At 36.7% G+C, this 224,067-nt stretch overlaps 9 protein-coding genes and 6 pseudogenes across 14 annotated transcripts; 7 read left to right on the top strand and 8 right to left on the bottom strand.

The window, feature by feature from the left end:
• Positions 1–4,289: 4,289 nt before the first annotated feature.
• Positions 4,290–5,928, top strand: LOC143612664 (zinc finger protein ZAT5-like). The gene has a single exon (XM_077086595.1). The coding sequence runs from the start codon at positions 4,392–4,394 to the stop codon at positions 5,400–5,402; it is 1,011 nt and encodes a 336-aa protein (XP_076942710.1). The 5' UTR covers positions 4,290–4,391; the 3' UTR covers positions 5,403–5,928.
• Positions 5,929–9,903: 3,975 nt separating this feature from the next.
• Positions 9,904–15,886, bottom strand: LOC143612669 (uncharacterized; annotated as a pseudogene). Its single transcript, XR_013149979.1, has 14 exons — positions 15,471–15,886; positions 14,647–15,123; positions 14,254–14,450; positions 13,251–13,412; positions 12,840–13,154; positions 12,592–12,750; positions 12,365–12,514; positions 12,044–12,285; positions 11,857–11,986; positions 11,523–11,693; positions 11,224–11,394; positions 10,892–11,086; positions 10,615–10,800; positions 9,904–10,537 (listed from the first exon to the last, which is right to left on the bottom strand). The product of XR_013149979.1 is annotated as an uncharacterized LOC143612669 (transcript).
• Positions 15,887–17,166: 1,280 nt separating this feature from the next.
• On the bottom strand, positions 17,167–24,011 carry LOC143612660 (large ribosomal subunit protein bL9c-like). Its single transcript, XM_077086592.1, has 7 exons — positions 23,790–24,011; positions 23,579–23,706; positions 22,725–22,770; positions 22,546–22,643; positions 22,407–22,454; positions 17,503–17,657; positions 17,167–17,405 (listed from the first exon to the last, which is right to left on the bottom strand). The coding sequence occupies exons 1-6, from the start codon at positions 23,946–23,948 to the stop codon at positions 17,537–17,539; spliced, it is 600 nt and encodes a 199-aa protein (XP_076942707.1). The 5' UTR covers positions 23,949–24,011; the 3' UTR covers positions 17,167–17,405; positions 17,503–17,536.
• A 1,206-nt stretch (positions 24,012–25,217) lies between these two features.
• On the bottom strand, positions 25,218–31,538 carry LOC143612662 (increased DNA methylation 1-like). 2 transcript variants are annotated; one of them, XM_077086593.1, is made up of 18 exons: positions 30,687–31,538; positions 30,027–30,110; positions 29,717–29,921; positions 29,513–29,630; positions 29,016–29,108; positions 28,805–28,886; positions 28,635–28,694; positions 28,507–28,559; positions 28,243–28,409; positions 27,925–28,156; positions 27,293–27,350; positions 27,160–27,216; positions 26,819–27,061; positions 26,657–26,724; positions 26,523–26,579; positions 26,337–26,430; positions 26,093–26,233; positions 25,218–25,540 (listed from the first exon to the last, which is right to left on the bottom strand). In XM_077086593.1, the coding sequence occupies exons 1-18, from the start codon at positions 31,116–31,118 to the stop codon at positions 25,460–25,462; spliced, it is 2,325 nt and encodes a 774-aa protein (XP_076942708.1). In that variant the 5' UTR covers positions 31,119–31,538; the 3' UTR covers positions 25,218–25,459. The 2 variants fall into 2 exon arrangements, with proteins under 2 accessions (XP_076942708.1, XP_076942709.1); XM_077086594.1 differs by having other exon boundaries at positions 30,706–30,777.
• Positions 31,539–35,528: 3,990 nt separating this feature from the next.
• LOC143612666 (uncharacterized protein At1g08160-like) lies at positions 35,529–36,702 on the top strand. The gene has a single exon (XM_077086596.1). It carries the CDS (start codon positions 35,898–35,900, stop codon positions 36,492–36,494), a length of 597 nt encoding a protein of 198 aa, XP_076942711.1. The 5' UTR covers positions 35,529–35,897; the 3' UTR covers positions 36,495–36,702.
• Positions 36,703–39,128: 2,426 nt separating this feature from the next.
• Positions 39,129–39,500, bottom strand: LOC143612668 (RING-H2 finger protein ATL57-like). Its single transcript, XM_077086598.1, has one exon. The coding sequence runs from the start codon at positions 39,498–39,500 to the stop codon at positions 39,129–39,131; it is 372 nt and encodes a 123-aa protein (XP_076942713.1).
• A 5,503-nt stretch (positions 39,501–45,003) lies between these two features.
• LOC143612670 (serine carboxypeptidase-like 51) lies at positions 45,004–49,796 on the top strand. The gene is made up of 13 exons (XM_077086599.1): positions 45,004–45,312; positions 45,982–46,076; positions 46,190–46,297; positions 46,398–46,638; positions 46,728–46,771; positions 47,368–47,435; positions 47,564–47,669; positions 48,280–48,479; positions 48,564–48,633; positions 48,854–48,904; positions 49,005–49,057; positions 49,143–49,275; positions 49,484–49,796. Exons 1-13 carry the CDS (start codon positions 45,171–45,173, stop codon positions 49,586–49,588), a joined length of 1,416 nt encoding a protein of 471 aa, XP_076942714.1. The 5' UTR covers positions 45,004–45,170; the 3' UTR covers positions 49,589–49,796.
• Positions 49,797–52,521: 2,725 nt separating this feature from the next.
• On the bottom strand, positions 52,522–95,563 carry LOC143612659 (uncharacterized; annotated as a pseudogene).
• A 1,631-nt stretch (positions 95,564–97,194) lies between these two features.
• On the bottom strand, positions 97,195–99,721 carry LOC143612673 (pathogen-related protein-like; annotated as a pseudogene). Its single transcript, XR_013149980.1, has 4 exons — positions 99,582–99,721; positions 98,735–98,867; positions 97,702–98,003; positions 97,195–97,365 (listed from the first exon to the last, which is right to left on the bottom strand). The product of XR_013149980.1 is annotated as a pathogen-related protein-like (transcript).
• Positions 99,722–101,384: 1,663 nt separating this feature from the next.
• On the bottom strand, positions 101,385–103,071 carry LOC143612671 (pathogen-related protein-like). Its single transcript, XM_077086600.1, has 4 exons — positions 102,902–103,071; positions 102,321–102,453; positions 101,938–102,239; positions 101,385–101,679 (listed from the first exon to the last, which is right to left on the bottom strand). The coding sequence occupies exons 1-4, from the start codon at positions 103,040–103,042 to the stop codon at positions 101,527–101,529; spliced, it is 729 nt and encodes a 242-aa protein (XP_076942715.1). The 5' UTR covers positions 103,043–103,071; the 3' UTR covers positions 101,385–101,526.
• A 9,767-nt stretch (positions 103,072–112,838) lies between these two features.
• On the top strand, positions 112,839–134,680 carry LOC143612658 (uncharacterized). 2 transcript variants are annotated; one of them, XM_077086591.1, is made up of 5 exons: positions 112,839–113,047; positions 113,890–114,778; positions 114,847–114,894; positions 115,426–115,958; positions 134,429–134,680. In XM_077086591.1, exons 1-4 carry the CDS (start codon positions 112,839–112,841, stop codon positions 115,936–115,938), a joined length of 1,659 nt encoding a protein of 552 aa, XP_076942706.1. In that variant the 3' UTR covers positions 115,939–115,958; positions 134,429–134,680. The 2 variants fall into 2 exon arrangements, with proteins under 2 accessions (XP_076942706.1, XP_076942705.1); XM_077086590.1 differs by lacking the exon at positions 112,839–113,047 and having other exon boundaries at positions 113,796–114,778; positions 134,437–134,680.
• A 1,892-nt stretch (positions 134,681–136,572) lies between these two features.
• LOC143612667 (uncharacterized) lies at positions 136,573–142,557 on the top strand (annotated as a pseudogene).
• A 4,918-nt stretch (positions 142,558–147,475) lies between these two features.
• LOC143612657 (magnesium transporter MRS2-11, chloroplastic-like) lies at positions 147,476–150,812 on the bottom strand. The gene is made up of 13 exons (XM_077086589.1): positions 150,369–150,812; positions 150,002–150,074; positions 149,735–149,805; positions 149,551–149,636; positions 149,350–149,443; positions 149,136–149,204; positions 148,945–149,025; positions 148,706–148,868; positions 148,584–148,629; positions 148,401–148,481; positions 148,171–148,253; positions 147,912–147,955; positions 147,476–147,783 (listed from the first exon to the last, which is right to left on the bottom strand). Exons 1-13 carry the CDS (start codon positions 150,732–150,734, stop codon positions 147,688–147,690), a joined length of 1,353 nt encoding a protein of 450 aa, XP_076942704.1. The 5' UTR covers positions 150,735–150,812; the 3' UTR covers positions 147,476–147,687.
• A 62,115-nt stretch (positions 150,813–212,927) lies between these two features.
• Positions 212,928–217,455, top strand: LOC143612661 (UDP-D-apiose/UDP-D-xylose synthase 2-like; annotated as a pseudogene). Its single transcript, XR_013149978.1, has 9 exons — positions 212,928–213,408; positions 214,224–214,316; positions 214,433–214,540; positions 215,342–215,456; positions 215,550–215,683; positions 215,773–215,874; positions 215,977–216,069; positions 216,912–217,045; positions 217,118–217,455. The product of XR_013149978.1 is annotated as a UDP-D-apiose/UDP-D-xylose synthase 2-like (transcript).
• Positions 217,456–218,594: 1,139 nt separating this feature from the next.
• Positions 218,595–223,638, top strand: LOC143612665 (4-hydroxyphenylpyruvate dioxygenase pseudogene; annotated as a pseudogene).
• Positions 223,639–224,067: the final 429 nt, after the last annotated feature.

The raw sequence follows: 224,067 nt of genomic DNA, 5'->3' as shown, positions 1-224,067 counted from the left end.
GATATGATGGTCATACCATTTGTGGTATTTATAGCCGAAGGTAGGTTTCCAAGGAGGTGTGGCCGGCTGCAACAGTGTTCCTGTTCCACCAACAGTGGCCTACGCACGTGCCCTGCTGGTAGTTGGTGGGTAGGCAGCGGCTGATAGTGACCAGGCCTGCTGTGTACTATTCCTTTTCCACCAACTGCCGGCTACGCACGTGGTATGGCAGTAGTTGGTGAGTAGGCAGCGGCTAATAGTGACACAGTACAGGAGCATGCTGCTCGCCATACTGTTAATAAGCTGTCGTATCTTTAGTCAGATCCTTTTCCCATACCTCGTCAGGTACAGTACAGAAGATCTTCCCGTATCGTACGGACTGGCTTATTTGGGCGGGAGTATTCCCCCTCCCGCCCTTGTGCGGGATTGTTCCCGGCTTTGCTCATTCCTTCAGGTGACACTGAACGATTGAGAGCTAAGTGCCTTGTGCGTGTAGCCTTGCTGCGCGGGTGGCCTTCCCTGATGGCTTGTATCCGAGGCTGCGGGGACAGGCGGAGTCCTTCACCATTGGGAGGCATTTCCTGCGGGAACAGCTTGCGTACTGCGCGTAAGGACGTCACGTCTCTGAGCATGGTTGGTCCTGCGGATCCAATTGGTTTCTGCGCAGACGTTCCTCTTCAAGGTGAGTCTTGCGGGTCCAACTGGGCTCTGCTGTGACCTACCTCTTCACCTTAACAGATGGATAATTATAGAAACTATCGTATTTTTTATAATACATTTATAGAAAAAACTAAAATTTTTAATTAATACGGTTCTCAAAGTTCTCACTTTTTTTCCCTCACTATTGCACTAGTGTCTATGTCCTAACATTTTTAATTCTTAATTATATGGTGTGTTTCAATTTATACAACTGGGTTTATTTTAAAACCCACAAAACTTAAAAATAAAACAACTATCATTATCCTTGATCAAATAGTTGTAACATGTAAACGAAAATATAAAAGTACATAATATTAGAAATAAACAAAAGTATAAGTAATTATCATAAGTTCATAACAAGAAAGAGTTTTTCAATAATTTAGTATTTCAATTATCAAGCTTAATAGTTTTCTCATAATCTACTTTAATTAGCTTTCTTAAATGCTTTAGAAAACTTCTTTCTAACAATAAATGCCTAACCTCTCACGTTCAATAAACTTTTTACTTAGTATGAGTTCATTTAGAAAAAAGCTAATTAAGCCAATTGCCAAACACTCTAAGAAAGTCCTATTAATCAACTTTGCACTCGAAGTTTGAAGAAAAGACTTTCGAAAACCTAAAAAGACATGTCTCATCCAATTTCATTAGTTTATTTATTTATTTTTTATTTTAATGAAGTTTAAGTTGTATTCGGGTACATAAACTTCGAAATGCTTGTAAAATCTATAACTATATAACTTAAAAAAATAAATAATAAAATTTATAAAAATAATAAAGCTTATTTATATTCCCAAACATATTCTTTGATATATAAAAATCGAGTTGTAACTTCCTTAATAAATGAACTCAACTAGACTGAAGTTGTTCAAGTTGTTTAAACTCAAATGAGATTGTAACGTCTCGACTCATTTACTTACACTCAACACTATTTATATATATATTTTATTTTTTATTTTGATTTTTTAAGAGAAGCATGCTTGTAACTTGTAACAAAACAAATTATAAAAAAAAAGTAAAAAAGAGGTGGGAGATTGGATGAATAGCACGCGAAGAACATTAAAAGGCGCGTGAAACTCACGCGTACAAAATTTTTTTAAAAAGCACTTATTTAAGAAGAGAGACGCAAAAAAGATTCAATCAATCAATCAATCAATCATACCCAGTAAAATCTCACCGACAGCAAAGCTATAGGTAGGGTCTGGGGAGGGTGGGATGTAGGCACACCGTACCCCTATCCAAAGGAATAAAGAGGTGGCTTCCAGAAAGACCCTCGGCTCTAAGTACATGTGTATGTGTATGAGTATAAAGCAAAATAAAGGAAATCAAAGTTTAACAGTTATATAAAAACTACTACTAATTATAATAATATTAATAATAAGGTCACAGTTTAACAGCTATATAAAAGCTAATAATAATAATAATAATAATAATAATAATAATAATAATAATATATGTAAGGGAAATACCATTATGGTATGTGACCTAAATAAGTCAAGTCTAAGCCCTAAGATATTCAATTCTCTCTAAAAATCCTTAACTTTAATTCTACTTCTCCACGAATTCTTATCCTCAACCATGTCCTCGGAGAGGTTTAGGTCTATCAAATCATGCCTAATCCTCTCATCCCAAGTTAATTTCGGTCGTCCTCTACCCCTCCTCCCCTCTATAGTAATGTTTTCTACGGATCTAACAGGATTCGTCGTCTGTCTTCTCTTTACATGTCCAAACCATCTCAATCTTCACTCTCTTATCTTGTATGCTATGTTCGCCACCCCTAATCTCTCGCGAAACACAACGTTTCTTATTCGGTCTAGCCTTGTGTGCCCACACATCCAACGTAGCATTCTCATTTCTGCTACCTCCATCTTCCGCACTTGTGCCTTCTTGATGGCCCAACAATCTGTTCCATATAGCATTGCAGGTCTAACTGCCACTCTATAGAATTTTCCCTTTAGTTTAGTCGGGAAACTCTTGTCGCACAATATACCTGTGGCTGCTTTCCATCTACACCATCCTACCTGAACTCGGTAGGTCACATCACTGTCTAATTCCCCATCGCTCTGTACAAATGATCCTAAATACTTGAACTTCGTTACCTCCGGGACCACCTGCCCTTCAATTGTGATGTGTGCGTCTTCATTGTCGTTTATCCCACCAAAATCACAGTGTAGGTACTCCGTCTTAGATCGGCTAATCTTTAAACCTTTTGTCTCTAAGGTTGTTCGCCACTCCTCAAGCCTCATGTTTAGATCTTGTTTTTTCTCAGCAAGTAACACAATATCGTCTGCGAACATCATGCACCACGGGAGAGTCCCCTGAATCGACTTTGACAACTCATCCAAGACTACTGCAAAAAGAAACGGGCTCAACGCTGACCCCTGGTGAAGTCCTACCTCTACAGGTAAGAAATCAGTATCCCCCACTGGCGCCCGGACATTTGTTTCACTCCTGGTATACATATCCATAATTATCTCTATGTATTTCTTGGGCACTCTTCTACCCTCCAAGCACTCCCAGAGCACCTGTCGTGGCACACTGTCGTAGGCCTTTTCTAGGTCAATAAACACCATATGTAGATCACGCTTCTTCTCCCTATACTTTTCCATTAATCTTCTTATAAGGTGTATTGCCTCTGTGGTGGAACGCCCCGGCATGAAGCCAAATTGGTTGACCGTAACCTGAGTTTCTCGTCTAAGTCTAACCTCAATCACTCTTTCCCATAGCTTCATAGTATGACTTAGTAGTTTGATTCCTCGGTAGTTACCACAACATTGGGCGTCTCCTTTGTTCTTATAGATAGGAACTACAACGCTGCTCCTCCACTGGTCTGGCATCTTACCTGATTTTAGAATACTATTGAACAGAGTAGTTAACCACATGACTCCTTCCTCCCCCAGACACTTCCACACCTCGATGGGTATGTTGTCTGGGCCAACCGCCTTAGACCTTCCCATCCTCCTAAGTGCGTCCTTCACCTCTTCTCGTGTGATCCGTCGGCAGTAGCAGTTATTCGATTGTTGTCGTTGAAAGTTTGTGTTGTCATGTTCTTCTTGGTAAGCTCTCCCATTGTTAAAAAGATTGTGGAAGTAGGTTTGCCATCTTAGCTTGATGTCCAGCTCCTTGACCAGTACATGCCCATCTGTATCCTTTATGAACTTCACCGGTCCTAGATCTTGTCTTCTACGCTCCCTGGCTTTGGCAATCTTAAACATAGCATGTTCCCCCTCTTTTGTTTCTAGACTTTCATACATCCGTTTAAAGGCCGCCTTTTTTGCTTCCGCCACTGCCTTCTTCGCCTCTATCTTGGCCGTTTTGTAGTTGTCCCTCAATTCCACTCGCTCCTCCTCATTCGTGCACCTCATTAGCTCCCTAAAACATCCTTGTTTGTCCCTTATCTTGTCTTGCACTGCGTCATTCCACCACCAAGACTCCTTATGCCCACTTATCTTTCCTGTTGTGACCCCGAGAGTCTCCAGACGCAAAAAAGATTGTTGGCAACAAACTACTTGAAGAAATAATTACACTTTACCACCATCTCTTCCTATCCAATCCTTTTTCACTTTTCACCCTTTCACTATGCATGTATTAAACCAACTCCCCCTCACTCTTTCCTCCAACCCACCACTCTCTTACTTTCTCTCACTCCCACCCACTTTCCACACACACACCAATATTATTATTATTATTATTCAATCCTTAATTCCTTGATTGAAATGGAGTTTATGGCTGAATTCACTGAAGGCATGAGCCGAGACATAGCTCGGCAAATCATCAAAGGAAAGCGTACCAAGCGTAACAGACCGAGTTCGCCTTTTGGCAATAACAGTGGCAACAGTGATGACAGCGACTGTTTCATTGATAGTTGTGATGAAAAGAAGTCGGTGTCAACGAAGGAAGATGAAGATATGGCCAATTGTTTGATTATGTTGGCAAGGAGTGTGTCTCCGGTGACGAAAGATAAATATTCCAATCAGATTTGCCAGAAGACGGAAAAGCTTATTAACAGCCGGAGGTTGACGGAGATTAACGGTGTTGATGTTAATGTTAAATCCGGTTTATACGCTTACGAGTGTAACACGTGTAACCGTACGTTTCCGTCGTTTCAAGCGTTAGGCGGACACCGTGCCAGTCACAAGAAACCTAAGGTTAACGTGGACGAGAAGATATCCAGTTCGGTTAACCATAATATTAATAATAATATTATTATTCAACCTCAACCGCCAGTGATGGAGTCTGTTGAAGAAAATAATAACGACGTTGTTGAAGATGACGAAGAAAACAAGGCAAGTATTATCATTAATAATACTAATAACGTCCGAAATGGTCCATTTATGATCAACAACAACAACACGAAAGGAGGTAATAATAATAATAATAATAATAATAATAATAATAATAATAATAATAATAATAATAATAATAATAAAGTTCATGAATGTTCAATATGCGGATCGGAGTTTTTATCCGGTCAAGCACTGGGCGGACACATGAGAAAGCACCGGCCAATTCCGCATACCGGCAACCGATCAACCGGAATCTCAACAACAACAACTGATGAAAGCACTGCTGATCAAATAACCGAAAAGTCTGCGAGTAATATGTTATCGTTAGATCTTAACTTTCCGCCACCAGAAGTCGTTGAAGATCACTTTCAATTCACTAGCGGTTCGCAGCAGCAGCGTATGGTGTTTTCCGCTCCGGATTTTGTAGATTGCCATTACTGAAAGCCTGAACAGGTCCTGAGATTAATGTGAAATATTACTTCATCAATTGTTATTACTATTTTTATTTTTATAATTATAATTACAATTATTATTATTCATTGATAATTAATCAATCAAAACCGATTCTTGATATTTAATTAAATTATAAAATGTTTGCTTAGATCTAATTTGGCTAGCTTGTTGTTATGGATGAATGGATGTTAATTGTAATGATCAAGTGAAGTAAGTAAGTTAGATAAGATGGAATAATATTGTGTGTACGTAAGTGTAACTGGAAATGAAGTTGGATGGAATGATGGGTTAGTTGAGTTGAGTTAAATAGAAGTAGTGTGAAGTTGGCTAGTGTAGTGAGTGTGAAATACTTTGAGTAAGTGGTTAGTGTTAAACAGTTGATATGATGCATTTCATGGGTTGCCTTGCCTTTCATTCACGAAAAGTCAGTGATAGTGTGACTAATACATGGGCATCTTTCTTTTTCATTTTCCTTTTCCTATTTTCATTTATTTTTTTAAAATAAATAAAACAAAATAATAAATAATGTTCTTTTACAACTTTACCCTTTATATACGGGGTTTATTAGTTTAATACATAAACCAGTTTTAAGTAAAATCATATGAACTGTATAAATATGTGTACGTAGTATTTTGTATGAATAATATGAGGGAGAAATAGAGCAATTGTGCAGCTAATTATACAACCGGATTATTTATAATACTTAAAGAATATGTATTCGTGTTTATACGGTTATAACAATTCCTACTTAAGGCTGGTTTTGTATTGAACGGTGTCATGAGCTCAATGCATGACAAAAGTAGGGAATTGTGAGAACCGTATAAACACTTATATCGTTTGTTTTAACCGTGATACATATAACAATTGTATGATCGTTTACTCTACTACCTTTCTAACGTTGTTTTATTTTTTAAACTCGAATTACAAATGCATTTGTCATCACAAGAAAAGTAACCCATTTCTTGTTTTCGGTCATCTTTTTGTACCTTTATTTTTACTCGAGTGGAGTAAGATATAAGGAACTTCATGTGTCACATGTCTTGAATAGTTGAGTTGATTTCATAAATGAGGGATTTAAGAAGTGACACGGATTCAATGTTTTGAGGAGTAACTTAAGGTTCAATCTTCAATCCAATGATTTATTAAATATTTCTTTATACGTTGTAGGATCAGTTTGATCGAAAGCACGGTAATCTCGATTTACCTCTCACATGATAAGCTTAAGATAGTTTGGCATGAGCTGGTTGAGGTTGTCATTATTCAGTCTTTTATAAAAACAAACATTTAATTGAAAATAAATGAGTATTGTGTGTGTTTAAAACAAAGAAAGAGTGATACGACATGACATGAGAAGCGTATGACTAGGGTTTGGCATTACCGGCATTGTAACCGAAAGTTGTGGTTAATTATTACTTTTGTTGTGTTTTTGGTAGATGTTATATTAACGTGTTTGCAAGTGTAAAATGTACCATTAGAAGTAGGTATTGATTGTTATTTGAGTGTAGAATTAATAATAAAAAGGAAATAAACACATGGTTTGTGTCATTCTTAACACACACATGGGGTGAGTGGTGAAGCAGTCGGTATCAATAAATGGTTGTAAAATCAAGATGAGTTGGCTAACTGCATGCCTTTCCCATTTCCATCCAACTCCATCCATGTATTAAAATACATTATTTTATCTTTTTTTAATAAAAGGATGTTTAGTTGACATTTATATAAATATAGTTATTAATATATATTAATTTCATATTTTATTATATTAACATCAGAAATTTAGGTCAAATTATATAGTAATTTCATATATGTTTTAAACTAATATTCTGTTTAAAATTAATCATATATAATTTATATTGCATTATCCAATTATTAAAACCAGTACGACCCATCGTTATATATTCGTTAACGTTCATTAATTATTACGTTATCCGGTTATTAAAACCAGTACGATTTACATACCGATAAGATGGCTTAATCGACTAAGAAAATATTGCTTTATAGATAGCTACACCTAATAAATATGTAATGACTAAAATAATATAATTAAACAAAAATGAGGCGTTAATAGCGATTATATAATTAAACTAACGCGAGGATAGTCTTGATGATAAGGTGGGCGGTAGCATGACAGCTGCTGTTGGCATCTCAACGCTTTATGTGTAGTAAGTAACAACAGAACTTAATAAAATACGGAAATAATATATAAATGATAAATATTTATTGAAAACATAAATTTTAATTTAAATATAATACCTTGACAAGTTGTTAAAATCTATTTTTAGATATTAAAATTTTTAGTTGAATAAGGTTCGTTACGGTATTTATATTGTTTTTGTTATGAGGTATTTAATTGATTAAGTATTTAACGGATAACAAAAATATAAAATATTGTTATTAAAAATATACCAATTAAAAATTGCATTGGGAATGTATGTAAACAAAAAAAAAGAATCAATAATAAACCACACCATTTAGCAATACAATTCTACTTTTTTTCAATAGCACTCCGTCTCTACAAAAGTGATAATAAGACCATGTGTAGTGAGCATTATCCACACTGCAAAAAACATCCTTCGTTGAAGTCACAGTATCACCACCCGTCACGTCCCCACTCTCACTACACAGTCGTCCCTTCAAGGCTTCAACGCTATTGCGCTAGAGCCTTTCTTTTTGTTGCCCCTACTATGACACTAGTCAAAGCATACGTCTTACACTACTTGCGTATCAAGTTTTGGGACATTACTGATACATATTCATTTATCATCGGATGCCTTGTATTCCAACAATGTGCAATGATCCACGTGTTATCCGTGAAGATTAACAAAATATCATCCTTTTGCAATCTAAGTGAACCGTTTGTTCGTCCATTGTTTGGAATCCCTTGATCCGAACGATCTTACATCAAACATGTCTACACGCTTTTGTACTTCTCACATAAGGCTTAGAACAATCTTTGTCAACAATGAATAGATATTTGCAAACTTTAGATGATTAGATGATAAAATATTCTTACATGTCAAACTAGATATTTTAAAAGGTTTGTTTGATGGTAATGAAGACACATGATGATTTTACACAAATTGAAAATAATCTATAGATATATAATTGAAGAAGAAATGTTTATTTGTCTTGGGTCCTATCATTGAGCTATAAGTACATATTTACTTGGCCTCTTTAACATCTGAAGTGTCCAAATAAACAATTTAAAAAAAAACTTCAATTAACAATTAAACTAGTAGCCAATAATGAAACCAACATTCAAGCTTTTCTGTGAGTGTTAACAAAGTAGACCCCCACTACTTTCATTGGTGATATTAAAATAGAGTAATTACAATAGAATGAAAATATAAATAAATTTATATAAATTACATCCATTTTTGTTTCAATAAATTAGGCAGATGTATTTTAAAAATAAAAACTTTCTAAAATGATGAATGTGCTTAATCATAAAGTTGCGAATTCGAATTCTCTTCAAAACCTTTTCCTATGGTATTCGTTGTTTTCTATAACCAGACTGATCATTTTACTTGACTCATCCGATTCACATGTTTATTGGTCGGCGTGGTTTTCACCCATTTGGACTGTGTTTTCTCATACTCATCAATTTTTACTGTTTTCTCAAAATCAAGTGGTTGATTTGTTGGCATTCATTTGCTCATAACAAATGAATAATATCATTCATAAATTAATAATTCCAATCTTATTCAAATTTTGATAATGCTATCAAATCATATGATTGGTCGTAAACTGCAAATATGATTTAATTCATATATTGATGAATGATGCCATCAATTTATTAAAACTAGAATTCTTCAACAAATTGAAAATATTGAAATTTTCGCTTCCGATATGGTTCAAATTATTGTTGATGAAATCCGATTCAGCAAAAAAGTAAATAATATAAAATAAAACTACAGCAAACTTGAATTTTTTTTAAACTTTTAAATACTTGTAAATTAAACTAAATTCAAATATAAAATAGCCAAAACTATAACCCAATTTTTTTAATTTTACATAAAAAACAATACACAAAACCATTCGGACTACAAGTCTACAACAGTGCGCATGTATAATCGAAAGCCCAAGTTCAAGGGCTCGGGATATAGAAACTTGGCCCATTGGGTTTACAGCAACACACACACACACTCACAGGCAGTCACAGCTCACTTGTCACTATATGGTACCAACTTCCAATTTCGAATAGTTTTGAAGTTGGAGTAGGGAACCTGTAAAGGCTGAGGTAATGCTAGATTAAATCCCGGGTGCGTGGAAGTGGCTAAAAGATTATAGCGGTTCGTTATTTGTCAAACTAATCCGAAAAATGTTAAAAACAGGTTTTGATTAAGTCCCATGACGGCAAAGATTTCCAGGTGAAGGGTAGAGCCCTAGTGAAGCTGCGCCACTGGTAGAGCTAACCGATTGCCAACGTGTAACGCTGATCAAAATAGAACTAACACCCCCTTGAACGCTTTGTATTTTCACTTCCCGTCAATGGTCTCTAACGGGTCCATTTGTATTTCAATTCTCGGTTAGACTGAGGATTGTGGTTGCCCAAAGGAACGCCATTCATGTCCATATATCACCATTTAACAGCCAAAATAAGGCAGAGCCCTTTTCCCCAACACCATGGTAACCGCAGAGGGTGCTTGTATCATGTTTCTTAAAAATAAAAGTTATTTGCTGTATCGTGTTTCTAGCTCCTTAAAAACAATAAGTATTAGCCCTAACAGTTATATATTAGTTAAACATCAATTTGTTTAACCATGAATAAATAATAAATATATCAAAATCAATAATATGAAGGTGCTACAAAATTACAAACCTCCTTATCCTTCTTCCTTTTTTGACCAAAAAGCATTTCAACCCAACGTGTTAGAATCCCCTTAAGATAACTAATTGCTATGCAAAACTTGTTCAAAAACCTCAAAGTCCAAATTCATTCATTCCTCTTTCTCTTAAGTTTCTTTAACTTGGTCAAAATGCAACCAAGTGTTTCTTCATCTTCCATTTCTACAACTATTTTCCTATTACAAATTTCATCATCCCTGGGCTTTCTAATTCTCCTTCTAAAATACACTTTAAGTTCTACCGCTCCTTCCCTTCTTTCAACGTCACCGTCATCTCTGCAAAATCCAAAACTAACGTATTATACCATTTATTTGTTCTTTCATATAAAACACCAAAAAAAATGAAACCATACCTTTTCCGCTTCCCGGTGGCTCTACTCTCAATCTCACAATCATCGTCCCCGTCAAGCGTTCTGTTTTCTTCAACATTATCATTATTATTGTTGTCACCGTCATTGTCCTCTGCACCCATTAATCTCAACACTTTCTCAGAATGAGTAACCTGTCTAGCCCTCCTAGATCTAATTTTAGGAACACCCCTGCATGTAAACGAAACAAGTTAAAATTTACACAAGAATACAAACAAGGAGTCAAAATTTAATAGCTTTAACCAAATTATTGGAATCATACCTTTCATTGCCCTTAGGCTTCCCAGTGGCTTTCTTTTGAGTCTCTGCATCATCGAAGAATGCGGGTCCTGCGTCATTGTTTGTGATGTCAACATGACCACTACTTTCTGTCACGTCATCTTCATCACTAGACTTGTGGACCTTTACAGTACGAGTAACCTTTTTAGCCCTACTAGATCTCTTTTTAAGAACAGTTCTGCATCGCGAGTAAATAGTTCATCATCAACAATAACTTCTACAAGTAGAATCTTTTGAACCAATATATACATACATAGATAGATACGTGCATACACAGTCGTAGAATTAAGTGGGATGATATTAGTTATATTGTACCTCTTTTTAGTCTTAGAATTATCGCCATCAAATGATGTGGGTCCTACATCATTGTTTGTGTTCTCAACATGACCATTATTCTCTGCCACGTCATCTTCATCAATCAACTTGAGTTCTTTTCCGGTAGAAGTAACCTTTTTAGCCTTCCTAGATCTCCTTTTAACAGCAGTTCTGCTATATGAAGAAAACGCACATAATCAACAATATTTTCCACTAGGAGAAACTTTTGAGACAATATATATATATAAAGACTTGTGATAATGATATAAAGACAAATAAGTAAATTAATGGCATGATACCTCTTTTTAGTCTTAGAATTATCCCCGTCAAATGATGTGGGTCCTACATCATTGTTTGTGTTCTCAACATAACCATTATTCTCTGCCACGTCGTCTTCATCAATCAACTTGAGTTCCTTTCCGGTACAAGTAACCTTTTTAGCCCTCCTAGATCTCCTTTTAAGAACAGTTCTGCAATATGAAGAAAACGTACACAATCAACAACATTTTCCACTAGGAGAAACTTTTGAGACAATATATATATATATATAAAGACTTGTGATAATGATATAAAGACAAGTAAATTAGCTCGAAAGTTTGTCCAAGAAAATTGAAAACATAAATGGCATGATACCTCTTTGTAGTCTCCAAATTGTCCCCATCAAATGATGTGGGTCCTACATCATCAACATCATCATAATTCTCTGCCACATCATCTTCATCAGTACAACTGCCCTTTCTAGCCCTCCTAGATCTTAACAGTTCTGCAAATAAGTCACTTAGCTTATCAGTTTACCTAAAAAAAACTTGACACATAATACCCGACCTATATATGAGAACAAGCAGTTGAAAGACATACCTTTGTTTTTTCTTGTTTGAGATTGTTTGATCTTCTTTGTCTTTATGATCTGACTCAATTTGCAAAAGTGGGACAAAATCTTTGATAGTCAGATCAGGACGCTTGCCTTCTCGGTCTACAAAATTGGATATCAAAGCAGCCTTTTTCATGGTTCTGGCTACTTTCAGCATACGAACTTCTTCTGGAAACAGCGCCTTCCATCTCCTGTTCATACAGAAGGAAATTAATATGCATAAACGTAAAAATATTTTAGAAATGGACCCGTTTAATGTTGTTATAGTACCTGCGACATTGACTATCAGTGCGTGGAGGAACACAAGCAGCTATCTTAGACCAGCAATATTCATGTTCCTCAAGTGCTTTTTTCAATTTCAAATCCTCTTCTTCAGTCCACTCCTTCATATTAAGACAAGGATCTAAGCAATTAACCCATCTGTCACACAACCAAAATTTTGTTTAGTATTACGTTAGGCAAATATGTTATAAACTATATTTTAATTTAACGAATACCTTTCTCGACATTGTGTTTGTGTCCGACCAGGCACAAACTTGGCTATTTTATAATAGTTTTTGCCCCCAAATAGCCTCACAGCAATTTTCAGACGCTTGTCCTCGTCTGGGGCCCACTTCCCAACTTTTTTCCTTAGAGGGTTCAATGACTTCTTCCATCTAAACACAGTAGAAAACAAGTTAAACTATGATGTCACCTCTAATCATAATTCATTACTAGTAATATTATATTAGAAATTCTGACTGACCTATTAGAACACTGGGTCCCCGTGCGCCCATCGAGTGCAGATCCAACATGCTGCCAGTTAGACTCACCATGCTCTGCTACAGCCCTACGGAGTTCATTATCCTCAGATGAGGTCCACTCGGCTTTTATTATAGATGCGTTTAGACTCCTTTGAAAACGTGACAAACACTGAAAAGGTGTCCTGTTAGTATTAAGTTCCATAGCAATCTCAATCCAGTTACTAATCCCTCGGTTTGAAACAATATGCAACAGCTTCTTGTCTTCATTTACAGTCCACGGCCCGTGATTAATTGATGGGTCCTCACAGTTCCTCCATCTGAATCAATTAACGATTAGTATAAAACAAATGATAATAAATCAACGGATAACAAAAACTGGTTTTGCATTAACTAAAAGCAAGAAAAACAGTTACCTCGATTCACATTCAGGACCGGATCGGCCTGTGAAATACATGGAAGCCAGTTCATTCCATCTAACAATTTTAACAAATGACTTGATATCTTCGCGTGTTATTTTATGATCTTTAATTTGTGCAACCATGCTAACATAACTAGAATAATCTGCATCTTCACCGCTGTCATGTATATGTAAGAAACTTTCTTCACAATTTCATACAAGTTTGAATTAACCAAGAATGTGATGATATTGAAACAGAAAAGCGACAATACCACAAAGCTATCTTTTTAATTTGAATTATTAACCAGCAATATGGAACACTTTGATAACATATGATGATATCTTTGGCGGTTAAATGTGCATTTGTGTTTTAAAGAAAGATGTATACGAACGATACACTAGGGCGCCTTTTGTTGGTAATCTAATAAATACATTTGTAGATGATACGTTTGATTTCTTAAATTTAAAAAATTCTAAAAAAATATGATAATAAAATAAATAAATAAATACAATAACACTCTAGATACAACTTATGAAGCTTTATAACCAAATAGACCTGAATCTAAATACTGCCTAGGTACAAGTAGCATTGGCATTTATTGTATCTCTTGTTTTGTGATAATGAGAAATTATGAGACTTTGTTATTTAGAAAGAAAACAGAAAGAATAAGTTATGTATTTACCAGCCTATGGTTCCGGTGAAATCTTCCGCAAGGACAGCCTGTTAGTTTAGTATTTAACTCCATAAAAAATAGACGAAAGGATTAAAAAATGTGTTTCAATAATCTGATGCATGATTTCTCATAAAAACTATCAAATAAATACTTCATGATAAATTTAACATGAAACACGATTAATATCTGGTTAGTCAAAGTCGCAAGACGCACTCATGAGAAGATTACTCAGTCATTACTCATAGGTTATATCTTCCAAATAAAAAAATTCCTATCTATAACACGTAAATGATAATGAAGAACACTACTCATAAGTAATAACATGATAGTATGAGTAAAACATACCTAAGAAAACTGATGTTATCCATTAACATTTTCTGAAATTGTTGTTTGATTCCCTTCAATAGGTTTTTCTTCTCCTCTTTAGACCAAGGTTCTCTAGTCAAAGAGAATGGATACTTAGACAGTGCATCTCTATAGTGTACAACATGGGAATTTTCAGCAGGACCTTGATTAATTGCTTGGCTGTTTTTCTCATCAATCTGCAGTTCCACAAGTGTAATAATTAAATATAACAAAAATAACAAGAACGATTACAATCAAGAATAAACAAATTTGAAGTATAAATTTCAAGTACAACGTATCAATAACATATGCTGCTAATGGGCACTCTAGAAAACTAATAGATATAAACATAAAGAAATTATCATCAAGATTTTCAATGGTAAGAAAACTAACCTTTGAAGCATTGCTTCTCTTCTTATTCTTAGGAACCGAAATAAGCTGAATACGAGCATCTTTTTTCTGAGACAATGCTCTGCCTGTTCTTTTTCTACAAGCCGTCTGAAAGTCTTTCATTATCTTAACATGTTCTCTTAATTTTCTATTCTCTTCCATTCTGGCTTGAATTTTAGCTAACTTATCACGCAGTAACCTCTGGCATACTCTGTTCTTCTTAATAGCTTCAACAAATGCCCGTCCAGATCGTTGAAAACCACCATCAAGTTCACTGACATTTGCATTATTATTTGCAATATCCAAATTCTGATTGGTGGATCTTCCATCTACACAATCTGGAAAGCCTCTTCCGAGGTTAGTTATTATTTCTTGTTACAAAAAAATTAGAGGAAGATTCCTTTCCCAAGTCTATGTTATTAGGTGCACCAACCTGCTCTGATCTTTTGGCAGAACTCTCCGTGCTGGTTTTCATGCTATCTGCTTCAAACATCAATGCACAAGTTATAAAGCTAAACAAAATACAACATTTGAAATCACTTTTTACAAGAAAACAAAACATATATGAATCTTGGTTACTGTTTAGTGATTATATTTTTCCAATTTGACTTAACTTGAACAATTACGAAACTTGGTTATTATTTAGTGAAGTTTTTCCTTCACTATACTTCATCACTAAATAACGGGTCAAGATTCATATATGTTTCATTTAACTTAAAAAAAACTAACATTTATACAAGATTAAAAAAACACACCTGCTATTATCAATATTTTAAGAGATTAGTTTAAAACAAAACGAATGTGAGAAAACTAAAAAGCAACTTTACCGTCGTACTGCGCGAAGCGCCTTTGAATGGCACGGAGAGTTTCAAAATCATCAGAAGGTAGTGTGTCTTCTAATGGACCAGAGCTACTGTCTTTGTTGGTGGGAACAGAAAAACGCTGTTCAAGTCTATGCAGCAACTCTAAGTCATCATCATCGTCATCGTCATCAGGCGCGCTTTCGAAGGGTGATTTGGGGAGCTCACTATCACCATCGACATAACGCGGAGCTCTTTTTAAAGCCTCCATGTCTTGTTGGAACTCAGTGTCGGTGTTGGAGTCGGATTCATCGGACGACATTCTGAAACCAATTAACCGGAAACAGAGATGTCCTGTTCAAATTCAAATGCAGCTAGGGTTTCTGAAACAAAACGTAGGTATTAATTAATAGGGGTGTTCACATTCGGATATCCGAAAACAGTTTTAAAACGCATCATCATCAATTCATCATCATCATACACAATTTAATATGCTAATAATTAGGGAGAATTTGACACCTAAATCGAAGGATTTATAATATAATATTATATTTGGGGAAAAGTAAAATGGTTGTTGAAATCGATTGATTGTTACCTGAATTGTAAAGTAGAAGACTTGATGGTTGTTGAAATGGATTGAATGAAACTTCAGAGATCACAAGGCTTGAAATCGTCAGGCAGGCACAACCAGATTGCTATTTAGGGTTTATACGCTTTGAAGTTTAAAGAGAAGAAACACCTGACTGCGATTTAGGGTTTTATATATACTTTAAAGAGAAGAAAGACCTGACTACGGAACACTTTTTGAGTTTTAGGAAACAGGAGCATTTAGTATTTGTCTTCGGTATTTATCGAATTTTTGTCTTGAATACCGATATCAAACCGTACATTGTCAGTACTAGTACATACTTTTAAAAAAAATCGGAATCAAGATTTTTAGGATCTGTACCGGTTTGATACTATGCTCGTCACTAGAAAAAAAAAACCTGACTCTAATTTAGGGTTTATAACTTTGAAAATTGAAAAAATAAAAACTAATTATTTATTATATAATAATTATTTTAAAAACACTTCGGATATTCAAAATATTTATAAAATGCCGAATCAAAATCTGAATTTAAGATAATAAGATATTTCAGGATCAAAAATTTAAAGAATTTGGGTTTCGAAAATTTAATTTGTTTGCACATCCCTAGGTATTAATTAACCCACAAACCTTAACATTTGTCGGTATCATTTAGACTTTACAACTTTATAACGAGTGTCTGTACCAAATCATTATCATAACAAATTGAATCAAAATGATACAAATCGAATTCACGCTACATCTCTATCGCAATGTTCATGTTCAAGCCCACTAGTAATATCATTAAATAATATATATTACTTGTTGCATACTCTTCTTTAGAGTTGTCAAAAAAAAAATTGTGTGAGTAGGTAAAATAACATCTTTAGGGTTGAAATTAAATTTGCATTTTTCATTTCATGGTTTTACTTTTAAGTTGTAACTTACTAAAAAGGCCCGTCTCATTGCAACGTTGCATATTCAGTTAGTATCGGTTAGGTTAGTTACAATAATGGGTATTGGATTATGGTAACGGGTGTTGAAACATAAAGAATGATTACCATAAATTTGTCTTTGTAATATAATGAAATAAATACAACAAAACATCATATTTTGTTAGCTAAATGATAGTTGCCCACAATCCCACATGCATGCCCATGATCAAGGATTGACCCTTCAAAACATACACAAACGTCTCATTGCTTTTGTTACATGCATCCTTTACTCATACTCATATAAAGTGTTTCTTGAAATTTCAACAAAATGAACTATTTAACAACACAATAAACAAGGATGTGTACATGCCAGTGTTATCCTGTGACCACATAACACAAAAAAGAAATAAAGATTCGATCTTGAACTTGCGCGATCCTATTACTACTTTCACAATTTTCATCCTACAAAGATGAAACGAAAATGAATTAATAGTGCACAAAGTAAGCTACAAGGTACAACATAAATACCATTCAAATTATAACTAACTAGTTCACATACCTTGACACAAATCCTCTTCAAAGAAGTACATTTTTTAGTTAGCAAATACATTCAACCTCACTTGAGCAGTAACATCAGGATGAAGCTTTAATTCTGCAATATACTCCCCTGTTTCCCGGATCTCAGGTAGAGAAACGATTCTTTTGTCGATGTCCCTAAAATCAAACAAATAATTATCACAATTAAAATTCAATCAATCAATCAATCATGCCCAGTAAAATCCCACCGACAGCAAAGCTATAAGTAGGGTCTGGGGAGGGTGGGATGTAGGCACACCGTACCTCTATCCAAAGGAATAAAGAGGTGGCTTCCAGAGAGACCCTCGGCTCTAAGTACATGTGTATGAAGCAAAATAAAGGAAATCAAAGTTTAACCGTTACATAAAAACTACTACTAATTATAATAATATTAATAATAAGCCCTAAGGTATTCAATTCTCTCTAAAAATCCTTAACTTTAATTCTACTTCTCCACGAATTCCTATCCTCAACCATGTCCTCGGAGAGGTTTAGGTCTATCAAATCATGCCTAATCCTCTCATCCCAAGTCAATTTCGGTCGTCCTCTACCCCTCCTCCCCTCTATAGTAATGTTTTCTACGGATCTAACAGGATTCGTCGTCTGTCTTCTCTTTACATGTCCAAACCATCTCAATCTCCACTCTCTTATCTTGTCTGCTATGTTCGCCACCCCTAATCTCTCGCGAAACACAACGTTTCTTATTCGGTCTAGCCTTGTGTGCCCACACATCCAACGTAGCATTCTCATTTCTGCTACCTCCAACTTCCGCACTTGTGCCTTCTTGATGGCCCAACATTCTGTTCCATATAGCATTGCAGGTCTAACTGCCACCCTATAGAATTTTCCCTTTAGTTTAGTCGGGAAACTCTTGTCGCACAATATACCTGTGGCTGCTTTCCATCTACACCATCCTACCTGAACTCGGTGGGTCACATCACTGTCTAATTCCCCATCGCCCTGTACAAATGATCCTAAATACTTGAACTTCGTTACCTGCGGGACCACCTGCCCTTCAATTGTGATCTGTGCGTCTTCATTGTCGTTTATCCCACCAAAATCACAGTGGAGGTACTCCGTCTTAGATCGGCTAATCTTTAAACCTTTTGTCTCTAAGGTTGTTCGCCACTCCTCAAACCTCATGTTTAGATCTTGTTTTTTCTCACCAAGTAACACAATATCGTCTGCGAACATCATGCACCACGGGAGAGTCCCCTGAATCGACTTTGACAACTCATCCAAGACTACTGCAAAAAGAAACGGGCTCAACGCTGACCCCTGGTGAAGACCTACCTCTACAGGAAAGAAATCAGTATCCCCCACTGGCGCACGGACACTTGTTTCACTCCTGGTATACATATCCATAATTATCTCTATGTATTTCCTGGGTACTCTTCTACCCTCCAAGCACTCCCAGAGCACCTGTCGTGGCACACTGTCGTAGGCCTTTTCTAGGTCAATAAACACCATATGTAGATCACGCTTCTTCTCCCTATACTTTTCCATTAATCTTCTTATAATGTGTATTGCCTCTGTGGTGGAACGCCCCGGCATGAAGCCAAATTGGTTGACCGTAACCTGAGTTTCTCGTCTAAGTCTAACCTCAATCACTCTTTCTAATAGCTTCATAGTATGACTTAGTAGTTTGATTCCTCGGTAGTTACCACAACATTGGGCGTCTCCTTTGTTCTTATAGATAGGAACTACAACGCTGCTCCTCCACTGGTCTGGCATCTTACCTGATTTGAGAATACTATTAAACAGAGTAGTTAACCACATGACTCCTTCCTCCCCCAGACACTTCCACACCTCGATGGGTATGTTGTCTGGGCCAACCGCCTTAGACCTTCTCATCCTCCTAAGTGCATCCTTCACCTCTTCTCGTGTGATCCGTCGGCAGTAGCAGTTATTTGATTGTTGTCGTTGAAAGTTTGTGTTGTCATGTTCTTCTTGGTAAGCTCTCCCATTGTTAAAAAGATTATGGAAGTAGGTTTGCCATCTTAGCTTGATGTTCAGCTCCTTGACCAGTACATGCCCATCTGTATCCTTTATGAACTTCACCGGTCCTAGATCTTGCCTTCTACGCTCCCTGGCTTTCGCAATCTTAAACATAGCATGTTCCCCCTCTTTTGTTTCTAGACTTTCATACATCCGTTTAAAGGCCGCCTTCTTTGCTTCCGCCACTGCCTTCTTCGCCTCTATCTTGGCCGTTTTGTAGTTGTCCCTCAATTCCACTCGCTCCTCATTCGTGCACCTCATTAGCTCCCTAAAACATCCTTGTCCCTTATCTTGTCTTGCACTGCGTCATTCCACCACCAAGACTCCTTATGCCCACTTGTCTTTCCTGTTGTGACCCCGAGAGTCTCCTTTGCTACTTGGATGATCTTTGTCTCCATAGCTTCCCATATATGAGTTGAGTCCCCATTTAGTCGAGCCCGCGTATGCAGTTTGAGTTTATCCTTAAACAGTAGGAGATTTTTGTCCTTCAAATTTCCCCATCGAATTCTTGGTGTACCTTTCTTCTCTCGAACAGTCAGCTTATTTCTGAAGGCTATATCTGTCACTAGTAGTCGATGTTGAGTCACAACTGCCTCCCCAGGTATGACTTTGCAGTCCTTCCACCAACGTCGGTCTCCTTGCCTCATCAAAAGGTAGTCAATTTGCGTGTCGCGTCCGCCACTGCTAAAAGTGATTAAATGAGAATCTTGTTTCCTAAAATAAGAATTTATAATACCTAGGTCATGTGCCACCGCAAACTCTAGAAGATCTGTTCCGGTCTCATTCCTATCACCAAAACCGAAACCCCCATGTACGGCTTGAAAACCATCGTTAGCCTTACCAATGTGTCCATTAAAATCACCTCCTATGCAAATCCTCTCCCCCCTAGGTATGCCCCCTACCACTGCGTCTAGGCAATCCCAAAATTCTCTCTTTTCCTGATCCCCTAGGCCTACATGAGGCGCGTAGGCGGAGACTACTGCCACTACTTCCTCTCCTAGTACTAATTTCAACACCATAATCTTGTCATTATGTCTTATCACCTCCACCACACTAGTGTGTATTTCCTTAGCCACTAGAAATCCCACTCCATTCCTAGCTCCATCAGACCCCGAGTACCACAACTTATACCCATTACAGTCAGCCCCTCTATGTCCTTTCCACTTAGTCTCCTGGAGGCATGCTATCTGAACCCTACGTCTTTTAAGCACATCTACCAATTCTAGCAACTTACCATTTAATGTTCCTACATTCCAAGAAGCCAAACGCAATATACGCTCCCTATCTTTACTCTTTCCTACACCCCTCGTTTCAGGACATGGTCTCAAGTAATAGTCATGGTTCCTACGCTCTATGGTTGCAACTAATCACACAAACACAAGCAATAGGACACCAAATCAATAATAATAATAATAATAATAATAGTAACAAAAACTAATAATAATAATAATAATAGTGTGTAGCAATAACAATAATAGTCAAGAGATCTTAAAATGAAAATAAACTCCAAAGATCCGGATCACGTATGTTCTAATGATAATAATAATAATAATACTAATAATAATAATAATAGTGAGAAAGGAACGAGTATACCGTGAAGATGATGAAGGCAGATACAGCTCAACGGCAGCCAGGTTACAAGAAGCTCACTCTTTTGCTTTGGGACCCCCAACGGCGGCAAAAAATAATAATAACTTTATTCCCGTGGACACGAACACAATGCCGGAGGAAGCTTGTACGGTAGTTTCGAAGGTGATTCTGCCGGAGAAATAGAAACAGATCCGGTGATTCTTAATCACGAACCCGAAGGCGATGGCAGGTCAAAAAACGGCGATAGTTGATGGTTCTTCTCGCCAAAGAAATGGTGTGGGCAGGTGAGGCGGTGGCTTTCCTCTTCGGCGAAGCACAAAAGCAGGGAATAAGAGCGGTGGATATTAATAATAATAATAATAACAATAATAATACTTCTATATATAATAATGATAGTAATAATATGAGTATTAGTATTAATAATAACAATATAATAGTAATAGTAATGGGTAAGGGAAACGGCTTTCAAGACCCAACACACGGAATCTCCGTGTTCCGATGTGTTCCGTACGACTCCTCCGGCAAGTACGCTACGTCCCCGTAATTGTGAGCTGCAAGATGACCGCAGATCTGGAAGGTTACCAAAAGCTAAAAGCTAACGACGGTGGGTTGTTGTTCGAACGAGCAGCTTGATGATGAAGAAGCTAATGGTAGATCTGAGAGCTTGATAACTGATGGTTAATGGCAGATCTGGAAACTAACGGCGGAATCCTCAATGTCTTGACGAAGACGACTCGGAGAATGATGTGTATACAATTGTATACACTCGGAGACAGTTCCAAGATCTTCAATCGGAGAAGAAAAAAGGGATTGAAGCTAATGTTCCTCACAATTAAAATTAAGATTTTATATTTTAAATTATTTTTTTTTTTAATTTTACACCTATTGATGTATATAAAAAAATTAATATACATATGATGCATAATTAATAAACCACAAAGTTTATGACTTATATAAATTAAAATTTTGGTCATACTTTATGGCTATAACTTATATATTAAAATTTGGGCTCAAGTTAAACAGGCAAACAAGTGAACCAACGAGCCTAACGAGAGAGCCAGCAAGCCAAGCCTACCTCGCTCAGGCTCGGCTCGGCTCGTTTACAGGCGAGCTGATTATGCGAACTGTGAGCTTTTTAAACAGCTCTAGACTCGCGTCATGAAAATGAAGTAAAGGGTACCAAAAACGGAAAAAGGAATTTGCATAAGAAAAGAATAATTTGTATTTGCAAATGTAAGTGTGTAACCTAAACTAGACTTAGGAAAATGGTTTTAAGTAACCATAGACCAAAAACATTACCGTTGAAGTTGTGCCTTAATGATATCAACAAGATCTTGAGCGGTAACACTGCAAGCAATAGCAAGTAATACTAGCAAGCTCAAAAAGAAAAGACTAATAATCAAATTAGTTTGATTCTATGTAGTTTCAATTTTCAAACCTTCCAAAAATCAGTTTTCCTTTCCCGCCCTTACGCTTCACTTTAAAAGCTCCAACTGTTTCAAAAATCCGAGCAAGTTGCAGAGCCTCTTCTTTAACCTGATCAACAAAACAAAAACTTTTAATGTTCATAACATATTATTAATATTCCATCTATTAATCAAAGCGGCCTGTGAATACCCGTTTCTTTTCAGCCTCAATTCTCTCTTCCTCAATTTTCATTTCCCTAACCAAAGAACAAAAAAAAATTACAAGAAAGATAAAACAATGCACATTTGAACTTCAAAGTGTCCCGTTAAAGTCACTCAACTCAACTTTCATTAGGTGTTTTGATCTTGTGAAATTTTTTTATAAATGTTAAATAATTTTGAAATTATGTAGCCTATATAGAACATATATGAATCCTATTTACTATTAGTGATTTAATGCAAGCATACACCAAGCATCACATGAGCTTAAACCGTCCTCGATGTGCAATTTATTGACAAATTGTAAGCATTTTTCTCAGAGATTTAAAAAGTTTTGTAGACCACAAACGAGTACTTGTTAGCCTATTCTTCCATTCACAAATCATCCATTTCAAATATCAAAAAAATCCCATCATCTTTTCTAACCGACTTACTCACAAACTTTGGTAGGCTTCATACAAGATAACCAAGTGACCCAAAATATTAGCATTTTAGTAAAAGACTTCGTTTTTCAACCCTATTAACAAATCTTAACCTATCTTCCAATCGCAAATCACAAACTATCCGCTATTAACAAGTCAGCTTATATGTACATATATGCTGTACATATACGCTTCAACTAACTATGCGTATAACATACACACTATCACTAAACATATGCGCTACTAACTAGCGTACATATACGCTGCATATCAACAAGTTGAAATATCAAACAAATCCCCCCAACACTTTTTTTCTAAGTGGCATTTTCACAAACAGTTGGTGGGCATCCTACAAGACGACTAATTAACCCACAAAAATCTGCTAAAACCGAACCCGAATAACTTTAATATAAAGAATAATTACTTGAGAAGAACCGGAGTAACAATCCGGGCTTTGCCGGATGGATGGAGAAAGTTCCTGTAAAACCCAGCTTTAACATCCAACAGTTGGCCTTTCTTTCCCACATCAGTCACATCCTCAATCAATATTATCTATAATAATATATACAAACAATAAACAAACCAATCAACATTAACTTATTTGCCTTAATTAATATTCGAAATGTGGGGTGTACCTTTCGTGTTTTCCTGGCTTTCTTTTGAGCTAAAACTACAAAGGCTGATGATGATTTGTTGATGATGATGCCTTCGTTGGTGGTGGTTGTTAAGGTGCGGTTGTTGAGCCAAGAAGATGAGCTCCATGACAGACTACTCACTGCCGGAGATGAAGCCATTGATGATGATTTATCTTATCCGGAATACAATGAAATGAAATGAAATGAAATGGGTCTTGTTACGGTGTATTTTTAAGCTTTTATTATTGTTATTATTTTATAAAGGACATCAACACCCCTCGAGAATATAAAAGTCGATATCGGTTAAGTTTGTTATGGTAACCCCGAGCTTTGATAATACTTGAGCGTTGAAACCCCGGCGTTGTTGGTAAAACCAGATTGTTTCGATGGCAAGTCAGCACGAATCTGGTTTGTATTGTTACGTTCGTTACATCAGTAAAACCCGAGTGTTGAAACCAGGGCGTTGGTAAAACGCGAGCGTTGTTTGTAAAACCAAGTGTGGTGTGTCGACACGAACTCGGTCAGTATCGGTTACGTTTTTTGTTGGTAAAACCAAAGCGTTGTTGCTAAAACTCGGGTGTGGCGTGTCAACGTGAATTCAGACAGTATCGGTTACATTTGTTACGATATAGATAACATTTAAGAAACAAAGGTACACATATTTGGTTAAGAAGAATAAAGAAAGAAAAACTAAACAGCCCAAACCAGGTGCCGTCAAAAGGATCAATATGAACCATGTGACACCAGACTTTGCTATTTATCTTATATATATAATATATAATATTTGGACGTGAAGAAATGGATTAAGTCTTAAATCTCATGTTTCTTTTTGCTTCTTTGTGTTCTTATTCGGTACGCATAAGTGATATCCAAGTTGGGTCTACTGTGGACGCTACCAACTAAACCATAGCGCTAGGAAGTGTACGCAACTTAGGCAATGCATAAGTCATGTCTCGGTTAGATGCATGCCACTCTCAAGACAATGTTAACCAATGTTCAAACTCTTTCGACGTCTATGATAGCCGAAACATCACTCCTCCAATATCCCAAATGACCTAACATAGCCAAAAAAACTTCCATTCCTTTTGTTGTTCCAAAACCAAACCATGACATTCTTATGTGAAGCTCAATAGTACTAATACCCTAACATACGCTTAAAACCAAATTACGATTATGTGTTCACCAGTTTTACTTCTTAAAAAGTTTACAACCAATGTAAAGCTTTGTTTTAACAGTCTCAACCATGTAAACCAAACTCACCATTTAACTTATTTATTTAACCTTTTTATCACTAAACTGTATCATTATACATGCAAAGTAGGGAATATAATTACAAGTCATTTATATCTTTTAAAAAATTAATTCAAACTATGTTCTGAACAACGAAAACAACAATAATAGAATAGATATGAAAGAAAAAACCAAAATTATATCCATATTGATATCAGCATAAACTCCAAAACAAAAGTTTATATCTTCCAACCAAAAACGCCCAACGGGTCAGCCCATTTCATTTGGACTAGCAAAACAAAAAAATTCCAATACCAGATTTTGTACCATAATAGGTGATGTTTGACCTTTCTCCATATATAGTATATATAACCAAAAGAATCGCATTTTTGACCAGTCACAGCAGGCCCGAAAAACTTAAATTATCTACCACCCAACGCTTAAGGCTTTTGAACAGTCTTGTACAGCATTGAAGTCCCTTGAAAAACCATCAGCTGATATTTCAGTCTATACTGCCTCAACTGCAACATAATATCAACCCGGTCAGCATGTCGGTGTTTGTCTTTGTACCATATAACAATATTTGTATAAAAAATATGAACTTTAACGCATGAGGTCATACTAAATTACAATATTTCAATTAGAGGTTGCAAATGAGCAGGTCATACAAGTTGAGTAACGGGTAGGATTCAGTTTACAAAGAAAACTATTTTGTGAATCTCTTCATTAGTTTTTTGAAAAGAAAATAGTGCCAGTTACGATAACAAAAGTATATTATTTAAAAAAAATCCACCTTATTTTAATTAACTGATTTTTTTTAAAAACCTTATATTTTACCCGTTTGACATAGTTGGCGCTAATTTTCTTTTAGAGACTTATTAAAAAAAATCTAACAAAAAATGTTCTTGGTTAATCGAATCCAACCAGTTAACCTTATATAAATCCGGTTTTAGATTTTGATTTTCAAGAAATTTTGAGTCCAAGTTCGATCTGTCTAGTGTCAACCCGGTGCACAGCCCTAATGCTGACAAGGCAGTAATTAAGTAATAAAATAATAAATAAAAAAGGCATACCTCAACATCAGGCATTTTCTGAAACCCAAACTTGTTGGCCCACATGGATCCAGCTTCATCAGCAGCAGGAAGTGCTAAAATCTTTACATTCAAAGAGGCTAACAGTTCTTCAATGCAAGCAAACAGAGCCTGAAAATAACCCTACACGACAGCATTTTACATAAATTAAAACAAAAGACATTAACAAATAAACAGTCAACAGAAGTTGTTCCAGGTCAACACAACCCGCCCAAATTTGACTCACCTGTCCTTCATATTCCTTACTTGTTGCCACTAAAGGAATTTCGGCTACTTCTTGCCCAAAGATACGAAAAATGCCAGCACATACAACCTTAGAGCTGCACAATTGATATAACAAAATTAATATAATTTGTTGAAAATAAATTTAATGAGATGTGTTTAAAGTTTAAACAAAGAAATGAGGTCTCACTTCACTGTCAATGTAGCACAGTACATCCCACCATAGTCTTGTTGTTTTAAACTTCTCCTGAAATAATGTCAATTTTTCAATTAGTACACAATTCATTGACTTAGCCATTAAACATCAAAAATAATATTAATTACCCATAAACCATGGGAGGAATGAGATCAACGCGGCTCGTGGTTGAGTCAGCAACTGGATCAAACCGATCCTGAAATATAAATTTGTGGCAAATAGTAAAAAGATTTAAATACTAAAAAGTCTAAATCACATACACAAGCAAAAGGTAATTAATGACTACGCACATGAAAAATCAAAACAGCTTTGGCTAGCAATTTTCGGTTATCATCAGAAGCCATTTTACCACACAAAAGTCGCCATCTGATGTCCAGCTCAGCACTGGGTTCTAATCTTTGTTTCACTTTTTTCTTTATAGGATCCAAAGAAACTTCTGGAAGAGTTTTTAAACCACTAGCCACTAGGTTCTCTAAACATGTGTGGATCTTGTTGCAGTCGGTACAACAAAACCATTCTTCTTTAGGCAATGCCTGTAGTTAGGAACATAATATATTAATAATATAAACACACGAAAAATATGAAAGAAACAAAAAAAAACATGTGTATATCTAAAACATGTTTATCATGCCTTAAGGTTGTCCATTTTATGCTCCTTCAAACAGCCAACATGGTACTCTTTCTCACACTGAAATTAAAGGAAAAAAGTTAATATGTATCAATTAAATTGGCCCATAGGCATGCAATGTTACAGAAAAACGTACCTGATCACATATGATGACAGTTCTTGGGCCAAAACCAGATTTGCTAAAATCATGAGCCCTGCACAAATATAGCATATAAACATCTAATCATTTAGTGGCGACAAAAAGAAACAGAAACACCACACGTAAACGAACTGCACAAACATAATAGAAAAAGTAGCAACTGTAGGCTTACAAACAAATCGAATGAACACAAACAAAGCAATAAAGCATGTTCGTGCCGGTTCATTTAACTTTAACCGAACAACCAATCAAAGACGAGCCAAACAAACTGGGCTTTCTTGTTTGTGTTTGCTTGTTAAGAAAATGAGCATGTTCATGTTCGTTTATGTTTGTTCGTTAACGATATAAACGAACAATTCACGACCTTAATCAAACAAACATAACTTGAAACAGAAAAAGTGTTGGGCCTAAAAAGTTATTAAAACTAGACTACGCTGTATCAGGCCAAAAATTTTAAACAAATATATTAACAAACGAATCTAGACAAACGTAAACTGGCAAACATGAATGAACATAAGTGAACAAACATGAACAAATTTAAACGAACGGACGTAAACTGACGTTTACGTACGGTTCACGAAATGTACACTGAGCGTTCAGTTCACTTACAAGCCTAAGAAGATGTGTACCTGCATAAAACGCAAGCAGGTGCTCCTCTTTTAGCTGGAACACCAGAATTGCCAACTGGATTTTCAACAATGCGAATGCAACGTTTAGTTATTTCTTCGATCGGATCGATACCTTCAACCCGACCAGCAGCTCGTGCATTTTCATTTCTTTCAACAAACTTTTCTTTTTGGAACATATTTTGGCAGTATTTACAATACCAAGTACCCTGCGGGACAGCCTCAGAGATGCACTCTGCAATTTAGCCAATTATCAAACACTAAATTAAACAAAAAATGCATTATATTAACTAAATAGCAATAAAAAGAAAAATATCTCACCAGGGTGAAAAGCTCTTGGGCAATTATCACAACACAAAAGCTCACCACCATCTGCACAGATGGAGCACAGATCATCATTATCATCTGCAGAAAGCTTCCTTTGTTTTGAAAGTTTTATTGACAGCTCATGGAGAGATACGCCATTCGATGTGTAAATGTGTAAATAACTGTCAAAAGAATAAAAGTTTCATAATTTCTTTACATGAAAAATAAAAAAACATTGCAAAATTATGATAAGGTAAAAGTGTAAAATAGAAAACTCACGGTTTGCGACGTGAAGCCCAACCAGCATGAGCTTCAAACTGTGAAGGACTGACCTAATAATGAAAAATTCAGTCAATAAGCTAATCTAGAAAGATACAATTTCAGACTCAATTCAAACCAGCAAGTACCTCACTCTTACAGCAATAGCAAAAGATTCCAGAACCTTTCTTATAACCCTCCAATACTTTCTGCCAAAGGGTAATAAAAACTATTATAAACCATACAAATAATAAAGCAGTATATGAAAACAATGTTACAGTTATATACTTGTATCTACTTGATTAATGTAAAAAACTACCTCGCCACGAGCAAAATAAGCCAATGCTGTTCCATCAGCTAGCACATCCTCCTCTAAAACAAACTTGTGCATCCGCAAGTCTCTGGGTGATAAAATAATTATAATTCAGACCCCATTCTTTTACAAAAATATCAAAACTTCTAAAAAACCGGCATATCAACAATGATCAACAAAGAAAGAACATAGTAAGTGACATGATAAGATTACTAACTTTCTGGTTAGCTTTCCATGGCTCTTGCTTCGAGCAGAACTGTTGTTGGCTACTCGGGTGGTAGATTTAGGAGCGGGCACAGGGGATATTGACCTGAACATAACAAGTATAGATATTGTTAAAAAAAAAAAGCAAATCAATAAAGAAAAAAACAATGCATATGATCATTTGTGCAGTTATTGCAGTTCTCAAACAAATAAAATGTACATAAGAGTATATAAGTTTGACATTAATGAAATTGATGTTTGCGACATTTTCTATAAACTTGACCTATCACTAAGAAGGCCAGCAAAAATAGCACATCAGAGTTGTGCATATGTCATAGATTTAATCAGAATAAGTAAATGAAAACAAACATTTTTATTATTGCAGTCTCTTCAAACACTAAGCTAACACATTACCAAAAGTAATGACTATTTGCTAAGTATCCTCTTATCATCTTAACATTGTTCTTATTAACTGAGCACTAACAATATACCATAATAGAAGGCAAATACCTGTCAACAATATCACTAGAGAGCACAGGAACCTGGTGTTGAGGCTTAGACTCTTTTAAATCTGTGCACGAATCACACAAAAGCATTGCCTTCTGGTTACCGGATTCAGGTAAGGCCCCTAAAGATCATCAAAACTTTAAGTTATTAAGAAACAAATCAATATATCATGCAAGTTCAACACTTTGTATAACATACACAACTCACCTTTGCATTTCAAGCAACATGCAGGTTTCTCTTTGTAAGAACTACCTATTGCTTTTAAAATGGCTTCTTCCATTCTCTCTAATGGAGCAGCTTTACAGGTGTTAAGCACCTCCCTTAACGTGCTACCATTATCCAAGTAAATGTACTCAGGTGGCCGCTTATTTGCACTTCCGGCATGCAACTCAAACTGATTAGGAGTCACAACCTAAATTTACCAATATCACTAATCAAAATCCAAACAATCCTCTCATAGTCTCGTAAGTAATCAAATAACAATAAGTCAATATGTATGTAACAGTAACACACTCACCTCCTTCCCACCACATGTATCACAGAAGCACAAAATTCCACATCCTTTTATCACACCTGCGAGTCCTTTGTCTACATGTTTCACCTAATCAACAGTTTATTAAATAAGTTACCACATAACATAACATCAACAAAACAATATGCTAGGGCTGTAAATGAACCGCACGTCCGTTCAGCAAGAAGTTCGTCCGTTCAATAAACGAACCTTCCATTAACAAAAAAATTTCGTTCGGTAAGCTTAACGGATGAACACGGACAGAGGCCACAATCGTTCGATAGTGTTCGTGAGCATCAGGTAACATATGCTAATGATTATACTTTTTGAAATTAATGTGTAATCATTTTTGTTCATTAGAGTTGTTTACGTATGTTTGTCCATTAGTGTTTGTTACTGTTCATTTGTTCATTAGTGTCCACATGTTCGTTTGTTCATTAGTGTCCACTAGTGTTTGTCTGTCCGTAAGCGTCCGTTTACAATATTAACAAACAAACACAGACAAACTAAATTCCTTAAGAAACAAAACATTACACAAATTTTAGTTCGGTAGAGTGTTCATGAACCGCCCATTTATCCTACAAAAACTTAACGAACGAACACTCGTTTACAGCCCTACAATACGCTAATAACATTGTAACAATCTCCAAAGATGTGAATGTATACCTTCGATCCCCGGACATACCTAACAGGCGATCCCTCAAGCAAGCCGGTCTCGAGCAACTCCTTCAACTTGCTCGGAAACTTCTTCACCATCTTAACCTCAGAGCTAATTACATTAATCTCATCCTTATTAACAATCTTATTAATATTATTATTATTATCATCCGGTTTCAAATCAGAACTAATCTGTTCAACCTCCATCTGTTCATCAACCACATCGCTCTTCGACTCCTCATCGTCCACGTCATTTCCGTGCCCTAGATTGGCGTTTTTCAGCTTCTTATTAACCGGCGTAGGCTCCGGCGAGACGGTGGGCCTGCGTGCACGTGTCCGGCCACAGACGGCGTAATTCTCCGAATGAGATTTCATCGCGAAGGCGAATTCGCGTTTCAAGCCAGGGCGAATTGATGATAACACGACGTATTCGTCAGCCATTAGAATTAATATTAATTGAATTAATTATAGGAATTGGAATTGGAATTGCGATTGTTTCGGAGAGATTTGTTTTGGTTTACAGCTGTATTGACGGTGTAAACCCTAGAATTGATGAATAAGGACGGAATTGTAGGGGTGGAATGGAATCGGTGAAGGCTATATTTGGATTGGAATGGAATGGAATGGAGATTTGGTTTGGTTTTCAAAGGGTTTGAGTGAGAGCAGATGGAAAAGAAAGAAAAGAAAGGGGATTATTATTATTATTATTATTATTATTATTGGGTGTTCTTCCTTTCTAGTTCCTACTACACATTTTGTGAACAAACAATAAACCCCACCAGAAACTTCTTTCTTTGGACCATTTTACCCCTTTAGTTTACTTTTAGTCCTTTGAGATTCCTTTATTACAAATAATTGGGCTTTTTTACCCCTCAAGTTTTATTAATATAAATGCTTGCATTAAATGTTTTGTAATCTTTTCTTTCGAATTTTTTAATTTTTATTATTACAGTATAAACTCTATAAAATAATACACTTGAACCACCAAAATTTATTAATTAAAATAGTTATTAGTTAATTTATAAATTAATAATTATTAATTTATATATTAATTAATATTTTATTAATTTATAGTAGAATACTTAGTTTACAAACACCTTTCAAGTTTCAAATTAATTATTGTATACAATGCATGTATATCTAATGAACGGCCCAATTTGAAAGAAATCTTCAATCTCCCACCTTACTATGCTTATTGTGTTCAATGTATCACTTTATAGACATTAAAAATATTTTCTATATAAATACAAGATCAAAATAGGTTAACACAAACAAATCATACACACAACATGGCTTCCCATCTTAAAGATGTAAAAAAAACAACAATGACAGACGAGATAAGCGGTGGCCTTCTTTTCTTTTCAAAACTAATACCACCTCTTTTTAAGAAATATCTTAAGAGAAGAAAGGCATTATATCCCCTTTGTGTCTTTCTTCTAGGCGGAGCTCCCGCCATCTGCTAGCATTGTGGTTTGGAATCGATTCTTTATCAATAGCCCACCCTTTCTTTGAACCTTGTCAATGATCGAACTTAAATTAAAGATATGAACTGAGTGCCATTTGATGAGTAACTAAGAACAAATGAGAGGGATATGAAAAGAATGAAGTAATGAAAGAGGAAGTCATTGCTAGTAGTAACGACTTGTTACGATCCATTGGTTCATAAAGAAATTCGAAGAGCATTATGCAAGCACAACAAGGATAATCCAAGTCTCATTCAAAAGCAATTGCAAGAATGGGAAATTGATTTCAACAAAAAACAAAAGACAATTGAGTCATTTTTCAATAAACCTTCATAAATCATTCATGTAATATGCTATATATAATGAATTATTAATTTATATTTTATGTAGGGTCTAAAGAAATTATCAAAAATATATTATCTTATAATTTTAGCGAATTATTAATTTAGCACCCTATCCCCGAGTCGGGACCGGTAAAAAATATTATCTTAGAGAGTTTGTTAAATAATCGAGTATTAATTTATAGAGTTTCTACTGTACTGGTAGAGAAGTTTCGGTAAACATGAAAGTCAAATTTTACGTTGGGTTACGTTAGTTTTACTGTGATTCGGGGTTTTTTATCAGTGAAGTTATAGCGAGATACTTAAATTGGTCCATAGTTTGAATTTTAATTTTATGTTAACTTTCATGTTTAAGAGATTTTTTTGAAGGTCGTTGATAAGAATATTTTGCGTCTACAAATTTTAATATTTTGCCAATTAAAACAAATTATTGAAAACTTTTGTTTGTAATATAAAATATAAATTTTATTCTAATATTCGAGTGACTTGTAATAACTCTACACATAAAGCAAATGATAATTGTGAGCATATGGTTAATGCCTTAATGGTGTTTTGCCGAATCAAACAAGCCTCTCATGTAATTTGTTTACAAGTTAGTTTCGCATGTATTTTTATGATTATCAGTTCTAGTCCTATTTTTGTGACTAGTAAAGTTATATACGCTATTCTTATTTTTTTTATTTTTTACAACTTTAAAATGAGGCTATTAAATACTTACAAGCATTTTTTTTGTTAGTCCTATATTTGACACCTTTAAACTTATCACTTCTAAAATTATTTTATAGCAGGGTCTGAATTTAAAAAAAAAAATTATTGTCATTAACTTTTATTAATCTATATTACATTATAATACACATAGACAATTTTTTACATTTCATACTCTCTCTCATGAGACACTATTAAATTTAAAGATTCATTAACCCTCCGGCAAGTCTCCGGTCCTAATTTAGGGTATTAATTTCGTATTCAATGTCGTTATTGATTTCTTCTTGTTGATAAGGTCGAATTACGCTCTGTATTTATCCCTACCATAGTTAATACTACTAGTGGAAGTGCCCGCGCATTGCAGCGGGATACAATAGAAATTCGGTCGATGCGTTTATACATCGAAGGAAAACATTTTATATAAGAAACTGAACTAATGGAGGCAAACCCTAGAATTTGTAGATGTGATTTGGGAATTGAAGATGAGGTTTTAAAGTAGGCTTCAATTGAAACGAATCTGGGATTCAATAGCGGGTAGATGAAAAGGGTAAAGATTCACTGGTTAAATCAGACTAAGAAAAGAATGTGGTAAAACAATGAATGGAATTGAAGGTAGCATTTAGTCCAACATTAAATATACAAGCGTCTCATGAGAGAGAAAGTGAGAGATTAAATGTTGTCTATATGTATTATAATGTAATATAGATAATTTATATACAACATGTTTATTTCTATCTATATTATATCTGCGTTACGATGTAACTTTTACAAAAAGAAAAGAACTTAGTTTAGTCAAATTTAATAAAATTAAAATAATATACTATAACATCATAGATTAAAAGAAACAAAGTTATGCTTTAAATTAATAAAGTTAAATCACATTTAAATGTACGAATAGTAATTTTAATTTTAAAGATGTTGATTGATTTTACTTGGACTTTCAATTTTAGACCTCGAATATATGATGAAGCCAAGCTGAAATAGTAAAATATAAAATTGTGCAGGGGCATTAAAGTCCATAACTAAATTTAATGCTTGGACTTTTCATTTGCTATTTTAATTTCTCATTTCACTTTCCATTCAAATTTTGTTTTATTTCCAAGAAAATGTTTTGAGAGGCGCGAAGGCACTGTCTCGGGTCTACTAAGTACTACCAGTATGTTGTCACCTCTATTAAGGATCCGCCACGTGGAATATTAACAACTAATGAGTGGGACAGATCAAATACAACTAAATACGGACTCCAAGAATAGAGATATACAAGTGTACATCCATGTGGATAAAGACCTTCACTAATTGGTGATATAAATATATAATATAACTTCACTAAAAAATGCCGCTTGAGGTTTTTGTTTAGCCATACGTATGACGTATGGAATATAGCCGCGAGCAGATGACTTGGTGCCTGATTGTCGGGCTACTGTCCACGTGACGATGATGTTTAATCGAAGAGTAGTAACGTTAAGTGTGATGATACTTGACATGATTCGATACATGACAAACAAAAATTAAATGTGTTTGGTTAGTCTGTGTGATATGTTTAAGAAGCAATTTTTTATTTTTTTTTGAAAGAGAACAAGACATGCGTACGTCAATATAGCAAGTTAGCTAAAACTTTTATTAAAATAATATTAAAAATGTTTTATAGTAGCTTAATGTTAGATAACTAAACGTTCATAATTAATAGTTATGTAATTATGAATAACACATAGTTATCTAAATAAAATAGTTAAGGTTGGTGTAACATAACTTTTATAAAAATATAACATTTTTATCTCAAATGAGGTACTCATATCTATTATTAGTATAAATGATACATGTACCAAAGACGTCCTTGCATCGTTTGAGATGGTGAAACAAACCTCGTCAAGGACCTTGAGTTTCCAGGGGGTAATTTGACACCTTAGTTCAAACTTCACGATCGACGGCTTCGACCAGCATCTTATTATTCTTCTTCATGCATCGATAACATATCCTGACACCCCCTTCCCCGCCAAAAAAAAAGACCCCGTTGGTGATGACCATCGATCAAGATCCAGACTTCATGATCAACAACTTCGACCGTCATATTCTAGTCTTCACCTCTCATTAGATTTCATCTAATCTACGTAGCTCTTGATCCTTTACATGTTGAATGATAAATCTTGACAAAACGTTGGCTAACCTTGCTTGAGTTTGAACTAAGCCAACTTAAAGCTCAATTTTCATGTCGATTATATGAATTTAAGTCCAGCTCGGGCCAAGTCCAACCCATATTTGACTTGACCCGGCTCCCCTTGACCCGTAGAACTTGTCAATAGAAATCATCTCTTACATGAAGAGCCACTAAATTATCCCCAAGGCCACTCTCCTTTCTGTTTTCTTTTAAGACCACTAAACGAGGCCCAAACCCATTACTAAACTTGTTTGGTCTCATCACTTGAAGCAGGCCCATGAAAATGAGGATCCAGATACCACTGGAAAAGATTCACAAAAGTGAGTTCCAAACTTTAATAAAAGAATCGCTTAGAGAGTTCTACTTATTCATTCTCCCTCCATCTCAAGTTAAGCATCATTTATACCCTTTTTCTCTCACCATTTTTACAAGTTAAGTATCATGTGTGTGTTGGAAAGAAAAAGTAAACACTTGGTTGCAAGACACTTGACATAAAATTCCCACCTTTTTGCATACTATATAAAGCCCATAGCAAGTTCTGAAGATCTATGTAAAAATGGCTAATGCTACAACCCCGCCCGGGCCAACACGCTTCAAGCTATTGAAGCTCATTCTAATAGTCTTGTTTGCAATCGTAGTCCTTGTCGGTCTAACCATCATCATAATTTGGTTAACCATCAAGCATAAAAAGCTAGTCTACTACATTGATAATGGCTCTATCCACAACTATAATTTATCAAATGCCAGTCACCTAAATGCAACCTATAACTTCATCCTCATTGCACACAACCCTAACAAGAGAGTTTCTATTTACAATGATAAAGTTGATGTTGATGTCATGTATGTTGACGAAACTATTGCCAGAGGGAATATTGACCCGTTTTACCAGCAAAAAAGAAGCACAACAAGTTTTAAGTTGGATCTTGCATCACACGATGTGCCCTTGCCGGATCATATTGCACGGGATCTAAAAGTGGAGAGGTCCTTAGGCCGGGTCGAGTTGGATGTGAAGTTGAAGGTGAGAGTACGATTCAAGGTGGGAGTGTGGAAATCAAGACACTGCCACATGAAAGTTTCATGTGAACATATTATACTTCATTTTTCCTCTTCCTCAAAGGTCTTTCAAAGGACCAAGTGTGATGTTGATTTTTGATTTTAGTGTTGGTTTGTGTTTTCCTGAACATGAGGGTCTGTTTTGCAATTTCTTTGTGGATTTGGTTGAATTTAAATATTGTAATTTGATATGTGATATATGTACTTCAAATAATCAAATGTTTATATATATCGTCATTGTAATTTATTATTATCGATCATCATTTTTTACTTGTTTACATTTAGTATCCTTGCTTTGAATGCTATGATCTGGCTTAGGGCCGGCTCGGCTCCAAGATATCAAAAAAAAAGTTTTGGGTTGAATGTGAAATTTTTTTTGAGCCTTAAGTAAAAGGAATATTTTGTTGAGTTTAAATAATTTAATTTTTATATGAGTTTGTTTGGTTATAATTTGAGTTATGTAAAAAACTTTTATATGAAAATAGAATTAAACATGTCTCTAATGAAACTATAACCTATAACCTTTTGGTTGTGAGTAATACCATTTTACCACTAGACCAAGCTAGTGTTTATGCAATTGAGTTTAAACATTAAATATACATATTGTACTTAATAAAAATACATATAATTTATTTTATTTTTTTAAAAAAAAATCGGGCCTAACGGGGTGTCAGGCATGTGGCCGTCGACCACCCTACCACCCCCAAGGGTCGGCCCTGATCTGGCTGTAGCATGTAAGCAATGTTCATTTGTTCGATCCTAGACATTTGTAAGAAACTTTATTTGTATAACATCTCTGATAAGCGGTTACTTGACACAACAAGTTTAACAATATCAAATATAATTAACCCAATAGCACGAAATACACAACATGACACAGTTAACATGATTACTTAAATGGATTATACAAATCATACATGGGTTAGGTGGAATGCATCTCTATAAAAACATTCTTAACGTGTCAACCGTTTGACACAAACATGATTATCTCTTCCAATCATTTTTTACTTTAATCAAGTCAACTAGTGTTACTGAATCGTATCATAAATTACCAACTCTATATGAAACATCTAATCATCAAAATCAATTCTTGTACACTAAAAGTGACTCGAACTCATAAATTTTGTCTTTGTAGATAAAAAAGTTTGTAAACTTATTTAAAACGATTTTCATGTACAATTGATGGTCGGTTAATTTGTATATGTTTTAGTTCGTTTATTATTTAGTTTTAACTGTTTATTCAAGAAGTATCGATACTTCATACGTGTATTATTGAATTTCAGGTCACAGGCGTTAAAGTACTCAATATGGACCTGTTGTGACATGGAATGAAGACCCGGGATGTCCAACACGCAAAACGAGGAAAAGAATGATGATTGTTGTAGCAGTGTCCCATCGCGGTACGCGATGGGCTTGCGGAAGACCCATCGCGGTACGCGATGGGTGATAATTTAAATGTTGACTTGGTGGTCAATCGTGGTACGCGATGGTCATAGAAGACCCCGTCGCGTACCGCAACGGGAGTGCAGACGGGATTTTGAGTTTATAACTTCTTTTTCATTAATAGAAAACCCTAACTTCGTTTTTGACGACCAAGAGGCGATTCCAGCAGTCTAAGAAGGCGATTTCCACTGTCCTAGCTCGTGTCAAGACCCTACATATGATTTCTATCATCCATATTGAAGAATCGATGATGTCGCGGCTCGGCTAATCTCCTAGAATCGCACCCGGGATGTATAGTTTGTAACCATTTACAGTTTTTCTCATGTGATTAAGAATACTTATGTTTTGTTATTGAAGATTGATATATGATTATTGATGTTTAGTATTTCTGTGTGTTCGGTCGGTTTAGGTTTACGTTGGTCTGAACGATCTGTTACCAGTTGCTAGATAATTAGTCATATAACTGTTTGGTTAGATTGAATACGATAAAACGTACAATTACCCTTAACTGAGTCACACTGGCAAGGACTGTTTGATAACCAGTGTCGTGTGTAAAGTAATTGTTGATGTCTAAGCTTTTGTTTGGTTGATCAGTTTTCAGTTAATCGCTAATACTCAATCTGTTAGGTTGCATGAGATACTGTTTGTTTGCTTACTTGAATTCCCAGGTGTGGTTTGCCTTGTTAACTGCTTAATATTTGTTTACTTGTTCGTTGCTTTGTTCTCTTAATTTAAACTATTGCTTGTGTGATCAGCATTAAAACCATTTACTCCATAATATTAAATCTGTTACACGAATTTCATTAACCACATACTCCTTGTGATATGATACCCTACTTGCTCTAACTATTTAGAATAATTAGGCTTTTGATTGACTCAAACGAAGGTCATCAACAATCTGATGTGGCGTGCCTAAATAAGGCTCTAAATCAGAGGACCTATACTAGAGTTCATCTATAAAACATGGACATGTCATACGTATCAGCTAAACAAAATGAACTCGACATGATATATTTACCACGATTAATGAATGTTCACGAACCTGAATATGACACGTTTTACGGTGTCATTTTCTTAAACAATAATACGAACACGTTCAATAAGCTGGTTACACTCCACGATAAGCTAATAAGCATAACACGATTAAATGCAACTATAGCTCAATAACACAACACGGCACGTTTAAAAGAAATTAAATTTAACAAAGAAAAATAAAACAAAAACCAATTGTTTTGCCCGTGACGTCACAGTGTCACACCTAACAACTTTTCCCGGCAAATTTGTCTTAATTTCAAACACGTTGCGTGACCACCGACAGATCTCGGTCACGAACGTCATCAACGGCTGCTGGAAACAGCTGAGTCGACCTGCACAGCGGACACGAGACATGCGTTGAAAGCCACGTGTCAATACACACCGGATGAAAACCATGACGACAGTAGGGGATCACCTTCACCGATTCTCTGTCCTCAAACTCAGTCAAGCAGATCGAGCATTCCGTCAACTCGACGCCGGACGGAACCACCGGCAGTGACCGGACGTCGGAGTCGGCAACTCCGCGGCGGCGTTTATCGTGCGACGGAGATTGAAATTGTCGTGGAGTGGAGTTGTTATTGTTGGTGATGCTGTAGAAGCGGCGGATGTAGAGAGAGAAGAAGGCCATAATATATTAATATGATATGAGGAAGAGATCTAGCGGATGATGACGTGGCAGGTGATCGGAGAGATGATGTGGCAGTGTTTCTACAACAAACTCCTTTTCCTTGGGCTTTGGTTTGGATTCATATGGCAATATGCAAACTTTTAAGGTGGTGGTGTGTGTGATGAATTCTAACTGTCACGTATTTTGTATCTTTTATCATTAATTTAATGATTGTTTATACTTTTTTTTTAATAATACCCGCTTGATTCGTGAATTTAATCAGTAGTCTATTTTGAATAAGGGATTGGGTTTGCTATCCAAAAGGGGGTTGTGGCGCAGCTTGTTGCCCGCTTACCTGCCACTTCATTGTAAATCGTTTGGATGTTTCTATGAAATATAAAAGGATGTTTCTAAATAAGGGTTCCAATGAAACAAATAATATGAAAGGTGGAATCGGTGACAACAATTTTCTAATACTGAATTATTATAATGATCGGCTTGGATAAGAGGGCAGGGTAGTTGACGGCCATCGGCCCGATCACCCCACTAGGCTGAATTTTAATTTTTTTGTGATAAAAGTTACGTACTTTAAATGTTTAAATCCAATTACTCAATTCATTTAAGCCTATTTTTTTATACGAAACATTTTTGCACAACCCGTTTAAAACTTTAACTATTTAAACCAAAAAAAAACTCTTTTGCCTAAAGTCCATAAAAATTTTAACATTTCTCGGAGACAACCCTGATTATTATCAGCTAACCGAAAAAATACGAGATTAATAAAATCCAATTTTTGATTTTATAATGCTATTTATTTTCTTTGCATAATTTTATACACAGTTATATACTTATATCATATACGTCTATCTATCCAATCAGTATGAACATATACATCTAGTGTTTTTATCTTGCCACATAGCTAAGGAACATAGTTTATAATCAAGTGAAGTATCATCCACATTTGATTGCGAGAATATGTACCTTGCTATTTAGGCTGTCAACTCAAGTCACATAAGTAGATAACTTTAACTACTTATCCAAACTCTGTTCAAGCCTCCCCTATGCCATTTTTAGCTATTTAAGGAACTTTCATTAGACACTTTTGCAATCAAATCCATCAAATAACAACTTGTGGTCAATATTAGTAAAATCTAAAAACAATGGGTGTTCACTATTCGATATCAAACCGATTAAATTAAAAACCGAACCGGATTTCAATTTAAAACAAATAAACCGAATATAACCCATACTCATATTCAAACACACATATACATACCCCACTATTTTATCTCGTATCTCCCACTACCCGTATTTAGCCCATTACCCAAATGCTAACCCAATTACCCAACACCTACCCATATTTACATTGTTTTCCAGCTATACATAAATTGGATATGTGATCAATAATTGAAAAGCTAATATTTAAATAACAAATTATTGTTTGAATATTCAAAAAACAAATACTCGTCCTTTTCGAAAAGCCCCTACCACACTTGTTGATGACCTGTTGTTGAAAGTTGAAACGAAGATATAAATGTGACTGAATGGCTAGTAGGGACAATGTTATGGTAAACTTAACCAAATTAATACAACAACAATATTCAATCTAATCAAATCAGCTACACGATATTTAAAGAGATCTCGTGAATTTTCTAGTAATAAACTTTTCCAGTTAAAAGTTACCAGCAACTTTTACTAGTAGTTAAATTAAAATGAAACATTAAATGAGTTAGGTCAAAAGTACTATTTTATTGTAACTTCATTGTTTGACTATACATGGGTTACGACAAAAGTACTATTTTATTATAACTTCATTGTTACTATACAGTGAGTTGGAAATCGATAATGCTTATAACAAGATGTTAGTAAGTTCCGCATAAGATATTATGGCCAGGGCGGACTTCGAGAATGCAAAAAAAATTTTAGGTTGAAGGCGAAATTTTTTTTGGGTCTTACATAAAAGGAATATTTTGTTGGGATTAAACAATTTGATTTTTATATGAGGTTACTTAGTTATAATTTGGGTTGTGTAAAAAACTTTTGTATAAAAATAGAACTAAACATGTCTCATATGAGACTAGAACTCATAACCTTTTGGTTTGGTTGGGAGTAATAACTCTTTCCACTAGACCAAGCTAATGGTTATGTATGAGTTTAAACACTAAATATACATATTGTTTTAATAAAAATACATTAAAATAAAATTCGGGTCTAGCGGGGTATCGGGCCTGTGGCCGTCGACCACCCTGCCACACCTTACGGCCGGCCTTGTTTATGCCCGCCATGTGTAGCGAAATAGATTTTCAACCAATTTATCTCTTAAAAGCACATCAACAACTCTATGCGAGTGTTTGTGCACATTTGTTTGCTTGCATTCACATGTTAGCATGTTATTGTGGAGTTGTTATGTATGAAGATATTTTATATGATATACTAGTTTGAGGTTCGTGTATTACACGGGTAATTGTTGAAAATTTTAAATTTTGATCATTAAGTGAAATACAGTCAACAAATTGATCATATATTGTTAATGCAATTACAATTAAATTAAAATTACAGAAATTACATAATTAATATTACACAAATATGTTACAAATAGATAAAAACTTCCTTTTACACTATATTTGTGATTGTATTAGCAAGTATACATTTTTTTTTATCAAAAATCAAAATCTTTAGTTCATGTCTGCATGTAACTCTTAATAAAATAACATATAGACCAGCTTATAACTCTTGATATAACCATATATAGTTGCTCGTGTGATAAAAAAAGTATATTGATTAAACTTATTTTTTAAATTGCATCTCAAACCCGTTAAACCGTTATAAATAACAACCTTTAACATATTATCACAAACCTCTATAATAAATAATCAATACGTAATAAGCTTAATAATAATAATAATTAAAATCCAGATAATTAATAATCTTATGTAAATAATTAAACATTTTAAAAAATCGTATTATTATTAAGTTTTAACAAATCGTATTATTATTTTAAGTTATTGATTTATAATTAAACATTTTAAAAAATCATATTATTATTAATTTTATGTTAAACACCAAACTTATCAATCATGTTTTAAAATAGGGTATGCATATTATCATATCAAAGTTTATTCCATCATAACTATTATGCATATTATCAGAATCCATATAATAAATAATCAATACGCAATAAGCTTAATAATAATAATATTAGTAATTCCATAATCCATTTTAAATCGTATGCATATAGGTGATTCTATAATCCATTTTAAAATTAAAAATCGTATTATTATTATTATTATTATTATTATTAATTTTATGTTAAACATCAAACAATTGACCAGGTCCATAAGTTACTCAAATTATTAGATTTCTTTCATATAAAACTCTAACTTAGTTATAAATATTAGTTTGAAAACTAATAGATAACTTCCATATAAAACTCTAAGTTAATTACGTTATTGATTTATAATTACACATTTTTTTAAAATCATATTATTATTAATTGAAACTTTATATTCAACGTTAATATAAAAGTAAAAATCATATTTGCTTTCACATAATCAAATAAAACTTTCACATGAAAAATAATAAGCAAAAAGCAAACACTTTCACATGAACATTGAATAAAACAACATATTTGCATATTAGACGCCTAGAAAGATACAAGAGTGTGTACCTTGTGAAAGAGATCTGCAACTCCTTGAAGTAGTGCTCAAACAGGATGTCAATCTCACAGCAGCAACCGCATTATGTAACGATAACATCGACTGCACACACCTGAGTTCCGACGGACACCTATCAGTCAGTCAGATAGATTATCACAAACTCATTAATAACAAAATACTATTCCGTAACTAAAAGTCAAGTGAAACATTGTATAAGATATATGAGAAATAGTGCTTTAAACACATTTACAGCAGTCAATGCCTAACTTTTGAAATGACGTATTTATGTGTACTGGCATCAATTGTAAATATAATAATAATATTAATAATAATAATACCGAAAAAGTCAGATGAATGATGATTTCTTCATGTATAATAATAATAATAATAATATCAAATACACATGATCTGTAAACAGCTAATTAATACACAAATTTCAAATAAACATATTAAACATAAACCTTCAATCAATCTAATATCAAAATTCATTCAAAAGAGTTAATATTACCTGGTGAAGATGAGAGAAAGAGATTTAGGGGTTTTGAGGTCCACCATTGCGTCGTATATGTATATATAAAGTAGATATAGTGGGGGGGGGGGGATAGTAGTTGTGGCGGTGGTGGCCGTGGAGAGGGTCTATTTCATTACACTTGGGGTGGTGGTGGAACTGGAGGCCATGGAGAGGGCCGATGGAAAGACATACGTGATGGTGTTGGGAGAAATTTGGTATCTAAGGTTTGATTGGATAAAGGATAGGAGGTTTGAATAACAAATAAAGTGGGTGGGTAATGACCCATGTAGTATCTATATTTAAGAAAATGGGTTAAAAAGTATGAGAATGAATAAGAGTGTGACAAGTGGCATATAGTAGTAGTTATTTATTAGAATAGTAAGATATTTTCACAAAACGACCGTATAACATTCGACCTCTCATGCCTAAACAATATTATTTGGCATTACACGTGATTTATTTTTTTAACATAACTAAGACTATGTGTTGTCGTTGGGGGTGCAAAATTGCGTTGGGTTCGTGGTGAATTAATTAGGGGACCAATAAAAAAAAGTATGTATGACAAGGGTGGAGCCATCAAAGGCAACCAACGATAGCACCCAGTTGAAAATAAGACTAACCGAGAATTATCCTCTAATTCGCATTAAAATAAAATAAAATAAAAACATACTTTTAAATAGAGTAAACTATGGTTTTTGTTTTTGTTGTTTGTTCAAATCTGCAGTTTTAATCTAATAGGTTTAAATTTGTGATTTTCATCCATGAGGTTTCATTTTACTTGCAATTAAGCCCAACTCACTAACCCGTTAAATATAGTCCTTAAACCTGTTAGCGTGCCCCTCACATAAGGGACAGTCTTGTCATTTTTCTCCTCAAACAAACTCAGCCTTTCGCAAGCCCCCTCGCGTTATGGACTGCGGTGTATCTGAGGAAAAAAGGACAAAATCGCCCCTCACGTGAGGGACACACCGATGGGTTTAACAACCAAACTTAACGGGGTTAGTGTGGTCGGGTTTAATTGCAAGTGAAATGAAACCACATAGACGAAAATCGCAAATTTAAAACTATTGGACTAAAACCGTATATTTGAATAAACCATATAGACAAAAACCGCAGTTCCCTTTTTTAAATAAAATTGTTTTTCATAAATGACTACACAATAAGAATTATTACAACATAAACAAAGATAAACCTTGATTTCTGATGTCATTTTTATTTCCTTTTTTTTTGTTAATATTTCAGATTGAATCTTGAAAGTTGAAAGTACATTCTACAAAATTTACAAGGAGGATTTTGATCAGAGGAATAGTTGAGTAAAGTCATTTTCTTGACAGTAATTGACCCTCTTCACACTCAATATTCTCACCAATCTTATCTCTTTCTCATAAATAAATTTACCCAAATAAATTTACCTCAATTATTATTGTCATTTTCTCACATTTATTATATATATATATATATATATATATTTTATATAAACAAACTGTATTCCTTTCACTTGTGATTGTTGCAGCCTTTCTTGAAATGTGGAAGTCCTCCCATTTTGCTGCTTTATTCAATGTTTCACTCGTGTTCTTCTTTCTGCCACTTTTGTTTGCCCAATTAGCCTCTGCTGCTGGAACCCAAGATGGATCAGAAAGATGGGGTTATGTTGAAGTTAGACCCAGTAAGATTGACCCATTTTCTTTCTTTCTTTTCAAGATTCAATCTTTTTACCATTGGTGTTTATGAACAAAAAAGCCCATATGTTTTTTTTTTCAAGATTCAATCTTTTTACCATTGGTGTTTATGAACAAAGAAGGCCACATGTTTTTTTTTTCAAGATTCAATCCTTTTAACATTCTTGATGAGTTTATGAAAAAAGAAGCCCATATGTTTTTTTTTTCAAGATTCAATCTTTTTAACATTCTTGATGAGTTTATGAAAAAAGAAGCCCATATGTTTTTTTTTTTTTTCAAGATTCAATCTTTTTAACATTCTTGATGAGTTTATGAAAAAAAGAAGCCCATATGTTTTTTTTTCAAGATTAATCTTTTTACCATTGTTGTTGTGTGTGTTTTTAATGGTGTTTATGAACACAAGAAACCCATATGTTTTTTTCTTACTTTTCAAGATTCAATTTTTTAATCATTCTTGTTTATGAACACAGCAGGCCATATCTTTTACTATTTTTTCTCAAGATTTAATCTTTTCACCATTCTTGTTTGTTTTTATGGTGTTTTTGTACACAAAAGCCCATATGTTTCTTTACTTCTTTTCCAAGTTTTTTTGTTTTTTTGTTTTTTTTGCCATTTTTGTATGTGTTTTTGATGGTGTTTAATGTTTATGAACACAGAAGCTCATATGTTTTGGTGGTATTACAAAAGCCCTAATAGAACTGAAGATCCCAACAATCCTTGGCCTGTAATTCTTTGGCTGCAAGGTGGACCTGTAAGTACTTGTCTTGATGTTATGCAAATGGGATTTTAAAAAAATTAATATTTTTTTATTTATTATTTTTGGAATGTGTGTGTGATCACTATGTGTTCTTCACACAAATGTAGGGTGCTTCAGGAGTTGGAACTGGAAATTTTGAAGAGGTGGGCCCACTGGACTCATTCTTAAAGCCAAGAAACTCCACATGGTTGAGGAAAGCAGATCTATTGTTTGTGGTATGAAATCTTATAAAGTTTTCAACTTTTATATATATATAAAAAAAAGAATTCTTTTTATGAAATTTGTTATAATTTATTAATTTTGGTGGGAAATTAGGATAATCCAGTTGGGACTGGATACAGTTTTGTTGAGGAGGAAGGGCTTTTGGTGAAAACTGATGAAGAGGCTGCAACTGATTTAACCACATTGTTGACTGAAATCTTTAATAGAAATGAAACACTTCAAAAAAGTCCTCTTTATATAGTGGCAGAGTCTTATGGTGGCAAATATGCAGTCACTCTTGGACTCTCAGCTCTCAAAGCCATTGAAGATAAAAGGCTAAAGCTCATTCTTGGAGGTATACATTTTAATTTGAAAATCCCTCCAATAATAAAACAGATTACTTTGGTATAACTTTTTTTAAAAAAAATTATGGTTTATGTTAAGGAATTGCTCTTGGAGATAGCTGGATCTCGCCCGAAGACTTTGTGGTAATTTCACTTGATCTTTTAGCTATAATATGATTATATGAAATTTACTCAATATGAATCAAGGTTTCTTGAACTTTATATCTTTTTTGCCTAAAAAACTTAGAATAACAATCCGGTCAACGTTTCTTGAACTTTATATCTTTTTTGCCTATAAAACTTAGAATAACAATTCGGTCAATGTTTCTTGAGCTTTGGTCTACTTAATCAATATTTATAAAAATTAGCAACCTTGAATCAAAGTGTTAAAGTTTCTTGGAACTTTGATACCTTTTTCGCCTAAGTATAGAAATTTAGTCAATATGTCTTGAACTTTGGTCTAATTAATCAACATTTATGAATCTAGTAACCTTGAATCAAGGTTACTTGAATTTTGATATCTTTTCTGAACTTTGATCAAGTTAATCAAAATGTATATAATTTAGTCACCTTGAATCCAAGTTTATTGAACTTTGATATCTTTTTCACCTAAAAAACTCAAATTAGAAATTGGATCAAAGTTAATTACTCCCTTTAAAAGGTGTCATGGCTGAGCAATTATGAACCTTCAGAACATATCAAACAAGATGCTCATTTCTAAAACCTTAAAAAATTATTAGGCATCATGGGGTCCACTTTTGAAGGATGTTTCAAGGATAGACGACAATGGTTTACTCGAAGCAAACAGGTTGGTTTTCTGCCATCAACCATGTAAATTATGATGTTTTCGCGTATGTTATTCCTAAGGAGACTTAATAAATGCTTTAAATTGGATTATATTTTTCTTTTATCTAACAAGCCCATGTCAGGAAACAGTCTTGTTGAGAAAATAAAGCAGCAAATAGCAAAAGGGAAATTGAAAGCTGCTACAGAAACATGGAGTGATCTTGAAGAAGTGATCGACACCAATAGTAACTCTGTTGTATGTTTTACTCCTTAAGTCTAGAGGTGGAAACATCAAATACGGGTGGTTCATTTAACGGGTCAAAATGAGTTCGAGTCAAGTGGATTTTTCTGTATCGCCAATGATGCGTCTGGTTAAACACATTTTGTCCAAAAAACTGTTTTTTTACAATAATTGGCGTGCCATATATTATTACGAAAATCATATTATTTAAATGATGATGATAATAACAATATGATTGTGGTTAACTTTCATTTTGTCCAAAAAAATGACTTTTTTTTATCCCTGATTGGCCTGCCAGGTATGGTTAAAAAATCATATTATTTAAATAATATGATTGAGGTGACTTTCATTATGTCTAAAATTTGATTTTTTATCTATCATTGGTGTGCCAAATACGATTACAAAAATCATATTATTTTAATAGTAATATGATTGAGGTGAAGTTTAAGCGGACACAATTTTGAACGTTATTGTTAGAGATAAAACATAACCCGAAACGAACCATTCATAAGTAAATGGGTCAAAATTGAAAAATGCCACCTCTAGATGATAATCAACAATCTAACTCACTTTCTTTCTAAAACCATTTTTCTAATAAAGAAACGATGCTTTGCATTCATTGTAGGATTTCTACAATTTCTTATTGGATTCGGGGATGGATCCAGTGTCAATGACAACATCGGAACTCGTGAGGGTGAACCCGAGGAAAAGGTACTCTAGATATCTTGATTCCTTGAAGACATCTCCGGGTGAAAATGGTGATATTGATCTCTTGATGAATGGCATCATTAGAAAGAAACTTGGGATTATCCCAAATAATGTTGAGTGAGTTAATATTTAGTTTCTTGATTTTTCTTGAATTAAAAGCATATACCAAATTTATAAATTTTAGTTTTGCTTTTATGACAGGTGGGGAGGACAGGCGGGCCTTGTTTTTGAATACTTAGAAGGCGATTTCATGAGACCAAGAATTAACGAGGCAAGATTCTAAATATTAGTTTTTACCAAGTATTTAACGATACATCAATTTTTTTTCAACTTCCACGTGCAATCAGCGTTTTACTTGATCCCATTGGTTAACAAGGTATTGGTGGGGCCCATGGGAAAACTCACATTTACAAAAATATAAAAATAAAAAGTTAAAGAATAAGAACAAAATGATTACTTATGTTTCTTCGTTTACTGTGTTTGTTGAATAGGTTGATGAACTCTTGAACAAGGGAGTCAATGTGACTATATATAATGGTCAAGTATGATCTTTTTCCTCTTTGAATGCTAGCTTCATATGCAAATTTCACTAAACTTTGTAAAAATGATAAATTTGTTTTGAACTTGGTGTTGTTTTTGTAGCTTGATCTTATTTGTTCAACAAAAGGAACTCAATCATGGGTTGAAAAGCTCAAGTAAATTCATGTTTCTCTCTATGGTAAATTTCCAAATTCCAATGTAGATTACTGTTTTACCCTTGTGTTTTGTTTTCTTACAAAGGTGGGAAGGTCTAAAGACATTCTTGAGCATTGATAGAATACCATTATATTGTGGAGATAGTAAAGCTACAAAAGGGTTTACCAAGGCTTACAAAAATTTACATTTCTATTGGATTCTTGAAGCTGGCCACTTTGTAAGTTTTTCACTCACAACCATTATATACCATATCATTGTGGGGTCATATTTGTAATTTACCAATGAATATATAGCTTACTAAAAACCTTCGACTTGGGTTTCTGACGATCTAATATCATAATTTAAGTCTTGATGGAGTTGAACTCATCGTAAAGAATTCTCAAAATGTATTTTGTGATTTTTTTTCATAATTATATGATTTGCAGGTACCTGTAGATAACCCGTGTTTAGCATTGGATATGATAGGTCACATCACACGTTCCCCTCTCCACAAAGTAAAAAATGCTATGAAGAAACAAAAGTGGAAATAACAAACTCGTAAGCCACAAAGAACAACATTAAGAGATGAAGAGATGTTATTAACTCGATAGTATGATTATGATTTGTATGCTCATTTAAAATTTCAAAATTGTTACACACATTTAAATACAATAATGTATACAAACAATACACCGATATTGGTGTTATTTCCATACAATATATCTATTCATAATCGTCTGTTTGAAAGACACTTCAGATTTAGAGTGCTTTTCCGTGTTTGATCATAGAAATCATTAATATTTACTTCTCCTTGTTTCGTCTTTAAATTAACCAAATTACCAATTTCTTCATCACGTGTCAAAACATATCCTAAATAGGCATGTGTAGAATGTAACAAGCATTTTAATTTGGTTATCTACCATCAAATTTCATTAATTGTACTAAATGCCAACATGAGACTATCATCATACTTTTAAGTTTAACTATATTATATTATCAAATTCTTACAATCACTGTAACTTTATAAAGTTAAAAAAGCCAGGTCACATTTTTAACAAATTTTGTGTCACATGTCATTTATTTATATATTTATATAGTTTTTTTGTTTGTATATTTATGTCTTTTTCAAAATATTTGAATATATTGAAAAAGGATATTGAAACTACATATATGCATAATTGAAATAGTTAGCCTATTTTTATAAATTTTTTGTAAATATAGGCTATAGTTACAATTGCAATTTACTTTTATAATAACAAAATCGATTCAAATTAACCTGTACTTATTAATTCAAAAATTTTAAATATAGAATCAGGGTTTAATAAATCTATAAAAATATAAAAGTTATTATAATATGTGTAGAAGTCAATTAAAAAGTGACTGCCCCCACCAATACAATACTCCATACCACTGGTTGGTGGGTATGTATGGACCGCTCCAATAGTTTATTTCCGGGTTATCACATGCCACTCATTTTTTCTTCCAATACAAGTATACAACCACCATGCATGTTACCACATGCCAATCATATTTTCCCCACTATTTATGCTCTATTTCCATTCCATTCTCTATATTTTGCGAGAGGAGTCTCTGTCCATTTTTTAGAGATGATTAAAAGTGGTTGTGAGAAGAGGATAGAGAAAGTGTTACTGTTCATGGTTAAATTTGAAGAAACACACTGTTCACCTCTATAATTTTTTAATGTTTTTGAAAGTGATTGTGAGTGAAAGAGAGATAAAATGTAATGATAAAAGTATAAAAAAATATTATTTAATTGAAAGTGAAAGAGAAAAGATGGTGTTTTTTAGTGTAATTATAGAGATGGAGATGGAGAATGGAATGAGAATGCTCTTAGTCTTGTCGTCGTCGACATTTTCTTTTAAGTAAACTGCGGCTTTCATCCATGTAGTTTATCCAAATATATGGTTTTAGTCCAATAGTTTTAAATTTGTGATTTTCGTCCATATGGTTTCAATTTACTTGCAATTAAACCCGAATTCACTAACCCCGTTAAGTATAATCGTTAAACCCATCAGCGTGCCCCTCACGTGAGGGACAATTTTGTCCTTTCTCTACCAAAATAAACCCCAGTCCTAATTCGCAAGCCCGCTCACGTCAGGGGGCACGCTAATGGGTTTAACAACCAAACTTAACGGGGTTAATGAATTTAGGTTTAATTGCAAGTATATTGAAACCACGGAAACGAAAATCGCAAATTTAAAACTATTGGACTAAAACCGCAAATTTGGGCAAACCACATGAACGAAAACCGCAATTTACTCTTTTCTTTTTTTACTTTCAAATTGTGTAAACTTTATGTAGGTTTTATTGGTGTCTCGTGTAATCAATTTGAGATTGAAGTATCTTCATGGATCATTTGAAATCACAATCGAATGATTTAGAAAAATTAAGAGCTAGCATGTATGTTTCTACCCTGAAAAGTTGTATCCGAAATAGACCAAATAGTTCCTTACATATGTAGTGAACTATCATAAATTTTATTGAAATGCCACGATGTGATTCATGAAACACCGTGTCACTTTATCTGTTAAAATTTGCTAACTATCGAGCTTGTGCAAGTAAAAAAATAGGTTGCTACTCACGATTGACATTTGTTAGTAGGAGCTACTTTCCTACTAAACCATGTCTAATTGCTTTAACGTGGAATATTGTTTTCCTAATAACACGTTATTAGTAATTGTTTCCATTTATTACAAAAAGTAAATATTGGAATTAGTGTTTTGAAGAAGTATAAAGTGTAACTAAAAACTGTGTCAAACTACGTACACCTATTATATGACTAATCATTTTGTTTACCGTGAGAGCTCGTTACCATAATAACTCATGGACCCATCAATATCCTGATAATATAGGTAAAAAGCAGCTTGCCCCTGGCATGTGATCTTCAACAGGGTTAAAAGCAGAAAACGAGTGGAAGCCAGATTCAAACCAAGACCTCTGCTAGAAGGAAACACTTATCACTACGTCACCATTTAGAGGTATCACGTAACCACCAGATACTAAAGAATTTAAGATATTGTGCTTGAAGATGTACGAAAGCACTTAGCAGTTATCGTTTTATTATACATATATGTTAACATTAAGGTATTGTGTTGGAAAATGTATGAAAACAAAAGCTCACATTATCCTGTGCCGTAGCGCTAAGAATTTAAGATCCAAACCAGCCATGAACAATAATAGTATATACAAGGCTTGTGATCTTCATACACCACCTTGAATCTCCACACCATATTTCACCTATACGGCTCGTATATGCTTATACGAGTTGTATAGGGCCATAGGCCCTGAGTTGTTGAAGACCTATACGGCTCGTATAGGGCTATAAAGGCCGTGTAGGCCACAAAAAGCTCTTTTTTGTGTCCCTTCCGTACACTTGTCAGTCATGCGTGGCCTATACGGCCCACATAGCTCTATCGAGCCGTATAGGCTTGTACAGTTACCATGGGGGTGGTGTATGAAGATCACATCCCATATACAATCCTGTGATTGCATATTGCTTATTTTTCTATTGGTTAAAAATTTTATAATATATAGTTGTTATTAGTGATTTCTCTTTTAATAGTATATTTATCTTTTTTAAACTAAAGTTTCACATGCAAATAAGAATACATAACTCCATGATTAAGAGTTCAATTAACACACACTAAACACATTGAAAAAAAAATATTACAAACAAAAATGATAAACAAAGCGTTTCAGAAGCTAACCTCGATATAAAGCGCAGTATGACGTATGATTTCACAGGCTTGAGAGACGGAAAGGTATTGACGAACGCAGACCATGTAAATTGTAGTTTTTTTTTCTAAAAAAAACTATAAAGTTATGTTGACGACTCTATTTTTTCTAGCACTTCCAGTTTGGTTTTCCTTTTCCAACCTTTCATAGTGGCCACAAGGTTGATTAGCCCCGTAATTTGACTTTTCGTGTACTCTTGTGATGTAAAAAGTAGTTACATGATCCGAATACTATGACTACACGAAATAAATACCTATAAGTAAAAGTAAAAGTAAAAGCAAAAGAAAACTGTGAGAACAACATAAACATTGTACATATTGTTTAAAAATGATATATAAAGCACTTATGCAACCACTGAACCACATCTTCACCTATAAGTAAAAGGGGCAACTTCATAGAATACTAGAATAGTAACCAAGTTTCAAAAGTGTTCCAATTAGGTCACTCTAACTTTAAAAAGTGTTCCAATTAAGTCACTCAATTTTCATATTTTATTAAATTAAAGGTTTTAACATGTTTTTATAGCGTTTTTCTTTTTTGTTTCACATAGGAAATCTTTTTATCTTTTTTTTATGTTGACATTGAGCGGCGACGTGGATTTTTATTTTTTATTATTGAATTTTAAAATAATTAACGTTTTTTTAATTTTTTTAATTATAACTACATATATTGCAAATTCCGACCCCCACATCTTATCCTCCATTTCTTTCTTGACGCACACAAAAATCAGTGAGACTCGATTTGAAGATTTAGTGACCCAATTTGAGAAAAATATGCATGGGTGACCTAATTGGAACACTTTTGAAAGTTGGTTACTATTCTATGAGATATTCCCTAAGTTAAAAAGTAAAAGCAAAAGCAAAAGCAAGAAAACATATCTTACGGGATGAGCACGAGCCCAATGAACATATTCAGTTTCCGGAAGATAAAACGCCTGTTAAAGGAATGAGAAATTATTAAATGTAATTTATAAATTTTTATATAGATGAATGCTCAAAATGGTAAACTGTTCATTAAATTTGCCTATAGTTGTTTACCTTAATAAAAGTTTCAACTCGTAGTAATTTTGGCTTAACACTAAAATCAAAAAATGCTGAAGGCCAGTGATCAAAACCTGAACCAACATTAAAAAAAATAATAATAACGTTCATCATACCAGTACAGAAACAATATCAACAAGTATAGTTAAGACTTGAGAGTTTTGATTATTAATTGTGTATTTTATCTCTAACGGGTCAAAAGGGTAAATTCAAATTTTTGCTAAAAAGAAAATAAGATTGCACAAATGGTCCCTGTGGTTTGAGCATTTGCAAGTTTGGTCCTCACTCCTTAGATCTTAGAAATTGCAAACTTAGTCGAAACATTTGTGAGAGGGTTGCACATTTATTCCCCATCGTTAATCCCAATTAGTTTATAACGGAAAAGTGATGTCATATGTGGCCTTCATGTGAAGGTAATTGTGTCTTTTCAAATTTAGAACCCTCGTAAAATCCTCTTTCAAATTCCAGAACTCCTACCTCACCCTCGATCGGTGCAAAAACCAAAGGTTCAGGGCGTAATCGGAGGTGACGACACCAACGCTAGGAGTTCTAGAGTCTGAGTACTTTATTAGGGTTCCAAATTTGAAAAGACACAATTACCCTCTCACTTGAATTACACATGACATCACTTTTCCGTTAAAAACTAGCTAGGATTAACGGCGAGGAGTAAACTTGCAATATGCTCACAGAGACCGTTTACACAATTTTCTCTAAAAAGAATAAAGGGTCAAATGAGTTATATTAGGGAAACCTGGAAATCCAATGACATTAGAGCCCGGCCCTCATCAGTACACCGCTTCACTCGTGATAAGCCTTCAACAATGGTTTCAGAAAGATTTTCAAGTCCATTCCCGATTAGTGTATCTTGCACCTATGTTTAAAGAAATAGTTTTTAATAAATGTTACATTAATTAGCAAAAATAAGAAATGAAAAACAAAAATTGAGAAAACAAGATCATCAGTAGGCCCGTAAACGAAAATGGACATGTTCTCGTTCGTGCATGTTCATTCGTTGATAATGCAAACAAACGGTTCAAGAACATAAACGAACACAAATGCACATAAATGAAAGAAAATAAACGAATACCAATTAAAAGTAAACGTATCCAAATTGATAGCTAGTATACAATCCAACATTTTAAAAGTAAACAAAGAGTTTTAATATATAAAAACTATCTCAAGTAATTAGTAATAGATAAATTTGAAAGGATGCTCAAACAAAGGAACATAAAGAATGATTATAAATAACAATAAATTAAAGAACAGACATAAATGAACGTTAATGAACAAGCGATCACGAACGGGACATGTGCTTATGTTCGTTCATTTAACTAAATGACCAAACTTTTGTGTTCATGTTTATTCTTTTGATAAATGAACGAACATAATCGACCTTCCTGCCGAATGGTTCACTGAACATTCGATTCGTTAACAGGCCTAAGGTCATGGACTTTTACCTCAGTTCGAATGCCTCCATTAGTGAGCCTCGCCTTGTAGTGCTTAAATTCTCCCAACAATAGATCAACATACCTGTTAATCATGGTGAAGTAACAAAAAAGGGCTGTTAAATAATTACAAACATCTTTAGCGAAGTAGTATAAATAGAAAATGACATTTGATATTCTTAAAGAGGTAGTTACCCGTTATGTTCCATCCCTAGCTCTTTAACTTCTCATTTAGCATTGGCAATTCGATCAGCATACCTGCCAAATGATTTGGATCCTGGTTAAAATATAAAGGTAGCAATTTTGACCCATTTATTTTTTTGAGGAAAATATAACTTTTGTAATCATATTTTAGGAACACATTGTTTTCAGAACCAATTTATGTTGAGAACTACGAGAACCGCATAAAGCACTTATACGTCGTGTGTTGATCAGTTTCTACAATCGATGATATAATGGAAACAAGGAAATATGTAATACCTGATAATCCAGTGATGTTTGAGATTGACATCTTCTTAATCTGATCGAGTTCCCCTTTAGGGTGTATGGTTAGGATGGAGATTAGGTGTTCTTGATGAACACGATTTGAGAGAGAGAGGTAGGGGATGATTCTTATGGTGTTATTATTCATCATTAGTTATTAACCTCTCTAATAAGCTCTCTATATATACACCCAAGGGGAAACCCTATTAATGTTAGTAAGGGTAATTCCGTCCATCAAGGATTTACCAGTTATAAACATAAGGTTATTTAGGTCAATGATCAATAATAAGATAAATAATTATAAGGGCCATATATAAAATATATATAAAATGTATATTTATTCTAACATTCTCCCACTTGGCCTAGTAATTATTTATTATGAGCATTAGATTAGTCTGATCAGAGGTTAATACTCATTTTAGTTCTAAACCCAAATTGCAGCAGAGAAATACAGTCGTTGAATCAATATTCGACTCAGGACCCCCATTAATCATACTACAACTCAAATTTAAAACCTAACTTTAGGATCAAATTGACAAATAAGCCCTTACCGTTGATTTGTATAATTAGTGTCTATACGTCTTTAGGCATGCATGAACGTATTTAGAGACAAAACAAATTTTCAACGTATGAGGAAAAATTAATAATTAATCATTCATAGTACGATACGCAGTTGCGCTTGGTCATTGGTAAAACCCGTCTCTATTATTGGCCATTTAGGAGACTTATGGGTGACAGACCTTTAATTAGTGGATCCATAAGCATATCGTGAATGCATTCGATACAAAAGTTTAGTTTCCTCTATTTGTTCTTAAGTCATAAGCGAACAATAATTTAGACTTGTATCGAATTCTAATGCAGCTCCGCTTGAACTGTTACTGTTCAAGAAATAAGGGTAGCTGACTTTATCACAATAAGTCTTCAATATTGGATTTATATGAAGTTAATAAATTATGAGTCAACTGATAAAGTTTTCCAACAACATTTAGTGACACGTTGCGTTATGATCAGCAACATATTATGTCATTATAACTTAGGTCGTTGTTATCAGTTAGTTAGGACTCCTTCATGAGATAGTAATGTTTGCTGACATAAGGATATACCCAGAAGTTGACAAAGTTAGAATATTAGTAGTCAACCGTTTTTTAGTTCTCACTTCTTCTTCTTTAAATTATTGTGTCTCGTTTCTTAGAGATATTGTGATATTTTATCAGATGCTTCACAATAGAAATAATTAGTCTAGTGTTTAGCAATGTGACCAATATCTAAACGAGTATAGATTTGAACCTTCTTAAGGCATCTAATTAATGATGCATAAGGAAATAATCTCATTTATCCTATTAGCCTCTAAAGGAGAGCAATATTGTATGTTACAAGTGTAAGGACCCGTTTCATGTAAAACATATAAAACTAATGAGTCTATCTCGGTGTATTTTGATAACTATTAAATAAGAGGTATCTCCGAGATTGATTAGGTCAAGATATGCGTTAACAATACTTTGACTCATGTAACATATACTTGTCAAAAGAATGTCATCTATATAAGGACAAGTTTACATTAGTTGCTCCCACTCATCTTGAGGTAGGTAAATCAATCCACTTAGTTCTTGATGAAGAGAGTTGCATTATGATTTCATTATTGATTCTTGCATCAACCCATACATGGATTTTATTGACTTACAAACTAAGTGTTCTTAACCTTCAGTTTAGAACTTACAGGTTATTTTACGAACATGTAGGCCAGTGTTAGGGAAAGTTGTTTTAATGTTCATGTAATGTAGCTCTAAATTATTATAAGCTACTAGAACAGTGATGATCCTCAAAGTAACCTTTTGTAAGACAAGTGTAACACCCCGACCAAAGGCGGATTATACATCGGGGCGCCACATATTGTTTCATTACTCGTGACACTATTGGGTGTCAATATTTAATAAATACATTCATTCGCGCACGCGCAGAGTAAACACAAGATAACATAAATCATTATATTATAAATCATAATATTCGAACAGCAATAACTTGTCTTGATACATTTTAATCTAGGTCCAAAAGTAAAAACGTCCTACGTGTCCACAAGCTCCAAATGTAGCTACAGCAAACCTGAACATGTGTTAAAATAAACGTCAAACACTTGCGTGTTGGTGAGAAATCAAGTTTAATACAATACATAGATAACAATAAATCTGCGCGCAACATGTGTATGTCTGGTTTTCAACAAGGGTGTAATCTGATCGGGACCAACTCTAAGATTCATAAGACTGCCAGTGCTCACAATTGAGCTCACAAACAAGACAAACTGTGCATGTGTAAACAAAAGAGAAAATCATAAACGATAGTTCTCCCGTGTTCATCTAATGGTACCATGAGAACTGCGGAATAGACCGACAAGACGGTTAATGATCCACACATACAAATAAACAGCCAAGTCTACGTCCTCAACACATGGGATACTGCGCGACTAAAGTTCATAAACAAGTTTAAGACTCTAAGTTTGTATGAACACATGAACATCCCAAAACATTAAAAGCAAAAAGGGATTAGGTACGAGATTACTCACTTGATAAACGATGCGGTGTAAGATAAAGCAAGAACCACTTTAAACAAGCACAAGTTAACCTATAAATAAGATTATTGTTTTAATGAATTGATTTAAGTCTTGATTATAAGTTAGCATAATTAATAAGTAAATTATTATATATAATATATATTACCGGAAAAGCAGGGCAGAACAGGGAGGAAGACGGAGGCAGAGAGGAAGACGGCAGAGAGAGCAAGGAGGAGGTTAAATTAAGTGTTTGTGTGTGATGTGTTAGGAAAAATAATATTGTTATTCATAGAGAAACCTTAGGGAACACAATCCCTAGAAAAGGGGAAGAGATCTCAAAAAGTAAAAGATTCCAAAAGCAAAAGATATCAAAAGATATGGCAGCTGCAGGGGGCAAGATAAAGCTGACAGGGAACAGTAAAAAGGCATGGGCGGTTCAGATAAAGGTACTGGTCAGGCATGGAAAAAGCAGATCTCAAAAGATAATGGCAGTCACTTTTTCTGCCAACCAATGGGGTTGGTGCGCATGCTGCGCCGAAAGTAACTTTTCAGACATAAAGCAGATTAGGTCAACGGCTCAAAAGATAAGACAACACAAAAGCAAACGGCTAGATTAAACAGAAGAAAACTCAAAGGGTTTAGCGCGAGAAGGCTCGAGCGCGAAGGCAGACACAGAAGGTCAAGAGAGCGCGAGCGCGAAGGCAGACAGAAACAACCTTAACGCGTCGCGGAAAGAACTTCATTTCTAAGCGCGCCGCGGGAAGAATCACATTTCTTAGCGCGCCGCGGGAGGAACTAAAATTCCTGGCGCGCCGCGGGAAGAACTATAATTCTTCGCGCGTCGAGGGATGAACTACGATCCTTAGCGCGCTGCGAGAAGAACTACAAATCCTTAGCGCGTCGCGGGAAGAACTACCGTCCTTCGCGCGCTGCGAGAAGAATTACAATTCTTAGCGCGCTGCGAGAAGAGTTCATTTCGCGTATCGCTGGAACAGATGGTCTTCACGCAGGCTTCCTTGTAAGGAGCCTGGCGTGTGGAGCTGCGCAGACAACCTTAGGCGGGGAGGAACAAAGGACAAGCAAAGAGTTTAGAAGAAAAAAGAGGGAAACAAGGCTTAAGGGCGGGACGGCGACAAGAGGGAAAAGAGGGCGGAAAGAGAGAAGGAGGGACGGGACGGCGGAAAGAAAGAGAGAGAAAGAGGCGGGAAGGAAAACATTATTATTAAAAATAAAGTATAAGTATAAATATTAAATCATAAAAGAAAGAGATCGGGTCAGAGAAACGGGTACCTGGGTCGGGTCGGATCGGGGCAGATGTCACAGTCTCCCCTACTTTAAGAAATTTCGTCCCGAAATTTATCTCGAAGTAGGTTGCGCAGAGAACAGGTGCGGGTACTTGATCTTCATTTGATCTTCCCTTTCCCATGTAAACTCGGCTCCGCGCTTGGACTCCCAGCGAACTTTAACAATAGGGATACGACTGCGCTTGGTTTGCTTAACCTCGCGATCCATAATCTCAACAGGCTTCTCAACGAAATGCATAGTTTCATCAACTTGAACTTCATCAAGTGGAATGTGAAGGTTCTCGTCAGCTAAACACTTCTTGAGATTGGATACATGGAACGTTGGATGCACATTACTGAGCGCGGGCGGCAGGTCAAGTCTGTAGGCAACTTTTCCCACACGCGCGAGAATCTTGAATGGACCAACATAACGAGGAGCAAGCTTACCTTTCTTCCCAAAGCGGACAACACCCTTCCAAGGCGACACTTTGAGGAGAACAAGATCACCAACTTGAAATTCGAGAGGCTTTCGTCTGCGATCTGCGTAACTCTTCTGTCGGCTTCTAGCAGTCAGCAGATGATCACGGATCTTGGCGATTTTATCGGTTGTCTCTTGAACAAGTTCGGGTCCTGTGATTTGAGTTTCACCCACTTCGCTCCAACAAATCGGGGAGCGGCACTTACGACCGTAAAGTGCTTCAAATGGGGCCATACCGATACTGGAATGATAGCTGTTATTATAAGAGAACTCGATCAAAGGCAGGTGCGAATCCCAATTACCTCCAAAATCAAGAACACAAGATCGGAGCATATCCTCAAGAGTTTGAATAGTTCGCTCAGACTGACCGTCAGTCTGAGGATGATATGCCGTACTCATGTCCAAGCGAGTTCCTAGCGCAGATTGGAGAGATTTCCAAAAGCGAGATATAAAACGGCCATCGCGATCGGATATGATGCTCAAAGGAGTACCATGGCGGCAGACAATTTCCTTGACATAAAGCTGCGCGAGTTGCTCAACACGGTAGTTTTCACGAATGGGCAGGAAGTGAGCAGACTTAGTCAAACGATCCACTATTACCCAAATGCTATCATGTTTGCTTGCTGTCAAAGGTAACTTGGTAATAAAGTCCATCGCTACACATTCCCATTTCCACGTAGGAATTTCTGGTTGTTCGAGCAAACCAGATGGGCGTTGGTGTTCATCTTTCACTTTAGAACAAGTCAGACATTTAGCTACGAACACAGCAATATCCTTTTTCATACCGGGCCACCAATAAGTAATGCGCAAATCCTTGTACATCTTATCAGCGCCAGGATGAATAGAATACCGAGATTTGTGCGCTTCACTCAGGATATCAGCGCGAAGATTCTCATCAAAGGGAATCCAGATGCGATTGAGATAGCAGAGAATTCCACTCAGATTAGGGACAAAATGCGCTTCCGCGCCACACGCTAACTCGGCGCGAAGGTTACCATTACTGATGGATGCGCGCTGCGCGTCACGAATGCGCGATTCAAGGTTGCTTTGGATCGGCGCGAAGTGAAGCTGCGTGCGCGGCAAAATACAGTTAAGCTGGCAGGGTTTTCGGCTGAGCGCATCGGCTACCACATTAGCCTTACCAGGATGATATCGGATCTCACAATCGTAATCGCTGATGAGTTCGTTCCATCGGCGTTGCCTCATGTTAAGTTCCTTTTGATCAAAGATATGCTGAAGGCTTTTATGGTCAGTGTAGAGGATACACTTAGTACCATAAAGGTAGTGTCTCCAGATCTTCAAGGCAAAAACAACTGCGCCTAGTTCGAGGTCGTGAGTTGTATAATTCTTTTCATGAACCTTAAGTTGCCTTGATGCGTAAGCGATAACCTTGCCTCGTTGCATAAGAACACAACCGAGACCTTGGTTGGATGCATCGCAATACACGACAAAATCATCATTACCCTCAGGTAGCGCAAGAACAGGAGCTTCACACAACAAACGCTTGAGCGTTAGAAAGGCTTCTTCTTGCTTCGAGCCCCAAATATACGGTTTACCTTTGTGCGTTAGAGCTGTTAAAGGCAAAGCGATCTTCGAGAAGTTCGAAATGAAGCGCCGGTAATAACCAGCTAAGCCCAAGAAGGAACGGATTTCGGTAGGAGTGGATGGCGTGATCCAGTTCTTGATTGCTTCAATCTTGGATGGGTCGACATGAATACCCATCTTGTTAACAACATGGCCAAGAAACTGTACTTCATCCGACCAAAATTCACACTTGGAGAGCTTGGCAAAGAGCTGCTCGGCTCTAAGCTTTTGCAATACCAATCGGAGATGTTGCTCATGCTCAGCCTTGGTCTTAGAATAAATCAGAACGTCATCGATAAATACAATCACGAATTTATCCAAGAAAGGCCTACACACCCGATTCATTAGATCCATGAAAACGGCGGGTGCGTTGGTTAAACCGAAGGACATGACCAAGAATTCAAAATGGCCATAACGAGTTCGAAAAGCAGTCTTCGGAACATCTTCATCGCGGATGCGCAACTGGTGATAACCAGAACGGAGATCGATCTTGGAGAAACAAGAGGCACCTTGGAGTTGATCAAAGAGATCGTCAATACGCGGTAAGGGATACCGGTTTTTAATGGTGAGTTTGTTCAACTCGCGGTAATCGATACACATGCGAAACGATCCATCTTTCTTTTTAACGAACAACACCGGAGCACCCCAGGGCGAAGAGCTAGGGCGAATGAATCCTTTAGCAGTCAACTCTTGAAGTTGGCTGGCCAATTCTTGCATCTCAGCGGGTGCAAGACGATAAGGAGATTTAGCTACGGGGGAAGCACCAGGGACAAGATCAACACGAAACTCGACTTCACGAGCGGGAGGGATACCAGGAAGATCATCAGGAAAAACTTCAGGGAAATCACGCACAACAGGGATATCGCGAAGCTTCTTTTCTTCAGCAGGTTTGACCACATGGGCTAAGAATGCAATACACCTTTTCCTCATGAGCCTTCGGGCTTCGGCGCAAGACATAAGCTTAAGACCACTGGAGGGTTTTTCGCCGTAGATGTGAAGATCACCATTTTCTCGAGGAATGCGAATCAACTTCTTGGCGCAAATAACTTCGGCGCGATTCTGCGTAAGCCAGTCCATACCAATAATAACATCAAAGCTCCCAAGAGGCATGGGGATGAGGTCGATCAGAAAATCGTTTTCGTTAAGGTTAAGCGTGCAATCTTTAATCACTGAGTTAATTAAAACAGTTTCGCCATTAGCCAATTCAACTGAAAAATTTTCTTTTAAATCGTTGCGCGGTCGCGCAAGCTTCTGCTCAAACGTGCGAGAAATAAAACTTCGATCGGCGCCAGTATCAAAAAGTACAGAAGCATAAAATCCGTTAAGCAAAAATGTACCATTAACTACGTCATTATTCGCTTGCGCTTGGTGCGCGGTTATGTTAAAAGCTCGTCCACGCGTCACTTGGTTTGAAATCTGGTTCACCGGATTCGCTTGCGTAATCTGAACTTGTAGTCTCGGGCACGCGTTCCGGAAATGACTGGGATCACCGCAGTTAAAGCACGATCTGGGTCGTGGGTTTTGGTAGGTTGGTTGTGGGTTCTGCGGGTAGACTGGTGGTGTTGGCGCAATTGGGTTGGCGGGAAGGACTCTACAGTTTTCTGCAAGGTGACCAGCGCGGCCACATCGGGTACAAAGTCGACACGGGGTTTGGGTTGGGTGGTGAAATCTACAGGTTGGGCAAAAGGGGTGATTTCCTGTGTAAGGTTTCTTAGGTGGCGGGGCAGGGAGTGCTGGATTGGTTAAGGCATAGTTGTGGACTACAGGAGGTGTTGGGTAGGCTGACAGTGGGGTAGGCGCATAAACTGGAGGTTGGTAGATGGGTTGCTGGACAATGGGCGGGTTGGTAAGCGCATAGGCCTTGCGCCTGCGCTTGAGGTTGTTACGGTTTGAGGGTTCTGGTTTGGTTTCTGTTGGTTCAGGGACAGTCTTGGTGAGTTTGGTCTTCTCAGATCCCCGCAGGAACAGGGTTCCTGCTCTGACATGGTTGTCGCTGAGCACAGCGGCCAACTCGATGGCGTCAGAGAGGGTAACTGGGTTTCTAGCCCATACAGAATCTTGAATTTCCATGGGGAGACCCCCAAGGAATTTCTCTATGGCTCGGCGGGAAGGGGTAACAAGGTGAGGGACAAGCAGGCTTAGTTCATGGAAGCGCGTCGCGTACTCGCGCGCTTCTCCACTGTATTGCTTCAGGTTCCAAAATTCTTCCTCCAGGCGCTTAACTTCGTTGGGAGGGCAGAATTCTCGCGTCAGAATTTCCTTAAATTCCTCCCAGAGCATGTTGGAAGCAGCTTCTGCGCCACGCGCATGGGCTACTCCATTCCACCATGTAAGCGCTCTAGATTCCAGGACACTGGAAGCATATAGGGTTCGTCTGTCTGAGGGGCATTGGGTGTGGAGGAAAGTGTTTTCTATCTTCTCAAGCCACTGGAGCATCACGGTGGCTCCTTCAAGACCTGTGAACTTTGGAGGGTTACCCGCGTTGAAGGATTTAATGTTATAACTGGAGGTATTATTTTGGCTCAAGGCTTGGGCTATCGCGGCGGCCATTTCCTGGGAACGTTGCTGTCTACGCATACGCGAGGCTTCTCTTCTCTGAAATCGGCGAGATAGCGGAGGCATTCTATAAAAGTTTTAATTTTAGTTAATATCTTGATTTTAGCGCAAAGTTTTAATCTTATAAAGCTTGGTTTCGCGGAGTCAGTTACTGTCAAAAGTTAAAGTAAAATAAATGACCCTAAATGCAGACTTAATAAAGGTAACAAATTCGAATCAAGAATCGACAATTCATGTATCACCATGACTTTCCGAATTCCCAATTTAAAATATACGAGCAAACGAGTACTGGAGATTGACGATTCATGTATCACCATGACTTTTCAATCTTCAATATAAAATACACAAGAAAATGAGTATTGGAGGTTGACAATTCATGTATCACCATGACTTTTCAAGTCTCCAACCTCAGAACATAATCGTAAATGGAAACTGAAAATCAACTATTCATGTATCACCATGACTTTTCGGATTTTCAAATCCAACAAACGAATATGTAAGAAAAATCAATAAAAATCGAAATTCAACAAAAATCGAAATATCGCGAAATAAAACATAAAATCATATACTGCGCAAGCGCGAGCACATTTATAAATAACGAGTAATTAACAATAAGCGCGCAAACATGAGATTTCTCTCATGCGCGAGAAGGGACTCTTAGGTATTCTAGGCCGTTACGTCTAACCACCTATCCTAAAGTCAACGAGCTCTGATACCAATCTGTAACACCCCGACCAAAGGCGGATTATACATCGGGGCGCCACATATTGTTTCATTACTCGTGACACTATTGGGTGTCAATATTTAATAAATACATTCATTCGCGCACGCGCAGAGTAAACACAAGATAACATAAATCATTATATTATAAATCATAATATTCGAACAGCAATAACTTGTCTTGATACATTTTAATCTAGGTCCAAAAGTAAAAACGTCCTACGTGTCCACAAGCTCCAAATGTAGCTACAGCAAACCTGAACATGTGTTAAAATAAACGTCAACCACTTGCGTGTTGGTGAGAAATCAAGTTTAATACAATACATAGATAACAATAAATCTGCGCGCAACATGTGTATGTCTGGTTTTCAACAAGGGTGTAATCTGATCGGGACCAACTCTAAGATTCATAAGACTGCCAGTGCTCACAATTGAGCTCACAAACAAGACAAACTGTGCATGTGTAAACAAAAGAGAAAATCATAAACGATAGTTCTCCCGTGTTCATCTAATGGTACCATGAGAACTGCGGAATAGACCGACAAGACGGTTAATGATCCACACATACAAATAAACAGCCAAGTCTACGTCCTCAACACATGGGATACTGCGCGACTAAAGTTCATAAACAAGTTTAAGACTCTAAGTTTGTATGAACACATGAACATCCCAAAACATTAAAAGCAAAAAGGGATTAGGTACGAGATTACTCACTTGATAAACGATGCGGTGTAAGATAAAGCAAGAACCACTTTAAACAAGCACAAGTTAACCTATAAATAAGATTATTGTTTTAATGAATTGATTTAAGTCTTGATTATAAGTTAGCATAATTAATAAGTAAATTATTATATATAATATATATTACCGGAAAAGCAGGGCAGAACAGGGAGGAAGACGGAGGCAGAGAGGAAGACGGCAGAGAGAGCAAGGAGGAGGTTAAATTAAGTGTTTGTGTGTGATGTGTTAGGAAAAATAATATTGTTATTTATAAAGAAACCTTAGGGAACACAATCCCTAGAAAAGGGGAAGAGATCTCAAAAAGTAAAAGATTCCAAAAGCAAAAGATATCAAAAGATATGGCAGCTGCAGGGGGCAAGATAAAGCTGACAGGGAACAGTAAAAAGGCATGGGCGGTTCAGATAAAGGTACTGGTCAGGCATGGAAAAAGCAGATCTCAAAAGATAATGTCAGCCACTTTTTCTGCCAACCAATGGGGTTGGTGCGCATGCTGCGCCGAAAGTAACTTTTCAGACATAAAGCAGATTAGGTCAACGGCTCAAAAGATAAGACAACACAAAAGCAAACGGCTAGATTAAACAGAAGAAAACTCAAAGGGTTTAGCGCGAGAAGGCTCGAGCGCGAAGGCAGACACAGAAGGTCAATAGAGCGCGAGCGCGAAGGCAGACAGAAACAACCTTAACGCGTCGCGGAAAGAACTTCATTTCTAAGCGCGCCGCGGGAAGAATCACATTTCTTAGCGCGCCGCGGGAGGAACTAAAATTCCTGGCGCGCCGCGGGAAGAACTATAATTCTTCGCGCGTCGAGGGATGAACTACGATCCTTAGCGCGCTGCGAGAAGAACTACAAATCCTTAGCGCGTCGCGGGAAGAACTACCGTCCTTCGCGCGCTGCGAGAAGAATTACAATTCTTAGCGCGCTGCGAGAAGAGTTCATTTCGCGTATCGCTGGAACAGATGGTCTTCACGCAGGCTTCCTTGTAAGGAGCCTGGCGTGTGGAGCTGCGCAGACAACCTTAGGCGGGGAGGAACAAAGGACAAGCAAAGAGTTTAGAAGAAAAAAGAGGGAAACAAGGCTTAAGGGCGGGACGGCGACAAGAGGGAAAAGAGGGCGGAAAGAGAGAAGGAGGGACGGGACGGCGGAAATAAAGAGAGAGAAAGAGGCGGGAAGGAAAACATTATTATTAAAAATAAAGTATATGTATAAATATTAAATCATAAAAGAAAGAGATCGGGTCAGAGAAACGGGTACCTGGGTCGGGTCGGATCGGGGCAGATGTCACAACAAGGAACTAGGTTCTTTGATAATTTATTCCCTCTTGAGTATACCTTTATCAATCAATCATACCTTTAGTGTATTAACGTTATTCATTCAGATTTAGTTTAGTAATGACTACCTTTTAGGTAATTCAACCAAATCCCAAACGTTATACTATTTTAGAAGATTGATTGATACTAATGGTTTAATTAGAAGAGGTAGGATCATTAAACCTTCCAAAATCCATTTAATCTTTAGTCAGGTAGGGTACATAATCATCAAAGTTAGTAGGCCTTTGAGACCTAGATGACCTCCTGAGTTGATTATTGGGTTTATAAGGAGTTTCATATTTTCAGGTATATTAGGAGCAATATTAGTTTCTAAGTATGTAAGAGTTGGTGCAGTATGGTGTACAAGAGGTGTAATCGGAGTTAAAGTAAGCGACAATCTCTCCCCCCGCGTCTTGTACTTAGCCAAGTTATGATAAGGACTTTTACTGCTCCTACTGACCTTAGAAATATGTAAGAATTCAGCATGCTTAGGGTCAACATCAGAAGACCAATAAATTCTAATTGAGGATTATATTAATTAGTCTCGGTAAGAAATCTAAGTTTTCCCATATTTAGGTATCCAACAAAATTTGTTAGGAGTAGCATTAAATGTTAAGGAGACAAGATATAATGGAGCAGTGTCTTATACAAGGGATGTTTTATGAGGTAGATTAAGTTGTTTCTCCCCCATCTCTTGCATATAAGGACACTCAGTGCTCCCTCTGATCTTTTAGGCCTCTAAAACTCCATACAAGTTTTGGCGATTCATGTCATAGGAAACTTTCATACAGTTTAGACTTGATTTCCTTATTGTCCATATTTCATAAGAAATTTTAAGGACATATTTAGAAGGAATACTGATAAGTATATATGAATTGATTTCTTTAAAGAACTTGTCCAGTAGGAAACAGATTAGATACAAGTTGATATTCTTCTAAGCTCCACTAATAGCAGTGAATTTTAACTTATGGTGGACCTCACTTACTCCCTTTATCCAGTTTATATTTAGGGCATTTAACACATGCTTTCAAATCACTAAGAATGAGATTTAATGGCAATTCATCCTTTGTCAACCGAGTCATGATTTCTCATGAAAATTTTGGTCTTAATGGATGAAGTACGTAAGTCTCATTTATCTTTTGTTAAATTCTCATTTCTATGATAACAAAAGGTTGTGAAATTTGTAGCATCGCTTAGTTTTATCTTATAAGGTTTCTATTCAGATAATAACGACCGATAATATGATAGTTTTAGTTAGTAGTGACTTTGTTTTGGTCATTTAAAACCTTATAACTGTCAAAATGTAGCTTTAGTATTGATACTAAATTCTGAGTAAACTCTAGAATGTTTAAGGTATCATAAAGCTTAATACAAAACAGCTTTTATGGTTCTTACAACCTTAACATTAAATGAGTCACTGACTCTCATCTTAATTATTATCGATTTCTGATAAGGAAACGTATAAAACTAAACTCAACTAACATGTGTTAATAGGGATATTAATATTAGTGGAGTTAAATATCATTAATTGGTAACTACCTTTCTTAGCCAACTGTTCCCTTGAGGTATGGATAGTCTCTTTGCTCGTGCCTAGTCTAATGGCATGATTTTGCAGTGAGACTTTCCCTTTGAGAACTTAGAGCTGGAAGCAGTACTTGTATTTTGTTTCAAGACTTTAGAACTATCCTCTTTTAAGGTTTAGTGGTAATAAGGTGAATAACATTTGATTTTCAATTTTAGGCATTCCTTTTCCTGTACATATATTGCTAGCAACACACTCAGTTTCCTTTAGTACTTCTGAGTGTTATAGTTGATTCTTAAGGCATCTAATTGTACTGGTGGAAAAGTAATACACTGAAAAGACTTCATTAAGTTCCATGTATAAGCTCTCAGTTTATGGGTCATGGAATTAAATATTAGGATGTATTCACAAATGCCAATTAACCTTTTTATTTAGAATTAGAGTGTTTTGCATGCATCTTAGGAATTGTTTTGATTCTATTATTTCCATAGAAAAAAAAAAAAAAAAACGTTTGTCTTAGGAATTTTAGAATCCGTAATTGCTCACCTGATAGGAATCATGTAAGGAGTTCTTGATTATCATAAGAGACATATTTATTTATCCCACTGATTATGCTCAAGTGTTTTTCTGTAATACTTTTATCAGAATGAGCAGTAAGAATTTCAAGTCTTTAAGGATAATCAAGACTCAAAAAGGCAAATTTTATAAGACCCTTTTAGAAGCAAAACTCTTCTTAGGTTTTGTAATAAGAGTGGATGATTTAGGTTTGAGATTCAAACTTTATAGAAGAATTTTAGAGTGATTTATGTTATGGGTAATCTAATAAGGCAGACTGAAATTAGGATCATTAATGAAGGATCATTAATGTAAGGATCATTATGAAGATGTGATAATTTTAAGTATAACACCAAAATTAATTTTATTATACTTAAATAAAATAGATCACCGTTGGGCAGAAAATGCATTATTTAAGTATAAAATTCTTGTGCGAAAATAATTGTAACAAATCACCGTTGGGCAGAATTGGAACAATCAAGTTGTTATGCACAAGGTAAGTTTGCAATACATAAATGTAACAAATCACCGTTGGGCAGAATTGAGACATTTAAGGTATTTAAGGCAAAGTTAATGTCATTTGAGTATCTAGCAATTTTAGGATACTCATCTTTTAGATGACTATGCTTAGTTAGACTAAAACAACTTTGTTAAGCTACCACATTACCATTGGGCAGAAGTGAACTCATGAAGTGTTGTTTAAGTTAAGCAAAACTAAAGTCATGCGAATGTCTGATAATGTTAGGACATACACTTTTAAGTGACATACTTAATTAGACTTAAATAACAATATTAGGTTACACATCACCGTTGGGCAGAAGTGAACTATAAGTGTTATTTAAGTTAAGTAATTTAACGGAGCAGGGCCCCTTAATCAGTTAGGTTATATATAAGGGTTTCTGATCATTTCGCAACATGTAAGATATAAGTAAAGTTGCGATTTCTTCGAAGTGATGTTGCGAATTTGGTTAGGGGATTTTAGATGTTGCGAACAGTGCAGTCATAAGTAATGTTGCGATTGATGTTTTATAAGAGATGTTGCGAATGATGTTGTTATGAGAGATGTTGCGAATGGAGTTGTTGTGATGTAATCAGCATTGTTGCGATTTAAAGCACTCGCAACATAATTGTTGCGATTAAGAGTACTCGCAACATCCTGTGATTTTATGGGCTGATCGCAACATCAATAGGTAATACTCGCAACATCTTGCAAAATTAGCTCGTCGCAACATCTTAAGTAATACGCAACATCTTAAGGTTCGCAACATTAGTGACTTTTCGCAACATATGTCCCTTCGCAACATTCTGTGATTCTAGGTTCTGATCGCAACATAATTAGTGGACATTCGCAACATGTTACTCGCAAGATAATATGTAATTCTCGCAACATCATGCGATTTCGCAACATTTCATTTGTTGCGATTAGAGTCCAGTTGTTGCGAATAGATGCCTTGATTCGCAACATTAGCAGAATTCGAAAAGAATAATCAACCTGATAACCTTTTCCTAATTTTAAGGGATTTGGGAGATTCTGTTATAAAGTTTTAGATTATCTCAAAATTTAATAAGATTTCAAAATTATATCTTTTATCTTATTTAAAAGATTTTGAAATTAAACTTAGAGATAATATTATCTCTTTAAAGTTTTAGATTATCTCTAATTTTAATAAGATTTCAAAATTATATCTTTTATTTTATATTAAAGATTTTGAAATTAAACTTAGAGATAATATTATTTCTTTAAAGTTTTAGATTATCTCTAATTTTAATAAGATTTCAAAATTATATCTTTTATTTATTTAAAAGATTTTGAAATTAAACTTAGAGATAATATTATCTCTTTAACAGATTTCATTTTCCCAAGTTAATCCTAATTAAGGTTAGTTTTCGAAAATTATGATGTTCTTCAAGAACATTTTCGAAAAAAAAAAAACAAGAACAGTTTCAAGAATTTTACGAAACTGTTTTCGATTATATTATCAGATTTAATACTGGAATCGAAATCTGAAAGTTTTGTAAAACAGATTTCGAAAATAATCAGGTTTTTATAATGAACAGGTTTTAATCAGACCTAACAATTCGTTAGAAGTAATACGAACATCAGATCCAATCAGTTTTATGATGATGATCAAAACCGTAAACATAAGGGTTTTAATCAAAAACTCGTTTCCTATTTTAATTCCAGTTTTTATGGACATCGAAGAAACTGATTAATCAACATCTTGCTCTGATACCACATGTTGATCAGTTTCTACAATCGATGATATAATGGAAACAAGGAAATATGTAATACCTGATAATCCAGTGATGTTTGAGATTGACATCTTCTTAATCTGATCGAGTTCCCCTTTAGGGTGTATGGTTAGGATGGAGATTAGGTGTTCTTGATGAACACGATTTGAGAGAGAGAGGTAGGGGATGATTCTTATGGTGTTATTATTCATCATTAGTTATTAACCTCTCTAATAAGCTCTCTATATATACACCCAAGGGGAAACCCTATTAATGTTAGTAAGGGTAATTCCGTCCATCAAGGATTTACCAATTATAAACATAAGGTTATTTAGGTCAATGATCAATAATAAGATAAATAATTATAAGGGCCATATATAAAATATATATAAAATATATATTTATTCTAACATCGTGCATTATTGATTTAATGAAACAGTGGGGTAGGCGGTTATGTAAAACCAAACGGTGCAAGTCCATTATGCAGTTTTGGCAGTTCTCAATGTATTCTTGGCTTCTTGCTGCTCAAACAATTATGAATTTGTTTATGGAAAAACCAAACGACAGAATAATGCGAGTAATCTTATCAACAATAAATAGCATCCAACTAGTTCACATGTTGTGTGTTACCCGCTAATGTGAAGAAGTAATCTTGCGGTAGTTCTATGAATCTGTTCTACAAGATCCGGGACTGAACCAACCTGATAAAAGTTGAAGAAATACTTATTCCATCAAAGTGGCCTAAAATTGGAATTTTTGCAAAGAAACAAAGCATTTAAGTCATCAGAATTAATAAGCTGAAGTGTACCAAATGCACATAGAAGTCATCAACAATTGCTGCATTATTCTGCAGAAGAATAGAATGAAGATGTGTCTTAGAATTTTGCAATAATCGTGCAACAAGAGATATAGTGTCGGCTCCTGTACATCTTTCCTGCATCATAACCATATAAAATTTTAACGCACCTTAAAATATACGATGTCAGCAAATGAAAAGGCATACAACAATACACCTTGAGGCCAAAAGAGGTGCTGGTCACATGACTAAGATTTGAGTATGGTACACCGTTTGGCCTGTTATCAGTATGAGATGATGGCAAATTCAAGGGTGCAGATGAAGATGAAGAGAATGGGGATGGAGATTTGACCCACTGACCGCAGTCCCGCCGTATTCTGGATAAGGCTGTTTTCAGCTGATCTGAGCACCACCAAGTAATTTCATATACTCAGATAAAAATAATAAGTAAACAAAGAGAAAAATGATACTCACAACCAATCCTTTACCACCGGGATTGGTCTTCTGCTGACCAAAGCTTTCAAAAACAAAATGAAAAAATATTCCAAAAAACTGGCATATACCCTGTAACAATTGACTGGCTTAGATAAAGTTGTGTGAAAGACAGACAAGAAAACATGTTATTATTTATTCACATACCTTTAAAAACTCAATGTTAATTATGTCTAATCTTTGCATTAGCCTCGCATATTTATCCATCAGCCTATTGCACAAAAGCAACATTCAGTAAAGTGTACTTAATACACTTGGTTTATGAATTGGTTGATGACTTGATCTGGGTTGTGTTTTTTATCTTAAACCGCAAAAGGGTCAAGTGGGTCGAGTCACTCAAAGTCTATTTTCAATACATATAACTAGAGGTGCACAAACCGGTTTTTTTAAAAAAACCGGTTCGGTTATTAACCGGACCGGTTTTTTTGGCCCGGAAAAAACCGGTTCGGTTAATAACCGGTTTTTTTCCGTCAAAACCCTAACCGGTCTAACCGGTTAGGACCGGTTTAGAAACCGGTTAGAACCGGTTAATAAACCGGTTTTTTATTAACCGGTTTTTTTTATTAACCGGTTTTTTTTTTTTTTTAAATTTCGCGGTTTCAAATACGAATATTTGTTTTTTATATTTTGTACTTAATGAAGACCATTATTTTTTCACAGTATAAACAAACCGGTAACTACAAGGCAAAACGGTAACTACAAGGCAAAACGGACTGACCGAAGCCATTCTTTGCTTTCGTTGTTAGGGTTCTTTGCTTGGAAGATGAGTATGAGTGTGTGTTGGTGAATGTGTTTTCAACAAACCAAAGATTAAAAACACATAACTTTCATTTATAGTTTTTACATTAAAAATACAAACATTAAATCGTTATCGCATATTCGTAACTCAAAAATACAAACATTAAATCATTAACACTGAAGAAATCTCTGCCAAGAACTGTTGTTCATGATTTAACTCAAAAATACAAACATTAAATCGTGAACTAGCAGATGCTCCTGTTGTTCCCAATCGCAGTTTGTTCATGATTTGCCTCCATGTTTGCTGTTTCTTTAACTAAATTAGAAAAATCCAAATCAACAAGTAAATAAGAGCACATATTAGGAAAAAGAATGCTTAGACACGATTACATGAACAACTTGCTGTTTCTTACTCATGATTTGCCTCCATGTTTGCTGTTTCTTTAACTAATTTTCTTCGCTACCCGATCCCGAGCTATTTCTTAGGTAATCGTCGTACGCGGCTTCTTCATCGGTCATTGGTTGAGTGTGTCCTTCATTGACCTCGTCTTCATACAAGCCCGCTTCATACTCCATTTCCCCCTCGAGTGAGCGTTGATGTTGTGCCCTATCTAAAGAGTCCAAGTAATCCTTGTAGCAAATCGACATCTCTATAGCTGGTGCAGTGAGTCGAGTCCTCCTAATCGATAAAACCCTGCCAGAAACAGAAAAAGCAAGCTCCGAAGCTACCGTGGAAGCTTGGACCGTTAGTAAATCTTTGGCCATGGCGGCGAGGATCGGAAACTCATCCTCCTTACCTCTCCACCAAGCCAGCAAATCAAGACTTCTAAATTCATCCGGAGTCATGTGTTTCACAAAGTTGGTACCACCATACCTTCCAAGTTCACTGCTTGGGGTGTTTACCTTTTGACGTTTATCGGCGTCTTCCCAAATCATGTAGTACATCCCCATTTCAAGGTCGGTTTGGGATTGGGATTGGGCAACAGCTCTTAACGAGTCATGAATTTGGGAAGACGACCCGTATTTTGTAAGGTAGACATCATACATGTTTGACAAGGTGGTGTTGAAAGCATTCTTTAAAGTTTGGCTATAATAGGGGTTTTGATCGTCGTTTAACCCTAGCTCATCACAAATTTTTTCTATTAAAGCTTCAACACCACCAACATTGATGCAAGGGTTTAACGCAGCAGCACATGTCAAAACAGCGGGTAGTTCTTGAAAATATTTTCTAAATTTTTCTTTCATTTTTACACCCATATCAAAATAAGGTGCACCCCTACAATGAAGTTCACTCAACTTTGTGCACATGACAGCAATTTTTGGTAAAGCAATGGGGCTTGTTGGATAGTAAACCCCGGATAAACTAGTTGTGGAAGATTTAAAAATTTGAAGGACCTCCGTAACGATCTCAATCAATAACCAGTTTCTAGGATCGTACGGTGCACATTTACCCCTACTTGACAAAATTTGATGAAACGCAATTAATGATTCTTTTTGTTGGATGACTTTCTCAAACATATTACAAGTCGAGTTCCATCTTGTTGGACAATCCCAATTTGGGCCCAATCATTGACTATTAGCTTCTACACAAAATTTTTTGTATCTTGAAAATGTTTTATTGTTGCTAAAAACATCTCGTAACATTCTTTTAAAATTGTTTCTTTGCGTTTCGATCACGTTTAACCCATCTTGCACGGCCAAGTTGATAATATGTGCAATGCATCGGCTATGAAAAAACGCTCCATCACAAATAGGTTTATACTTTAATTTTAAATGGCCAACCGCGGCCGTATTGTTGGACGCGTTATCAAACGAAATTGAAAAGATTTTATGTTCAATCTTGTATTGTCGAATGACTTTATCCAAGATTTGAAAAATATTTCTACCCGTGTGCGGGTAATCAAACAATTGAAACGCAACGGTTCGTTTCATCATTTGCCACGACTCGGGGTCAACCCAATGAGCCGTCACACAAATGTATGAGTCGGGCGAACCATGAGGTACCGACCACACATCCGTTGTTAAGTTTACACCAGTTTGTAAGTTTGAAAAGTATGAAATTAGTTTGGATTTAGCGTTTTTCCATGCTTTAAGACAATCTCTTCTAAGGGTCGAACGACTTACGTGTTGGTAGCGTGGTTGAACATAGTTTCGCATCATCTCCGTGAATTGAGGGTTGTCGAAGTGGTTGAAAGGAAGTGTTTGTTGAATCACAAAGTTTGAAAACTGTTGACGTACCGCTTCAACGTCGTACGTAAACACCTCTCCTTGATTCGTCATCTCCGGCTGCGAACTACTTCCCGATTCGTCCTTCAAGGCCTTGCAAAAGGGCCTTTGTACATGCGCTTTTAAAGTGGAGTTTGCATCTTTGCCATAAAACTTCAAACAATGTTTGCATCGAGCTTTTTGGCTACCGTTAGACATTTCGCATAGGTCGAAATGTTGCCAAACATCATGGTTTCGTTTCGTGGGGATGACCCGAACGACCGTTTCTCCCGTGTTCGAGGCACCCATGTTGACGGATGAAGCAGCACTTTGGGAGGCCATGATAATCGACTACGAAATAAGAGTGGTATACTCGAGTATGAAATAAACGACTACGAAATAAGAGCGTATGGAGTGGTAATGTGGTATAATTGAGCGTGAGATAACAAAATAATCGCGTATGAAATAAACGTTTAGAGCGTTTGGAGTTGTATAATCGAGTGTGATCTAACCAATACCCAACCTAAACTATATATAGATGTTTGTGGGGGTAAAATGGTAAAAAAAAAAAACGGTCCAAAAACAAAAAAAACGGTCATATAGCCGTTATAAACCGGTTTTTCCATAACCGGTTAATAAAAAAAACCGGTTTTTCCATTAACCGGTTCGTTAACCGGTTTTGGATCTAGAACTTGTATCCGAAAGACGAACCGGCGGTTTCTAAACCGGTCAAACCGGTTTTTAAAAAACCGGTTTTCGTAAAAACCGGTTTCCGGTTTAAACCGGTAAACCGGTTCCCCAACCGGTTTTTTTGGCCATCTCTACATATAACCTCCTAAATCGTTTAAAGTAGAGGTACATTACTAATGTAATAACAATGATTTGGTGATCATGGTCAATGCATAAATTATTAATAGAAAAGTTTTCAAAAAAATGAATAAAAAGTGTTTGCAAATTAACCCAACTCATCCCGACCTAGTCCACTTCAGCCCATATAAAAGTATCCCCTTCAACCCAAATTCGCATTGACCCGTTACCAAATCTGCCCATATCACAGACTAGGGGTGTGCATGGGTCGGTTTTGGCCCAGAACCGTAACTATTGGTTAACCAAAGAATGATCACCCATTGGTAATGAAACATCTGAGCCTGACTAAAATAGCTCAAAACAATGTTGGCAATGTAATTGGGCTGGAAGTTTGGGCTTGAAATGTTTAACCACTACACATTGTTATTAAACATTTGGCCTTGAATAATTGAAGTTTTACTATTTGACATTTGTGTATATTGCATAGCATTCAAAAAATATTATATAAGAGAAATCTGCATTTTGTCCCCCTGGTTTATATCGTCGCGAGATGGGTTAACCCCTGAAAAGATTTTGCGAACTTTGTGCCCTTATGTTTCTCCGGCGGTTTCTTCTGACTCCTACCGTCAGTTGACCGTCCGTTGACCGTTGGTATTTTAGTAATAATACCAACATAGTAAGGGTATTTTAGTAATCTTCTTTCAATAAATTATAAATATAGTAATAATAATAATAATAATAATAATAATAATAATAATAATAATAATACTCATCTTCATCATCAGAGCAGATCATCATCTTCATCATCATAAACCTCAAACATACTTAATGTTCTTCATCATCATCAGTTTCATTACAAGTAATCGAATCTCTCAAATCCTCAAACCCATAAGTCATTCCGACCAAAACCCCTAACCTCCGGCACCACGTCGCCATGGATTCCGGACATCTCGTTTTTCCGGTCATTCGGGTGAAAAATTTACTAAAAAATGGTTCGTTTGGTTGTTTTCGGGTGAAAAGTTTACTAAAAAACGGTTCGTTTTGTTGTTTTCGGGTTAAAAGTTTACTAAAAAACGGTTCGCTTGGTTGTTTTCGGGAGAAAAGTTTATTAAAAAACGGTTCATTTGGTTGTTTTCGGGTGAAAAGTTTACTAAAATACGGCTCGTTTTTGGTTGTTTTCGGGTTAAAAGTTTACTAAAAAATGGTTCGTTTTGTTGTTTTCGGGTTAAAAGTTTACTAAAAACGGTTCGTTTTGTTGTTTTCGGGTGAAAAGTTTACTAAAAAACGGTTCGTTTGGCTTGTTTTCGGGTTAAAAGTTTACTAAAAAACGGCTCGTTTTTTGTTGTTTTCGGGTTAAAAGTTTACTAAAAAACAGCTCGTTTGGTTGTTTTCGGGTGAAAAGTTTACTAAAAAACGGTTCGTTTGGTTGTTTTCGGGTTAAAAGTTTACTAAAAAACGGTTCGTTTTGTTGTTTTCGGGTGAAAATTTTACTAAAAAACGGTTCGTTTTGGTTGTTTTCGGGTGAAAAGTTTACTAAAAAACGGTTCGTTTTGCTTGTTTTCGGGTTAAAAGTTTACTATAAAACGGTTCGTTTGGTTGTTTTCGGGTGAAAAGTTTACTAAAAAAACGGTTCGTTTTGGTTGTTTTCGGGTGAAAAGTTTACTAAAAAAACGGTTCGTTTTGGTTGTTTTCGAGTTAAAAGTTTACTAAAAAACGGTTGTTTTGGTTATTTTCGGGTGAAAAGTTTACTAAAAAACGGCTTGTTTTGGTTGTTTTCGGGTTAAAAGTGTACTAAAAAACGGTTCGTTTGGTTGTTTTCGGGTTAAAAGTTTACTAAAAAACGGTTCGTTTGTTTGTTTTCGGGTTAAAAGTTTACTAAAAAACGGCTCGTTTTTGGATGTTTTCTGGTTAAAAGTTTACTAAAAAAAAGTTCGTTTGGTTGTTTTCGGGTGAAAAGTTTACTAAAAAACGGTTCGTTTTGTTGTTTTCGGGTGAAAATTTTACTAAAAAACGGTTCGTTTGGTTGTTTTCGGGTGAAAAGTTTACTAAAAAACGGTTCGTTTTGTTGTTTTCGGGTGAAAATTTTACTAAAAAACGGTTCGTTTTGGTTGTTTTCGGCTGAAAAGTTTACTAAAAAACAGTTCGTTTTGCTTGTTTTCGGGTTAAAAGTTTACTAAAAAACGGTTGTTCTGGTTGTTTTCGGGTGAAAAGTTTACTAAAAACGGTTCGTTTTGGTTGTTTTCGAGTTAAAAGTTTACTAAAAAACGGTTGTTTTGGTTGTTTTCGGGTGAAAAATTTACTAAAAAACGGCTCGTTTTGGTTCTTTTCGGGTTAAAAGTGTACTAAAAAAGGTTTGTTTGGTTGTTTTCGGGTGAAAAGTTTACTAAAAAACGGTTCGTTTGGTTGTTTTCGGGTTAAAAGTTTACTAAAAAACGGTTCGTTTGGTTGTTTTCGGGTTAAAAGTTTACTAAAAAACGGCTCGTTCCGTTGTTTTCGGGCGAAAAATTTACTAAAAAACGGCCCGTTTTGTTGTTTCCGGGCGAAAAGTTTACTAAAAAACGGCTCGTTTCGTTGTTTTCGGGTTAAAAGTTTACAACAAAACGGTCTGTTTCGTTGTTTTCGGGCGAATAGTTTACCAAAAAATGGTCCGTTTCGTTGTTTTCGGGCTAAAAGTTTACTAAAAAACGGGTCCTTTCGTTGTTTTCGGGCTAAAAGTTCACTAAAAAACGAGTCGTTTCGTTGTTTTCGGGCTAAAAGTTTACCATAAAACGAGTCGTTTCGTTGTTTTCGGGCTAAATGTTTACCAAAAAACGAGTCGTTTCGTTGTTTTCGGGTGAAAAGTTTACAAAAAAACGAGTCGTTTCGTTGTTTTCGGGCTAAAAGTTCACTAAAATACGGCCCGTTTCGTTGTTTTCGGGCTAAAAGTTTAACAAAAAACGAGCTGTTTCGTTGTTTTCCGGTGAAAAGTTTGCAAAAAAACAAGTCGTTTCGTTGTTTTCGGGTGAAATGTTTACAAAAAATTGAGTCGTTTCATTGTTTTCAGGCTAAAATATTACTAAAACAAACCATTTTTTAGTGAAAATATTACTAAAAATTGTTCTTTTAAGTTTTTTTACAAATGACAAAATGGTTGTTTTCAAAATGGTTTTTAAAAATGTTGGCAAATGATGAAGGTGAAGAGAAATTCTTAAACAAAGCAAGGAATATATATTACATATTGTATAGCTATATCAAATATTAGTTTAGTTCAAATGGTTGGTGTTGTTTGTTGCTATACCAAAGGTCGCGGGTTCGAACCCCACGATTTTAGAACATAAGTTTTAATATTATTTATAGGCTCAGGGGTAAAATGATAATTTCAACGTTTTTTTGTCAGTTAACTCACGGTCAACTGACGGCAAGGGCACAGACTGACCCGCCTAAATATCACAATAGTCCAAAGTTCGCAAAATCTTTTTTAGTGGTTAACAGGCTCAGGGGTAAAATGATAATTTCAACGTTTTTTTGTCAGTTAACTCACGGTCAACTGACGGCAAGGGCACAGACTGACCCGCCTAAATATCACAATAGTCCAAAGTTCGCAAAATCTTTTTTAGTGGTTAACCCATCTCGCGACGTTATTTTCCAGGGAGACAAAATGCAGATTTCTCATTATATAAAGGTAGTGGGTTGGGTTGGTTAACCCTATTTTTCATAAATTGTGGGCCAGTTTGGTTTTTATCGGTTACGGAGATACAAACAACCAAAACTGACCCATTGGTTATGGTTTAGGTTCGGTTAATTTGGTTTAATGCACACCTCCATCAAAGAGTATGGAGGTATAACTAATCTTAGGCACAGATTGAAGATCCTGTGTGTGCTTCCATCTCTTCAATACTCCATGATGAAGAGTGACTTCTTGAACAATTCGGCTTAGGAATCCGGCTGGCTATCCTCATCAATAAAATCTGCAAGAAGATCTTCATTTTCATCTTCAGGATCAGCACGGCCATTATTGCTGTGATGATTCTCATCAATATTAAGTAATGAGTTGTTTTTTTCATTGGTTTCTTCATATGTAGAAGGGTCATCAAATTCCTTGGAAGCAGTTTTTGGACAAAATGGATTTCCATTATCCATCCAATGGGAAAATCCAGTCTGTGTGAGGCTAATTTTCATCAAATCTGCTGATTTCTTAGACTGGAACTCTCTTGAACCAGATTGAATAACCAATGCAGCCCCATCGCCAACAAGACCTGCAAAACTAACTACCTGGATTGTTTCTGGTGGAATTGTGCACCAGCTTTCTTTTTCCAAAACCATTTTTAGAGCCTGAAATGAAATAACTGAAAAAACTTAAAAAAGCAAATGACATACAAAGATAATATATCTAAATGAATATGAGATAATGTGAACTTACATATATACTCTGGCGGTGAAAGGAAGTTTAGTAATTTTCACATATAGCTTTCAATCTCAGCCTGAATTCAACAGCTTCAGCACCACAGAAAGCTTCACCAGCTAAAATGAATATATTAAGATCTTCATAAATTCTTAAGAACTGATGAATGCTAGTTGAAACAACAGCATCAGAAGAAAGCAATACAGAAAGACGGCTTGTTGTAAGTTGCCAAAGATTCCTACGACCACTTTGTAATGTTTGTGAAACAAATGTTGTTGCATCACTTCTGAGCTGAAACCAAGAGGACCCACTGCTTGATGCCCCACGTCCACCGTCTCTCGGTTCTGAACCAGACAGATCAGGAAATGTGGTAGCAGATGTTGTAGGTTCTTCTACTGAAGCTAAAGTGGCCTCTTGGTCCATGGGTTCAGAGAGAGAGCCGTTTTCAGCCTTTGGATCAGAAGAGTTTTCTGATAATGAGTCAGCGTGTTGGGCATTCTTAAGAGGTAACAGCACCTTTATGTTCTTCCTGCATAGTAGCTGTTAAATGGTCCAAATAAACCTGTGACAGAAATTAAAGAGATACTGTAACTGGTCAAAACAGATTTTTTGAGGGTAAAAAATGGTCGGATCATGTTGATCTGCTAACACCCTTTTGCCCATTTTTCTAATGACTAAAAAACAATGATTATACAACAATAGTCTAAAACTTAAATGAAACAATTTAGGAGGTTGTATGCATTTTGAATAGACTTTTGGCTTTTTACCTGTTTGACTTGACCCATTTGAAATAAAACACAATCCAAATCATCTCATTCATATACAAATGCCTTCCATTGCAAACTCTAATCTCATGTAACCAGATTAAAAGTAGACCAAGAAAGTGACAAAATCCACATATTATACCTTATGATCTGAATTAAAATTCATGATTGCATGATATGAGCACATCAAATTGAAGAGGACAGCTAGTGTTGCGAGCAAACACTCTCTAAACTTGGATTCAGGTACTCGTGTGCATAGATCACTATATGTAAGCCTAATATGCAAACACAAAGAAGGTTTAAGTATATCAAACAACTGGTTAGTGGTTACAAATGTACAGAAATGATACCTGCTGTTTTGTACTACAAAAACTTCTAGATCCTGCCACATTCACCATTGTAGTGTTAGCTAATTAATAATGAGATGGCTAATTGGCTATAGCTATTAAGGGTGTTTGGATGTACCCTCTGAAACTTATAATGTGATATTGAATAATTACAATCAGATAACCAGCTTGAATAATACTTGATACACATGTGGTAATAATGCAAATACCTGTAGCACAATATTCTTGAGCACCGTATGGGTTTCGGATATAACTTCTTGCATAAAGAAGCTTTGTATCTTTTCAGCAAGACCAGGAACATCACCAATTAATGCATATGCATCAACCACCTGTAAGTATCACAACATGTGCCACAAAGCATACAAATTGTATCACTCGGACACCATAAAAAGTAAATGGAAACACCGATCAGTATATTATTGTCTTACAGTTAAGAAGCTTGTTTCTTTGAAGTCTCTGCACGCTCCAAGTAAAAGTGAATCCAATTTCTGTAGAGCTTTTTCCAGCCAGATCTGCATAGACAATACAATACTATATTCATATTTTCTTTGTTTTAAATTAGTACTGAAATTTTAACAAGCGCAATTGCTATAATATCAATACAATATTATAAAGCATTCATGCGTTCACTTTCAGACCTCTTAAAACCAAGAGTTCTAATCTAGGCCATCATATACTATTCTGTTCATGTCAACTTAATCTAAGCCGTCCGATGCTATTTTGAGCATGATCCATTTATACTCAGAAAGCAAGGGATAATTCTCGATTTGAACCAATTATATAATGGAAGTGTGAAACAGCCGTCTTCAGTTCTTCATTATGCAAATATGCAATCCTTCTAGAAGTAAACTTTTTTTTTCTGAAAAAGGATAAATCCTATTTAATTTTCAATTGCTTAAAACTTTTACCTCCACACCACGACTCATCTCTTGTATGACCAAAAGCCCTGAGAAACCATCCAGGAGTTGAAGATACTCAGGTAAGATCTGGAATGCCTGTACAGTGAACCAGTCATGCATAAAGCTACAGTCTTGGATAGATATATGAATATAAAAATATTTGACACAAAGGAAAAGTATTAAACAAAATGGAAATATATAGAAACAAGTTTAAAACCTTAAAAAGGTTCCCTGCAGTGACATGCGTTTCTAGTGCTACTTGCATATCTTGTGCACGTCGAAGCTCTGCTAATACTGGGAGTACGTCCTACAATATTTTTTAGGAAGTTTAGATACAGCTTGTCATCTTATATCAACACTCCAGGATTCATATAATAAAAAATAAAAATGTTAAGTTTCTTAAAGGATGTGCAATACCAGAAGAGCTTGTTTCCTTCTAGAATTTGTGTTTACAATAAGATCCCTTGATACCTCATTTCTTGAAGAAGTTAAGTGTCGTCGTCCATTCTGCAAGTTCAAGTGTATATCAATGATGATCTATGCAGTTAATGCCAAAAAATAGCGGATATCGGTCAATGACCGATATCTGAGATATCGGTTATTGCGGTGGGATAGCGGTATATATATATATACATATATATATATATATATATATATGACACCAAAAGTTATCTAATAATAATACTTAAGTCTTAATACCAAAATCATAAAAGTCAATAGTTCAAAACAAAAAGTAACAATATTTTTAATTTAAGACATGATTTAATCACTTTATCGAAAGCCATAAATATATAAGCATCAGCAGCGGCTGAAGAAATGGGTATCGGAGATGAGCATTAGCAGCGATTGAGGTATTTTTAGGGCAATAAGCTAATCGTTCAATAATAATCATAATGAAATTGGGTTATGGGCTTACAGTTTGGGCCAAAAAAAGTAACAATTGGGTCAAAAATATTAAACTGAGAATCTCACAGCTATTTCCGATGTATCAGTGGCCAAATATCGGCGAAATAGCGGTAAATAGCGCCACAATTATCGGGACCGCTATTTGGACCGATATTTCGACCGCTATTTTACCGCCGGACCGATAACCGCTATAGCACCGCTATTGATAGCATAGATGATGATTTGTGAGTTAAAAACAAACCTAACTTAATCTAATACTTCATTATAAGCTAGACTTATTCCAGTGTCCTTAAGCTTATGGTTCAACTAAATCAGATTAAGGCAGATAAATGTGAACATCATCACCTGCTTACCATGCAAATGATGTTTGCAATCTTCATGTCTTTCTCCAGCTCCTTTACCAAATGCATTCCTTTCACTGGATAAGAAAGAAACCATTAGCATGTTACCAGAATGTTGCAACTTGCAAGACCATTAAAGGTTAGATATAATGCGAGTCATGTAGGCAGATAATAAATAATAGCATACCAATGTTATATAAACAATAGAAGGTGAATTTTAATCTTACCCATTACTTCGTGGTGATCCATTACTTGGTGAGACAAACTTTCTGTTATTTTATCCAGCTGTAATAACCTAAGAGCAGCCTGTAAACAACAAAATCCAATTTCAACTAATAAACATTAACAGAATCTAGATGCATGGAAAAGCAAAAAAGTCAACTTGCACCATTGAACAGTTAAACAAACCCGTGTCATATAACTGAGAAAATTAGTACTTTTACTGATAAAGCAACACATTTTTGCAATATGAAAAGTTTTCATACACATGCACCGTGTTACATGAATGAGAAAATTGGGTGCCAAAATCTCTAAAAAGAATGTGATAAGGCTCATGGTCATGGATGACCAAATGAACAGAATGTATAATTTTCCAAACAGGAACTAAAACATTGACAACTTTCCTTGCATGGATGAAGTTAATCTTGGTAAACCCACGTATTGTATTTGTGATTAATAATAGCAGATTACATGAGAATATATAATAGATACAATTACACATTGATCCCTCTAATATACAAGTATGTATATATATATATCTAAACTGTCTAATAGTCCCCCTCAAGCTAAGCCCGGGAAACGAGCTGTAGCTTGTCCCGTAAGAGCATGAATCGTTCCGAGGATAATGGCTTTGTAAAAACATCTGCTATCTGATCATGAGTAGAGATAAATTGAACTGACAGTTTCCCTTGAGCAACTCTTTCTCGTACAAAATGGAAATCGACCTCGACATGCTTTGTGCGAGCACGAAAGACTGGATTTGCTGACAAATATGTGGCCCCGAGATTATCACACCATAAGACTGGAGCAGACGTCACTGGTACACTAAGTTCACGGAGGAGTGCTTCAAGCCAAGTAAGCTCAGCCACTGTGTCAGCTAAGGCCTTGTATTCAGATTCAGTTGAGGATCGAGAAACGGTTCGTTGTTTCTGAGCTCACCAAGAGACAAGATTGGAACCAAGATAAATGGCAAAACCCCCGGTGGATCGACGGTCATCAGGACAACCAGCCCCGTCTGCATGGCTGTTAAAGGTCGATAATGTTGATGATGAGCATCTGTGTAAGCATGTAATGTAGAACCAGAGGAGCGTTGGATAAATAAACCATGAACTAAACTGCTCTGAAGATGAAGATATCTGAGAATATGTTTGACAACAGACCAATGATTTTGTATAGGGGAATGCATAAACTGACAAACTTTGTTGACTGCAAAAGCTATATCAGGCCGTGTAAGGGGGAGATATTGTAAGGCGCCAACAATCTGACGATATCTAACTGGGTTGTCAAATGGCTGGCTGTCACCAAGAGCCAAGTTAGCCGAAGTTGAGCACGGAGATGAAACAAGCTTAGATGTGGAAAGGCCTGCTTTGTTTAAGACTTCCAAGATGTATTTCTTCTGAGAAAGCAATATATTTGGCCCTTTGGAGTTAACTTCAATCCCCAAGAAATAACCGAGAGCACCCATATCTTGTAAGGCAAAAGTAGTACTCAAATGTTGAACAACTCTATCAATGACAATTGGACTATTGCCGGTCAAAATAATATCATCCACATACACAAGCATGTATAACAGAGTACCCGCATGAGAGTAAATAAAAAGTGACGGATCAGTGTTTGATCCCTTACAGCCCACTTTCTAAAGAGCCCCAGATAATCGTTGAAACCATGCGCGAGGGGCCTGCTTCAGACCGTATAGTGATTTGTGCAACAAGCACAGGACGTTTAGGATCAGTAAAGCCAGGTGGTTGTCGTAAGTAAGCAGTCTCACGCAAATCACCATTTAAAAATGCGTTCTGAACATCCAACTGTCGAAGAGACCATCCGCGAGTAACCACCAAAGTAAGAACCACCCGTATCGTTGTGGCTTTGACAACGAGACTAAAGGTTTCATGATAATCAATACCAGCCTGTTGGTTGAAACCTTTAGAAACGAGACGAGCCTTGTATCTTGTAATGACCCCATGTTGATCCCGTTTGAATCTATAAACCCATTTGCAATCAACAACATTAGCATTCTTAACTGGTGGAACTAAAGTCCAAGTACCATTTTTCATTAGTGCATTGTATTCGGCAGTCATGGCATCCCGCCATTGAGGATATTTATGTGCAACGGTGAAGGTGGAGGGTTCATGTTGAATGGTATCAGTGGTGGCGGTATAGGCAGATGGTTGATAATGGTTAGTTTTAGGAGGATTTTGTCTGAGATTTGCAGGTCTTGAACGGTTTAAAGGGGCGGTGGTAGTGGTGGACGGTTGAACAGGTTGTTTGGTACGTCTCTGGTACGTAAGTTTGGACAGGAGAGGAATGGGCCTGAGTGGAATTTTGTGGAGCCAAGATTGTGGAGCCAAGACTGGTGGTGAAGAGGCTGCGGTTTCGGTGGGAATGGTGGTAGTGGGTATCGGTGGGGGTGATTGTGGTGCTGTAGGGGTGGATGTGGGCTGTGGATCAGGTGATGTGTCAGGCGAAATAGAAATAGGGACATTTGGAGGTATAGGATAGGAGGAGATATAGGGATCAGGTTGTGGAGAAGATTGTGGGAGAGGATTTGGTTGCGAAAATGGAAAAAGAGATTCATTGAAACGCACATGTCGAGCAATGTAAAGGCGATTAGTTGTGGTAACGAGACAACGATAACCATGATGGGAGGAGCTATAACCAAAGAAGACACATGGCAATGAGCGAAAATCCATCTTATGTTTGTTGTAAGGTCGTAAATGAGGATAACATTGGCAACCAAAAACACGTAGAAAGGAGAGATCCAGTGTTCGTTTGAAGATGTGTTCAAATGGAGAAATTTTGGAAGCAGTACGTGATGGCATACGATTGATGAGGAACACTGCCGTGTCAAAGGCAAAATGCCAGAAACGTTGAGGGACACCCGACTGAGCGAGAAGGGTGAGTCCGGTTTCAACCACATGTCTATGTCTGCGCTCAACAAACCCATTGTGCTCACTGGTGTGAGGAAAAGATAACGGTGAACGATGCCAAGTGAGGTAAAATAGGGAGAAAGAGATCGAAATTCGCCACCCCAATCAGTTGGGACCGATTTTAGTTTAGTGTTAAATTGTCTTTCAATCATAGAATGCAACTGCTTAAAAACCGTGCAAACATCGGATTTTTGTTTTAACGGGTAGAACCACATATAACGAGTAAAATGATCAACACAGAGTAAAAAATAACTATCACCATTGGGGGATTTAACTGGTGCTGGCCCCCAAACATCACAAAAAATTAAATCCAAAACATTATTACTCTGAAAAGTGGAAGATAACAAATGCAGTTTTGAGGATTTTCCCATGTGGCACGAATTACAAGATTGACTCAAACTTTTATTACTGACAGGAAGTGAAAAATTAAAAATCAAGGACTTCAAAAGATCTGGATGTGGATGCCCAAGTCTTTTATGCCATGTATCAGCAGAAGCACGAACAGCAGAGAAAGCAACTTTAGGAAGAGAACGAAGCACCGGAACTTGAATGGAGTAGAGCCCGTTGTCACTTGGACCCATGAGGAGGGTGTTCCATGTAATCACATCCTTCACAAAAAAAAAGTTGCATGAAATTCAAAGAAAACGTTGTTATCAAGACAAAATTTTTGAACAGAAAGAAGATTGCGTTTAATTTGTGGAACGTGAAGATTTGTGGAACGTGAAGAATATCAGATATTGAAAATGTTTTTGTGGGTGAATGAAATTTAGTTGAACCAATATGTAAGATAGGTAAACCCTCACCGTTGCCAACATGAAGAGAATCTGCACAGTAATAGGGGGCGGAGTTATCAAAACTTTGAAGATCAGATGCAACATGACTGTTGGAACCAGTGTCGGGAAGCCATGCAGTTGATGCCTGTGAGCGGAAGTCAGCATAGTTGGTCGTTGGTTGTTGTGACCTCATAGTGTTAGGATCACGGTGGGGGCAATGAGATGGCATGTGCCCGATGCCACATCTATTGCAAGTGCCATGAATTGTATTTTGAGTTGTGGACCAACTGAATTAACCCCTGTTGCCACCACGATTGTTGTTATTATTGGAGTAACGATAATTACCATGTCCACCACGGTTTTTGTTTGAATATCCACGGCCACGACCACGAGAAGCATACATGGCCTGCGGCTGGGTGGATGATTGCTGGACCGTATGACCAAGTTGAGACATAACTTGTTGAAGGGCTGTTAACGTGTCTGCTGGGATGGCAGGAGGTGGTGACGGTGTGGTGGTGGTGGCAGTAAAAGCCTGAGCAGTGACTAGTTCAGGTTTCTTAACCATGTAATCATGGTCAGAGATAAGGCCATTCAAGTCAGAAAAAGCGGTCGGGAACTGACGGCCCAATATGGTAGACTTCAAAGTATTGTACTCGTCACGAAGTCCTGTCAACACATGCATAACCAGATCCTTTTCTTTGACCGGTTCTCCAATATTTGCCAAAGCATCAGCATACTCCTGAGCACGAGTGAGATAGGCAATAACAGTTTCATTCTCTGCCATTTGAATCCTTTGTAGCTGCTGTTTCAGAGTGTATTCACGGGAGGAAGCATGAGGGGCAAAAGCACGTTCCAATGCTACCCATAATTCCCTCGAAGTTGTACCTTGAACATGTTTGAAAGCACCTTCAGATATTATAGACAGAAGAAGCATACGTACATGCGCATCATTAGAAACCCAGATTTCATGATTGGGATTAATCTGAGTTGTGGTTTAGTGTTTTTGTCAGCGGCTGGAATGGTGAATGTGGGAGCAGGACATGGAATAGATCCATCAACATAACCGAAAAGTTTGTTGGTTACAAGGAAGGGTTGTATCATAGTCTTCCAATAACCATAATTGGTGGACGACAAGGTGAAACCAAACTTGTGGGAGTTGTGGTTTGTTTTCTCGACAGTAGAAAAAGCAGCTAGTAAAGCCATCAGTGATTGTTGTGGTGTAAGGGAGTGGTAGGATTGCGTCTGTGATGATGGTGGAAGGGGATCTAATCGGAAAAGGTAGAGAGATTGGTGGCGGCTGCTGAATTGAGAATTAGGGTTACAGAGCCTAGCTCTGATACCAAGTTAATCTTGGTAAACCCATGTATTGTATTTGTGATTAATAATAGCAGATTACATGAGAATATATAATAGATACAATTACACATAATCAAACCTTGTATTTTGGCGGTAAATATTATTTATGAATGAATACAATAGGAATAATAGACGACATATATAAAACCTAAAGTTACAGTTTGATACCACCTAGAATACTAGGGTTACAAGAGCCGCCTAATATTATATTGTCTAACATTCCCCCGCAAGTTGAGGACGGGGAACGACCTGCAACTTGGACCTCAAAACTAGAAAACGTTGAGATGGTAGTGGTTTCGTAAACACATCAACAATCTGATCTGCTGTCGAGATGAACTGAACTTTCAGCTTGCCTTCTGCCACCTTTTCACGAACAAAATTAAAGTCGACCTCCACATGTTTTGTTAGAGCATGAAACACCGGATTAGCAGAAGATATGTGGCTCCAAGATTATCACACCAAAGCGTGGGGACTGATTTTGTGACAATCCCGAGTTCATTGAGAAGAGCTTCAGAAGCCACGTTAGTTCAGCAACAGTGTCAACAAGAGCCTTGTATTCAGATTCAGTTGAGGACCGGGAAACAGTTCGTTGTTTTCGAGCGTTCCAAGAGATCAGATTCGATCCAAAATAGATTGCAAATCCCCCCGTGGATCGACGATCATCCAGACAACCAGCCCAGTCCGCATCCGAATATGCCTTAAGCGAGCTAGGCCACTGGGAATCGGTGAAGGCATGAAGAGTGGATGCGGAGTCATGACGAATTAAGAGACCAAAATGTGAGGTACCTTTGAGATAACGAAGAATACTGTAGGGGCATGCATATATTGACACACTTTATTGACAGCATAATGTCTGGCCGCGAGAGAGTCACATACTAAAGAGCACCGACGGTTTGACGATATTTAGTGGCATCGATCATAAGAGCGCTGTCACCGAGAGATAAAACATGCGAACTACTCATTGGTGAGGGGACTGATTTACAATCCGCTAAACCTGCTTTAGTGATTAGCTCAGAGATGTACTTACGTTGAGATAAGATAATATTTTTGCCATTCGGTATGATTTCAATGCCCAAAAAATAATGTAAGTCCCCTAAGTCCTTAACCGCAAAGGTGGAGCTAAGCTTACCAATGACATCATTAATGGCGTTGACATTGTTGCCTGTTACAATGATATCATCGACATAAACAAGCACATACACAAGAACTCCCTTGGTCTTCAGAATGAATAATGATGGATTGGTTTTAGACCCAGTGAAACCGATAGACTGAAGTGTGCTTGAAAGCCGAGTGAACCAAGCGCGCGGTGCCTGCTTGAACCCGTATAAAGATTTATGTAGTAGACACACATGATTGGGCTTATCTTTGTCAACGAAGCCAGGCGGTTGACACATGTATACGATCTCGTCTAAATCACCGTGCAGGATAGCATTTTGAACATCTAGTTGTCTCAAAGGCCATTGGTTGCTAACCGCCAAAGAGAGAAGAACCCGGATGGTAGTTGCTTTAATAACCGGACTGAAAGTCTCTTGATAATCTATTCCAGGCTGTTGACGATATCCTTTCGCGACAAGGCGAGCTTTAAACCGAGTAACCTTTCCATCTTGATCCTTTTTCAACCTGTAGACCCACTTTGAATCAATAATGTTAGAGTTTTTGACAGGAGGAACAAGAGACCATGTACCGTTTTTAGCAAGCGCGGTAAGCTCTTCCGTCATGGCATTACGCCATTCCGGATACTTGTTGGCGATGGTAAAAGAAGAAGGCTCGGAAGGAGAGGAGTAAGAGAAGTATGAAATGAGGAAGGAGAATAACGTTGGGTAGGAGTAGGATTGGGCCGAAGGTTGGCAGGCCTTGAACTTGGGGCTGCCGGCTGAGGTTGAGGAGGAGGGTTAAGAATGGACGGTTGTGTGGAAGGTTGTTCAGGTGGTGTTGGGTTTGGAACAGTAGTGGGGATAGGCTCAAGGGATTGGGTCGTGGGTGATTGGGCTGTGGGTGATGGGTGATTAGATGGCAGGGCCGTAGGTGATGGGTTCGTTTGAGAATGGGCCATGAATAAAGAGTCATGAGGTTGTTGGGTTGGTTGGGCTGGGAAGCCCGGAGGAGAGGTAGGAGTGGAAAAGCGGGAGCTGGGTAAGAAGAGTAATATGGATCAGGTTTGGGAGAGGGGCTGGATTGTGGTGTTGGTTCAAAAGGAAAGTGATCTTCATTGAAACGCACATGACGTGCAATGTAAATACGATCAGTGGCTAAGTCAAGGCAGCGATAACCATGATGATTAGGACTGTAGCCAAGAAAGATGCATGGGGTGGAGCGAAAATCCATTTTATGTGGATTATAAGGGCGTAAGTAGGGAAAACATTGACACCCGAAAACTCGTAGAAATGAGTAATTAGGAGGGCGTTTGAAAATGTGTTGAAAAGGAGATATGTGTGAGTTAGAGCGGGATGGCATTCGGTTTATGAGAAATACCGCTATTTCAAAGGCAAAGTGCCAAAATCGTTGTGGAAGGTGAGAGTGAGCAAGGAGAGCAAGACCCGTTTCCACAACGTGACGATGACGGCGTTCAACAATACCGTTTTGAGCACTTGTGTGAGGACACGAACCCCGATGCACGATGCCAAGAGAGGATAGAAGTGAAGAAAGGTTTCTAAATTCACCTCCCCTGTCAGATTGAACATTTTTTAGTTTGGTATTAGTTTGTCGTTCTACCATTGTGATAAAGAATTTGAAGATTGGATAAACATCAGGTTTCTGGGCAAGTGGAAAGTACCACATGTAACGAGTGTGGTGGTCAACACATAATAGAAAATAGCGATGACCATCATATGACAAAGCGGGAGCCGGTCCCCAAACATCACAATAAACCAAATCCAAGATATTATTACTGCGAAAATTAGAAAGGTTCAAAGACAACTTAGAAGATTTCCCTAATTGACAGGGAGTACATAAAGACGAACAAAGTTTATTCAAAACAGGTAATGAAAAAGCAGAAACAATAGAATGAAAAACATGAGCATGCGGATGTCCAAGACGGTTGTGCCAGATGGTTGATGAAGCTTTAGTAGCAGTGAATGAAACACGTGGAAGAGACTTCAATGTAGGAAGGCGGAGTGAATATAAACCATCTTTAGTTGGACCCGCGAGTAGGGTATGTCGTGTAGACTCGTCCTTCACAACAAAAAAAAGACGAATGAAATTCAAAGAAAACATCATTTTCGGTACAAAATTGTTGGACAGATAACAAGTTCTTTTTGAGTTGAGGAACATGTAATATATTAGAAAGATTTAGTGTTTTATTTGAAGAGTAGATTTTAGAAGAACCAATATGAAAAATAGGGAGTGGATTACCATCACCAACATGGAGTGAGTCATTAACAAGGTATGCTTCAGAGTTATCCAAGTTTGCCAAATCTGGACCAGCATGACTATTTGACCCCGTGTCAGGCCACTAACGAACACCGCCAGATTGAGATCCATTGTCAGAAATGGCAGCATAGTTAGCTTGTGGTTGAGATCGGTTGGATGAGTTTCCAGATTGTGTTGGGCATTGAGATGGAATGTGGCCGATTCCACACCGGTTGCAATGTCCGTAGACCATGTTTTGGGTTGAAGCCCAACCAAATTGTGGTGATCGAGTAGAAGAATTCCGATTGTCATCGCGATTACGCGAAGGGTTACCACGATTTCCATTTCCACCACGATAAGATCCTCGCCGATAACCGCGATGCCCAGCTCCACGGTTGGAATAAAAAGCTTGCGGCTGTTGGTTAGGAGAAGCCGAAAGATTCAGTTGAAGCCCTAGTTGCGATGCAAGTTGTTGCAGCGATTGTATTTGAGATGGCTGAATAGCGTTAGGACGAATTAGTGATTCATGGTGGCCAGTTGCTGCAGTAAAAACCTGGGGAACAGCAGGAGAGGCTCGGGAGTACATGAAGTCATGATCATTGATGAGACCATGCAACTCAACAAAGGTAACTGGTGGAACCCGAGTGAGGAGACCCGACTTCAAGGGATTGTATTCTGAGCGAAGGCCAGATATAGCAAGCAAGCATCACAAGTTCTTTATCTTTAATAGGCTCATCTATATTTGCGAGAGCAGTAGCATATTCTTGAGCACGGGCAAGATACATTGTAGGAGATTCATCTCCCTTTTGTTCAATTCGTAGGAGTTGAGTACGAAGAGAAAACTCACGAGATGGATTGGTTGGTGCATATGCATGGGCCAAAGCAAGCCAGACTTCACGAGACGCTGTTCCTTGCACATGTTGGAATGATTCTTCAGAGATGGTGGAGATTATGATCATCCGGACGTGTGCATCGTTTGCAATCCAATGAAAATAACTAGGGTTATCAACAAAGACGGTGTCAGTTGTGGCTGCAGTTTTTGGTGGTGGACATTTGATGGTTCCATCCACATAGCCGAATAGGTTGTTAGTAACAAGAAAATGTTGAATCATAGTTTTCCAATACCCGTAGTTTGTGGGTGAAAGGCTGAAAGCAAATTTGTGGGAATTATGAGTAGTCTTTTCGACTGTGGAGAAGGGTTGTATCATTGCCATTAAGAAATCAAAAGAAAAATCCGATTGGATTGAAGAGGAAGATGATTGCTGGAGGTTTAGGATTAGCGACGGCAGATTTAGGGTTTAGGAATGATTGGCTCTGATACCAAATCAAACCTTGTATTTTGGAGGTAAATATTATTTCTGAATGAATACAATAGGAATAATAGACGACATGTATAAAACCTAAAGTTACAGTTTTATACCACCTAGAATACTAGGCTTACAAGAGCCGCCTAATATTATATTGTCTAACACACATTGATCCCTCTAATATACAAGTATGTATATATATATCTAAACTGTCTAATAGATGAAATGGATAATGATATTACCTTCCCTTCAAAATATGTGAGCTCAAGTTCTTCAGATGAAAGATTCTCTAAAGTGTGCCGAACAGGATCAAACATCTACACCCACAAATTCAGCAGCTGCTAGTTATGATATTATTCACATCGTCATATAAAAAGCAATACTCATCATAATTATAGTCTGATGCTCCTTTACCGACCCCCAAACTAAAGATAAACAGATCAGTAAGGAAACAAACACATATACACAATAGAAATAATCAAACAATAACAACCTTTTTAAGATTTATACAAACTAGCTTGAGTACTGGGCTAGGGACAATTTTACACTAACTGTAGAATAAAAACTAAACATAGCTGAAGCAACTTGAAAAACTGCAGGATGATTGATCAACTGTGTATATACATCAGAACCAAAAAACAGAACTAGCTTTTCAGTATAGACTACAGATAAGGTATCATATTTCAGAAAATGTAAGTTTACAATTTCAAAGATGTTAAACCTCTTCATAAAATTCTTCTTCAAGCTCGTCCACTATTTGAGCCCAAGATGTGTTACCATATATTGAACTCAGTTCTTCAGAACTTGAAGAGAGACTTTGCCTATGATTTGGCGGGATTGAAGCAAGTGCACGAGCTATAGTTGCTGCAGTTGCAGCCCGTGCTGGAACCTGTAAGAAATGATTTCCAAATAATCAAACTTTAAAGGCCTATTAAACGTCCGCGTTAACTTTTATCAAGTAACTACTTTAATGACCAAAAGTTTTAGGCATGTGATGTCCTCTTTCTGGACTGAATCTGAAGAGGAAAAAGCACTGAATACGCAAAGTTCTTAGTAAGGGTGCAGCAATCAATTTTTTCAAAGCTTCTACACTTAAAAACATCAAAAAGAGTCTCTATAGCTATACACACTCAAATACTCAATGCATGTTATTCTAACATCTTAGCTTCCCCATAATACACCACTCGATAGTGATCGATCCTGGCCTTTCTCTGTTACATGCATTGCCAATCTAAAGTGTATAATTACACTGATTACACGCTATCTGTTTAGGGCACGTACATACATCCAATTCAATATGTTCACTAACTAAACATTACAATTTCACTATCCTAGAGGTTGCATAATGGGCAATCAACAATGAATGCATAGTAACTTGCATACCTAACAAATGCTACACTAATTCATCATTAAAAATTAAATTACACCGAGCTACTGTCACCAGAAACAGAACAATTCCTACAACAAAATATTGAACAACATGTTACGTAATAAAATATGCATAAATAAGGCCTAAAAGTATTTGAATGACCGACCTCGGGGCGATCGGACGTTGAAGGAAGAAAGGCAATGGATCTGGCGGAACGTACTGAAGTGAGAAACTTCTCACCGACCTTGGACAAATCCATATTGTTATTATTATTATTACCACCACCACCGGCTCCTTGTTGAATAAAATGAAGCAACAAAAACAACCTAAAAATGACGAAACCCTGGGGAATCAATGGCGGTGGTGAGGAATTACTCGGCTGCATTGCATTTCAAATCAGAGCTCTCAGCCTGTGAGATTGAAGCATTGCCATTAATTGAGATCGGTGATTGTTAGGGTTTATGGAAATGTGAGATCAAGCTGTGTGTGTGTGTGTGATTTGTTTTGGTTTGGTTTGATTTTGATTTTGCAGTCTGACAAACTGTTCATTCCTTCTGGTTGGGTGCTCGCTCCTTCAACCGTTTAAACGGATTCCTTCAAAAATAAAAATGCATGCTAAATATATATATATATATATATAGTCAAATACAAATATTATTTGGGAATTGAATTAACTAAACAAAAATAGACCATGTGTAGCGGATACAAACCCGAGTCGGATCACTTTTACAGGTTTTGTTCCATCTCAAATCTAATGTCAGCGAAGTTGTCATCTAAAACATATTAGCTTGTTCATTAGATTGTATGTTGTCGTTAAAAATATCCGTTGAATTCATCCAGTAATATTGTGTCATACATTGTTGTCTGGATGTTAATTGTACACTTGTTGAAGCCCGTTGAAGGCCCTCCACCTGAACTTGTGGTTCAAGCGAACAATGGTTTCAATGCATTTTTTTTAGAAAATATAAAACAAGAATATAAATTAAAAGATAATTTTATATAATAAAAGATAAAAATTATATACTTGTTTTAGAAAAAAAAAACAAACTTATATAAATTATAGATTATATAAAAAAAGATCGAGTTTTATACTAGTTTTATAAAATAACAATCCAAACATTAGAAATTATAATTAAACATAATTTATAAAAAATATAAAATGAAAAAAAATGTCCCAATTTCAATACCCTTCATAACAAAGTCCAACAAAAATTAGGTTAAAAAGCAAAAGAATCGTCCATTTCTTCTCCACTTTTTTCACCAATTAAAAAAAAAGCTAGCAGCATGTCTAACGGTCAAATGGGTATCATTTCATAAAATTCCCCTCCAACGACTCCAAACCAGGCGCTATCAGGCTCGCAGAAGCCCCATCGCGCCACCATGGATCGCGCCCCTGTCCGCGCTGCACATAAAGTTTTGTTAAATCACTATTGAAGATTTGGATCATCATGAAGTTGATGTAGCTAGGGATGTTTTTACAATGCATATGTTTACTTCTTCTTTTTCATGCTTGCTTATTGTAATTTCAGAATTATAATTTTTTTCTCAGTTTCAAAATTTACATTGAAACTTCTTTTATTAAAACAATTTAACTTTAGCGACGAATTATCAAGGGCATAATTGCCATAATTGTGATGTCAATATGTAGTTGAAAAAAACACCAAGTAGCACCTTACAAAATTTGTCAATGCCATCTTATAGATGAGATTGCTAACTAGTAAAATTTTCTGACGCATATTTTCGTTAGTAATTTGTAGGTGATGGCTATTATTTAGGGATTTGCTTGTCAATGCTCCTCTATGTTGTGTCTAAAATGTAAATTTTCATTACTCTATACAACTATAAAACATTTTATGATTTCGATCATGTGTACAAGTGACAATACAAAACAAAAACACACACACACAACTTTATTTATTAAAATCAGGTAAAACAGGGTAAACTAAAAATGTTTTTCATCGGTTAAGAAAAATGACATGATGAAGACTCCCCACTAGTAATGGACTCTCCGATAGTGACAGCACCGCCCCCCTTCATGAGACTAGCGAGCAATTCTCCTCTATCATAGAAGAATTCCACTTTCACAATCTTGAAGTTTTCATCCAACTAACAAAAGGTTCCAAAATTAGACATGAATCATCATCAAACAACATATACTACTATGAAAAAGGTACAACGACTGAAGTTTATGGCAAAACGTTCGCAAACATAGTGACCTTAGGAACCGAAATGAAATGGTCACAAAAGTAGCTATCTGATTTGGTCAAAGCGATCACAACTTTTATTTGAAAAAGCTATATAAAATTCCAACCACCAAAACAAACCACCAAAACAAACGCGTTATATTTAAAAAACAAATTAAAAGGAAACATCAATTTTTATAAATAACAAAGATTAAAATAAGTTTTAATTAAAAACACAGTAGTAAAGTTGTATTCTCACCTCAAATGTAGATACACCAAACATTTCAACTAATTCACCGGTGGGTGGTTGACCTTTGAACGGTCCCTCCATGTAACCCCAATGCCTAAACTTATATGCTATCAACGGAGGACCGGAATAAACCTGGAGAATCTCCACCGCAAAGCCTCGAGAAAACGTAGTGGTGAAGAGTTTGTGAGCTGTATCCACAGTTTCCTCACTAGGATCATACAATTGTATATTTTTCGGTAATGAAGTTTGAAGAAACATATTGTACCCGCCACCTATCCTAGCTACATCTTCTGGTGTCAGAGGTTTCAAGCCTGGAAATCGTAAATACTTGGGATATCATTAGATGATTTAATTTTATAAACAACAAAAGTTGAAGATTCTATTTAGTTTACTGATGTCGGGGTAGCCCAAGGAAATAATAAAATGGCTGAAACACGTTAACGCTAAAAGGGCTAAAAGGTTAAAAGCTTTGTTTCCCGCCCAAACTTATGTAAACAAGTACCCACGTGCTACAGTACGATGTCAAATCACTGTTCTCCTCTGACCAAAGTACATACTCAGATAAAGTATTATTATTTTAAGCTATGGACCAGCGATCCAAGCCTTCCCGCCCATAAAGATCAACTCTCTATGCAAACAAGAGGCTAACTAGTTTAGTTAACTGAACTAAAAGGCTTATATCTTCTTCATATAAATAGATAACTTAGCCTTAAACATAAACACAACAGATTTGGGCAGATAACACCATCTCCCTAATCTTCTCTTCTTCCTTGAGAAATATGCTCTTAGCTTATTTCTTTCTCACTTGAATAACTTCATAGCTTCGTCAAGAACATCATCCTAAAACCGATTCCAAACATCACGGTTTCGGATCCTTGGTGAACTATAACAACAAACAACTAACTAGTGAACCTCCTTCTACGTTTTGCAAACGTAGAGGGACACCACGACCTGCGTTAGGCTAACCTGAACCCTTGAAGCCTCTTAGCCTAACCAGTCCATTCACTATCATTGGTCTTATCTTTGTTGTAGCAACATTTACCATTAACAGAAACGTTTAACTTTGTGGCATCAACTGTTTTGAAGTCTTGAGGTTTCATTTTGTGGAACAACTCCATTTCAAATGTTTTCACCATGTTTTGAACTTGTTCTTCCAATGAACCCGAAGGCCACATCTTACCATATATACAAAGTGCAAACCATCAGTCTAAAGAAAAGAGCGTATAGTATAACTGTATAAGCGAAAATTAAGATAATAGCTATTCCACCAAAGTTGTTTATCGAAATAGCTAATGATTTAAAAGCAATCAATTCAACGGTTACAAATGATTTTAACAACCCCCAAAGTACAAAAAATGCCATACATATGTCCCAAGATTATGAAAATTTGTGTGTCACCGTAAAACGTCTTCAAATTTTGCACCAATCCGTGTAGAAGATAAACATGTGTCAATATCTTTATAGACGAACAATAGCACATAACATTTTTTCCCCAATGGACGCAAACCTTGTCCTATGACAAAATTATACCTTTAAAAATGAAATTGATGCCCTAAAGACGGAGGTCAAAAATAATCTTTTTACATCATATTGCAAAGTTGCACCAAATTAAAAAGGGGGGGGGGGGGGGTCTAATGGTTGCAAAGTATTAGTAAAGACCACCCCTTAATTAAAATGATGATGATGAGGGTTCAAACCTTGGGAGCGTGCGTCGTTTCAAAAGAAAAACATATTGCAAAGTTGTTGCTTGTGTAACCCGTAATGAGTTTAGATGTGTGATTTGAATCAACTAGTAAAATTACTTTTAAGCATGTGGTTCGGATACAAGATTAGCAATGATACCTACTCATACAAAGAGTTAAGAAAGGGTACAAGTGTAAAGTCTATACCTTGGTCCTGCCTTCTTCAAAGAGTTTGTTGGCTACATCAAAGTTAGGGGGTACACCCAACTTCCATGTGGTGTTCTTCTCACCCTCACCACTCATGAAGCATTGTATTTGTCCACATCTGAACCTTTGTATTGTTCCATTGGTTGTATTTGGTTCTTGATGGAATAAGCCATACGATCTTAAGTTTATATAACAAGTGGAAAAGGGTAGGGCCTAGTGATGGGGTAGGGGTAGGTAAGTGTTCATGCACCTAGTCGAATAATATATAGTAAAATGTTTTTGTTATGGTTACCAAATTTGTGACAACTCATATTTGGCTTTAGACTCGATCGAGATTTTTGAATAACCCTAGAAGAAGGAATGAATGCAGATATGGTCCCAATATTATACGGCTCGGGTGTGAATTGATATAGGCACAATGTTGCTTGGATGGGGTGTTATACCCTCATGTATTTGTATGTTACTAATATGAGCGGTTTAATTTATCCCATTGGTTAACACCATATTGAAGGTAACGGATGGATCCGATTCTCACATTAAACCCAATTGAATATCGGGAGGGTTTAAAAATAGGTAATTGTTAATTAGTTAACCGCTAAAAACTTAGTACAAATTCAACCAAAAAGTTAAGATGAATGAATTAAAAAATAATAGTAGCATGATTATTGTTAATTAAATATGTTTAAGAATAATAATGCTTAGCTACAATGTAAAGTTGCATGTGCGATGTCCTGACTCAGAGGGCTGCTCGATACAACTCCATTAGTCTTTGTATTGTAGCGTAGCTTATGACTTTCAAAGGTTTATAATATTAGAATTCAAACAAATTAGGTGTTATTTTAAAGGCCATCTTGCAAGTGGGGGTGATACTCAATAGAGACGTATCCTTCCTTGATCGTTCTCCCAATTAACATTTATTAAACATATCAACTAAGTTGTAAATATTGAGTTTAACTTGTAATCTTTGTCTGATATAAAGTATAAGCAGATAAAAGGAACTAGAAGCTAGAAAACTCTAAGGGACACAACTACTAGCTTAGTCTAGTAGCAAACGTGCATGTCTAACAACTAAATGGTTGTGGGTTTTAGTCTCACTTGATATACATGGGGTGGAATAGGTGGAAAAAACAATTAGCTGTTCAAAAAAAAAAAAACTTTGAGGGACCGACATAAGGACATCAGGCCCGATCGGGTATAAAGAAGGCATATAACTTTCCTAGCTTGAAAGGTTGAAGCTGGATTCTCGTGTTTGTATAAAGAAGGCATATAACTTTCCCAACATAAGGACATCAGCCCCGATCGGGTAACTCTAAGAATCAATAAAAAACGATTAGATGGGGACACCAACCCGGTCAAATTTCCAGCAGATGGATCAAGATACGTGTTTGGATCAATTCGTTTCAATACCCACGAGAATACAAATATTATTTGCAAAGAAAGTGTCATTTAAATTGTTAGCACGATTGAGTCAATTCACGTGATGAACCCCTCGAATGGAAAAAATGTGTTCATTACGAGTTAAGTGGTGATGAATAGCAGTATAGCACACTCGTTCGAGGCTGATCCTTCACTAATTCACTAGTAACTGTCCAATCATTAGTAACTACGTGATCAACAATCAACAGTAATTGTGCAGTCAACGACAACTATATTGTCAATTAATGGTAATCGAGTTACTACTGGTAGAAGCAAAACATACGTTTATATCTCTTTTCTGTGAAACAAATTGCAAATAACAAAATTTCTTATCACTCTAGTTGATTGTTCTCATGCACCATGGCCTTTATTCGCGGGAAGTGTAAAACTGTAAATTTCCATTATTGTTCACAACTTTATTAAAGATTTCAAACATGCATACAATTGACAATACAAAAGGAACAAAAGTACATAACTTTATTTATTCCAATCATGTATGATCATGTAAAATTTGCCCAATTTTCATCCTTTATGAAAAAGGACATGCTGAAGACTCTCCGCTTGTAATGGAATCTCCAGCAGTGGTGGCACCGGTGGCACTGACACCCTTCATGAGACCAGCAAGCAGTTCTCCTCTATCGAAGAAGAATTCCACGTTCACGATTTTGAAATTTTCATCCAACTAACAAAAGGTTCTAAAATTAGACATCGTACATTGTTTAACAAGATTTACTACTATAAAAATAGATAAAAGTGACCAAATTTTGCGACTAAAGCTAAATATGGTCACAAGTTACATTAAAAAAATAAATTAAATTAATTTTTGTTGTAAAAAACAGTCACATCGTTTATTTAGAAACATAAAAAACAGTAAAAACGACCAAAAAAATTTATTCAAATGAATATCGGTCGCAAAAGCTATGGAATATGTATTCTTCACCTCTATTGTAGATACACCAAACATTTCAACCAATTCACCAGTAGGCGGATGGCCTTTGAATGGTCCTTCCATATAACCCCAGTGCCTAAACTTGTACGCAATTATCGGAGGACCGGAATAAACCTGAAGTATCTCCACCGCAAAGCCTCTAGGAAACGTGGTAGTAAAGAGTTTGTGAGCCGTATCCACGGTTTCCTCACTAGGATCATACATTCGTAGATTTTTTGACAATGAAGTTTGAAGAAACATATTGTATCCTCCACCTATCTTAACCACATCTTGTCGTGTCAAAGGTTTTCGGCCTAAAAATCATGGAATCTTAGGACATCAACAGTTGATTTGATCAAGTAAAGAACAAAAGTTTGAGTTTCTTTTGAGTTTACCATTAACCGACAATGTTAACTTTGTAACATCAACTGTTTTAAAATCTTCAGCTTTCATTTTGTGAAACAACTCCATTTCCCATGTTTTTAACATATTTTGAACTTGTTCTTCCAATGAACCTGAGGGCCATATCTTACCATTTATCCGAGTAGCAAAAGCATTAGTCCAAAGAAAAAGGCAAATATATAGAACTATATATATAAGCGCAAAAGCAAAAATTAAGATAATAACTAATTCAAGTTTATAAAATTTTGTGCATATGCTACAAAAGTCTTGAAGTTTAACGCCAATCATCATTGTAATAGATGAACATAATCGGCACAAAACCTTTTATATTATACAAGGCGTAACCGTCATATTGATAGTTTATTTATTTACTAACGGAAAATGTTGTTCATAAACTATTTTAAACCAACATTTCTAAGCTACTCTTTTACATATTGTAAAGTTGCTACTTGTGTAAGTCATGATGAGTTTATATGTGAGTCAATTGGTAAAATGACTTTGAAGCCCAAGGTTTGGAAATGATACATGTTATTTGGTGAAGTTATAAAAAAAAGGTAAAAGAGTAATTGAATACCTTCGTCCGGCCTTCTTCAAAGAGTTTGTTGACTACATCAAAGTTAGGAGGTACACCCAATCTCCATGTGGTGTTCTTCTCACCTTCACCACTCATGAAGCATCTGTATTTGTCCACATCTGAACCTTTGTATTGATCCATTGCTTGTGTTTGGTTCTTGATAGAGAAAAGTTTATATAACAAGTGGAATACTGGATAAAGGGATGATTGGAGAGAGTTGGTAAAAGAGTTCAAGTCCTAGAATGCTTTCTTTAGTGTTTAGTCAATCATGGTAGGAGGAATAATGACGTTTAATGTGGTCCCCTCATTATATGGCTCCAAAGTCAAGTAGTCCGGATGAACTTTGATCCTAACACATTCCCCTTCATAGTTGGTACTTTGTTACTAATATAATCACGTTTATTCGTCTCATTGGTTTTTCGAGTACTTATTGTAAGTTAGTAACAAGTTATCATTCTTATAACAGTAATGCCTTGATTGGACAAATCCTTAATCCTTCTAAAACCTTTGGTTTCGTTTAGTTGCTTTGAGAGGTCTTTGTAGGATATAGGTCACAATAATATTTAAATTTATAAAATAAAAATAAGTATAACGATACTCTTGTTATACAAGGGAAATATCGTAGTAGACTACCGTGTACAAAACCAAAAATAAATTTAATATAGAGAACAATTAATATAGATTCGTGTCGATGTCTTTGGTGAGAACTTCAACAAAAACCTTTTGACTCGAGTCTTCCACAGGTTGAGTATCTTCACATTCGTCTTAGTTTTCCTTAGTGTGGCTACAGATTTTTACCCTTGACCGAACTCCATTGGCTACAACAAAACATGAACATAATAATATATATTGAGCGTTGGTTGAGACACGTATTCAATACGCTTCCCTTAAAACAGAGTTCGGGTCTCTACTAAAGAATCCGTCTGTCTCCCAGGGTACAACAGCCGAAGCAGTATGTACTACCGGAAAGGCTACGCGCCCGAGGTTACATCGGATATATCGGTATTCTTGAAAAATGAATATGCTAGAATAATGTGATGAATGAATCAAGTAGAGAGTACTCCTCTCTAACTATATGGATTTTTGAGTGAACACATTTTTCTCTAGTTCTTTCAAATGAGGCACAAAGTCAATTAATATATTCAAGAGTTGAGAGAAAACAAGTGTCTCACTTAATTTGTGACTTAATGTAACAATAAAAACTCATTAAGTGTCATCAAGCCACTTTACTCAAGAGTTTCACCAAATCAAGAGTTTTATATCATTATTACAATAATTAATTTCCATTTACATTTTCTGAATTTTCCAACAGTCTTTTAGTTACTTTCTTTTGGGTTTCCTTCCTTTAGCCACACTTAATTTGGGCTAGTGTTTGCTATTGGGCGTGTTTCTCTTATCATTCGAAGAGCCCATTTCATGGGTAATCTCTAATAATTATAATCTCGATTCGTTGAAGATAAAACCGAGGGGTGGCTAGATGATCTCAAGGTGATGATAAGGAGATCAAATTCAAATATATTATTATTTATGTTTTGTTTATATTTTATTAGTTTACTTCTAGCAATTTGTGTTTGTTAGGCTATAAAGTTTTTATAAACATAATAATATGTTGTTCCTTCAGATTCAATAATCAAAAGAATCACAACATTTAATATTATTTCATAGAATCTCGGGTACAAGTTCAAGTAGAACAAAAGCAATTCTATCCAGCGGCGAGTCGGCGACGTCAAAATTCTGGTTCCGTAGTCAAGATTCTAGCAACAATAGTCGTATTAGATTTAAATCAAGGGGTCTGGTTGACATGTCGACAATTTCCTTTTTTTTCTAATAAATCATATATATTAATATGTTGAATGTTGACATTTCCCTATTTTTTTAAATAACCAATACGTTGTTTATAGTTGGATTGTCATTACTAAAATATTTATATGTTTTTTAAAAAAGTGCTTCTGTGTAGATTTCTAAATAAAATAAATAATGATATTAATAATTATAAAATTTATAGGAACTAACCAGGCATTTTACAAAACCGCACGAAATGCCTTTCTAATTTGAAAGTTGACTTCTTTTTCGTGACTTTTAAGTTTTGTGAAGTGATGTGTTCTAACTTAAAATTAGCAAAGTATTTAAACATGCGTGTTACAGTGGAGGAGTCAAATATGATTATTTATAGGTCGTTTATTTATACAAATGAGTATAATTAAGACAAAATGGTAAAACTGGTCCTTTATGTTTGCATATTTTTATAATGGTCGTCATTTGGCAAACTTAATGACAAAAAACATCATTTATTCTTAAAAACTCTATCACGGTATGTCCTTTAGTCCTAACCTAGTTATCTTTTTTCGTTAAATCCATTCATATGCATTGCACATGAGGGTAGTATTGTAATTTTACATATTTATTTAATAATTGAAAATACAAAATCTATACTATATATATAATACATCAAATAAGGGCAAATTAAGACACCCGTTTTTAAGTAATTTACAACACTTAAAGCATGAGGTACATGTGTTAGTAAGGGTAAGCATGTCTTTTAAACACAATTCATTCATGTTACAAGTTTGGTCCCTCATCTTTAACCATAATATGTTTTTAATTTAACTTGTAAACTAACTTCTCACCCATGATTTTTAAACGACTATAGCCTTTTCATACGTTAATATTTTTATAAAAAAATTGCACCATAAAAACGAGTATTTTATTCTCTTTAATTTGGAAATGATATTATTGTAATTTTTTTTTTCATTTTAAATAAATTAATATGTTATGTAGGGGTGTTCAATGTCGGTTTTGATGGTTTTTAAGTTAAACTTGTGAGTCCAACCGTTAATGCTGATTTTTTGTCGTCCAAAACCAAACTCAACCATTGAAAGTTGAAACCGAATCGTTACTAAGGTCTGGTTCTAGTTTGGTTTCACAGTTTAAACTTTAATAATAAATTTAGTTTAAAATAATTAATAATTTAAATGTACCATCAATTTTAACTAAAACCCAACATATTATGATACTTGAGATGATCATAAATAAAAAATGATAATTTTAGCCACATAAATGGTAAATATTAATGGAAGATCTAGGACGCGAAATAATAACAACAAAGATTACAAAATGAATCATATTGCAATTAGATTAATTCACAGTCTTTTCTGGTTTCATATGCCCGGTTGCTGATATAAACCGCGAACCACCGGTTGCCGATATAAACCGCAAACCAACCGTTCACTACGTTTTGAAAATTTTGAAATCGACCAACAAACCGAAAGTAAAAAAGAAAAAGAAAAAAGAAGTCAAACCAATGACCGATTTAAACAATTTCAAGGTTTTAACCAACCATAAACACTTATATTTGTACGTGATTAACAGGTTCAAACACCTACTGCATCGCGCGGGCACCCGTCTAGTAAGTAAACATGTATAAAAGTAAATACTCTCTCTCTCTCTTCTTCTTCAATCCATCTTCAAGATATTACCACATGTTCTGAACCACTGATTTTGAACCTTATAACACAAACCTAAATCGAGCAACTAATTAGGGTTTTGCTCCATCATAAATCTCCAATTTGAGCAACAAGTTAGGATTTTGAACCTTATAACACAAACGCTATGTCGTTTTTTTCTTTCCGGCAACATAGCAACATCACCACCCACTCTCTCTTTCCTTTTCCTCGACGTACACAGATCTGGATTTTCGGCAGCCGCTGCGACTGTGGGGAATCAATCGGAGGAATGGATCAGATCCTGAGTTTGAAAACACTCTTTTTGAAGCAAAATTATAGATCTTCAATGATGTAAGGCCCCGTTGCCGGTAGCCCTACTTTCGTGTTGGATTTACTCATAAACGCAGTTCTAAATATCAGAGTTAATTAAAACATTCGCGGAATATAAAAGCTTTCATAAAACATTTCATAACAAAACACATCTTGTCTTAAAACGTCATCTTGTTTTTCAAAATAAACAAAACATTAGACTTAAACGTCTTGAGTCTTCCGATGCCAGCCTCTTATTCAGTGCCACGTGTCTCCTCAAGCGAGCTGCCTTGTCCTACTCACCTGCGTGCATACTAAAAGTAAGCTACGCTGAGTGAGTTCTAGTTAATCATACATTATACAATACACACAAACTTATATTCTTTCATTCATACTTTCATACTTTCTTACTTTCTTTTGTACTAACTTGCTTTCATATCTTACGTTATAAAGAGCATTACGTCCTACATTCCTCGAGTATTATTAGGGCTCGGTACCCTCCTTCCTCGAGTATTATTAGGGCTCGGTACCCTCCTTCCTCGAGTATTATTAGGGCTCGGTACCCTCTTTCCTCGAATATTAGTAAGGTTCGGTTCCCTAGTTCTCGAATATTAGTAGGGTTCGATTCCCTCTTCGTTACCATACAACCATACATCATACCTCGAGTAGTATTTGGGCTCGGTACCCTTTTCGTAACCATACAACCATCATTTCCTTCTTTTATTAACTTTATCACGTTCATACGCATAAGCATACATATCATACTTACCTTATACATAGCGTCACAACCTGACAGTACGTGCAATATCCGAAGACCGTTCACGTACCATCAAGCAATCATTCATATATTTCACATTATTCACATAAGGCATACACTTATCTCTTAGGATAAGCGTATTAACAAACATATTGAGTATGCACACAGCCCCGAAAACATAGCACATAAATGGGGCTAGAAACTCACCTGAATCCTGTTACGCTCTCCGTTAATCGTTATTTCCTTCTTGAGCTGTGCACGGCTAACTGTATAATATTTACATGTATCAATTAACTACCACTACTCATATCATCTTTCTAGTCTTAGCTACTACCCACAATGAACGGGGGTCCGGGGGCAGCGCCCCTGGCAGCGGGGTCTAGGGGCGACAGCCCCTAGCAGGGTCCAAGGGGCAGAGCTCCTGGCTGGGGTCGAGCTGCCAGGTCAGCTTGGAAAAATTTTATTTCCATTAACTGTCGTAACACATTTTCCATTATAATTTCGAATCATTAATTAGTTTGCTAACTCAAAAGTTCAAGGGGTGAATTGTAATTAATTCATTCTTTTTCTAAGTCCAGGGACTGTTCTGTCATTTTATTAAACTTCCTAGTTTGTTATTCAATCTTTAACGAATTGACTTATCTTAGCGAACTGGTCATTTGTAATGAACTGAGCCCTCTAGCGAACTGGACCTCTGACGAATCCGTCCTTGTACGAACCAGTCCACATAGCGAATCAGTTCAAGTAACGAATTGGACCTTCTAATTCGTTATCTCCTTTAACGAATGGCTATAACGAAATGGGGGGGGGGGGTTAATTCGTTATTTTTTCCTTAACGAATCAGGACACGAACTAAGGCTAGTTCGTTATCTTTCCTCAGCGAATCTACTTAACGAATCACCCTTAATTCGCTAAATTCCCGTTAGCGAACTAGGGTTAGGTCAGAGAATGTCAGAACATTCCCTGACATACCCTTAACCTCGTACTACTTTTCCGGCGCCGCCTTTCCGGCGCCGTCATTGCCGGAAGGCCGCCGGAAAAACGCGAACTCACCGGAAAAAACGATTTTTAACTCGTTTTTCACCGTTTTTCGCCCCGTTCGATCCAGATCTGAGCTAGGGTGATCCCTAGGCTCATCATAGGTTCGGTTTATACCCGGTTCCACCCGGATCTCGTGATTTAAACGGTTTAACGGTGTCGGCTCGTTGTTTCGCAACTTTATCTAACGGGTTAAGCTCATACAATATTAAACTATCGTTACCTCGGACCGGTGCTCGGTTTCCTTCTTGATTTCGGCTAGAGATAAGGAAGAACTAGAGAGAAATTTAAAGTGTGTGTTTTGGGTGGTGTATGGAATGTGTGAGAATGAATTAAATGAGGGATTAATGGTTTATATAATTATGGATCATGGGCTTAAGCCTATGGTCCTTTCCTCTTTCTTTCATAATCAAAGTCCATAATCCATATCCATTTAACCCAACACTAGCCCAACTCGTATTCTATTTCTCTAAACCGATAATGACCCACTATAAAATAGACGATATTTATTCTATTAATAAAACCGAAATTAGGATGTTACAAATGAGGTTGTGGTCTTCAGATTATCGGCTGCCACTATTTTTCTCATATCTGGGTTTCGGGTGTGTTTGCCGGAACCTTCACATCGCCAGAAAATACATGACGGCTTCATCGCCGGAAAACGGTTAGGTTTAGAGAACCACCGTCGTCGGCGGTCAGATTATGAACAACTTGAAGATGGATTTAAAGAAGGAGAGAGAGAGAGTATTTACTTTTATATATGTTTACTTATTTTGTATATTCAATTATTAAATAAATATGTAAAATTACAATACTACCCTCATGTGCAATGCACATTACTGGATTTAATGAGAAAAGATAACTGGGTTAGGACCAAAAGACATACCGTGATAGAGTTTTTAAAAATAAAGGATGTTTTTTGTCATTAAGTTTGCCAAAGAACGACCATTGAAAAAGCGTGCAAACATAAAGGACCAGTTTTGCCATTTTGTCTTATAATTAATGAGTGGTGGTCCAGTGAGTACCAGTAATTCATTGAAGATCTTCGGTTTATTCCTGAGCAAATGTAAATATTTATGGGTGTATTTTTAAGGCTAACGGGTGTACTCTAACCTATCTTAACTCCACATAAGTCTAACATCACTTATTTTTCTCTCTTTCACTCCATCTCACATAAAGGAAATAGTTTAATCCTTTTAACTTCATCTCACCCATATTAATTATTAATTTAATATATTGTTCTTTACCTTTTAACCCGTTAAAAGCATAATCCAATGCCCATTTTTAACAAATTTAATACAAGTGGGGAGTGGTTTAATCTATCTTTAAAGTGTTATGTCATTTTAACCTATGTTAGGGTTAGAGTTTACCCCATGATCTAAGTGTAGGATTGCAGCAGTAGAGTAGATTGCCGTTCAAAAAAATCATCGATTGATGTTAATGTTTTTAAAGTCTTTAAAAACACCAATTGGGATAATCGTTGTGGGTTGCATTAGGATCAAAATTGACGTCATATATTATTAGTTAGACATTATATATATACTAAATACCAACTTTCAGTTAACTCATAAAATGACACTGTAGACGGTTTTAATATTATTTTAATAGAAGTTGGTTACTGAGTTATCATTTCAATCAATGACTGCCACTCATTTTCTTCTTTTCTTTCTTTAATATTTTGTACTGAGGTACAATCAAGAAAGCAAAGTATACATACTACATATATTAGTAGGATTACAAGTCACATTATACACGAAACTTAAACTAAGGCTGAGGGGTGCGGAGCGCTAGTCAGGGCGCGTGAGGGACTTCGATAGCGCCCCGGGGCGCGAGAGCCACACCACCGGGGCGCGAGAGGGGCGCGAGAGGGGCGCGAGAGCGGAAAACGAGGCAGGCGCCAGGAGGCTCGCGCGCGTGAGTGGCTGTGGGAAATGGGAAAGAGCCGTTGGAAGGCTTTAATAATGAATAAAAATATTTTTTTTTTTTTAACAAAATCATCTATATATATCACAATACATATATCACAATACATATCAAACACAACCATTCTCACATACTACAACCAAAACGAATATCACACACCACACCCAAAACCCAAAATCACCCTATCTTCGAAACCTTTTTTTAAAAACATGTCTGGAAATTGGTACCCAAACCTAGATTCAGATTACCCTTACGACGATTTATGGTCGGCACCGGAACAACCGATGTTTTATTCGGGGTCGCAACAATCATCCGGCTTTCAACCATCCAACATGCAACCGTCTCCTAACTTTGTAGTTCCGGAGACACAAGAACCGGAACCAGAAGGTGAAGCTGCGGGACAAAGAAGACGCGTCCACCGGAAAAAACAACTTGCAACGGACGGGTCGGGTTCGGCTTCGACCGGAAGGGCGAAACGGAAAATCACTCCGTGGTCATCGGATGAGAAGGAAGCCCTGTGTCGGGCTTGGATAGCCATTTCTGAGGATCGGCGTTGATGCGGAAGTAGGGCCGAAACGGACTAAAACTAGTTCGTCTGGAGCGTACAGCACAACGGACGGGTCGGATTGCCGGGTTGGATTCGACCTAAACGTTGCGGGGGAGGAAACGTCTTCACCGCCGAGGAGGCGGCCATTGGGAAGGGACGCCAGGGGGAAAAAACCGGCTGAGGGGGAAGCCGTAAACATCAACGATCTTGTTGAATCCCTCAATAAATTCAACAAAACCCTGGAGGTGGTCTCTGTTGACAAAAAGGAAAAAAAAAGAATGAGAGATTTGGACTTCCTTGCAAGAGACTTCAGCCACCTAAATCCGGTCGACCAAATGCTGATGGAAAAACAAAAGGAACGTATCCGGAAGAGGTTGATCGAAGAAGACGAAGCCGAAGAATAAGAATAATGTTAATGTGTTTTTTTAATTTTTTTTAATTAATGTGTTTTTTTAATTTTTTAGTACTTTAATTTTTTTTATATATTAATGTGTTTTTTTAATTAATGTGTGTTTGTTTAAATAATTACTTGTTTTTTTAATAATACGTTTTTTTAATACATTTATAAAAAAATAAAAAAATAAACCGCTCGCGCCCCCTCTCGCGCCCCTCCACACCATGCCCCGGGGCGCTATCACCACTACCAATACCCATCTTATCAAGTTTCTCTCTCTGCCACACGTCACAATATTATTGGATGGCGCCCCCACTCACGCCCCCTCTCGCGCCCCCCACACCCCTCAGCCTAACCAATGAAAGAATGTATCATTGTTTCCATAATTTGTTTTTTCAAAAATATTTATCAGTTTTACTAATATAACATTTAAAAATAATTTTAGACGTATAAGCGATTTTAATTAATTTAACAATGAAACGTGTTAATACTAAATAAAATTATTTTAAAATATAGTTTATTTTATGATGCATTTCGGGGTTAACAGGTCAGTATTGGTATTTGTTTCTATGGTTTCGATCAATGTAAAACATATATAGATACTCTTACAACATAGGTACTGATGTTGGTTCTATCATAATATGCGTCGTTATTTATTTTTATTGTTTTAAGTTTCGTTATTTACAACAGAAATGTAAATTTCTGCCGCAACGCGCAGGTATATTTACTAGTTTTAATCTAACATATAACAGTTAACACCATTAATACGGGCTTAGGCCCATCAATAATTAACCTTAAGATATGGGCCCATGAAAGATTAGCATTTAGCACCTAAATACTGACTTGTTAAGGAACCTAAGTACCTAACCCTTAATAAATAACGTGTTCGTGTGTAGAAGAGGAGCTAGTATAAGCCTAGAAGTAGTCGAGGAGAGGAAATCCAAAGGGACTAGGAATCCTAATTATGGGAGGCACAATATTATTCCAATACGATAAATGTTTTATCCAAAAATGATAATAGTGGTCGACTCACGTCACATGGGCACGTCGCTCGCTCTGTTTTGATGCTGTCTTTCACACAATATTTGGTGCTACGACACGCATAAATCCAATTCATTCAATCTAATATCTGCATTTGCTGTTTTATATTTTCATTTTATGTGATCCAAAAAGAATCGAGCATTTACTTGTAAATAAATCCCGTCACGTCACGTCACTTAATAATATTTAATTGGTGTCATGTCAGTCACCCTCGCCTCATTCTTTCCCTTTCCGAAAAACATGTAAACCTTACATTATATCCCCTGTTGAAGTTTTAATAATAATAATAATAATAATAGAAATTAGAAACCCTAGAATCATTTTCAAGATACGATCTTTCTTTCCTTTATTGTAAAGGCGATCCACTCTAATTATAATTAGGGTTTGGATTCTAGATCTCTTCATTTCAATTCAAATAACAAACTCCCTCCTTTTTTTCCTTCCTCTGCTAGTTATCAAATAATAATAATAATAATTATTATTTGATGGCGGAGGAAGAATACAACGGCTCCGGCGATCGAAGCGAAGCAAGCGATTACTCGTCGGAGGACGAAGGGACGGAGGATTACCGGCGTGGAGGTTATCACGTTGTTCGTATTGGCGATACGTTTAACCATGCCAGATATGTTGTTCAGAGAAAACTCGGTTGGGGCCATTTTTCTACTGTCTGGCTTGCCTGGGATACTCATCAATCTCTACGTACCGGACCGATTTTGACTAATTGCACACACTCAATTTGTTACTGGTTCTTATGATATTGTGGATTGCAGATGAAATTGATTGTTTAGTTTGACCTAATATCGTATTTCCCCCCAAATTTGGAGTCATTTAAACTGTGATCAGTGATTACACTTGAACCTGCTTGAAATTAACTTATTAGAAATGAATTGTAATCGAATCAAATAAGGTTTTGTTCATGAACGTTTGTTAAGCTTTTATTTGACAAACGAACGGTTCACGAATGCCTAACCAAAAGAAGTTTATTGTCAGTGTTCGTTAAGGAAATGAACTTGTTCGTGAACGGTTCATGAACACAAACGAATGGGCAAAATTGAATACAAATAATGTTTTATTTGATTTGGCTAACTGATAATGGTCGGTGTCAACGGTTTGGTCTGGCTACCAAGTTTCTGTTGGTGCTTTTTTAACATTCGTTTTAATTAATCACAGAATACTCATATGCAATTTTGTTTTATAGTTAATTGTTTTTCTTGAATTAGTATGGTAAGATTATAAGAAGTCATTAAAAACACTTTAATGAACAAACATTAATGAACTTAAACGAGTAAATTATTGAACGTTCGCTAACATAATTGAACAAGCATAGCCTCTGTTCGTTTTCGTTCATTTAGTTAATCTAACAAAATTTGTTGTTCATGTTTGTTCATGTATTAAATGATCCAACTAAGCGAACTTCCTGTCGAACTTTCAGTTCGTTTACAGCCCTAGAAATGATAGTTTTCAAGCCTTTTTAGTTTGTTTTACAATTTTAGTATATGATTAGCATTATTAGGGCAAATCGTGGTCTGTTTTGTAGAGATATGTAGCATTAAAAGTGCAAAAGAGTGCACAACATTACACAGAGGCAGCAATGGATGAAATTACAATATTGAAGCAGATAGCTGAAGGAGATCCTGATGACAAAAAGGCTGTTGTGAAGCTTCTAGATCATTTCAAACACTCAGGACCGAATGGGCAGCATGTGTGTCTGGTTTTTGAGTATTTGGGTGATAATCTTTTGACATTAATAAAATATTCCGACTATCGCGGGATTCCTTTACACAAAGTTAAGGAAATTTGCTACCATATTTTAGGCGGTTTGGATTACTTGCATCAACAACTTTCTATCATTCACACTGATCTTAAACCAGAAAATATTTTACTTTTATCTACAATTGACCCTGAAAAAGATCCAAGAAAAACAAATGCGCCTCTCGTTCTTCCATCCGTTAAAGAAAGAGTTTTAACCGAATCTGGAGATTCTAAAGATGTTAATAACTCAAATGGTGATCTTACCATAAACCAGAAAAATAAAATTAGAAAGAAAGCTAAAAAGGCGGCTCTGAACTGTACTGGAAAAGAAGAATCAGAGGAAAATGAGGAGGATGCCACATCATCATTAATAAGAGGTGAATCCAGCAATGGAGGTCAACTTAACAGGAGAGGAAGCCGGTCAACAAGACGGAAGCTTGTAGAAGAAGTTGATGTTAAATGCAAACTGGTTGATTTTGGTAACGCATGTTGGACATATAAGCAGTTTGCTAGTGATATACAGACTCGACAATATAGATGCCCCGAGGTGTTATTAGGATCTAAGTATTCAACTTCTGCTGATTTGTGGTCGTTTGCATGCATATGTTTTGAGCTTGCTACTGGCGATGTTCTTTTTGATCCTCATAGTGGTGATAATTATGATAGAGATGAGGTATTAACATTAAATTTCTAAAACATCTATGTGAAGTGTTTTTATTAATATTTTTTTGTACTTTGCAGGATCACTTGGCGTTAATGATGGAACTTCTTGGAATGATGCCTCGAAAGGTATTTTTTTTCTTTCTGTTGAAGTAATGTGTGCCCTTCATGTGAGGGTGTGTCTTTTTGAATTAGAACCCTAATAAAATACTCTTTCAAACACTAGAACTCCAAACATCAACTTCATCACCTTCGATTGTGCACTGACCTTCAAGTAGCATCATCACTTTCGAGCACAAGGTATGCAAAATTCGTTGGTTCTAAATTTGAAAAGACACAGTTAATATCACATGAATGGCACATGACAGTTACTTAGCATCATCACTTTCGAGCACAAGGTATGCAAAATTCGTTGGTTCTAAATTTGAAAAGACACAGTTAATATCACATGAATGGCACATGACAGTTACTTATCTGTTAAAAACTAATTGGGGTTGACGGTAGGGGCTAAACATGCAACTATTTGACAAAAGTTTGAACTAAGTTTGCAACTTTTATAATCAAGGAACCAAACTTGCAATATGGTCAACCCACGGGGACCATTTATGTAATTTTCTCATTTCCTTGTAATCTTATTTAAAGATTTTGATTATTATGCAGATAGCTTTAGGTGGTCGTTATTCTCGGGAGCTCTTCAACCGACATGGTGATTTAAGACACATACGTCGGTTGGGTTTTTGGCCTCTGCACAAAGTGCTTATGGAGAAATATGAGTTTAATGAACAAGATGCGAAGGAACTAGCAGATTTTCTTGTTCCGATTCTTGATTTTGTTCCTGAAAAGAGGCCTACGGCTGCTAAATTACCTAATCACCCTTGGATCACTGGAAGAATATCTCAAGATCTTGGTTCTGTTCTGACTCATGCTGCTGATAACAAGATTTTGGATAATAATAATAATAATAATAATAATAATAATAATAATAATTATAATAAAAATAGAACTGATTCTGTTGCAACTGATTCTCAGAGTTCGATGAATAACAGAGTTGATTTTGTTGTAACTGATAACAAGATTTTGGAAAGTACGAGAGAGAAAGATGAGAGAGAAGCAGTGGAGGTTGGAGTGAGGAATATATCAATTGGAGGAGTTTCAAAACCTGTTTTACGATAAGCATATGCCAAGTTTCACAGGTATCATAATGATTATCATCGTTACACAACGGCTTTTACAGTTATTGTAACACCCCAACCCGGAACAGGCTAACGTGTTACTATTACAGATATCAAATCAACGCCACAATCCAAAATACAACAAAAATTAATGCAACCTACGTCATATTATTAAACAAAATGAATTAACTTTTAGAAGCTTGAACTTCATTTTTTTATCTCTCCTCACTAAAATACCCAGAATCCCGGATTACCTGAAAACAAAATAAGAAAAACAAAACAAGAAAACACGGCTGAGCCAAAAATTGCCCAGTAACGGAAAGAACAATAGTATAGGTAAAGGCACACATAAGACAAAACGCATACAGAAATAAAACTGAAACTATTGCGGATATAAAACCACGTTTTAGACCGAACTATAATTAAACGCGAAACATAATCCGGTACACGATCGGGACGTAATCTGAATATACTCAAATCTAATCAAATGCATATACACATATCAAGACGGACCAGAAATATAGCGAAACAAAATATAATTACTAAAGTACACGACGATGATGTTAAAATAAATAGGTCGTGTAATACGGAAGCACCCAGAGCCTAAACAGAGGGGTACACAGCTAGCTAGTCCATGCACCAAGGAGACGGTGTGGGTGGCGTGCACACATTGTTCCATCTCAAACAGAAGTCAGGAGTCAGGAGTCAGGAGTCAGAAGTCGGAGCTAAGATCGATCTATACGCCTCTAAGTGGCCAAGGTACTACATGAGTACTTTCAGAGACGCCGTGAACTTTGATTACGCACTGTCACGATAAGTGCCATGTCAGGAGTCAGGAGTCAGGAGTCGGAGCTAAGATCGATCTATACGCCTCTAGGGGCCAGAGTGCTTATACAAGCACAAGCTAGAGACGCCGTGAACTTTGATTACGCACTGTCACGATAAGTGCCATGTCGTTGACGCCCCAACGACAAGTCAGAAATGCTCGGGTAACAGAGTACTGAAGCTAAATTCATATAACTAAATTCGAACAGGAACATGCAACAATGAATACAAAATATATATAACCTATTGCATGTTAAAAACTTAATATTAAACATATCATACGGATAAACTGAACTCAATCTGAAACTGAAAAATAACAAAAATCCGCACTACGAAGTGACGGACATAGAATATAATATAGAACCAGTACTATGAGTGAAGAAAACTAAAACCCGTACTACAAAGTAACGGAATATAAATAATACTAAGAGGAAACAAAGACGGAAACCGTACTACCAAGTAACAGAATATAATTGATACTAAAAGTAACAAAAACAGAAACCGTACTACGAAGTAACAAGAAACAGAATCCGTAATGAAGTAACGGAATATAATTTATACTATGAGTGACAGAAACCAGAAACCGTACAACGAAGTAGCGGAATATAATTAATACTAAGAGGAAACAAAACAAGAACCCGTACTATGAAGTAACAGAATATTAATAATACTAAAAGGAAACAAAAACAGAATCCGTACCTTAATTTAGCAAGGCAAAGTAACACAATGGCAACGTCCTTAAACTGTATTAGCACCTACACTTTAGTCATCTTGATTAGGATTTACCGTGATCCAATTCGTTTGTTGATTGATGTTCCGGCGACGAATACTTTATACTTAAACATATATATATTTTACTATTGTTTAGAATTCATAATTACCTAGTAACTTGCAATAACTTTTAACAATACCAATTATTTTTGTTGCTAGTTAGACAAGTTGGCTTAAAAGAAAACTAGAAAATATGTTTTTATGGGTTTGATGACTTTAACAGTAATAAATAATAGATACTTTATTGAATAAAGGTTACATGATTTATTGATTATTATATTTGAACATGTATGCATGAAACCAAACTGAGTTTTCATCTAAAATTATATATAGGTTACTTAGCTTATGCAGTACCAACTTCATTACTTCTTTGTAATACAATCACATGAATTATCATGTTGTATTCATCGTAATTTACTCTTAAGCTGCTTGTCAACTTTACATATTAATTATGTATAAGCATTAATCAAAGGGCTCCATATGTGCCGAACAGAAGAAAAACTGGACAAAAACATTCTTATACATATATCGATAATCGGTTTTTCGTGTGGTATGTTTGGTTAGTCGCCGGAAACGAATCAAAAGTCAGTGGCCAAATTCAAAGATGACATATTAAAACTCATAACATGGTTATTACCTCAATATATATAAATATATATGGCCGAACCGAACGTATCAAAGATCGAGCGAGAGCGGTGAGAGAATACGGATGCGTGATGGCGGCCAAAAAGCGGAACGCGACGTCAAACGGTGAGCAATAGTGACAGTACGCAACGACCGTAGTGGCGTGACAAGCGGCTGCGGCGGAAGAAGATGGTGGCGGTAGAGGTTATGGTATGGGTCTTTGAACGGGGACGATGGGTGGCGTGAGTGATTTAGGGTTTTCCAAAGAAAATGGTTCAATGTATGATATTTAAAGGAATAATAATAAAGACCACAAGTTTCGGTTTAATCGTTTAACTTTGAGATTAGGATATAATCATTAGTTCTGGATACGTAGATGACTAGATGATGTGCATGTCTCAAATTTGGTTTTTAAGAAACAGCAACTATGGTCCTTAGTTTATTTCCATATTTACACAACAAACCTTTTACTTTATTATTTGTTTTAACTAACCCCTGAACTCATAACTACTATTACTAAGTTATATATTAAAATAATATATATATGAAAACATTAGGTTATTTACCATTAACGTTCTACCAGTTTAACAAGACGCTAATACTTTTAATTATTTCCGTACTCGACAAATATTATTTTATTGTTTAAGAAAATTTCTGAGTATTACAGTTCATTTAGTAAATAAACGAACTTCCCGCCAAACTTGAACAGTTCACCGAGCGTTCGGTTCGTTTACAGGCCTACCTGGGTGGCTTTTATATTCTATAATATTGTTTTTGTAATTATGCATTTCTGAACACTTGTTAGTCATATCTGTACTCTTTATCAAAACTTTGTTTGGAGCTGAGTATAAAACGAATAAACAAAACTCTTGAGTGACAAAATTATCATTTATGTTCTTTAACAAATCACGTTTAACATATTAGTCGCCGGAAACAAATCGGAATTAACTCAACTAATTACTCATGCAAACGAACGTCTAACAGAGAACCGACTATTACCTCAATAGCCGCGAGACCTAACGTAGCTAATGCGAACACGGATGCGTGATGGTCGGAGCAAGAAATCAGACGGTAAGAAGCAACAACGGTACAAGACGGCGGTGCGTGGAGGCTGTAGTGGTTGTAACTGGTGGCTGCGTTCCTCGCGGTTTCTCCGGCGAGTTGCAGGGCGGCGGCGGTGGTGTATACGGCAGAGAGATAGAGAGAGATGGTTTTCTGAATGGATATTATCGTTTATATATATATATGTGTGTGTGCGTGCATTTAAACGAGTTATAAACAAAAATCAAATCCCGATATAATCTTGTTTGTTGTTGCTCACGTAGTCATCGGAAAGGAACGTAGGTGTGTGCCTGGTTTCAAATTGTGTTTTAGAAATTGGCAAAACTAGTCCTCAAACTAATTTTAACTAATTTAAACATTTACATTTTAACCATCCTTGTATTATTATTATTATTATTATCAATTCAAATTACGGGTATTACAACTCTACCTCCCTTAAAAAAAAAATTTCGTCCTCGAAATTGTTGGTTACAACTGGTAAGATATGGAGCATATAACTAGACAAATACGAAACAAAACTTCGAAATTTCACGGACTCAGATAAACGAATTTTACACATTTAAAATACACGTCGACAAATCGTAACAGCTGGAATGGCTGACTCATTGCCATAATGATACCGAGTAAACTTATGGGTAAACTAAAACATTTAAATGAGAAAACTTAATCATATTACTAAAATGAAATAGAATTTTTTTTTTTTTTTTAATTGCATATAACTGGGTGGATCACAAAAAAAAATGTCAAACGGAGACATCTAAATGAATCCTATAACTAGTAATCGAGACAAAACAGATAACTGAAACGGGATACTATAAGTAGAACTTAAAAACGGTAACTAATTTGATCCTTCAAAAATTAAAAAAAAAAACTCAATATCAAATTCAAAAATCACATTTTATAAGTTTACATATTTTTTTTTTTAACTCTATACAAATAAATAAATAGATAAATTAATAAACACATAACACTAGCACAATAAAGTGAAAATATTATGACGAGGTCATATCGGACGGAGTATTAGAGGAACAAAATCTGCACAACAGAATTTTGGTAGCACACATGCGTACGTATAAATTCACGGTTACATTTGCGACGTGCAATCGTTAATTTACTTTACAGTGTCTTTACGGATTCAGAAAAACATTAATCTACATCATAGGGATTCAATAACACACATATGTAACTGTAAATTCACCATTACGTTGATCAAGTGTAATCGTCAATTTACTTTACAGTAGTGTCCTAATTGTCCACCCATAATGCATCTCAAAGTCCTAGCTATGATTACAAAGAAATAACGTTGCGATGACAAACAAATTATGAAAGATGTCGGTTACTTAAAGGTGTTTACTAACACCAAGTCTCATATTTATTTAGATTATAGGTCCTGCGGAATATGTCTCGAGGCATACGAGGTAGCAAGGTCTAAATCGAGTGTAAAGAGGGTTAGTCAAAGTCATGATCTCTTTGGTGGCTTCAAACAATGTCTTCGGAAGTCACTTCTTAAGTCATAGAGCGCAAGCGGTGGAGAAGACAGAATAACTTAACTCATTGTACTTGACTAATTTATAAAGTTAAAAAGACGCCTATTTCTAACAACGACGGGTTTCTTACTGACATTGGGAAAATCACAAAATGATGAATAATGACAGGAAACATGAAACCCTAACCCAACGTCTACCCATTCCCTCACAGGTTTTACTTTTAGGTTTAAGTTTTCTACAGGAAAGAGCCTTTGCTCTGATACCATAACTGTAACACCCCAACCCGGAACAGGCTAACGTGTTACTATTACAGATATCAAATCAACGCCACAATCCAAAATACAACAAAAATTAATGCAACCTACGTCATATTATTAAACAAAATGAATTAACTTTTAGAAGCTTGAACTTCATTTTTTTATCTCTCCTCACTAAAATACCCAGAATCCCGGATTACCTGAAAACAAAATAAGAAAAACAAAACAAGAAAACACGGCTGAGCAAAAAATTGCCCAGTAACGGAAAGAACAATAGTATAGGTAAAGGCACACATAAGACAAAACGCATACAGAAATAAAACTGAAACTATTGCGGATATAAAACCACGTTTTAGACCGAACTATAATTAAACGCGAAACATAATCCGGTACACGATCGGGACGTAATCTGAATATACTCAAATCTAATCAAATGCATATACACATATCAAGACGGACCAGAAATATAGCGAAACAAAATATAATTACTAAAGTACACGACGATGATGTTAAAATAAATAGGTCGTGTAATACGGAAGCACCCAGAGCCTAAACAGAGGGGTACACAGCTAGCTAGTCCATGCACCAAGGAGACGGTGTGGGTGGCGTGCACACATTGTTCCATCTCAAACAGAAGTCAGGAGTCAGGAGTCAGGAGTCAGAAGTCGGAGCTAAGATCGATCTATACGCCTCTAAGTGGCCAAGGTACTACATGAGTACTTTCAGAGACGCCGTGAACTTTGATTACGCACTGTCACGATAAGTGCCATGTCAGGAGTCAGGAGTCAGGAGTCGGAGCTAAGATCGATCTATACGCCTCTAGGGGCCAGAGTGCTTATACAAGCACAAGCTAGAGACGCCGTGAACTTTGATTACGCACTGTCACGATAAGTGCCATGTCGTTGACGCCCCAACGACAAGTCAGAAATGCTCGGGTAACAGAGTACTGAAGCTAAATTCATATAACTAAATTCGAACAGGAACATGCAACAATGAATACAAAATATATATAACCTATTGCATGTTAAAAACTTAATATTAAACATATCATACGGATAAACTGAACTCAATCTGAAACTGAAAAATAACAAAAATCCGCACTACGAAGTGACGGACATAGAATATAATATAGAACCAGTACTATGAGTGAAGAAAACTGTAACATCCTAAAATTTTTTATATTGATAAATAAAAGAAAGTTATGTTTAGTAAATTCACGTTTTAGTTATTTAATGTCGAGTAAGGAACGGGTCTTGGGCTTAGTCATTTTATGAACTCGGCCTGTCTCGACCCGTAGGAAGCCAACCCGAGCCTAACCAAACCCGTAGTATATAAACGAAAGTTCTTGACACTTCCACCATTTTCACCATCTTCCTTCACTTACACCCACCCAAACACTCTCATTTCTAGAGAGAGAAGCTAGAGAGAGAAAGTTCTCAAATCACAAATCCGAGTCCACAATCTTGTTCCTAATCGTTTTTGGTAAGTCCCTCTCGAAAATCATCCGTTTTCATAACCATTTTGGCCTCAAATCGAGCAAAAACGTAACTTGAGTTTTCGGGTCAAAAACCGCCTTGTTTTGGTGTCAAAATGCAAGCTTTTGTGTTTAAAAGTACTAGGAATCGATAGCCCTTTCAATCCCGAGCATTTCCATGTCAAAAACTTCGATTTTGGGTCAAAAATCTGGAAAATCTGGAAAACCCGTGGGTTTCTCCGTCGCCCAGCTTGAAGGAGTCGAATCAGACTCATTCGATCGAACCAGTCGATCGAATCAGTCCATTCGATCGAATGCGTAGATCGAACAAGTCCAGTCGACCGAATAGGGAAGCAACCGAATGGTCTCCAACTCATTCGATCGAACGTGTTCCTATTCGATCGAACGTGTTCCTGTTTGATCGAACGTGTTCCTATTCGATCGAACGTGTTGTATTCGATCGAACGTGTTCCTATTCGATCGAACGTGTTCCTATTCGATCGAACGTGTTCCTATTCGATCGAATCAAGCCAGAACCAAGCTGTTTCCAAGTTCGCCTAAGGTTTAACTTCGCCTGAAGCGAAGTTCGTCTATAAAATAAATTAAAAACCTAATGGAAAATGTGTTAAGGCAGTTATCGAAAATAAAATTTTTCCAAGCTGACCTGGCAGCTTAACCCCAGCCAGGGGCTCTGCCCCTTGGACCCCGCTAGGGGCTGCCGCCCCTAGAACCCCGCTGCCAGGGGCGCTGCCCCCGGACCCCCGTTCGTTGTGGGTCATATATAGATAGAAATACAAACGAGTAGCAGTAGTTAATTGATATGTGTAAATATTATACAGTTAGCCGAGCCCAGTTAAAGAAAGGAATTACGATCAACGGCGAGCGTAACAGGATCCAGGTGAGTTTCTAGCCCCATTCCTTGTTATGTTTTCGGGGCTGTGTGCATACTTGATGTGTTGTTAATACATTTATCCTAAGTGATAAGTGTATGCCATATGTGATATATGTGATATGTATGAATGATTGCTTGATGGTTCGTGAACGATCTTCGGATATTGCACGTACTGTCAGGTTGTAACGTTATAAAGCCATATGCGATATATGTGATATGTATGAATGATTGCTTGATGGTTCGTGAACGATCTTCGGATATTGCACGTACTGTCAGGTTGCAACGTTATAAATATGGCAAGTATGATATGTATGTTTATGTGTATGAACGTAATAAAGTTAATAAAAGAAGGAAATGACGGTTGTATGGTTGTATGGTTACGAAAAGGGTACCAGACCCTAATAATATCTGTGATGTTAGGGACCAGACCCTCATAATATCTGTGATGTTAGGGACCAGACCCTTATAATATCTGTGATGTTAGGGACCAGACCCTCATAATATCTGTGATGTTAGGGACCAGACCCTTATAATATCTGTGATGTTAGGGACCAGACCCTTATAATATCTGTGATGTTAGGGACCAGACCCTTATAATATCTGTGATGTTAGGGACCAGACCCTTATAATATCTGTGAGGTTATAGGGCGAAAGGCTCTTTAAAACGTATGATTATGAATGTAAAGAAAGTATGTAAGTAAGAAAGAAAGTATGTAAGTAAGAATGAAGGTATGAGTACTTATGTGTGTATGAAAGAAAGTTATGAGGTTAAGTACGTATGTATGTAACAAGGTATTGCATGGTAGTGTATGTTTAACTAGAACTCACTCAGCGTAGCTGACTTTTAGTATGCACGCAGGTGAGTAGGTTGAGACAGCTGGCTTGAGTGGAGGACACATGGCAGAAGACTAAAGCCTGGCATCTGAAGATCCGATATGTTTTATAAGTTACGTTTTGATTTTGAAAGACAAGAGGAATGTTTAAAGACATGATTATGAATTGATATGTAATGTTTTATGAAAGTTTTATATTCCGCGTAAAGTTTTTAATTAACTCTGATATTTAGAACTGTGTTTATGAGTAAATCCAACACGCAAGTAGGGTTACCGGTAACGGGGCCTTACAAGTTGGTATCAGAGCAAAGTTCGAGAGATTTAAGCATCCTACATGCTTAGACTCGAACAGAGAATGGGATTTAAGTAAGAAAGGAAAGAAGATGCCAGTTCAAGAATGCCATGTGTCGCTCAAGCAAGATCAGTGAAGGTAAGGTGTATGATTAAATGATATATATTAATGAGAAAGGAAAGATATGTGAACGTCAGGGATAGGAATAATTGATTGTTTGAATTGACTAACTGCTTAAGTAGAACCAGCACAAATAGACTCATAAAGGGAAGTGTATAGGACACGGAAAGCAACGTGATCAGCTAGTCACAGCTGGCCACTGTTATTACCTGTTAGCCTTGCTATCCTTGTACTAAATAGTTCCTTGAGTGACGATGTTTGTGTTTTCCCTTTAGAATACTAATGGCTGGAGCTGGAGAATTTGTTGAAACTGGGGGTCGCACTGGACGTCGTGGCAGGCCTCGTCTTGTCCGGCAACCTTCGGTAGAAGAAGCTTCCCACACCGAAGATGAAGGAAGCGCAGCTGGAGGAGACCAGAACAACAACGAAGAAGTTCAACTTAGCCCCGCAGTTCAAGCAGCCATCGTTCAGGCTGTAGTTGCTGCTGTGAAGAACCTGAATCCCGAAGGATCTGCTGGAAGCCGTGAACGAACTGCTGAAGGGGCGGGTGGTGATGGTAGAAAGGATGGGGAAGGTGAAAGAGGGGCCTCGAGTGGGGATAAGTCTGTGAAAGTCGATGATAGGAGAGGAGGACAAGGTGGGTGCAGCTATAAGTCCTTCAAAGGTTGTGACCCGCCTAAGCTGACTGGTTTAGGAGACGCAATCGCTACTCTCCAGTGGATAACCGCTATGGACAAGGTTATCCGCATTAGCGAATGCCGTCCCGACCAAGCTGTGGGTTATGCTACTCAGTCATTCGTAGATGAGGCTATGTATTGGTGGGAGAGTGTGGAGCAGAGGAAGACCCGTGAAGAGATCAAAGAGATGAAGTGGGAAGATTTGAAAGAGTTGGTAATGAAGAAGTTCTGTGCAGATGCCGAGGTTGAAAGAACGGAGATGAAGTTCCAGAATTTAAAAGCCGGTATGATGACGCATCGTGAGTATACCACGGAGTTCAACCGACTATCTAGGTTGGTGCCTGACATGGTTGACACTGAGGTCAAGAGAATCAAGTGTTATGTGAGGGGGTTGCCACAAAAGGTCCGCATGTTAGTCAGGGCGGTTCAACCTGCTACTTTTGATTCGGCTGTTGGACTCGCGGAAATGGTCTATGCTGACGTGGCCGCGGATGATAGGGTGGAAAGGGACGAAGAGAAAGAGAAGAAAGGGGTCACTCCTGCTAAACGACCCGGTACTCAGTTATGGAACTCCAAGGATAAGAAACAGAAAGTGTGGGAGAAGAGATCGTGTAAGACCTGCGGAAAGAGGCATGGTGGTGAGTGCAAGTGGGGTAAAAGTTCTAATGTTTGTCTCAAATGTGGAAAGGCTCATGGTGGAGAATGCAGAATGGGGTCGAATGCCTGTTATAAGTGCGGGAAGGTAGGGCATTATGCCAATGAGTGCAGTGCGAAGCCAACATGTTACAAATGTGGCAAGACAGGCCATATGTCAAGGGAGTGCACTGAAGGTGTAGCTGGAGGTAGTGGAAAGAAGGATGCCGATCAAGCTAGGCCCAGAACTAGAGCCTACATGCTGACCCAGGAACAAGCCAGGCAGATTCCGGATGTCGTCACAGGTACGTTTCTAGTGAACGATGTTTCCGCTTCTGTATTATTTGATTCTGGTGCGAATAGAAGTTTTGTAGCTACGACGTTTAGTAAACTAGCTAAAATGAAAGGCTGCCGAGTGTCTGAAACTTTCGTAGTAGAAACCGCAAGTGACACTTCGGTGAAAATAACAAAAATGGTGAAGAATTGTAAGATAGAGTTAGAGGGACATGAGTTCCCTGTTACTTTGTATGTTATGGCCTTAGGAGGGTTCGATGTAGTCTTGGGTATGGATTGGTTGTCGGAGTTTGAGGCTCAGATAGTATGTAAAAGTAAGATGATAAGGTTAAAGTCATTGGATGGTAATGCGGTGACGGTTTATGGTGATAAGGAGAGTTATGGGCTTAATGTCATTTCGATGATAAAAGCCGAGGGTTTGTTAAGGCGAGGGTGCGGTGCCTACCTGGCGTATGTTGTCAACGCTACGGCCGAGACGAAAGAAATGAAGAATGTTCCTATTGTGCGCGACTACCCAGAAGTATTCCCTGAGGATCTTCCGGGGTTGCCACCTGAGCGAGAGATAGAATTTCAGATAGATCTAGTACCAGGAGCCCAGCCCGTCGCGAAGGCGCCTTACCGTCTAGCACCGTCCGAGATGAAGGAATTGATGTCCCAACTGCAAGAACTCCTCGACAAGGGTTTTATCAGACCGAGTGTTTCTCCGTGGGGCGCACCGGTTTTGTTTGTGAAGAAAAAGGATGGAAGTATGAGAATGTGCATAGACTATCGTGAGTTGAATAAGCTTACGGTAAAGAATAGATACCCCTTGCCTAGGATTGACGATCTGTTTGACCAACTGCAAGGTTCGAGTTGGTTCTCACGAATAGATCTCAGATCAGGCTACCATCAGCTGAAGGTGAAAGAGGTAGACATCCCTAAAACAGCGTTCCGAACGCGGTATGGACACTACGAGTTCCTTGTAATGTCATTCGGTCTAACAAATGCTCCTGCAGCATTTATGGACATGATGAATAGGGTGTGTCGACCGATGTTGGATAAGTCGGTTATCGTCTTCATCGATGATATATTGATTTATTCAAAGAGTGAGTCTGACCATGCCGAGCATCTGAGAGAGGTATTGGAAGTTCTGAAGAAAGAAAGGTTGTACGCCAAGTTTTCGAAGTGCGCGTTCTGGTTAAGGAAAGTGCAATTTTTAGGTCATGTGGTTAATCCGGAGGGGATTACCGTGGACCCAGCTAAGATTGAAGCGATAACGAATTGGAAGACTCCGCAGAATCCGACTGATATACGAAGCTTCCTAGGGTTAGCTGGCTACTATAGGAGATTCATCGAAGGTTTCTCCAAGATAGCCGCACCGCTGACCGGTATGACCCGTAAGACGATAGTATTCAATTGGGGAAAGTTTCAGGAGGAAGCCTTTGAAGAATTGAAGAAGAGACTCACGCAAGCTCCAATCCTTACTTTACCCGATGGTGATGAGGATTTTGTTGTTTGTGCTGATGCCTCGCATCAAGGGTTAGGTTGCGTGTTGATGCAACGAGGGAAGGTGATAGCCTACGCGTCTAGACAGTTGAAGGTCCATGAGAGTACTTACCCGACGCATGATTTGGAGTTAGCAGTTGTAGTGCATGCTCTTAAGATATGGAGGCATTATCTGTACGGCACTAAGTGTACTATCTATACAGATCATAAGAGTTTAAAGTACTTCTTCGAGCAGAAAGAACTGAACATGAGGCAGAGAAGATGGTTAGAATTGATAAAGGATTACGACTGTGAGATTAAGTATTACCCCGGTAAAGCTAACGTGGTCGCTGATGCGTTAAGTCGGAAGAATGAGGAAGTCCTTGCAACAGTGAAGTCATACAAGTTGATCATGAACTCAAGTCTTTTTGAAGAAATCATCAAAGTGCAGTCAGAAGTGTTAGTAGACGAAGGGTTAGTAAAGAAAGAAAGGATTTATGGCCAGCAAGATGAGTTGATGGAAAACACTCATGGAGTTAAAACTAGATTTGACCGTATGTGGATTCCACGCCATGGTGATCTTAGAAGTCGAATCTTAGATGAAGCTCATAAGTCAAGGTACTCAATCCATCCTGGAGCTACAAAGATGTACCAAGACTTGAAAAGAGATTACTGGTGGCCAGGAATGAAGAGTGATGTAGTGGATTATGTTAGTAAGTGCTTAACTTGCTTACAAGTCAAGGCCGAGCACCAAAAGCCTTATGGGAAGATGCAACCGCTAGAGATACCTGAGTGGAAATGGGAACACATCACCATGGATTTCATAACTAAGCTACCTCGTACAGCTAAGCATCATGATACCATCTGGGTGATTGTGGACCGTTTGACCAAGAGTGCTCATTTTCTGCCCATACGAGAGGCCATCTCGTCAGAAACGTTAGCAAGCTTGTTCATTAAAGAAATTGTAACCAAGCATGGAGTACCGTTATCGATCGTGTCTGATAGGGATACACGGTTTACTTCGAGGTTCTGGAAGAAATTTCATGAAGCTATGGGGACGAGGTTGAACATCAGTACGGCGTATCATCCTCAAACCGATGGACAGTCTGAAAGGACGATCCAAACCCTTGAGGATATGCTACGTGCTTGCGTTTTAGATTTTGGTGGAAGTTGGGATGATCATCTGCATCTGGCAGAGTTCTCCTATAACAACAGTTACCATTCGAGTATTGGTATGCCACCGTTTGAGATGCTATACGGTAGACGATGTAGAACCCCGGTGTGTTGGGGTGAGATTGGTCAGAAGGAAATGGGAAGTATAGAAGTGGTTCAAGAAACGTCTTCAAAGTTCGATCAGATCAAAGCAAGAATGAAAGCCGCTCAAGACAGACAAAAGTCTTATGCGGATAAGCGGCGACGACCAATTGAGTTTAACGTTGGCGACTATGTGATGCTTAAGGTCTCGCCTTGGAAGGGGATTATCCGTTTTAGGAAAAGAGGAAAGTTGAGTCCGAGGTACATTGGACCGTTCAAGATTGTAAAACGTGTGGGTGAAGTAGCTTACAAACTGGATTTACCCGATGAGTTAGAAGGAATTCATTCAACCTTCCATGTTTCTCATCTGAGGAAGTGTCTAGCTGATGACACGTCTCACGTGCCATTAATGGACATTGAGGTTGATGAACAATTGAACTACATCGAGCAACCGATAAAGATCGTTGATCGCAAGGAGAAGCAGCTTCGTCACAAGATTATACCCTTGGTCAAAGTGATATGGAAGCACCGCAAGGGATCTGATGCTACTTGGGAAGTCGAGGATGAGATGCGCAAGTTTTACCCTAGTTTGTTTATGTAATAGTTAGGTTTCGGGGACGAAACCTCTTTAAGGGAGGAAGACTTGTAACATCCTAAAATTTTTTATATTGATAAATAAAAGAAAGTTATGTTTAGTAAATTCACGTTTTAGTTATTTAATGTCGAGTAAGGAACGGGTCTTGGGCTTAGTCATTTTATGAACTCGGCCTGTCTCGACCCGTAGGAAGCCAACCCGAGCCTAACCAAACCCGTAGTATATAAACGAAAGTTCTTGACACTTCCACCATTTTCACCATCTTCCTTCACTTACACCCACCCAAACACTCTCATTTCTAGAGAGAGAAGCTAGAGAGAGAAAGTTCTCAAATCACAAATCCGAGTCCACAATCTTGTTCCTAATCGTTTTTGGTAAGTCCCTCTCGAAAATCATCCGTTTTCATAACCATTTTGGCCTCAAATCGAGCAAAAACGTAACTTGAGTTTTCGGGTCAAAAACCGCCTTGTTTTGGTGTCAAAATGCAAGCTTTTGTGTTTAAAAGTACTAGGAATCGATAGCCCTTTCAATCCCGAGCATTTCCATGTCAAAAACTTCGATTTTGGGTCAAAAATCTGGAAAATCTGGAAAACCCGTGGGTTTCTCCGTCGCCCAGCTTGAAGGAGTCGAATCAGACTCATTCGATCGAACCAGTCGATCGAATCAGTCCATTCGATCGAATGCGTAGATCGAACAAGTCCAGTCGACCGAATAGGGAAGCAACCGAATGGTCTCCAACTCATTCGATCGAACGTGTTCCTATTCGATCGAACGTGTTCCTGTTTGATCGAACGTGTTCCTATTCGATCGAACGTGTTGTATTCGATCGAACGTGTTCCTATTCGATCGAACGTGTTCCTATTCGATCGAACGTGTTCCTATTCGATCGAATCAAGCCAGAACCAAGCTGTTTCCAAGTTCGCCTAAGGTTTAACTTCGCCTGAAGCGAAGTTCGTCTATAAAATAAATTAAAAACCTAATGGAAAATGTGTTAAGGCAGTTATCGAAAATAAAATTTTTCCAAGCTGACCTGGCAGCTTAACCCCAGCCAGGGGCTCTGCCCCTTGGACCCCGCTAGGGGCTGCCGCCCCTAGAACCCTGCTGCCAGGGGCGCTGCCCCCGGACCCCCGTTCGTTGTGGGTCATATATAGATAGAAATACAAACGAGTAGCAGTAGTTAATTGATATGTGTAAATATTATACAGTTAGCCGAGCCCAGTTAAAGAAAGGAATTACGATCAACGGCGAGCGTAACAGGATCCAGGTGAGTTTCTAGCCCCATTCCTTGTTATGTTTTCGGGGCTGTGTGCATACTTGATGTGTTGTTAATACATTTATCCTAAGTGATAAGTGTATGCCATATGTGATATATGTGATATGTATGAATGATTGCTTGATGGTTCGTGAACGATCTTCGGATATTGCACGTACTGTCAGGTTGTAACGTTATAAAGCCATATGCGATATATGTGATATGTATGAATGATTGCTTGATGGTTCGTGAACGATCTTCGGATATTGCACGTACTGTCAGGTTGCAACGTTATAAATATGGCAAGTATGATATGTATGTTTATGTGTATGAACGTAATAAAGTTAATAAAAGAAGGAAATGACGGTTGTATGGTTGTATGGTTACGAAAAGGGTACCAGACCCTAATAATATCTGTGATGTTAGGGACCAGACCCTCATAATATCTGTGATGTTAGGGACCAGACCCTTATAATATCTGTGATGTTAGGGACCAGACCCTCATAATATCTGTGATGTTAGGGACCAGACCCTTATAATATCTGTGATGTTAGGGACCAGACCCTTATAATATCTGTGATGTTAGGGACCAGACCCTTATAATATCTGTGATGTTAGGGACCAGACCCTTATAATATCTGTGAGGTTATAGGGCGAAAGGCTCTTTAAAACGTATGATTATGAATGTAAAGAAAGTATGTAAGTAAGAAAGAAAGTATGTAAGTAAGAATGAAGGTATGAGTACTTATGTGTGTATGAAAGAAAGTTATGAGGTTAAGTACGTATGTATGTAACAAGGTATTGCATGGTAGTGTATGTTTAACTAGAACTCACTCAGCGTAGCTGACTTTTAGTATGCACGCAGGTGAGTAGGTTGAGACAGCTGGCTTGAGTGGAGGACACATGGCAGAAGACTAAAGCCTGGCATCTGAAGATCCGATATGTTTTATAAGTTACGTTTTGATTTTGAAAGACAAGAGGAATGTTTAAAGACATGATTATGAATTGATATGTAATGTTTTATGAAAGTTTTATATTCCGCGTAAAGTTTTTAATTAACTCTGATATTTAGAACTGTGTTTATGAGTAAATCCAACACGCAAGTAGGGTTACCGGTAACGGGGCCTTACAAAAACTAAAACCCGTACTACAAAGTAACGGAATATAAATAATACTAAGAGGAAACAAAGACGGAAACCGTACTACCAAGTAACAGAATATAATTGATACTAAAAGTAACAAAAACAGAAACCGTACTACGAAGTAACAAGAAACAGAATCCGTAATGAAGTAACGGAATATAATTTATACTATGAGTGACAGAAACCAGAAACCGTACAACGAAGTAGCGGAATATAATTAATACTAAGAGGAAACAAAACAAGAACCCGTACTATGAAGTAACAGAATATTAATAATACTAAAAGGAAACAAAAACAGAATCCGTACCTTAATTTAGCAAGGCAAAGTAACACAATGGCAACGTCCTTAAACTGTATTAGCACCTACACTTTAGTCATCTTGATTAGGATTTACCGTGATCCAATTCGTTTGTTGATTGATGTTCCGGCGACGAATACTTTATACTTAAACATATATATATTTTACTATTGTTTAGAATTCATAATTACCTAGTAACTTGCAATAACTTTTAACAATACCAATTATTTTTGTTGCTAGTTAGACAAGTTGGCTTAAAAGAAAACTAGAAAATATGTTTTTATGGGTTTGATGACTTTAACAGTAATAAATAATAGATACTTTATTGAATAAAGGTTACATGATTTATTGATTATTATATTTGAACATGTATGCATGAAACCAAACTGAGTTTTCATCTAAAATTATATATAGGTTACTTAGCTTATGCAGTACCAACTTCATTACTTCTTTGTAATACAATCACATGAATTATCATGTTGTATTCATCGTAATTTACTCTTAAGCTGCTTGTCAACTTTACATATTAATTATGTATAAGCATTAATCAAAGGGCTCCATATGTGCCGAACAGAAGAAAAACTGGACAAAAACATTCTTATACATATATCGATAATCGGTTTTTCGTGTGGTATGTTTGGTTAGTCGCCGGAAACGAATCAAAAGTCAGTGGCCAAATTCAAAGATGACATATTAAAACTCATAACATGGTTATTACCTCAATATATATAAATATATATGGCCGAACCGAACGTATCAAAGATCGAGCGAGAGCGGTGAGAGAATACGGATGCGTGATGGCGGCCAAAAAGCGGAACGCGACGTCAAACGGTGAGCAATAGTGACAGTACGCAACGACCGTAGTGGCGTGACAAGCGGCTGCGGCGGAAGAAGATGGTGGCGGTAGAGGTTATGGTATGGGTCTTTGAACGGGGACGATGGGTGGCGTGAGTGATTTAGGGTTTTCCAAAGAAAATGGTTCAATGTATGATATTTAAAGGAATAATAATAAAGACCACAAGTTTCGGTTTAATCGTTTAACTTTGAGATTAGGATATAATCATTAGTTCTGGATACGTAGATGACTAGATGATGTGCATGTCTCAAATTTGGTTTTTAAGAAACAGCAACTATGGTCCTTAGTTTATTTCCATATTTACACAACAAACCTTTTACTTTATTATTTGTTTTAACTAACCCCTGAACTCATAACTACTATTACTAAGTTATATATTAAAATAATATATATATGAAAACATTAGGTTATTTACCATTAACGTTCTACCAGTTTAACAAGACGCTAATACTTTTAATTATTTCCGTACTCGACAAATATTATTTTATTGTTTAAGAAAATTTCTGAGTATTACAGTTCATTTAGTAAATAAACGAACTTCCCGCCAAACTTGAACAGTTCACCGAGCGTTCGGTTCGTTTACAGGCCTACCTGGGTGGCTTTTATATTCTATAATATTGTTTTTGTAATTATGCATTTCTGAACACTTGTTAGTCATATCTGTACTCTTTATCAAAACTTTGTTTGGAGCTGAGTATAAAACGAATAAACAAAACTCTTGAGTGACAAAATTATCATTTATGTTCTTTAACAAATCACGTTTAACATATTAGTCGCCGGAAACAAATCGGAATTAACTCAACTAATTACTCATGCAAACGAACGTCTAACAGAGAACCGACTATTACCTCAATAGCCGCGAGACCTAACGTAGCTAATGCGAACACGGATGCGTGATGGTCGGAGCAAGAAATCAGACGGTAAGAAGCAACAACGGTACAAGACGGCGGTGCGTGGAGGCTGTAGTGGTTGTAACTGGTGGCTGCGTTCCTCGCGGTTTCTCCGGCGAGTTGCAGGGCGGCGGCGGTGGTGTATACGGCAGAGAGATAGAGAGAGATGGTTTTCTGAATGGATATTATCGTTTATATATATATATGTGTGTGTGCGTGCATTTAAACGAGTTATAAACAAAAATCAAATCCCGATATAATCTTGTTTGTTGTTGCTCACGTAGTCATCGGAAAGGAACGTAGGTGTGTGCCTGGTTTCAAATTGTGTTTTAGAAATTGGCAAAACTAGTCCTCAAACTAATTTTAACTAATTTAAACATTTACATTTTAACCATCCTTGTATTATTATTATTATTATTATTATTATCAATTCAAATTACGGGTATTACAGTTATCATTACAACATTAATTTGTTTTAATAACAAAGATTATATTTCAGTGTTGCAGGTTATTTGTTTATGCACAATGTTGAATGAATTTTGTGGTGATGATGAAACATGCAACAAACTTTTGATATGATGCAAACGCGGTGAATGGGTGTAGTTAGAAGTATTCATCGTACAATTTGGGACAATAGTGCATACTGATTGTAATGTGGTTGTTATGAGTCCCACAGAGACCATGTATTATTCATGTAGAGGAATCATACCAAGTTGATAGTTGTGTTATATAAAGGGTATAAAGTTATTTCTTTCTTTTTTTTTAGGAGTTGGAAGACAGTTTCCTCTTTTCATTTTATATATGTATCTCTATTGATTCTTACTATTTGCAACTAGATTGATGTTGATGTGTTTATTGAATGGGCTTTTATATAAATAAGTTTAATGTGTATTATAAACTAGATTCGGATTTGGTTCCCGGTTCAGAATAAACTGAAAACTGAATTGTGAAAATAAAATAAATAATATATATGTATTTATATGTAAAAGATTAAAAATATATGTTTTATTATAATTTTGTTATTTGGATTAAACCGGTTTAAGAATCACAGATTCAAATTCCCTTTGTAACCGAATTTGGAATTTGGTATGGAAAATTTGAAGAATTTTGGTTTGATGTCTCATATGCTGAAGAAACAAATCTAGGAGCACCTAGATATTTATGGGCTACTCTTTGATCATATTTAAGTATTTAACTTAGGGGTGTTTGGGATTCTTTATTTTTATTAATTTATAACTTACAAACTTTTTAAAAGTTAATAAGGTGTTTTGGCAAACTATAAGGTCTTATGAATTTTAACTTACGCAGAATGTTTTGAAAAGTTAAGAATATGTAACTTATTAACTTAATGGGTTTGATTTACCTATTACACCTCTCTAACCCTCAAAGCCTATTACACCCCTTTTATAAAAGAGTGTCGTATTTAGTTATTTTGGTTTTTCTTAACACATAAGCTAATCAAAACATTTTTTTAAAACTTCTTTTAAAAAATTCATAAGTTAATATGTCATTTTAACAAAAAGTTGTTTTTTTCACTTAAATAAGGAATCCCAAACACACCCTTATAACTAACACAAGAAATTGCATCTAATGGAGCTATGACGTCATTCATTGCGGCAACCACTGGAATATTACAGAACAATCTAAAGAGGGTCATAGCTTATTCAACTTAGGGCTCAATGTAACCACAAAATAAAAAATTTCCATGTTTGAACAGAATAGAACAAAAAATTTTTTCTAAAATCAAGTAGGAAATTAGCAAACTACATTATCATTTTGCATAACCCACAAGATCAACAACAAAAAAATAGCAGTGGAGTGTTTGCATCAACTGTAGACTTAACGAATTTAGAAAGAAATGGAGGTTTTTTGAAAGAAATATAAAAGTACGAAAAAACACAAAAGCATTTATCAGCGGCGAAGAGATGATCAGCATTCTCCGACATGAACATAATAACTCCGCCTGTTTGGAGAGTAGTTTTGAGTACAAGCAGTTGGCCTGGCGTCTAGGGTTGTTTTTGGGGGGCAAACTTGACTCGAACCCGTGACCTAAGGTAGATGTGACTCGGCTGGGTGGTTTGATTGTTTATTATAAAACTATTTTCTTTCTTTTCCACCTACACAACCTAACCAAACTCAAATTTTCACTCTCATTTATAACCCAACCAAACCTAACCAATTTTTTTATTAAATAAATATAAATTATGATTATTTTTAAAACTTTAAAAATAATTTTTTTTACTTTTAAAAAATAATTATTTACTTTAAATAAGAAAATAAACAAATAAAATTATTATCTCAACGTTTACTCTATAAATAAAGAGAAAAAGATTATCAAGTTTGTATATATTTTCTTAATCTTATAGAATTAAAATTTTTAGATGATAAGTTTTAAAAAATTATAGACCACTAGGCATAGAGTGAATTTATGTTTAGTGATGTCAAGTACCCAACCAAGAGTCTATTCACTGCATTACATAATTAATTGACTTTTGGTTTTCTTTTTTATCAAAATTAATTGATCCCAGTACATTTATTTGATCTCAAACCCATCGAATTGATCGATAAAACCACAACACCGCCATTAATAATTCTCCTGCCATTGTTCTTTAGTTAAGTTTTGCCCAAAACTTTAATATAAAAATGAAGAAACGAAGCCAGAATTCTATAGCTATCCCCCGTAAGTATTATTTTTATAACTGCTGTTCTGTAGTGGTGTGATGAGCATATTGGTTTTGTGAGAATCAGGTTGTTGGTTTTGTTAGTATTGTCTGTGTAAATTGTAGCGATAACAATGGGCCGGGTCTACGTAATCTCAAACCCATACCTGATTATAAAAACAAATGAGTTGGGTTGGGTCGAACGGGTCATGTGTCGAAATGGGTTTGGGTTAGAATGGTTAGAGTCTGAACGGGTCAATTAAGAAAAATGTTGTTTTGGTTTGGGTTGGAACAGGTAAAAACATGTTTTTTTTCTTTTTTTTTGAGAATGAGGATAACGACGAAAATATTTTAGTTTTTTTATTAGATTTTTTGTTTATATTTTGAGTTATATTTTTTTAACATGTGTTTTCTATTAACATAAAAAACCCCTAAAAATTATTCAATAATAATAATAAAAAAATGGTAACTCAAATAAATATAAATCATAAACAAAAAAAGTAAAAAAAAAACTAAAATGTTTTTTTCGTTGTCCTTGTTTCATAAAAAATAAATAATAAAAAAAACTCACTGAGAAATCGAACTGAAATCGGCGAAAATGAAACAAAAAGCCAAAACCGTACCAAGTCAATCGAAATTGATTTTATCAAAACAAAGTTAAAATAATTGAAACCGAATAAAAACGAAACTGAAAAACGGACAAAAACGAAACAAAAAACGAGTCCGAAATCGACCAAAACCCAATCCAGACCGTGTGAAAACCCGTGTTAGCTTGAAACCTGAACCGAACCCATTCCAATCTGAAACCCGTTTTGTGCCGTTACCTGTCTCGTGCGAAACCCGGTCTGATCTGAAACCTACCACATTTTCTTAGGACACTAACCCACATCGACTTATTTCTTTGAATTTGTCGACCCATTTTGACACGAACATGACAAGATGAAATTTCAAATTACCCATTTTGACCCATATAATTAAAATCTCTTACCCAAAACAACTCATTTAATTCTTAAAGCAACCCAAATTGACCCATTTGAAATGGTTTTGGTCAAGATTGTCACCCATAATAAAAACTCATCCTAGACCCGTCGGGTAATTACCCATCAGGTTTCGGGCATATCCGCGGGTTTCAGGCAACCCTGTCGTCTATAAAATTTGGGTGTACCCGACGCAAACCCATCAGGTTTCTATCAGGTTTAGCGAGAAGATTATTCATTAGAAGAAGGAAGCAGAGATTAGTAAGTTCGGTGACCTCGGTAATGGAAATTGAAAATTGGAATGCCAAAGTGTATACTGTGCATGAGCTGGGAGGGATTCAAGAATTGCAATATGGAAATGAAGTGTCTTTTAGATTCTTGATATTATGTTCAGAAATATAATTTTTTTTAATATGCTAATTTATATAAAGATACATATAAAATAAATATATAAGAACATAAAATGGTCGGGTTACTAGGTTATCTAATCAGGTAAATGAGTTTATGTTATCGGGTAATCGGGTATATAAGAAATATCATACCCGTCCCAAACCCGCGAGAAATTTCAAAAGTAATCTCAAACCCCCCTCATATCTTAATGGGACGGGTATTACCCGTCCCAATTACGTTGGGTTTCAGGTATTCCCGTCGGGTCCGGGTTTCATTAATATCCCTAGTAAATTTATGGTTGTTTTTCACCTTTTGAAAAAAAAAGAAAGCAATATGCAAAAGTAATAGTTTATATGCAAAAGAAGTATACAGTGCAAGAAGTAGAATGAAATGTTAATAGTATATGTATCGAAAAAAAATATTTTTTTGCATTTTGTGTTTTTAAAACTAAGCAATATGCAAAAATAATAGTTTATATGCAAAGTTGTTTTATGCATATAACATATTATTAGAATTTGTATACTACTGTTTGGTTTGATTAATGTTATGTTGTATGCAGACTCTAAAAAAAGAAAACGTGACTTAGATGAGGTTTGTGCAGACGGCACTCCGTCTGACATAGTTGATAAGAGAAAGAAACAAACAAAAGAAGGTAGTTATAATAAAAGGAAAAATGCAAGAGTCGGTTTCAAACTCAAGAAACATGTAAGAGTCGGTTTCAAACTTAAGTTCGAAAAAGGTGATTCTAATAAAAGGAAGACCAAGAATGGGGCTAAAAGCGGAAAAAAAGAAAAGGTTAACAAGAAGAAAAACATTCGTGCCAACTTAATTTCAAGACAAAGTCCATATCAGCTAGTGCAGATTTTAAAAAGTTTAACAGACACACAAAAAGCTGATTTGAGGGAAATAGGTTTCGGATGTATGGTCGACTTTAGTATAAAGTCTTTACCAATGAGATTGGCACTTCTGTTGGTGGATAGGTTAGATGCCGAGAAGTGCGAGATGATGGTTGGTGAAAAATTGATGAAAATAGCAAAGAAAGATGTTCACGAGATTTTAGGACTTCCAATGGGAAATAGAGAAGTGAAGCCATTGAGAAAAGCCGGTTCGGTGAAAAATGATTTAGTGAAGACATGGAAACTTAGATTCCCTATGCCTAAGGAGGGAAGTCAGATTATAAAACTGACAGATGTAAAGAAAAAGATCAACGGTGAACCGGAAGGGGGGTCAACATTCAAAATTGATATACTGTTGTCGATTGTCACGGTAATGGTTGAAGGTATAACATGTGGTACCATCAATCAAAGGGTCCTAGGATCGATCAATGACGAAAATGATATAAAGGAGATGGATTGGTGTGGCTATGTCATTGATTGTCTGAAGAGATCAAAGGATAAATGGTCTAAGGATAGTTGCTATACAGGACCATTAACATTCTTAGTGGTATGCATTGTTGTGTTATCAACATTTTTACTTCTATTTTAGCAATTTATACTGATAAAAATAAAATCATTGATTTGTTAATACAGGTATGGTATGCACAACAGATATCTGAAAAACAAAAGGGGAATCCTGCAATTTTGCATTGGACTACTAAAGAACTTAAATCAATTGAGGATGAAGAAATGCAATACCCAAAGCCATTAAGAATAGATTATCCTGATAAAGTTCCTTATGCTGGTATATATATGCACATAGTTACTTTATCAAAAATAGTTATTTATATAAATTTTGTTAATATTAAATACTTTTGGTGATGGAGATGAGGATCCTGAATACAACAATGAAACAAGTTTTGATGATAGAGTAGAATTTGATTACCAAACAATAAAAGACCACGAGGAAAGGAAGCAGGTAAGATTATTAGTTAGATAATGCAGCTTATTGGTCATTTGAAGCACCATGATTTAAGATTTGCATATGGGTCATAGTTAACATATGTTGAAGATGATGAATACGCTTTGTAATGCAGATTTTTTTTCATCTAAACCCTAATTTACAAAAATCCAATGAAGAAAGTTTTTCAGCAATGAAAAGTGGTTTGGCTAATTTTCCCGGTGATCTATATGTTATTGGACAAATTAATATTGTTAAGGAAAAATGGCTTAAAGATATTGAGTTATATAAATAAACAATAGAAGCATTTGGAGTAGATAATGATGATAAAGCTGAAATGGATGAAGATGAAGTCTGTGAAATGAATAGGGATGATGTTGGTGCTGCCACTGGAATGCATGATGATGTTATCTTTGAAATGAATAGGGATGATGTTGATGCCCCTAAAACGGATGTTGATGCTGCCACTGGAATGCATGATGATGTTATCTTTGAAATGGATACAAGATCGGAAACAAAGGTTGACAATGAAAATAATGATGTTTCTGTTCCTGAAATGGATGATGTTGATGCTGCCACTGGAATGCATGATGATGTATTGCCTTGGATGGAGGATGACCGACATGGAGGTTATCATGTCGTTCGTGTTGGTGATACGTAGCGTTCCAGATATGTTGTTCAGAGAACTCGGCTGGGGCCATTTTTCAACTGTCTAGCTCGCCTGGGACACTCATCAATCTGTACGTACGGAACCTATTTGCACACGCTTAGTTTGTTACTAGTTTATTTATGTATCTTATGATATTGCGGATTGTCTAGTTTAACATATTTCTCCTAAATTTAGTCATGTAAAGTGTCACTGCACTTGAACTGCTTCAAATCAAACTCTTAGAAATGAATCTTAAACGGAACCGAACAAAGCCTTGTTCATGTTTGGACAAGTGAACAATTCACAAACACCTAACCGAACAAAATTTATTGTCTCTCTTGGTAGTTGCTTTAAAGTTTAATATTGTACCAACTACCAACACATGCAATAAGGAAATGAACTTGCTTGTGAATGGTTAACAAACACAAATGGACATAAAACAATGTTTATTTTGATTTGGCTAACCGAAGTGTCAGTGGTTCGGTTTGGCCACTAAGTTTGTGTTGATGTTTTTTAAACATTCATATGTTAATTTACATGTATATTAATCACATAATACTCATATGTATTTTTGTTTTATAGTTAATTATTTTTGCTTAAATATATATGATCAGATTAGAATATTATTAAAAAAATAAAAAAAATAAAAAAAACCTTTAATGAGCAGAGCCTCTGTTTGTGTTTGTCTAGTTAGTTAATCGAACGAAATTCATTGTTCATAATTCTACATTTATTAAACGAAGAAAAATTAACGAACTTCAGAACGTTTAGTTTGTTTGCAGCCCTAGCAATGATAACTTTCAAGCCTTTTTAGTTTGTCTTACAATTTAGTATATGATTAGCCTTATTAGTTCAAATTGTGGTCTGTTTTGTAGAGATATGTAGCATTGAAAGTGCAAAAAAATGCACAGCATTACACAGAAGCAGCAGTGGATGAAATCACAGTATTGAAGCAGATAGCTGAAGGAGATCCCGATGACAAAAAGGCTGTTGTGAAGCTTTTAGATCATTTCAAACACTCAGGACCGAACGGGCAGCATGTGTGTCTGGTTTTTGAGTATTTGGGTGATAATCTTTTGACATTAAAAACATATTCGGATTATCGCGGAATTCCTCTACACAAAGTTATGGAAATTTGCTACCATATTTTAGGCGGTTTGGATTACTTGCATCAACAACTTTCTGTCATTCACACTGATCTTAAACCAGAAAATATTTTACTTTTATCTACAATTGACCCTGAAAAAGATCCAAAAAAAACAAATGCGCCTCTCGTTCTTCCCTCCGTTAAAGAAAAAGTTTTAACCGAATCTGGAGATTCTAAAGATGTTAATAACTCAAATGGTTATCTTACCAAAAACCAGAAAAAGAAAATTAGAAAAAAAGCTAAAAAGTCCGCTTTAAATTCAACTGGAAAAGAAGAATCAGAGGAAAATGAGGAGGATGCCACATCGTCGATTATAAAAGGTGAACCCAGTAACGGAAGTCAACTTAATAGGAGACGAAGCCGGTCAACAAGACGGAAGCTTGTAGACGAAGTTGATGTTATATGCAAACTGGTTGATTTTGGTAACGCATGTTGGACATATAAGCAGTTTACTAGTGATATACAGACTCGACAGTATAGATGCCCCGAGGTGTTATTAGGATCAAAGTATTCAACTTCTGCTGATTTGTGGTCATTTGCATGCATATGTTTTGAGCTTGCTACTGGTGATGTTCTTTTTGATCCACACAGTGGTGATAAATATGGTAGAGATGAGGTATTAACATTAAGTTTCTAAAACATCATAAATTTTTGTGAAGTGTTTTATTAATTTTTGTTTGTACTTTGTAGGATCACTTGGCGTTAATGATGGAACTTCTTGGAATGATGCCTCAAAAGGTATTATTTTTCTGTCTTATTAAAGTGATATCATGTGCCAATCATGTGAGGGTGTGGCTTTTCGAATTAGAACCCTTCGATTGTACACTGACCTTCGAGTAACATAATCACTTTCGAGCAAAAGGTGCGTTGGTTCTAAATTTGAAAAGCCACAATGATTGTCACATGCTCAATAACGCATGACATCAATTTTCTATTAAAAACTTAATTCAGATTAATGGTTGGGACTAGAGGTGGCAACCTTGACCCAAACCATTCAAATGGGTTGATTTGGGTTGTTTTAAAATTCAAATGGGTTGATTTGGGTCATAGGTTTTAATTAAATGGGACAAAATGTGTCACTTGAAATTCCAAATTCTTATTTTTGGGTCAAAATGGGTTGACAAATTTAACTACATGGGTCAATGTGGGTTAGTGTCTTAAGGAAAAGTGACATATTTGGGTTGATACGGGTTTTAGATTGGAACGATATCGGTTTAGGTTTCGACTCGGATCAGCTTTCGTGCCGACACGAGTTTTAGCACTGGACGGGTTGGGTTTCGGTTTCTTTCGAGTTTTCGCACTAGACGGGTTGATTAAGGTTTTTGATTCGTTTTCGTCGACATTTCGGTTTCGGTTAATTTGTCGGTTTTTTTTTTTTGATGAATGAGGTTAACGGCGAAAATATTTTGGTGTTTTTACTTTTTTCGTTATTCGTTTATATTTTGAGTTATGATTTTTTTTTTTTTTGAGGGATTTTGATCTTAATAGAAATCATCAAAAAATATTCGAAAAAATTAATAAACAAATCATAACTCAAAAAATAAAACAAAAACTAAAAATTTAAAAAATTAAAAAGTTTCGTCCGGTGTCCTCGTTAAAAAAAAATCGACAAATTAACCGAAACTGAAAAGTCGACAACAACGAAACAAAAACATGCTGAAACAAGCTGTTAAGTGATGAAAGGAACTGAAAAATGGCTAAAGCAAGCTGTTAAGTGATGAAAGGAACTGAAAAATCGCTAAAGCTTAAGTGCTGAAACGAGCTGAAAAATCACTTAACCGAGCTATTAGATGCTAAAACGAACTGAAAAATCGCTTAAATGAGCTGTTACGTGCTGAAACGAACTGAAAAATCACTTAAACGAGCTCTTAGATGCTAAAACGAACTGAAAAATCGCTTAAATGAGCTGTTACGTGCTGAAACGAACTGAAAAATCGCATAAACGAGCTGTTACGCGATGAAACGAACTGAAAAAACGCTTAAACGAGCTGTTACGCGATGAAACGAACTGAAAAATCGCATTAACGAGCCGTTACGCGCTGAAAGAACTGAGAAATCGCTTAAACGAGCTGTTACGCGATGAAACGAACTGAAAAATCGCATTAACGAGCTGTTACGCGCTGAAAATAACTGAGAAATCGCTTAAACGAGCTGTTACGCTATGAAACGAACTGAAAAATCGCATTAACGAGCTGTTACGCGCTGAAAAAAACTGAAAAATCGCTTAAACGAACTGTTACGCGATGAAACGAACTGAAAAATCGCTTAAACGAGCGGTTACGCGCTGAAACAAACTGAAAAATCGCTTAAACGAGCCGTTACGCGATGAAACGAACTGAAAAATCGCTTAAACGAGCCGTTACGCGATGAAACGAACTGAAAAATCGCTAAACGAGCTGTTACGCGCTGAAAAGAATTGAAAAATCGCATTAACGAGCTGTTACGCGCTGAAACGAACTGAAAAATCGTTTAAACGGGCGGTTACGCGCTGAAACAAACTGAAAAATCGCATTAACGAGCTGTTACGCGCTGAAAAAAACTGAAAAATCGCTTAAACGAGCTGTTACGCGCTGAAACGAACTGAAAAATCGCTTAAACGGGCGGTTACGCGCTGAAACGAATTGAAAAATCGCTTAAACGGGCCGTTACGCGATGAAACGAACTGAAAAATCGCTTAAACGAGCCGTTACGTGATGAAACGAACTGAAAAATCGCTAAACGAGCTGTTACGCGCTGAAAAGAACTGAAAAATCGCATTAACGAGCTGTTACGCAAAGAAAAGAACTGAAAAATCGCATTAACGAGCTGTTACGTGCTGAAAAGAACTGAAAATCGCTAAACGAGCTGTTACGCGATGAAACGAACTGAAAAATCGCTAAACGAGCTGTTACGAGCTGAAACGAACTGAAAAATCGCATTAACGAGCTGTTACGAGCTGAAATGAACTGAAAATCGCTTAAACGAGCGGTTACGCGCTGAAACGACTGAATAATCGCTTAAACGAGCCGTTACGCGATGAAACGAACTGAAAAATTGCTTAAACGAGCGGTTACGCGCTGAAACGAACTGAAAAATCGCTTAAACGAGCGGTTACGCGCTGAAACGAACTGAATAATCTCTTAAACGATCCGTTACGCGATGAAACGAACTGAATAATCGCTTAAACGAGCCGTTACGCGATGAAACGAACTGAAAAATCGCTTAAACGAGCCGTTACGCGATGAAACGAACTGAAAAATCGCTTAAACGAGCCGTTACGCGATGAAACGAACTGAAAAATCGCTTAAACGAGCCGTTACGCGATGAATCGAACTGACAAATCGCTTAAACGAGCCGTTACGCGATGAAACGAACTGACAAATCGCTTAAACGAGCTGTTACGCGCTGAAACGAACTGAAAAATCGCTTAAACGAGCTGTTACGCGCTAAAACAAAATGAAAAATCACTTAAACGAGTTTTGACTCAAACCTGTTTTGACCCGTTCCAACCTTGACCCGTTCTAACCCGAACCTGTTGACCCTAACCCATTCCGACCCGAACTAAAACAACCCTTTTTTAAGTGACCCGTTTCGACCCTAACCCGTTCCGACCCATGACCCGTTTCGACCCAACCCAACCCAACCCATTTGCCACCTCTAGTTGAGTACGAGAGAGAGAGACGATAAAGAAGCAGTGGAGGTTCAAAACCTGCTTTAAGATAAGCATGGCAACTTTCACAGGCATCATCATAATGATTATTATCGTTACACAACGATTCAGTTAAAACATGCAGTCGCTTTTACAGTTATTATTACAAAATTAATTTATTTTAATAACAAAGATTATATTTTAGTGTTGCGGGTTATCTGTTGAAGTTAGAGGTGGCAAATGGGTTGGGTTGGGTCGAAACGGGTCATGAGTCGGAACGGGTTAGGATTGAAATGGGTTAGGGTCGAAACGGTCACTTAAAAAAGGGTTGTTTTAGTTCGGGTCTGAACGGGTTAGGGTCAACAGGTTCGGGTTGGAACGGCTCAAAACGGGTTTGGGTCAAAACTCGTTTAAGTGATTTTTCATTTTGTTTCAGCGCGTAACAGCTTGTTTAAGCGATTTTTCAGCGCGTAACTGCTCGTTTAAGCGATTTTTCAGTTCGTTTCAGCGTGTAACAGCTTGTTTAAGCGATTTTTCATTTCGTTTCAGCTCGTTTAAGCAATTTGTCAGTTCGTTTCAGCGCGTAACAGCTCGTTTAAGCGATTTTTCAGTTCGTTTCATCGCGTAACGGCTCGTTTAAGCGATTTTTCAGTTCGTTTCATCGCGTAACGGCTCGTTTAAGCGATTTTTCAGTTCGTTTCAGCGCCTAACGGCTCGTTTAAAACGATTATTCAGTTCGTTTCATCGCGTAACGGCTCGTTTAAGCGATTTTCGTTTACACAATTTTTCAGTTCGTTTCATCGCGTAACAGCTCGTTTAAGCGAGTTTTCAGTTCTTTTCAGCGCGTAACAGCTCGTTAATGCGATTTTTCAGTTCGTTTCATCGCGGAACAGCTCGTTTAGCGATTTTTCAGTTCGTTTCATCGCGGAACAGCTCGTTTAAGCGATTTTTCAGTTCGTTTCATCGCGTAACAGCTCGTTTAAGCGATTTTTCAGTTCGTTTCATCGCTTAATAGCTCGCTTAAGCGATTTTTCAGTTCGTTTCATCGCGTAACAGCTCGTTTATGCGATTTTTCAGTTCGTTTCAGCACGTAACAGCTCGTTTAAGCGATTTTTCAGTTCGTTTTAGCATCTAGTAGCTCGTTTCAGCACTTAACAACTTGCTTTAGCGATTTTTCAGTTCCTTTCTTCACTTAACAGCTTGTTTTAGCATGTTTTTGTTTCGTTGTTGTCGATTTTTCAGTTTCGGTTAATTTGTTGATTTTTTTTGAACGAGGACAACGGACGAAATTTTTTAGTTTTTTTACATTTTTAGTTTTTGTTTTATTTTTTGAGTTATGATTTGTTTATTAATTTTTTTGAATATTTTTTGATGATTTCTATTAAGATCAAAATATCTCAAAAAAAAATTCAAAAAAAACAAATAAAAAATCATAACTCAAAATATAAACGAATAACGAAAAAAGTAAAAAAACCCAAATATTTCGCCGTTAACCTTGTTCATCAAAAAAAAAAACCGACAAATTAACCGAAACCGAAATGTCGACGAAAACGAATCAAAAACCTTAATCGACCCGTCTAGTGCAAAAACTCGAAAGAAACCGAAACCCAACCCGTCCAGTGCTAAAACTCGTGTCGGTACGAAAACTGTTCTGAGCTGAAACCTAAACCGATATCGTTCCAATCTAAAACCCGTTTCAACCCAAACATGTCACTTTTCCTTAAGACACTAACCCACATCGACCCATGTAGTTAAATTTGTCAACCCATTTTGACCCAAAAATAAGAATGTGGAATTTCAATTGACCAATTTTGACCCATTTAATTAAAACCTATGACCCAAATCAACCCATTTGAATTTTAAAACAACCTAAATTGACTCATTTGGAATGGTTTGGGTCAATGTTGCCACCTCTAATTAAAGCACAATGCTGAATGAATTTTGTGGTGATGAAGCATGGAACAAACTTTTGATATGATGCAGACACGGTGAATGGGTGTAGTTAGAAGTATTCATTGTACAATTTGGGATTCTGTTTTTTGGGACAATAGTGCATATTGATTGTAATATGGTTATTGAGTCCCATAGGTGACAACTGATTTTGGTGAAAGGGCCAAGAAACATGTGATCCCATAAGAGGTTCTCTTTTTAAATGCTTCTTCTTTACTCTATATTGGCATATTGCCTCTAATCTACTGTGGCTGTGGTGTACAACAAAAATGTATAGTTGTATACAATACAATGACTATCACCATACCGAGTCTGCTATCATACTAAATGCATGCATACTCTACTATCTCAAATGTTGCGTACTTACTACTCAAACAACTCCAATGATGAATTGTGTTGATTTAATCCATAGCCTGTAAGATATAGCATATCTTTCTAAAATGATAATTGATTGGATGATGATGATTATAATGATGTAGTTTTTGCCCTAGATGATAATGATGATGAAATAAATTGGCTGCCTAAAGGATTTTCTTTGCCCTGAGATACGAGTAAGTGAGAAAAAATGCCACTACAGCACCAAATATTATCCCTCCTGTCGTAAGCCAAAACGCAAACTGCATGCAATAAAGAGAATATCATTATATATACCCAAAAAGGATTTGATCCTCTATGATAATCATATTAATTAGTGAGTGTTATAAAGTGTTGATTATTTCACTAAATGCAAAAAAGAAGAAATTACCACATGTTCTTCAAGGTAGGATCTTAAATTCATGCCAAATATACCTACAAACAAAACAAGCCTCAAGAAAATGTAATAAGATTCAGTCATCCTAATTCAAGTTCCCACATTTTTGGTATCACATTAGTTCAAAATTTTCAATTCATTATTTGATAATGGTCAAAGGTACATTTATCACATTTTATAATTTGGTAAAGATTGAAAACTTGCTATTGTGATAATGATGCAATTAATTTGATTAAAGAAGAAAAGCAATAACCTGAAACCAAAGCACCAACTGCAAGGCAAAAAGTTCCAACCTGAAGAAGCAATTCAAATCTGCTGACCTGGAGCCTTCTAGAACTGAGACAAAAGAAAGAAAAATATATATATATATATATATATATATATTATTTTAACTCATAGATTACTTGCTTTTTTCCTGCTGTCAAGGTTTTTATAAATATAAACTTAATAATCAAACACTTCTATAACAACACATATGCAAACCTCAAATTAACAGCAATTGAGTCTTCCATTTCTCTTGCAGAATCAAGAAGTCTTCCTGCTTGATTATGACATGATTCACATCTGCAATTACATTAAAGATCATTCAAATGCTAATAAGCATAATCACGCACCACAAATTGCAATAAAGATCATAGTAACACAAACTATTTAGTATTTACCTACCTATGAAGATAATTTTCAAGCAACATTTCAATTTCTTCCTCCTCTTCTACATATGATGAAAATGAATCAACCATAAGTTAACCAATTTCACAACAATATCACATATTATGCAACACACTTACCCTCAGCAACCTGTTTATCTAGTGGAACCGAGCACTCTACATCAATATTTCTGTTCAAGATGCAGTTTCTGCCCACAATACAGAGGCGGCGTATTTCTTGGGAATCTTCTAACATATCAAGCAGCATTTGTCTGAGTGCCCCTGCTTTGGATCCCAGTTCCACCTTTCATTAAAGAATCAACGGTTTGTTTTATTTCACTTCACACAATAGGCATGTAAGTTTAAGAAATTAATGATACCAAAGTTTGCTTGCAAGTGCGAAGTTGTTCCAATATGCCAGCTGTTAACCGGTTTGGTAAAACCTTAAGGATATCTTGAACCTGAATTACAAAGATATGAATATATGATGGCATAATACTCAAAAGTACAAAAAGATATGATATTACCAAAAGTAAAGTTAAAAATGCAGTCAATGTATTTACATACTCACATGTGGGTCTAATACCATTAGCCTGTGCTCAAAGTGTTGTATTCTTGAATTAAGGGCAGCTTCCACAACCTGCAAGTCAAAGTTCTTTTGTAAACATTGGTGAATCCAAACCCTAGAAGCTTTAATCAAGTTCACTTACAGATGAATACAAGCAAAGTGGCTAATACTTACATAGGTAATCCAAAGAACTTATATAGAACAGAACAGAACCAACCTCAAGCTCAAATGGCATTACTAAAGCTCCACCAATCATACTTTTAGGATTCAAACGAGGTAATAAATCGTCAATAAAAGCTTTTCCTCCTGTACTGCAATAGCAATATACACAACAATAAAGCTCTCCCAATATCTTTTTAATCAGAAATTAAGAGTAAACACTACTGAATTTTTATATGAACAACTCAACAACACTTACCGGTTGTAGTTAAATATAAAGACACTCTCTTGCATTACAATTGCTCGCAAGGATCCGAAATTCAATAGTATGGCGTTTTCACGAACCTATGAAAGAAATCATAAACACGTGTATTAACAATTAATAATGAACAGAAATCATGGTGCTTACGACCCCATAACAGTAGATTAGCTTGGAAACTTACCAACAAAGATGGCATTGTGTTTGTTAACCATAATGATGGATCAACACTCCTTATGTCACGAGGACGAAGACCTGTTATTAAAATCCTAGATTAAAACACATCTAACAATCGTGAAGAGTATTAAGGTTTCATTAATAATAGAACTTCATTAATCATGAGTAAACGCTATATAAAACATATCCGTAAGCAAATGCAGATCATAAATGTTCAACAATTAGCAAAATCAATCTACAAAAAGAAAAATGATTATACTATTTGCATACTCACCACTAGACTTTAGCAGATGTCGTCTGTTAACTTTTCTAGTTGATACCATTCCTTTTGAACTTACTTCAACAACCTTCAACCAAAACAACAACACATATATATAATCAAATCACTGCAAATGTATTACTTCCGCTTCTATTTACCTCATCTAGATATATTCAAAATAAGCTTTCAGTGTTACTGTAATCAGGAGAAAACGCTAACGATATAACTAACTTCAAACTATTTATAATCCCTAGCTTATATACATAAACTAGACTAACTAACTAACTAACTAACTCAGGCTAACAAACTTAACAAACAGTTAATTGCTAACTCTAACAGGTAAACTAACGGAGACTAACGATACTAACGAAAATAACCGAACCTCATAAACCGGATCACGGCTGCCAAGGTTAAGCGCATCAGACAATGACGAAACACTCCTCTTCGATCCACCGGTCACCGTCTTTACAAACTCGTCGGAATCATTACCGGAATCCACGTCACCGTTATCACCGGCGGATGTTTCCTCCGTTGATTTCACGTAACGCTTAGACCTAACAGTCGATAACACTTGCAGTGTAACCGGAAACAGAAACTCGCAGCTCTTCCGTAGCGAAATCGCCTGATTAGTCGGCCGGATGAATGTGTATCTAGTGAATTGAATGTACGCCGGTGAATGAACGACTGATAAATGAGGAAAGTGTGAGGAGGAAGAAGAAGAGATTGGAGTAACCGTTTTTAACGCCATTTTACGATGGTTATATATTCAGTTAGTAGTAAAGGTTGATCATGTTGGAATCGGATTCTATTGAATTTGATATTTGTATGTCAGGTCAGGTGATAGTGGTGGTGGTTGGGCTTCTAGTGGTTATCTGGTGTCCACGTGGATTTTATCCACCGTAGCTCTTGTGAGACTTCACCTTTCCAGCTAACTTTTTAAGAAGTTCACTCCGTATTATTCAATTCAAACAGTTATAAATTACGGAGTAATAAACTTTATTCGTTTATGTTTTTTAACTATATAACTTAATAAGTGTAACATGACTACATTACTCCCGTCAATTAGACTTATAGCTGTTGTATGCTTAAATATTAGCGTAAACGGTACCTTCATTCAGTGGCGGAACTACAAGAGGGTCCAGGAGGTCCGTTGACCCTCCGATGAACCCTCCGACAACTGAAATTTTGTTAACATTGATACTTAACATGTAGTAGAAATACACCAAAGAATCAAACGATTAAGGGTTTCAATCGAAGTATTATTATCAAGAACTCGAATACAAAACGATTACAGAGAAAAGAGAAATTTACAATGAATTCTGTTGAAAACTAAAACCCTAATTCTATTTTATCCCCAATCCTCTCTTTAAACCGTCATTAACCAAACTTATCACTAGTTATCTACTTTTAGCCCCTGTTGTTTAGAGAACAACACAAATAACTCCCAAACTAGTCAACTATCACATATTGACAACTTATACCCCTGTGCTTTATAAGAACCAGTAAGAAATAATAAGAGTGTGAGATTTGGTCTTCAACATACAACAATCTTCACATTTGAAACCATAATCTCAACTCAGCCAATTCCAAGTCCATTCACACAGTATTCAAACTTGGAACCAGGTAACCCCTTAGTAAGCATATCGGCCAAGTTAACACTTGTATCTACTTGAATTAACTCAACCTCCTTTGCACTCACAACCTCTCTAATAAAGTGCAATTTAACATTTATGTGTTTTGTTCGTTCATGAAAAACACTATTCCTTGACAGCTGCACTGCCCCCTGACTGTCACAAAAAATCACAGATTTGGACACTTTTACCCCTAGCTCAGAAATTAATCCTTTTAACCACAAACACTCTTTCACAGCTTCTGTCAAAGCTATATATTCTGATTCTGTAGTGGATAATGCCACAACATGTTGAAGTTGTGCTTTCCAACTAACAACATTACCGAGAACCTTGAACACATACCCGGTTATTGATCTTCCTTTGTCCAGGTCTTTGGCAAAGTCTGCATCCACAAATCCTGCAACTTCTTGCTGACCCAAATCAGTAACTTCTTCAAAGGTTAATCCCCAATTCTTAGTACCCTTCAGGTATCTGAGAATCCACTTCATGGCTAACCAATGATTCTTACCAGGTGTAGCCAAGTATCTACTGACAACACTTACCGCATAGGCTAAATCAGGCCTAGTGCAAACCATTAAGTACATTAAGCTTCCAACTACATTAGCATAAGGTACTTGATTCATATACCTTTGATCTTCTTCAGTAGTTGGAGAATCTTGGGCTGACAACTTGAAATGAGGAGCTAAAGGAGTCTTTACAATTTTACGCTTATCATCACTTATCCCATAAGTCTTTAAAAATTTTTAAGTATATAAAGTTTGAGTAAGCTTCAGTTTTCTTAAACTTCTATCCCTTGTAATCTCCATCCCTAATATTTTCTTTGCCTCGCCCAATTCTTTCATTTCAAATTCCATCATTAACAGCTTCTTAGTAGCCTCAATCTCTCTTCTATCCTTGCATGCCAATGACATATCATCCACATACAGAAGCAGATAGATAAATTGACCACTACACCATTCTTTGAAATAAACACAGTTGTCATATGAACTTCTATGGTTATCATAAACTCATCAAACCTTTTATACCATTGTCTTGGAGACTGTTTTAGTCCGTACAATGATCTTTTGAGCAAACACACCTTATTTTCATTACCTTTTTCAATAAATCCTAAGGGTTGCTTCATGTAAATCTTTTCATCAAGAAAGCCATGTAAGAAGGCTGTTTTTACATTCAACTGCTCCAATTCTAAGTCTAAAGCAGCTGTTAAAGACGACATTACCCTTATATAAGTGTGGTTGACAACCGGTGAATTGATCTCATTATAATCTATTTCTTCTCCTTGTGTAAATCCCTTAGCAACTAATCTGGCCTTGAATCTTGGAGCTTCTACTCCAGGAATCCCTTCTTTTATCTTGTATATCCATTTACAAGATACAAGCTTTTGACTTTTAGGCATATCAACCAGATTCCATGTTTCATTCTTTTTCAAAGATTCCATTTCCTCATCCATTGCCTTTTGCCAATTTTCCATCTCATTTGAATTAATAGCCTCATTATAGGTCATAGGCTTATAAAGACACTCCATTTCTGCTGCAGTAAAGGCTACTGCAGAAATGTCAGTATTATCTCTATATCTCAAAGGAGGGAGAACATTCCTTCTTGGCCTATCTTTAGCAATACTCGGATCTGTATTTCTTTCTGAAATTTCCGGATTTACCCCTGAACCAGTTGTAGAACTTTCACCACTATCTTCATCATGCTCCACCTCAATCCTAACTTTCTCATGAGTGTGAACATGATTTAGTGTATTATTGTCACCAACCACATCCTTATAGAACACCCCTTCTTGAAAATCTACACTTCTGCTCACAATTATCTTTGGACTACCCTCTCCTAATCTCCAAAGTCTGTAACCCTTTACCCATTCAGGATATCCCAAAAATACACACTTTTGAGCCCTTGAATCCAGTTTGTCTTGGATTACATGTGCATAAGCAACTGACCCAACTACCCTTAAATGACTACAATCTGGTTTAACACCTGTCCACATCTCCATTGGTGTTTTCATTTCCAATGCCCTTAAGGTGATCTGTTAACTAAGTATGTAGCAGTTGTGACTATCTCACCCCAAAATCCCTTTGGTAATCCGGCATTTAACCTCATACACCTTACTCTTTCTAGTAATGTCCTGTTCATTCTCTCAGCCAACCCATTCTGTTGAGGAGTGCCAGGTACTGTTAACTGTCTAGCCACACCATACCTTTTACAAAACTGATCAAACTCATGGTTACAAAACTCTAATTCATTATCTGTCCTTAACTTCTTTAGTTTCTTCTCTGTTTGAGTCTCTACAAGAGTTTTCCATTCCACAAATTTAGAGAATGCATCACTCTTATGTTTAATAACATAGACCCAAACCCTCCTACTGAAATCGTGTATTATGGACAGAAAATACCTAGCTCCACCTAGTGTACTTACTTTTGCAGGTCCCCACAGATCTGAATGCACATAATCTAAAATATTTTTAGAAATATGCCTACCCTTTTTAAATTGTACTCTTTTTTTCTTACCAAGTACACAAGTCTCACAAAAGCCTACATCATTGATCTTAAACTCTTCAATGATACTTTGATTTCTTAACTCTATTAAACCATTCTCACATAAGTGGCCAAATCTTTTATGCCACAACAAAGAGCTATCTGCCTTGGACACTGCAACTGATGCAATACCCTGCAAAGCCCTACCATCTAACAAATAGGTATTATTAGCCTTCCTAGTTCATGTTAAAACAACTAGAGAACCTCTAACAACCTTGGTTTTTCCATCTTTTAAACCTACATAATAACCATCCTTCTCAAAGGTACCTAATGACATCAGACTTCTCTTAAGACTAGGAATATACGTGACATCATTGACATCTACTTCACTTCCGTTACTCATTCTGAATGTAATAGTACCTTTACCAAGAATTTTGCATGGCCTATCATCTCCCAGTTTAACTTCACCAAGATCTTCAAATTTGAGGTCTTTAAAGAACCCCTTCACAGGTGTCATATGGAATGAACAACCTGAATCAAGAATCCATCCTTCCTTTTCTTCATTATTAGAGATATTCATAACATCAGAGCTGTCATACCCATCTAAAGAGCAATCTGTGACTTGACTATTATGACCCTTTGAAGATCCAGACTCTACACCTTTCTTTTTCTTCTCGGGACAATCCCTCTTCAAATGTTTCTCTGAATTACATATGTAACACCTCTTTTTAAACTTTGATTTTGATCTTGACTGACTTTTAGACTTGAAAGATCTTTGTTCTGATCTGCCACGAACAAACAAACCATATGCAGATTCTTCTTGACCCCCATTTCTTTTCTTCAATTCCTTAGAATTCAAAGAGGCTAACACTTCTTCCATTGACAATGTATCCCTCCCATACATTAACGTGTCAATAAAGTGTTCATAAGAACTAGGCAATGATGTCAAGAAGATGATAGCCTGGTCTTCATCTTCCAACTCTACTTCTATATTTTCAAGATCAATCACCAACTTATTAAATTCATCAGTGTGATCATCTAATGATTTCCCAGTCGCCATTTGAAACGTGTATAATCTCTTCTTGAGATACAGCCTATTTGCAAGCGACTTAGTCATATACAAACTTTCTAATTTTGCCCAAATACCCGCAGCAGTGATTTCTTTAGACACTTCTCGAAGAACTCGATCGCCGAGGTTCAAGATAATCGCACTATGAGCCTTCTCGAGTATATCTTTATTTTCTCTATCCATCAAACCCTTCAGCATGTTTGGTTCCCCCCAACAGAGCATCGGAGATGCCCTGATGAACCAACAAATTCCCTCATCTTCACCCTCCAAAGGCTAAAGTCGTTCTTCCCGTCAAACTTTTCTAACTCGAACTTAGTTGACACCATCGTGATCAGAACCTTCAACTTCGATTGACAGAGTAATCGTCTTCTTTGAATCGATACGAGCATTAGCTCTGATACCAATTGTAGTAGAAATACACCAAAGAATCAAACGATTAAGGGTTTCAATCGAAGTATTATTATCAAGGACTCGAATACAAAACGATTACAGAGAAAAGAGAAATTTACAATGAATTCTGTTGAAAACTAAAACCCTAATTCTATTTTATCCCCAATTCTCTCTTTAAACCGTCATTAACCAAACTTATCACTAGTTATCCACTTTTAGCCCCTGTTGTTTAGAGAACAACATAAATAACTCCCAAACTAGTCAACTATCACATATTGACAACTTATACCCCTGTGCTTTATAAGAACCAGTAAATAAATAATAAGAGTGTGAGATTTGGTCTTCAACATACAACATAACAAATAAACTTTGTTGGAGTTTGACCCTTCAAAGTACCTGATATAGAGTGTTTAGGTGTATGAAGGTGAAGCAAGGCGGTCTTTTATTTTTACCGGCCGGTGAACACGTTCTCCGTGTTGTCAGTAGAAAGATGAAAGAAGATGAAGTGAAACTTAAAAGTATAGATGGATATTTTAACAATAGTCTATATCTGTATCTGTCAATTCTACACGCATCAATCAAATATATATCTTTATTAATGTTAATGATAATTTTATTGATATGTACGATTTTTTTATGTTATTTTCTGTCACTCAGTATTGTTATACATTTTTTATTTGGTTATCCTTATTCTATTTTTAAAGCATATGGTATTATTACATTTCTTTCTATTGTTTTATAAAAATACTAGAATAGTGCCTGTGTTACACGCGGATTGAAAATAAATAAATAACAAAATCAATTAAGACAACCATAAATTTTCATAAATAGACAACCATATATTATCATTAAGATGGCCTAAACAAAATATAAGAGAGTAACATTGTTTACATAAAAAGTTAATAGTTATACAAACTTGTCAATATTAGCAAATCCATGAAAATATTTAAGCGTGTTATCCTAGTATGAACTTCAAAATTTTCTAGTCCAATCGAGTCCCCGATTAGTTTTAAACTGTAGTAAACTGTATTATTTAATTTCAGCCAGTGTTTAACATACCAATATGATTAAGTAATAAACTAAAATGTTGACGTATGACACAATGAGTTAATGTTAACATTTATATCTAGAAGATTATGTAAAACTAAAAACAAAATATGTAAATGTAATTATTACCATAAAAATATAGACAGTCATAAAATTTTACAAGAAAACATTTAGAAAATCATAAAATTTAACATAACTTTATAACCGTAATCTTAAAAATTCAAATGCTTTTTAAAAAAAATGCAACAAACTGGTCATCAAAATCATAATATTTTTTCACTGTCATATTAAACAAACACACATAATAAACATAAGTTAGTAACCAAACTATTGATTATTCAGATTGTCTTAATACAAGCTTAATACTAAAACAAACTAAATATACACATAAAAAGGAGAGACCAAAAGAAGATCTAAACATGTCAGAGTCAAATTTACCAACCATCAACTTCTTCAAAATTTCACCAAAAAAAAGCAAATTACCTTCACAATCTGACAAACAAAATAAACGATTATGGAAGTTTATTGTACGTTTTTGAAAGTTTCTAGTTATGTTCTAAACTAATAACTTAAATAGAAAACACAAAGTAAACAATAAAAGTAAAAAAATTTAGAGTAATCAGCTACATAACTAAGTTATTGAATAAGTGTTACCTTAAATTTAATCTTCAGATTCTAAAGAGTTTAGAAGATCATCAAAATTTGACTCATAGTTCTCACACTCTAACAACCATTTTACATTCTCACTAACTTCATTTTCCAAATCCAAATGTGCATTTTCTTTTCTAACATTAGCAAGCTTCAAGTGATTCAAATCTCTTAAAAGAAACATATCATTAGATTCTAATATCGATTTAGGATAGTACCCGTGTTACACACGGTGGAACATGTTTAAAACATAATATATATGTAACATGAAATGTAAATGTTGTACTTATAAATACATGATACTTTTACATGAATTATAAGACATCATAACTTATTTGAATCAAATACAAAAACATACAAAGACTAACAAAGATAAATAAAAAGTTAAAATATTTTATAACTTATATCATCAGTACAATAATAAGCAAACAAAGTAAATTAGTCTCCAAATCAATAAAACAATTCTACAATGTTGATTCAACAAAACTTCTATCTCAATGTTCATTCAAAAGATAAACTGTTAGTGCACAGTTTTGCGTCTAGAGTCTTTGTATTTATCATTAATGTTTATTTGATATTTAAATGTAATATTTAATGTTTATATTTATCTAATTCGTTAAAGTTATGTCTAGTTCGCTAGAAATGTTAGCGAACTAAGACTAGTTCGTGAAGATTGAGTCTAGTTCGCTAGGGATGTTCGCGAACTAGGACATTATAATGTATTCCCTCCTGATTCGTTAGGGGATGTTAACGAATCAGGGGGTGGTTCGTTAAGTTAAGTTATGTAACGAAGGGGAAGCTGGTTCGCTAGGGGATGTTAGCGAACCAGGTCACTTTCTATATATAGTGAACTACTGTTCACTTGTAAAAAGGGAGAGAAGTTTGGAGAGAAATAATATTATTAGGAAAAGTTTAAAGTATTTACTCTCCCTCAAGCTTCAATTAACATTATAATTATATACATACATACTGATAATATATACTACATACTAATAGCAATCGAACTAAGGTATTAGAGAGTTAGATCCGGATAACTAATATTAACATATAGATCTAGATTAGATCTAAGCATTAGATATTGATTAGAATGAGATAAACGGGATCAAACAAGTGGTATCAGAGCTTTCGGGGCTCAATTCGCTTGGTTTGATTGTTGTTGTTATAGTTTTCGTGTTTATTTTCTATTTGGATTGATTTTGAATCAATTTGAACTGATTTGGATTGAATCTGGATGGATTAGAGTGAATCTGTTTTGTTTAAGGTATTATTGGTGTTTAGGTAAGTGGAATTGGATTGTGGATTGGATTTGTGATGTTTATTGTGTTTTCGGTTTGAGTCCGTAAACAGGGGATTAGTTTTTGTCGGAATTGGTTAGTGTATTGTGATAATCGGTTACGAAATGTGTTGAGCAGGATTCGCGTTGTGATTACGAAGATTTTGGTATATTATTTGTTAGATTTGGTTGACAATTGAGTGTGTATTACGGATCTGGCATTACTAAGTTCTGGGTTTGATCTTCATAAATCTGGAAAAACACGTTGAATGTTTGAAGATATGAAGATGCATGCGATTCGCTATAAAGTTCCAGGCGATTCGCTATGTCATTTAATTTGATTCGCTATCAGTTCTTGCCATTCGCTGATCAGTTCGCTAACTGAGTCGTGTGAGTTAATCAATTCGTGTTATCTAGTTCATTAAACTAGATAACTGATTTGACTGACACGTGTTTGTCTTGGAATTTGTGTCATAACAACCTTTGCCACGTGGCATAAGGTGTCAGAGTTTGTTACAAACGGTTGTAACAACCTGATTCGCTATAGTGTTGATTCGTTATCAACTGTAGCTGATTTGTTAAGCTTAATTCGCTAAGTTTATCTAATTCGTTGAACTGATTCGTTATAATTCGTTTGATCAATTCGTTAAGTTGACTTGGTCAATTCGTTTGATCAATTCGTTAAGTTGACTTGGTCAATTCGATAAGTTGACTTGGTCAATTCGTTTGATCAATTCGTTAAGTTGACTTGGTCAATTCGTTTGATCAATTCGTTAAGTTGACTTGTGATTCGTTAAACCTACATTTCATTCGTTATCTGTTTCGCCATTTGGGTGATTCGTTAACCTTATTTGTGATTCGTTAAGTTGACTCGCTAGGTTGACTTTTGATTCGCTAACACACTCACCTCATTCGTTAAGACTTGATTCGTTAAGACTCAATTCGCTACACTATTCACAGTTTGCTCAACCTTGTTCATTGATTCGTTAAACACAGTGTGTAGTTCGCTATAACTGTACACTTGTTTATTTTCTAATATGGCTGGTATGTATGCATTGGCGTCTCAAAATATGTTGATGCAACAAATGTTGCAACTTGATACTGAAATCGGTTCACATTCCAAATGCCCTAGATTAATGAAATTCAGTGATTTTGCAAAATGGGAACCTCGATTTCGTGCTCATTTAGGATCAGTTCATCCTGATTGTTCTTACTGTTTAGATGAGGTTTAAACTGTACCTATGATTGGAGATGAAACTACGGGTTTTACACCAAATGTGACAATCGTCAATTTCAGGTTAACTCCGTTAACTCAACTCCGTCAATTCAAACTTAAAGATTACTGAATCTATAACGCACACCGCATTACATTTAAACTAGGGTTTAAATGACGCTTGACACTTACTACATGTGTAGTCTTTCGGGAATTGCACCGAAACGCAAACGAGTTGACGCAAACAATTGGTGAATAAACGAAAAATGTCAAAACAATAATTATATGATAATTATGTGTTAGACTTATGTGTTATGTGATAACATTGTTATAAACATTAACTCAATGTGCTAGAACTAGTTAATTAAGCTAGAAAAGTAACATTTGAAAGTGGAGGGACCTAGATGTAACATGATTATTATTAATAATATAATAAAACCCTAACTCTCCTCTCTCTCTCTCCCTCACAAAACCCGACGGCAGCCTCTAACCCCCCCCCCCCTTGCGATCGGCCTTCACACACACATACAATCAATTTTTCAAGCTTTGGATTGAAGATTTAGGTGCTAGGAAGGTATAAACAACTATCCTATGCATCCTCTATGCTTATTTTCGATTTTTAATGGGTTTAATTATAAACCCTAGGTCCGATTTTTATATGTAATTGTGTTCATGTGTCTTGTTTTGATTGAAAGATGTATTGATTGTTGAATTGATAGCTAGTATTGGTGTTATTGTATTGTTAATCGTTTGTTTCTTGATTTTGAGTTCAAATAAAACCCTAATCATGGATGTAATGTGTAATTGATGTGCATGGATAGTGGTTATGGTGTCTAGAGTGTTATATGAACGGATTATGGTCTATAGATGGTTAATAGGTTGAGTTTTGTTGCAAACAGTTTCTGGACAGATTGTGTTGTTGATGTTCAATTGACTGTAACGGGGTGTAAATGTGAAAATTGGTCGAGATAATTGATACTACAGTAAACTAGGTTGAGTCTAGTTTCTAAAGAATATAAATTTGCAAATTTTGAACGTGTAAAAGTTAACTTTTATGATTTTACAAAATCGTTGTGCAAATCTGAATTGTGAGACCTGCTGTTAGGTTATCTTGTAAATATTATATCTCATGAACTACGAGACCAATTGGGTTGGTTCCACTTCTGGAAGTTGACTTGTTGAGTTAGGAACCTAACCCAAGTGGTCTTGCATTTGTTGGATTTTTCATTTAACGGGAATTTCAAATAACATTCTGTTACGCATAAATTTGACTGTTATGAGTTTGCTGTGGTAAATTGATCATTGTGAAAAATATATATGGAATAAAAATACAACAAAATATGTTCTGGAAACCTAACACATACATGCTTTTGTGATGATTTTTGGTAAATTAATTGAGATGCTATGATCGGTGGAATAGACTAGTTTTTCAAGTAGAATTCTGTCGATAAGAAAACTAGTTGCTGAATTTTGTAAAAGTTGCATGAAACATGGTAATTGCTAATTGATTGTCGTGTTTTGACCAAATTGCCCTTGCGGGGAATAATTGCTAGTTAATTGTTATAATTTGACTAAATTGCCCCTGCGGGGAATAGTTTCTAGTGATGTACATTATTAATACATGACACGTAAATAATTGTTCACACATGTATCATATCACAAATGTACTTGTTAAGTCACACACGATTCATAAACAAACACGAAACGTATCTTGTGCTTAGGAATTATGTGCCGGGTCTAGAGACTCGATATTAGTTCTGATACTTAGAAAATCTCCTTGTTGTTTTAGAACGCTAGAGAGAGTTTTCTGTGACGCGCATCACTTGGTGATTTATTTTGGGAATTCTTCGCAAACAGTGAGTTTCACTTACCCCTTTTTAAACTCTTTAAACGCTTTTCATTTGGGGGAGATAACATACTCCGAAAACGATTTTAAGATTTTGTTAGTAAATTATATATCACTTGTAAAGGCTAAGTGGCAAACGAAACAATTGAAGTCCTACACATCGAACCGGTTAATATTTGGATAATAGCGAGTCACTGTTGAGTAGTACTACTGGGTTTGACAAACCCCACCCAACGCTAAACTCGACTGGAGGTCGAGTGGGTGTAATTTTGGCTAACACATACCATGGTCTGGATGACCTGGTGGCAAGGCACTTGATAAACAGTCAGCTTCGGTGTCGAACACTTAGTAATACTTGTTGTATAAGCTAGCTACCTATCGATATATAATTGATTTAACGCAAAACGCTGAACGCAAAACGCTGAACGCAAAACGCTGAACGCAAAACGCTAAACGCTTTATTTTATATAACTTGTGAACTCACCAACCTCGTGTTGACACTTTTAGTATGTTATTCTCAGGTAGCCGAGGCTGGCACGCGGTATAGGATCATGCATGGTTTTTGAACATTTTGATATGCAAACATGTTTTTAACTATTATTACTTGGGTTTTTAAGTCGTCCTGCGTGACGCAACTTTTGTCTTTTGGTTTTTACGCTTCCGCACTTAATTTCATTTAAACGTTTTTATGGTTTGATTATAACTAATGATTCCGATCCTGTTAGTTCACACCCTCTGTCGGTAAAACTCCGTTAGTGGATTTTGAGGGTGTGACACCAAAGGCTATTTCACAATACTCTGTTGAAGAAAAGAAAGCATTAGAGATAGAAATAAAAGCTTATTCTACTCTAACCATGGCTTTGCCTGAAACTATCTTTCATCAAGTGGGTAGTATAAAAAGATGTGCTGCTTTATTTCAACATCTTCGCATGAGAAGTATGGGTAACACAGCAGAGAGTAAAAAGGTAATGCTTAAGTTTCGGTTTCGAAACTTTAATTTATTGAAAGGTGAGACGGTTGAAGAAATGACGACAAGATTCAATCACTTGATCGCTGGGATGGACAAGATGCAGATTGAAGTTCCTGAAAGTGATAAAATTGATACTATCAAGAGTATACTTCCAAGTTCTTATTCCACATTCTTGATGGTTTTGAAGGAAAATAATTATTTTGCAAATGAAGATCTGACTGCTATTGAATTTATGCAAAAGATTGAAGCCAGAGAATATGATCTGAAATGTCAGAAGTCTTCAAAGGATAGTCATGATCCTTCATTCTATGGTGGAAGTATGCCTCTTAGCTCAACCATATCTCCATTAACCGCTTTTCTTACTCAAGCTGCTGCAAATGAAAATACAAATGCTTCGTTTAAAGATCCACAAGCTTGTTTCTACACTGCTGGAAATGTATCTGGTAATTCTGGTTCATCTGGCACATCGGGAAATTCATCTTCTACTAAACAATTCTCATTTCAACCTAATGTAAACATAAAGGAGGCTGAACAGAATTTCGCATTCTTGTCTGCTTTTATGTCTTCCTATGAGAATCTGGTGAGTAGTAAGATTGCTACTAGTATTTTAACCGATGAAGATTATGATCAGATTGATTCTGATGATTTGGAACTCATGGATCTAAAGTGGAATATGGCGATGATTGTTAGAAAAGTGAAGAAGTTTATCCAAAGAACCGGCAAAGATCTTCCTTCATTAAGCAAGAAGCTTGGGTTTGATAAATTAAAGGTGAAATGCTACAATTGTCAAGAATTTGGGCACTTCGCAAAGGAATGTGATAAACCTAAGAAAGACTACAATGGTTCAAGAAATCAAGATCAAAATGATATTGAAAAGAAATCATCTTCTTCTGGATCACATGCTGTGTTAGCTGATGGAAGTGATTGGTCACAACGACTACTGTGCAATGATAATCAAGCTAATCTAGCTATGTTTGGTTTGTCTGAATATACACAAGATGTAAGTGGAAGTGAAGTTTCTTCTGACGCCGAAACTGAGTCTGAATCTGATATTCAACGTGAAAAGCTTTCAACTAACTTTGCTTGTATGGCGAAGATCAGTGATTCTTCTTCATCTGCTTGCATGGTTAAACAAAACGAGGTTAGTAATTCTAATTCTAACTCATCATGTGTTGATTGTGATTATAACAAGTCTCAAATTGATTCATTAAAACTTCAAAATGACAACTTGCTGAAAGAGATTGTATCATTGAAATATACTTATAGACAATCCTTGAATTCTCAAGTTAACTCAAGAGAAAAGATTGAGGCTTTGACTATAAGTAATCATGATTTGAAAGCCGAATTATCTGTGAAAATGACAATAAATGACCAAAAGTTTCAAGAAATCTTGAAACATCGCTCTAAGATAACTGAACTTGAGAATGAGGTTCTTGAGTTGAAGAACAAGTTGGGTAAATTTCAAAATTCTTCATTTTTGTTGAATGAAATTATTGAAGTTTCTGGAAAACAAAAGGATTCTAAAAAGGGTATAGGTTTTGTAGAAATTCCTCCACCATTTCACAACGACTATAAAATGAATCCTTTTGCTAGAAAGGAAGAAGAGGTAATTTTGAAAGAATCTGTAATTTCAAAAAATGTTGAATCTGTTAAATCTAAAGATGTTAAAACCCAATCTGTTCCTCAAAAATCTCATGTCCAAAGCAAAAAGGTGTTTGTTGAACACAATGACGAGGTCATTATCGAGGATGTGTTTGAACCAGAGATTATACACAAGAATAAGAACATTCCTAGTTCTAATCATATTCTGTGCGAACCTCACGAATTTGAGGAAGCAGTGTATGGTTCACACAAACCTCAAGAGAAAAAGGAAAATTCAAAGAAAGTGAACTCTATGAAGGCAAAGAAGTCAGTTAAACCGAAAATTTCTGATGAGGATTTAATGCGTTTAATTAATCCTTCTAGTTCTAAGCCATCTGCTGCTAGAGTTTTTAAGTTAAAGGGAATGGACACAATGTTCACTGAAAAAGATATTCCAATTAGTATCATTAAGCCTGAGCTAATTGAGAGTGTGTTTTACAATGAAACTTCCAAGGTTCGTGAACTTGAACGTGTGTATGCTCAATTGAAAACATCAGTCTCATCTGATCCATTGACTAAGGCAAAACAATTTTTAACACAAGAAAAGAAGATTAATTTTGTGAAATCAACTGGAACAGATACACTAAAAAGCTTTTCAAACCATTCTAATTTAGATTTTTATTTAAAGAATAAAGCTGAATTGACTGATGAGTTTGCTAACTGCATGACTAAAAATGTGAGTCATCATCAATCATCTATTCCATTTTCTTCTTAACATCATCATGTGGACATGCGAACGTGTTTTTTATGCGGTCAACAAGGTCATGTTGTGAGAAATTGTAATCAGCAAAACTGTAGGTTCCTGAACGCGGATCGTACACGGGAAATCTCTAACAACGCAGGTGCGGAATCCCTGCGTATATAGGTACGAGTGTAGATATTGTAGAGATTGAATACACGAACAATGAACACGAGCTATAAGGTAAACACGTTATATTGAATAACTAAACACGTGACAGTAAGTCACTGTTACAGAGAACAAAACGAAACAAAGCGTAACCAAAAACCCTAACTCACGTTCTCTTCTGTTTCGGCTGAAACAGTGTATTTAAACACGACAACTTCGCCACTGGCGAAGTTGTCAGTAACCTCGCTAAATCAGCAAGTTCGCCATAGCGAACTTGCTGATAACTTCGCTAGTTTACAAAACAAAACATAAACAAACCATTAACTATATTACAGACTCGATAACAAATACTAGACTATGAACTACTGACAAACATGTACCAACAGACTCCCCCTTGGCAGTAGCTTCATATCTTGATCTCTGAGTCTTGTAATCTTGCACTTTCACGCGTGCGCCCCTTCTCTCACACAAACCGACACAACTCCTTGATATTTCCTCGCTTGATCCTTCCAAGCAGGAATGTAGAAGATCTTCTTGTTGTTCAGCACTTCCAGATCAGCCTGCGATAGATTAACAAGATGCATCGGGTCATAAACCCGAAGAACTTCTTGTTCGTCCTCATCTTCCATAACCGCCTCAGCTGTCTCGCAATCCACATACCACCATTTCAGATCTGTTAGGACATTCTTGGGCATGACTCTCATTGGTACTTCCTTCAGATGTCGGACTGGTTTATACTTCATAACCATCCATGGTTTTCCGTCAGCCCTCATTCCCCTATCTTTATCTTCTATCAATCTTCCTTTCTGAGGCTTTAGCAGTTCAAACTTTTTGTCTTTGATGGCTTCTTTCCAGACGATCTTTTCAATAATTCTCGCCATATTATCGTTACTTCTGTTAATTAGCCCCAGTCTTGCTAACTCTTTCACCTCGCATTCCGGTAGGGAGTTTAGAGATCTCAATAATCTTTTAAAGTATTGAATGCCGTCGTACCTTTTGATCACAAATAATTTCAACTCTTTGTCGTACAACCAGCATATAATACCTTTCTTCGACTCTGCATAGCCCTTTATATTATACGTCTTTCTAAACATTGTTGGCACTGCAGGCTTCTTAGTTTTAACAAACCATTGAGCACACCCTTCTTTCCAATTTGGTTGCTCCTCCCATACCGTATCATCTACCACATTCTCATCTCCCAAATCTGCTCTTTCAACAGCTGGAATCTCATGTTCCACTGCGTCATCCACGATCTCTCCTTCTTCCAACACATTCACCACATCAATATTTTCTCCAATCCTTTCAATTTCCTCCACGGGCAACACATCATCGTCATCATCATTCACAAAGTCATCAACCTCCTCCTCATCTAACTCCTTCAAAGCATCGATGACGTCTTCAACATCAGCATCGTCATCAACATTCACAACATCATCACCCGCTGCATCAGTTGACTCCCCCTCAGCTGTGGAAGCCCCAAGATCCTGAGAGGTTCTTGGCAGCTCACCACCTGCACCCGAAGGTGCGTTGGGATCATCGTCATGATCTTGTCGTCTCTTTGTCCTCAACTCATCGCCCCTGCAAGTCGTCTCCCCCTGAGATGCCAAGAATTCCTTGAAGGCATCGATAGTTCGTCCGTGTTCTACCAGGAGGGCGGCTTGGATTTGATTGGCTTCCACCAGGCGGTCAATGGTCTTCGATTGTACAGCAACAATACGCTCCAGCGAAGCAATCCGTTCAGAGTCTGAAGCAGGCGTTGGAGTTGGTGGAAAAGTAGCAGCTGAAGTGACCGCAGGTGGTACACTAGGTAACCCTGCAGTTGTTGTAATTGTTGAGTCGACGAAGCGTGCAACTACCACCGGGGGATCAACCAGTTGGGGTGGTAGTGACACAACTGCTGGTGCCGACGCCTCGACCGTAGTAACCTGTGCAGTAGTAGGCAATAGAGACATACCTGACAAGGCAGGCGGAGCAAATCGTACGAACCTTGAAGTCTCCCCCGCTCCAGTGGCCATACCTTGTTGTTCTCGACGTGAGCGTTTCAGCACAAGTCGGACTGCCTCTTCCTCATCTTCATCATCTTCATCCTCATCCACAGCCCTCGGCCGCTTACCCGATATCCTCTCCCGAGTCACCAACAACCGTCTGGCCTCAGCAAATGTTTCATCCAGCTCGGTTTCAGCTACCGAAGTAGCCGCTGAGGTAGTACCCAAAATCTGAGAACCCGAGAGATCCATATCGAACAGACCGTGTCCACTGAAGGCAGCATCCAGATCAATGTTTGCAGCAGCAGACACAGCCTGCGATGAAGTAGCTGGCACAGCAGCAGAAGTGACAACAGGCGCAGCTGATACAGCATGAGGTGCTGCCGCCTGATGTGGTTGGGGATCCCTGAACTCATCCCCGCCTGCATGGACATACTCTGGGTTAATTAGATACCCGAACAGTGGAGTATGCCTTGGACGGCGTTCAGGGTTGCTTCGAGTGCTCGACGTTCTGCACTGAGCAAAGATACGTTTTGTTACGCACTCAACGTATCTGATAGGGCGCCGTTGCGGTAGAGACGGAGCGACATGATTAATAATCATTTGAAGAAATCGCGGATACATGATAAATCGTTCTCGCGCCGTCGCCCGTCTCTGACGATCAATCTCATAGAAAATCATCTGACTAAAAGAGTAACGACAATTGTAAGTCAGGGCCGTCATGGCAGATTGCATCGTCGCACCCATCCCGTCTGTTCCTGCTTTCCTGCCGGACATGCACACAATTAACACGTGCATCAGAAAACGCCATTGGTCCAGCAGAAAGCCTTTCCTCCTCTGCGAGTCCCCCAGCGGACCCGAATAACCCATTCTCAAGTATGCTCCGTCACGGAAAGGAGCTACGAACTCCGTTGGGTCGTCTCGTGTCTCGTTGCCGAACTGCAGAGCCAACCGAATGTCTTCCGAAGAAAACTGTATGTTTTGACCATTGACGGTTGCTCGCATCACCGGAGGCTCAGGTCTGCAATCATAATACACCGTCTGCCAGAAATCTTGTATGTTAGGCAGAGATATGGGTAGTGTATTAGTGATCGCGTGAAACACCCTTGATCTCTGGAGAAATGTGATAATCTCCCTGTAGTCGTCAACGCCTCGTGCGTCAGGATCCAAAGTAATGTATTGGTTATGAGCTGGAAAGAATTGTCGTTGCTCATCACCATCATCACCACCAGTTCCTCCAACTGCAGCCATATCTGCACAAAACAAATCAAGTTAGAGACGTTTTACGTAACTCACAAGTTCGCAGTGTAGCAAGTGCGAAGTTGTGATGTAAGATACACAGGCGAAATTAAAGTTGAGGCGAAGTTGGGGACAACTTCGCTTCATCAGTAAATTCGTCTACAAAACAGTTAAAAGAAAAGGATATAGGCGAAGTTAAGGATAACTTCGCCAAGGCGAAGTTACAGTTAAGTTCGCCAAGGCGAAGTTGTGGATAACTTCGCCAAGGCGAAGTTGATGATAACTTCGCCACGGCGAAGTTGTGGTTAACTTCGCCCAGGCGAAGTTGTGGATAACTTCGCCCTAGGCGAACTTAAGCGTCTGGCGAAGTTGAGATTAACTTCGCCAAAACCATAACTTCGCCTGAAACAGAAACGGCGACTGTTCGGATTCGGAGGTCGAAATCCGATGTTTTTGGACCGATTAAACGATATACACAAGAAGAACATCATATTTCAATGGTGTATGGACGTAAAGGTCGTCCATGAACACGTAACGTGAGGTCGAAAACCTTGGTTTCGAGGGTTCTTCGAGTGTTCGACGACCCGAGGTCTCGAACCGGATAAAATTATAAAGAGAATGAAAGGATGTTTTGACAACACATACCACAAGTAAAGTAGAAAACACAGGAACACAAGATCGAAATCGAAATTGAAAACTAAGATCGCCGGAAAAATTTAAGGGTTAAGTTCGCCGGAAAAAAAAAGTTAATAAAAAATTTTACTGTAGAAAACCCCTTTTATAGGGCTGAGTTGGTTCAGGCGAAGTTATTCTTAACTTCGCCTAAGCGAAGTTAAGTACAACTTCGCCGATTCAACAACTTCGCCCGATAATTACAAAAACAGCCCTTTCAGTTTGAAAAAACTTGAATATATCTTATAAGTTACCAAAAAGAGTTAAACAAAAATGATCAAGACCCAGTAACCAACAATAAAAATATAACAACAAAAACAGAAAATACTTATAAAATTTTAACGAAATAAGGGATCAAATTTCAGTCTAGTCAGGGACCACTCCGTTTTAGAAAAGATCCGAACAGGAATCATACTAACTATGTGACTGTCACTTGGATCCGTGTTTGGCTGTATTATGACATAGAGAAACAGGTTGTAAGCATGTAATAACTTAAATGGTTTTCATTGTTTCTGTGATACGGATTAAGGTTCAGTTAAGCTCAAAAATTTAAGTTGGCAACAATTCAGAGGTAATGATGCCTTCTATCTATTCTCAAAGCGTATTTGGCTATACCCAAGTCACCCCGAATTGACTTCGACCCATAGTGTCTGATTAACTTGTAGATACTCGTTGTCTGCTTCCCGTTTTCTTCTTACTCCAAACTTGAGAAATCTTGAGAAGTGTCGGTTCTCGTGTTTATTGTCACTACTTCTCATAAGTACATTTTTTTTTTTTTTTTTTTTTTTTTTTTTTTTTTTTAATCACACATAAGAGTTTTCATCGGAGTACTAAACTACTGCAAGTCCCGAATCTGGATCACTGCAGTGTCTTGAAATGCTTTCTTCACGGGAATCAGAACACTCACGGGCTCGTGTATGACTGGGTAGTTGCTTTTCTGCCTATCCTTCGAAAAGATGTGTATGAAGACATGCAAAACTCTTAAGGAGTTTCCACATTAAATTCGAGTAAATTTAGGTTAGTATCACATACACTTTTACGCACCATTAAAATTACCATGACATACAATGACTGTTCTAAAGCCTTTTAAGCTTAATAACTTCACTAGTTAGGCACACATAGTCAGTATACATATCATTTTCCAAGGGTGGATCAATTTTCTTTTAAACACAGCAAAGAACTTCTTACGAAGTAATAGACTTGAAAAGTAATTTCATTTCCCAAAATAAAGTTTTGAATTCAATTGCCCCAATCATGTCAAAGTCATCAGGTAAACGGCTATCCTGAAGATCCATTGGATCAGCTGGACCGACCACATGCAAGTATGTGTCCTTCTTACTAAGAATGACCGACTAATTTTCAGCAACTGAAAGAAAAACATGTCAACACTGCCCCAGTTACTTTCAGTCTTCCGGTTAATGGCTATCCTCATTTCCTAAGTCGAAAACAAGGACCAAAACATATCCGAGGAGATGTCCATCAAACCGAGGTAACCGACTAATTTTAAGCAATAAAGACTCATTTTTTTTTTTTTAAGGTAAAAACAAAGACATGGTTACTCGGGATTGATCATCCCATTTAGCTCAATTAGGTTTTGAAATCTGGATTTATCAAACGCTTTTGTAAACAAGTCAGCAAAATTTTCAAGTGTATCAACTTTTTCGATCTTGATCAGTTTCTTCTCAGCACAATCCCGTATGAAGTGATGACGAATGTCAATATGCTTAGTTTTACTGTGCTTCACGGGATTGTTAATTACTGAGATGGCGGCAGTGTTATCAATTAAAATAGGAGTGAGTAAGAAATTCAGACCATAGTCGCGCAATTGTTGCTGAATCCATAAAACCTGAGAGCAGCAGTTGGATGCTGCCATGTATTCAGCTTCGCAAGTTGAAATTGCGACTGATGTCTGTTTCTTGCACTGCCAGGAAACTAATCTTCCTCCAAGAAACTGACAGCCTCCTGTTGTTGACTTCCGACTCTGATTACAACCTCCATAATCAGAATCAGTATATGCCACCAGTTCAACGTCTCCTCCCTTTGGGTACCACAATCCTAGTTTCGGCTTGCCCTTGAGATACCGCAAAATCCTCTTCACACCTTTCATGTGAGATTCCTTTGGGTTTGCCTGAAAGCGAGCACAAAGACAAACAGAAAACATTATATCAGGCCTAGAAGCAGTTAAATACATTAAAGAACCTATTATCGCCCGATACAGAGTAGGGTCCACATCTGCGTCACCATCTGATTCAGCTCCCAATTTGTGATTGACGCAGATTGGAGTGTCATATGGAGAACTGTCCTCCATCTTGAATCTTTTCAGCACATCATGAACATACTTTGTTTGATGAATGAACATTCCATCTTTCTTCTGATCAACCTGCAATCCTAGAAAGAAAGTTAGTTCACCCATAGCACTCATCTCGAATCGTTTCTTCATGACAGCCTCAAAATCTTGACACATGGATATTCTTGATGCAGCAAAAATGATGTCATCCACGTAGACTTGAACCAGTAAGAAGTCACATCCTTCTCTCTTCACAAACAGCGTACTGTCGATCAAACCCCTTTCAAAACCATTTTCCAGCAAGTAGTCCGATAACGTTGAATACCAGGCACGAGGTGCCTGATGTAAACCATATAACGCCTTGCTCAACCTGTATACATGATCAGGAAAGTCTGGGTCAGGAAAACCCGGTGGTTGCTCAACATACACAACCTCGTCAACTTTCCCGTTAAGAAACGCACTCTTTACATCCAACTGAAACACCTTCATCTTTTTGAAAGCAGCAAACGCCAAAAACAATCGAATCGCTTCTAACCGGGCAACAGGAGCGAAAACCTCATTGTAGTCAATACCCTCTTGCTGATTAAAACCTTTAACAACCAGCCTCGCCTTATTTCTCACAATAATCCCCTTTTCATCTCTCTTGCACTTGAACACCCATTTCGTGCCTATAGCGTGCACATTCTTTGGTTTTTCGACCAAAGTCCAAACTTCCATTTTCCCGAACTGAGCCAACTCTTCTTGCATAGCTTCGACCCACGAGCTGTCCTTCAAAGCCATTTGATAATTTTTCGGTTCAATTTGGCTTATAAAGCAGGAGTACAAACATTCATTCATTATACCTGTTTCTTTTATGCTTGAATAAACACAGGTGTGCTCATTCAGGCTACTTCTGGTTTGTACACCCGAGGACACATCACCTATAACATTCTCCAAAGGGTGATCTTTGTGAATTCTCGTGGTCGGAACAGCACCGACATGTAAATTGTCTTCCAAGTTTGAAGAGATCTCATCTATGGTAGTTTCAGGCTGAGAGTGAAAAGGATTAATAAACTCATCTTCAGTTGAGGCCGCAGGGGTATCGATAGGGTTTGATGTGGAAGGCTGAGATTTTTCTGTCATCTGATGTTGCACTAGCTCCTCTTCCTCATCAAATATCATCTTCGTCACAACTCTTTCGTCTTCTTCAGCAATTTCCAAATTAGGTACGTTAAACGACTTAAACAGTTTAACATAGTCAAAAAGCTCAGCAGGTCCATTGCTTGGTTTTGGCGGTTGATAACTAGTAATGTCGGTGTTACAAACCACCTCCACCTTGCAAGTTGTCGTATTGAAGACCCGTCTGTTGGGAGTCCCAACAACATAACCGACTAGAATTCCCTCATCGGCTACTTCACCAAATTTCGAGTTAGTCTTCAAAATCGAACAAGGAGACCCAAAAGGTTCAAGACCACACAAGTTGGGCTTCCTTCCGTGCATAAGCTCGTAACAAGTTTTTCCAAGTCTCTTAACGGTTAACACCCGATTCAGAACATAGCAGGCTGTAGCAACTGCTTCAGCCCAGAACATCACAGGAAGCTTTGAGTCGGCCAGCATAGTTCTGGCTCCTTCAATCAACGTTCGGTTCTTCCTTTCAGCTACTCCGTTCTGTTGTGGAGTATACGGAGCGCTATATTGATGCTCAATACCCTTCTGAAGACAAAAGATTTCCATCTCAAAGTTCTTGAACTCTGTCCCATTGTCGCTTCTGATGAATTTAACTGATTTACTCATGACGTTCTCGACTTTTGTAATTAGATTCTTCACCATCTGAGTCGTCTCGTCTTTTGTTTTCAGAAAATATACCCACGAGTATCGTGAGTAATCATCAGTTATCACCAAGCAGTAAGAAGTACCGCCTAGACTTTGTACATTCACCGGACCGAAGAGATCCATATGAAGTAGTTCTAGAGTACCAGCAATTGAGTTGATCGTCTTGGTGAGATGGCTTTTCTTGTGTTGTTTTCCCTTCTTGCACGCTATGCATTTATCTTCAAAGTTAAAACTCTTTAAGGGAACACCCATCACAAGCCCATTTTTGACAATGAAGTTCATCTTACGAAGATGAATATGTCCCATTCTCCTGTGCCATAACTCTGATTCTGATTCGCTTGCCTTTGTCATTAAACAGGATTCTCTGGTGGCCATTTCAGTAGACCTCATATCCATCACGTATGTATTCGTTTCACGTGGAGCTTTCATTACTATCCATTCTTCTGGTATATGAAAACCAGGCTTCAATACAATTGCTTCATTCTTAGTGAAATGGACAGTATATTCTTTATCACAGATCTGCGACACACTCAGCAGATTGTGCTTTAATTCCTCCACAAAATTTACATTTTCAAGTGTCATTCTCCCATTCGACACTGTTCCTCTCCCAGTTATTCTTCCTCCGCTTTCACCAGCAAAACTAACTCTAGCTCCCTGAACAGGTTTTAAATCTTGCAACAAGTGTTTGTTGCCAGTCATGTGCCGGGAACAGCCGCTATCTACAATCCAAAGATTGTTGGCAGCCCTGTTCAACTGTTCCTGCACAATAAAACAATGAGTTAGAATCTTGGGACCCAAGACCAGTTGGTCTTGGATCGATACATCCCGTACCCTGGCTTTCTCAAGTTAGCGTCAGGATAATTTCTGTACGTCCTGTTAGGGAATCTCCCTGCAGATTGAGTGTAATGCCTTCCAAACCTTTGAGAATAGAAAGTGTTATTTCTTGTGGTTTGGTTGTAAAAATGAGGTTGGTTTTTATGAAAACTTGAATTCGTTACATTTTGGCAATTTTTAAAGTTTTCATTTTTAGCTGGAATAAAATGACGCTTATTCTCATTTTTATTTGGCTTCACATCTCTAAATCTCGGTTTCAAAGGACAATCTGCAACAAGATGTCCTAACCTGTTACATCTAAAGCAACATCTACTCTCCATTTTCTTGTCAAATGTTGGTTTGGATGTAGAGGTAGTATTACCAGCCGTTCGTCTCACATAAGGTGGGACGTACGGATTGAGTGGAGAACTCTTTTTAGAAACTTTATCATTATCTCCACTGGTGGGTAATTCTACCTTTTCTTTTGTCTGACCAGATTCGGACAACATATCCGAATCTGATGAGACTGGACTTGATACAGAAATATTCACACTAGAAACAGGCGAACTTGTTTCGCCACAGCTAACACTTGGTTTGACACTAGTAATTCTAATTGGGGTTGACTGAGCAATCTCAAAATCAACAGATTTCTGAACACTTGGATTATAAGTGTAATTATGGTTAAAGGGTGGTGGAACCTCGTGGTATCCGATTCCTGCCCTCTTTGCAGAGGTACTTGGATCACTCACAAGGTGATCAAGGATAGCCGAGGAGTTTCTGAACTGCTCAAGTTTGCGGTTCAGTTCCACCACCTTTACCTGGTGGTCAGCAATCTGTTTATCTCTATCAGCAATCAATTTTGTCTTTTCTTCCAAAACCTCATAACTAAGATCAATAATTTCTATTTTCTCAGCAAGTTTAGTTTTAAGACTTTTAATGTCTTTTTCACAAGCCTTTATCTTAACTTTATAACTGTTTTCTCTTGCTTTAATGAAATGGTGATCTTCTTTAACAGTTTTAAACTCAGCATCTAATTTGACATACTGATCAGTTATATTGGTTAGTTGCTCAGTCAAATTTTCACAATTAGCACAAATAATTTTGGGACATACCTTGGATCTACCATCCTGATCGTTCGCCATGAAAGCAGTTTCTTCTTCATTTGCTTTCTTCTCTCCATCAACCTTCTCAACTTCTACAGCTTCAGTCTCAGCCATGTGTGCTTGTTCACCCAAACCACTTGAGTGTTGGTTCCAGTTGTATTCTCCTGCCTCTCTAGTTAACATGGCATTGATCTCGCGGTTAATTCCAGAGTGTTGGTTAGGCCTAACTTGTCCCCGTTCAACTCTCTCATTCCTACATTCCCTAGCAAAGTGCCCGAACTGTTGACAATTGTAGCACCTTACTTTTGATTTGTCAAATCCAGGCCTACCACCAACAAACTTTCTTCCTGTTTTGTTCATAAAACGTTTTACCCGTCTCACGATCATTGCCATTTGCCATTGCAAATCCATTTCTTCCAAATCGTCAGCATCAATCTGGTCATAATCCTCATCAAGAACGGCAGGGTCCACAATCTTCCCCTGGATATAATTCTCGTATGAAGCAATAAATGAAGCGTAGACTGCAAACTGCTCTTCAGCAGATTTTACACTCATAGGCATCTTGGTGTAATTATTGCTTGTGGGACCAGCTGAATAACCACTTGTAGAGGATTGAGGCTTTGAAGCACTAGATCCTCCAGCAACAAAACATACGTCCCCATTTGAGTTCACAGAAACATTTCCTTCATGTGCAGAGTCAGAACCTGACTCCCCCTTCGAATAAAATGCAGCAGATTCAGGCCTTGAACTTGAGCCTGAGTTAACTTTAGCACCATACATACCAGGGTCTTGTATCTGGTCTGTGGGTGTCTCCTTTCGAACCATATTTAGCTCATACGTTCTGAGCTTGTTCACTGCAGTTTCTAAGTCACAGTTAGGAAAGTCTTTGTCTTCCCTCATTAACACGGTATACATTTCCCACTTCGGTGGGAGAGCATCTAGAAGCTTTTCAACGATCTCCTCCTCTCGATAGGCAATTGAATAGTTGCTAAGCTCTGTCATTAAGTGATAGTATCGGGTGATAATATCATCTAAGGATTCATTCTTCAAATATTTGAAGACGGAGAATTGGGTTTTTAAAAGTTTAATTTTTGAGGCACGTATACCCACGTTCCCCTCGAATCTGTTTTCCAGAGCATCCCAGAGCTCTCTTGCAGAAGTGTACTTTCGGAATGTATGAAGAACTTCTTGAGGTAGTGCCATAGTAATAGCAGCATGGGCCTTACTCTCAGCCTCATACATTTTCTTCTCCTCGTCATCCATCTTACTGTACTTCTTCACCACATCACGTCCTTCGTATTGCATGGTTGAAGGTACATATCCATCCTGCATGCACACCCACATCTTGGCGTCCTGATATTTGATATACTGGATGAACCTGTCCTTCCATGCCACGAAGTCCGTTCCCTTCATCAACCTCGGGGCCTTAGTGGCTGACCCCGCCTCTACCTCCATCTTGACTAAATCTGAGATGTTAATCGCGGACATCCTTGCGAAAACCTGAAAAACCTGAAAAACACACAAAAAAAATATTAAAACAGCTCAGATGGCGAAGTTAAGAATAACTTCGCTGGAAGTTAACTTCGCTGAACAAGAACTTCGCTGGATCTTAAATTCGCTTGACTTGGCGAAGTTAAGAATAACTTCGCTTAGAATGAGCGAACTTAGGATGTAAGCGAAGTTGGGTGGTAAGCGAAGTTACGGATAACTTCGCTTTGGCGAACTTATGAGGTAAGCGAAGTTGTGGTTAACTTCGCTAATCCTTATATCTTCGCCGAAACCCTAATCTCCAGTGACGGCAACTTCGCCTGAATTCAGCAACTTCGCCCGATGAACGCGAAGAACAGTTCAGATCTGAAACTCGGATTTTAACGAGAATTTTGAAGGTTTAAAGGCTTAAACACACTGGTAGGTAGCTAGAATGAATAAACACACCAAAAACTCGTCCCGGTAACACCCGAAATGAAACGAAATCTACACCCGCGTGAAATCCCGAACCTCACAATCGAGCCGATGGCTCTGATACCAATTGTAGGTTCCTGAACGCGGATCGTACACGGGAAATCTCTAACAACGCAGGTGCGGAATCCCTGCGTATATAGGTACGAGTGTAGATATTGTAGAGATTGAATACACGAACAATGAACACGAGCTATAAGGTAAACACGTTATATTGAATAACTAAACACGTGACAGTAAGTCACTGTTACAGAGAACAAAACGAAACAAAGCGTAACCAAAAACCCTAACTCACGTTCTCTTCTGTTTCGGCTGAAACAGTGTATTTAAACACGACAACTTCGCCACTGGCGAAGTTGTCAGTAACCTCGCTAAATCAGCAAGTTCGCCATAGCGAACTTGCTGATAACTTCGCTAGTTTACAAAACAAAACATAAACAAACCATTAACTATATTACAGACTCGATAACAAATACTAGACTATGAACTACTGACAAACATGTACCAACAAAAACTTTCAAAATCTTCATCCTTTTATCAAGGACAAATCTAAGCCAATTCCAGTGGTTAAGGAGATTCTGAAACGACCTGTGTCGTATGCTGATGATACTCATATTTTATTCTCTGATGTGAATCCTCGGAAGGTGTTTCATATCAATGAGACACACGGTCAAGTGAAACCAAAATTCATTCCAACTGAACCTATATGTCAAAACAGGAATTCAAACATTGTTCAGGAAGCATACTTAAGACGAAAGTCTAAGAAGCCTGTAACTTATTCACAAGTGGCTGAGCAACAATTGAAAACTGTTAAAGTTAATGATCAAAGAGAAAACCAAAAGGTGCCCAAGACTGAGGCCTGGGCTGCCTTTTTGAACTAATCACTTTTGTTTATGTGTAGGGTCCATCCAAGACTATTTCTGGCGAAAACTGGATCATGGATAGCGGATGTTCTCGTCATATCACTGGAAATCTCGACCTATTAACCAACGTAAGAAATATTCAAGGGGGGTTATGTAGCGTTCGCTGGGAATTCTGGGGGCATGATCACACAAGAGGGTGATGTTTCAAATGGTCATATTACATTTGAAAAAGTAAATTATTGTGACAAGGTTGATCATAACTTATTGAGTGTATCGCAGATTTGTGATAAAAAGTACACTACAATATTTACTGACAAAGAGTGTCTTATCTTGAAACCGGGTTTTATTATTCCCGAGGACATGGTTGTCATGCGATCACCACGATCAAATGATATTTATGTCTTAAACATGAGTTCTAAGATATCAACATCGATCGAAACATGTTTTGTCTCGAAAGCAACTGAGAAAGACTCGATTCTATGGCATCGAAGAATGGGTCAAATTCATGTTAGAAAGATGAATTATTTAATGGCAAATAATTTAGTTGAGGGTGTTTCGTTAAAGAACTTTAAGTTATCTGATCACTGTGTTGCATGCAAAAAGGGCAAGCAGAAGAAGAAGACACATCCTTCTAAGTTATTGAATTCCGTTAATACTCCTCTTGAACGACTTCATATGGATTTGTTTGGTCCAGTGAATCGTGCGAGTATTTCTGGAGACTGGTATTGTCTGGTAGTGACAGATGATTATTCAAGATATTCATGGGTGTTATTTATGAGTTCAAAAGATCAAACACCTGTTTTGGTACAAAACCTTATTACTAAGATAGAATCACTGTACAAACAAAAGGTGAGGAGAATCCGAAGTGATAATGGTACTGAATTCAAAAACACTATTTTGGATTTCTTTTGTATTCAAAAGGGAATTCACCGAGAATATACTGCACCTTATGTACCACAACAAAACGGTGTTGCTGAAAGGAAAAATAGAACTCTGATTGAAGCTGCACGTACAATGCTTGCTGATTCAAAACTTCCTATTCAATTTTGGAATGAAGCAGTGAACACAGCTTGTTATACACTTAATCGGGTTCTAACAGTAAAACGACTCAAGAAGACAAGCTATGAAATATTAAATAACAGAAAACCTAATTTAAAGTACCTAGAACCATTTGGGTGTCCGTGTACAATGTTGAAGAAGGAATCGGGTAAATTTGATGAAAAGGCTATCGAAGGATATTTCTTGGGATATGCGTCTCCAAAGAAAAGAGTATTTAATTTTACATCTGGCTGTGTTGAAGAATGGTACCATGTGGACTGTAAAAAGTACACAACTCCTCCACAAGGGAAAGGTCCAGACTGGATTTTTGACTACGATAGTTTATTTAATTCTTTTACTCCTTCGGCTGAACACATCAATGAAGATCTGGTTAGAGCATACTTTAAATAACATTTGAGCATTCCAAGCTCTTCAAGTTCTAATGCAGTTGAAGTTCAACCAGATGCTCCAACTGAAGAATCTCAAGTTGTTCCTCCAGTTGTTATTGACAGTGCTTCTACTTCTTCCGATGATGATCAAGCTGAGATTCAAATTATTGATCTTGATAGTGATAATGCTTCATCTCCCGAATTGGGTGAACATTATACTAATTTATTTGATAATGTTGTTGTTCCTGGAAATCCTACTCTTCGGATTCATGGATATCATCCACAGGACAATATCATTGGAGAACTTGATGTGGGCGTTCGTACACGTCATCAAGTTGCTTCGTCAAGCGACAATAACGTATTGTGTGCTTACACTAATTTACACTCTTCAGGAATTGTGAATATTGCTAAATTCAATTGCTTTCTATCTCAAGTTGAGCCAACGATAGCTCGTAAGGAACTTGATGATCCTTCTTGGGTAGAAGCTATGCAAGAGGAATTACAGCAATTTGCACGATTGGGTGTTTGGGATTTAATAGACAAGCCTGCTAGAGTCAAGAAAGCTATTCCGACTAAGTGGGTATTTAAATGTAAAAAGGACGATCGAGGAGTGATTGTCAGAAACAAAGCACGTCTAGTGGTGCAAGGTTTTCATCAGCAAGAGGGTATTGATTATACTGAGGTATATGCTCCAGTTGCAAGATTAGAGTCGATTCGAATCTTCCTGGCTTATGTTGCTTACAAGAATATCAAGGTCTATCAAATGGATGTTAAAAGTGTTTTTCTCAATGGTGAACTACATGAGGAAGTGTTTGTTCAACAACCACCTGGTTTTGAATATCCTGATTATCCAGACCGTGTTTACCGTTTAAACAAGGCCCTGTATGGTCTACATCAAGCCCCGAGAGCTTGGTATGGCACGCTCGCCGATCATCTGACTGATAATGGATTCAAACGAGGAACTGTTGACTGCATTTTATTTCATAAAACTGTTGGTGATGATCTTCTTCTAGTCCAGATTTATGTTGACGATATTATTTTTGGGTCTACAAACGACACTTTATGTAAGGAGTTCGAGAAGTCCATGCAAACCAAGTTCGAAATGAGCTCGATGGGAGAGATGAATTTTTTTTAGGGCTGCAGGTTCATCAGTCTGATAAGGGAATCTTCATTCATTAGACTAAATATGTGAACGACGTCTTGAGCCGATTCAAGATAACTGCCGGAAAAAACCCTTCAACTCCTCTTCCAGTGGGTCACAATTTATCACCGGATGAATTGGAGGATACCATTAATCCGACCCTTTATCGTGCTATGATTGGTTCTCTAATGTATTTAACTGCTTCTCGACCCGACATAATGTTTGTTGTTTGTGTGTGTGCTAGGTACCAAGCTAGTCCCCGAGTGACTCACCTGGCGGCGGTCAAGCGTATATTGCCTACGGGGAAATCCTGACATCGGGTTATGGTACCCCAAAGATAATACTTTCGATTTTACCGCCTACTCAGACTCAGATTATGGAGGATGCAAGATCAACTTCAAATCAACGACTGCAGGGTGTCAATTCTTAGGAAACAGGCTTGTTTCCTGGCAGTGTAAGAAGCAGACAACGGTCACTACTTCAACCGTCGAAGCTGAATATGTTGCAGCCTCGAGTTGCTGTTCCCAGGTTCTGTGGATACAACAACATCTTCGCGATTACGGTTTGAAGTTTCTTACTACTCCCATCTTGATTGATAATTCTGCTGCTATTAGTATCACCAAAAATCCCGTACAATATTCTAAAACAAAACATATCGAGATTCGATATCATTTTATACGGGATTGCTATGAAAAGAAATTAATTGATCTTGAGAAAGTACACACAGATTTTCAAAAAGCCAATCTATTTACCAAAGCGTTTGATAAAACACGTTTTACTTTTTTGCTTGGTTTAAATGGATTGAAGACCCTTGCTGAGATCCTAAAATTAGGATAATTATCTTTTAATTGCTTTATAGATTTAGTCTTATTTTTTTATGTTTTAGGTTTTAGGGGGTGAAAATTATAGAAAATACAAAAAGAATGTGTTTTTAGCTTGTATAGATAAAATCCAAAAACATTAAAAAATTTCAAAATTCAAAAATATTGTGTTTTAAAGTTTGTATTCGAAAAACCAAAAAGATTTTAGATTATTTTCTCGCTGAAAATTAAGTCGGTTATATAAGTTTATGAAGCATGCTTGCATGTCTTGGTCCTATGATTCACTCGTGAATTGTTGGTTAGCCATTTATTTAAACTCTTAAGTTAACTGGGGCGATTAAATTTATCTTTTCTTTATTTTTTTTATGCTCCTCAAAATTTTGAGTTTTAGAAGCAAAAAGGGAACATAATAGTACATTGATTATCTTGACCCCAAATTTAGTAAAAAGTAAGCTTAAAAGACTGCGTGCTTAATTGCATTGGTGCATTGGTAGGTCTTAAAACAACCCAGTAGAGTAAAGTATGTGATATAAACATAAAGAAATGCCAAATTGAAAGGGGAGTTAGTCTCTAGCAAAAGTCTTGGTGAGGATGGCAGAAATGTAATAACCATTCATACTCAAGCCTTATATTTGTTGATCACCCAAAACTACAATAAAGCAAATAACAAGCGTTAGGATTCTGGACACTGTGAGTCTTTATGCGGCTTAACCATCTGGGTATTCATATGCATGAATATTTCACTCGCTTTCTAGAGCAAACCCAAAGTCATTAAACTTGATCACCACTTTACTTCGTACAATTTAAATTACTGACTTGATCAAAATCAGCTGTTAGTCATACAATTGTTCCTCCCTTGCGTGCGTCTTAATACTATTAAGAAACGGACCCCAGGGGATACAATGTATGTAAGCCGACAGATGGACTCGTGCATACTCACTCACAGTAAAGGAAACTTGATGCATTGCTCAAAATTTCTACAATTGGTATCAAAATTTTGATCAACAATATAATGGTTTAAGTCAAATTGGGGTGATTTGGCAAAAATTAAATTAAGCTTGAACCGAGATTAAGAGGCTGATAATTTCTGATATTCTGTGCTCTAATTGAACTATTTAATCATATCACAAAAATACTTGAATGTGTTTTATTAGACTTATGTGGACAACAATACCAATGACCGACTTATCGCCAGTCATAATATCGCTGAAATATAAAACTGTGATGGAAGGGCAATTTGGTCAATATGATTCTCTGCTCAAACTCAACAAAATTACAAAAATATGTACTGCTTTTGATAAAATCATTGAAAAAAAAAAGGATTGTCTATTTTTTTAATAGTTCGGATATTCTTCTGCAGATACATTCTTTAATTCTCTAAATTTTTACAAAATACCAAAAATATTTTCGTCTTCTTTATACAAAATATTTAAATAAATATTTAAGTTAAGTTTTGAAAATCTGAAACAAGTTTAATGTATTTGGTTGTCGGGATAAAAGGGTTTCTCGATAATTTACTTAATTCTTTTATTTAATTTTTATTATTATTTAATTCTTTAATTTATTCATTTAATTATTTAATTTAAAATTAAATAAAAGAATTTAATTCGCTAAACTCCCATTCGTTATTTATGGTTAACGAACTAGGTGATTCTTTAGCGAACTAGCTTCTGGTTCGCTAACCTAATTCGCTTCCACACTCTGTAACGGATCATACCTTCGTTATACATATTTAACGAATCATGACATGAATCATGTCTTGATTCGCTATCTTTAATTTAACGAATCACATTGTGATTCGCTAACATAAGGTAACGAATTGAGTTAGGGAATGGGCTAATTCGCTAACTTTAAGTTAAACGAATCGTCTGATTCGTACAAGTTGTGCCTAGGGTTTCGTGCACTGCTATATAAGACAAGAAAACGAATAGTATTCCACTGTTCGTCTTCTTTCTTCATCTTTAAGAAACTATTCAAATTCTCTCTGATATTTTCGATCTTTAAGTTTGAACATTTCAAAGATCAATTTGAGTTTCTAAGGTATAAATGTTCTTGGCGATATCATTTTCGTCAAAAATGACAATGAATTAACTGTTGAATTATGTAATTTTTGGGGTTAATGGGTTTTGAACTTTTGAAAACCATTGATGTATAATTTATGCTCATAACTGGATGATTTTAATGTTATTGTGATCGGATTCACATTTCGATACCCTTGGTGGACTTCAATCATGTTTGATTGTTGTTTGCCGGATTAATTATTGTTTGTGTACTGTTGGTTCGTTTTACCCTCAGTGCATATAGGTATTGAGTCTCAATCTCATCCACCTATGCTTACCAGTGTGATTCCGAGCTCAATGAGCTATTTAGTGTGATGATTCGACGTTGGTCATGGCCTAACTGTTTCTGGGTTTATGATGATTGACTATTGTTGTTCATCTTAATTTTGACTTTGACTTTCAGAAGTCAAAGAATAAGTCTTAATTATGACCATTCGTTAGTCTTAGCGAATTGGAACTGTTTCGTGTCCAATTCGTTAAGATTTTACACGAACTAGCTTAGCGAATAAGATGTCACATGAATCAGAGTTTGATTCGTTTAAAATACGACGAACTAGAGTTTAGTTCGTTAAAATTAATTAGTGATTCGCTAGGTCCAGTTCATTAAGATATTTACTTGATAGCGAATCGCCTGATTCGTTATCTTTGTATAACGAATCAGTGTGATTCTTAACGAATGACATTAAAAAAAATAATAATAATAATTTCAATATTCATTTAATTTAATTTAATTAAAGGATTTAAATCGTCTAATACGCGTAACTAGATTAATTACACATATCTTTTGATTATATATAGTGATATATATTCTCATATTCGGTTTTTATTTATATAGTTAAACATGGCTGATCAAGAACAACAAAATCAACCACAACAGGAACAACCTCGTCAAGAACAACCACAACAACAAGATCAACAAGCTGACATGATTTTATTACCGTCTGATAAGAAGCACAACATCTGTGCTTATGTTGATCACGACGTGACTGATTTAAGGACGTTCGGAGCAATGTTGACTTTCTTACGCCGTTCAAAGATTTATTATGCAATCACTGCTAAACCTAAGGTGTATCTTAGTATAATCAGGCAGTTTTGGAACACGGCGATATATGTTGAGGAAAATAATTGGGTTCAAGCTACAATTAATCAGATGCCTATCACGATTGATGTTGAGGTCATTCGTCGGGTACTTCAATTTGACGATAGTGATGATTACCCGAGTGAATTTGACAGGACGTTGGTTAGGGGTCTATTCACAAGATTAAATTATGGGGGTGATATTCGTCGGTCTATGTTGAACAAGAATGGTTTGTATCCACCTTACAAGTATTTGCTGCATGTCTTGCTTCACTGTATGAGTGGACGCCGCGGTGGTTTCGATGAATGCAGACTAAGCTTGCAATCGGCATTTGTAGCTTTAATCCTGAACAAGCCCTTCAACTATTCAGAACTCATCTTTGATCATCTGAAAGAGCAAGTTCAGCAAACTCTACCGTCAAAGAAGTTTTTAATGTATCCTCGCTTTCTACAACTAATCATTCAGGATTTGATACCGAATTTGGTGATTGATCGATCATTGGTGAACGATGTTCTTGATATGGAACATATGAAAGCTGAAACGGTGCATCGTATGTTAATATATAGAAAAGACAAGCCACAGGACAAACAGATGATTGGTCATGTAATCAATCCGGATTATGTATGTCCTCCTAATGAGCGCTGGATCCATGATGATTCGGATTCCGAGCGTGAAGGGGGAGTAGGTGGGAACAATGATGATGGAGATGATGATGGTAACAATGGTGATGGTGGTGATGGAGCTGGTGAGCGAGCTCTGAAAGAACAACAAGATGCAGTCGATGCTGCTCTAGCTGCCACCATGAAAGCTCAGCAAGAAAGAAAACGAAAGGGTAAAGCTGTAGCTACTAGTGAGCCACCAAAGAAGCCCCGTGTGTCTGCTGGGGCTGGAGTGATTATTGGAACACCACCACCACGTCAAACAACTACTCAAAGCTCGGCAGTGCCGCTAACTACTAGCACTCCGATGCTTACTTTGACCACAACGATGGTGTCACATGAGAGGCTCGGCTTAATTCCTCAAATGGCGTTGACCGAGATACCGAGGCCTCCTGTGTAACATCTGCCCCGATCCGACCCGACCCAGGTACCCGTTTCTCTTATCCGATCTCTTTCTTTTATGATTTAATATTTATTTATACTTATATTTTACTTTTAATAATAATAATATACTTTTCCTTCCCGCCTCTTTCTCTCTCTTTCTTTCCGCCGTCCCGTCCCTCTTCCTTCTCTCTTTCCGCCTTCTTTTCCCTCTTGTCGCCGTCCCGCCCTTAAGCCTTGTTTCCCTCTTTTTCTTCTAATTCTTTGCTTGTCCTTTGGTTCTTCCCGCCTAAGGATGTCTGCAGCTCCACGCGCCAGACTCCTTACATGGAAGCCTGCGTGAAGACATCTTGTTCCTGCGATGCGTGAAGAGAACTCTTCTCGCAGCGCGCTAAGAATGCATGTTCTTCCCGCAATGCGCTAAGAATGTATGTTCTTCCCGCGATGCGCTTAGAATTCTAGTTCTTCACGCAGCACGCTAAGGATTTGTGATTCTTCCCGCAGTGCGCTAAGGTTTGTTGTGCCAGCCTTCGCGCTCGCGCACTCAGCCTTCTCGCGCTTGACCCTTTAGTCTAGTCTTCTGTTTATTCTAGCCGTTTGCTTTTGTAATGTCTTTTCTTCTGAGCTGTTGACCTAACCTATCTAATGTCTGAATAGTTACTTTCGGCGCAGCATGCGTACCAACCCCATTGGTTGGTAGAAAAAGTGACTGACATTATCTTTTGAGATCTGCTTTTGCCATGCTTGACCAGTACCTTTATCTGAACCGCCCATGCTTCTTTTTACTGTTCCCTGACAGCTTTATCTTGCCCCCTGCAGCTGCCATATCTTTTGATATCTTTTGTTATCTTTTGTTTTGTCTTGTTCTGTTTGTCTTGGAATCTTTTCCCTTTTTTCTGGATTTATGTCTCCTAGGGTTTCTCTATAAATAATAGTATTATTTTTCCTAACACTTCACACACAACACTTACTCTCTCCTGACCTCCTCCTTGCTCTCTCTGCCGCCTCCCTCTCTGCCTCCGTTTTCTCCTCTCCTCTGCCCTGTTTTCCGGTAATATATTATATATAATTTACTTATTAATTATGCTAACTTATAATCAAGACTTAAAACCGATCGTTAAAACAATAATCTTTACTTATAGGTTAACTTGTGCTTGTTTAAAGTTGGTTCTTGCTTTATCTTGCACCGCATCGTTTATCAGGTGAGTAATCTCGTACCTAATCCCTTTTTACTTTTAATGTTTTGGGATGTTCATGTGTTCATACAAACTTAGAGTCTTAAACTTGTTTATGAACTTTAGTCGCGCAGTATCCCATGTGTTGAGGACGTAGACTTGGCTGTTTATTTGTATGTGTGGATCATTAACCGTCTTGTCGGTCTATTCCGCAGTTTTCATGGTACCATTAGATGAACACGGGAGAACTATCGTTTATGATTTTCTCTTTTGTTACACTTGCACAGTTAGTCTTGTTTGTGAGCTCAATTGTGAGCACTGGCAGTCTTGTCTCTTAGAGTTGGTCCCGATCTGATTACACCCTTGTTGAAACCCAGACATACACATGTTGCGCGCAGATTTATTGTTATCTATGTATTGTATTAAACTTGATTTCTCACCAACACGCAAGTGTTTGACGTTTATTTTAACACATGTTCAGGTTTGCAGTAGCTGTTTTGGAGCTTGTGGACACGTAGGACGTTTTCACTTTTGGACCTAGAATTAAAATGTATCAAGACAAGTTAATGTTGTTTGAATGATATAATTTATAATATATTGATTTATGTTTGATTTATGTTCTTTATTTTCCCCGCTGCGCGTGCGCGATAAAATGTGTATTAATAAATATTGACACCAATAGTGTCGCGAGTAATGAAGCAATATGTGGCGCCCCGATGTATAATCCGCCTTTGGTCGGGGTGTTACATCCTGCTGTGTTGTCTATAGTATTTTCCACCATTTCAATGAGACCTCCTCCTCTGCCAACAACTACTCTTCCTCCACCTCCGCCTAGTGATGTCTCATTCATGAGAATCACTCGGCCTCAAGGACCTGTTCAACCTGTTCATCCATCTGTATACAACTTGCCACCAGGTCGACAAACGGAAATACTGCTTAATCTGCTACATTTATATGAAAATCAAATGGCAGCTGACCGAAAAACTCAAGAACGACTCATGGAGAATCAACGAAAGATGATGAGTTATATTTCTTTCTGTCAAAAGGAGACCAAGGCGTTACGTACGATTGTTGAGTCTCAGGGGGTGAAATTAAAAGAACAAGATGAGTTAATTTTACAATTAACTTGTAAAGTAGATGCCCTCAAGAAACTCAAAAATGATGATGATGATCCTGACGAGTCTGATGCAGGAGGTGAGCCTAAACAATCACACGGTTCATCCTCTGGTGCTGGTGTTAGTGGCGCTGATGATTCGAACAAGCAGATAATTTCATATCAAGATCCAACAGCTGCCAAGCGAATAGAAATGATTGAGGCTAACACGGTGATATTTATTGATGAATTGGGGATGGTTAGAAGTATGGTGAACAAATATGAGATACAGATCGGTGAGTTTGTGGTTAGATCTTTGACAAGGGAGCATATTTCGATTCTGCTTGGGCTAAATGACGATCAGCTGACTGCATTAGAGACTGAGCCCGATGTCGAAGTGATCAATGAGGAAGAAATGGATGTTGATCCATTATTTATGAATACAGATTTTATTTATGAGAACGAGGAGATTGAGATGGAGGATGTTACAGCTGAAGAGTACCCGGACTTGTATCAACACGCAAATGCTGATCAAGGTGCTCCGGTATTTCATGAAGACGTAATTAAAGAGACTGAGGATGATCTGGAGAAGATTGTGCAACGGACTGTTCCTTCACTCAAAGAAGTGACTGATGATGACATTGAAAGATGGTTCAAACGCCAGAAAGTAGGTAAGATCATCAGTGCTTTTCGGTATGTAGATAAAGAAAGAAAGAATACCGCTGCTGCTTGGATTGAGGCAAATCAGATGACTACCTTCAAGACTGTTTCTAAGGTACATGGTGATATTGTCTCCTGGCTCTATGATTCAGACCTTAAGGTATGTATTGTTAAATGGGAAAAAGGTGTCCAATATTACGAGGATAATGGATGTTTTAACACTACCGCGTTGGGATGTACGCACCCTCGCGAGACGTCCATTTATCAATCGTGGGGGTAACCGAACTGCTGAGTGGTTTCATCAACACTTACTATTCGAGGTCAATCATGGCTTCAAATTCTTCAAGCCCCAGGTCCCAAGACGTAAACGTACTGATGAGATTGATCCAAGGACTGGCTGGAAGAAACTTGTCTTGAAAGTGAAGCCACCAAAGACAATGAAAATGGTTCCTGTGAAGACAATGCCTCTTGATATTTATCTGTCTTTCAACCGTTGGTACTATGACAATCGTACTGGCGAGGCCGTTATTGTTCGTGGTCAAGGACTACAGACTGAGCTCATCAAGATAATTGATCCGATGTGGTTGGTTAATTTATCAGAGACAGACAATGACGTGCTACACAGGAAGCAGATTTTGTTTGAACGCCAAGAAGATTACGACCTGGCTATGCAATTCCAACGTGTCGTTCGTGTATGCCATGAACATGGGATTCATAGTTGCAGAGATTGGCAGACAAAGCGTTTCAAATAAGTTAAAGACAAAGAGCTCAAGACGAGGGGGTGTCTGTTAGTGCACGGTTTTGCGTCTAGAGTCTTTGTATTTATCATTAATGTTTATTTGATATTTAAATGTAATATTTAATGTTTATATTTATCTAATTCGTTAAAGTTATGTCTAGTTCGCTAGGAATGTTAGCGAACTAAGACTAGTTCGTGAAGATTGAGTCTAGTTCGCTAGGGATGTTAGCGAACTAGGACATTATAATGTATTCCCTCCTGATTCGTTAGGGGATGTTAACGAATCAGGGGGTGGTTCGTTAAGTTAAGTTATGTAACGAAGGGAAGCTGGTTCGCTAGGGGATGTTAGCGAACCAGGTCACCTTCTATATATAGTGAACTACTGTTCACTTGTAAAAAGGGAGAGAAGTTTGGAGAGAAATAATATTATTAGGAAAAGTTTAAAGTATTTACTCTCCCTCAAGCTTCAATTAACATTATAATTATATACATACATACTGATAATATATACTACATACTAATAGCAATCGAACTAAGGTATTAGAGAGTTAGATCCGGATAATTAATATTAACATATAGATCTAGATTAGATCTAAGCATTAGATATTGATTAGAACGAGATAAACGGGATCAAACATAAACTCTAACTAAGACATTTACTACAAATCAACAAATATAATGTTTATTACTCTAAGATAATACCCTGTGTTTATTTACACATCCATTTTAATCATTTATTACACATCAATGTTAAAAGATGTTAAAAGATAAACAATATATAAGACATTTCTTTTTATAAGTATATTATAAAATTATGTTACAAAACAAGCTATTATGACAATCAAAAACATAAATTTACTCTTTCATAATACTATAATTAATCGATATTTACAATAAAGTTTTAATCAATATTCAATAACATGTTAATTTTTATTCAAGTGTGTTTGACATAGTTGATTCTAATATATATCATTCAGGAATTAGCCAAAGCTTTCTCATCTATTTATTATAACTCTTTTGTGGATAAATTATGTTAAGTAATTATTGAATACATATAATAATAAATAACATATTCGAGAAAACAAATATTTAACATTAGGTTGGCCTGACCAATATATTAAAGAGTAAGATTGTCTACATAAAAAGTTAATAGTTACACAAACTTGTCTATATTAGCAAAGTCATGAATATGCTTAAATCTTATTATCCCAGCATGAACTTTCAAAAATTTCCGTCCAAAAACAAAAGCATTTTGCTTTAGAACCTGAAAAACAAAGCAAACCATGCAACCTGATTAAGTATGAAACGAAAATGTTAATGTATGTCATAATGAGTTTATGTTAACATTAATATCTAGAGGATTATGTAAAACTAAAAACAAAATGTGTGAATGTAACAATTACCATATAAATATAGACAATCATAAAATTTCATAAGAAAACATTTTAGAAAGTCATAACATTTAACATAACTTTATAATCACAATCTTAAAAATTTGGTTGCTTTAAAAAAATGCAACAAACTAATCATCAAAATCATAACATTTTTTCACTATCATATTAAACAAACACGCATATTAAACATAAGTTAGGATAGTACCCGTGTTACACACGGTAGAACATATTTAAAAACATAATATCTATGTAACATCATATAAATATAATGAAATGCAAATGTTGTACTTATAAATAAATGATAATTTTACATGAAATATAAGATATCATAATTTTTCAATATTCATTCCTTAAATAAAAATAATATATATTTAATAAGCATTACTAAATATTTAAAGTTATTATGATTTTAATGTCACCTTCAACTAAATCTATTAATATATTTATTTCTAAATGTCAAAAATAACACACACACACACACACACACACACACACATATATATATATATATATAACTGAATATCAAATTTCGATTCTCACAATTTATATGAAATTTACAAAAATATGTTATACAGTTTGACTTTCAGCATTTGTTCAAAAACTGAATTTGAATAAATATACTAATTAATTCTACTAATATGTTAATTTAAAAAAATTACAAAAACGAAAATTAAATCGGTTAATTTGAAAACTTAAAAAAATTATGGAAAGATTTTGAAATTGGTTTAAATTATGAAAAATATTAAAATCCTTAAAATTTTGTTGAAAGATTGGTCAAATTCTGAATTTAAAATGGGTTTAAATATGTTATATATATTAATCATAAATTAAGGATATTATTTAAAAACAAAAATATATAAATGTACATTTTCTTATTAATTTTTTTTCTAATTAAACTTTGAAGTTACATATATTAAATTGAAGGTTATGGCTCAATTTTATGAATAATAAAAAAATATCAAAACAATAAACTTATGTTATATTATTTTTATAAAATAATATAGAGATAATTACAAAGGTTAATGACATATCATAAAAATTAAAATCAAATCAGTTCTAATTTTACTAATTAGTACTACTAATTTGACTAACTAATTTAGAAATAGTTCCAAAAATTAACATCAAATTGGTTAATTTGAAAAAAATAAAAAAAAAGAGATAGTTTCTTTTACTAACTAATATATAGATAATTACAAAAGTTAATGTTAATCCTCATTACATTTGGTGATACTTTGTCCTTTAAATGTCACATTTTGAGAAGTTGTGAATTTTAGACCGAATTATTTAGAAAACTCTTTTTTCTTATGGGAATAATATGAATAAACTAAGAAAACATTCCATGTTCACTAATAGTTATTTTACGAAAAAAAATGTATAAAAACAATAAAATAAGAACTTGTAAAAGATATACTTAATTTTTCCTTATGAGAATAAATAATCGTTATTATTGATATCTAGATTAGAGCCCATGTTACACACGGTTGAAAATATAAAAATAATAACATAAGAACTTGTAAAATATATACTTAATTTTTTCAAACACGGGTCATGGTTTAATATGGTTCCAGATGATAGTATTTGAACTAACAATATATTTCAAACCTGGGTAATATTTAAAACGAAAGTATGAAATAATTCGTAGTTGTTGTAGAGATTAAAATATTGGATTTAAAATTGAAATAGATTGGAAGATAATTTTGAATTTTGATTTGTTAATATTAAAGTCTATAACTTATTTTTGTAAAGTTCATATAAAAGTTGAAAATTATAGTCAAATCATTATTCATTATCATTATTATAAAATAAAGTCTAAATCATATACCAAAGATATATACAATTACCGGAAAGTTAATTTGAATTTGAATTGGGGGAAATAAATTGAAATACTTATTGTAAGTATTGTAAATTATAAACTCATCTCTAACATTTGCCAGCTATTGTAAATTATTGTAAATAATAACGAACCTGTTAGAATATAATATTAGAATACAATTCTATAAGATAAATATAAATAACAACGAACTTGTAAAAGTATAATTTTAATAATATCTAAATTAAACATAATGTGAATGAGAAATTTTTGTAATTTATGAAAATACCATCCTTAACACTATAATCAAAATTTAAATATATATAAGTTATTATTGTAAAGAGAATATATATTCCATTTAAATATTAGTCAAATCATTATTATGGATCATTACTTATAAACTAAAGGTTAAATCATATGCAAAATTTGACTTGCATTGCATAATGGATGTTGAAACCTTATTCTGTTTCGTGGATTTATTTTAGGAAGTAGTACTTTTGAAATATTTAGAACGAAATTTGAATTTGTAATAGTATGAACGCTAAGTTGTAATTTTATAACATACTTGTAAACTATAATTTTAAAAATGTGTAAATTTAACATAATCTGAATTATAATTTTCTGTTCACATAAATATAATATTAGAAAAATAGTTGGATATACAAAAATGTCGGAAAATATAAACAGGACATTAATATGTTAGTCAAACATATATATTTCAAATAAAAATACGATTTATATATAAACAGGACAGCTTCATCAAATAAAATACGGTTTAAATAGGAAAATTATTGATATATATTCTATGTACATGTTAGTCAAACCATTATTATGGACATTAATAAGAAATTCAAATTTAAATCATATATCAAAAATGTATGTAGAGAAATACCATAGACAAATTCGAGACCTTCATTTACTTATTTATAAATTAGTCAACTTATTGTTATGTATCGATTATGGACCATTAATTTTAGAGAACTTATTATTATGTAAATTATGACTAATTAATTTCAAATTAAGTTGTTATGATATAAAAAATTATATACAATTACGGTAAACTCATATTTAATTTGACTTGGGTGAAATGATTTTAAATTAATTTATAATTCGTTAAGATTGATTAAATTTGACTTGGAATACAATAATTATATTATAAATGGTAGTAACAAAGTACTATAAATATGAGTTTGACCATCATAACTTATTTTAATTTGAATTTGACCATCTATAAATCTCATTCTTATCTAACAAATCAATCAATCAATCAAATAAGTTACAATATTCATGTTAATTAGGTTATTGAAACAAATCATGAAAGTCAAACTAAATAAATTGTATTAATGAGATACTTAATTGAGTCATTTATTAACGCGTCGAAAAAAATATACATAAAGGTATCTCCGATATACATGAATATTTACATTTAACTAAAATTTATGAAACTGAATATACATGAATATTCAAAAAAGTAAATATACATCAATATATAAAAAATACATCTTATAAAGTCATGCTGAATCCGTGAAATTATATAATATGAGTCGGACAATAACATGAAATAATAAAATCAAAAATTAATATTGATATTATGGATTTTTGAATTATAATTAATAACCGGAAAATTTTAAAGATGTTACCGGAAAAACGAAATTGTGAGAATGACCATGGTATCTCGGATTTTTTTTGTAGAATTTCAAGAGAAATGATCTTGTATCAGTCTGGACATTGACCTGAAATTACAAAGTAGAATATTAATTTTGATATTATGGAACATTTAATATTTAATTTCTAACAGAAAAATTTGAATGTCTTACCGGAAAATAACAAATAATGATAATAACCATGGTATCTCCGATTTTGATTAACAAAGTTAAATGAAATCTTGCGTAAATCAATCGGGTAAATAACCTGAAATAATAAAGTTTTGTTATAACATTGATATTATGGAAGATTATAATTATAATTTATAACCGGATAATTTAAATGTAGCTTACCGGAAAAACGAAATAATGATACCATCAATGGATAAACCGAATTTTTATCTAGAACCTAGAATAACATGTAAAACAAAAAAAACACGAAAATATATAACTTCGAACAAATATAAAACAATCATTGTTATAGGTATAACACGTAACAGGAAAAAACTTACCGGCAATACTTATCGGAAAAACGTAAACACGCCCAAATATTATAGACATCGCCGTTTTTTATTTACAACCTAAACTGATTTTAATAAAATTAGTTAACAATGAAAAGAAACATAAAAAAGTTAGAGGAAACAATAACCGGAAGAAAATATAATATTGCCGAAAATACATATATCAACAATCGGAAGTTTAATATATAATAGAAACTTACCAGAAAACGATTAATAAAAATCTAGATTTGAATTCGCCGGAATATGGGAGATGATGAAAGGAGATCCGGCTAATAGAGAAAAGGAGAAAATAATGTTTAGGGTAAAAATGGTGAAATGTTAAGGTTTAAATATAGGATAGTTGATGAGTTGACATTAGTATAAAAGACAATTGATGACATGACATTGAAGTGACATTGATATGGAGGGGCTAGAATGTTGACAAGTAGAAACTTCATCTTGCTTTAATAGTATGTATAGGTATAACCTAGAGCATATATTATTTTTATTTAAGATATCATTTTACAAAACGTATATTAAAAGAACTTTAACCGAACACAAGACAAAGGTTTTATTAAATTCATTAAATACTAATACATATAATGATATCGGGTTGTTATAAAATTGGTGATAAAGTCATGCGTTAATTAATGATTGTCTAGTTAACATTATATTATGACAACCCCCCTTGGTTGAAAAGTTTTGATTCCGTCATCGCCTTCATTGTAAATTCAGATGAGTAAGCTTCGGCCCTTTTTAGACTGACACGTTAAGTTTGTTGGAGTTATTTAGTAGCTATTATGGGTAAACTAGAAATTGGATTAACCTTTATAGTTGAGCCAAAGTAATTAAAAATTAAAAATAAATAACAAACTGATTGTTTGGTTAAGATTTATTTTGAATCAGACTTTACAGTGGGGTTATGATTGTTCTCTTTCCTGGAAAATAACAAACAAACCAGCTAGGATACTGAATTAACATTTAGCGAACCAACTATAGCACTAATTGAAAAGCATATTTTTGTTTGTGAGTTTTAGTTTTCACTCAATAATCACCTTTTTTATAATTCAATATTCATGAGTCGACAATAATTAAGGTATCTTTATGTTGTTTCTGTTTACCTTTGTGAAAAGCATTCATGTTCGTTACTGTAACACCCCGAAATTTCTAAGAATAATATTTTATATATTATATTATTTGTTTATGATGGAAAAGTTTACTTGATTTAGTAGATAATTAATAAAATAATAGATAAGGAAGGTTAAATAGGCTTTTAGATGGAATTAATTATGGACCAAGAAGAAAAGATGGGTCTTAGGTCCATGGGCTTAAGGGAGTATAAATACCCCTTAAACTCTAATCCTTTCATTATTATCTATCTTTACACCATAGCCTACACCTTGAAAAACACATACAAACATTATCCAAAAACCCGAGCCAAGATCCGAAGGTGGAAACCCGAACTCGTTGGTGCTAGATCGTTGTGCCGAACCCAAACAACATCAAGACTAGACCGTGTTCGTAAACCTACTCGTTTAAGGTACGTTTATATCTAGAACTTGTTCGTTTAAGTTCGGATTTAGTTTAGAAATCATAGATCTGTTTTAGTATGGTGAAAACGAATCCAACGAAGCTAAACTTACTGAAATTGATTACAGTTTGATAGGTTAATTGTTAATATGAAAGACCCGTATGTATATACATAAATCGCACCATGTAAACGCGAATGTTTGGATGATTATTGGGTTGGGGTTTGTAGGCGCTGTATAGACGAGTTCATTGACATCAAAATCGTGTTGTTTCGTTAAGAAACGAAGGTTTATTGCAGATTTGATGGATGTTGACTGTTTGGGTGTTCTTAGCACTTTTGACTTTGACCCAGAGTCAAAGTTTGGATAAGAACACACGCTAATTCGTTATGATAAACGAATCACGTCATTCGTTATGTGCCTAATTCGTTAAGATAACGAATCAAGTGATTCGCTACTCCCCAGTTCGTTATGATAAGATAATGAATCAGGTGATTCGTTATTCACCAATTCGTTATGATAAGATAACGAATCAGGTGATTCGTTATTCACCAATTCGTTATGTTAAGATAACGAATCAGGTGATTCGTTATTCACCAATTCGCTATGTTCAGGTAATGAATCAGAATAACGAATCAAGTCATGTTCAGATAACGAATTAGGTTGTGTTCTGATAACGAATCAGCTAACGAAACAGTTGACGAATCAGGCTTAATTGGTTATAGCGAATGAGTTAGTGAATTAAATAATAATTTAAAATTCTAATGAAAAATGTGTTAAGACAGTTAATGAAAATAAAAATTTTCCAATCTGACCTGGCAGCTCGACCCCAGGCAGGGGCTCTGCCCCTTGGACCCTGCTAGGGGCTGCCGCCCTATAACCCCGCTGCAAGGGGCGCTGCCCCCGGACCCCTGTTCTTTGTGGGTTCTAATTAGACCAGGAACGCGCTATGGGTAGTGATAATTAATTGATACGTGTAATTGTTATACAGTTAGTCGCGCACAGCTAGAGAGAATGACAACGAACGTAACCGCATTCAGGTGAGTTTCTAGCCCCCATTTCCTTGATATGTTTCCGGGGCTGTGTGCATACTCGATGTGAAGTGTGAATACACTTACCTTAAGTGGTAAGTGTATGCTATAGAGGATATACGAGTTACTTATGAATTCTTGACGATGCGTGAACGATCTTCGGATATTGAACGTATCGTCAAGGGGCATGATTGTTAAGTGGTTATTAGTGTGTCTGAATGTTATGACGTAACTTGTTAATTATGTAAATGATAAGCTGGTAGGAAGTATGTTGTAGACAAGTAGAATAAAGTGTGGTAGAAGTGGTAAGGGGGTCTACTAAGGGTGTTAGTGGCATGACGATAGTACGTGGTAGGGTAAGCCTATGCATGAAGTGGAATGATGAGAGTACGTGGGAGGACAAGCCTCTACGTGCTTTCGTTAACAAGTGGCATAACGCGAGTGCGTGGGAGGGCAAGCCTCTATGTGCTCCCGTAAACAAGTGGCTAAGGCGTAGGTGATAAATAAGTGGTCAAGCGGTAAGGTGAGCAGAATAGACAGCGGATTATGTGTCTTCAGACACGTATATAGTTGCATGTAATGGTTGTATGGTAAGTTGCTTGATTAACTAGAACTCACTCAGCGTAGCTGACTTTTAGTATGCACGCATGTCAGTAGACTGAGGAGCTAGCATGAGAATGACACATGGCATGGATTGAATGGCTGGCATCTGAAGATGAAAGAGAAATGAAGATTTTAATATGAAGTTGAATATGTATGTTTTAAAGAAAAGATCAAATGTTTTGTATCGGATGATTAAGTTAATGTTTTCGCGAAAGTTTTTAATAAACTCTGATTTGTAGAACTGTATTTATGAGTAAATCCAACGTCCAAAGTAGGGCACCGGTAATGGGGCCTTACAGTTACTACGATACAAATAATCATTTCTTCGATCCTCAACCATCCTTTCTAGGGCCATGTTCTAGGATTCCGTTGTTTCTAGGCCACATTTCTTTAAACATAGTGTTATACTATTCTAGTAACATGTTTTGTTGGTAGATACTCGTGTGTTTGCACGGGGTGTTTCTTATGATCTTAACGTGGTCGGACCTTTAATGTGCTTTTCCTTTGTCCTTTATGCATTGCCAGGTGATAGTTTTGTTTGGATTGCATTGTATCTTCTTTAATGAGTATACAAAAGTTTTATTTATAGTAAAATATAACTAGCTTTATTTTAGGGTATAAAAATATAAATTATTACTACAAGCTTATACAAAATTACTTGTTGATACTTTCATTTCAATTATCATACAACATCTCATTCATTCTAGATCTCCTTTAAAAACTTTTAACTCAATAATTCAATATGGATCTCTTATGTAATAAATTAAAAACTCCTAATTGATTAAGACAATACACTTAGGCTGTTCTTATTTAGTGTACATGAACAAGTACAATATGAAATCTTATATAGAAGACTGTAATTATGTGTTTGAAAATGTATAATCACCACACAGAACTAAAAAATAACTATTATGAAATGTTTAAATATTAACTAGTTGTAATTACTATTAGTTTTATCATAACATGATCATTTTCGAATATATAAAGCAAACATGTGCACCTAATAATTGGCATTGCACTTCACGTGAACCAAGTTCTTCAAATTTACTTCGTATAATTCATATAATTGAGTGGCGAAATTATATTCGGATACAGACTATTAATAACTAACTAATTTGCATTAATAATAATAATAACTTATTCAATTGTTAGTGTTATTTAGAGCACCCATAAAGAGCTACACTTCTAAGATCCGTGTGAGGTGGCAAAGTCCTTAGACAAGGGTGGAAGAAGTCCAACGTTATGGAGCACAAGTCCTTGGTTACAAACTGAAAACGGACGTCACATTATGTTGGTACATGTTTGTCAGTAGTTCATAGTCTTGTAATTGTAATCGAGTCTGTATTGTAATTGTGTATTTGATTATGTTTTTGTTTGTGTAACTAGCGAAGTTGTCAACAAGTTCGCTCAGGCGAACTTGTTGAACAAGCGAAGTTGTCAACAAGTTCGCTCAGGCGAACTTGTTGAATATGCGAAGTTACAGACAACTTCGCCTGTGGCGAAGTTGTCGTGTATATATTGATTGTTACAGCCGAATCGTCGAGGTTAAATAGTTTAGGGTTTCAGTCAAGTGTTCGAGTTTAAGCAGACGTGTTTGCTAGTTCCAGTGTCTGTAATAGTGACTACGAGTCACGTGTTTGGTTAATAATATTACGTGTTTGATTCATTGCTTGTGTTATTCTATATCTACACTCGTAACCTACCTACGCAGGGATTCCGCACCTGCGTTGTTAGAGAACATCCCGTGTACGATCCGTTCCAGGAACCTACAATTGGTATCAGAGCAAATCGGCTCGATTGTGAGGTTCGGGATTTCACGCGGGTGTAGTTTCGTCTCGTTTGACCTATTCGCGAGACGTATTTTTGTTGGGATTGTGTTCTACTAGTGCTTGACAGTCATTTTCAAGCCTTAGCATTGATCGGGAGCTTCTGGTTTGAAGAAAACAGATCTGGAAAAACTTCCAGGTTCATCGGGCGAACTTGCTGATCTTCAGGCGAAGTTGTTGAATTCAGGCGAAGTTGCCGTCACTGGAATTAGGGTTTTTGGCGAAGATATAAGGTTTGGCGAAGTTAACCACAACTTCGCTCAACTCATAAGTTCGCCTTAGCGAAGTTATCCGCAACTTCGCTTCACACTTAAGTTCGCAGATTTCATAAGTTCGCCTTAGCGAAGTTATCCACAACTTCGCTTACTACCCAAGTTCGCTCAACTCATAAGTTCGCCAGAGCTAAGCGAAGTTAACTTTAACTTCGCCAATTCAAGCGAATTAAAGACCTCAGCGAAGTTCTCTGTTCAGCGAAGTTGACCTTCAAGCGAAGTTATCCTTAACTTCGCTTACTGAGCTGTTTTAATATTTTCTTGTTTTTTTCAGGTTTTTCAGGTTTTACAAGGATGTCGTCTATCAACATCTCCGATTTGGTCAAGATGGAAGTTGAGGCAGGGTCAGCCACTAAGGCCCCGAGGTTGATGAAGGGAACAGACTTCGTGGCATGGAAGGATAGATTCATCCAGTACATTAAATATCAGGATGCCAAAATGTGGGTGTGCATTCAAGATGGATACGTTCCTCCAACCATGCAATACGAAGGACGTGACGTGGTGAAGAAGTACAGTAAAATGGAGGACGAAGAAAAGAAAATGTATGAGGCCGAGAGCAAGGCCCATGCAGCGATAACAATGGCACTTCCTCAAGAAGTTCTCCATACGTTTCGAAAGTACACTTCTGCAAGAGAGCTTTGGGATGCTCTGGAAAACAGATTCGAGGGGAACGTAGGTATCCGTGCCTCAAAGATTAAACTCTTGAAGACCCAGTTCTCCGTCTTCAAATATTTGAAGAATGAATCTTTGGATGATATTATCACCAGATACTATCATCTAATGACAGAGCTTAGCAATTATTCGATTGCCTACCGAGAAGAAGAGATCGTCGAAAAGCTTCTCGATGCTCTCCCACCGAAGTGGGAAATGTACACTGTCCTTATGAGGGAAGACAGAGACTTTCCTAACGTTGATTTGGAAACTGCAGTAAACAAGCTCAGAACTTATGAGCTCAATATGGTTCGAAAAGAAACACCAACAGACCAGATACAAGACCCTGGTATGTATGGTGCAAAGATTAACTCAGGCTCAAGTTCGAGACCTGAATCTGCAGCTTTTTACTCAAAAGGGGAGTCAGGTCCCGACTTTCCTCATGATGGAAACGTTTCTGTAAACACGAATGGTGATGTATGTTTCGTTGCTGGAGGATCTAGTACTTCAAAGCCTCAAGCATCCACAAGTAGTTTTTCTGTAAATGCATCAAGCAATAATTATACCAAGATGCCTATGAGTGTAAAATCTGCTGAAGAGCAGTTTGCTGTCTATGCTTCATTTATTGCTTCCTACGAAAACTACATCCAGGGGAAGATTGTGGACCCTGCTGTTCTGGATGAGGATTATGACCAGATCGATGCTGATGATCTGGAGGAGATGGACTTGCAATGGCAAATGGCCATGATAGTGAGGCGAGTCAAGCGTTTCATGAATAAAACGGGGAGAAAGTTCGTTGGTGGTCGGCCCGGGTTCGACAAGTCCAAGGTAAGGTGCTACAATTGTCAACAGTACGGGCACTTTGCCAAGGAATGCAGAAATGAGAGGGTTGAACGTGGACAAGGTCGACCTACACAACACTCAGGAGTTAACAGAGAGATAAATGCCATGTTGACCAGAGAGGCAGGAGAGTACAACTGGAATCAACGCCCAAGTGGTTCTGGTGAACAGGCTAACATGGCTGAGACTGAAGCTGAAGAATGTGAGAAGGTTGAAGAAACAGAGAAAGCGAATGAAGAAGAAACCGCTTTCATGGCAAATGACAAGGATAATCGCTCCGAGGTAAGTCTTAAGACTGTTTGTACTAGTTGTGAGAATTTGTCTGAGCAACTCACAACGATAACTGATCAGTATGTCAAATTGGATGCTGAATTTAAAACGATTAAAGAAGATCACCATTTTACTAAAGCCAGAGAAAACAGTTATAAAATTAAAATTAAGGCTTGTGAAAAAGACATTCAAAGTTTAAAAACCAAACTTGCTGAGAAAGTAGAAATTATTGATCTTAGTTATGAAGTTTTGGAAGAAAAAACTAAAGTGATTGCTGATCGGGATAAACAGATTGCTGACCACCAGGTAAAGGTGGTGGAACTGAACCGCAAACTTGAGCAGTTCAGGAATTCCTCGGCCATCCTTGATCACCTCGTGAGTGATCCAGGTACCTCTGCAAAGAGGGGAGGAATCGGATATCACGAAGTTCCACCACCCTTTAACCACAATTATACTTATAATCCAAGTGTTCAGAAATCTGTCGATTTCGAAGTTCCTCAGACAACTCCAATCAAGATTACAAAACCAAGTGTTAGCTGTGGAGAAACAAGCTCGAATGTTTCTAGTGTGAATATTTCTGTATCAAGTCCAGTCTCATCAGATTCGGATATGTTGTCTGAATCTGGTCAGACAAAAGAGAAGGTAGGTTTACCCACCGATGGAGATAAAAATGAAGTAGCTAAAAAGAATACTCCACTCAATCCGTACGTCCCACCTTATGTGAGACAAACGGATAGTAAAACTGCCTCTACATCCAAATCAACATTTGACAAGAAAGTGGAGAGACGATGTTGCTTTAGATGTAACAAATTAGGGCATTTAGTTGCAGACTGCCCTCTGAAGCCGAGATTCAGAGGTGTGAGGCCTAACAAAACTGAGAATAAGCGTAATTTTGTAAATGCTAAAATTGGAAACTTTTCAAATGTCAAAAATGTACCTAATTCAAGTTTTCATAAATACAAACCTCAGTTTTTCAACCAAACCACAAGATATAACTCTTTCAATTCTCATAGGTTTGGAAGGCATTACACTCAATCTGCAGGGAGATTCCCTAACAGGACGTACAGAAATTATCCTGATGCTAACTTGAGAAAGCCAGGATACGGGATGTATCGATCCAAGACCAATTGGTCTTGGGTCCCAAGATTCTAACTCTTTGTTTTATGGTGCAGGAACAGTTGAACAGGGCTGCAAACAATCTTTGGATTGTAGATAGCGGCTGTTCCAGGCACATGACAGGCAACAAACACTTGTTGCAAGACTTAAAACCTGTTCAGGGAGCTAGAGTTAGTTTTGCTGGTGAAAGCGGTGGAAGGATTACCGGAAGAGGAACTGTGTCGAATGGGAGAATGACACTTGAAAATGTAAACTTTGTGGAGGAATTAAAGCACAATCTGCTGAGTGTGTCGCAGATCTGTGATAAAGAATACACTGTCCATTTCACTAAGAATGAAGCGATTGTATTGAAGCCTGGTTTTCATATACCAGAAGAATGGATAGTAATGAAAGCTCCACGTGAAACGAATACATACGTGATGGATATGAGGTCTACTGAAATGGCCACCAGAGAATCCTGTTTAATGACAAAGGCAAGCGAATCAGAATCAGAATTATGGCACAGGAGAATGGGACATATTCATCTTCGTAAGATGAACTTCATTGTAAAAAATGGGCTTGTGATGGGCGTTCCCTTAAAGAGTTTTAACTTTGAAGATAAATGCATAGCGTGCAAGAAGGGAAAACAACACAAGAAAAGCCATCTCACCAAGACGATCAACTCAATTGCTGGTACTCTAGAACTACTTCATATGGATCTCTTCGGTCCGGTGAATGTACAAAGTCTAGGCGGTACTTCTTACTGCTTGGTGATAACTGATGATTACTCGCGATACTCGTGGGTATATTTTCTGAAAACGAAAGACGAGACGACTCAGATGGTAAAGAATCTCATTACAAAAGTCGAGAATGTCATGAGTAAATCAGTTAAATTCATCAGAAGCGACAATGGGACAGAGTTCAAGAACTTTGAGATGGAAATCTTTTGTCTACAGAAGGGTATTGAGCATCAATACAGCGCTCCGTATACGCCACAACAGAACGGAGTAGCTGAAAGGAAGAACCGAACGTTGATTGAAGGAGCCAGAACTATGCTGGCAGACTCAAAGCTTCCTGTGATGTTCTGGGCTGAAGCAGTGGCTACAGCCTGCTATGTTCTGAATCGGGTGTTAACAGTTAAGAGACTTGGAAAAACTTGTTACGAGCTTATGCACGGTAGGAAGCCCAACTTGTGCGGTCTTGAACCATTTGGTTCTCCTTGTTCGATTTTGAAGACTAACTCGAAATTTGGTGAAGTAGCCGATGAGGGAATCCTAGTCGGTTATGTTGTTGGGACTCCCAACAGACGGGTCTTCAATACGACAACTTGCAAGGTGGAGGTGGTTTGTAACACCGACATTACTAGTTATCAACCGCCAAAACCAAGCAATGGACCTGCTGAGCTTTTTGACTATGTTAAACTTTTTAAGTCGTTTAACGTACCTAATTTGGAAATTGCTGAAGAAGACGAAAGAGTTGTGACGAAGATGATATTTGATGAGGAAGAGGAGCTAGTGCAACATCAGATGACAGAAAAATCTCAGCCTTCCACATCAAACTCTATTGATACCCCTGCGGCCTCAACTGAAGATGAGTTTATTAATCCTTTTCACTCTCAGCCTGAAACTACCATAGATGAGATCTCTTCAAACTTGGAAGAAAATTTACATGTCGGTGCTGTTCCGACCACGAGAATTCACAAAGATCACCCTTTGGAGAATGTTATAGGTGACGTGTCCTCGGGTGTACAAACCAGAAGTAGCCTGAATGAGCACACCTGTGTTTATTCAAGCATTAAAGATACAGGTATTATGAATGAATGTTTGTACTCTTGCTTCATAAGCCAAATTGAACCGAAGAATTATCAAATGGCTTTGAAGGACAGCTCGTGGGTCGAAGCTATGCAAGAAGAGTTGGCTCAGTTCGAGAAAATGGAAGTTTGGTCTTTGGTTGAAAAACCAAAGAATGTGCATGCTATAGGCACGAAATGGGTGTTCAAGTGCAAGAGAGATGATAAGGGAATTATTGTGAGAAATAAGGCGAGGCTGGTTGTTAAAGGTTTTAATCAGCAAGAGGGTATTGACTACAATGAGGTTTTCGCTCCTGTTGCCCGGTTAGAAGCGATTCGATTGTTTTTGGCGTTTGCTGCTTTCAAAAAGATGAAGGTGTTTCAGTTGGATGTAAAGAGTGTGTTTCTTAACGGGAAAGTTGACGAGGTTGTGTATGTTGAGCAACCACCGGGTTTTCCTGACCCAGACTTTCCTGATCATGTATACAGGTTGAGCAAGGCGTTATATGGTTTACATCAGGCACCTCGTGCCTGGTATTCAACGTTATCGGACTACTTGCTGGAAAATGGTTTTGAAAGGGGTTTGATCGACAGTACGCTGTTTGTGAAGAGAGAAGGATGTGACTTCTTACTGGTTCAAGTCTACGTGGATGACATCATTTTTGCTACATCAAGAGTTTCCATGTGTCAAGATTTTGAGGCTGTCATGAAGAAACGATTCGAGATGAGTGCTATGGGTGAACTAACTTTCTTTCTAGGATTGCAGGTTGATCAGAAGAAAGATGGGATGTTCATTCATCAAACAAAGTATGTTCATGATGTGCTGAAAAGATTCAAGATGGAGGACAGTTCTCCATATGACACTCCAATCTGCGTCAATCACAAATTGGGAGCTGAATCAGATGGTGACGCAGATGTGGACCCTACTCTGTATCGGGCGATAATAGGTTCTTTAATGTATTTAACTGCTTCTAGGCCTGATATAATGTTTTCTGTTTGTCTTTGTGCTCGCTTTCAGGCAAACCCAAAGGAATCTCACATGAAAGGTGTGAAGAGGATTTTGCGGTATCTCAAGGGCAAGCCGAAACTAGGATTGTGGTACCCAAAGGGAGGAGACGTTGAACTGGTGGCATATACAGATTCTGATTATGGAGGTTGTAATCAGAGTCGGAAGTCAACAACAGGAGGCTGTCAGTTTCTTGGAGGAAGATTAGTTTCCTGGCAGTGCAAGAAACAGACATCAGTTGCAATTTCAACTTGCGAAGCTGAATACATGGCAGCATCCAACTGCTGCTCTCAGGTTTTATGGATTCAGCAACAATTGCGCGACTATGGTCTGAATTTCTTACTCACTCCTATTTTAATTGATAACACTGCCGCCATCTCAGTAATTAACAATCCCGTGAAGCACAGTAAAACTAAGCATATTGACATTCGTCATCACTTCATACGGGATTGTGCTGAGAAGAAACTGATCAAGATCGAAAAAGTTGATACACTTGAAAATTTTGCTGACTTGTTTACAAAAGCGTTTGATAAATTCAGATTTCAAAACCTAATTGAGCTAAATGGGATGATCAATCCCGAGTAACCATGTCTTTGTTTTTTAATTCAAAAAAAAAAAAAAAAAAAAAAAAAAAAAAAAAAAAATGTGTCTTTATTGCTTAAAATTAGTCGGTTACCTCAGTTTGATGGACATCTCCTCGGATATGTTTTGGTCCTTGCTTTCGACTTAGGAAATGAGGATAGCCATTAACCGGAAGACTGAAAGTAACTGGGGCAGTGTTGTCATGTTTTTCTTTCAATTGCTGAAAATTAGTCGGTCATTCTTAGTAAGAAGGACACATACTTGTATGTGGTCGGTCCAGCTGATCCAATGGATCTTCAGGATAGCCGTTTACCTGATGACTTTGACATGATTGGGGCGATTGAATTCAAAATTTTTTGAGGGAAATGAAATTACTTTTCAAGTCTATTACTTCGTAAGAAGTTCTTTGCTGTGTTTAAAAGAAAATTGATCCAACCTTGGAAAATGATATATATACTGACTATGTGTGCCTAACTAGTGAAGTTATTAAGCTTAAAAGGCTTTAGAACAGTCATTGTATGTCATGGTAATTTTAATGGTGCGTAAAAGTAGATGTGATACTAACTTAAATTTACTCGAATTTACGTGGAAACTCCTTAAGAGTTTTGTATGTCTTCATACATATCTTTTCGAAGGATAGGCAGAAAAGCGACTACCCAGTCATACACGAGCCCGTGAGTGTTCTGATTCCCGTGAAGAAAGCATTTCAAGATACTGCAGTGATCCAGATTCGGGACTTGCAGTGATTTAGTACTCCGATGAAAATTCTTATGTTTGATTAAAAAAAAAAAAAAAAAAAAAAAAAAAAAAAAAAAAATACATGTATAATTTTTGTACTTATGAGAAATAGTGACAATAAACACGAGAACCGAAACGTCTCAAGATTTCTCAAGTTTGGAGTAAGAAGAAAACGGGAAGCAGACAACGAGTATCTACAAGTTAATCAGACACTATGGGTCGAAGTCAATTCGGGGTGAAGTGGGTATAGCCAAATACGCTTTGAGAATAGATAGAAGGCATCATTACCTCTGAGTTGTTGCCAACTTAAATTTTTGAGCTTAACTGAACCTTAATCCGTATCACAGAAACAATGAAAACCATTTAAGTTATTACATGCTTACAACCTGTTTCTCTATGTCATAATACAGCCAAACACGGATCCAAGTGACAGTCACATAGTTAGTATGATTCCTATTCGGATCTTTTCTAAAACGTAGTGGTCCCTGACTAGACTGAAATTTGATCCCTTATTTCGTTAAAATTTTATAAGTATTTTCTGTTTTTGTAGTTATATTTTTATTGTTGGTTACTGGGTCTTGATCATTTTTGTTTAACTCTTTTTGGTAACTTATAAGGATATATTCAAGATTTTTCAAACTGAAAGGGCTGTTTTTGTAAATAACGGGCGAAGTTGTTGAATCGGCGAAGTTGTACTTAACTTCGCTTAGGCGAAGTTAAGAATAACTTCGCCTGAACCAACTCAGCCCTATAAAAGGGGTTTTCAACAGTAAAATTTTTTTATTATTAACTTTTTCCGGCGAACTTAACCATAATTCCGGTTAACCTTTCTTATATACACTTTCGATTTCGATCTTTTGTTCCTTGTTTCTACTATACTGAGTGGTATGTGTTGTCGATTTCATCCTTTCATTCACTTTATACTTTTACCCGGTTAGAGACCTCGGGTCGTCTAACCCTCGAAACAAAGTTTTTTTTTTTCGACCTCTCGTTACGTGTTCATGCACGATCTTTTCATCCATTCACCTTTGAAATATGTTGTTCTTCATGTTTCTATCGTTTAATCGGTCCGAAAACATCGGATTTCGACCTCCGAATCCGAACCGTCGCCGATTCTGTTTCAGGCGAAGTTATGGTTTTGGCGAAGTTAATCTCAACTTCGCCAGACGCTTAAATTCGCCTAGGGCGAAGTTATCCACAACTTCGCCTGGGCGAAGTTAACCACAACTTCGCCGTGGCGAAGTTATCATCAACTTCGCCTTGGCAAAGTTATCCACAACTTCGCCCTGGCGAACTTAACTGTAACTTCGCCGTGGCGAAGTTATCCTTATCTTCGCCTATATCCTTTTCTTTTAACTGTTTTTTAGACGAATTTACTGATGATGCGAAGTTGTCCCCAACTTCGCCTCAACTTTAATTTCGCCTGTGTATCTTACATCACAACTTCGCACTTGCTACACTGCGAACTTGTGAGTTACGTAAAACGTCTCTAACTTGATTTGTTTTGTGCAGATATGGCTGCAGTTGGAGGAACTGGTGGTGATGATGGTGATGAGCAACGACAATTCTTTCCAGCTCATAACCAATACATTACTTTGGATCCAGACGCACGAGGCGTTGAAGACTATAGGGAGATTATCACATTTCTCCAACGATCACGAGTTTTTCACGCGATCACTAATACACTACCCATATCTCTGCCCAACATTCAAGACTTCTGGCAGACGGTGTATTATGATTGCAGACCTGAGCCTCCAGTGATGCGAGCAACCGTCAATGGTCAAAACATACAGTTTTCTTCGGAAGACATTCGGTTGGCTCTGCAGTTCGGCAATGAGACACGAGACGACCCAACGGAGTTCGTAGCTCCTTTCCGTGACGGAGCATACTTGAGAATGGGTTATTCGGGTCCGCTGGGGGACTCGCAGAGGAGGAAAGGCTTTCTGCTGGACCAATGGCGCTTTCTGATGCACGTGTTAATTGTGTGCATGTCCGGCAGGAAAGCAGGAACAGACGGGATGGGTGCGACGATGCAATCTGCCATGACGGCCCTGACTTACAATCGTCGTTACTCTTTTAGTCAGATGATTTTCTATGAGATTGATCGTCAGAGACGGGCGACGGCGCGAGAACGATTTATCATGTATCCGCGATTTCTTCAAATGATTATTAATCATGTCGCTCCGTCTCTACCGCAACGGCGCCCTATTCGATATGTTGAGTGTGTAACAAAGCGTATTTTTGCTCAATGTAGGACGTCGAGCACTCGTAGCAACCCTGAACGCCGCCCAAGGCATACTCCACTTTTCGGGTATCTCATCAACCCGGAGTATGTTCCTGCAGGAGGGGACGAGTTCAGGGATCCGCAACCACATTAGGCGGCAGCACCTCATGCTGTATCAGCTGCACCTGTTGTATCTTCTGCTGCTGTGCCAGCTACTATTGCACAGACTATGTCCACGGCTGAAAACGTTGATCTGGATGCTGCTTTCAGTGGACACGGTTTGTTTGATATGGATATCTCGGGTCCTCAAGTTATGGATGCTTCTACAGCAGCTACTTCGGTAGCTGAATCCGAGTTAGATGAAACGTTTGCTGAGGCCAGACGGCTAATGGTGACTCGTGAAAGGATTTCGGGTAAGAGGCCGAGAGTTGAGGACGAGGAGGGAGATGAGGAAGAAGCGGTACAACTTGTGATGAGACGTTCGCGACGAGAACGACTAGGTATGGCTACTGGAGCGGGGGAGACTTCAAGGCATGTACGTTTTGCTCCGCCTGTCTTGTCAGGTATGTCACTTCTTCCTACTACTGCACAGGTTACGACTGTCGAAGCGTCAGCTCCAGCAGTGGTGTCTCTACCACCACAACCGTTTGATCCACCGGTGGTAGTCGCACGCTTCGTTGATTCGACTATCACAACAACTGCAGGGTTACCAAGTGTACCACCTGCGGTCACTTCTGCTACTGATGTTCCGCCAACTCCACTGCCTACTTCAGATGCTGAACGGATTACATCACTAGAGCGTATTGTTGCCGAACAGTCTAAGACTATTGAACGCCTAGTGGAATCCAATCGACTACAAGCTGCCCTCCTGGTTGAACACGGAAGAATAATTGATGCCTTCAAGGAATACTTGGCATCTCAGGGGGAGAAGACGTGTAGGGGCGATGAGTTGAGAACGAAAAGACGAGAAGATCATGACGATGATCCCAATGCACCTTCGGGTGCAGGTGGTGAGCTGCCAAGAACCTCTCAGGCTCTTGGGGCTTCCACAACTGAGGGGGAGTCTACAGATGTAGCTGGTGATGTTGTTGTTGGTATGGGTGATGATGCTGATGTTGAGGACGTTATCGATGCTTTAAAGGAGTTGGATGATGAGGAAGACGATGAGTTTATGGATGATGACGACGTGTTGCCCGTGGATGAGATTGAGAGGATTGGGGAAAAGATTAATGTGGAAAATGTGTTAGAAGAAGGTGAGATAATGGATGATGATGTTGAGCATGACATTCCCGAAGTGGAAAAGTCGGGTGTTGGTGATGAAACGGTGTTGGATGAGACGGTGTGGGAAGAGCAGCCTAGATGGAAGGAAGAATATGCTCATTGGTTTGTCAAGACCAAGAAGCCTGCTGTTCCAACCATGTTCAGAAAGAGCTACAACATTAAAGGGTATGCAGAGGCGAAAAAGGGGATTATTTGTTGGATCTATGATGAACAGCTCAAGTTGTTTGTGGTGAAGCGTTATGATGGCGTTCAGTATTTCAAGAGAATGTTGAGATCGTTCAACACATTGCCTGAATGCGAAGTAAAAGATTTGGCCAGGTTGGGCCTGATAAACCGAAACAACGACAATATGGCTAGAATGATTGAGAAGATAATGTGGAAAGAAGGAGTAAAAGAAAAGAAGTTTGAGTTGCTAAAGCCACAAAAGGGAAAATTAGTGAAGGATACAGAGAGAGGTATGAGAGCAGATGGTAAACCGTGGATGGTGATGAAGTACAAACCAGTCCGATGTATCAAGGAGGTACCCATGAAAGCTATGCCTCGAGATGTGCTGAAAGATTTGAAATGGTGGTTTGTGGACTGTGAGACTGCAGAGGCAGTAATGGAGGACGAGGATGAACAAGAACTGCTTCGGGTTTACGACCCGATGCATCTTGTTAACCTGTCGCAAGCTGATCTGGAAGTACTCAACAACAAGAAGATCTTCTACATTCCTGCTTGGAAGGATCAAGCTAGGAGATATCAAAGTGTAGTGTCAGTATGTGTGAAAGAAGGGGCGCACGCTTAGAGATGCAGATTACAAGACTCGAGTTTTGAAGAATCAAGATATGAAGCTACTGCCAAGGGGGAGTCTGTTGGTACATGTTTGTCAGTAGTTCATAGTCTTGTAATTGTAATCGAGTCTGTATTGTAATTGTGTATTTGATTATGTTTTTGTTTGTGTAACTAGCGAAGTTGTCAACAAGTTCGCTCAGGCGAACTTGTTGAACAAGCGAAGTTGTCAACAAGTTCGCTCAGGCGAACTTGTTGAATATGCGAAGTTACAGACAACTTCGCCTGTGGCGAAGTTGTCGTGTATATATTGATTGTTACAGCCGAATCGTCGAGGTTAAGTAGTTTAGGGTTTCAGTCAAGTGTTCGAGTTTAAGCAGACGTGTTTGCTAGTTCCAGTGTCTGTAATAGTGACTACGAGTCACGTGTTTGGTTAATAATATTACGTGTTTGATTCATTGCTTGTGTTATTCTATATCTACACTCGTAACCTACCTACGCAGGGATTCCGCACCTGCGTTGTTAGAGAACATCCCGTGTACGATCCGTTCCAGGAACCTACACATTAGCACCCATCTTACATTGTAGATGCTTTTAGGCGTGAGTAGTATTTCCCCGACAGACATGAGACTAGATTTAGGGGGTGTTTGGGATTCCTTATTTTACTTCCTTATAATTGTTCATTAAGTTAATAGGTTACAAAAGTATAACTTATAGAACTTTTCCTCTCATAATATAAGCAATCCCAAACACCTTATTACTTCTCATAAGTTTATAAGTTATAAGTTGGTAAAAATAAGCAATCTCAAACACCCCCTTAGTAAGCATATTCGTTTTGCTTCCAGTTTTTAACCTAAAAGTGAATATAGTTTCGGTTAAGTCTTTATGATACTTTATGTATGAAAATATATAAATTTTGTTTGTCGTGTTTTATACTAAGAGCATACATAATTCGTAAGTAATAACTAGACATCTTAGTAAAAAAATCATATTCAATAATGACCCAATCCCAAAAAGACAAAGAAGTAATCAGACTACTTTGTAGTCTCTTGACTCCATTTGAATCATCCATCATTAAATGTGTTTGGTTCACTAAAATAACACGCCTGAATCGATCAGCAAACATTTTACCTATTAAATATTAAAATGATCTTAATTGAAAGCTTCACCTCTTTGCCTATTCACATATGTTCGACCCTCAATCTACCACTCATGCGTCAACTCCTATTGAACCCATCACCACGCCGTTCACCACCAATCACCATCATATCGATGCACTCAGCACTCACTTATTCAGAGTTTCTTAATCATTCAAATCTTTTAATAATTAAATAATTACTATATAGGTTGTTTTTTTTGAACGGCCAACTAAGTAACGCCGGGTACTCCGTACGCGGCCCCCATTGACTAAAGGTAGCCCGAGCCGGCCACTATTCTGGACGGACGGATCCCCTAGCGGTCCACCTGTTGAGGGATTCACCGGATAAAACCCGACCCCACGCCTGCCAAACGGCACGACAGCGAAGAGCCGGTAAAACCGGGTGAGATCAAGACTCGAACCCTGGCAAGCCATGGTCATCCCTCACATCTCCCATATAAATTGGTGGTAGTGAGGTTTGAACCCCTTACCTATCACTAGTAAAGTGAGTGCTCTACCATTAAGCTACATCCAATTTATTACTGTATAGGTTGTTAAACATCCCTTTTGTTTGTCATATTTTATATTCCATTTTATATTGAGAGTGTACATAATTAGTAATGTGATCAACATGACTAAATTTATAATTAATAGAATTATTAAAAAAATCATAATATAAAAAATAACGCGTATACTAACAATGCAATTTACTTGTGTAAAATACAATAAACAACTTAAATGTCACCATCCAAAATCTAATTGCCCCACACACAATATTAGTTGCTAAAATTAAAATAAAAAATACAATAAACAACTTAATCATGTCACCATCCAAAATCTAATTGTCACACACACAATATTAGTTGTTAAAATTAAAATAAATAAATATAAAACAGTACATAAATAACCGACAAATACCCGCTTGCTACGATCCAGTGCCCTAACATCCACCGTACACCACCCTCCCATCCACGCCACGTCGTCAGATCACATAGCCCACACAAACACCCCTACACGTGACCACAGTGAATCAAAATCAAAAGCATCCACTTTACACACTGAATTGCAAGTGGATTGTGATTTGTGAACCTCTTTAAATACCTTCCACCGGATCCAATCCAATCGCCGGAGATTAAACAAACAGCGATGGCGAGAGTAGATCTGGACGGAAATGCGATTAAGCCGATGACGATATGCATGATCGGCGCCGGAGGATTTATCGGCTCGCATTTGTGTGAGAAGTTGATGTCCGAGACGCCGCACACGGTGTTGGCTGTTGATGTGTATAATGATAAGATTAAGCATTTGCTTGAACCGGACTCGCTTCCGTGGACCGGTCGTATTCAGTTCCACCGGCTTAATATTAAGAATGATTCTCGCCTTGAAGGACTCATTAAGTGCTCCGATCTGGTATTAATCGCCTGTATTTAACTATTTCAGTATTTTGCCCTAATTTAACTGTATATTATTAAGTACTCGTTATTGTTATTGTTAGTTTAGTGTTATAGGATTAGAGTGTAAGATAGTAGACGATAAATTGCGTGAACATGATTCCATGAATGCAGATTAGGGATGTTCCGTATCGGTATCTTCAACGGTAGGGGTGCAAAGGAGCCGAGTCGAGCGTGAGCTCGACCAGGCTCGAGCTCGGCTTGTTTAACTTATACGGAGCTCGAGCTCGGCTCATTTTGATCTTTATTTATCAAGCTCGAGCTCGGATCGTTTCGTAGTTTTTCAAGCTCAATCTCGGCTCGTTTATATTTATTAATAAGTTATTTGTATTTTTATTTTATTATAACTTTATATATAAAATAATATATGTTATTTAGTTATTTTTTCCTAAAATTATATATATCAATTTATACTTATTAAATATATATGCATACATTAATATATATATATATATTATAAAAAGATATATAAATGACAGGCTCGTTTATTAAACGGGCTTTCTTTTAGGCTCGAGCTCGGGCTTGTTTAAGCTCGACTCGATCGAGCTTTTTCATGAGCCGATCTCGTGTAACTAGGCTCGTTTGCACTCCTATTCAACGGTACTAGGACCGAACAGAAAAATCGGTATGGTATTTGGAATATGTTCCAGACATTTTTGGTATCAGTATTGTTTTGGCATGATATCAATACTGTACCGATCTCATCCCTAGCTGATTGGTTTGGAGAATAATTATTTTGTGCTGATTTATTTAATTTTGTTTATTTGTGTTTAGACGATAAATTTGGCGGCTATTTGCACTCCAGCGGATTACAATACGCGTCCACTTGACACGATTTACAGCAATTTCATTGATGCACTTCCTGTGGTATTTATTGCATTGGATCTTGTTTACGTTGATTTGACTTGACGGTTTGGTCGGGTGGCAATTTTATTGTTGTTGAGGCAAAATTGTGTGATGATTTGTGTTACTTTCATTTGTAGGTTAAGTATTGCTCTGAGAATAATAAGAGGCTCATTCACTTCTCTACTTGTGAAGTATATGGGAAGACAATCGGTAGCTTTCTTCCCAAAGATAGTCCTTTACGTCAGGTAAGGTTCAGATCTTTGGTTGGTTGTTAGTTTTTATACAATGACATGTTCAGTCACATTTTTGTTAACGATACATGTTGGTTATGTTTTTTGTGAGTTTACTTGTTTTCTACCCTGACATTTACAACTTAAAATTTCATGGTTTGATTTCCTTAGCTTTTGTGTAAATGTTTAAAATTTGTAGAAAAGGTGGAATTATCATCTTTTAAGCCATTTTAGTTGATTATGCTGGCTTTATTTTCAAAGATGCTTATTATCATATTCGGATATAATTGTCACTTGGTAACATATTAAATGCCAACCAGTAGCATGTTAACTGGATCATCAAGTACGATTTGTGCTTGTTTCTTTGATGTTGGATTTAAATGGAGGTTAATCGTTAAGTTTAGCTTGCCAAATGTTGAATTAGAGTATTCCGTTAGGTGGCATAGGCTTTGAATTCACATTCACTCAAAGTTTGCAGGCAACACACTCTCCACTTATAGTATGGTATCTTAAGTCTGCCATCTTAATTCACTTTTTTCCTGATTGAATTTAAAAAATGAAAATTCTAATTTTGGGATTACTGAGTGTTGCATTGACCATTCCGCTGATCATCTTTTCATTGTAGTTTCTTTAGATTTGTTCCGAACTATATAGATTAATATAAGGCTAAAAGTGGACCTTGTTTGTGTTGATTAGATTGTATCTTGTTGTGTTTGTCATCTCAATAAGATGAATTCTTTGCTTCCCCATTACAGTCTTTTAGCGACTTGATTATATTTTCAAAGCAACATGCCAACTTATTTTGTGTCCTTACAGGATCCTGCTTACTACATCCTCAAAGAAGATACATCCCCATGCATATTTGGCTCAGTTGAGAAGCAGAGGTGGTCATATGCATGTGCTAAACAATTGATAGAGAGGCTAATATACGGTATACAAACAAACAAACTTAAGCCTCATTTTTTCCAATGTACAACACCAAAACATGCATGCTCACTCACTTTATCTTCTTTTCACGTAACAGCTGAGGGTGCAGAAAACAGTCTTGAGTTTACCATAGTAAGACCTTTCAACTGGATTGGTCCTAGGATGGACTTCATCCCTGGAATTGATGGTCCCAGTGAGGGTGTTCCAAGAGTTCTGGCTTGCTTTAGCAATGTTAGTTTCAGTCACTTTTATTTAACTTCCATTTTCCCACAATATTATCATATTATGTACCAACAGTTTTTTATTTTCTTTGTACTTAGAATCTTTTGGGAAGGGAACCTTTGAAGCTTGTGGATGGTGGTGAATCACAAAGAACCTTCATTTACATCAAGGATGCCATTGAAGCTGTTCTTTTGATGATTGTATGTCAAATGTTTTATCTTTAACATATAGTCATACGGAAAATCCTTGTTTTCTGTTTTTTTGAAAATGTTGGGTAATTGTGTTCTCTGGTCTTATTATAGGAAAATCCAGCTAGAGCTAGCGGTCATATCTTCAATGTGGGCAACCCTAACAATGAAGTTACAGTCAGACAGCTTGCTGAAATGATGGCTCAGGTGTGTTCATATTATTTACCAATTCAATTTTTTATAAATATTTGAGGGTAATTAAGATCTATTTATCATGCAATGGATTGGTTTGGGTAAAAAAATTGCTTGTGGGTCAATTTCAGGGTAAACGAGCCAAGCCGCTCGTGTGCTACTTGAGATCGGGTCGCTAAAAGCTTGAATTAAACTAAGCTTAAACGAGCCCGAGCTTTAGCCAAAAAATTAAGTTTGTTTCATAAGCAGCTCGAGCCCGAGCTTCACTTATCGAGCTCAAGCTGGCTTTCAAGCCTAAATGAGACTATTATTTATATAATTTTATTTAGTATATTTAATACTTTTTATAATTTATTATTATTATTATTATTATTATTATTATTATGTATAAATTATCGTAATAATAACTAATAATATATATTACATAATTTATAGAAATAATTAATAAATAATAAGCGAGCCGAGCTTGAGCCTGAAAAAAATACTCATGAGCCAAACTCGTGCTTTAAATTTAGAGCTCGAAACGTGCCGAGTTCGAGCTCTTTGTAAGTTAAACCCGTCGAGCTCAAGCGTAGTCAAAGCTCGGTCCTGGCTCGGCTTGTTTACACCCCATTTATAGAACAGGTCAACTTATATTTACAATAATTATGTAACGGGTCTATTTACATCACTATCATAAAACTTGATTACTTAGGTCTAGCACCACCCACCACCTACTTTGACCAGAACATTTGACACTTTAATAAGACAGCCCGTTTTGATCCGAACCAGTTTGATTAGAACCCATTTTGTCAAGGGGCAGAATCAGAAATTGGAAACTTGTTAACAAATAATTAAGCATGTCTTGGTTTGGACAGGTGTATTCAAAAGTAAGTGGAGAAGAGGCAAGAGAGTCCCACCATTGATGTGAGCTCCAAAGAGTTTTATGGAGAAGGCTATGATGACAGTGATAAAAGAATTCCAGACATGACCATCATAAACAAACAATTAGGTACAATCGAATTTCACACTCTATTCGCTATCACATTATTCTAACGGGAATTTTTTTTTCTATAAATGCCAGGTTGGAATCCTAAGACATCGCTTTGGGACTTGCTGGAATCCACACTTACATATCAACACAGGACGTATGCCGAAGCCATCAAGCAAGCAATTGCGAAACCATCAGCAAGCTAAAAAAGTAAGGATTCTGGTTGAGTTGTCATATATACAGAACATTATCTTTCTTTCATACACCTTCATGTCAACAGTTGCTACGAAATTTGTACTTGTAATGACTAAGGAACCTGCTTTGTTTGAGTATTTTGTGTTGTATTCTTTTGTTTAGAGAGATTATTTGTGCTATTATTTACTATTCATTTGATGAATTAGTTCAGCTAAGTATCTCTTAGCTCGAATGTATCAACCTGTATTTTAAATATGTACTTTCAAAATATTATTAAGTCGTTATAGAGATGGTCGGTATCTAGTGAGAGCCTAACCCTGTTATCATTAATGCACTTGATAAACATTTGTGAAAGGTGAGAAGCTAAAGAGTTAGATTGGTGATTTATCGTCTCGTCTCAAAAGAAGTTATAGATAAGTGATTGCTATCTACTAGTGAGAAAATTGTATGGTGGTTTCTACTTGTTTAGACTAAGGCGGGTTCGTTATCATCCATTTAAACCATTATATGTTATTTTACTTATATGGTGATTATCCTTCTTCATCTGTCTCATTGCTCATGTATTCAGTCCCCTAGGCTCATACAATCACGAACTCCCGTTTATCACATTCCTTGCACTCGCCTTAATCAACTACGTGAGAATGTAAAATGCAAGTATGTTTTGAGATAAAGATTGGTATTACGAGAGCCAAGTGTTAGTTTGTTCTGAAGTGATAACATGGCATGATGGCATCCTTGCTCAAAGTGGTGTCTTGGCATCAGAATCTGAAAGTCAATCTGTAATTCTTGGCGACCGACTTTGGAGTCCAACACCTTCGTTTTTCACTATTAGCAACGCTGACAGACACAACGTGTGTGTGCGTGGCTATGGTCCCACTTGTTTCTTATGACTAAGAAAACAATATCCTTTATTAACCAAAACACCACTTTAAGCATTGATACGCCGTTCATCATATCTCAATTTTAAACACGTTTTAGTTCGATACAAACTATAATAAAGAAGAACTTGTTATTTTGTATATATCTTAAATCATTGAAAAAACAAAATTTTCAACATACAAGTTACAACCATTTATGCTGATAAAATGATAATAGAACCGACTATTGTTGACTCATTAAAATCATCCCCTTTGATGCACATTCCAGTGAAAAAAATATGATAGTAGATAAGATTCTAATGTTGTATGTGGATCTCCATACGATTGCATAATCATAACCAACCACTTACTTGCTTACACATGTTTTATCTTTTGCTTCACACCATTATAACTGTAATTTATTTGTATCTTAATTAGAAAAAATCACGAAAAAGAGCCTTAGTATCCAAGTCATTTGTTTTAAGTCAACCACTAAAATGATTCGTATTGGTGTGTTATAAGTCAACATTTACTATACAACATAACTACATAAGATCACAATACTCAGTTCTCAATTATTCTCATTGATGGTGCAAAGACCAACAGTTAGGCTCATGGGGAAAGAACACGAGCTCGTTAACGGCCATGCAACCGCCGCAAAACACAACAGCTCGCAGGCTGCAGAGTCGAACTCTGTTCACATGTCAGACAAGTTCGCCGTTAAGAGGTTTGACCACGTGGAGTTTTGGTGTTCTGATGCTACCAACACGGCCCATCGGTTTTCATGGGCTCTTGGAATGCCTATAATTGCCAAATCAGATTTGTCTACTGGAAACACAGTTCATGCATCTTATGTCCTTGGTTCCGGTCAACTCTTATTTGTATTCACCGCCCCTTATCCCGTTACCAACTCCACCACCTCTGCCTCCATACCTACCTTCTCCGGTTCTGCTTGTCGCGCCTTCACCGCCTCCCATGGGCTTGCTGTCCGAGCAGTTGCCATTGAGGTATGTTTTTCTTTCGAGTTATTAAACCATCTTACAAGAATTCAAAATTACATAGTGTGTTAATAAATAACATGGCTGTAAGAGATGCCTAAGTATCAGCGTCTTGGCTCAATCTTAGCCTAAGCATAATTGGCTCTAACCTAGTCCAATCATTTTTCTTTGGGCCCTTATTGTAACATTCGGTTGGGGCGTGACACTTATGTGGCATGTTTGGGACACGTGTCAAAAAAATGGTTCAAACATGTAAGATTTTCACGGTTTTCAATGTCGGCACATATGATGCCTAATGAAGCTAACCATCTTATGTGTCTTACTCTGATTGGCCTGTTTTCTTCGTTGATTAAAAACAAATTTTACACGCCTATTATAAATAACTTTTTAGATAACATGCCTAATTTAAATTCTTTTTCCAGCTTGATAATGAAGATCGGGTCCTGGCTAATTTATTAAACAAACCTATTTTTAGGCTTAGACCGATCGAGACTCAACTTTTTAAAACCCAATTCGATTCAATATTTAGCAAACCGATCTTGATTAGCGCACACACTACCTTAATTGACTCGTTTACACCTCTAGTAAATATCATTTTGTGTGTATTTACTATATAGTAAGGAGTGTTTGGGATTCCTTATTTTTCCTCCTTATAACTTTTCATTAAGTTAATAAGTTACAAAAGTGTAACTTATGAAACTTTTCCTCTCACAATATCAGCAATCCCAAACACCTTATTACTTTTCAAGAAGTTAATAAGTTATAAACTGATAAAAATAAGCAATCCCAAACACCCCCTAATTTAAAATCAGATCTATTAATACAAATATATAACAATGAAATGATACAGATAAAACTTTTTTTTTGAACGACCAACAAAATATGTGATTAAAAATAAATCTTTCACTTAACCAGGTCAAAGACGCCGCAATTGCCTCCTCCGTAAGCATATCCCATGGCGCCAAACCGTCATCACCTCCAATCACCCTAACTTCACCTGACACCACCATCTTCCTAGCCGAGATCCACCTCTACAACGACGTCGTGCTACATTACATCAGTTACACAAAACATCAAGTCACAACTCCCTCCACATTATTCCTACCCGGGTTCCAACCAATCCAAATTACCAACTCCTCATACCACCAACACCTAGGCATCCGCCGCCTTGACCACGTGGCACTCAACGTCCCATAACTCATTCCCGCCATCAACTACCTTAAGTCATTCACCGGATTCCACGAACTCGCTCAATTCAGTGCTGACGAAGTGGGAACCAACAACAGCGGGTTGAACTCGGTGATCATGGCGTGTGATAACGAGATGGTTATGTTTGGAGTCAACGAGCCGGTCAACGGGACGAAGAGGAGTCAAATACAGACGTTTTTGGATTATAATGAAGGGCCTGGGGTTAGAGATGGCCAAAAAAAACCGGTTCCCCAACCGGTTTACCGGTTTAAACCGGAAACCGGTTTTTACGAAAACCGGTTTGACCGGTTTACAAACCGCCGGTTCGTCTTTCGGTTACAAGTTTTAGATCCAAAACCGGTTAACGAACGGTTAATAGAAAAACCGGTTTTTTTTGTTAACCGGTTATGGAAAAAACCGGTTAACCGGTTTATAAAAAAACCGGTTTTTGACCGTTGTGGAAAAACCGGTTAACCGGTTTCTCCATAACCGGTTAACCGGTTAAAAACCGGTTTTTGAACGTTGTAACGGCTATATGCCCGTTTTTTTTTTTTTTTACCATTTTACCCCCCACAGACATCTATATATAGTTTAGGTTGGGTATTGGTTAGATCACACTCGATTATACAACTCCAAACGCTCTAAACGTTTATTTCATACGCGATTATTTTGTTATCTCACGCTCAATTATACCACATTACCACTCCATACGCTCTTATTTCGTAGTCGTTTATTTCATACTCGAGTATACCACTCTTATTTCGTAGTCGATTATCATGGCCTCCCAAAGTGCTGCTTCATCCGTCAACATGGGGGCCTCGAACACGGGAGAAACGGTCGTTCGGGTCATCCCCACGAAACGAAACCATGATGTTTGGCAACATTTCGACTATGCGAAATGTCTAACGGTAGCCAAAAAGCTCGATGCAAACTTTGTTTGAAGTTTTATGGCAAAGATGCAAACTCCACTTTAAAAGCGCATGTACAAAGGCCATTTTGCAAGGCCTTGAAGGACGAATCGGGAAGTAGTTCGCAGCCGGAGATGACGAATCAAGGAGCGGTGTTTACGTACGACGTTTGAAGCGGTACGTCAACAGTTTTCAAACTTTGTGATTCAACAAACACTTCCTTTCAACCACTTCGACAACCCTCAATTCACGGAGATGATGCAAAACTATGTTCAACCACGCTACCAACACGTAAGTCGTTCGACCCTTAGAAGAGATTGTCTTAAAGCATGGAAAAACGCTAAATCGAACTAATTTCATACTTTTCAAACTTACAAACTGGTTGTAAACTTAACAACGGATGTGTGGTCGGTACCTCATGGTTCGCCCGACTCATACATTTGTGTGACGGCTCATTGGGTTGACCCCGAGTCGTGGCAAATGATGAAACGAACCGTTGCGTTTCAATTGTTTGATTACCCGCACACGGGTAGAAATATTTTTCAAATCTTGGATAAAGTCATTCGACAATACAAGATTGAACATAAAATCTTTTCAATTTCGTTTGAGAACGCGTCAAACAATACGGCCGCGGTTGGCCATTTAAAATTAAAGTATAAACCTATTTGTGATGGAGCGTTTTTTTCATAGCCGATGCATTGCACATATTATCAACTTGGCCGTGCAAGATGGGTTTAAACGTGATCGAAACGCAAAGAAACAATTTTAAAAGAATGTTACGAGATGTTTTTAGCAACAATAAAACATTTTCAAGATACAAAAAATTTTGTGTAGAAGCTAATTGTCAATGGTTGGGGCCAAATTGGGATTGTCCAACAAGATGGAACTCGACTTGTAATATGTTTGAGAAAGCCATCCAACAAAAAGAATCATTAATTGCGTTTCATCAAATTTTGTCAAGTAGTGGTAAATGTGCACCGTACGATCCTAGAAACTGGTTATTGATTGAGATCGTTACGGAGGTCCTTCAAATTTTTAAATCTTGCACAACTAGTTTATCCGGGGTTTACTATCCAACAAGCCCCATTGCTTTACCAAAAATTGTTGTCATGTGCACAAAGTTGAGTGAACTTCATTGTAGGGGTGCACCTTATTTTGATATGGGTGTAAAAATGAAAGAAAAATTTAGAAAATATTTTCAAGAACTACCCGCTGTTTTGACATGTGCTGCTGCGTTAAACCCTTGCATCAATGTTGGTGGTGTTGAAGCTTTAATAGAAAAAATTTGTGATGAGCTAGAGTTAAACGACGATCAAAACCCCTATTATAGCCAAACTTTAAAGAATGCTTTCAACACCACCTTGTCAAACATGTATGATGTCCTACCTTACAAAATACGGGCTTGTATGAAGACGAGGGTCAATGAAGGACACACTCAACCAATGACCGATGAAGAAGCCTCGTACGACGATTACCTAAGAAATAGCTCGGGATCGGGTAGCGAAGAAAATTAGTTAAAGAAACAGCAAACATGGAGGCAAATCATGAGTAAGAAACAGCAAGTTGTTCATGTAATCGTGTCTAAGCATTCTTTTTCCTAATATGTGCTCTTATTTACTTTTTGATTTGGATTTTTCTAATTTAGTTAAAGAAACAGTTCTTGGCAGAGATTTCTTCAGTGTTAATGATTTAATGTTTGTATTTTTGAGTTACGAATATGCGATAACGATTTAATGTTTGTATTTTTAATGTAAAAACTATAAATGAAAGTTATGTGTTTTTAATCTTTGGTTTGTTGAAAACACATTCACCAACACACACTTATACTCATCTTCCAAGCAAAGAACCCTAACAACGAAAGCAAAGAATGGCTTCGGTCAGTCCGTTTTGCCTTGTAGTTACCGGTTTGTTTATACTGTGAAAAAATAATGGTCTTCATTAAGTACAAAATATAAAAAACAAATATTCGTATTTGAAACCGCGAAATTTAAAAAAAAAAAAAAAAAAAAAACCGGTTAATAAAAAAACCGGTTTATTAACCGGTTCTAACCGGTTTCTAAACCGGTCCTAACCGGTTAGACCGGTTAGGGTTTTGACATCAAAAAACCGGTTATTAACCGGTCCGGTTATTAACCGAACCGGTTTTTTTCCGGGCCAAAAAAAACCGGTCCGGTTAATAACCGAACCGGTTTTTTTAAAAAAACCGGTTTGTGCACCTCTACCTGGGGTGCAGCATTTGGCATTGGAGAGTGAAGGTATATTTTGGACTTTGAGAGAGATGAGACTGCGGAGTGGTGGGTTTGAGTTTATGCCGCGCCCGCCACCGACGTATTATCGGAATTTGAAGAAGAGGGTGGGAGATGTGTTGACTTGTGAGCAGATGGAGGCGTGTGAGGAGTTGGGAGTGTTGGTGGATAGAGATCATGAAGGATTTTCCTTCAGGTTTTTACTAAGCCTTTGGGTGACAGGTATATTCATGCATGCATGGATTACTTTTTTCTACGGTTCGGTGTGGTTTTCGGCTAGAACCAAACCGAAATTCAAAACTTCGGTTTTTGGAGTTTTGAAACTGTTTGGTTTTGGTTTTGGTTTTTGTCATTTGAGCTTGAAAATTTTAGGCCGAATAAAAAGTTAATAAAAATAATGAATTTAGGTATAGATAATTTTGCTAAATGTAAAATAATAGACTATTATACATTTGATAAAAAATATTGGAGTTACATTGATTAAATTCATAAAAATTACTTAATATAAAATATAAAAAAAAACAAAAATTTAGGAATTCGGTTCGGTTTTTATTACATGCAAATTCAAAAACCGAACCGTTAGTGCGGTTTTTTACAAAAACATAAAACCAAACCGTCGGTTTTTGTTTCAGCTCGGTCTTTTCGGTTTGG

Source organism: Bidens hawaiensis, unplaced genomic scaffold, assembly GCF_021521415.1.
Source record: "Bidens hawaiensis isolate Kalapana, Puna unplaced genomic scaffold, B.hawaiensis_p1.1 tig00035161_1, whole genome shotgun sequence".
NCBI classification, from domain to species: Eukaryota; Viridiplantae; Streptophyta; class Magnoliopsida; order Asterales; family Asteraceae; genus Bidens; species Bidens hawaiensis.
The sequence above is the reverse complement of the archived record's forward strand: the minus strand, read 5'-3'. Positions and strand labels throughout refer to the sequence as shown.

Bases quoted from the DNA above. Each gene is read 5' to 3' on its own strand.
- LOC143612670 (XM_077086599.1), top strand. From the start codon at position 45,171: ATGTGGAAGTCCTCCCATTTTGCTGCTTTATTCAATGTTTCACTCGTG. The intron at 46,077-46,189 runs GTAAGTACTTGT...ACACAAATGTAG, and splicing joins TTTGGCTGCAAGGTGGACCT to GGTGCTTCAGGAGTTGGAAC. The intron at 46,772-47,367 runs GTAATTTCACTT...AAAAATTATTAG, and splicing joins TCTCGCCCGAAGACTTTGTG to GCATCATGGGGTCCACTTTT.
- LOC143612668 (XM_077086598.1), bottom strand. From the start codon at position 39,500: ATGGCCTTCTTCTCTCTCTACATCCGCCGCTTCTACAGCATCACCAAC.
- LOC143612664 (XM_077086595.1), top strand. From the start codon at position 4,392: ATGGAGTTTATGGCTGAATTCACTGAAGGCATGAGCCGAGACATAGCT.
- LOC143612657 (XM_077086589.1), bottom strand. From the start codon at position 150,734: ATGGCGTTAAAAACGGTTACTCCAATCTCTTCTTCTTCCTCCTCACAC. The intron at 149,806-150,001 runs GTGAGTATGCAA...TTTTAATAACAG, and splicing joins ACATCTGCTAAAGTCTAGTG to GTCTTCGTCCTCGTGACATA. The intron at 149,444-149,550 runs GTAAGTGTTGTT...TTGCTATTGCAG, and splicing joins TTTATATTTAACTACAACCG to TACAGGAGGAAAAGCTTTTA.
- LOC143612671 (XM_077086600.1), bottom strand. From the start codon at position 103,042: ATGGATCAATACAAAGGTTCAGATGTGGACAAATACAGATGCTTCATG. The intron at 102,240-102,320 runs GTAAACTCAAAA...CATGATTTTTAG, and splicing joins GTTAACATTGTCGGTTAATG to GCCGAAAACCTTTGACACGA. The intron at 101,680-101,937 runs GTGAAGAATACA...ACCTTTTGTTAG, and splicing joins TTGGTGTATCTACAATAGAG to TTGGATGAAAATTTCAAAAT.
- LOC143612658 (XM_077086591.1), top strand. From the start codon at position 112,839: ATGGCGGAGGAAGAATACAACGGCTCCGGCGATCGAAGCGAAGCAAGC. The intron at 114,779-114,846 runs GTATTAACATTA...TGTACTTTGCAG, and splicing joins ATAATTATGATAGAGATGAG to GATCACTTGGCGTTAATGAT. The intron at 114,895-115,425 runs GTATTTTTTTTC...ATTATTATGCAG, and splicing joins TTGGAATGATGCCTCGAAAG to ATAGCTTTAGGTGGTCGTTA.
- LOC143612666 (XM_077086596.1), top strand. From the start codon at position 35,898: ATGGCTAATGCTACAACCCCGCCCGGGCCAACACGCTTCAAGCTATTG.
- LOC143612662 (XM_077086593.1), bottom strand. From the start codon at position 31,118: ATGGCTGACGAATACGTCGTGTTATCATCAATTCGCCCTGGCTTGAAA. The intron at 27,062-27,159 runs GCATGATAAACA...TCCTAACTACAG, and splicing joins ATAAAATGGACAACCTTAAG to GCATTGCCTAAAGAAGAATG. The intron at 26,431-26,522 runs GTGAGACCTCAT...TCAATTGTGCAG, and splicing joins TGTGCTACATTGACAGTGAA to CTCTAAGGTTGTATGTGCTG.
- LOC143612660 (XM_077086592.1), bottom strand. From the start codon at position 23,948: ATGGCTTCATCTCCGGCAGTGAGTAGTCTGTCATGGAGCTCATCTTCT. The intron at 22,455-22,545 runs GTTTGAAAATTG...TATTGCTTGCAG, and splicing joins GGAAAACTGATTTTTGGAAG to TGTTACCGCTCAAGATCTTG. The intron at 17,658-22,406 runs GTAATGTTTTTG...GTTTGATTTTAG, and splicing joins ATTAAGGCACAACTTCAACG to GGACATCGACAAAAGAATCG.